The sequence below is a fragment of the Dasypus novemcinctus genome, chromosome 16 (assembly GCF_030445035.2).
Source record: "Dasypus novemcinctus isolate mDasNov1 chromosome 16, mDasNov1.1.hap2, whole genome shotgun sequence".
In the NCBI taxonomy this organism is placed as follows: domain Eukaryota; kingdom Metazoa; phylum Chordata; class Mammalia; order Cingulata; family Dasypodidae; genus Dasypus; species Dasypus novemcinctus.
In genome coordinates, this window is record NC_080688.1 from 57788340 (window position 1) to 58076697 (window position 288358).

General features: G+C 37.0%; 1 protein-coding gene, 1 non-coding gene and 1 pseudogene across 2 annotated transcripts; 1 reads left to right on the forward strand and 2 right to left on the reverse strand.

Moving 5' to 3' along the window:
• The first annotated feature begins 17297 nt into the window (after positions 1–17297).
• On the forward strand, positions 17298–212541 carry PIK3C3 (phosphatidylinositol 3-kinase catalytic subunit type 3). The gene is made up of 25 exons (XM_058277607.2): positions 17298–17587; positions 24621–24809; positions 31065–31208; positions 41846–41975; positions 87252–87338; positions 89258–89353; positions 91890–91961; positions 94220–94324; positions 94960–95052; positions 103633–103818; positions 110192–110346; positions 111649–111739; positions 118369–118436; positions 127616–127721; positions 129155–129271; positions 136955–137086; positions 148836–148964; positions 149591–149660; positions 150456–150520; positions 152712–152796; positions 157769–157843; positions 177299–177467; positions 183885–183975; positions 194915–195040; positions 211691–212541. The coding sequence occupies exons 1-25, from the start codon at positions 17334–17336 to the stop codon at positions 211703–211705; spliced, it is 2850 nt and encodes a 949-aa protein (XP_058133590.1). The 5' UTR covers positions 17298–17333; the 3' UTR covers positions 211706–212541.
• Positions 94941–226786, reverse strand: LOC101412456 (STING ER exit protein pseudogene; annotated as a pseudogene).
• On the reverse strand, positions 196878–196982 carry LOC111759238 (small nucleolar RNA U13). Its single transcript, XR_002793302.1, has one exon. It is a non-coding gene; the product is annotated as a small nucleolar RNA U13 (small nucleolar RNA).
• Positions 226787–288358: the final 61572 nt, after the last annotated feature.

Below are 288358 nucleotides of genomic sequence, written 5' to 3' on the forward strand. Positions count from 1 at the left end.
AGGAAGCCATAAATAAGGGCAGTTACATTATAAGAAACACAAATATATAAAGGACATGCGGCCTGAAAAATAAGAACATTGTCCTAATACATTAAGGAGCCATAAAATAGTATTCAAGTTACACTAAAATTAGAGCTGACATATCAGTTTTCTTTTTTATTGAGAAGCATTATTGGTGGGTGTTCCTAGGCAAGAATCTTCCCTTCTACTTCTCTCTACTCTCCTTTGTAAAGTGGGTGATTGTGATAAAAGTGCTTTGGATATAGTCTATACCCCTTTGTTTCATAAATCAGGACAGCAGGAGGGAACAGTTCCTCTGGGGTTAAATTAGTATTCCAATGAAGTAAATTCCCAGGGTAGAGTTCTTCCTGACTGTCCACCCACTTCTAAACAATTCTCATTTTTTCGATCCAATTGTATCAAACCTATGCTCATGTTTGCCCCTCACCACTGGAAGTCCAGTTCACACCTCAGCACCTGAATTCTCATCCTACTTGGCCATACCATTCATAATCTGAGTCAATTCTCTCCTTTCTCCCCTCACAGTCTTTTCACTAGGCCTTTGGAACTGTCTTCTGACATCAGAAAGGTATCCTCAACCTCTTTTCTGAATATTTCCTTCACTTCTATGCCTCACAGGAAATGTATCTGTCTCTGAGGATACCACTCTCCCTTTCCAATGGAAGCTGTTGTTTCTGTTTTCTTCTCACACACCACCTACTCCAGGGACATGAAGAGGATGACATATACAGCTTGATTCCCACTGTGGCTTCTAACTATTGCTCCTTCACTCCCATCAGAGCAGAGCCAATTTATCTACTGGGTATTCCAGGAACAGTGCCTCGAGCCCACATGACATTTGGTGGACTTGGAAAATGTTTTAACTTCTTTTAAAATAAGAAGGAAAAAATGAATATAATCCCATTATAATGGACTTTAAAACATAATTTTTAGCCTTTTTTTAATGAAGGAAAGGCTCTGCAAAAGCAAATATGCCTTAGGCCCAGGAGAGACATCACAGCCCTGCTTCGTACTCCCAGCTCTTTCCAATCACCTGCCACCAGGATTCACCACCTCTACTCCCTGCTTACCCACCAAAGGACCAGAATTCTGCCCCTTCTCTATTAAGGACCAGAGCTCCTGTCCACCACTTCGCCCTCCTTCCAGACTTCAATACCAGGTGTAGACTCAATGCAACAGGTCATACTCCTAGATCAATTGCCCCAATGGAATGGAAGAAGTGTGTGTTTGGGTGGGTGCAGAAGTGAAGAACAAGGAAAGGGCCAGGGCTAAGGCTGTAACACCCTAGGTGCTTCTGTCTCAGCTCTGATCATCCTGGACATTGGGAAGGGATAGAGGATGCAAGTAGAAGGTCATGGTGGGCCTGGTGAAAAGACCTGGGGGAGACAGGGGATGGCATAACCATTGAGGTCAAGGACAATGCAACCATTTGAGCTTTTCACCACTTATTCTCTCCCTCTCTGTAATGGATTGAATCATGTACACCCAAAATAAATGTTCATATTCTAACCATGGTCCCATGAATGCAAATTTATTTGTAAGTATGATCTTTGAAGGGGTGTTAATAGTAAAGATGAGGCCACAGTGGATAAGGTGAGTCCTAATGCAATATAACTGGTGTCCTCATAAGCAAAGAAAATTTGGATACAGAGAATTAGAGAGACACAGAGAGATGGTCAGGTGATGAGACTGAGTTTACCATGGATGCCAGCAAGCTACTGCCAGAACTCTACAGACTTCAGAAGAAGTATGGGCCACTGGTGCCTTGATTTCTGAATTCTAGCCTCCAGGACTGAGACAATACATTTCTACTGTTTAAGACAACTAATCTATGGTACTTTGTTACAGCAGCCCTGGCAAACTAAGAGTTTCTCTGCACTCTTGGCCACTCTCATTTACTTGGCAGGGTCAGGTGAGCCAGGGAAGGATGCCCAACTGGTGTGCTCACAGCCCAAGGCTGCTAAGGATCTGCCTGGGTTCTGGTCCTGTCTCAGCAGAGACATCAGACCCTCTGCTCCTGAGTGCCCTGCTCCCTGAAAGCTGCATGCGAGTTTCCAAGGTGCTTCAGCACATCCCATCAGGAAAGAAAATACTCATCAAAACAGAGGAAGAAAAATTCCTGAATCTTTATTTCCCCCAAAGCAACCCAGGTTCTTGAAGTGCAAAGTAGAGAGAAGAGCTCAATATGTGTGCATAGCAGCTCTTCACGTTGAAAAAACTCAGAGCAGCGGGGAGCATTCGTTAAATAGGAGAGGGAGAGAGGCTCTGCTTCAAAGGCAGGAAGCGAGTTTGCTGCTGATGGGGCAGACGTGTTTGTTTTAGCCTGCACTAGGCTCCTCGGTGGGGAAGGATGATTGCCTGGAGTCAGAGAATGACCCTGCCCCAGGCATCTTTCTTTCTCTCTCCCTCTGGCTCTTTCACTCTCTTTCTTGTTAAAATACAGATTTACATCAGGAAGCAGCCCAGCTTCATAATGATGGCGACTGCCTCTGTGCAGATATAATCTCTGATTGATGGGATATACAGAGGAAAGGAAACTGACAAAAGAGAGTTTGTGAATTCACTCTAAGATTCTAATCACTGTCAGGCCCTACCAGCCTCCTTAGGCATAACATTGGGCAAGTCAGAGATCAGCATTGTGTGTTGCTGTTTCCCTTGCTTCTCTTTTTCTTTAAATCACTGTTTACTTTCCTAACAACTTACTCAACTTGCAAATTCCAGCCTTCCCCTCCCTTCTTACATAAAGTAAAACAGAAGGGGAAATTCTTGTTTGTTGGTTAAATCACTGCTCTTCCCTGGAGCCAGTAGCAGAACTGAATTTATTGGCCCACTTTGGAACTTTCAGTGTTAAGTTCCTTCCAATGCAATGCTCCAAGGTTATTTGCTTAACAGTTTTGCTCAGATTTTAAAAGAATAGCATATTAATAAATATTGGGATTTGCAAATACACACTGCCACCACTTAGAAGCAATTACTCAAAAAAAAGTCAATTTAACATCAGTATACACATGTATTTTTATATCAGTTAGATACTGTTCTGGGACTGGTAGTAAATATAAGGAAACAAAGGTCACATTCATTGCTGATTACTGTGGGATGACAAAGGGAACACATGTTGAACAAGAGCAAGAAAAACCATGTTAAACAAAAAAGTTCAACAGGAATATACATATGTATCGTATGCATATGAGGTGTTCCACACATGTGTTGAATGAATAAAGCTCATGTTTTATATTTTATTTTGTATATTTTATGTATTCACCTATAAATGCATTATACTATTTCATCTTGTTGGTCACCTCACTCATACAATGCAATTCATCTGGCTCAAATGAAATAAGGGCAAAGACTTTCCTTCTAAACTGAGAAAATTTGTGAGGCTAAGAAAAAAAATCAACAAACTACAGAAAGCTTCTAAGTCATGACAAGACTATTTAAATAGTATAAGAAAAATTAGCATTTTAAAATGGCAGGGAAGTGGATGGGGCTCAAGCAGGTGGGCACCTGCCTATCACATGGGAGGTCCAGGGTTCGATTCCTAGTACCTATTAAAGAAGAGGAGCAAGACAGTGAGCTGACATCTCAAGGTGATGCAACAAGATGATGCAATGAGGAGACACAATGATAAATCACAGTGAGAGATACAAGAAACAGGGAGTGGGGGTGGCCCAAGTGTGCCTCCCTTCCACATGGGAGTCCTGGGTTCAGTTCTCAGTGCTTCCTAAAAAGAAGACAAGCTCACAATGAACAGACAGCGAGCACAAAGAAAGGGGGTGGAGAATAAATAAAGTAAATCTTTTTAAAAAATGGCACTGCTTATTTTAAAAAAAAGGAATCCATCATTTCTGTGCACTGCACTAAAATACCTTCAGTAGTCCTAAAGTTATCTGGGAATGTGAATGCTCAAATGCTTTCAAAGTTTGTTCATATCTTATTAAATAACTTTTTTGCATAAAGTACTGTTAAAGATAAAAATAGCATGTTGTGAACTTTTACTATTAGATTGTTTTCTCTTTTTTCATGTAGTTTTAAATTGTTTTAGTTTAATTATAAATACCTAAACCCATTAAGACATTTGTGATTTTATCGAAGGGTCATTGTGCAGGGAGAAGTCAGCCCAGAGAGTTCCAATAGCAAATGATCTGTCAATAGATTTGATATCAAGTTTGACTCACAACCATTTTGTTTGGACTCTTCAGTGGGAACAAAACAGTTCAGCTAATCAATTATAAGCCAAAAAAATGGGAATTTGGAAGATTTGTGTCAGTCCTTGTCATAGGTAAAAAGGGGGTCATCAGAAAGTATAATCCAATTCATAGGGGAAAGGGAACACTGAAAGGGTGGGGGACTTTCTTAACCTTTGCTGTTTTCCAGGATCACAGGGCTCAGGTAAAGGTCAACATTGTCATTCTCAGTCCATTTGTCACCTAGAACTAAACTGTCTTACATCTTTGAGCACTCACCTACTAGGTGGCTTGACTTAGTTATGCAGCTTTTCATTTATTGGTATATCATCCATTGAGGGGTTCACATTACTGTTATGAGATACCTTGCAGAATAAGGTAAATGATGATTCTCATATAGATATAAAAATGAACACGTTTTAACAATTTACTCTGCTCATTAATCAATGGGCAATGGATAAGTAGTTCGAAAGGGAACCCAAAAGTATAGCTACTTTCAGATTGGGAATATTTAAATGAATATGCAAATTAATGCAAAACAGATTTTCCAAAAGTAGTGGAAGGAAGACAACTGAACTCCTCTACAGGAATTATTTTGCACAGCTATCAATTGCCTACAATCTACAAAGTGGTAAAATAACTCAAAGACAATGGAAGACTACAATCAGGTAACCTGGAACAGTGTTCGTTAGACAATGCATAGTTCTCTATTGAAACACAAACTTTTTTCTACATTGCCTTTAGAAAGAAGCCCAAACCCCTGTCCCCCCATCTCCCCAAGATGGTTGCCTCATCTATCTGCTCATTGTCTGCTCACTGAATCTGTTCATTGTCTGCTTGTCTTCTTTAGGAGGCACCAGGAACCAAACCTGGGACTTCCCATGCAGGTGGCAGGCACCCAACTGCTTGAGCCACATCTGCTCCCCCAGAAGCCCAGACTTTTTAGTGTGCTTTGCCAGCCTCTGGCCCCTCTTACCACTCAGCTGTATTTCCATGCCTTTCCTCACTTTCCACTGTATTCTGTGCTCTCCCAAGCTATACTCTCTTAAGGAAACTAGGGCTATTTCCTCTGCCCCAGGACACTTTTCTTCCTTCCTCACCATCTGGGCTTCTCCCCACTCACCTAACCAAACTCTATTCATCCTTCAGATCTCTGCTTTGTTCTTTCTTCCTCTGCAAAGTCTTCCTTATCTCATTCTTCCCCACAAATGTAAGATGTCACTCTGTTGTACTCCCACGGAATGCTTTATCACTTTCCACACTTACCAAAAATTGCTTGTTTAATTTTCTGCCTTTCATACAAGAGTGTAACTATATTAGTCAGCCAAAGGTGTGCTGATTTAAAATACCAGAAATCTGTTGGCTTTTATAAAGGATATTTATTTGGGGTAGAAGCATACAGTTACCAGGCCATAAAGCATAAGTTACTTCCCTCACCAAAGTCTATTGCCATGTGTTGGGGCAAGATGGCTAATGATGTATGCCAAGGGTTCAGGCTTCCTGGGTTCCTCTCTTCCCAGGGCTTGTTTCTGTCTGGGCTTAGCTGCTCTGCTCTCTCCACAAGGGCAGTTGTAGACTATCAGGCCACCAGCTCTGTCTCTCTCCCTGGGGCTCAATCTCTCCAGGATCAGCTGCTCTGTTTCTCTGTGTGCTTACTTCATAGGCTCCAGCTCAAAACTCAAAACTCCCTTCTCTGTGGTACAGTTTCTCTGTGAGTCCCTACCCACCAAGGGGGCAGGGACTCAACATCCTGCTGACGTGGCTCAATCAAAGTCTCAATCATTATTTAATCAAGGAAAGTGAAACCTCTGAATCCAATATAATTTAATATGCCCATAGGAACAAACCAGTTTACAAACATAATCCAATATCTATTTTTGGAATTCGTAAACACTATCAAACTGTTGCACTCCACCCTCTGAATTCCAAAAAGACACTACAAAATTAAAAAAAAAAAAAAAAAGTAGATCAGTAAAATGCTGAATACAGAATCATATCTCAATTAGTTTAAAGAAATACAGTTTGTCTTGAGGCAAAGTCCCATCAGGCTATAGACCTGTGAAACTTAATGAAACAACTCATCTGCTTCCAATACACAAATGGACAGACAAAGGAAAAACATTTTCATTACAATAACGAGGAATTGGGAGGGAAATATGAGTAACTGGGTTCTCTGCAGTTCAATAAACCTGCAGGGCATACTCCATTCAATTTCAAAGTCTGAAAGTCATTCTTTTATTTTTATTTTTTTACTGTATTTTTTTAAGATACATAGATCACAAAAAATGTTACATTAAAATATTATGAGGTTCCCATATACCGCACACCCCAGACCCCACACTCCTCCCACATCAACAACCTCTTTCATCATTGTGGCAAATTCATTGCATTTGGTGAATACATTTTGGAGCACTGCTGCACTTCAGGTTTACATTGTAGTTTACACTCTCCCCCAGTACATTTGGTGGGTTATGGCAGGATATATAATGTCCAGCATCTGTCCCTGCAATATCATTTAGAACAACTCCAAGTCCCGAAAATGCCCCCACATCACATCTCTTCATCCCTCTCCCTGCCCTGAGCACCATGGCCACTTTCTCCACATCAATGATACAGTTTCTTCCATTACTAGTCATAACAGTTCTACAGTAGAATCCCAGTAAGTTCATGCTAATCCATATTTTATTCCTCATCCTGTGGACCCTGGGATGGTGATATTCACTCTACCTCTATATCGAGAGGCGGCTTAGATCCCACATGGTTGATGGATGTAATTCTCCTGCTTGGAATTGTAGGCAATCCTGGTCCCCCAGTGTGGTGGTCAACCATCTTCACCTTCCTGCCAGTTGACCTGGGTAAGTCCATTCTTAAGATGATGGTTTCTTCTCCCTGGGGCCTCATGAGGCCCCACCCCTTCCTCAGGCTTGCCAAATGGCCATTTTCTTGGTTCCACCATCATCAAGCATCTGGGTAGTGACCAAGCTCCAGACCTCACTGTCAAAGAGCCTTGAAGTGATTGCCATACTTTACCCATTCTTTGGGTTAGAGTAGTAACCCCCCTAGTACAGTGAGGTGAAGGCAACATCCTCCCTAAACGCTGGCATATAGGTTCAACCCTCTCAGAGAAATGAGTTGGTGATCTGGCCTACCCTAATCAATGGCGGACAGGCTCTCAGACCTATGGGACATCGATTGCAGCCTCCCTAATCCTTGGGGAATGTTCTCCACCCTTTCTGAACTTGGGGAGGCAAAACTCTCCCTGAAGATCAGATAGGAACATCTACCCTCTTCAACTGCCAGGGCAAATTCATCCTCTTTGGCTGACTAATACAGAATTTGGTACCGGAGAGTAGAGTCATGCTTCTGTAATTACCAAAATGCTGGAATGGTTTTACAAACAAGTAGGGGTATTTTTTTTGGAGGAATTGTAAGATGCTTGGTAGAAAAGACCTACAGAGCTTTGAAAAGAGTGTTGATAGTAATATGGACTCTAAAGAGACTTTTTATGAGGCCTCAGAAGGAAATGGCAAAACTGAAGCAGGCTAATAAGATAAGGCATTAATAGACAGATCTGGAACCTGGCAGAGAGACCATGTGGACATCAGTAACCCCCAAAATGGCTGCTGGAAGACCCCCATCCCCAAGATTCTGCTATCCAGAACAAAAACTTCTTCTGGGAGCAAGGAAAAGCCCCAATGTTCTCTAGAAACTTTATCATTGGGTCCTCACTAGGAGATTGATGGGTGGGGTAATCAATCAAAACAGCTGGAACCCCTCCCCTGCCATTAGCAAAGGAGTGGAATAATTAATAGTTTATAAAGCAAACCAAGAGGCCTGAGTGCTCTCACCCTGCTCTCTTGCCTCTGGACCCATTCCTGCCTTCTGTTTTCCTCTCTTGCCATTTTTCCTCTGCCATGTGGCCACGCAAGTAAACCTGGGGATTTATAATCTATCACGGGGAAGTGTAGCTTGTAAATCAGCCCTCTTTACCCCTTTTCACCCCCTTCCTCTCTACCTGGGCCCCCTGCTCTGTTATTTTCTTCCATTTCTCTTTGCTCCCTACCTGAATAAATTACTGGCCTAACTCACCTGGCATGCTCTTGAAATTCATTTCTGCAGCACAGCCAAGAAGCTAGATAAAATCTGGTAACAAAACTATTATTGGAAACTGGAGGAAAGGCAATCTGTATTTTAAAGTGGCAGAGAACTTAGCAAGATTGACTCCTGATGTTTTATGGAAGGCAGAATTTGCAAATAGCGAGCCTGGGCATTTAGCTGAAGAACTTTGCAAAGTAAACTCAGAGAATGTGGCTTGGCTTCTCCTTGCAGCTTATAGCAAAATGCTAGATGAGAGAGAAAGCTGAAGACTGAACTCTTGGGCACAAAGAAATCAGAAACTAATTCTGGAAATTCCAAGCCTCTGGAAATTAAGTCCCCTGATGATAGTGCCCCATTTGAGGACTTAACAAAACTTGGAACTTGTAAATCAGGATTGAAAATACAGTTATCTAGGAAGGGCTTGTGGAAAGTCTTACTGCCTGATGGCATGGACCCCCTACTTCCCACATGGTAAACCAACAAACTTTTTGAGATAGTTGTATGAACAAAATCATTGTCAGCTTGGAATTAAAGGGACATGGAAGGGAGAGATTGAAGGGGAAATGACTTCAAGAAAAAAACCATGGAAGCTGAGATCTAGAATTAAGACATCACCTTGGGCCAAGAAAGGATTCCCACTCCTGGTACCAAATTCTGTATTAGTCAGCCAAAGGGGTACTGATGCAAAATACCAGAAATCTACTGGCTTTTATAAAGGATACTTATTTGGGAGTAGAAGCTTACAGTGGCCCAATCAAAGCCTCAGTCATTATTTAATCAAGTAAAAATGAAACCTCTGAATCCAATATAATGTAATATGCCCAGAGGAACAAACTAGTTTAAAAACATAAACCAATATATATTTTTAGAATTCATAAACAATATCAAACTGCTACTGTAACTCAGAGAAAGCAGGAACTGTATCTACCAACATCTATTGTCTCTCTGGCCCTATGCCTGGCCCATGTCAGAAGCTCAATAAATATTTGTCAGAAGAATGAAGGACAGATACAATAATAAATATGCATGCTACTGTGCTGTAGAAAATCCAAAGATAAATTCATTTGTGGCTGAAGATTAAGGAGGGCAATCTGGAAAGAAGTTGGATCTTGAAGTAGGTGGGACCATGAGGAAAGAAAAGACTTTTAGAGAAAAGTTATTGTATAACCAACAGCTATGTGGGGAAACAGATTGTGCAGAAGATTGCAGTTGACTGGAGCATAAGCAAAGAGTCAACCTTGAGAAGTAGTAGAAAATAACACACTAAAAGGAGGCAGAAGTGAGTACCTGGAAGATGAAGTGGTCCCAGTTATAAGGAACGGCATTCATTCCATCAGATATGATGAGCCAATGAAGGGTTTCCAGCTGGGAGCTATCCTAGGCATGACAGGCCTATTAGAAAGCATTGGTTCATTTCGAGAAGTGTTAAGTAGATCCTCATTAGCATAGAGATGGCCCTTCAAGAAATTCAAGGTGATTAAGGAAGGGAATGGAGAAGAGGAGAAGCAGAAAATATGCAGAGCAGGTCAAAGTTTCCTGGAATGCCATAACCATAAACTTAATTCGCTGGCTGTTTATATAGCAGAAGTTCATCTCCTCAATGAAGTCTTCTGAAAAACTGTAGTCAAGTTCCAACTCTTGACTGATAATTATCAGCGTGATCCTAAGCAAGTTATTTTAATCTCTACAGGACTCATTTTCTCTATCTCTAAATGAAAAGGAAGGGATTGTGCAGATTAGTGCCACTCAAGATAGTTTGGGCTTCGCTCATTAGAAATGAAACTCCTACCTATTTAATCAGAATCTGCATTTTTAGCAAGATCCTGATGTGATTCATATGCACACTGATCCAGAGTTGCTCTCAGTTCTCTTCTGAGAATACTACCTTCGAGTGAAGATAAAGGCATGGTCTGAATGTGGAAGAAGAAAAGAATATTATTCAGAACTGACATTCTCAAATAAAGATTGGAAGAGATGGGAAGCGGACTTGGCTCAGTGGTTAGGGCATCTGCCTATCACATGGGAACTCCGCGGTTCAAACCCCGGGTCTCCTTGACCCGTGTGCAGCTGGCCCATGCGCCGTGCTGATGCGCGCAAGTACCACCATGCCAAGCAGGGGTGTGCCCCATGTAGGGAAGCCCCATGCACAAGGAGTGCGCCCTGTAAGGAGAGCCACCCAGTGTGAAAGAAAGTGCAGCCTGCCATGAATGGTGCTGCCCACACGGAGAGCTGACACAACAAGATGATGCAACAAAAAGAAACACAGATTCCGTGCTGCTGAGAACAACAGAAGAGGACAAAGAAGAACACGCAGCAAATAGACACAGAGAACAGACAACTGGGGGGGCGGGGAAGGGGAGAGAAATTTAAAAAAAGAAAAAAGATTGAAAGAGAAATTGAAAGCAATAGCAATTTCACAAAAAACTAAAACTTAGCCCAGTTCTAAATATTTCATGAGGTCCTAGAAATCCTGTTTCCTCATAACTGCTGTGAAAAGATCTGCTATAGAAGAGCTCTTTTTGTTTTGTTTTTAAGACAGAGAGTTTCACCCCTACACCTTGATTTGATTTGGTTTCTGTGAGTAGATGGAAGCCTCAGTGCTTTGGCTACATATTCTTCATTTCAGTCTTTCTCTGCCTGTTCCCTTATCAAATCCCAGTCTCCAGCCGGACAAGCATCTCTCTCCTCCTGGAAGGAGTATTAACTAACAGAACTTATCAGAATCTCAAGTAAACAATTCTCTCTTTTTACTCCTCTCTTTTTCATTCTAGGGCTTATGCTTTTAGGGTTCACATTTTTTTCCTATTTCTTGTTAAAAAGGAAATTTCAACAACACACTGAGGGCCCTTCCTTTTTTTTTTTAAGGTCTCTGTCACAATGTCCTTCTTCATTGACAGGTAACATACAATGCCAGGGATCATGAGGAATTACTTGTGTCACTAATTATTGTCTGTGGACTCGGAGACTCTGATTACTCCTCTTCCTTTGGTCTCAGAGATGAAAGCATAAATGTTGGGTTAACAACCTTTCTGTGATTAAATATCCATGCAAAAGCACAAATGCACACGGGACAAGGTCATAAGAAATGTCAAAAAATAATTAGCAGCATGTTTTTCCTGTGGAGCATGTAGAAGCACAAGTAAAGAATGAATGCAGAGCAGAATTGCAGACCAAACATAATGTGGGCTGAGGATGTGCTCATTGCAGCAGGTTTCCTGACAACAGTGAGTTCTAAAAAATATCTAAAAAAATCATTATCATCCTACAATATTTAAAGAATAAATTAATTAAAGCTCTTTGTGGTCTATGATCTCAGAGAAGCAATTGCATGATGGAATAGATAGCACACACTCTACCACATGTAGAGAGGAAAGACCATTTTCCCCTTGATGAGACTAGAGAGCCTAATATCTAGTACAGTGCTTGGTGGAGTTAACAATGTTGGATTTCACCTGAGCCCTGTGCTTCTGGAAAACAATGAAGAGGCCATATGGAAATGGAGGCAGAGATGATAGTGCTGCATCTGCAAGCCAAGGGATGTTAAGGGTTACCAGCAAATAATAAGAGCTAGAAGAGGCAATGAAGGGTCTCCCCTACAGGTCTGAGGGAGCATGGTCCTGCTAATACCTTGATTTGGACTTCCATCCTTCAGAACTGTGAAAGAATACATTTCTGTTGTTTAAGACCCCTAGTTTGTGATACTTTGTTCCTACAACCTTAGGAAACTTAAGTCTTTTAAAAATACATGGTCTCACTATATATATATATGTGTGTGTGTGTGTGTGTATAACAAAATGTGTGTTAATTAACCTTTGGTTAAGATTCTTTCCTTCCCTAGGTCTCTAAAGTTTAGCCTCAGCTAGGACAGCCTGTCTTGAGAATAGACTGGCCTCAGGGTAAAACTTTCTCTGATTTAATGTCTGATCTTGCTACTCGCATCTATCCTACTTCCTCACATCTAGTTCTTTCAAGCCTTGTTTACTCCTGCATGTAAAAGAAAAACACTTTTGCCTAACTTTTCAGATGCTTGCACATTACCCCTATTAAAATAGTCTTCACCCCACCTCCTCCCCCTTGCAATTATCCTTGCAAATAAAGTCTGTGTTTACCAAGTCCAGATTTGTTTTTTATTTGGCATAGTTTATGGCACATTTTAAGCATTCTGTAATATTTGATAATAAATGGATGGCAGGCAAAGATACTGAATGAGCCAAAAGCTCTCCTCCATGGAGCTAATCTGCAATAAGTAAAGATGTTCAGATGAAAATATATTTGTAGACAGAGTGATGAATGGAAGTGCTAAATAACACTAAAGATACTGGCATTGATGGTTTATTTTCTGTTGTAATAAGTACAGGGATCAGTTTGGAATATTCTCTAATGGTTCTCTAAAAGTAGTATGTCTTTTGAAGTCAAACACACCTGACTGCCATGTTTTAGTAATTAACTATATACAAATCACCTAACCTACTTGAACCTCAGTCTCTCTTCTGTAAAATAGGATAACAGCACCTACTTCATTAATTTTTTGAAATAATGAATTAAAATTATATACATATAATTGCCTAATGCATTATCTGATACATAGCAGTTTTTCAAACTACTTTCTTCTTTCTTTCCTTCCATATTCAACATCTGCTCTGAGATATGAAGTAGACAATGAAATATAGTGGCAAAATAACCATGAACCCTTCCCTCGCAGAGCTTATTGTCTAGTAGAAAACACCGCCATTAATCAAATTAGTATGATAGGAACTTTTGAAAGTGCTGTGAAAGTAAAATGCAAGGATGGATAAATATTCAAGTGAGATGATTTGGCTAGCAGTGGGGAGAAAGATGAAGTCAGAGGAGGCTTCCCTGAGGGAGTGATTTTAGACTTGCAATTTAGAGTTCAAATAGAAGTTCCTTTGCCAGGTGGGGGAAGAGGATGGCAAGCCTTCTGGGGTACAGTACTGTTTTGTAAAAGTCCTGCATTGATAGGGCTTAGAGTTTCTCATTGATCTGAAGGATATCCAGAGTGCTTAGAGAGTGCCATGTGAGCCAGATCATGCAGTTTTAACTCTGTTTTGATTAGCATGCTTTCATCTTTACATAACAAAAAAATTTTTTAATGAAAGTGGCTTAATTTATAAGCATAATTATTGTTTACTTAATAAATTTGGAAACAGGTGGCTCTAGTGTTATTCAGTGGCATCATGATTTGTTATCAAAGATGCAGGTCTGCCAACTTCAGCATTTTGGTTTTCATTATCAAATGCATATCATAGGCTCTGCAGAGGGTTACAGAAGCTCCAGACTCATGCCATCACAGGATAGCTTCCAAAGCAAGAAGGGAGGGTGAGCACAGTGCTTCTCAAACAAAATCGGAGTTCCATTGGCAAAGTAAAAAGAGGGAATGTCTGCTGCGGAGGCAACCAAAACTCTGTGCCAAGCCATTTTGAGGACTTTGCTCTTTATCTTAAAAGCAAAGGAGTGAAATATTCAGATTACAGGAAAGAATGGATGTAAGGAGATTAGTTAGGAGGTGTATTTACCAAGGAAGTTAAATGCCCCAAAAATGTACTCCTAAATCTCACTGGTTTAATAATATAAAGATTTATTTTTTATTCATACCACAGTTCAATCAGGTTTTTTTTAGATGGTTTTCCAAGCAGTGAGTCAGAGATCCAGGATCCTTATAGTGGTTTGTTTTGTTTCATTCCGTTCTGTTTTTTAATCATTTTCTAGGGTCTCAGAAACGTCCATTGAATCTCCTGCACACAGCTAGGATATAAAGGAGGGAAAGACAGAAGGATGGTAAATTGTACTGAGGTTTTATGGTCACATTATTTCTGCCCAAATTCCATTGTCCTGATTCAGTTACATAATCCCAGTCAATCAGGAAAAGAGATTGAAAAATGTAGTTTTCCTGTGTGTCTGAAAGAAAATGAAGCAAATTTGGCAATTGCATAGCCCTGCCTCTGCCACAGAAGAAACGATGGTGCCTGAACCAAGTGATGATATTGATGATGGAAAGAAGTTGAAATATTCAAGAAATATTTATGAAGCAAAATCTACAGGATATATGAGGGATGAAGATTGAGTTCTAGGTTTCTGGTTTGGATAGTGCATGGATGACAGTAGGATGAGAAGACCTTTGTTTATATAAATGGAAAAGGTTTGGGTATGATTAAGTGCTGTTTAAAAGGACCTACCAGAAGGAAATGGGACAAAAGAATGACTAAGCTTCCTAAAAAGATGCAATTTCAGAAGGTATTAGAATCCACAGCACAGACATTGACCTTAAATAGAAAACACAACGCCAATTTTATTGTAATAAAGAGGGGGGAAAGAGAAGATTGGCACAGATGCAGATGGTTATGTAGATTTTGAGGGGATGATGGAAAGCAGGGGGCAAGTTATTCGAATTCTTATTTCATTGTTTTTACTTTCTCTGATAAGTAGGAAGTAAGACCCTGTGCTGAGAATGAGGAAAGAAAGTAGAGATATCTGAGGTTCAAGGAGAAGGGAGGAGAGTTGTTGCACAGTGGTGAAAGAAACTGAAAGGAGAATGTACCAAGACGGTTTGGCAGTGACAAGGTTGGTGATTAGGAATTTATAAGTGTACCAGTCAGTCTTGGTATGGATTTACTCTTTAGCACTCCGCTGCCTGGGAACAAGTATGTATCTCATCATGTTCACGTATCAGAGTTAGGATTTTACCAAACAAGTGTTATTAAAAGAGAGGTAAGAGTTAAAAACTAAAACAATCTTGAGCAGATAATGTAAATGAATGAAGTGGGCCCTCTGCTAGGCAAAAGGGAAGGCTAGGGATTGTAGTAAATGAGAAAGTGCATGCCACACAAGTCAGGAAAGTCAAATTATAAATCAGAAGACAGCTTGTGGAGCTACACATCAGCAAAAAAAGGAATTAGCTGAAGTAGTTTATTTAGGGAATTCTTGGTCAACAATCAGTTGCAATGCTCTTTCACTTACTAGAACCCAAATTAAATAAAGTAGGAGATTTAGAACTCCAAAATACAGAATTGAGAAAAGAGGTTTTCAATAAATATTTTAAAGTCTTGACTCACATAATGTAAATAACAATCAGATATTCCTCACATTGTATTTTTAGCCTTCCTTTCCAAGGTCTGAGGAGAGACCTTTCCTATATTGTAGGGGTACACATGGAATTCTACCCACAGTCATGTTCCTTGGGGCTGATCTGCTTGTGCTTTTTATAGTTAGCATGCTTGACAGTGACATCATTTAACTACAACTTTTCTTTTTCTCACTTGTGACACTAAGGGTCACACTTGATTTTCATGCCTTTATCTTCATTTTGTTTGTGACTGTGTTGGGGCCAACTGGTATTATTTTAACTGTAATGAACTAATAAGAAAAGAACTGAGATAGACTTAAGATAAAAGGATGCTTTGGGGGTCAAGTAAAAGCCAAATCATGGTGGCCATTGTGGGTATGCTAATGAATATTTAACAGTAATTTGAATAGAAAAATGAGACCAACAAATAGAACTGCCACATGATATGTAGCAGTATAGACGTATTGAATTTCAAAGAACCAATTCTATAAGAATAGTCAACGCCACATTAATGTTTTAAGTAACAGAATTCTAGCAAAAAGACATTATTATATTAGGATTATTAATTTGAAGTTTTCTGTTTAATTTGTAAATTTGTTTGGTTTTAGAGTTTGTAAGAACTGTGTGTGTATGGAGTTTTACCTAGGTTTATACATAACAGTGTAATAAAAGTAATTTAAGTCAGTGCTGGGATCAGAGTAATAAAAGTAATTTAAGTCAGCACTGGGACCAGAGAATTTGATTCTTTGCAAATTGTCAATACTTTATTAAAGTTTGAGAAACCTGTTTCTTGCCAAACCTCACACCCATTGCTGGAATTATTCCATAGGTAGGGTGGCAATTTAATGTTGGACAGCTTTGATGATGAGAAAGCTCAATTTTTTATTTGTTGAAATTACATTTCCTGTAAGTTCCAAGCATTGGTGGCAGTTGTACTTAAAACACATTGCCTATTTTCTTTTTGTTTAAACTTTGAATTATAGGAGGATAACTATAATTTTTTTGTTATCTGCTTATGTCCTTTTCTTGTTTCCATAAACATTTTTGAGTTTACTTTGGGCAAATTATTGCACATTGGCTTTTTTCCTTTTTTTTTTCTTTGCCTTTCCAAGTTAAACAGTTCCACTTTTTTCAACATTATTCTAATTTGAACATACTCTAACAATAACCACCTTAAAATGTGGCACCCAAAACAAAATACATAGAAAATGGAGCCTTTCATTCAATATCATCAATAATGATCAATCAAAAGAAATTAATACACTTAGCAATGTGCTAGGCTCTAAGAGGGACAGACACAGGAGTATATGGAACACTATTGTTGCCCACAAACATCTTTGAACTTAAAAACCAAGACTGCAATTTTCGATTCTATGTAACATTACAAAATAAACATTTTAGGGGCTGGAGGGTTCGAGAGATTTGAGTTGTTGAGTCATTCCAGTGTCTAATTTTGTTTGGTTCCCGAAAGCTGTATTGGACTCAAATAGGAAGAATACAAATGCTCAAGCTCTTTGCCCAAAGTTTCACAATTAGTATTGGTGTGCCAAAACCTGAACCCAGGTTCCTTGGCTCTTTGTTGAATCTCTTCCCCACTCTTTAGAATAGAAGGTGTCTTTTTTTTTCTTTTTTCTTTTTTTGCTTGAAATAGCAAATCAGTGAAGACATTTACAATATAAGGACCTCGGGAATTTAAAGTTGACAAGATTCTAATTCTTATGACCATTCGCTGTTTAGCCTGCAGGCAGCGAACGCTATTACAATTTTTATAATCGAATCTCACACCCTAGGTACAACGTAAATCCAAACAACAGCGTCCTTCTTTAAAAAAAAAAAAACAACAAAAACCTATTAATACAGGAAGACCACGTAAAGTCCGGAATGTAACCAGATACGCTGTTTCCGGAATCTTATTTACCCTTAAGCAAAATGGTGGGCGCCCTCTGCACATGCGCAGGAGAGGAGCCTGGGCGGGCAGTTGTCCGCGAACGGGAGCGCTTCGGACGCTGATTTGCAGCGAACCGGCTGAGGGGAGGAACCGGAAGGGCCGATGTCGTGCAGCTCCGCTGCTGTCAGTCCCGGCGTCTTTTCGGCGCCCGGCTTCTCGCAGTGCCTACGGCTTTTGTTGCGGTGCCATGGGGGAAGCGGAGAAGTTTCACTACATCTACAGTTGTGACCTGGACATCAATGTACAGCTCAAGATGTGAGAGAAATCCCGAGGGCTGGGAGTGGGATTGCGGAGGTGCAGGTTCGGCGAGGCAGGTTCTCGGGGTCGGGTGAGAACCGGGAGAGCAAAGGCAGGGAAGGCGGTGAAGAGTGGGAGGACCGAAAGGGGCGGTTTAGGAGAAGGATTGAGGATGTGGTCCCTTACAGAACGGGAATAAACCCTTAAGTCCCACAGTATTTTACAGTCTTTAAAGCATTTTGCTGTTCACAGCAACCTTTTGATGGATTATTACTGTCCCATTTTAGAGAAGAAATCAAGGCTCGGTAAAGACGTGGTCCCGCAGTTAATAAGAGGAGTTCGCTTTAGAACGCGGCTGGTGGCTGGCATGGAGACTGCAGAAGTTATGGAGAGTTAGAGACAGGCAGATCTGTAGTTGAGGATGAGATGAGCACGTTAATGCAGTAGCAGGAGCATGGGAGGTGATAGAGGCTTAGCCTGACTCTGGGCAGTCAGGTATTGTGAAGCCAGGGAAGGTGGGAGTGAGTCGAAGATGAGGGTGCCATTTGCAAAGGGACCAGGGGTCCTAGAGGAAAACCTCGGAGCACTATGATTGAAATCAAATAACCAAGGCATGACAGGTTGAGATGAGAATAATGATCCTGGGGGACAGCTAGGACCAAGTTGGAAATTCTGGGATTTTAAGGCAGTAGTATAGAAGCATTTTCATCTATCAAAGCTATCACAAATTATTAACCACAGTATCACTCGTAATCAGTAAATATTTACTGAATATGTTCAATCAGTATTCAAATATGTGACAAGCAGAGGGCTATGTGATACAAGTTTTCAGTTGGTGATAATTAGATCTTTTTCATTTGTGAGGTGCACCTTTAAATGTTTCTTTTATTTTTACAAGTCTCTTACAAATCCTTTTCACAAATCCCTTACTACCCAGTTTATGGTGGTGATAAAAATAACATATCAACAACCGTACCATGCCTTTGTATAATACTTTACACACCCATTTCACGTATTTTCTATAGCATTCATTCCTAGATGCTTATATAGGACTTGTATTGCCATCACCAGGTAAAGAGCTTTTCTTATGTCTCTCTCCTCTCAGTATTTTTTGGGCATGAGAATGCAGGTAGTGAGACTTTTGATCATTAAAAAGAATGAAAAAAAAAAAAACCTGGTGCATTAACACATGCAGGGACACGTGAAGTCAAAAGTAAAGTTTTAAATCAGAGTTTTGGCAAAATATAGTACTAGCTATGCTTTAGCTTCTGAGTCTATCAGTATTAGGATTTTTTTTTAAGGAGTGGCAGAAAGTATCAGTTTTGAATCATTTAATTAGAAAACAGTAAATTCATTTGTTCTGTTTGTTCTCTCCAGACTTTTCATATATTTCTGTGGTTTTAATAGCAACTTATACTTTGATGCTCGCTTCTTAGCACCATAATTGAATATCAAAATGCCCATCATACATGGTCCCTTTGGATGTCTTAAAGCACTTTAAAAACAAATTGTCTAAAGCTGAGCACATCATTAGCTTACCTTTCTAACTCTGATTTTCCTGAATTCTCTTTACCTGATTTTGGTGATTGTTAGCATTATTCCTCAAGTTGGTTAAGACAGAAAACTGAGCTTTATGCTTTTACCTATCTAGGTTTAATCAGTCACCAAGGTGTCTTGAATCTAGCCACTGAGCTCTCTTTTATCTATGCTCTTTCTTCTACCCCAGTACCCCAGCCTTAGTATACCTTTTCATTTTTCAGTTTGACTGAAAATCTTCTAACTGGTCTCCTTGCTTTCAGTCCCACTTCTCTAGTTCTTATACTACAGCCAAAGTATTATAAATATAAATCTAGGTATTACTTTCACATTTCAGATAATTCACCAAACTTTAAAAATTTGTTAATAACATTGATAATTTGAAAATATTACTTAAATGTCCTCACTATAAAAAGTAATTAATGATATATTAGTACTTTTTTTTTTTTTACATTAAGGCTTTGAAATCTGATGTATATTTTACATTTACATCCAACTTAATTCAGCTTAAGCACATTTCAAGTGGTCAGTAGCCACATGTGGCTGGTGACTACCATGTTGGATAGCACAGATCTAAACCATGTTCTTAGCATAGTTGAGGGGCCATACCTGGATCTTTTGATAACTATTCATCTCATCTAGAACTAGCTTCTTTATCCAAATATGCTAACTGTCCTTGCAGAAATCCAGGGGATCCTAAGATAAGACCATCTCGAAACTTCAGTTCTTACCATCTCTGAACCCTTTTGACAGTTTTTTTGTTAACAGTGATATATGTCAATTAGGTTATTTATCAATTCATATATAATCAGAAGTAATTTTTATAATATTTAATAACTAATAAGACATAGTCACTGACCAATGGGAATGGTTGCCTGAAGAATTGGAACCAATGCTGACATGCATGGCTTCTATGATTACAGCTGTGTGTACCAGCTGAATAATTGCTCAGATTGTCCTGGGTTGTTTATTGTCAGCTTCCCCAGTAAGACTGTGAGTTCTTTGAAGGCAGACCTTTGTCTTAACTCATCTTTGCATGCCTAAGACAGCTGCGGACCTGGCCTGTAGTAGGTGCTTCTGTAATGAACAAATGCTACCTTGTATTTAAAAAAAAAAATTAAACTAGTTAACTTGATTTACAAAAAAATCATGTAAAAAATACAGCATTCCCATTTACTGCCCCCATTGTTAACACTTTGCATTAGTGTGGTACCTTTGTTTCAATTGGTGAAATTACTATTATTAATAGAATTATAGTATTATATCAATATATTACTAATAATAGACTATTGATTAAATTACAATATAGTCCATAGTTTACATTATGGTTTATTTTCCCCCCATATACCTTTTAATATTACTAATTATTATATTTAATTTAAATATATTAATTAATATTAATTAAACCTTGCATTATTAATAAAACCTTGCATTAGTGTGGTACATTTGTTATAATTCATGAAAGAACATTTTTATAATTGTACCATTAACTATAGTCCATTGTTTGCAATAGGTTTCACAGTACATTGTACAGAGCTATGTTTTATCTTTTAGTTTTTATTTTAGTAACATGTATGACTTAAAATTAACCATATGTAATTCAGTAGTGTTAATTCCATTCACAGTGTTGTGCTACATTACCATTATCCATTACCAAAACTTGTCCATTACACCAAACTGAAACTCTGTACCAATTAAGCATTTTTTTTAAGATTTATTTTTTATTTATTTCTCTCCCCACTCCCCAGTTGTCTGCTCTTTGTGTCCATTTGCTGTGTGTTCTTCTGTGATCCTTATCAGTGGCACCAGGAATCTTTGTTTCTTTTTGTTGTGTCATCTTGCTGTGTCAGCTTACCATGTATGTGGCGCCATTCTTGGGCAGGCTGTACTTTCTTTCGTGCTGGGCGGCTCTCCTTAAGGGGCGTGCTCCTTGCGCGTGGGGCTCCCCTATGCAGGGGACACCCCTGTATGGCAGGGCACTCCTTGTGCTCATTAGCACTGTGCGTGGGCCAGTTCCACATGGGTCAAGGAGGCCTGGGGTTTGAACTGCGGACCTCCCATGTGGTAGGCAGATGCCCTATCCATTGGGCCAAGTCCGCTTCCCCCAATTAAGCATTAACTCACATTCTCTACCATTTCCCCAGCCCCTGACAACCTGTGTTCTAATTTGTGACTCCATGAATTTGCTTATTCTAATGATTTCCTATCAGTTAGCTAATACAGGATTTGTCCTTTTGTGTCTGGCTTATTTCACTCAACATGCTCTCTTCAAGGTTCATCCATATTGTTATATGTATCAGACTTAGTTACTTTTCACAGCTGCATAACATTCCATTTTAATAAATAGCACATTTTACTTATCTATTCGTCTGTCGGTGGACATTTAGGTTGCTTCCATCTTTTGGCAATTGTGAATAATTCCACTCTGCACATTGGTGTGCAAATACCTATTTGAGTCCCACTTTCAATTCCTTTGGGTGTATACCTAGAAGTTGGATTTCTGGGTCATATGGTAATTCTCTACTTCACTTTCTGACGCACTGCCAAACTCTTCCACAATGGCTGCACCATTTTACATTCCCACCAACTATGAATGAGTACTCCTACTTCTCACATCCTTTCCAACAGTTGTTAATTTCCGTTTTTAATATTAGCCATATTAGGGGTGTGAAATGGTTTCTCAGGGTTTTAATTTGCATTTCCCTAATGGCTAGTGATGCTGGGCACCTTCTCTTGTGCTTTTGGCCATTTGTATATCTTCTTGGGGGAAATGTCTATTCAACTAATTTTTTATTGAGTTATTTGTCTTTTTGTTAAGTTGTAGAATTTCTTTATAAATTTTGGTAATTTAACCCTTATCAGCTATGTGGCTTTCAAATATTTTCTCCCACTCTGTAGGATGTCACTTTATTTTTATAATGAAGTGCTTTGATACACAAATGTTTTTAATTTGTTGAGGTCCCACTTATCTTTTCTTCTGTTGCCCATGCTTTTGATGTAAAGTGTCAGGAGCCATTTGCCTAACACAGTCTTGAAGATCCTTCTGTGTATTTTCTTCTAGGAGTTTTATAGTCTTGTTGTTTATATTTAGTTCTTGGAGCCATTTTGAGCTAATTTTTTCAATTAACAATTTTCGAATGTTTAGTTTGTGCTTGTACTTTTCTGGATTTGGTGGTTATTTAGTTTGCTTAATTGTTCAGCCCCTACTTTTCAGTCTCATCTCTAGCTGCTTCCCCATATGTGTCTTATATATTAGTTGTCCCAAACAACTTGGAGTTCCTCAGACACATTGTCTTGTCTGTTTGCCTTTGTACATGCTGTTCTTTTCCTTTTGGATGACTCCCTACCAGTTTTACTCCTATCTCCTCTATTTGGGTTATTTGTCTGGGATACTCAACCTTTGTCCTTGTGCTAGAGGTAGGTATGTTCTTTGGTATAATGAAAAGAACATTGGCTTGGCTTCCTCTGCCTTGGTTTTTATTCTCAGCTATGTTACTTGGATGAGCGTGATCTCTTGAGTCGCTGCCTTCCCATTTGTAAAATGAGAATATGGTGAAAATTAAGTAGAAGAGAGTATATAAAATGCCTAGCACAGTGTCTGACAATCTTGCTTGTTTCTGGGCCAAGCAGTCTTGGCCCAGTGGATAAGGCATCCGCCTACCACATGGGAGGTCCACGGTTCAAACCCTGGACCTTCTTGACCCGTGTGTAGCTGGCCCACGTGTAGTGCTGATGCACGCAAGGAGTGCCGTGCCATGCAGAGGTTTCCTCCCGCGAAGGGGAGCCCTACACTCAAGGAGTGCGCCCCGTAAGGAGAGCCGCCCAGCATGAAATAAAGTGCAGCCTGCCCAAGAACGGTAGTGCATACACGGAGAGCTGACACAGCAAGATTACGCAACAAAAAGAAACACAGATTCCTGGTGCTGCTTTTAAGGATAGAAGTGGTCACAGAAGAACACAAAGAGAATGGACACAGAGAGCAGTTGACTGGGGGGGGGGTAAGGGGAGAGAAATAAATAAAAAATAAATCTTAAAAAAAAAATAAAGCATCTTGTGCATATCTTTTATAGCTTATAACTATATATATTTTTTTTATTTAAAAAGTGATCAGATTACAGAGTAAGATGCTAGAAATTATGTATCCTATCATAACCCAGTGAATGGACTGGGGGAGAGTGTAAACTACAATGTAAACTATAATCCATGCAGTGCAGCAATTCTCCAAAACTTATTCACCAAATGCAGTGAATGAGCCACAATGATGAAGGAGGTTGTGAATATGGGAGAAGCAGGGGGTGGGGTGTAGGGTATATGGGAACCTCTTTTATTTCTTAATGTAACGTTTGTTATGATCTATGTATCTTTAAAAAAAAAAAGACAATAAAGGAAGTCATCAGGTAATACATGCACATAATAAAAAAAAAATATTCAGTTAAAAATACGTTGTTTTTTTTCTCCCTTGATGCAACTACTGTACTGTTTATCTTGACTTTCTTTTCTGGGCTTTGTGCCTAGTACAGTAAATGTCTGTTGAGAGGATAAAGGAATAACTGGTCGAATTCAAATAAATAAAATGAAATTAAGTCCTGGAAAGCTGTTGACCTCTAGAACATAGATTAAGAGTTGGTCCCTTGGCCCACTGGGTGGACTGTGGGAGAGTGTGGGCTATAATGTGGACCATTCACCATGAGGCGCAGCGGTGCTCAGAGATGTATTCACCAAACGCAATGAATGTCTCATGATGATTGAGGAGGTTGTTATGGGGGGAGGAATGGGGTGAGGGGGGTGGAGGGTATATGGGGACCTCATTTTTTGAATGTAAAATTAAAAAAATAAAGACAAAAGTTGGTGGCAGATTTTTTTTTTTTTAAAGATTTATTTTATTTATTTCTCTCCCCCCCCCGTTTTCTGCTCTCTGTGTCCATTCGCTGTGTGTTCTTCTGTGTCTGCTTGCATTATCCAGCAGCACTGGGAAACTGTCTCTTTTTTTTGTTGTGTCATCTTGCTGTGTTAGCTCTCCGTGTGTGTGGCGTCTTTCCTTGGCGGGTGGTGTTTTTTTCATGTGGGGCTGCGCCTTGTGGGGTGCACTCATTGCGTGTGGTGCACCCCTATGCAGGGGAACCCCTGTGTGGTACAGCATTCTTTGTGCGGGGCAGCACTGTGCATGGGCCAGCTTACCACATGGGTCAGGAGGCCCTGGGGATTGAATCCTGGACCCTCCATATGGTAGACAGATGCTGTATCAGTAGAGCCACATCCACTTCCCATGGTGGCAGTTTTTAAAATTCAGAAGCCCAAAATAGAAGTATAAGTTCTTGAAGATAAGAATGATCTTAGATTTGTTAAGATTTAAGAGACCTTGATTAAATGTAAGAGTTGCTTTAATTTCACATGCAGAAAATGTTCTTTAAGAAGCAGGTAACCTTGACACAAATATATATTCTACTGAGTATTTGTTGTGCATATGTATATGTTTTTAAAACATGGCCATACATTGTTGTTTTTGTGCTTTCAGAGGAAGTTTGGAAGGGAAGAGAGAACAAAAGAGTTATAAAGCCGTCCTAGAAGACCCAATGTTGAAGTTTTCAGGACTATATCAAGAGACATGTTCCGACCTCTATGTTACTTGTCAAGCTTTTGCAGAAGGGAAGCCCCTGGCATTGCCAGTGAGAACATCCTACAAGGCATTTAGTACAAGATGGAAGTAAGTTGTTTTCTTATATTTGGTGAAGTTCAGGCTGCTCTTTCATTTCTCTATAGATGTTCCAAGTATAATTTAGTAAGGGATACAGAGGAATTTCTTGATTAATACCTGTAAGTATTAATCAGATAGTTTAAATTGAGACAGTAACCTATTCAGATAAAATAAAGTATTAAACATATCATAATTACAACTGAAATGAAAGTACTTTATGTTTGTGTTCAGTATATTTTGATAAGCACTTGAATGATTTACAAAATGTACAAAAACAAACACCTGTATCATCATTTATGTTCTGTTCTTTGCCTTGAACACATAAACACTTTTCAGTAGTTTGAAAGGTTGTCCAACCAGAGATTTGGAGTGCACATCATTAGAGTGAAATCTTTTGTCACCTGTTCAAACAGATTTACTCTTAATATTACTACTTTGTTTTGTTTTATTATTTATTTATTTATTTTTAGGAGGTACTGGGGATTGAACCTGGGACCTCAGGCATGGGAAGCAGGTGCTCAATTACTGAGCTATACCTCCTCCCCTAATACTATTATTTTAAGCATTTAACTAATTTTTAAGAATATTCAGTTAAAAGTAATTTTTCCCCCCTCAGGAGCAACTACTTAACATTTATGTATCCTGATTTATTAAGCATGGGGTGCTAGGAAAACGTCAGAATGCAGGGTAAATAAATGTGAAGTTCAGTTTTCAGAACAGTATTCAGGGTCTTAATTTAACTTCTTGAGACTTCTTATTTGTTAAAGCATATGTTGTAGTTCTAATGTTTGATCCATGTGTATTATTATTTCGCACCCTGATTGACACAGTGCAGAATACATAGGTTGTGTACCCCTTAAAGAAGAAGTTTATGCCCACAGCTTTCATGCAAGACAGAGTGTGGTCACATGGACGGCTGTGCTGTGCCACTGAGGGAACAGCCCTACTTGGACCAGGCATGTTTCATCTGTGCTGGCAAAGGATTTTTCAGAGCAAATAGTTGTCTAAGTTTTAGCAGTCTAGCCACAGTGAAATCAGCTATTTTAATGGTATAATTCAGTGTCTTTGGGTGAACATGGATACACACACACACATATTCATATAAACAAATATATATTTAATGCTTTTTTTAATCCTGGAAAATTTCAAACCTATAAAAGTAGAATAATACAGTAAACTTCATGTTTCCATCAACTCAGTCAATTCCTAACTCATGGCCAAGCTTGTTTTATCTATACCCATTATTATTTTGAAGCAAATTTTAAATGTATTTTAACTGTATACACTTTCACAGATCTCTTTTTTAAACATATCTATGGTCCATCATTAAACCTAAAACAATGAGCAAAAATCGCTTAATTGTATCATAGGTCCTTAAATTGGTATCACAAAATCTACAAAACCCTGAAAATTGTATAGAAAATTTTATGTCTTATATATTTCTCCAGAAACAGAGTCCAAATTAGATATTTTGAGGTTGCCTGTGCTCCCAAAATAGATTTCAACCACATGTTTAGATCTAGAAGGTCAATGTGTGTGGTGAACCCCACTTTTCTTGATAAGGAAAAATGTCTAGTGGTTCTGTTCTTTGTCTTGATAAAAAGGAAATTAGAGCAAAAGCAAATTTCCATTTAGAGGGAGGTTCAAGTTCTGCTCCCATTTGCCAAATCTTATTTGCCTTATAGATATATTATATTTGCCAAGATATAGAATATTCCATGTTTGTTTGAATATATTTAGTTTATTTTTTCTAAATTATAATACCTCTCTATAAATAAGTGCTCTAAAATAATTAGAGGACAATGGCTTATTTTTTATTATTTTTATTTTATTATTTTTTTAAAGTTAAAAGCCCTGAACAGCTGTATAGAAAATTGGTTGAAGAAAATACCTTATGTTAGGCAAAGTTATAGCTTGGTGACATGAATAGGTGTGTTTTTTTGTTGTTGTTGTTGTTGTTTTTTAAATGAAGATATATTCTTTAAGATTAGGAGAATACATCATTTGCAGATTTTATATACCCTGCACATTAGTATTTAAAACATGAATTTATTACCAATTTATCAAAGAAAAATAAAAGCTTCCTAAAATGAATGAGACAGACTTTAAATGTTTGAAGTAAATTCATCATTCTTTACAAACATTTACTTAAAATAAATATTCTATACATTGGAAAAAGAAACTATACTATAAAAGAGTTCTTATTATCCAAATTTTTGTGTTTTCTCTGTTTTTAAGTATTTTTTAAAAGTATTTTTAAGTATGTTCAGATAAGCATTATTGCATAATATGAGATGCCAAGTTGTTAAAATCTTTTTGGTTCCTGAGTTTCTGATAGTGAGTAATGTGAGTACTAATAATGAGTAATTCATCCAAAATTTATCTGTCTATCCTGTCATGCTATGCTAGCCTATCCTATAATAAGAGATTCTTTAATTATACTTAAGGTGAAATTCTCAGTTTTAGGATATGATTACTACAGATTTACAAGTTTCTGTATGAGTATTATTTTGTAGGCAAGTAATTTAACTGTCTTTTAGAAATTTATATTCTACCTTGTCCCATAAAAGATTTGAAGTGGCTTTTGAGAGACACATATAACAGCAATCTAGTATAATTTAAAAATTAGGAAGTCAGGATTTATGAGTACATTAATCAGGCTAAGGGGGTTAGTACAAGAGTATATGGCATAGCAAGGAGTGGAGGTAGTGGTGGGGGACTAGGTAAAGACTGGAATGTCAAGATTCAGGCTTTAAGGTCTTGCAAGGTTTTAAAAGTTACCAGGTAAGTTTAGCTTGTGCAGTGGGGAAGGATGATGCATGGGCCAGGGTGGGTGGGTGAGAGAACAAAATGGTGTTCAGAGTACACAGCTTTATAATGTCCTACTTGATCTTTCAATAAATAACTTGTAATACATAGAGAAGTTTCCAAACTTTTTTTTTAGCTGTAGAATCATTTTCTTCAAAAGAACTTATCTATAGAAGCCCTGAATGGAAAAGAGATGAAAGTAGAATTGCTTTTATTTAAAGAGGGATTGGGATTCTGGGGTTGGAAAGGTTTGAGGCCAGTGATTGGTTGGTCATATGAACTGTCCCCTTGTCATTAAAGGACAGAATATAGAGATGAGAAATTTCACAATTCAGTTGGAATATGGTAACTGATTTCCTTCTAACTTTAGCCTGTGTAATTGATGACAGTTTGTAGTCTTTGCCTTTTAAGCCTGGCCTACCATGTAGGTAGTAAATATATTCATTTAGTTACTCAAGCTTATATGTAGTGGAGAATGACCTCCTTAAGCCATGTATGCTTATTTTTTAAGAACCTCATAGAAGAAAAGTCTTTAATGACTTCTTGAATTATCCTTGAAATTAATAACAAACCCCTCTAATATTCTTGAAGGTCCCTGAATTCATATAGTAGATACATACTAAAATGATTTGTTATATTAAGTATTTGAAAATTCTCTTCAGTTTTTTACTGATGCAGATGTATTTGACCTAGACTGTTTAGGATATGCCCCTTTGAGAATAATTTTGCATAAACAGAAGCTTTTTTCCTAATTACCCAATGTGTTACTGCTGTGTACTATTTTGTGTGTTGCTTGCATAGTATTATTTTGGGATTGTAAAGGCCATCTGCTATTTAAGGGATTTGCAATTATCATGTGAATCCAGTGTGAAGTTTAAATGCAAAAGAAAATTTGCCAAGATGAATAGAGGGTAAAAAAGAGGCTGTCATTGCTGTATTATTAAGAACAAACATTCCTTAGTGAGATAATCTATGCAAGCATGTTTTGAAAGCACTAATAACTAAACATTATTAATATTAATGAATGATTTGAGGAACGTAAAAAACTCACATTAAAAAAAGTTACATGTCTGTCTAATACAATCTGGTAATTTCATGTTATGAAGGTTAAAGGTAATCTACTTCGACCTCTGTAAGGTTATTTTCTTCCTGCTTTTTTGAAGCACTGCTCTATATTATAGGACCTCTGCATTGTTTTAAAGGTAATAAGAATATTTCTGATTTTTCTCTCTTCATAGTGTAAAATTGTGTTTTGGAGAATGTTAAAAAAATTGCATTTGGTTTCAAAAAATTCTAGCAGATTTAAATGTTCTTGCAGATGTTGATTAGGCACTAACATGTTTCCTTGTGTTTTAGTGATATTGTTTGTGGTTCTTAATTAAAGATTTTACTAGGGTTTTTTTTTTTTTTCCCCAGAGTAAAAGTCTTATATTTTTAATACACTAAAATAAAACATTCTTGTATTTAGTTAATGATAAGACATCAAATCAACACATTGAAAAGAGGGAAATAAAGGGAAAAACCACAAGTTTGGTTTGCTTTGTTTTGTGTCTTTTTCTGTCTGAAATCTTCTTCAGTTAAATTTGATCGTTGACCAAGGATATCACTTAATAATGGAAGCTGGAGGACAGGATAATCCTACCCGAGTAACCTATCTGTATCTGATATCCCTACTAAAATAATTACCATTTTGCAGGAAATACTAGGTTTATTGGATAATTAAAAAATATATCTTACGGTTAGGGAGCAGTAGCTGGGGAAGCTTTTGGTGTGGCAGAATCATTTTTGAGAATAGTTTTCTGGTGGCTTCACACATGGCACCGGTGTGCAGATGACTGGCAGTAGCTTCTCTGGTAAAGGGAAAACACATAGGGTTTCTTTGCAGCGTGTACTCTCTCATGGGCCTGTAAGTTGGTTTTGTGGCTGGAGGACTTTTCACATGTGCTGTACATGAAGGGCTTCTCCACAATGTGAATCTTCTGGTGCACATGTAGGTCTGATGTCTGGAAGAAACCTTTGTGATACTCGGCACAAACAAATGGTATTTCATTCCTGTGTTTTCTCTGGTGGGCATGTAGCTGAAAGAGTTACCTAAAGATCCAGGGACAGTCCTCAGATCCCTATGATTTTGGGAAACCATGGACTCTTTCTTGGTTTACCTCATACCTGGAAGTTTCATCGTTGCTTTGCTTGGTCGTTTCAGGCTTAGGGCTGGCTTGCTCTGGCCTGGGGAGAAACTGTGGTCCCACCTCCACAGGGACACTTGATAAGAGGGTCTTCCTAGGGATCCTTCCTTGGATCTGGAGGAGCCAAGCTCTGCTCTTCAGGGGTTATGTAGGTTTTCCCAAGAAACACTCCCTTCATCAGGCTTATGGCCATTATCTTCCTGAACTAGGGAAGGAATTTGACTGCCTCAACTAGTAATATTTTCATTTACTTGATTGGTTTTCACAGAAATGTTGCTGCCATCTTCTTTACATTCCCTCCTTGTCCTGTTTGAAGGCAGACTATCTTGGGGATCCTGGAAGGGTGTCCTCTTCTCTAGGGATTCCTGCTGGTATTTATTCCATGAGTTGAAAAATGACTTCTCTTAAGGGCATACTCTTAGAGAAAAAGGTTTCCTATCTCTGCATGTGGATATGGACAGTCTGGTGACTTCATGCAATCATTGGTCAGATCTTCCATCAATTTCTCCAGGTTTCTTCCCCCACTTGACTTCCATTTCTCTCTCAAAGAGGTCTTGTTTCTGCAGGGTCCATTCATCATAATATATTCTAGGACCAGTTGAGAAATAATTTCTTCCCTACTGTGTTTTTCTGCTGAAGCCACAAGTGAAATACCTTACAGAGTCACTTTAGTTCCTGCCTTGCAAATATGCCATTGTTGGTTTGATATAAGCTGAGCTGAGCACCTGGAACTTGGAGTTCCCCTCATCCTTCTGGGCACTAGGTACTTGGATGAGTTCAGACTCTAGATTGTCTGACCCAGGATCACTCCTGATGGGGCACATCAAAAGGAGGTTCTGAGATCTAAAGCCATGCTTAGCAAGATTTCTTAGAAGGAGTCAACCTCGAGGATTCAGGCCCTGCTGACTTGTATTCCTGGGAAATCTGTTTTAATAACTGGCGGGTGCTTGAAGACTGCAAGCTCTTTCTTGGTTGACCCTCTGAGCTGGGTGATCCTAGGCTGAATGCTGCTCAGTATGTAACTTGTTTTCTGCGCTGGGTTCATCTGATTACTAGTGTTATTTTTCAAATGTTCTATTGGAAAAAATTTTTTTCTCAAATATTCTCTATTTGAATTAAAGTTGACTATATAAAATTCCAGGTGACTGAGATACTGTTTCTTGAAGTATTAACCTAATCTTTTGGGGGCCTTTTTCTCTGACTAAACCTTGTGGTTTGTTAGTTTAAAAGAAAGTTATATGTATCTGATTATGTTGACTTTATTTTCTAGTTGGAATGAATGGCTCAAATTGCCTGTGAAGTACCCTGACCTGCCCAGGAATGCTCAGGTGGCCCTGACTATTTGGGATGTGTATGGACCAGGAAAAGCAGTGCCTGTGGGAGGAACAACGGTGTCGCTTTTTGGAAAATATGGGTGAGCATTTTATTCTGCTAATTTATATGAGTGTTGTAGTTTTCTTGCACTTTTCTTTTGTGGAGGCCTTTCACAATGTATGCCCACTCTTGTTCTCTGTGTGCTAGGAATTGAAACAGGTTTGGTACATATTATTCTGTAATTCCTGGGTCTGAATTTGATGTTACTTCCTAGAGGATGTGCAGATAGAGTGATGAAGAAGCACAGTTTATATTACTGTATTGTTAGTGTTTAATAATGTAATTTTTCTAAAAGAATATCAGTCTTTGGGAACTAAAACCTTGCTTTATAGGAAAAAAAGGCTTTTGGCATAAATTATAACTGTTTTGTTATAGGGTTTTCCCGCTTTGTCATAGTAGTGACAGAAAGTAGTGACAGACAAATAGGATTAAAAAGCATTAATTTGTCAATGATGGTGATGATTATAATGGAAAAGTAGTTCATTTTTTTAAAAAAATTACAAATAAAATAAGTTTATGATTAAGTAAAATTTTTGCAGTTCTGAAAATTACAATCTCTATTCTTCTGGAGCAGAGAGTTCACTCATGATCTTAAGAGAAATGGTGATACTTTATTTTTCTTCTTCCATTTATTAATTGGAATTTTTCTATAAAAATGAAGTATTAATTACCCTGATGTATAGTTCATATAGGAAGGGCAGATAAATGTTTGAATTTTTTTCCCTTTACCGATTTTAAGAGTAATGAGTTGGTGCTGCAGAAATTTAGAGGTGACACTTGATGCTTTTTGTTTTTATCGTGAACTTTTTTTTCATTGAAAAAATATTTTATTAAAGCATATCATTCAAATATGAATAATAAATATAAAGATTCTTAGCTTTTTTTGTTCCACTGACCCCTTTGCCAGTCAGGTGAAAACCACAGACCCCTTACTAAGTCCATACTGTACTATGTGTTATTTAATAAATATATCACACCTGCACAAAACATTCCCACAATAGTAATTTTTTTTTTTTAATTTAAATTCAAGCTCATTGACCCCTTGTTAAGAACCCCTGGTATAAAGAGTTGTGAACTTACAAAACATATATGCCTTACATTATGCAGGTTTCCCATCATCATGAACCTTTAAATTTAAATGTCGTTTGATATATTGTAGTCCATTGCTGCCTTTATTCATTGTAATGCTTATAAAAAGTCCAATTTTTAGTCATTAGGAGCCCTTTCATGTTGGCCTTATGGCTTTTTGATAGTATGTCAATAGTCATTGGTAGCTTCCTTGCTTTCTGGTAGACAAGCTATTCCAGCCTTATAATGTACATTTGCTGCCCAGAGACATCTCTATACTGTCCTCATATATTCTATTCTTGTATTAAGTCTTAAGAGAGGCATTATAGTACAAAGTCTAGTGCAGGGTAGTTTGTGGTACTAGATTGTCTGGGTTTGAATGCTGCCTTCTTTGCTTTATATCTGTGTAATCTTGAGCAAGTTATTTAATCTCCTTATGCCTCAGTTTCCTAATCTGTAAAATGAGGATAAGAATAGTATTTGCCTCTTAGAATAGTTATGATGATTAAGTAACTAAATATACTGAATGAGCTTAATCAGTTTAGCTATCATTATTGCTGGACTATTTTAATTTTTGAATACTATTATAAAATAATATTAAATAGGAATAATCCTCCTCACTAGTATTTTTTCTGGAATTGCTGGAATTTCTCTGGATATTTTTCATGTTTGTTTTGCCTGATGAATTTTAATATTATTTTCTCAAGTTTATAAACAAAACTCATTGTTATTTTGTTGGAAAAGCTTACTGAATTATTTGTTAATTTAGGAGTGAATTGACACTTTTATAATATTGAAACCTTTTACCCAGAAATAGGGTGTATCAGAAAGGCTTCAATTCATGAATAAAAACTATAATCTAATTTAGAATAGCTTGATTCCTTAGTAACATGTAGGAATTTTAGTTTAATCTAGCTATTAAAGAAATGTTTGTTATTGAAATCCATGCAGGAACAATAATTTAGACTAATAATTTAGTCTGGTACATTGTAACCGCCAGTTTTTTCAATATAATTTTTGGTAAGATAGGATGTTTTGGCATAACAACAATATTACTAAATTAGTATTGTTCCTTTCCCAGAACATTTGTTCCTTCTTATTTTTCTCTACTAGGTAGGATTTTGCTTGCCACAGAGAAAAAAAGTATAAGTTTATTTCTCTTAAGAGTCTTTATGGCTAAATGTTCTTAAGAGACAGCCAGGCATCCTGGGCTCTTCTAAGAGGTTTACCTTTTGGAATGGCCCCTGGAAGTTGCCTCATTAAAAAAACACCTTTTAGCACTTGTGCATTTTAGATCCCCTTAGGATCTAGCTTCAGGAGCTTACTGACTAGCTATAGGTGTGGGACAATTGCTTTCTCTCTGAAGTGTAGTGAAGTGACCTGTCCAAAGCCAATAAACTCTTTCTTAGACTATCTTCAGTTGAAATATGTGGCACTGTTTGACTAGGCTTGTGTGGCTTTTGAAAAACATTAAAAAGTACTTTAAATCAGTGGAAATCAAGCTTTGTATATGAATGATCTGGGTAGCTTACTGGAAAAACATATTTCTATGTCCTCCCTTATTAAATTTGGGATTGGGCTGAAGAATCAACATTTTAAATAACCATCCTTAGTGATTCTGTGGAATGTGGCTTATGGACTACATTTTGAGAAACTGCATTAACTTTTTCAAAAAATTTATTTATTGAAGTATATCACTCCTACATACACATACATAAACAATGAGTGTATAATAATAGTTGAGAACTTACAAAACAAACATATATAACGTCATACAGGACTCTCATAACTCACCCTACCACCAATAACATGCATTGTTCTTAAATTTTTTAACTAGTGATTAAAGAGCATTGTCAAAATATTACTACCAAAGTATTTTTCCCCCAACCAACCCTATTATTATCTTTATATCATTTATATATGAACATACATAAACAATAAGTATAGTAAAAGTTGTGAACTTAGAAAGCAAACGGGGACCCATTCATCAACCCCCCACCAACACTTTGCACTATTGTGAGATATTTGTTACAAATTATGAAAGAATATTTCAAAATCTTCCTGCTAATCATAGTCCTTATCTTACATTTGGTGTTTTTTCCCCCCAAAGCACCCTACCATCATTTTTTAGATATATTTTTTTATGACAGAAGTTGTAAACATATAAAACAATCATGCACATGTGCAGAATTCCCAAACAATAATTCTCCATCAACACACCACATTGTGGTGGAACATTTGCTACAGGTAAGATAATATCATCTAATTGTTACCATATCCATAGTGTAAATTTGGCTCACATTTTCCATACTGCCTCATTATCAACACAGTACATTTTTTGCTTAGATGCAAGAATATTATGTTATTACTGCTAACCACAGTCCATTGGTCACTCCAGCTGCACCTTTCCCATGCTTCTCCACATTCCCATCACCCTGTGATAGTGATGTATTTGCTCTAGCTCACAAAGGACACCCCTGCATCTGCACCATCAGTCACAATTCTCATCCACCTCTTGGTGTACTGTGCTATCCAGTTCCTAGATCATTCTCTAGCATTCTGTCAACTGGCATTTACATACCTGGACTACCATTTTCAGCCACATCCCCATTTATAAACTAGTTGTTACTCACTAAATGTTACCATCCACTCTATACATTTCCACACTTTTACAGTAAAGCTAATTAAAACTTCTACATACATTAAATATCAGTAGTCCATCTCATTCCCCCTCCTATCTCCTTTAAGAATCCACCACCTACCACCAGGTCCTGAAGATATCTTCTACAATCTCTTTTAGAAGTTTTATGGTTCTTGCTTTTATTTTTAGGTTTTTGATCTATTTTGAGTTAGTTTTTGGATAAGGTTTGAGATAGGGGTCCTCTTTTCTTGTTTTGGCTATTGATATCCAATTCTCTCAGCACCATTTGTTGAATGGACTGTTCTGTCCAAGCTGTGTGGGTTTGACAGGCTAGTCAAAAATCACTTTACCATAGATGTGATGGTCTGTTTCTGAACCATCAATCCAGTTCCATTGGTCTGTCTGTCTTTATGTAAGTACTATGCTGTTTTTACCACTGTAGCCAGGTAATGTGATTTAAGGTCTGGAGATTAGAGTTTGCTTTTCCTTTTTAAGATGTTTCTGGCTATACAGGACCCCTTAATCTTCCAAATAAATTTGACAATTGTGTTTTCAATTAAAAATAAAAATGCTGATGGAATTTTTATCTGGATTGCTTTGAATCTGTGTATCAATTTGATTAGAATTGACATCTTAATGATATTTAGTCTTCTAATCCATGAGCATGGCATGTTCTTCCAGTTATTTAGGTCTTTTTGATTTCTTTTAACATTGAGTTGCAGTTTCCTGAATACAAGTGCTTTACATCCCTGACTATTTGAGTTTTATCTGTCATTTTATTTTTACCACACTTTTGACAGTTTTAGTTTTATTAATCTTCATTTCTAGACTCTCTTCCAGGCCTCTCTCTCCTGTCTTTTCTTTTTAGGCTCCTTTAGTATTTCCTGAAAATCTGTTCTTTTGCTAAGAAATTCTCCGAGTTTCTGTTTATTTGTGAATTTTCTAATCTCGCCCTCAGTTTTGAAATACGGTCTTGCTGGATATAAGATTCTTGGCTGAAAGTTTTTCTCTTGAAATATCTTAAATATGTCAGACCACTGTCTTCTTGCTTCCATGGTTTCTGGTGAGAAATCAGCACTTACTCTTATTGGGTATCCCTTATATATTATGCATTGCTTTTCTCTTGCTGTTCTCAGAATTCTCTTTGTCTTTGGCATTTGACGTTATGATGAGTTTGTATCTTGGAGTTGGTCTATGTGGGTTTTTTTCGGATGGGAGTACGTTGTGCTTCTTGGACATGGATATCTGTCCTTCAATAGGGTTGGGAAATTTTTTACTATTATTTCTTCAAATATTCCTTTAGCCCCTTTTCCTTTCTCTTCTCCTTTTGGGATACCCGTGACACGTATGTTTACATACCTTTTGCTGTTAAAAGGTTCCCTGAGACCTTGTTCAATTTTTTCCATTCCTTTCTTCATCTGTTCTTTTGTATGTTCACTTTGAAAGGCCATTTCTTCAGGCTCACCAATCCTTTCTTCTGCCTCCCCAAATCTGTTATTATATGATTTCCAGTGTTTTTAAAATTTCATTGATTGCACCTTTCATTCCCATAAGATTTGCTATTTCTCTGTGTGTGCTTTCAAATTCTTCTTTGTGTTCATCCAGTGTCTTCTTAATATCCTTAATCTCTTTAGCCATTTTATTGAATTTATTAAGGAGATTTATTTGAACATCTATGATTAGTTGTCTCAACTTCTTTATGTCATCTGAAGGCTTATCTTGTTCCTTTAATTGGACCATAGCTTCCTATTTCTTGGTGTGAATTGTAATTTTTGGTTGGTGTCTTGGCATCTGGATTACTAGAGTATTTATTCTGGGTGCAGTTTTCTCTTTAGTTTAGGGCTTCCTGCCCTTTCTCCCTTGCTGGTTGTGCAGTTGGAGCCAAGGTTGTAATTGGTGCTATAAACTGTGGAGGCTCAATGTGCCATCATTGTGCCAGGGACCAATGAAGCTTCTTTCAGCTTTCTCCTTTGCCATGGGTAGCAGCAGAGTCATAACTGTGTGGAATAATCCAAGTTGTGCAGGCCTAGACTGTAGTTGCCCATAGAAACTGATGAAGCTTCACACTCCTTTCTCTCTTGCCTGGGGCGAGCCTGGAGCTGCAGGTATGGGCAGCAGTCTATGCAGTCCAGGTCCAAGATGACTGCAGTTGCCCCGAAGACTTACAGTTTTCAGTCTGTGCCAGCCAAAGGTACCTACAGTTACCTGGATATGCTACTGCAGGGCCTGCCAGCTTCCTCCCTGCCAGAGGTGGGGCCGAAGCCTAGTCTAGGGCTGCAGACCGATTTGGGTGAAAGAAAGTGGCTCCTACCGTCACTGATTTTTGGTCAGCCCAGCTTCCCCTCAGACTGGGGCGGAGGTCAAAATGGTGGCCACTGGCCTCTTTCCAACTTGGGCAAATTCACACCCCAGCTGTTCCCAGGGTTGTATCTTAGCCAGCCGAGTCTACCAATCAGTAGCTGAAATTGGCTGCCAGCTGTCTCCTTCTCCCCTGTTTTTGGAATTGGAAATGGAGATTCCAGTTCCAGCCACAGAACAGCTCCTGGGGTGGCTTGAACCTCCAGAGTAGGATAATCACAGTCCTTCGCAGTTGGGTCGCTAATTTCCTGGAGAGGCTGGCGCAGGTCCCCTCAGCTTCCTCCCTGCTAGAGGTGGCCTGTGGCCTAGGCTAGAGCTGAAGTCTGATCTGTATGGAAAGAAGCCAGTCGCCTCCAGCACTGGGATTTTCAGTCTGCAACGTTTCCCCTTGTGCTGGGCGCGGAGTTAAGATGGCAGGTCCCAGCCTCTTTCTGACTTGGACAGCCTCAAACTTTAGTTCTTCTCAGGTTTATATTTTAGCCTGCTGAATTTACTCCTCAGTAGCTGAAGTTGGTGCCCAACTGTCTCTTCCTCCCCCCCGTTTTTGGGAACTGGAGCTTCCAATTCTAGCCGCGGAACAGCTCCCAAGGCGGCTTGTGCCTCCAGTGGAGGATGAGCACCAGCCTCTGTGGCGTGGAGCACTTTACTTATGAGTCTTCTCTGCTGATGGGCAGTCTCCTCCTTCCATTCCTTCACGGATATTGCAGGATGGTCTTCTGGTCTCTTGAAGTCCCAAACAGATGCTTCAGCTAGCTCCAGATAGTTCTGGGTGATTACTAACTGCCCTGTAGCAGGAGCTGACTCTAGGAGCTCCTTAAAATGCCACCATCTTGCTGGTTATCTGCATTAACTTTTTCATAGTAGTTTATTTGTATTACTTAAGTACGCATTTCTTTTCATGCATTCTTCTTTTCTGGTGTTAAGAAAATTAAGACGTTGACACCTGGAAAGTAATCTGCTTTGTCATACCTACAACTCAAAAATAGTTCACGCTGTTCTTCAATGTTCTGAACATATCTAATGTCAAATACAAGTCAAGTATTTCAGTGAATAGCACTGATTTTGTGAAATCAGTATCTCCCAAACTTGAGCTCTTTACTTACCATTTTCAGGATTCCTGCTATGTTTCTGTACTATGAATACTCTATTTACTTGATTTTTTATCTAACCGGTTACCCAGTTCACCCTTTTTTTTTTTTTTTACTTCTATTTACTTTGCAGGAAAAACTTGATATCCTTGCTGTGAATGTATCTTTTAACATTGGTGGGTAACAGTAAAAATAAACACAGTGAACACAACTGTTACTTTAAAAAAATGAAGTTATTTGTTATTAAAATTAAAGCATTAGAACACCTAATAAAATACAAATAATGAATTTATTTGGTTTACAAAATGTGTATACTATACCTGTAAAAAAGCCCTTCTTTAATAAAAATAGTTCTGTTTATGCCTTGACAGAAATAAGGGGATATTCACCTCAGTGTCACTTAATTCAAAGAGAAGATAAGGTTTACTTCAACTTTGTGTGTGTGTGTGTGAACCAGTTGACTCTCCTATGATTGTAGGACAATTAGCCAAATGATAAAGTTTAGATTTTAAATAGTTTTCCCACTTTGAACAGTGGGAAAAAAGTGCAAAAAAGCTGGATCACCAATTCTTGTTCCTTGTAGGCTGGTGCTTGTATTGACCTTCACCTCAGAAGAAGGAATTCTAAGAAACCTTACAACATTAAGAATGCCTTTTTCTCTCTGGTTCTGGTGTCTTACTTTGAGGGCTGAGCCAGAATATAATGGAGAAAAGCCTAGGCATTCCCCATCATGTTACTGCACTTCTTATGCACCTTTGGATTGTGGAAACATATGATACTCAGGATCTTCCAGGTGGTCCTAGCAGAAGGCAGACATGTACTGCAGGGTCACAGCTGTGTCTTTCCATGGTATACTGACACCCAAGGAGAGAAAGCAACGTGTCTTTTGGGTGGCCTCTGCAGGAAGCCTGAGCAAATGTTCTCCTACCTACCATTGAAAATCATGTCATATAATGCCACTGTTCTCTTGACTTAGGGAAACTCTACCTTAGACCATGGTTTCATCAAGTGCTTATTAAACAATGAAATAGGACAAATTGATCCCCTTGTTCCCTAAAGAATGTTGGTATGGATTTAGAAGTTATTAGAAAGTGGTCTTCAAAGCGCCTGAAATTGTAGTATTTTATTCCTAGCTTGGGACTCTTGTGACTACAAACTCGTACTATTTGCTAATATCTGTTTTGTGTACTTGTTATTGTGAAGCAGAACTTCTTGGAGAATAGTGTCATTAATAATTGAAAGTCTGATTTGTTAGGATAAGTCTAGAATAATTTTTTGTCTTTAATTTGAAAACCTAGCATGTGAGGTTTTTAAGTAGCTAAGGAATAGATTGATCATTAGGTGGAATTGGCCAAGAGCCATAGGGAATCTACAAATTTCTCCTACAGATGTTTTTTTCCAAATGTGAATTCTGAAGTCTAGGCAGTTGCTGCTAGAGAGTGACTTGGCACTGGAAGCTGGAGTATCAACAGCAGCTGTTGCTGGTATCTCTGCTGGAGTCTGAAGGAGATCCTGCTGTGCTGTTTCTTCCATCTTCTGTGTTTGGGTTAATTTCCCAAGTGGACATGATGCTCTGAGCATCTTCTGGCTTACCACCTGGAGGCTGTGTAACTTTGCAAAAGTTCTATTAGTGTCAGAAGAAAATAATATATTCAATTGATCATTATAGTCACTTGGCATCACCTCTACCCTTCACATCCTCCATCCTTAAATCTCTTCCAGTTCTTCCCAGGGCATCTGAATCATTTAGTAAACTGACTTGCTGCCAAATGTGCTTATTTTTGATTTAGTTAAGTTCAATGAGTCAAAATTGTCACTTGGAGGGAAGGGGAGTAAGTGGAAGATAGTGCAGTCTTTTGCTGTTTCTGAAGGTACATTTAAGGATATTCATTTAAAGTGTTATTATTACTGCACTGTACTGACTTCCTTAGAGATTGCCCTTGTAGGTCTGTTTGGTGTTGAATCTAACTTTTTTCTTTTTGATGTTTAACATGATAATATCAAGAATTTTTGTCCTTTATAACCAGTGAGTGCATTTTGTTTTCAGTCTGTAAGGTAAATTTTTGTAGATACAGTTGCTGGATATTAGCTATTTTATTGACAATTTATGACAGATTAATAAGGTACTTAATCTAAAAGCACCATCATTACTTTTATACATTTCATATTGTTCAATGAAAGTCTTCTGTGTTACAATAACTCAACAATAAATAAAAAATTTTCAAGAAGAAATTTTCTATTAGAAAATTAGCAATAATGGTTAAAGAAACATTTATATAAACCTTTTAGAATTAAGTAGAGAATTTTTTAGAGATGGGAAGAATGTTCTAATATCCTCTGTGTGCCTTATTTAAAAAATTTAATGTTGAAGTGTGTAAAATGCTTTAGACTTGCCTACTCACCTATATATACGTTCCATGTTTTTTTCCCCCAATTGATAGCTTGCTCTTTTTGTTTTGGGATGCTATTTGAGTAGACCTTGAATGGTTTGAAAGACCCTTGTAAAAACAACCAAAAAAGTGCACACAGAAGAACAACTCTAATACCTTTTAAAAAAGAAAATACAAACTCAAACTTTTGACAGTAGCATAACTAAAAGATATTGTCTAAAGCTCCTTTTTGAGTTTGTGGAAACTTTACTCTAGGTCTTGGTAGTTTTTTGAATGAAATGTGATAATTAAAGGGCATATCATCTTTTACCTTTAAGCGGGATCACCAAACTTAGGCTGAATTTTGATTATTTGTTGAATTTTTGGTTAGTAGACATTGGAACAGATTTTATATCAATCTACTGTCTTACTTCCTTTTAGAACATCCCTCTTATTGAAAAGAGAGTGGTAAAAATCATCCTGCATCCTAGTGAAAAAGATAATAATAGCTAACATTTACTGAATACTTGCTTTACCAGGCACTCTTACAAGCACTTTTTAGTGATTTGTTTAATTCTTCCAACAACCCTGTGTGGTACAGGTACTCTTTATAACCCCATTTTATAGATAAGGAAACAGACATAGAGACGTTAGTAACTTAGTTGTGGTCGCATAGGTAATAGACGACACTGTGGATGTTCAAACCCAGCAGTCTGACTCTAGAGTTTACGATGCTAAATTGTCACTTAAAGGAAGTTGTGAGTGATTATTTAAGTTTTGATTTCAGCTACCGTAATTATGACATTCCTCTATTGGGTAGGAATTTGATCTCTAATATTTCTGAGATCCCCACTGAGGTAATGAAGTATGTCCTGTCCATTACCAATCCTTCTCTCCTTCCACTATGCTTTTAGAATTCTCTGTAATAGTTTTAGCCACTTAGAGGAGAAAAGAATGGCATGTGGAAAATTTACCAATGTTACATCGATTTCAGTTGCTTAGTTAATTGCTTCAAAACCCTCTGGGGGCTTAAAGCATGATAACAGAGACATGCATTCCCTTGTGTAGAATTATGTCTTTATTTTAGAATTTAAATTTGCTATAATGAACTATATTAATTTACTTCTATCCTGAACATTCTTTTTTTGTTTAGCATGTTCCGTCAAGGGATGCATGACTTAAAAGTCTGGCCTAATGTAGAGGCAGATGGATCAGAACCCACAAAAACTCCTGGCAGAACAAGTAGTACTCTCTCAGAAGACCAGATGAGCCGCCTTGCCAAGGTAAAAAAAATTTTTTTTGGAACAGGTGGAAAGCTCTGAATGATATTTGTAGTGTAGAATGTTACTATGAATATACTCAGATTTTTAAAAATTGAAATTAAATTTTTAATGGTTTTATTTGCATACCATAAAATTCAGCCTTTGAAAGCATACAATTCAGTGGTTTTCAGTAAATTCACAGAATTTTGCAATCATTACCGCTGTATAATTTCAGAACATTTTCATCACTCAAAAGAAATCCTTTATTCCCCAGCAGTTATCCACCATTATCTCCTCCCTTCAGCTCCTGGCAACTACCAATCTACTCTTTGTCTCTATGGATTTGTCTATTCTGAACACTTCATATAAATGGTATCTAATATGTCACTTTTTGTGTTTGAAATTCAGTCACATTTTAAAATGTGGAGCTCTTGGTGATATTTTTAGGATGATTCCCTATCTTTCTTTGTGGCACACCCTTAAAAATCTCAAGTGTTAGGTACCAGAGATGCTTATATTGTTCGGAAACATAGTTTATTAGCTGGTCTAAATTGCCCCTCCCTTTTTTTTTTTTGTAAGCAGACTGAGTTCATTAGTTTTTTCTTTCAAGATTGTCTTCTTAAAGAAGTGTTCTCATTTGAAAGTGCAAAAACTAAGCTCAATTCTCCACCTAAAACAATAACTTATTTTGTGTATACCATTCACAAAGCACTGTCCTAGATACTGTTTAAAGACCTTTCTTACAACTATTCTAAGAGACTTTCTTTTAATTCTTACTATCTTATTAGCATATTTGACTGTTTAATGTCTGGAGAAAGTTTATTGTTTAGAGTCTGCTGTTGTGTGCCTCTAATGTATGCTTTTTTTAAGAGGTGCCGGGAATTGAACCTGGGACCTCATTTGTGGAAAGCAGGTGCTCAACCACAGAGCTACATCTGCTTCAGCTCTAATGTATGGTGGTGTTTTTGTTTGTTTGTTTGTTTGTTTTTTTGAGGTACTGGGAATTAAACCCAGGACCTCATATGTGAGGAGCCAGAACTCAACCACTGAGCCACATCAGCTTCCCTGAGTTAGGTTTTTAATTTGTTTTGCTTGTTGTTTTGCTTTTTGTTTTTTCAGGAGGCACCGGGAACTGAACCCGGGACCTCCCGTGTGGAAGGTGGGTACAAACTGCTTGATCCACATCCATTCCCTCTGTGTTTTTGATCTTACCAATTGTGTCTTTCATTCCCATGAGCTCTGTTGTTTTTCTATTCAGATTTTCAAATTCTTTGTGCTCGCTCAATGTCTTCTTGATGTTCTTTACCTCTGTAGTTATTTTGTCTTTTAACTCATTGTTTTCGGCAATTTGTATGAATCTCACCTGGAGGTTTTTTTTTTTTTTTTTTTTTAATTTTTTTATTTTTTATTGACTTTGTAATAATATTACATTAAAAATATATATGTGAGGTCCCATTCAACCCCATCCCCCCACCCCCCCTCTCCCCCCCCCAACAACACTCGTTCCCATCATCATGACACATCCATTGGATTTGGTAAGTACATCTTTGGGCACCTCTGCACCTCATATACATTGGTTCACATCATAGCCCATACTCTCCTCCATTCCATCCAGTGGGCCCTGTGAGGATTTACAATGTCTGGTGATTCCCTCTGAAGTACCATCCAGGGCAGCTCCATGTCCCAAAGACGCCTCCACCTCTCATCTCTTCCTGCCTTTCCCCTTACCCTTCGTCCACTATGTCCACTTTTCCCATTCCAATGCCACTTCTTCTATGTGGACATTGGATTGGTTGTGTCCATTGCACCTCTATGTCAAGAGGAGGGTCAGATTCCACCTGGATGCTGGGTGCAATCCTCCCATTTTCAGTTGTAATCACTCTAGGCTCCATTCACCTGGAGTTTTGATACATTCCTTTGCTTGGACCATTTCTTGTATTTTCTTAGTATGGCTTGTCAGTTTTTGCTGATGACTAGGCATCTGATTATGATGGTGAGCTTACTCTGGTGCTCAATTTCTCCCTCTTTCATAGGGATTTAGTGGTGGGAAGCTGTGTGTTACTGCTATTCTTTGTTTCTTGGTTCAGCCTGTTTTAGGTCTTTAGGATTGTCCCTGTTAATTGCTCAAATCTGGTCCCTGGACCCAGTAATGGGCTGTAGACCTGCTTCCAGAGGCCTTGGGAAGGGAGGCTGGTAAAGGCTAGAAAAAGCTTCTCAATTTAATTTCCTCACAAGCAGTTCCCTGGTCTGCCAGCAGATGGTGATCTCCTGCAGCCCTCTCAGTTCAAAGCTTGGTGGGACGAGAGGAGTGTGACTGAGACTCCTGCCTTGAGGCTAAGAGCCTCACAATTCAAACTTTCTCAGACCTTTGCTGACAGTCCCCTCCCTTTTCCTGGGTAGGAAATAATTTCATTTACCTCTGCATCCTCAAGAGCCAGTCCTGGTCAGTAGGGAGGTGACTGAGTGGGTTGGATCTCTTTAGTCCAGAGCTGGCTCCCTGGGCAAACAATGGCACAGCCCACCTGGCCTGGAACGGCTCATGGGACACAGCAGACCAAATCTGTGGGCCAAAGCTGAGTCAGCCTTAGGCTATGTCCCTTTCTCTTGTTTTTTGGGGAGGTTGATCACTGTAGTCCCCATTGTCTATAGCCACCAGCCAGAGGCTGGAGAATTCAAAATTGTCTGCTCATAGGGTCAGAGAGGAGCACCAGCGGCTGTGGCTTTCACTTATTTTCTTTCCATTAAGATTCTTTTTCTGTGCACCTCTTTCTTTTAGGGGGTGTCCAGTCTGTCCCTGGTGTCCTAAACCTTAGAACATTTTTTTCCAGGCCATTTCTGCCTATCTTCTAGCTATTTTTTCTGGGAGAGGAGAGAGTCTTTATAGTCTGCCATCTTTCTGGAAATCCCCTGGAGATAGTTTAGATGCCAAGTGTTTTCCAGCCTGTTGCTTCAACTACATCTAAAAGAAATCTTAAGTATGTAGAGTAAGGACTTGCATTGGCTAGGCCTTGTGCTTCAACATAAAATTTTCTTGTCAAGTCCCTTTAAAATAATATCCTTTTTGTATTGCTCTTTTATGGAAAAATGATGTCATAGCTACTTAATAATCAACTGTTTGTCAGACCTTCCTCCCCAGTAATTAAATAAATAAAGCGTTGTTTTCAGTTCAGCTACTCATTCTGAGACTTTGTTTACATTCTTTGTTGGAAGTTTCAAAAATAATTTTTATAACAATTGTGACTTTTCAAACAAGGGTATATGCCAATTATTGGAACTAGTTTGAACAGTACTAATAGTTTTTAATGTAGGACATAGTATATATTTGTCATTTTTGTCCTTTTGATTTTGTAGTAGAAAAAAATAAGATACAACTTGAGAATGATCACCTTTTTTGTGGGTTAAAATATTTCTCAAGAGTTGTGTAGATTCATATTTATTCTTTTAAGTTATTCATATTTATTCTTTTAGCAACTCCAGAAATGATGATTAAACACATGCAGTAGAGGTTAGCTGAAGGAGGTGTTGGGAAGAAGTCTTCTTATGTTTTTGTCAACAATCATCATCAGTAGTCTAAATTCTTTATATTGCTAATATATGCTAGATTGGGTCCCACTTTTTCAAGAGATAAAACATTTATGAATGTTTTTACCAATTCTGCACAGATGAAGCCTAAACTTTCCATTCCCTAACCACATTCTATTTTTTGGTGACTTATATTTTAGCTATTAACTCTATGAGTTTGCTCATTCTATTTAATTTGTCATAGTGAAATCATACCATATTTGTCCTTTTGTGTCTGGCTTGCTTCACTTAACATAAGATCCTCCAGATTCATCCATGTTGTCATATGCTTCACTTCTTCATTTCTTCTTATGGATAAATAATATTCCATTGTGTATACCATAGTTTGTTTATCCATTTGTCAGTTGATGGACATCTGGGTTATTTCTGTCTTTTGGCAATTTCGAATAATGTAACTATGAACATCGGTACGCAGAAATCTGTTTGTGCACCTGTTGTCAGTTCTTCTGGGTATGTATCTAGTAGTGGTATTGTTGGGTCACATGGCAGATCTATATCTAACTTAGGAACTGCCAAACGCACTTCCACAGTGGCTGTACCATTCTACATTTCCACCAACAGTGAATAAGCATTCCTATTCCTCCACATCCTCTTCAAAACTTGTAGTTTTCTGTTTTTTTAAAAATAGTTGCCATTCTGGTTGGTGTGAAATGATAATAGCTCATTGTTGCTTTGATTTTCATATCAATAATAGCCAGTGATGCTGAACATTTTTCAAGTGTTTTTTTGCCACCTGCATTTCTTCTGTAGTAAAATATATATTCATGTCTTTTCCTTATTTTTTTTTTCCCTTTTTTTCCCTCATTTTTTAATTGGATCATTTGTCTGTTGTTGAGTTGTAGGATCTCTTTATATATTATGGATATCAGACCCTTGTTGGGTATGTAATTTCCAAATGTTTTCTTCCATTTTGTAGGCTGCCTTTTTATCCTCTTCACAGAGGTGCAAAAGTGTTTAATTTCGAGGAGGTTCCATTTATCTATTTTTTATTTATTGTTCATGTTTTAGGTATAATGTTTAAGATGTCCCACCTACCACAAGATCTTGAAGATGTTTCCCTACATTATTTTATGGTCCTGGTTTTTATGTTTAGATCTTTGATCTGTTTTGAGTTGATTCTTATATAGGGAATGAGATAGGAATCCTCTTTCATTCTTTTGTTAATGGATATCCAATTCTCCTAGTACCATTTGTTGATGAGATTGTTTTTTCCAGAAAAGTGGACTTGGTAGGCTTATCAAAAATCAGTTGACCATAGGATCAGTGGTTGAGTGCCTGCCTCCCATGTATGAGGCTCTGGGTTTAATCTCCCATACATCCTAAAAAAAAAGCAGTTGATCATAGAAATGCAGGTCTATTTCTGAACTTTCTGTTCAATTCCATTGACCAGTTGAGACGGCTTGCTCGGTCAGTAGAGGTGGGGTCTGGCTGCGGACGAGGGGTCGGTCCAGCTCAGGACGAGGGGTCGGTCCCGCTTGGGACGAGGGGTCGGTCCGGCAGCAGACGAGGGGTCGGTCCGGCAGTAGACGAGGGGTCGGTCTCACAGGGGTTGCGCGGTTCGGCTGACGGGGTCGCCCGGAGAAGCAGGCGACGAACTGGGGACAAGGGAGGCCAGGCCCTTGTCGGGGGCTCTCAGGACTGGAGGGCGCACGGCAGAAGAACTACCGCGGAGACAAGGTAAACAGGCAGGTCCCCTTTATTGAGGGAGAGGCAACAGTTTTATAGGGGCTGGGGAAGGCTGATTGGTCGAAGCCACGCCCTGTTCTGATTGGTTGCCGGCGAAAGGTCAGTGGGCGGTACTGGACGGGGGAGGGGTGGTGGTTAGGGATTGGCTGTCGCTGTTGCTGGGGGAAGGGGCAGGGTTTAGGGATTGGTGGCTGCTGTTGCTGGGGTGGAGGGCAGACTTGAGTTTCCCGCCCATGCCTGGCTGATGCTGCTGTCGGGGGAAGGGAAAAGGGCAGACTGGATTTTTCCACCCAGGCCTGGCTGTTGCTGCTGTCGGGGGAGGGGAAAAGGGCAGACTGGAATTTTCCGCCCTGTGCCTGTGCAGGGAGAAAGAAAAAGAAGGGTGCCGCCCCACAAGGCATCGTGTGGCGCCATCCGGGAGGAGGGGCAGCCGCGGAAGCATGGCTGCCGAGAAGGGGAGACCCGAGGGCACTCTGCGCCCATGCCGAGCTTCCTTCAGGGGTGGCGGTGGGCCCGACCAAACACCCTATTATGGGGGCAGCGGAATTAGGCCTACCGTGGCCGCTCCCCTCACCAGGCCAGCAAACCACACTTCAGCCCGAGGGGTGACCGCAACCAGTGTGCCTATCTTTATGCCAATACCATGCTGTTTTGACCACTGTAGCTTTGGGAGATGGTGAAGGAAGAAAAGTAGATAATTACTGAGATTTATATCCAGCCTGCATTACTCAGAATGGTTAATAGTTTTCAAGTAACTCTTTATGCATTGGTTTCTAAATCTTTAAAATGGGAATATATTAATGAGAATGAATATCTACAGCCTCTTTATGATACTAACTGGAGCTGAGCTCTTTTGGGCACTCTTTAACCTTAATAGAATTGTACTTTTTACTTCTCATTGGAGTGAAGACTTGAGAGCTTGTTATGCTGTGACAGTTGGAGTTAGCATTAAATCATGTTCCTGAGAGACTAAACAGAAACCATCAAAATCAGCACTTTTCTTAAGGAGGAAAATGCCTATAATATTATTGAAGGAACTGCTGCCTTTCTGAAGAAAGCTTTTTCTATTTCTTGGCACTTTGGGCCATTATGTTCTACTTGCTTCTATATAGTAGTTGGTCATGTTGGTGGAGGTTTCATAATCTTTTATATATCTGCGCTATTGAAAAAATGTTTCAGCAATGATGTTTTACAATGATTGAAGTGATGATGCACAGCTATGTGATTATACCAAATACCACTGATGGTACACTTTGGATGAATTGCATGCTTTATCTATATGTAGCAATAAAATTGATTTGTTAAAAAAAATGATGTTTTAAATTTGATAAAATTGGAAGCTTGAGTACTTGGAAGTATGTTTCAGTAGGAAGAGCACTGTGGTATGAGTTAGTTTTTGGCTTTTCTGTTGACTTAGGGAAAATAATTTCTGAGCCTGTAACATCAGAAATGTAGAATGGATGATTTCTAAGGTCCTTTGTAGCTCTTTATATTCTGTGCTTCTGAAAGTACTTAAATGGCTCATAATTGGGATTATTTATCAACCTGGATTTTGTAGTTATTACCTTAGTAGAGAATAAAGATGTCATCAGTTTGCAGTTCTGATTGTGTTGTGTTTGTGCCATTTCCTTTTCTTGTGCAGTGTTTGCCTAGAGTAAGGCATTTTTCAGGGACTGCCTAGTGTAGTGATGTGACTGTGCTCTTAGATTATTTTTGTTCTTGTTTGACTAATGCCTGCTCCTTTACTTACATTTTTTTTTAAGATTTATTTATTTATTCCCCTCCTTGCAGCTTGTTCCATTCTTTGCTGTCTCTGTGTCCATTTGTTGTGCTTTTTTTCTGTATCTGCTTGTCTCCCTTTGTTGCGTCATCTTGCTGCACCACCTCTCCACGGCACATGGGCCGTCAGCTCTCTGCTGCGCATGGGCCAGCTTGCCTTCACAAGGAGGCCCTGGGACACGAACCCAGGGTCTCCCATTTGGTAGACGGGAGCCCAACTGATTGAGCCACAGCCGCTTCCCCTTTACTTATATTTTTGAGACTGGCTTCCTAAAAACAACTCTTTCTTTACCTAAACCATGTTCCCTTTGCCTGTTCTTTTTACCAGAAAGAGTGTATTTTGATACTTGTTATGGTCTTAACTTAAAATTGTGTCACTGTAGTGCACTTACTCATTTTTCGGGTTCTACATCTTTAAAAGAAAAATTGAGGTAGGTTGTCATTCTCTTCCTCAAAACATTTTGAAATTGTCTTTTTCTTACATTATTAAAAGTGATTGAAGGAAGCTTTTTCTTCATTTGGGTGTAATAAGCTTAAACTGGGAAAAAGATAAACATAACACTATGCTTATGTTCCTATTTTCATACAAAAGAATACAGACTTTAGATGTAATGCTTATTTCTCATGCTATTAATACCATTTTAAGAAAGAATTGAGTACTTGAATAGATGAAGCTAAAGTGGTCAGAACTGAATGGTTTATTTCTTTCTGCACTTTGATTTTCCAGCCAGTCAATTTAGTATAAATATTTCTAGTTGTTGAGAAGGCAGTTGACTTTAAAGTAAAAAGGTATACATAAATCTTAATAATAGCAAAGTGTGATTACCGTGTATTGTACCCATGAGCCTAAATAAATAGCAAAGTGAGAATATTCAAACGCTATGTAAGAAAGTTTATTCAGTTATAGAATTACTTCAGTCTTGGCTGACTGGGAATAATGGGACAGGAGAACTGTGAAATGAAGATTTAGCTATTTAAATGGTCTGTGAAAAGATGTTATTAGATAATTATTAAGCAAATAACCTCAAATGTGAGGTGGACTTAATACTCTTATTTTGACTTAGGGCTTAGCTATGGAAATTGAATTCTAACTATAATATGAATAACTGAAGTTTAAAAGCCTGCTTTTAAGTTTGACATTTTAAAAAAGTCATATCCTAGAGTGAGTACTGCACAGTGGTTAAGTGCATGCTTCACGTGTATGAGGTCCCAGGTTCAATCCCCGGTATTTCCTAAAATAATAAAAAATAAATAAATGAAGTCATACCTTTCAGAAGGAATTTAGTAGAATTAACATCTAATGGTTTTTACATCTTTCTGTGAGCAAGCCTTGTCTTCTTTTGAGGAAATGAATATGATAAAAGGAAACAAAGTTGAGAGTCTTTAGTTTAGGTCTTATTTTTTTATAACTTGGATTTCTTAGACTTTTAGTGGGGAGCAGGAAGAAATGTATTAAAATATACTGTTTTTCCTCATCTCCTTCATTCTCTTCTCTTTCCCATCTCTTACGTTTCCCTAATTAATTTTAACTAATATCTTTCCGATTGAATTGATTTTGAAAATGAATAAAATGCTAGACTCGTGGGGTGTTTATTAAACTTCTTTTTCTCATGACCCAACCCTTTAATGATTATGGGCCTTACTTGAACAAATTTGCCCACTGTTCATATCTGCACCGTTTTTCAGCGTGTCATATTATATAAATTTTATGACTAGGATGTATACCCACCTGGGGTTTTGGATGTGACCACCAAGCTTTTGTGTTTGATTTATATTTGAATCCATGTCTTCATACATGAAAGGTTAGCACAAAAGTATGCTTTTCTATTCTGTTAATTTTAGCAGCTCTGTTTGATGCCTTTGGAATGTGCTTTTTTTTCTGTCAATTTGATTAAGAGGAGGGAAAGAGTAACAACTAGATGAAAAATGCTTTGTGGTCTGTGTGACAAAGATAGTTTTGGGAATGTTGAGCAGAGTGTATAGGTGAGCATTGTTGCAATGCAGAAGTGGTAAGATGTAATGTGTCAGGCAGAATATCATAGAGTGCTTGAATGGAGCACTATGTTCAGGGTCTGAACTTCAGATTTGTTAGAATAGGAGCTAGATATTTTTAGTTCATTCAGGAATAGTAGTATCTCAAGAATGGGTTCATGCCAGCCAATTCAAGAGGGTTATTTATAATCTAGAGCTGTATTGTCTAATTTAGTTACAAGTCACATGTAACAGTTTGAGTTTAGGGAAATGAAAATTATTTAAAATTTTTAAAAATCAGTTCTCTTCCACTAATCACATTTCAAGTGTGAAGTAGTCATGAGGCTATGTCTACCTATTGGAGAGCACAGATACGGAACATTTCCTTTATTGCTGTAATTTCTGCTGGACAGTGCTGATCAAGAGTGCTGTTCTATTAATTTGTAATGGCTAAGTGCATCTTTCTGACAACCAGATTACTTGTGTCTGTTATCCAGGATACCATTTTTCAAGGTGGGAAATTAAATTAGTCTTGCATGAGATTGTTGATATCTTAGTGAGTTGCAAAGGAGCTAGAAAGTTTTGTCAGATATTTCTTCCAGCTTCGGGAAATTTATAGCATCTTTCTAGTTGCAGGGCTATTTTTGAATAATCTGGCTATACTGCCATTTAAAAAAATTTTTTTAGGAGGTACTGGGGATTGATCCCAGGACCTTGTACATGGGAAGCAGGTCTCAACCACTGAACTACGTCCACTTCCCAATGAGAGCTGGTTTTTTCATTTATTTGTTTCGTTTTTTGGAGGTACTGGGGTGGAACCCAGGACCTTGCATATGGGAAGCAGGTGCTCAACCACTTGAGCTACATCTGCTCCCCATATACTGCATCTTTTGAATGAACAGTAACAAATTATTGATATCTTAAAATAATCTTTTAAAATTGAGATTAACATAATAGGACCTTTTCTAGGCATGTAATTAATATTTCGAAGTGGGAGTGAAGCTGTTTATTTTATAGTTTAAACTGTTATATTTTGATGTTTGAAATATATTTTAAAATGTATTTTAAAATTATTTTATAGTACTAATTATTTGACCTTGGAAATACCCTTGAAAGGAGATACTTGCATCAGCTACATTGCATCAAATGGATACTTATCTTTGGGCATTGATTACAGGTGTTCACTGAGTTTTTTTTTTTTTTTTTAAGGCATACTTATAAATGTTGGTGACACACAAAAAGGTATATTTCAGTTTCCTGCTGTTATAGTTATTGGTATTGTGAGTAATGATGATAACTATAATGATAAATCACCTTGTGTGTATAAAATGCTTTAATATTTATAAAATCCTTTAACATAGAATGAGAGCTAGAAGAGAGAGGTGGGTTAAGGTCATGAGTTTGGAGATAGTTTTTCATTCAAATTCCAGTTGTGTATCGCTGTGACTGTAGACTACTAAACCATGAAATCCTCATCTGTAAAATTGGAATAATAGTTATGTCTACTTCATGGGGTTTTCTGTTGTTATTGTGAAAACTAAATGTAAGTATGATAAAATAAAGATTTAGCATGCTTGTTGACAAATACTAAACAATAATGAGTTTTAGTTGTTCTTGCTTACATTTGATCCTAACAAGAATCAAGATTTGTAACCGTTGTTTTTTGTTTTGTTTTGTTTTAATCTCATGAGAAAGAGAGAAGAAGCTTAGAGAGGGTAAGTGGTTTATTTAAGGTTAAATGTCCAGTAAAAGTTGCAGAACCAGAACTTACAATTAGCTCTTTAAAGTTGCACAACTAGGACCTAAAATCAGCTCTTTAAATTCCTTATGTAGTTCTCTTACCACAGGTAATTATCAGTGACATATGAGATTAATATTTAAGGATTGGAAAGAATGTTAGCATGGAGATACATTGTTTTCATTAAGAAGGTTAAAATTGATGATACGAAAAGGAGGAGCTGGAATGTGAAACAGTGTACACTGCATGTTTTCAGGTACTTAAAGATGATGCCAGGTACATATAAGATGATGCCCAGTAACTCAGTAAACAGTGACTTGCCTTGGTTAGCGAGCACCCATTATATGCTTGTGCTATGAATGAACTGGAGTTGTGAACAGAACTCTTACTTCAGGAGTCATTATCTAAGCAAAAATTGAAAACAGTAAAATATAGTTGACCTTAAGATTTCTTTCACAAGACTATAGTCAGTATGACCTCAATGAACTAAGGCTTAGGAGCAAAGGAAATGTAACTTGAACAGGACAATCGCCTCAGGGCACAACCACATGTGAGAACCCCTTAGTAATGATGAAAAACACAAAGAACAAATGCTAATAAAATTGTGAGAACATTTTAGAGCCAGGGAGAAAAAGTGGCTGATATTTTCTTCATGTGATCACAAAACTATAACAGAAAGTTAGTGTAATGGTAGTGAAGTGTCATTCATTCAGACCTAAATTAAGTCAATTTATTGACTTGATCACAGGTTCATTTTTCAGAAGGTTGGGAGAAAGGGCACTGCTACACTAGGATTAAGTGCAATCATTATGAAGGAACTGATTAGTGAAAGGGGAATAACAGGAACTTTGGAAAAAACTGAAGATGTCACATATTTTGGGATTGCAACTATAATTAAGGAGGGGAATAATGGATCCTGTTGGTACCTCTTAGATTCCAGGAAAATAGTGCTGCAGCAAAGCCAGGAGTTCTGAACTGCAGAAGAAACCCAAGATGGCACTCAGAGAAGAAGAGGAATAGATTTATTACGCGTGGGCCCAGAGGAGAGTAAATCTCCAAATTCTGAGCCCCGTTTTTTCAGTGTTCATAGGTTTTTATAGGATTTTATGTGGGATCAGCCATGACTTTTGCTCATTGGCTAATGTGTTGCTGGGCAAAATTTTGCAAGTGGGGTTACAGAAGCAGAATGCAGGTGCAAGGCTGTGCTTCTGTGGGCTGATTTACAGGAGTGGGGTGCAGGAATGGTTTGTTAGATTACAGAAGTGGGGGGAAGTGGTTGTTTTTTTGGTATTTTCCTGTGAAGGCGATGTTCTCACAGGCTGATTTACACAAGTGGGGACAGGAGGGGCTTGTTAGATATATTTTTTTGCAAGGTCATGCTTTTTATTTCTCAACAATTACCTTAATGCCCTTATTATTTTTATAGGGCGTTACGCAAGCTAAGTGGAAAAACAACGTAAGGTAGTAAAGCATTTTACAAAACACAAGTACATTATTAAGATTAGTATTTTTTAAAACTACATTCCAGTCTCTGGGAGTTGTAGTTTTTAGTTCAGTTCCAAATAGTAAGCTGAGCAGTTTGAAGAGAAGCAGGAATTATAGTGAACAGGAGTTTATCTAGTCAGGTGATGGTGAGTCTAGGTGACGCCGGGTAATTTGGTTTTTCAAGAGATAGTCAGGTATAGGGTGAGTCTAGTTGTCTTGTTTTTCATTGGAGTGTGTCCTTTTAACTTTAGTATGATGAATTCAAGGGGCAGTACCTGAAACTTTGAGAGCAGTGGGGGTTTCAAGGATAACGGTATGTGGGCCCATGCAAGTGGTCTGGATGGGCTCCTTTTTTCAGTCTTTTACCCAGACTAGGTCTCCGGGCAAGTGTGGGTGTACTGGGTGCTTAATGGGATGGGATCTGGAGACAGGACAGTTTCGTCTATTTCGGCTAGGGTTTTTTTTCCCCTTAACTGCTGGAGGGTAGAATCCTGGCCAATTTTTCTTTGGAGCCGGAGATTTTCTTTGAAGGTTTGAATAATTGGGGGTGGTTGTTTAAACAGAATTTCAAAAGGTGAATGGCCTGAGGTTCCAGGGGTGTCTGACTTTAAGGAGGGTTAATGGGGGTAGCTTTACTCATGTTTTTTTGCTTTGTTTTTTTACAGAACTTAACTAGGGTGGTTTTGAGGGTTTATGTGTTTTACTTTCTGTGAGCTCTGGGGCCTATATGCTGTGTGGAGTTTCACTTAATTCCTAACGTTTTTGTTAGCTCTTGGATGATGGCTGCTAGGAAAGCAGGATCATTGTTGCTGTTTATGGATAAAGGTATCACATTGGGTGTGTGTGTGTGTGGATTATATCTTGGAGCAGAGCTTTAGTTGCTTTTCTTGCTTTTTAGTACGGATGGGAAAGGCTTTGACCCAGCCACAGAAGGTGCACATTATTACTACTAAGTACTTACACTCTTGATTTGGTTTTATCTTTGTAAAGTTCGTTGTTAAGCTTTCAAAAGGGGTAGTTTCTGTGTGTTGGACGCTGGCCTGGGCCTGAGAACCTTGGGAGGGGTTGTTTTTACTACATGTCTGGCATTGGCTGCTAACAGTGGTGCAGAGCGAGGCCATCTGGGTAATGTAGTAATATTTCCCAAGCATGGCTTTTAAAGCAGTTTTTCCCAGATGGGTGAGCTGGTGGTATTGTTGAACAAGGGTGTAGGTGACCCCGTTTGGGGTGAAGACTTGGCTATCTGGGACTAGCCAGTTTTCCTTTGGGATTTGGTGCCTTTTCTTTCTTTTGCCTGCTTCTGTTTTTCCCGGGTATAGTTTAGTTTTTATTAATGTGTTGCCCTAAAAGGGACAGGTGAAGCACCAGCAGCAGGGCTTGCAGTTTGAGGGCTTTTTTGGCTGCCTGTCGAGCCACTTCATTGGCTAGTATGTATTTTTTTAGTAACTGCATCCATTCCCTTCTGATGTCCCCGACAGTGTTTGACGGTGACCCTGCTTGGCTTCCAGACTGCCTCCAGTAGTTGAAGGATTTTTCTTTATTTTATTTCTTTTCCCCCTGCAGTTAGGAGTTCCCTCTCCTTATTAATTGTTCCATGGATATGTATAGTAGCGAATGCATATTTAGATTTAGGGTAATGTTTGCTTAGTGGCTAGCTGTAGGGCTCGATTAGTACCCAGAGTTTTGTTCATTGTGCAGACTACCTTTTAGGTAGGGGATTTGCTTTTACTACTTGTTTAGTCATGGTGACTGCGCATTCAGCAAGCCTCTCTCCATTTCTGATAAAACTGCTGCCGTTTGTGAATAGGGTTTGATCTGGGCAAAGAAGTGACCTGTTGGGGAGGTCAAGGCAGCTGGCATATTCTTTTTCTGTTTTTTTTTTTTTTTTGCCGTCAAGAGGTTATCTACGTACTAAAGGAGTATAATTTAAGTTTTTCCATGGGTAGGAAGCCAGATTTACTGCCAGGGCTTCTCCGAAAAGGGTGGGGGAGTTTTTTTGAAGCCCTACAGGAGTCCAGTCCAAGGTAATTGAGTTTTTCCTTGAATCCTGGGATTCTTTCATTCAAAATCAAATAGAGACTGGCTCTGGGGAGCTACCCACAGGCAGAAAAAAAAAGTGTCCTTTAAATCCAGACATGTAAACCAGGCATCCCAGGTGGTTCTGGCTGCTGCCGGGGAGTTTCCGAATGAAGTATTCTCCCCTTTTTCGGGTGGCCTTTCTGATTTGTTGGGTCTGGATTTTTAAGGCTGCTGCTAACAGGGAGACCTGCTGTTTCATTCGCTTTTTTGCTTCCCCCTCAGCAGCTTTGTCCCAATTGACGAATATTTTGTTTGCAACTTTGAAGAGCTGGAAGATGTTTATCTCTGCGAACCCACTGAGGTTTTGAAGTTTTTGTTCAATGTCCGGTGCCACCTTGGTGATGAAAGCTGCGTTGACCATTCTCTGGGTTTCTGGGGCTTCTGGGTTAAAGAGGGTGTAAATCTTGGCAAGGCTTTCAGAGTTGCTTATAAAAACTGCCAGAGGTTTTTCAGGCTTTTGAGTGATGGAGGCTGTTTTGGACATGTTTGTGGGCCACCTTGCTCTTTCCCGTACTCCCCCTGAGGAAGGCTGTTCGATACCACTGAAGGGCAGCCCATCCCTGATCTGTGTTAAAGTCTCAGGCTGGTTGAGCTTCTTTCTGGTGCCGCCTCTCGGGCCCATTCCTTCTGGCTCCAAGACACCTGAGGGGGCCTCTTCTTGCAACCACTTTCTGGCTTCCATGGGGATTGTGCATCTCCTCTCTGTATTGAACAAGGTTGGGAGGAGTGGGTCGCAATCATCCCAAGCGGGGCTGTGGGTTTGGAAAATAGACTCCATGAGGTCGATAATTGCCTGAGGCTTTTCTGAATATGAAGGGGTGTGGTGCTTCCAGTTTAAGAGATCGGTAGTTGTACAATCCAATGTCCACATAGAAGAGGTGGCATTGGATTGGGAAAAGTGGACATGGTGGACGATGGGTATGGGGAAAGGCAGGAAGAGATGAGAGGTGGAGGCGTCTTTGGGACATGGAGCTGCCCTGGATGGTGCTTCAGAGGTAATCACCGGACATTGTAAATCCTCACAGGGCCCACTGGATGGAATGGAGGAGAGTATGGGCCATGATGTGAACCATTGTCTATGAGGTGCAGAGGTGCCCAAAGATGTACTTACCAAATCCAATGGATGTGTCATGATGATGGGAACGAGTGTTGTTGGGGGGGGAGAGGGGGGGCGGGGGGGTGGGGTTGAATGGGACCTCACATATATATTTTTAATGTAATATTATTACAAAGTCAATAAAAAAAAAAAAAAAGAGATCGGTAGTTGTGAAAGGCTGATAAAACAGGATTGGCCTCCCAGGTTGGACCATGCCATCTGCACCGATCTGGGTTGGACTCTGTCTCATGAAGAGCCATCGAAAGCTCAGACTGCACGGACCAAAGTCTTCTGGCCAAAGGGGTCTCAGGATCCCCTTTCGGGGGGTGGGTGGCTGACGGGCCCAGGGAGACTAAAGGTGGAGGAATCTCTGGGATATCTGCTGGTGGAGGCCCTGGGGCAGGGAGATGCTCTGGAATGGCTGGAACATATGGTGGGGGTGAAGTGTTTTCCTCCAGAGGTCCTTGTAGAATAATAGGTTTTCGAGGTCCGGCCATTTGAGCTACTAGGACCCTACTCTGACCCTTCTGACACAGAATTGGACCCAACGGGGCAGGGTTTGGGCGATTTCTAACCAAGAATTGATGTAGGGAAACTGGTCAGGGTGGCCGGGGATCCCAGTGACTTCATGCCAAACTGCACGCACCTTGGTTACATCTAAGGTTCCTTCTGAGGGCCATTCTACACCAAACGTGGGCCACTCCAACTTGCACAAGGTCCAGAGAGTTCCGGGGGACATATAGACACCATAAACCCCAGAAAAGCCTTTCTTGAAGATTTTTAAAATATAATTGAAGACTGTGAGTTTGGATTGTGATGATCCCATCCTTGAACCAGTATGGCAGGACAAACAAAGGAGGGGTGCCTCTCAAGAAGCTACTCAGATGCTCACCTATCTCTTGTGGGAATTTAGGCTCATCTTAGCTAAGGTGTCCATATATAGTCCAGATTAGCCGTTATGCCATATGACGTAGCCACGAAGTGCAGTTAGGGCCTACTTGGACTCTGTAGCACAGGCCGTGGAGCCACAAACTGCATCAGCAGAGGCAACCCTCTGCAGTCCCCATTCACTCAATCACTCAGGTTACACAGTCCCACCCAAGGGACTCCCCTATCCTGGAATCTCGAATCTTGAGATTTGGGGAGGTGATCAGTCTCCCCTTCTGTCAGGAGATAGGCCTGACTGGGACTCAGAACCCTGGGGCCTTACCTTTCCGGTGTCTTCTGATGTTGTTCAATCACCTCTCCACCAAGTCAGGCCGGGGCAGAGGATGAGGCCCACAGGGATCCCTTCCCTGAAGGAGGCCCCATCAAGGAGACAGGGGGTGCCTCATTCCTGTGTGGAGAGCCCTGCTGGCCACGCCCACCAGTCCAAACTGGAGACTCAAAGGGCCTGCTCGGTTGGGTTTCCTGGGCAGGGAAGCAATATTGCAGCAAAGCCAGGAGTTCTGAACTGCAGAAGAAACCCAAGATGGCACTCGCAGACCCAGAGGAGAGTAAATCTCCAAATTCTGAGCCCCGAGGTTTTCAGTTTTCATAGGTTTATATAGAATTTTATGTGGGATCAACTATGACTTTTGCTCATTGGCTAATGCATTGCTAGGTGAAATTTTGCAAGTGTGATTTTGCTCAGCCTTCCCACCTGCATTTACAGGAGTGGGGCACAGAAATGGTTTGTTACATTACAGAAGGCGGGGGCAGGAGTCATTTGTTCGGTAGTTTCCTGTGAAGGCCATGTTCTCACAGGCTGATTTATAGAAGCGTGGACAGAAGTGGCTTGTTAGATGTTTTTTTTTGCAAGGTTATGCTTTTTATTTCTCAATCATTCTTGCAAAGTTTGGAGGAAGGCAAGGCATTCTGTTGATTTTAGAATCTAAAAGGGAAGGTGATCCAAGACAAACAGGTGTTTTCAAGGTGTAATTTGCACTGGAGGTAAGAAAGGCTTATGGCAAAAAACTCCTAAGTAGAATTATCTAAAATTTTGACCTAAAAACCCAAAAGGATAACTGAATATGTATTGTATTATATTTTCCCCTTCTATTTTTAGGGTACCAAAAGCAAGGAAGTAGGTCTATGTTAGATTGCCTAATTAGCTGGCTAAGTTTAATCTTCATTTTCACAGAAATTTTTCTTTAGCCTAGGAGTGATAAAATAACTTGGCTAATTAGTACTTGAACCCCAAGATTGGTGAGAAGAGGTAGTAAGAAAGTACTTACTTGTTAAACATTTATTCAGTTTTCCCCTAATCATGATTTTTCTATTCCTTTTATCTAACCTATTATTTTCAATGTACCTGTTACATATATTTCTCAGAGACTTAAATCTTCAGATAGTTTATACGCTGGTTGAGCTCTGAAACCCAACAGAGTTAAAGCCAACTCCTACTCTCCACTTCTTCTGGCTTGTCCTTACAAATAACAAAACAGTGATGATGGACAAGCCCCATTCCACAAACAAGGAGTATCTTTAACTGAAAGCAAAACAGTTCCTTTCTAGTGACTCATAATATCTAAATACCCTGAAGCAGTCAGAATGGACATCTTCCAACTCTCTCAAGGCAAAAATCTCTGGAATATTTAAGCCTTTTGTCCATTTTTAAAATAGGGTTATTTGTCTTTCTATGGTCAAGTTGTAGGATTTCTTTATATATTCTGGATGTTAAACTCTTACTGGATATATGGCTTAAAATTATTTTCTCCCATTGAGTAGATTTTCTTTTCGCTTTTGTGACAAAGTCTTTTGATGTGCAAGTTTTTAATTTTGAGGAGGTCCCATTTATCTGTTTTTTTTCTTTCCTTGCTTGTGCTCTGGGTATAAATCCAAGAAACCATTGGCCAATGTAAGATCCAGAAGATGCTTTCCTACATTTTCTTCTAAAAGTTTTACAGTTCTGGTTCTTATATTTAGGTCTTAGATCCATTTTGAGGTAATTTTGTATATGCTATGAGATGGGATAGCAGCTCCTTTTTTTTTTTAAAGATAGAGTACATAAATGTTATACAAAAAATATAGTGGATTCCCATATACCCCGCTTACCATATCTCCCACGTTTTCCCACATTAACAACATCCTTCATTAGTGTGGGTCATTCACTACAATTGATGAACACATTTTGGAGCATTGCCACTAAGCATGGATTATAGTTTACATTCTCTTCCACACAGTTCTGTAGTTTATGGCAAAATATATAATGGTCTGTATCTGTTGTTGAAATGTCATTCAGGATGATTCCCAAGTCCTGAAAATGCCCCCATATTACACCTGTTTTTCCCTCTCCCTGCCCTCAGAACCTCCAGTGGCCACAGTCTCCACATCAATGGTATAATTCCTTCCATTGGTGGAATTACAATAAGTCTGTAGTAGAATACCAGCAAGTCTACTTTAGTCCGCCATTCATTCCTCAGTCCTGAGGATTCTGGCATGGTGATGCCCACTCCCATCTCTAATTGAGAAGGGGTTTTGACCCCATACAGCTGATGGATGGGTCTTCTTGCTTGAAGTTGTAGACCCTCTCAGTTCCTTGGTATAGTGGTTGTCCATCATCTCCTCCTTGTTAGTTTTCCTGGGTGAGTCCAATGAACTGGAGAGTAGGTGTTGCAAGTCAATTGAGATTCAGGGTCCAGCTGGCACATGGACTGCCCAAAGATTTAAGTCTCTCAGATGTACACTTACCAACTGTAGTATTAATTTTAGAGTCAAAGAGAAGGGACAGTAGAGCCATGTGTAGGGAAGCCACAACTGAGTACAACTCTTGTCACACTGGGGAGCATAAATTCCAAAGTAGGCCCACTGGCAGGGTGCCAAATTCCTGAGCTATCTGCCCTGACTACAGTGTCTGGATGTCTCTAGAGCCCTCAGGAGCTCCGCTATTTGGGGAGGTATCAACATTGACTATCAGTGTAACCTCTGGAATGACCTCTCAACTCACTTTGAAGTCTCTTAGCCATGTAAACTCATTTGTCTTTACCCTTTCTCATTTTGCAGCTGGGGGAAAAGGTTTTTTAAAAATGTTAAGGAAAAGGTCAAGGTCTTTTTCCAGTTGCATTGCTAGTTGGTGCTTGGTAATAATTCCTCAGTGCCAGGTGGGTTCATCCCTGGGAGTCATGTACCATGCTGGGGGAAAGGTAGTACATTTATATGCTGAGTTTGGCTTGGACAGAGGTCACATTTGAGCAAAAAGGACTCTCTCTGGAGGTAACTCTTAGGCCCCTGTAATACTAGGCTAAGTTTCAGTTTCTAGAGTAAAGGTTCATAATCACAGTCATCAATATCAAAGGCCCATCAATGGACCTTCAGTAGTCATTGCCCCTATATTTGGGGGATTCTTGCTGCTCCATTAGAGAATGTGGCAGAGCTCCCGAGGATGCTAATTTGATATTCTTTCTGTTATTGTGTGAATCTCCACCCACTGTGACAATCCCCGTGAACATTTCAACTCCTTTATATGCCTTAGATATATCCCCAGGTGAACTTCCTCCCATATATCCATTACCAACACTCCCATTAGTGATCCTCCCCTGCACAGTTGTGATCCTTCTGTGATCAAAAACTTCTTAAAAAATGAAGCCAATTAAATAGCCAGATAATTAATAAGAAAATGAAATAATAATTATAGTTTTAAAAATAAGAAATAAAATATTAAAAAATAAAAAATAAAATTTGGGATAATGAAAAAATATTAAAAATTTTTTTTTTACATTTAGGCTTTCATCACTGTAAGATCTGTTGTCTTGTATGTACAGTGACTTTTTCTTCCATTTATTCCCCCAGTGTCTTTTTTCATTTTATCTTCAAAGGAAGTTTTAGGTTACAGAAAAGTCCCATACAGAATAGAGGGGATGCCCATATACCCAACATCTGCCCTCTTTTCCCCTTCCCCTATTAAAAATGTTTCATATGTGGATGGTACATTGTTACAAGTGATGTACTAATATTGAAACATTGCTACTAACCATGGTCAATGGTATTTACATTATGGCTAAAATTTTGGGCCATACACTTTCAAAAATTTTGATGAAATTTAACATGGCCTGTATTGCAAGATCATGTAGAACACTTCCATTGCTCCCAACATGCCCCCTGTTCCATCTATTCTATTACTCCCTTACCCTCCACTTGGGACTCACGGCAACCACCAGGATACGATTCATAATTACTTACAACAATACTGAGGACCTGACAAACTAATCTGTCCTCCCCTATTAGGCACTGCCCATGTTCTCGAGAGACTCCCACCCCTCTATTTGAGAACTTAGCAGGGCTCCCCAGGAAGGGAGTCCAACACCTTCCCACTCATTATGTGGGTTTCAATTCATTGATATAACATACTATAACAAGATAAACACACACACATTCGCTAGCAGCCTGCCCCAGGTTGCCCTGTCCCAAATGGCCCCCACATCCAACACCAAAACCAGTAATCCTCCCTTGTCATATTGCCAAAGGAGCATTCTCAACATTGTAGTATAAACCATGTACCTGCCAGTCCCCAGTGTTCACCTACTACCTCCCCCAACCCTTCCCCCAGTTCCATGGATAGTCCAACCCACCCTCCCCACCCATATCCCTCTGACAAACCTGCACCACCCACCCAGTAGTATCACTGCACTCCTGTTATGCCCTTCCACTGCACAGCTACATACTTCCACCTTATAGATTTTGCCCACATAGGCATTGGCTCACAACCACCTTCTCCCTTTCTATTTTCTGTAAACCTATCTTCAAGACTCTAGCTCTGTGAATCTGCTCAATTTGCTTAATTCGTATCATTGAGGTCATGCAATAATTGTCCTTCATTGCTTGGCTTGCTTTACTCAACATTAGATCCTTGAAATTCATCCATGTTATCCCATGTTTTAATACTGCATTCCTTCTTACAGCTGAATAATATTCCATTGTGTATATATACCATAATTTATCCATTCATATGTTGAAGGGCATTTGGGTTGATTCCAACTTTTGGCAATAGTGAATAATGCCACTCTGAACATTGGTGTGCATATATCTGTTCATGTCCTTGCTTTCTGTTCTTCTGGGTATATACCCAGCTGTGGAATTGCTGGATCATATGGCAGTTGCATAGTTCTATAGTTCTATAGTTAGTTTTCTGAAGAACCACCAAACTGTCATCCACGATGACTGAACCATTCTATGTTCCCAGCAGCTGTGGATGAGGGTTCCCATTCCTCCACATCCTCTCCAACACTTGTAGTCCTCTGTTTTTTAAATAATGCCATTCTAATGGATGTCTCATTGTAGTTTTGATTTGCTTTCCCTAATACCTAGTGATGTTGCACATCTTTTTATGTGTTTTTGCCATTTGTATTTTTTCTTTGGAGAAGTGTCTTTTCAAATCACTTGCCCATTTTTTAAATGGCTTGTTTTGTCTTTTTATTTTCGAGGTGTAGGATTTCTTTATATATGCTAGATAGAAGACTCCTATCAGATATATGGTTACCAAATATTTTTTCCCATTGAATAGGCTGCCTTTTCACTTTCTTGACAAACTCCTTTGAGGTACAAAAGTTTTTAATCAGGAGGTCTCATTTATCTATTTTTTCTTTTGCTTACCATGCTTTGGGTATGAAGTTCATGAAACCATTCCCTAATACGAGAGCCTGTAAATGCTTCCCTACATTATCTTCCAAGGTCTTTTTAGGTCTTTGAACATCTTGAGTTAATTTTTGAATAAGGTGTGAGATGTTGTTCCTTTCTCTTTCTTTTGGATATTGATATCCAGTTCTCTAAGCATCATTTGTTGAAGAGGCCATTCTCTGCAATTGAATAGGCTTGATGGCCTTGTCAAATACCAGATGACTGTATGTGCAGGGATCTATATCAGAGCTCTCAATTTAGTTCCATTGGTTGGTATATCTAGCCTTGTGCCAATACCATACAGTTTTCAGTACTAAGCGTTGTAGTATATTTTAAAGTCAGGTACTGTGATTCCTCCGATTTATTTTTCTTTTTCAATATGTCTTTGGCTATTCAGGGCCTGTTATCCTTCCAAGTAAATTTCATAGTTAATTTATCCAATTCAGTAAAAAATGCTGTGGTGATTTTTATTGGGATTGCATTAAATCTGTAAGTCAGTTTGGGTAGGATAGACATCTTAATGATGTTTAGTCTTCCTGTCCATGAACAGGGAATGTTCTTCCATTTATTTAAGTCTTATTTGATTTCCTTTAACAGTGTTGTGTAGTTTTCTATGTATAAGTCATTTACATTTTTAGTTAAATTTATTTCTAGGTATTTGATTCTTTTATTAGGCTGGTGCAAAAGTTAATTGCAGTTTTGCATTGTTGAAGTTTGTCGTTTGATATTGGAATACATTCTTAAATAAATGTTGTTATGTTATATGTCATTTTTATGTGTATTTCTCGCTTTATGTTTTTTTGCTAGTGACTTATTGTTGCTTATTTTATTTATTTTAGACTATGGAAATGATGTTAGACAAAAAGCAAATTTGAGTGATTTTGTTTGAGTTCATAATGCTTGTAAAGCAGCTGAGACAGCTTGCAACATCAACAGTGCATTTGGCTAGGAACTGATAACGAACGTACAGTGTAATGGTTGTTCAAGAAGTTTTGCAAAGGAGAGGAAGCCTTGAAGATGTGGAGAGTAGTGGCTGGCCATCGGAAGTTGACAACAGGCAAGTGAGAGCAGTCATGGAAGCTGATCCTCTTAAACTACATGAGAAGTTGCCAAAGAACTCAACGTCGATCATTCTACGGTCATTTGGCATTTGAAGCAAATTGAAAAGGTGAAAAATCTTGATACGTGGATGCCTCAGGAACTGACCGAAAATCAAAACACTCCTTGTTTTGAAGTGTCGTCTTCTCTTATTCTACACGACAACAAACTATTGTGGATTGTGACGTGCGGCGAAAAGTGTATTTTGTACAACTGGCAAAAACCAGCTCAGTGGTTGGACTGAGGAGATGCTCCAAAGCCCTTCTCAAAGCCAAACTTGAACCAAAAAAAGTCATGATCACTGTTTGGAGGTTTGCTGCTGGTCTGATCCACTATAGCTTTCTGAATCCCAGCAAAACCATTACATCTGAGAAGTATGCTCAGCAAATCGATGAGATGCACCAAAACCTGCAACACCTGCAGCTGGCATCTGTTAACAGAAAGGGCCCACTTCTCCACAACACCACCTGACTGCACATTGTACAACCAATGCTTCAAAAGTTGAGTGAATCGGGTTACAAAGTTTTGCCTCATCTGCCTTATTCACCTGACCTCTTGCCAACTGACTACACTTCTGTAAGAATCTTGACAACTTTTTGCAGGGAAAATGTTTCCACAGCCAACGGGATGCAGAAAATGTTTTCCAAGAGTTTGTCGAATCCCAAAGCGTTGATTTTTCCGCTACAGGAATAAAACATTTCTCAATGGCAAAAATGAGTTGATTGTAATGGTACCTATTTTGATTTATAAGGATGTGTTTGAACCTAGTTATAATGATTTAAGATTCACAGTCTGAAACCGCAGTTACTTTTGCACTAACCTAATTGTTATTTTAAATGGGATTTTTAAAATTTCCTCCTCAGAATGCTCATTACTGGTTTTCAGAAATGCTACTGATTTTTACACATTGATCTTATAACCTGTGACTTTACTGAGCCCATTTATAAACTCTAGAAGCCTTTTTGTAGATTTCTCAGGGTTTTATATGTACAGGATCATGTTCACAAACAGTGAAATTTTTACTTATTCCTTTCCAATTTGGATACCTTTTATATCTTTTTCTTGCCTAAGTACTCACGCAAGTATATCTAACACATAAATGGGAGTGGTGAAAGTGGGCAACCTTAGCTTGTTGCTGATCTTAGCTATGTATTTGCATCGTCTCTCTTTTTTTCTTTGTTAGTCTAGCTAAGGGTTTTTCAATTTTATTAATCTTTTTGAAAAACCACCTTTTGGTTTTATTTTTTCTGGTGCTTTCTTTTTTAGAATTTCATTTAATTCTGTTCTAATCTTTTTTATTTCTTTCGATTTCTTTTGGGGTTAGTTTGTTGTTCTTTTTCTAATTCCTCCAGGTGTTTAGTTAGGTCTTTGACTTTAGGTCCTTCTTTAATATAGGCATTTATGTCTATGAATTTTCCTTTCAGTACAGCTTTTGCCACAACTCATAGGTTTTGATATGTTGTATTGTCAATTTCAATCATTTCAAGGTAGTTACTGGTTTCTTTTGAGATTTTTCTCTTTGACCCATTGTTTGTCTAAGAGTGTGTGTTTAAATTCCATATCTTTGTGCCTAATCTGGTTCTGTATCCTTTTTTGATTTCCAGTTTCATTCCATTGTGGTCAGAGAAATGACTTTGTATAATTTGTCCTTCTGAATTCATTAAGTGTTGTTCTGTGGCCTAGCATGTGGTCTATCTTGGAGATTGATCCACGTGCACCTGAGAAGAATGTATATCCTGCTGTATTTGGGTATAATATTCTGTATAAGTCTATCAAGTCCAGATCCTCTAATGTATTATTCAAAGTCTTTCTTTATTGATTCTGTGTTGAAATGTTCTGTCTAATGTTGGTAATGATTTATTAAAGTCCCCCACTCTAATTATAGAGGTCCTATTTCTTCATTTAGTTTTTTTTATTGTGTTTGCCTCTCATATTTTGAGGCTCCCTGGTTAGATGTATAAATGTTTATGATTGTTCTTTCTTCTGATTATCCCTTTTATTAATATATAGTGTCCATTTTTGTCTCTTACAATAGTTTTGCACTTTAAGTCTATCTTGTCCAGTATTAGTATAGCTACTCCAGCCCTTTTTTGGTTATTGTTTGCTTGTAAAATTATTTTGCAGCCATTCACTTTCAGCTTCCTTGCATTCGTGTGTCTAAGATGAGTTTCTTCTAGGCAGCATATAGATGGGTCATATTTCCTTATCCATTCTGCCAGTCTGCATCTCTTGTCTGGTGAGTTTGATCCATTAACATTCAGCATTATTACTGTCAAGTAAGTGCTTACATTAGCCATATTTTATTTGAGTTTATGTTTGCCATATATTGTTTTATATCTATTTTTATCATTTTAGTTGTTCTTACACTCTCTTCCAACTCTTGTGTTTTTTCCTTTAGAACTGCAGAACTTGCTTTAGTATTTCTTGAAGTGCAGGTTTCTTATTGACACTCTAAATTTCTGTTTATCTGTGACTAATTTGAACTTTCCCTCATTTTTGAATGCCATCTTTGCTGGGTAGAGAATTCTTGGCTGGAAGTTTTTTCTTTTAGCACCTTAACTATTTGATATCACTGCCTTCTTATCTCCATGGTTTCAGAGGAGAAATCAGCCTTAGTGTTATCAAGCTTCCCTTGTATGTGATGGTTCTCTTTTGTTTTGCTGCTTTCCGTATTCTCTTTGTCTTGAGCATTGGACGATTTGACAAATAGATGTCTTAGAGTAGGCCTGTTAGGATTTATACTGTTGGGGTGTGTTGTGCTTCCGGGACTTGTACATTCATCTCCCTCAGTAGGGTTGGGAAGTTTTCAGCCATTATTTCCTCCAGTGCTCTTTCTGTCCCCTTTCCCTTCTCTTCTTCCTCTGGGATGCCTAGAGTGTGTGTGGTTGTATGTTTTGTGTTTTCATTCCAATCCCTAAGTCCCTGCAGGATTTTTTCCAGCTTTTATCTATCTGTTCTACTATCTGTTTTATTTAAGATGTACTGTCTTCCAAATCACTGATTCCTTCCTCTGCCAGTTCAACTCTGTTGTTACGTGCTTCCCAGTGTATTTTTGATTTCTTGGATTGTGTTGTTCATCACCATCATATCCATTATCTTTTTATGTATGTTTACAATTTCTTCAGTGGTTCTCCCAGTGTCTTCTTAATAGCCTTACTCTCTTCCTTCACTTCATTAAGTTGATTCATAGTATTTGTTTGGACATCTCTGATTAGTTGTTTCATGTTCAGAATCTTCTCCTTGCTTTGGTTTGTTCATTGGACTGGGCCATGTCTTCCTGTTTCTTAGTATGGCTTGTACTTTTTTGCTGGTGTCTAGGCATCTGTTTATCTTGATGGGTTTCTTCAGTTGAGGGCCTGTCTCTACTCTTTGATTTTATTTTGTGGTTTTTAAGTGTAGTAAGGTTTCACATTGACACTGCTTTCCTCTTTTTCTATTTCCTTGCTGTTGTCTCTGTTTCCTTGAATAAAAAAGTTAGGACCAGAGAAAAGAGATGGGAAGAGAAAAAGAATACTAGTACTGATAAGAGTAAAGGTAGGAGAGGAACTGTACAAGACCTAGGAAATTGAGTAATTAGCATGAGCAAGTACAGAGGAATAATATTAGAAAAGTGGAATAGAAACAAAATAACAAGAAGTGGAATAGAGAAAAATATATAGAATGAATTGAAAGCCAGAAGGATGAGTAGAGGGGAAAAGAAAAAGAAAGGAGAGAATGAAAAAAGAAGTAAAAAAGATAGAAAATAGAAAAAAGGAGAGGAAATAAAAACAAGAAAAATTGAAGACCAAACCAAAAGAATTGGAATGAAAGAAAAACAACAGGAAACAAGATATAAAGATGAAGGAGAGAAAAGAAATAGGGTAAGTAGAGAAAATCAGTAAACAAAAGAAAAAAAAGAAAACAAGCAGAAACGAAGGAGACAAGCAAGAAACATGACAGCAGCAACTTGTTTAAAAAAAGGAGAAAGAAAAAAGATAAACAGAAATAAACACAGTAAAACAGGCTCTCTCTTAGAACCCAAAGGATCTTCTCAGGCTGCCTATGTTCACCAATTTACTAAACTGTAAATTTCCTTCTTTGGGTTTTGAACCAGGATTAAGTGAGTAAAATAAGGAAAATTTAAAAAGGAACCTTTTTTAAAAAGATAGATAAATAAATAAGAGACCCAAGAAAAGCTAATACAAAGAGAATGTCTATATGTTCCCTGTTACAAAGTTACAGCTGAATGCCTGGTAATCTGTTTTATCACTTTTCAGAGAAGACCCAGAAATAGACCGGGATTCCTCCACTGAGCTAACGTATCTCCTTTGGTTAGCCTTTCAGAAGGCTATCCATTCCTTTTCCCTTGGGCAGATTAGATTTCCTGCTGTCTGCAGTAGTCCTGCTGATCAGTCATCTGCCTGTCTCTGCCCCTCTCTGATGTCATTCCTCTCTTCACCTAAGCAGCTGGGTGTGACACCCTGCCTGGGGAGATCTTTCCACCCCATCAAGTCGGGTTCCCTTCTGATATTCAGGGATTCAAGGGGGGCTTAACTGGCTAAACTCACTGCAAAGAAACCACTCTCCACCCTCCAAGACCCCTCTTCCTCCCAGGGAATCTGCCATCACACTACCTTAAGAGCAGGGAGCCAGTGGCTCCACCTAGGCTCTTTGTCTTGAGGGCAGGGTGTATGTGCTACAAGCTACAAGGATGAGAAACTCACCATTTTCCTTTGGCTTCTTTATCTTTCCAGTACCCTCCTAGATCACTCAAATCACCTTCCTGTTCTAATATATACAAAGCAGCTGGCAGGGAGGAAGACATCTGCTTTTCTCTCAGTTAGGTTAGATACAATTCGCCAGGAGTTTTACCCTTGCTTAGTATCTTGGGTGTGGGGGAGGTGAGTCCTTACCAGTGGCCAGGAGGTTTAATAAATCATACCTTGTTGTTTCATCTTCTTTGTCTCTTTGATTATCACTCTCCTGGGAGTTGTGAAGCAGTGTCCTGGTCTGCTGTACCCCAAAGCAGGTCACCAAGGCAGCCTTTGGCTCTTTCTCTGTTGTTTTAGTGGGAGCTGAGCCTTATCTGCCTAACGTGTTGGTCATGTTCTCACAATCTGAGTTGGTTTTTTGTTTGTTTTTTTTAGGAGGCACTGAGAACCAAACCCGGGACCTCCCATGTGGGAAGCAGGTGCTCAATCACTTAAGCCATATCCTCTCTCCTCTTTCATTCTTTTGCATGTGGATATCCAGTTCTCCCAGCTTCGTTTGTTCAAGAGACTATTCTTTCCAAAGTGAGTGGTCTTGGCAGCCTTGTCAGAAATCAGTTGCCCGTAGATTGAGGTCTGTTTGTGAACTCTCAGTTCTATTCCATTGTCCTGTAAGTCTGTCCTTATGCCAGTACACTGTGGTGTTTTGACTACTGTAGCTTTGTAATATCCTTAAAGTCAGAAAGTATGAGTCCTTCAACTTTGTTCTTCATTTTCAAGATGTTTTTGACTATTTGAGGCCCCTTACCATTCCAGTTACATATCTTAATTGGCTTTTCCATTTCTGCAAAGTAGGCTATTAAATTTTGATTGGGATCACATTGAATATGTAAATCATTTTGGGTAGAAACGACATTTAGTTTTCTAATCCATGAACATAGACTGTCTTTCCATTTATATAGGCCTTTTTTGATTTTTCAGTACATTTTTATAGTTTTCTGTGTGCAAGTCGTTTACATTCTTGGTTAAATTTATTTGTAGATATTTTAGTTGCTATTGTAACAGGAATTTTTTTCCTGATTTCCTCCTCAGATTGTTTTTACTAGTGTATAGAAACATTGCTTATTTTTGCATATTGATCACATACTCCATCATTTTTGGTGAATTTGTTTATTAGGTCTTGTAGCTTTCTTGTTGATTTTTCAGGACTTTCTTTGTGTAGGATCATGTCGTCTGCAAATATTGAAAATTTTACTTCTTCTGTTCCTATTTGGATGCCTTTCCTTTTCCTTGCCTAACTGCTTTGGGTAGAACTTGGAGTAAAATATTGAATACAGTGATGACAGTGGGCATCCTTGTCTTGTTCCAGATTTTAGAGGAAAAGCTTTTTGTCTTTCACCATTGAGTATGATGTTAGCTGTGGGTTTTTCATATATGCCCTTTATCATGATGAAGAAGTTTCTTTCTATTCCTATTTTTCTATGTCTTTTTATCAAGAAACAATGCTGGATTTTGTCAACTGCCTTTCCTCTGTCAGAGGAGACTATGAAGTAGTTTTGTCTCTTTGTTAATAAAGTACATATATTGATTTTTTCTTATGTTTAACTACCCTTGCATACTTGCTGTAAAACCTACTTGTTGACAGTGTATAACCCTTTTAATGTGCTATTGGGTTCCATTCCCAAGTATTTTGTTGCATATGTTTGCATCTGTATTTATAAGAGAAATAGGTCTGTAAATTTTTTTTTAGTATACTTATCTGGCTATGGTATTAGGATGATGGTCTCATAGAATGAGTTAGATTGTATTCCCTCCTCTTCAGTATTTTGGAAGAGTTTGGGCAGGATTGGTATTAATTGTTCTTGGAATGATTGGTAGAATTCACTGTGAAGACATTTGGTCCTACACTTCTCTTTATTGGGAAGTTTTCAGGAATGATTCAATTTCTTTACATGTAATTGGTCTGTTGAGGTCTTCTATTTCTGGAGTCTTCTGGAGTCAGTGTAGGTCATTCGTGTGTTTTTAGGAATTTGTTCATTTCACTTAGGTTGTCTAATTTGTTGCCATACCTTGTTCATAGTATCCTGTTATGAACCTTTTTATTTCTGTGTGGTCAGTAGTAATGCTTCCCCTCTCATTTCTTATTTTATTTGCATCTTCTTTTTTCCTTTGTTATTCTAGTGACGTATTGAACAATTAAAATTCAAACAACCACCTTTTGATTTTGTTAATTCTGTTTTTTAAAATTCAGTTTCATTTATTTCTGCTCTAATCTGTGTTATTTCTTTCCTTTTGCTTGCTTTGGTGTTAGTTTGCTTTTCTTTTTCTGTTTCCTCCAAGTGTGTAGTTAGGTCTTTGATTTTAGCTCTTCTTTTTTAGTGTGTTCAGAGCTATAAATTACCCTTGGAGCAAAGCCTTCACTTGATCCCATAAGTTTTGATATATTGTGGTCTCATTTTCATTTGTCTCAAGATATTTTCCCTTTTAGGTTCTTTTTTAACCTACTGATTGTTTTATTTAACTTACGTATATTCATGGATTTTCCAGTTCTCTGCCTTTTATTAATTTCCACTTTATTCCATTGTGGTCAGAGAAGATGCTTTGTATAATTTCAGGCTTTTAAAATTTATTGGGACCTCTTTTGTGACCCAACTTGTGGCCTATCCTGGAAAATGATCTATTAGCACTTGAAAAGGATGTACATCCTGCTTTTTTGGATGCAATGCTCTGTATATATCTGTTAGGTCTAGTTAATTTAGCATATTATTCAAGTTTTCTGTTTCCTTATTTGTCTTCTGTCTAGATGTTCTATCTATTGATGAGAGTGGTATTTTGAAGTCTCCAACTATTATTGTAGAAGTGTCTATTTCTCCCTTCAGTTTTGCTCGTGTTTGCCTCATGGGGTACTGTGATTAAGTGTATAAATATTTATGATTTTTATTTCTTCATGGTGGATTGTCCCTTTTATTAATCTATATTGTCCTTCTGTGGTTCTTAGAACATCTTTTGACTTACCGTCTATTTTGTCTGATAGTAGAATAACTACCCCAGCTCTTTTTTGGGTAGTATTTGCATGAAATATCTTTTCCTGACCTTTCATTTTCAACGTATTCGTGTGTTTGGGTCTAAGGCAAGTCTCTTGTAAATAACGTATGGTTGGATCATGTTTTTTTGTTCATTCTGCCACTCTGTATTTTGGTTGGGGAGTTTTATCTACAAATATTTATTGTTATTACTATAATGGCAGTACTTCAGCCAATTTGTCCTTTGGTTTTGATATGTCATATCTTTTTTTTTTGTCTCTCTTTTCCTTTATTGCAACCTCCTTTTCTGTATAGTTGATCATCATGATGTATCTTACTGATTCCTTCCTCATTGGTTTCTGTATACTTTTATTTTTGTTTATTTAAGGAAACTTTAGATTACCTAACTGTTACATAAAAAATATAGGGGATTCCCATATGTCCTACTCTCCCCCTTCCACACTTTCCCACATTAACATCCTCATTGGTGTGGTACATTTGTTTCAATTGATGAACACATATTGGAGCATTGCAATTAAATGTGGATTATAGTTTATATTATAGTTTAAACTTTCTCCTGCACAATTTTGTAAGTTATGACAAGATATATAATGACCTGTATCTGTCATTGTAGTGCCATTCAGGACGATTCCAGTGTCCCGAAAATGCCTCCATGTTACATCTATCCTTCCCTCTCCTGCCCCTCAGAACCTCCAGTGGCCAGTGCTTGCACACTAGAATAGCAATAAGTCTATAGTAGAATAAACAGTAAGCCTACTCTAGTCCATTGTTCATTCTCCAATCTTGAGGATTCAGGGATGATGATGCCTACTCCACCTCTAATTGAGAGGGGGCTTAGATCCCATGGGGCAGATGGATAGGACTATCTGGCAGTTGTAGACTCTCTCTGTTCCTTAGAGTGTCACTGTCCATCATCATCCTGTTAGTCGTTCTGGGTGAGTTGAATCAGCTAGAGAATAGGTTGAGAGTCTCTTGAGAGTCAGGGCCCAACTAGCACATGGAAAGCCCAGTGTTTCTGTATATTTTAAAAATAGTTCATTTGTGGTTACCCTGTGGTTTGTATTACACAGCCTACATCACATTCTCTGTTCCCATATCCTATTTCCCCTTTTTATGTTGTTTTTGTCCCATTTTATACATTTTATTTTACATTTCCAGTATCAGGAAACATGCCTCTTTCTTGTTCAGTTGTATTCTGAGTTTTACAAGAATTAAAGAGTAGCATTGTATATGGAGGATATAGTACTATTGGATTTTGAATGTACCCTTATTGATAATTTGCATTTTTTTCCACACTACTCCAAGCCAATCTCTCCTGTCTTTTCTTTCAACCTGAAGAATTCCCTTTAGTAATTTTTCTTAAAAAAAGATTTATTTATTTATTTATTTCTCTCCCTTTCTCCCCCCACCCCAGTTGTCTGTTCTCTGTGATTTGCTGCGTCTTCTTTGTCCGCTTCTGTTGTTGTGAGTGGCACATGTTTCTTTTTGTTGCATCATCTTGTGTCATTTCTCCATGTAGGCGGCGCCATTCCTGGGCAGGCTGCACTTTCTTTCACGCTGGGCAGCGCTCCTTACGGGGTGCAATCCTTGTGGGTGGGGTTCCCCTATGCGGGGGACACCCCTGCGTGGCACGGCACTCCTTGTGCGCACCAGCACTGCGTATGGGCCAGCTCCACATGGGTCAGGGAGGCCTGGGGTTTGAACCGCGGACCTCCCATGTGGTAGACGGACGCCCTAACCACTGGGCCAAGTCCGCTGCCTAGTAATTCTTGTAGGTCAGTTCTCTTGTTGATGAACTCTCTAGTTTCTATTTATTTGTGAATATATCATAATACTGGCTTCTTGTCTCCATGATTTCTAATGAGAAATCGGCACTTAGTCTCATTGTGGATCCCTTGTATATGATGAATCAACTTTCCTTGCTGTTTTCTGCATTCTCTCTTTATCTTTGTCTTTGGCATTCTGATTAGTATGTGTCTTAGAGTAAGTCTATTAGGATTTATTCTGTTTCTAGTGTTTTGCACTTCTTGGGCATGTATATTTATTTTATGTCTTACATAAGAGTTGGTAAATTTTTAGTCATCATTTTCTCAAATACTTTTTCTGCCCCTTTCCCCTTCTGTTCTCCTTTTGGAACTCCCACGATGCGTATGTTGGTATGCTTCATGCAGTCACTCAGGTACCTTAAATACTGCTTAATTTTTTTCTATTCTTTATCTGTTCTTCTGACAGTGTGATTTTGATTGTCCTGGTCTTCTAGTTCACAGATTCTTTCTTCTTCCTGTTCAGAAATGCCTCTTCTACCTCTTGCCTAGCATTTTGTTGAAGATTGTTTATGTATTAAGGCTCTTCCTTGATGTTTGGTCCAACTTATACTGGACCTTTAGAGTAGCCTGTGTTTGTTCAGATTTTCTCAGACCTTCTGCACCTGAATCTTACCCTGCACATGTGGTACTTTTAAGATTGCCTTTTTAAATGAATAAGAAAACTTCCATTCCTTTGTTCCTTCTCTGGGAATCTTGATCTGTTCTGTTTGTTTTTGTGTGGATTTTCTCCCCAGCTCCTATGATTTGTTTAACTTCTTTCTCTCACTCATTGCTCACTTTTAATCATACTTTTTGGTCGTTGGTCCTGTCCTGTTCACTTTCACTTACTTCCCAGTTAGGGTATCCCCATGTTCAAAATGTTCTGTGTTTTTGTTTAGGTGATCCAGCGATCAGAGACTGAGTGAGTGTGCATCTGTTGCCAACACTGCTGTCCCAGTCTCTTATTTGCCTGAGATACTGTGTCTTCAGCTGCTTTCTTCTACCTTGGGTCTCTGGGGGCTTGGGTACCTGTGCCTGGATGTGTGTGGGATTCTGACTTGCTGCTCTTAGTGACTCTTTGTCTGAATCCATGGCAGGAAGGCCATAGGCTGTGCTGCCTCTCTGTGACCCTTAAGCTATGTGTGACTGAGTGACGGGATGGGGAGTGGGGGTCCAGACTGGCACTTCCAGGATGTAAATCTCTTACTTGACATTGGTGTTTTCGCTCCTTTTTCTTCAGTTTAGCATTTGTTGAGTCCTTTTCCAGTTTCTGTCATTCTCCAGAGTTCCAAGCAAGTGGGATGTGTCCTTTTATTAGTTGTTTCAGCGAGCAGAATTTTCTAGTGGCTGTCTTACGTTTTTGACGACATTAGCAGAGCGCCACATGATGACATTTGGTAATTTGCTTTTAGAGAAATGAGAAGCATAGACATAGCCAGAGAGGTGTTTTGACAAATGAAGGCATTACCTTTCACTTTACGCTTTTAAAATTAGTAAAACTATAACAACCCATGTCAAATTTGAGTAGTAATAAGATACATTATAACTGGGTTGAAAAGACCCCTGAGTTAAAGTTCTTACCTACGTGGCTCATTGAATAACCAGTTATTTCTGTATTTGTGGATTTTTTTCATTAATAAAATGTGGTCATTTGGATTCCATTCTCTCTGCTACTTACAGGAATCACAGTAATGCCATTATTATTATTACCATGTTAGCCATTCTGAAAAGGAAACTTTTAACTTAGAAACTTTTGTTCATAGATTATAGGAAGTTAATTATACTTTTCATTAGTTCTGAATAAATTTCTGTAATGAAGTAAATGTGTGTATGAAATAATTTCTGTAAATAAACTGAATTCTGGATAAAATTAGTTTAATAGAATAAATTATTTGGTATGATTTTTCCCCTTATTATGATTATGTAATTTCATGTTTTCAGGCTATAAGAGTTAAGTTGCTAAAGTTACTTTCAATTCTATATTTCAGGGCTTTTCTTGGGAAGGTGGTATTCTTGGTAAGAAATATCTATACTTGTTTAGGTCTCTTTAATTATGGAAGGTATGCTTTTTCCAGAGTTGAGCTGCTTAATAATTTATGTTATTGCTAGGGTAACTTTATAATCATAGTTTTTTACCCTCCAAGTAGTTCACTAATGAACTGCCATTAGTTGTGGTGGGAATAGTATATAGTATGCACTATTAGAGTAGATGTAGCAATTTAAGTTTGTGAATATGCCATCCATAATCATTTAACTTCTAAGTAAATGCACATACAAAATCCATACAGTGTTTTGTATATTTTTAGGTATATTATGGTTACATTTTATCCGTAGTATAAAAGTAGTTGAACCTTGACTATACATAGTAATGAGTATAGTAAAAAAAATATTATGTTTTCAGAAAACATAGCACCCCATTTGTGTATTTTATCTGTAATAATGTAATTTAAACACAAGAAACAAAACAGACAGCTTTTCTTTTTTTTTTTTAATGACTACATTTAGAGGTAGGAAATGGTGATCGAAAGAGTTTCAGAAATTTGTTTCTTTCACAAAAGAAAAATCAGAATCCTGCTTCTAAATTTGGGTTGGGCAGAGAAGTTTCATTTTATTTCCTTTCTTAGATGTCTTGGAAATGACACTAATAACAGAATTATGATTACAGTTGCTCAAAGTTTTCAAGGCTATGAAACGTGTTTTGTGGTACCAGCAAAATCATAAAGATACCTCTTAGTTATAGGATTTTATACAAATATGTGTAACTTTGTAAAACATAGCTTATTTGATTTGATTCTATGTTGTTTTTATTTTGGGTTATAACAAATATTTAGGAATCTTTTGTAAATTTGTTACTAAAACTACATGGTAGAATCCTTTTTATTAGTCACTTTGGTTTGCTTCCTGTTGTCTAAGACCATCAAAACTTTTAGATTTGTCTTTAAACCAATGGTAGCAAGTTAGACTAAATTAGTTTTTGTCAATGTAAGATAGAACCTGAAAAAGGAGCATTGATTTATACTCTTTCAACTGTTGTCTGTCTTTACATCTATAGTTTCTGCTTAAAAAATATAAAGTAATATGCACCCCCATCCCCAGATGGCTCCCTTGTCTGTCTACTTACTATTTCAGCTCATCATCTTTAGTACACATTGGGAACTGAACCTGGGACCTCCCATGTGGGAGGTGGGTGCCCAGCCACTTGAGCCACATATGCTCCATTATCATGCTTTTAAAACTAGATTAATCTCTGAGATGTGTAACTAAATGAAACTTTTACGAGACACAGTCTCTTACTCTGGAAAAATAACATTTACATATCAAGTTTGAAAGTGAATTGAAGAATTATGGCCAAGATTTTATTATTCAGGAAGATAGAAGAAACTCTTGCCAAGAATTAAATACATGTGCATGTGTGCAAACTCTGTCTTTCACACACATAGACACATAAATACACATAACTTCTTTTGTAATTTCAGTTCAAATGAATTACTATATATAACTACATTTTGTCTTAAGATGTAAATTGTTACATAGCTTATATTTGATTTGATTCAGATAGGGACTCTTACTGTCCTAGGTTTGTGGAAGAATTATACTTTTTAATAATACAAATGCATAAAGGTGTCATGGTGCATTATGCAAATATATTAGCTGATCAGCAGTGTATTCTGGTTAACATGTATTTGTTATATTTAACTCAGTTGTATTCTAGACTCAGGCAAGTGTTAGATTTGAAAGAGTTAAATTATAGCTTTTAACTTCAAGGACTTTAGAGGAAAAATATGTGAAGTTGTTGAATAAATGAAACCTGAATAATCAGGTAGGAAAAAATTGTCTTATATGGAAGTACCAAGTTATTTTATTGACCAATATTTATATAGATGTTTTAAGAGATAAAAACGATAATATTTATGTAGTTCTTTAGTTGGACTAAGTTGAAAAGCCCTTGGAAAAAGTAATTTGAGAGTGTGCAGTCATGTTAATACCTGGGTTTTATTTTAGATGATTAAGTTAAATTAATCAGATGGGTCCTTATTCTTTGAATTTTTATTATGAAGTAAAAGAAATCATAACTTTTTTGTCTGTCCTCAACATGATTTTTTTAAAATAGAGAAGTAAATGTTTACAGAAGGATCATGCACAAAATATAGAGTTCCCAAATATACATTCGCATTTTTAACAATTTGCATTAGTGTGATACTTTTGTTACAATTGATGAGAGAATATTAATTTTACTATTAACTGTAGTCCATAGTTTACATTAGATTTCACTGTTTATGTCGTACTCTCCTATGGTTTTGATTTATTGTTGTTGTTGTTTTTTAAATTTTTGTTCTGGCAGCATAATATGCCACCTAAAATTTCCCCTTTTAACCACAACCAGGAATATAATTCAGAGATGTTAATTACATTCAAATTGTTGTGTTGCTATCACCACTAAATATTACCAAAACATTTCCATTACCCCAAACAGAAACTCTGCATCAATTCAGCATTAAGTCCTCATTCCTTATCCCCATCCTGGCCCCTGGTAACCTGTATTCTAGTTTCTAACTATGAATTTGCTTAGTCTAATTATTTCATTTTTGAGAAATTATGCCGTATTTCTTCTCATCTGTATAAGCACCACTCAGTGGTTTTTTCAACGGAGATTTCCATTTATTTATTTTTTATTTTTAAAATAATAAACTTTAATTTTAAAACAGTTTAGGTTTAGAAATAATGCAGAGAAAAGTACAGAGTATTCCCGTATATCCCCACACACATAATTTCCCCTATTAGTAACATTTTGCATTAGTGTGCTAAATTTATTACAATTAATGAAGCAGTATTGACATATTATTAACTATTAAGCCCATAGTTTACATTAGAGTACTCTTTTTATATTGTACAGTTCTATAGGATTTGGCATAATGACACGTATTCACTGTATTTAAAAAATATTGTTAATTTTTATTTTATTTTTCTAATTACAGAGTTAGTATATATCATCTACTATGGTAAAGATTGTTAAAGCACAAAGAATAATATAAAAGTCACCTCTAAGCCACCACCCAGAAATAATATTCTTTATATTCTTTCAGTAAATTTGTAAATATATGTGTGTTCTGTATGGACATGCTTGTGTGTATTTTTAAATTGGGATTATACTGTGTGTCTGTGCCTGTGCTTGTATTTAATAGAGCACTGCTTTTACTTTTAATAGTGTGTCAAAATTGTTCCAGGTAATTTAAGATACTTCTACAACAGTAAAGTCTGTAGGGTTTTCCATAGTATAGCTTGCGGTCACCCCTCGGGCTGAAGTGTGGTTTGCTGGCCTGGCGGGGGAGCAGCCGCTGCAGGCCAAGCCGCTGCCCCCATAATAGGGTGGCTGGTCGGACTCACCGCCACCCCTGAAGGGAGCTTGGCATGGGTGCAGAGTGCCCTCGGGTCTCCCCTTCTTGGCAGCCATGCTTCTGCAGCCGCCCCTCCTCCCGGATGGCGCCACACAATGCCTGTGGGGCGGCACCCTTCTTCTTCTTTCTCCCTGCGCAGGCGCAGGGCGGAAAATTCCAGTCTGCCCTTTTCCCCTCCCCCGACAGTAGCAACAGCCAGGCGTGGGCGGAAAAATCCAGTCTGCCCTTCTCCCTCCCCCGACAGCAGCAACAGCCAGGCGTGGGCGGGAAACTCAAGTCTGCCCTCCACCCCAGCAACAGCAGCCACCAATCCCTAAACCCTGCCCCTTCCCCCAGCAACAGCGACAGCCAATCCCTAACCACCACCCCTCCCCCGTCCGGTACCGCCCACTGAGCTTTCGCCGGCAACCAATCAGAACAGGGCGTGGCTTCGACCAATCAGCCTTCCCCAGCCCCTATAAAACTGTTGCCTCTCCCTCAGTAAAGTGGACTTGCGTGTTTACCTTGTCTCCATTGTTCTTCTGCCGTGCGCCCTCCAGTCCTGAGAGCCCCCGACAAGGGCCTGGCCTCCCTTGTCCCCAGTTCGTCGCCGGCTTCTCCGGGCGACCCCTTCGTCGCCGGCTTCGCCGGGCGACCCTGTCAGCCGAACCGCGCAACCCCTTGTGAGACCGATCCCTCGTCTGCTGCCGGACCGACCCCTCGTCCCAAGCGGGACCGACCCCTCGTCCGCAGCCAGACCCCACCTCTACCAACCGAGCAAGCCGCAGCAGCATTTAATAGAGCACTGCTTTTACTTTTAATAGTGTGTCAAAATTGTTCCAGGTAATTTAAGATACTTCTACAACAGTAAAGTCTGTAGGGTTTTCCATAGTATAGCTGTAACATAATTCTTCTTAGCTATCTTCTCTAGTTGTTCCTTCAAAATATTTGCAATGCTGTGCTATTATAAAGTCATGAACCAATTTAAATTTTCGTTGGCTTGAAAGAAAAAGGGACAATTATTCTTTTGAGTTGATTTTAAATGGCTTATTTGATTTGCTGATAATGCCTATTTCTAAATTATTAGACTTAGTCATAAGGTACATGTGGATACTTAAAATTAGGATTAAAGTTTGAGGAACATTTTTTTAAATTCTTTTATTTCATCAGATATATTCTGTCATATGTGTTTATCTTGTTTTCACAACTGATGTTAAACCCTTAAGGGATCATACCATCTCTTAATAAACAAAAATACAAACAAAAATGAATCTGCCTTTCATAATATCTTTGCGTTCAGGCCATATATCTGGTACATGATAAATACTTGATTGATTTTTATTTTAGAAAGGAAGTAGGTACATGACTATGAAAGAAACTGGCAGGCAAATTTGTGAAGCATAAATCATTTCTCTCCACCTTCTCTTTGAGTTAGCATCTCTGTGTTTGTCTGTATCTCTCTCCTAGTTTACCACTCCATGATTCTTAGTCATACTTAAAACATAGAAAAATATCATTTTCAGTCCTTCCCACTCCTTTCTCCCTTCCTTTGTTCTTTTTTTAAAAAAATTCTTTCCTTTGTTTAAATATAGTGTCTATTAAGGAAAAATCTAGAACATAAAGTACCTCAAGAAAGCCAGTGCCTAAGGTTAGCATCTAATATATGTATAGATCTTCCTGTCCTCACCCTGAACAGAACTTGATTTATTTAGTAAGTATTTACTGAAGGCTTCCATCATGGTCTCTCTTTAATGCCTGACAAATCAATTAAGCTCACTGAAATGCTGACAAAAAGACTCTTTCCTTTGCCTGGCAGGTTTCATCCTGTATTCTAGGCTTTTTGCCCCAGACTGTCTCATTTCCTTATCATTCTAAACACTGTTAGAAATGTGATATATGTGTCCTTGTAATTTACTGTGCATATGGAAATGTATGTGAAGATCCTCTAAGTAGGAAAGGCTTTCCCCTCCTGATCTCCTGATATTTCCTGTCACAGTTCCCAGTTCATTAATTTCATATCACTGTTTCAAATTGCATTTACACATTTAAGCATTAACAATATTAATGACTTGCCCCTCTGCTGCTTTTAAGTTCTTTGAATACAAGGAACTTGTGGATGGAAAACTGTTACTTAAAACAGCAATCAGGTGACATATATTTACATTAAGAATACATAATACTATAGAAAAGTGGTCAGGGCTGTTGTTGGAATTTTTTTTTCCCAGCTTCCTTTTCAGGGTCACTGCCTTCTCCTCTGTTCCCTCCACCACAAGTTGTTGGGCAGAATTTCAAAGTGTAAACACATTTGTTTTTCTGCTCTCCCCCCTTTGCATATAGAGGGCTTTCAATAAATTCATTGAATGAATTAATTGTAGATTCTATCATTCAAGAAGCTTATAAGAACAAGGAGCAATGAACTATGAGTTGTGGGGATCATGGAAGTCTCTGTTGCCGGGGATCACTGTCTGCTTTTCCAGATGTTCTTTGTCTATATACAATGTAGCAAAATGTCCTACTTTTATCTCTGCCCTTAGTACTTGTATTGAACACATACTAACTGAGATATCTTCCTCAAGCACATATTTATTTCCTTCCATTAAATCTGATAATAGATGATTAGTACTCCAGGTATTTTCCTGAGTATGTTATTATTTGGTTCTTGGAGATCCCTTTATATAAATACCTTTTAAAGCTACTTGCTGTTTAATTCTTAGAGAAGTTTAGGAAAGGGAGGTTCAATAACTCTGCCCTTCTTTTTTGACAGAAGACTTCTATTCCGAGCTCTATATGTATTTGAATTCTGTAGAAACCTGTGCTTTTTTAAAAAGGGAGAATGAAACTTTTAATGATTTCTTGACCCATCTCCTTCCTCAGATGGGTACCCTAGTGAGAATTATTGCTTCAGAAGCTGTTTTAAAGCAGATTATGTGGCTTTTACGCTGCTGTTTAAAATAACACAGATTTTCTCTTTGGAAAGATCTTGGTTAGTGACATTTCAGACCCAAAAAAGAAATACGCATTGTTATGCCAATAATAAAGTAAGTCATGCTCTTAACTATGTTTTAAAGTTCGTCTTTGATGTTTAGTATCTCTAGAAGTTCTGTCTGGGGCTAATTAGAAGCTGTTTTGGACTGGTGAAAACTGCCCAAGTCTGTCTACATACCTTGTTATCAGCACTGTAAGTATTGTAATGACATGGATTGCTTACAACTTGCATAATGCTTTATGATTTTATAAAATTTCAACAAATTTTTAAGAGAAAAAGCATTATGTTTGATGAAATGAAAGTTGAATGGGAGAGTTGTAGGAAATTATCTTGGGGAGGAAGGCTGTGGTTGGTCATGCTCCCTAAAGTACAGCTAAGGACTCTGCCATCTCTAGACTCTCTCCCCTTCTCACTATGCATTTGAACAAATGATTATATTATGTGATAATTAAGTGCTGTGCTAGTTAGTCTCCAAAGATGGCCCACAATGAAACATGCCTCCTGATATTCATATCCTTCCACATTGATCTTGCTGGCTCTGTAAGTCGTTTTCAGTAATACATTACAGCAGAAGTGATGTTGTGCCTGTTTTAGGCCTAAGCCTTAAGATAGTGTGATAGTATTTCTGCACTTTTGGGAGTGCTGAATTACCATGTAAGAAGTCAGGACTGACCATGTTCAAAGACCACTTGGAGAGAGGCACTGAGACTACATGGGGAAAGAGCCCCCACCACCTGACTGAGCTCACCCTTTCCCACTAAGGCATTAGGAATATGAGTGAAGCCACCTTGGACATTTCAGCTCCAGCCACCAAATGACTACAGTCTCTCTTAAGTGAGAAAAATAGAAAAAAAAAATCCAGTTGACCTTCAAGAAGATGGCTTCTCCAAGAATCATGATAAATAATAAAATGTTGTTTTAAGCCACATTTTTGGGCTAGTTTGTTATGTAATAATAGATAAGTGATACATGTGGTATCACTTTAAGTGGAATCAATTTAAGTGGTAGCTTTCCAGTTCTGTCTCGCTTATAAAACTAATTCAAGTAGAAAAATATGTGGAATTTCTACCTTCAGGCTCAAAGCCTTGTGCAGGAAACAAACATGTAAACAAAAAGTCATCACAGTATAAATGGTACCTCTCCTTTTGTAATTGCTTTTGTACCCAACAGTATCTTAAAGTTCTTTCCTTATAAGGGCGTGTCTTAATTTGTCAGGGCAACTCACAATCACAGTGGATTGGCTCAACAACAGGAATTTACTTTCTCATGGTTTTGGAGGCTAGTAGTCCAAAAGCAAGGTCTCAACAGGGCATGCTTTTTCCCAGTCCATAGCTTTCTGATGCTGACTTGCCATAATTTCTTGAGGTGCCTTGCTGGCATCTCTTCCTCTGTCACATGGCTTCTCCTTCCTTCTACTTATCCTGCTCAGTCATCTCTGTAGATTTCCTCCTTATAGAGACTCCAGTCATGGATTAAGGCCCACCTGATTCACTTTGGCCTTATCTAAGTAAGATATTTGAAGATCCTTTTCACAAATGAGTCTACACCTTATTAACATGTTCAAAGGTCTTATTTACAAATGAGTTCATACGGACAGGAATGCAAATTAACTTGAACATGTCTTCTGTGAGGTACATGATTCAGTCCCCAGCAGGGCATATAGATTTTCCACATTCTTTTTGATTGTAGTATTTCATAGTTAAGTGTAGCATAGTTTATATCACTTCTCACTTTTGATGAAATTTACATTCTTTTATATTGACTTTTTGGTATTGCAAATAATTGTGCACAGATCTGAATGTTGCTAGAATAATTTAAACTTGTCCTACAAAGTGGCTTTAATAATTTATGGTACTGCCATTCTGGCCATATATTCATTGTAGTTGTTTACAGATAGGATTGGGAAAGGCCATGTTTAGTATTCAAATAGGAAGACTAAGGCATATGCTATATAGGATGTAATACATAAACACAGCAAAAATAAATTCTGGAGCTAGTGAAAATCGCTTTAACAAAATTACTAATTTGTCCTGATGATTTAGTAGGAGAGCATAAAAAAGCCCAATAACATTCTCCCATAGTTAAGCTTAATCTGCTAGTCCCAGTTTTTTCCTCATAGAAAATTTACAAGGAATCTTCTATTGTATCATAAATATGAAACCACTGTTCCGTAAATTACAGAAATTAGTTGAACCAGAATCTCTTAGTGTATTAAAAGAGAAAGGATAACAAGGATTATGGAAGAAGAAGGGGCTTTAGAACCATACAGACATGAGCTTTAAACCTAGCTCTGCCACTTCATTGTAGTAGTTTAATCATCTACAAACTGAGGTCAAAACTATCTACTTCACAGTGTGGTTATACAGAGTGTGACATGTAAATAATTTTTTTTTTTAATTTTTAATTTCTTTTTCTCCCCTTCCCCCCCAGTTGTCTTCTCTCTGTGTCCATTCGCTGTGTGTTCTTCTGTGACTGCTTCTATCCTTATCAGCAGCGCAGGGAATTTGTGTTTCTTTTTGTTGTGTCATCTTGTTGTGTCAGCTCTCTGTGTGTGGCGCGCCATTCCTGGGCAGGCTGCACTTCCTTTCACGCTGGGCGGCTCTCCTTACGGGGCACACTCCTTGCACATGGGGCTTCCCTACGCGGGGGACACCCCTGCGTGGCAGGGCAGTCCTTGCGTGCATCAGCACTGCGCATAATAGGCCAGCTCCACACGGGTCAAGGAGGCCCCGGGTTTGAACCGCGGATCACCCATGTGGTAGGCAGATGCCCTATCCATTGGGCCAAGTCCGCTTCCCTGTAAACAACTTTTTTCCTCCCTTTTTGCTATATATGGTCTAGGAAATAAATTCATCTTACTGATTTTTACTGTTACTTTGTAAAAGTCATGCACGCAAAGGATGTCATGACTTTATGTATTTCATTCCTTTTAAAAACTAGTTTAGAACATGTTACAAAGCAGATATATGCCTATAAAAACTACATGAAATAATAATACTTGCCATGTTTTGCATCCATTACCTAATCATTGGAATTTGGGGATTAGGAATATAAATTAATACTGGGATTTTTAAGGATGTGGGCTCAAATGATATAGTTGGAAAATGGAGTACTAGAATTGGAACCCAGGGCTTCTGGCTCTTAATCTAATACTCTTTACTTTAATGTCAGCCATGCCTTATCCTCTTTTTGTTCCCCTTTGATTGTTTCTTGATCTGTTTCCATGTTGCTCACATATTTGTTTAATGTTCCACCAATGCCAACCCGTATTTAAAGTAGTCTCTGCTTCATGTGAGGAATTATACTAAGCACTTACTGATGTCTTTTTATCCATTTTTATCTAGAGATTACCCGAAATTAAATGGAATGTATTATTTGGAAGTTGATGTTATTTTTACATTTCAGTGATTCACACCCTTTTAGTTGAGTCAGTATTTTCATTTCTAAAATAGCATGACCATGTAACTGTTAGAAATGTTGCTTAGTTGAGATAGGTAAAAAAATGATGATAAAGATTTTTAGTTCTATGAGAGAGATAGTAACTGGTGGCAGTGTGGGAAAATAGTTGATGCAGCAAGCTACTAATAAATAAGATTTTGTACATTTTTGTTTGATGCCGTGAACTTGTGAAAGAAATGGGGTTTTTATACATGAATAATGCTGATATTTAAAATAATATTTTCTAAGTACGAGAAGCCTTCCAATTTGAGGACAACTTATCTACTGTGTGGATTTGAAGGGTCAATGTATTATTACTTAATTTATGAAACTAAGGGTAGGTTAGTATGTAAGACCTTCAGACAACTACCACCTCCACATCAGAAAGTTTATACCATTGCTTTCTAAAGTTAAAACACATGAATATGTGTGTACTTAAACTTGTAGTGTTAAATTACAGATCCATGAGAAATGCCCTACAGTGTGTAACAGTTTGTTATTTTTCATGTTCGTTAGATTGAAAATTGGAAGAAGGAGTTTATTTCCCATTCAGGGAACTAGGCTTATCATAATTCCCTCCCTTTGTAATAGTCAAAATATAAGAAATATAGAACATGGAGAGACCAATTTTCTTTATTCTTTAGCATGTTGATATACCAGAGTATGGACCTATTTTTAAAATCGTGTTGTATTGTTTTTCCTGTGTCTTTGGCCAAGTTTTTTTATCCTGATAGCGTGTATGGTTTCTGCTGTGTGTAGGAGTGGTGTCATGTATGAAATTGGCATTACCATTCTTCATTCTACTTGCTGTCAGATCTTTGTTAAAATTATCTCCATTATATTTGTTTTGCAGCTCACCAAGGCTCATCGACAAGGACACATGGTGAAAGTAGATTGGCTGGACAGATTGACATTTAGAGAAATAGAAATGATAAATGAGGTAGGTTTTCTCTCTCTTTATTTCAAAATCTTTTCTCAAAATTTCTAACTCAATTCTTTTTTTGAGAAGAATTGTTTATTGCCAGGTATTGCACAAATGTGGGTTATCAGGGTTGATGTGTAGTTTGGAGTTCTAGCCTAATAACTGGAAAACTTGGTATATCTGCATTTCTTATATTTTATTGTAAAGTTAAACAATAAAGCAGGTAGTAGATCTCATAAGTGTATTAAGTACCATATAAGCAGAGCTTGTGTTGGCTTGATTTCTGACTTGTATCTTTCCTTTATCTCTTTGTCTCTGTCTCTTTCTTATGACAGTTCATATTTTAGTTCTAGTCATTGCTAGATAAGTCTTCCATAAGCACAGCGCTACCTCTTCGCTTGTTACCTTAATTCATCTTTAGCATGTCCTCTCCCTATTAAGACACTGTTTGTCTTACGTACGACAGATAGGAATCTATACCCTTAATAAACTTACATGGTTCAGATAATTTGTTTCTTGACCTTGTGTGTTGAGCCAGAATATTAATTACAACATAGCTTCAATGAGATCCTTTCCACAACTTATTTTTAAAATGTGATGTTCTTGTATATTTGCTCTGTGTGTAGAGGGGAGAAATAGCAATTGTAATAATCAGGTTAGGAGAGAGGAATATCAGTTTTCTAATATACCTAGCGTATAAAGACCACCACAGGGTAAAACTGCTTAATGTATATCATCTGAACAGGTGGAAAGAGAGAAATTTTTAATTTTATAATGGACACTTATAAAAGCTAGATTCTAGCATTGTTTTCTTTTTAAATACATGTAGTGCTGTTTAGCAGTATTTTTATTCAATATTAATACTGCACATCTTTTCTAAATTCTTTATACAGTCTCATGTATACTTAAACTAGAAGAAAGTTTCCTTTTTTCAACTTTTATAATAGTCACATTCTAAAGATGTTTAATCAAAATATTTACTTATATTTTTCTGTTCTTCAACTTAGGTGCTCCTGGGTAATAGAAAATATAATGTTGGGGTTTAGTTTGTCCAGCTCCCTTTCCCCCATCCCCTTAACTGCCACTACTACCCCCTCAACTCTTAAAAGTAAGAGACTGTTACCATTACCACAGTAGACTGTAATATGCTTCATAAAGTTGAATATTCTAAGTGATCTCTTCAGAACTGTATGATTTTATGCATATAGATTTAAAGCCATTTATAAAGCTGTTTTTGGGTGAAGATTAATAGCCTTTTAGATTTAATTTCACGTTCACGTCATCATCACTATAGTATTTGCTTTTTAAAGGAAATAAATTTACATGGAGAATCAACATTTTTGATGTTGAGGGAAGAAGTAACTATTCACCACTATTCTATTCCGAAAGTGTGCTGATTAAAATTTACATATGGCCACATGTTACAGTAAAACCATCTGTAAATTGTGAAAAATGTTTTATCTGTTAAATTCCTTCAGTCTTTAGTTACAGACTTTGTTGTACTATTAGGTTTGTTTGGTTGGTTGCTTGGGTTTTTTGTTTTTAATTTTTATTAAATTTTTATAGTTGGATTGGTCATACATTAAGAGTAAATGATATTTGCTTAAAATTGTTAGAAGTACAAAACATCTTTATTTTAGAAATAAAATTGTTCTCATGCATATATATACACAAAATACCTTCAAGATTTCATCTAATAAAATCTGAACTACCAAATAAACAAAAAAGTTATTAAGTGTAAGAAGGGAGTTGTAAGTGAACAGTAAAAACTGCTGGATAAAACAAGTGTTGTATGTATGTAATAATGAAATAAAAATTTTATGTTGTTAGTATTACTTGATATATACAAGCAATACTGCATTGGGGAAAAGATATCTACTGATCCTTTAAGAGAAAGTTGAAGATGACTCTTCATAACAATCTCTCTTTTTTTTCAGAGTGAAAAACGAAGTTCAAATTTTATGTACTTGATGGTTGAGTTTCAGTGTGTCAAGTGTGATGATAAGGAATATGGTATTGTTTATTATGAAAAGGTATTTGCCTTGGAACTGTTTCTGGACTCTAAAGTAGAGGGGAGGGAAAACATTTAAAAAAATTACTGGTGTTCCTGCTGAGATGAATTATTTGGTTGTAGGATAGCAGCAGACAGCTGTCAGCAGCAGCTGTTTATGTATACACAAATCAAATCATATACCTACAACAGGATTACAAAAGCTGATCATTCATGTAATGTATTTCTGGGTTAGAGAATTCAATAAGCATCCAAGTGATTAAAAACTTTTTGATTAATTGCTCCGCATAGGGGCAATCAATGCACTAAAGTAAACTTTATTAATAATTGTTTATTTGAAAAGTAAAAGTAATTGTTTAAGTGATAGGCTATTAAAAGTTAAAGGTATGTTTGTTATTTCAGTGTATATGTGTTAGGTTGAAATTGAATATGTAACCCTAACGTAAGTATGCTTATGAAAGATTTCCTGAGTGTGCATTTATTTTTATAATATATATAAAATTAAGCCATGTTATCATTAGGCTGAATAATATGATGAACACATTCATAGGTTTGCTTTGATCTACTCATTACATCAGAGAAAATAGTTCTGTATTTGGTATGTAACTACTTGAAAAATATCTGTGCCGTAACTACTTACTGAAGGGATTCATTTAAGTACTACAGAAATAATTCTTTATAGTTTGCAGATCACATAAACTGGGTACCTTCTGTTATTTTGGAAATACTAGACAAGTATTTAAATCAGTGCAAATAAGGAAAGATTTTTGATAATATGGCATAACATACATCCTAGAATATAGTTGCTTATATACATTATATTTCTTAATGGGAAGCAGTGCTTTAAAATTATTTTTTCTCTTAAGTGTTATTTGTTAAAGATGTCAAAAGTGAATTTTAAAATACATATTATAAACTTAATAAGACATTTTCATAATGTGGGTTTAGGATTTGCAGTTAATTTATGACCATTTTTATGGTGTTTTTTGAAATAAATATTCATATTTTTTCCTTTAGCTTATGTACCTTTCACTTCAGTGAAAGTTAACTTGTTTCAGTTTTTTATTTTATAAATGATGCTCTCTGGGAAAAAAAAGAAGATAGCTAGTTAACATTGTTCATTAATTTGTTAGAAACTGTGTTAAAAGGAAAGAGAAATGTCCGTCAGTGAAAGTCCTTTGGCACCAGTACGTTTTGATAAAATTACATTTTACATTTTATACTGAAAACAGATTCATTACAAGTTATGTTTCCTACCCATATGGGGTTTATACTACATAAACATTTCTAATAGAGATGTTACTTTCAGACATTGGAAATATGAAGGATCTTTTGAAAAACAGCTTTGATAATAAAGGAAGTAATAACAAATAGAAATTAGAAGAATTTAAAGTATTTTTGAAAAGGTTCTTGACCCCATTCTACAGCTTCCTGAAAATTGTTCCTAAATTAGTGCTTGTCTGCCCACCCTGTCATATTTCTATTTAGTATAAAGATTGTGAGGCCAGTGTATTGAATCTAATGGAAATAGACTTTCTTGTCACCTGTCTTTTGTGACAGATAGCCTTAGTGAAGATTACTTGTCACAGTTGGGCTGATGAATGTGTTTTCTGGTGTTGTGACTGAGAACCAGCCTGTTAAACGACGACTGTGGGAATTTGTGGTTTTCTTTAAGACTCAATTACTGAACTAAAATCACAATACTCCTCCTCTTTCAGTCTTTCCTGAATTTTCTCCAAATACCTAAAATTTAAAATATACTAGGCATTTGAAAAAGCTTGATGCTAAGCATACAGTTGTGAGGAAATGAATCTTGACCTTAGTTACTCTAGCCTTTCCCAGTGTGTTTGGTAGTGATATTTATTATGCTCTATTTATTACCTTTTTTTTTTTTTATCGAATTGGATAAAAACGAAAGCCAACATTCTTCAAAAATGATAATGCCAACAAAATGAGACAGATTTATTTCTTAAGAATTGACTCTTGTAATTCAAGTTTGCATTGTGTTAAATAAGTGTCCCTCTGAAGATCAGTGCTGCTAAGTCTCTAGCTATGTAATTCAAGTAACATTGACCCCACACTTAAAATTCTAGTTCTGTGACTAGGAACTCAATTGTAGTCCCTTTAAAAGTTACCAGCATCTACTTAGTAGTTTTGCAAATGATGCAGCACATCCATTATGCAATATTTTAATTATGCTCTGTGGTTTCTTGTTCTAAAGTTTGATAGGACATTTATTTTTGCCCCACTAGCATCTGAAAAAAGTTTCAAACATAACCTAACCAAAAACAATCTAATTTCCATGGACCTAATGGATCTAAAAACTGTAATACAAATTTTATTTTTACACTTTCTCACAATATTTCATCAGCAATAAAAGGGTAAAAATGGATATGCATTTTCAAATGTAGTTGAATGATGGTAAGAATTTATTAAAGGGTGTGATGATATACATTAAATATAAATATGGTGTATGTTAGTGTATAATATTATGTTTTGTTTCTTTCCGTTTAGTTAAGCTTTCTTTTTTTTTTTTAAATTTATACACTGTAATTCAGGATGGTGATGAGTCATCTCCAATTTTAACAAGCTTTGAGTTAGTGAAAGTTCCTGACCCTCAGATGTCTATGGTGAGTTATTGATTGTGAAAATTTTTTATGAAAGTATTTTTCCTCCCACACTATTTTGGCTTAAATCCCCTTCATAAACTCTGGGGAGTAACACTAAGATCAGTGGCTGAAAATTTGGGGGAGATGAGTTTTGTTGCAAAATAAGGAAGGTCACTATAGCTACTAGAACAATTGGAACATGGTGACTTCAGTGATAGTGAGATATATACCTGTTAATGAATTTTTGAGCCAATAGTTCTCTCTCAGAGATAAGAAAGAGTAAGAATTCCTGTTTTGCAGCAGAGGTTTAATTAGCTGGGTTTAGAATTAGAAGGTTCCATGCTATTCACTTTCACAATTTTTGTATATATCACTCTGATCCTGATATTCTAATTAGATTAGCTACATTTCTAATAAGACCCCAAAGTAGATTAAAAGTAGCACATTAGAAGATGTTAACATGATGTCCGAGGTAAATACAGATCAGTAAATCAGTAGTAATGGCTAATAACCTAACACTAAAGGAAGAGATAGAAAAACAAAAAAAGTAGATTGTAAAAAGTTAAAAAGAAGGTTGTTTGAGGAGCTTTTAATTTAGGAACAAATACCCTAAATACCTTCATAATCCCTATAGATAACATAGTAAGATATATTTAATATATGTAAAATCAGCACTGAATTTTCATTATGAAATCAAATTATATGTTGCATTCTGAATATTCAAATCACACAGTGGATATATTTTATTTTAGTATGGTTACATTCAAAATGGCCAAAAATAAACAAGTTTTGGCATATTGGGCATATTGAGACCATAAGTGTCACTTTTGTGTGACTCCTGCCAAAATGATAGGTAAACTGAATTATCTGTATATTTAATTTTTTTTTTTTTTTGGTATTCTTTTTTGAAGAAAATGGTCATCATTAATTTTAGATTTAGCATTATGGATGCTGTAATTTAAGCAAAAGATAAATAACAAATTCTTTTAAATGAAAACAAGCAGTATAAAACAAAAGATTAAAAAAAGAAAACCACCACCTTGGCCTCAGTGCTAAAAAAAATTCAGTTCAGCCTGTAGCTATAGTTATTTATTGATTATATTATATTTCAAATATAATTATATATATTGATTAGATTATATTTCAACAGGAAACTTTGTGTAGTACGGACTTGATATACCACTGTATAAGAAAACAAAACAAAACTATTAAGCGTCTATGATTACAAAAGTGTGATACTGGTACATGTAAATACAAATAGACCAGTAAAATAGAGAGCCCCAAAATAAACCCAAGGATGTATGCAAGTTTAATATATGATAAAGATGGTATTTCATCACTGGGACATAGTACTGGGGTAAGTGGTTATCCATTTGGAAAAATATAAAATTAGATCCATACTTCCTAAAAGAATAAACTCCAAATGGATTAGGGGTCTTAGTATCAAAAGATGAAACCATTGTAATATTTTACTTTTCATCTTTCTAATTATGACTCAAAATCTAGAGGCAGGAAGAGAAAAGATAGATAAATTTGACTACATGAAAAAGAAAAATTACATGGCAGAAATCATATAAAGAAAGAGTCAAAAGACAATTGACAAACTCATCAAAAATATTTGCCACATATATCGTAGACAAAAGGCCAGAATGTATATACATATATAAAGGATTCTTAGCCAAAAAAAACAAAAACACAATTTGGAGTAAAGGCACAAACAGATAATTCACATATGCACCAACTCCCACTCGTACCTCTACCCAAAAAAAAGGGATTATGATCTTTGTGTCTGTCCTCAGTAACTGGCAGTTTCTATAACTGCTAAGGTGACAATACATTTATGTCATGGGTTCTCTAGCAGCTCAGAAAAGGAGGGAATGCTCTAATCTGGATTATTAGGGAAGACTTTAGAGTGAAGGAGATACTTGAATTAGAAAAGTGTATTGAATAGATGGGAAGTGAGAGATAGATGTTTTAAGAAGCTGGAATCCAGACCTGAGCATAGTAATGGCAGTAGTGAAGCATAGGGCATGCTTAAATGCTGAATGAGCTAGTTGACTGAGTTGAGGATTCTATAGAGGAGTACTAGAGACAGCCATTTTTGTATCAAAATGGAGATATATATATTTAAAAGATATATAGGGGAGTAAAGTAATAATAAAATGTTGTTTTATTAAATGGTTTTAAGTTTAACTTACTTTTTCTATTTCTAACTGGCAACTGAAATTTCTTTTTAGTGAAGTTTGCATTGTCAGTTAATATTTTAAAATAATTTATAGGAGAATTTAGTTGAGAGTAAACACCACAAGCTCGCCCGAAGTTTAAGAAGTGGACCTTCTGACCACGATCTCAAACCCAATGCTGCCACGAGAGATCAGCTAAATGTAAGAGAAATTAGAAAATATTAATATTTAAAATAATGGATACTTTGGTTGCAACAGATGTGATGCTATTCCATATAAAAGTGATTCAGGTGCAGTTTTTCCAGGTTAATGAATCCTAAGTAATTTCAACACTTACATTTCTGCAGTTTCATTATCATTTTGGGAACTTTTAGTAAATATTTTAGCACAGGAAATAGCTCCAGATACTTTCTTGATAAAGACTTAGAAACCAGCTATGTTACCTGGTGTGTACTCAAGCATTGTCATGTGCCTTGATTTGACAGGCCAGGAGTTCATCTATTTGTTTTTTCCCTCTGTGTGTGTGTGTGTGCGCACGCGTGTATGTGTAGGGGGGTAGCTTTTGTTTTTTCTGGTTTGTTTTGCTCTTGCTAGTCTTAAGTGAGTTCTGTAGTTATAAATTTTTATATCGATTGTGCCTTTTTCATTTTTTTCTTACCCCTTCTGCTTAATAGTATTTTTGGACTGATAAGGACAAGAAATTTAAGTCTTATTATCTTGCTTATGTAATAGTTCTATTATATAAATATTTAAATAAATAAAAAGTATTAATTGAAATGGAAATGTATAGGAAGTACATATTTGACAAATGTAGTTCTTTTTCTTCTTTGTTGTAGATTATTGTAAGTTATCCACCAACCAAGCAACTTACATATGAAGAACAAGATCTTGTTTGGAAGTTTAGATATTATCTTACAAATCAAGAGAAAGTGAGTTCCTAGAATATTTTTGTCAATCAATTTTATCTACAGACTTTTGCTTATGATCAAGACTGAGGTAAAAGTGACATGGAAATATAGTTAGTTACTGTAAAGGTAATAAAAGATACAGAGCAATATGTATGCTACTCTGTTCAAAAAAATTATGGAAGTATTCTCATAATAGTTTAACCACATCTCTACTGCCTTAAAAAAAAACTTGCTTTTTAGCATTAAAGATATATACTGTGAAAACAATTTATTATATTTTGCCATGAAAATTGAATTCTCTGAGCGTTTGTGTGTATATGTTTATTCTTAAAATAAGTAAGAAAAAGACCAACAATCCAGTAGAAAATGGGCAAGGATTATGAACAGAGAGTTCACTGAAAAGTAAACACACATTACTCAAAGATATGCTAAGATGTTAAACCTCAGTTATTAAGAAGTACTCACTAAAACTTTACTGTTCTTTTTCATTTATCAAATTGGCAAAAGTTCTACAGTTTGATAACATGCTTTGTGGTTAGGGTGTGTGGAAATAGCTACTCATTCATGATTGGGGGTTTGTAAATTTATGAGCACAAAGTGATTGAATATACTTTTGAAAATTTAGTTTGATACTTTGTAATATAGTTATTATTTCAACATGAAATTTAGTTTACTTTGATGCTTGATTTTTATAGTGTTTACAGCTGAAATCAGTACCTTCCAAAGCTATGTAGGTACGCATGAATGAAATGTACCCATGACTGTTCTTAAGTCAGCACAATCATTTATTGAGTCATCGGAGCTATGCACTGATGGCTGTTGAAAATTTTTAGGAAATTTCCATATTTCCTAATGTGAATTAGTGTTTTTCAAATTAATTGGAAGAGGATACATTTATATATTTTAACCAATAAATTTAAAATCCATTGAAACACTTCAATTGGAAGATTTTTAAACAATTCTTTGCAGGTTTCTTTTGTCCCAAGTGTATAGGTTTGCAATTTATGATTGATACACTTAGATCATTTTTAGCAAACACTTTCAAGCTTGAAATGCTTGAAAATGCTCTCATTTATTGTTAAATGTTCTCTTTACTTCAAAAGGACCAGTTAAATATTGTCTTATGTAGTATAAGATAAATTCACATTAGTAATAGAAATGTCAGGTCTTTCATTGTCTTATTTGCTTGCACTTACATTATTAGCAGTAGCTTCCTTCTGATTTCTTTCCAAGAATCTTTTTAGCCCTCTGTCCATTTGGTGGGACTTATTTAAATAAAAGCAGTTAATATCCTTAAACGTAATTGGACACTTGTTACCAGTGTATTGTAGTACGTGAAAAACAAACACATTGTCAGCCTCTGTTTTGTGAAACTCCCTAGTAAGATACTCTTGCAAATGATTAATGGCCTGCTGAAACACAGTTCAAGGGAGGGTTATGAATGTATATATAAAGATAATTAATAATCAAATTAGTCATTTGCTTTCCATAATGAAATTATGGAAAAGAGAGTTTCTGGAGAGAGAATTGTGTAAAGTAGTCAACACTACACTTGAGTTGAAGACTGGTCAGTCTTTCTCTTGCTACTAATTAGGTTTTTGACTCCAGGCAAATGACTTTAATATTAAACTTCCATTTCCTCATATTGAATATAAGTTGATTCAATGATGGTGGTCTTTAAGTCTCTTATATCTAAAAATAGTCTGTAAATTCTTAGATCATAGGGCCAAGGACTAATTCTTAAAGTAGAATAAAAATAACAAGCATTTATTGAACAACTACTATGTGCCAGTGGTCTTTTAAATCCCACAAGGTGGGTATTATTGACTCTTTTACAAATGATGAAATTTGAGCCTTAAAGAGGCTAAGGGACCTGTACAGAATCACAAAGCACAAATGCTGCCTTTTGATAGGCTCACATATACGACTTAGAAGAACAGGGTCGATGGGTCAGGGAAGGCATAGTAAAAAAGATTGTAGAGAAAATATTTGCAGAATCATGCCCCTGCCTCAGCAGAAATTCTGAAGAACACTGCGGGCAGAATAGGGGCATCAGGAAAAAGAATCTTACTGTCAGGAAGCTCTTAAAATTATATGACACGGAATGAATGAATGAGTGAAAAATAATGCTTTAAAATCTCATAATGAGATTTTTCTTTCACTGAACCAGTAATATTTCTTTTAGTTTCTAAATTCAAGTTAAAAAGCCAGTTCCATCTCATCTTAAGTCTAAAGCTTTCCTTTTTTTCTTCAAAAATCTTTAGATATTTTATTAACTTAAAAAATGGAAGAAAAAGAGCCACTTTGGAAACTGGTAACACTCAAACAGTGATGGATTCATAGTTTCTACACAGCTGAATAAGTTCAAATCAAATGCCTCGTAGACAAAAAAAATTGTATAGAAAACCTGTATACAGAAAGATTTAAAGAAATCCATCTGGAATATTACTTTTGCCTACCCTTTTGAGCTCTAAACAGGGCATGTGGACTCAAAGACATCACTGAAATACAGGAGAGTCAGCAGGAAACAAAATGAAGCCCTCTGCTAGGGCACAAAATGTAGTCAAGAAAGTTTCTTCCTGCTCTACTGGGCATAGAGAAATGGCCTGGTTATTTGAACTGATTGTCAATCAAGGTCCCCTTCATTTTAGCTTTCTTGGCTTCCAGTTCAACCAGCTCTTGCAGCCCCCTCTTGCTCATGCCTTTGCGTTCCAACTGTTTTTCAATCACTTTGGCATTCTGCGCATATGAGTCAGCAACTTCTTTAGCCTCAATCTCTTCCTCCTCTTCATCAATAGTAGACACAGTAACAGAGCTGAACTTGCCCGTGTCTTTAGTCCGTTTGGTCATCATCACCTTCTTAGGAGGCTCTTGTTTTTGAGTATATATATTTGTTTTCAGAAAACCCTGACCAAACTTGACAATTGCTCCATCCATGATAAAGGTCACAGGAGCATTCTTTGGCTGGGACTGGTAGAAGAGTGGCAGTCCACACTTCGCACATTTTTTCCTGTACTGTCGTTCAATGCCTTCAGGCCTCCGGAGATACACAGTCTCCTCGTCTTCTGTATTAGAAAACTTGTGGACGTGTTTGGCAGCATCAATCACACGGGCCTGATCCCGGGGCCTCATGGGCAATTTCTCTAACTGACAGTCAAGCACCAGGACTGTCTGGCCACACAAACAGTAGTAGACGTGGAGCGGCTTTTCACCATCATCATATTCCTCTTGGTCCCGGGTATCGGAGCAGACTACTGACTGCGACACTACTCTAGGCATAGTTCAGAAGAGCTCTTAAGCTGTTCTTCTTTATCTTTTATTGATGCCTTGGCAAATTCATTGTAGATAAGTCACATTTATTCACCTTTATATCCAAAATAAGAATGAGAAAGGAATTTTAACTTCACTATAACTGAACAAAGGAAATATTCAACAGAAACATAGATTTGAGATTTTGTGTTTTATAAAAAGATTGAGTTAGTATCATGATACAGTATTAAATGAAGAATAACTTTGGTCACAGAAACTGCATCTTGAATGTAGCATAATGTCTAAAACACATAGTAAGATATTAAACCTGTTAGAATACACAGGTTCAAGTAGCAAAGAACAGATTTACAGAGCCAAACTCCCTTAGATTGAAAGGCTTGCAAAAAAATTGTTTGTTTAAACAAGTATCACTTCCCACTGAAAGACAATTACTTCTGATATGTGCAAAAGAAATAAAATGCTCAAGTGATATAAAATGTGTGACAAGTTTCGTTTAACTGGTTGCTTTTACGTTTTAGAAATGTGGGTGATGAAACTTCAGTTCTCAGAACATATTATAGAATTTGTACAATCACTGGAGGAGAAAGAAAGATATTTTTAATGTTCGGGAAGCATGCTCGAATAAGCCAAATATATATTGGCCTTGAAGTGCCCAGAGGTGTTATTCACACAGCCACATTTGTACCCTTGTAATAATTTGAGTTTTATGGTAAACAAATACTCCTGTATCCCCACTCCCAAACTGGTTTATACAAAGAAACTCTTTCAGTGGCAGGTTCTTAGAAACTGATTTAGACATAAAACAACTTGGTTCTTATAAAATAAAACTTTTTTATTTTTTAATTAAATTTGTTTTTTCCACCTACTTTTTTCTAAATGACCTATCTTAAGTATTTTGGATGAAAACCCCCTAGTCTGGGATTGATGTCACACCTAAAAAATTCACAATAATCACTGTATTCACCCAAAGCAGTTACATTTATGCAGTATTTTTCAATTTGTGGACCCAGCAGATAGGTAGTGACTCATTTTTGTGGAACCCAAAATACTCATATTGTAGTTTTTCAAAACTAGCTTTTAACATGATAAGTAGCCTAAGAATATTAATTACAAATAACCATTATCCACATCAATGCGAAGAGTTAACAGTAGGGAAAACTGTGTGAAAGGGATGTGGGGAACTGTATTTTTGGCATGATTTTTATGTAAACCTGTAACTTTTCTAATAAGTTACTGAAAAATAATAACCACTATATTAATTCCCTGCCTTCCAGTTACACCTGGGGGGAAGTTAAAAGTAATAATGTCACGTATGGTGAAGGTTAATAGTGTTTCACTGAATGTTCTATTATGCTGCTTCTGAAGTGGATACTGTGACAGAGACATCAGGACAAGAATCATATTTGTGTTACCTGAAAAGAAGTTGGTGCGAACCATTGCAGAAATAAATTTAAAGCATTTGTTGTCAACTCATGGCCTTTGCACATACAAAGCTTTGGGACTTTGAGGTATGAGATATCTGTCATATAAATTAAAATCATTTTAGGGAAAGGATATTTACATGAAATGAAAATGGGGGAATGTAGACTAGTGACTGATTAAGGGTCACTATCTTGCTAAACATATAGGTAAAGAATATATTAGAAATGTGGATGAAGACTATATCAACATGCTATGAGAGAGGTTTCACAGAGGGAAAAATGGCCTTAAAGTTTGAGCAGTCTGATTTTTTTTTCATGAGGAAGAAAAGAATGACTAAAGGCAGACTATTAGATTCAGGGGACAGACAGGTTTGTATGAATATTATAAATAGAAAAAATGGGATCAGATTGTACTGAATTTTGAATTCTATGCTTGGAAGTTAGATTTCACTGGTAACAGGCAACCCCTAAAGAATCTGTCTCTGAAAGTAATGTTTTAAGGATGATGAAGCAGGATAAATTGTGGCAGAGCTGAGAATCAATAAAGAGACGTAATTAGGAGGCTCATGCACACATCTAGGGATCAAGTAAAGTCTGAACTGGAGAAGTGTTGCCAGGCAAGAGAAGGAAAGGAAAATGTACAAGTGGGCTGGCTTAAGACATCTCCCAAGAGTTACATCTGAGTGCCTGAAAAAGCAAATATGGCATTTGGGAGGAACAGGGTGGGAAGATAATCTCATTTTTTAGTGTTTTGAATTGAAAGTATTGGAAAAGGCATTCCAATAATGGAGTTGGGTAGGAGATAAAACTAAAAATATAGAAATGTATGTGATAAATACAGTATTTTAGCTCTGAAGTAATGGCAAGTTCCTAGGAATAGTAGATAGCAGTGGGGTTAAAATTAGAAGGGAGGTTAGCATCATATTTATTGTTTTTAATATAAAACATGGTAATGAGCATAGTAAGCCTCAACATCAGAAACAATAACAGCATCAGAGAAGACAATAAAAATAAACAGTTTCATGTGCTGATTATATACAAGGTGCTATATACTAGAGTTACCTTAAATTCACCACAACTTTATGAGATAGGCCCCTTAAAAGATAAACAATATGCTCACAGTAACTCAGCTAATAATTGATGGAGCTAGGAATTAGGATTTGAACCCAAACACCCTGGCTCTAAAGCCTGTATTCTCTCTTTCCTGCAAGATAAAATTGCATTTATTTCCTTTACCTTTACTTTACATGGATCATTAAAGCGTCTATAAAGGACCTATGGTTAATTACTGTAATTATTCTGTTTTAAAATTCATATACTTTCTTTCTCAGTTCTGCCTTGTTTCCTTTCTTCTTCCTCCTTGTTTACATTTGTAAATCTAGCATTAAAAACTTGTGAAAATCTTTGTACAGTGCCTTAAATTCCTTGGCAGCAGTGCACTTTATAAATCTTACTAATCTATAAATCTGAGAATCTGGGAGTTAGATTGTTTCTGTTACTGTATTGAGTACTTTGGCATGCTGTAAGATTTGCTTATAATAAGTTCATACAGCACATTTCTATTCGCACTACTGATGTGCTGTGAAATAGAAAGATTTCATTGTCTAAGAAGTATTGCTTTGTTTCCAAATTCAACCTAGAAATACATCTTAGAAGTGAAAAAAAAGGCCTGGAATGAGTTAATAGGACAATCTGTATTCTTACATGCACTGTATTAAATGGTTTGGAGGAGGTGCAGAGGAAATGGGTAGCTGTCTTTGGAAAGAGAGAAGAATACCCACAAAGGCATTTGACAAAAAAGCATCATTTAATTGATGGTGGTACAAGTTGAGCCCACAGCTTAAAACTGTTTGCCAAAAACTTTCTAGAAACGTTGCGTTTTTGACAATCTGGCTTAGAGAAGAAAGATGACACCAAGTTTTGGGTGAAGAGCACAGGAAAGCTTGTTGACAGGAAATAAAAAATCATGTTATAAAATAGATTAATTTGGCTGAGGGGTATAGAAGACATTGAGAGTTAGCTAATGAAATAGAGGTTTGGATTGTAGTGAGAAGTGCCAATGAACTGTCTTGAAGAACAAGCCAGGTTTTGTTAAATTTGTATTTTTTTATTTTTAAAAAACTAGATTGACCCTATCTTCTAATTGGAAACCATACTGTAAGGTATGACAGTCATTTTCAAATTTTGGAAGGTCTTTCCATGTGGTGGGAGGTTAAATGTACTCTCTCCAGAGAGTAAAACTGACCAGTGGAAAGAAGTGGCATGAAAATGTTTTTGTCTTTTGGTTCATTATAGTTAACAAAACAAAAATGATTTAACTGTCTATAAATATAATAGCTCCTTTGCAAATTAGTCACTGGACTTACATACGTAAATATTGGATTTTTAGGGGCAGGGATATGGTAGGGTAAATTTCTGCCCAAAGTGGGTATTAAATGTGCTAATATCACTTCTAATTTGAAGTTTTAAGAGCTTAGTGAAATGTTTAGAAGAGAAACTGGTTTTGAAGCACTTAGCTAAAAGGCTGTGCCAACCTCCAGATGTGTGTGATATGAGAATCAGGCTGAGTGTAAATATAATGCTAGGAAATAATTGGCAGGACTTGGGATGGACATATGAGATCAGTGTTGGGGGAATAATTGCTCCAGGGGACATAGATTTAGCTAATTAGGGGATGATGGTGCCTTAGTGAGGAGGAGGCAACATCGGTGAAAGAAGCCTGGGGTTGAAAGTCAACTGACCTTGATTCTAGGTCTAGCACATCTAATGAAATAGTAATATTTCATCATAATGAAATAGTAAGTCATTTAACTTCTCCTAGTTATATGCAATTTGAGCATTGGACTAGATAATCTCCATAATGCCTCTTTTCATAAACTAGTGAAATCAAGAATAAGCTAGGGGGAGGGCATGAAGGTGTAGTTCATATTATTAGTTTACTAATGAAAGGATATTGGTCGGCAGAACAGGAATTAAAATTTTTAAGTTATTTTTGTTCAAGAGGTAATGCACAGGTGATTTCATTGAAAAAACCAAAGGGAAAAGAGTTCTGGGTTTCATCAGTAATGGTTGCCAGTAAGGAAATCTGGCAGTGGGGGTTGCTGTTTCTGGATAAGAGGTGTGTGCTTTTCTTATAAGAGTATTTGTTACATATGTAACTGCGAGTGATATGCCCCAAGGCAGTTACTTAACTGCCATTCTTGTGAAAACGTCAGTATGCTGCCTATGTAAGGAAGCGAGGTTTCAGAAAGATGTTACAGACGGACAGCCAACTGAACTGTAGGCTATTTGCTGTTCTGTTTGTTCATTTTTTTTTTGTTTCTGTGGGTTTTTGTGTGATTGCCTATCTTTTTAAGCAGAACTTCTCTGTGTATTCAAATTTTAGTTTAAGCCCTCATTTGTGGGTATCTAGGAAAGCCAGTGATCACATGCTGGGGAGGTGATGGTGAGTGGCTTAGTAATGGTGATTTCTACCCTTGCTTGGCTTTTGATTCTTTCACTCATTGGTTGTAGTGTTGTGTGTCTTACTGTTGATGATTAGGTTTATCTTCAAGGCATCTCAGAGTTTAAGAGACATGCCTCAACTATATTTCCATGTCTTGAGTCCTGCAGGAGTTTTTGTTTTTGTGTTTTTTTTAAAGCAACAATGAAAAAAATCGAACATAGTATAAAAATTAATAGTGCTCTATACATGGTATGGTCTAGAAAATGTAAAGTTATAGAAACATCCTTGTTTTTTTCTGTCCTGCAGTGTTTCTCTGTTGTATGTATAACTTTGTTTAGAGTTTACACACAGAGTCTGTCTTTGAGGTAACTTTTTTCATTCAGGTCCAAGTGGAACTCTGCCATTGACTTCCTATACCCCAGTAAATAGGCTGTTTCTAATTTTAAAAATCTTTTCTAATTTCAGGCTTTGACAAAATTCTTGAAATGTGTTAATTGGGATTTACCTCAGGAGGCCAAACAAGCATTGGAGCTTCTGGGAAAATGGAAGCCAATGGATGTAGAAGATTCCTTGGAGTTGTTATCTTCCCATTACACCAATCAGACAGTGAGGAGTTATGCTGTTGCCCGGTTGCGACAGGCAGATGATGAGGTATATTATTATTTATTACTCTTCTGGTACATTTTATTTATTTATTTATTTATTTATTTATTTATTTATTTATTTATTTAAGATTTATTTTATTTGTTTCTCTCCCCTTCCCTCCCCCCAGTTGCGACAGGCAGATGATGAGGTATATTATTATTTATTACTCTTCTGGTACATTTTATTTATTTATTTATTTATTTATTTATTTATTTAAGATTTATTTTATTTGTTTCTCTCCCCTTCCCTCTCCCCAGTTGTCTTCTGGTACATTTTAAACTAGAGCCCAAGCATCAGGCTTTGTGTGTGTTTATGTGTGTGAGTAAGTAGAAGAGAGAGAGAGCTTTTTAGAAGTAATGAAGATATAGTAGCTATGTTTTTAGAAGTAAAATTAAAATATTCCTCCAAGGATTCCTCTGTGAAATGAAAATTTACTCCCTGATCTGTTACGTGATAGGACAGTCTCTCCCAGGACATTTACCTGTCAACTGAGCTTGTATTACTCTGTCTGGAAAAAAGGAATCCTAATGAAAAATGGTTTAATGCAGCACTAGCTAGGGAATAATTCACATTTTCTCTATCAGTCTGTATACAGCAAGCCACATTTAATTGTAGCTTTGAAAAACCCTTGGGACCTTTAAAGCATGGAGATGCATAGTCATTCTACTGTCCTTAAAACTTCTCCTTTAAACTTTTAGCTGCTGACAGTTATGTGTATACGTGGATTATCTGAACGTGGCTTGGAATCCTCTGAAAAGCAAAGACTGCTCACTTCATGCTGGCTTTTTGTTTACCTGTAAAGCCCGCAGGGAATGAAGAACACTTCTGTACTGACACCAAGCATTGCTAGATTTTTTATTTTGGTAATTCCTAATGAGGTAGACTTAATCCAGTGATTTTTACAATTCTTATTTCTGTAGGGTGAGTGTGTTCTCAAAAATAACCTAATATACTATGCTATCCAGTAGGGCATATGGGATATAAATTATTTGACTACTTTATTCTTCTCAAGCCTGGGATGGATATTTGTATGTATGTGAATGCTGATTCTATAGTGCAACTATTATCAAAGACCTTTTTTTGAAAATAGTGAGATCATTTTTGAATTAGTAGTGGTATGTGAGTTTTCAGTAGCAAAATTTTATATTTATGTGTATATGTTTAATTATGGTAAAATTTAAATGCTAAAGTTAATTAAAATTTTCACTTATGTACTAGTCATCCTTGGATATGAGTCCAGAATTTAACAAAGAAAAATGGGAAATCATCATTTTTGGTTATTTGACCTCAGTTACCTTATAAGCTAGGGTCTAAGTATTTGATTCTCCCTGGATTTATCAATGTTCATGCAGGTACTACTCCTAGACTATTTCAAAATTTTTTTATGAGGTAGAGGATACTGAGAAAAATATTATTTGCATTCAGAACTTAATATATGGTCCAACTATGGATTGGTAGTGTTTATTGAGGTTTTGTAATGAGTACAGTGAACGTAATTCAGTAATGAATTATATATACTGAGCTAAAGAAAAAGTCTTTTAATTTTGTTACTATTGTTACTGTTGATTCTTCACTTGTATTTTCTAATTATAGATGTGTTAATAAAACAAAATCTGATTTTTGTCTCTTCTCTGCCTCTATGTATCTATATGTTTTAGGGAGTACTATTATTCTGGCCTCAGCTTCTATCCAAAAAATGGTGATAATAATAACTGCTACATCACTTAATAAGTATGAAAAAAAATTATGTAGGTAAAGTTTTGGAAATAAACTATACACATATAAGGAGACTATTGATTTCTATTCTGTAAAATTGCATACTTTCATGTTGTGTTTTCATTCCTGCTTGGTTTAAGATTTCTCCTTACTCTTTATCTGCAAATTATACTATTTGTGGTTTTATAAACTTCAAAAATTTTTTTTGTTTCACCATGGATAACAGAGTCATATAATTATAGTATTGAAAGTTACATCAAAGGTCACTTTGTTTAAATACCCACATCTTGGAAAACTTGAATGAAAGATACCCTGTTTGTGTTTGGATAGTTAGTCCAGTCTCCTGAATGTGTCATACTCTCCAGCAGCTATGTCTGCATGTGTTCCTCCAGGGGCCTGGAGGAGTGGTCCTCTTCATCCTTCAAGCTGTAGTTCAGATGTCACCATATCTGGGAAAAGTCTCTTAGCCAACCCAGGAAATAATAGGCAATTTTGTCTGTTTCTTTTTGCTTTCACTGCATTTGATATATTCCTTTGCTGTAATACTCATCTTTTTTTCTGATTTGCTTTCCTTTTTAATTGTGAAAGAAATAATAAAATGTAGAAAGTAATCCCTTGACAACTGTACTCCTCCTGCCATTTCTTCACAGAAGGGTAGCAATTGTTAATATTTTCTTAAATATCTCTGTGTTTTGTGCAAATTACAAGCATATATGTGCATATAAATACATATAACTCACTTAAAAATTTAATGTAAATGGGAATATCCTGTATTATACACTTATGAAAAAGGATATTTCCCATTTTGAACACATAAATGTGGTGTCCATAAACTTTGGAAATATAGGCAAATGAATATCCATAATGATGTATAAAGAGAATATTATCAATATTTCTAGACCTGTAGATCTGCCTTATTTTGAAAAACAGCAACATAATATTTTACTGCAAGGTTAGTTCTTATTATTTATTTAACCAGTCTTTCCCCTTTTGATAGGTAATTAAGTTCTTTTCAGTATTTTGCTGAAACTGTATTTTAGTAAACAGACTTATGTTTGTATGTATGCAGGTGTTTTTTTATATATATATATTCATAATCTTGAATAAATAACTTGCATTGGAATTGTTGGGCCAAAAGGAATATGCTCCCCCCTTCTTTTTTAAGGAGGTACCAGAGATTGAATCCAGAACTTTGTACATGGGAAGCACGTGCTTAACCATTTGATCTACATCCACTCCCCAAGGAATATGCCTTTTACATTTTGCTGATAATTCCCTAAAAGTCCTTTATTTTCATGGTTTTGTCTTACAATAGCTTTGTAATAAGTTTAAGTATATGATTGGACAAATTCCTTCCTCTCTTTTTTTATACAGTTTTCTTTGTAATTTGTATACATTTATTCTGTCCATGATATTTAGAATAATTTTGTCATTTTCTTGACTCCCACCAGATTTCTAAGTGAAATTACAGTAAATTTACATATTAGGGAAAAACTGACACCTTTTTGATATTAAACCCTCTCTTTCATATTAAATCTTCTCTCCTAGGGACATAAATTTTTTATTAATTCAAATCTCAATTTTATAAAAATCTTGTACATTTTAAAAATTAATTTATTCCTTGACCTGACATTTTATATTGTTGTTACTATTATGAACTACCCTGCACCATTCATTCTCTTATTTCCATTTGTTAGTTGAATATTTGTTTTAATATTTGTTTTATTCTAATCACGTCAGTAATTTTTTTAAAAAAATTCATTCTAATAGATGGTAGGCGAGTTTTTGTATTTTTTGGGGTACAGCATCATGCCACCTGGAAAACATTATTATTATATCTTTTTCAGTATTTATATTACTTATATTTTCTTTCAATGCATTAGCCTAGCACCTGTAGAATAGTGTATAGTGGCAATGATAGTGGCCATTTTTGCCTCGATGCTCATTATAATGGGAATGCTTTAGTATTCCACTATTTAATGTGTGTTTCCTACTAGTTTCGGTCAAATACTCTTACTTATGTTTAGGAAGTGCCCTTCAATGTATGTGTGTGTGTTATGGTTCCTTTGTAGTATCAAACAATTGTTTGGCACCTATTCTTATCAGATGGTCTCCTACCTTTAGTTTACCTACTGAAGTATGCTGATAGATATCCTAATGCTATACCACCTATATTTTATAACATTTTTACTCAATCTTTTAACACTTTCCTGGATTCAGTTTCCTTATCTTCTTTTCAGAAATTCTTTAAAGCCATATTTATTACTTCTGTGTGGTTCAAAGGGAGGAAGAGATTCCCATCTTATTAGAACTCAGTAAGGAGGTGGCATATCAGATGGACTTGAAGTAAGAGTAGATTTTTCACAGGTGGACATGAGTTTGGAAAGGGCAATATGAACTAAGGTAAGGAGAGTGAAATCATAGGGAGAATAAGAAGCATTTGTGTTTGACAGGAATGTGGGGTATATGTAGCTACTCAGGAGATAAGAGAACCCATGCCTCTCTATATGCCTACATGGAGAGTTGCTTATAATAAGAAATGAAAAGTCAGTGGGTGATTTTTGACATCGGGACTTTATATTTATACTCAGAAGCATTAGAATTAACTTTTTCATTGCAAAAATTATAATCACTATCTAGATAAGATTTCATAGCTCTTGGGAAATTTTTACTGAATTGCCTGAGATGGAAACTTCATAGTTTTTCCTTCATTTTACTCTTATGCTTATGTCCTTCATGCCTGGAGGAATTTCATATTTTTCTAGATGTGACTATAAAATGAGAAAACATAAACTTTGTTCTACTACTGAAGTTCATTTTCATATAAATGAAAGGAAGTGCAGTTTGAATATAGAATACTAAATGACCAATAAATCAAATGATGATAAGTGACTTAAAAAGAGGAAAGTTAGTTGTCTTCTGAATTTCCCCTTCCTGGGGAATTTAATAACAGTGTAGCCTTTTTGATTTCATGTTGATTGTCTCTCTGTAGTTGGGAAAACACAACAGGTGATACAATCAGCAGCATTTCTAAAGCATACCCGGGTAAGGAAGCTAGCAGTGAGTCAGTAGTGGTACTTTATTTCTTAGAAAAAAGCAAGGAATCATGTCTATAGTAATTGGATGCTACAAATCTCAAAAATGGTAATAGAAAATCATGTTTTGGAAAGCTGTTTCTTTTTTTGCTCTAATTTAAACAATGATTTTTAGAAATGGAATACTATAGAGGTGTTTTGATATGGAGTCAATTGATTTCCCTGGCCACATTGACATGTTTTTTATAAGAACTAATAAGCTAGTGTATAAGTTAATGTTTTTACTTACATTTTTAAATGAAAAATTACATTTAATGGTAAAATTATGGGTATTACTCTCTGTCATTCTCCAAATGATAAAAAATTTGAATGTGTCAGTGTAAGGACTAAATTATGAAAAAAATCATATTGAATAAAGAAAAATAGGTTATTGAGCAGCAGTCTTCATGGTGTTTATGATATAGTAGAAAAAGTAAATAAGAATTACAAGTGATGTATTTGTTAGAAACAGAAAAGGATAGGATGGGTCATAAAATTTTTAAAGGGAATTTAACCTGTTCTTTGGGCTTAAAAAGGAAACTAAAGTCAAGTTGGTAGTTTCATATTTATCTCAGTATGAATTATTAAGGACTAAGTGAATGGCAGTTGGAATTAGAAGATGATGAGTGCATTTTTTAAAACTTGAATTTTGCACATTTCTTCAGTCTGTAATTATTTTTAAACGCAATATTGTTAGAATTTTCTTAATAGAACTTGGGAGGAACTAATAACTGCATTCATCGAGTAATACAGGACACATTTCCATCCTAAACATTAAAACTCAAGAGTCTTTTTATATTAAGGGAAAACTCAGAAAAGCAAAACTACTTTGTTGAAATATTTTTAGTTGTAATTTTCCCATGAATGTCAATAGTAATAGGGGGGATTTAGGCTGAGGAATTTTTCTTCAAACCTTCCTTGGTAGCTGACAGGAGAAATAAGCATTTCCCTTATTCAAGTGTGTGAAAATGAAAATATCTATTTTATAGGATCTTCCATTTGAGAAGTTACTTGAATTCTCTAAAGCCTGAGATTTCAGGGCAAAAACAGAAAGCAGAATTTTAAAAAACCCTAACCAAAAAAGATTATGAGACAAATTCTTTGAAAATTTAGAGTTTCTTATATAATCTTGAATATAAAACAAATTTATCTGATTTATTGCTGTAAAATGAGCTTTAATTTCTTAGTTTTACATGAACCATCGGGATACTTTTTTATCTTTTTTTGGCTTTGCTTTTGACTATTACTACTATAAGCAAGTCCACTTACTGATCACTGAACTCAGTAGCAGATACTATCTGTGGCTTTCTATAATATTAATATTAATTTAATTGTAATGACTCCTCTCTTAGTGCTTTTATACCCATTATTATTATTACTATTTTTTGCACCCATTATTTTTATTTACAGATGAAGATTCTGTGAAGCACTAAGAGTTTTAAGTAACCTAGTAACCTGCCAAAGAGAACATAGCTGATAAGTGGTAGATAAAAGTAAATTGCTAGTTTGATATTTAGGAATAAATTATGTCTATAATCACATTACATTTATTTTTAAAAATATTTGCTTATTTTTTGTTTGTTTTCCAGGATTTGTTGATGTACCTGTTACAGCTGGTCCAGGCTCTCAAATATGAAAATTTTGATGACATAAAGAATGGATTAGAACCCACCAAGAAGGATGGTCAGGGTTCGGTATCAGAGTGTGTGTCAAATTCTGGAATAAATTCTGCAGAAATTGATAGGTATGGATTTCTACCATATTTGAAATCTATTAGTTTTCTCCCTTTCCAAATTATCTTCTCTCCATCTTCCCCAAATGTATCAAACCCTAGTACTACTTATTAAGTATTACCATTAAATATGGCATGTGTACTCAGCATAAATATATTACAGAGTAGATCCTGACTCTGCCAATTACTAGCTGTGTAAACTTGTGTAAGTTATACATTGTCTTTGTGGCCCCAGTTTCTCATCTTAAAATGGGAATAGCAGTAGTTACTGACATTTAAGAATTATTTGAAGAAATTATGAGTGAATATGCATAAAGTATTTAGAGAAGTATTTGACACATAACTGCTCAGTAAGTGTTAGCTACTACTTTTATTACATGTTAAAATGAAAGAAAGGATATGTTAATGGAGTGGAATATTTAATGAAAAGTTGTATTTTATTTTTTGGCTAGGTTGTATCTCTTTCATAGCTATACTAAAAAAATAGCATATTACTTGAATTAAGTCTGCTACTACTAATAATAACAATTAGGAAGTCCCAGATCTATATCATGCATTGTGTCAGGTGTCCACATTTTATAACACCTTAAAACAGGGGTTCTTAACCTTTTTTGTTCCATGGACCCCTTTGCCAGTCAGGTGAACACCATGGACCCTTTAGTAAGTCCACAATATACTGTGTATTATTTAATAAGTACATCATACCTGTACCAACATGTCTCCACAAGAATAATGTTTTTTTGAATTTTAATTCAAGCTCATAGACCCCTGGTTAAAAATCCTTGCCTTAAAACATTCTACTTTAGGGGGGAGGGACTTAAAAAATTTACCTAAATTACCCAAAGTCTTAAGTCTTGCAAATGGTAGAGTTGACTCGAAAGCCTTTGCTGTTTCTACTTTGTCATTTTCATTTTCATAAATCTTAAAATTTGAGATGAAGAGCAATGGTTCGGTGAGCAGTCTGAGACTCAGCAATGCACAATGGTTTTGTGATGGTTGTAAGATCTGTTACTGACAAAAGCAATTCTAGAATTCAGAGTTTCTGATCAGTGCAGTCATTTTAATTATTACTTGAACTCAAGATTATTATTCTGAATTTTTCTTTATGATCATGTTCATGCTGTTTTTCTTTGACCATGGAGCTCTCTTTCCAGAGTACAGAGTAAAGTGTTCTACAGAGCACACTTTAGGAAGTAATGCTTTCAACAGACACAATTTGGGTGAATTGTGCTTAAAAAAAAAAAAAAAAAAGAGTACGATATACATAATCTTTTTACATATCCGTGTGATTGATATATCCTATTACTTTTTCAGCTCCCAAATTATAACCAGTCCTCTTCCTCCAGTGTCTTCCCCACCTCCTGTATCTAAAACAAAAGAAATTTTAGAGGGTGAAAATCTGGAGGTAAGTACAAAGATTTTCTAGCTTCCTATAGGAAAAATCTGGCCAGATAAACATTTCATGGTTTTCATCAAAACATAGATTTTGATTAATATACTAAATATTACAACTTTATTACATAACTTTTAAAATGAAGCATATTTATATCTTTCCCCTCAGCATAAAATGCCAGACAATCCTCAATTCAAGGCATTTACTAGTGCTGTGGGCATATAAATGGATTAATATGAAATGTGAAAATAAAATGGTCTTAAATATTTTATTAAGGCAACTCAGAATATTTATTGTTAATGTTTATGAACATTACTGTGATTGTCAGTGTTTGTGATTACATTTAGAAATGTATAACTTTGATACTGTAGTGGTAATACACTAAGCAGCTGTTTTTAACTAATGCAAAAAATGAAATTGGGTCTTTTCAGGTAATGTAGATCCATTCTTGAGGAAAAGCAGGCCTATAAGGCTAGTGTTACTCTGAAAAACATTAAGGTACATTTGGAAGTGCATTGCTAAATTTAGTCTTCTGAGTATTGTTAAGCTTGTCCTTGAAACTCCTAATCTGAGAGGAATCTTTCATACTCCTGATGTTGAAAACAAATAATGCATGCTTTTATGTTAGAAAGTTCTGTTAATTTCTAATGTGTCTGTATTGCTTTTAGTCAAATTATAAGAGGTAATCCTAAAGATGGAGTCTATTGTTTCAGCTGCTGTTTATCAGCTAAAGCATGGATACCTACTTCTTAATAGAATAGAAAATATTTCATTGAAAATTTGTTTTTTAAATCACCATATGATAGAATCCTTAGGTAAACTAAGTAATCACTCAGCTCTATTTTAATTATTTTATCCTTTCAAAGCTAAGACATTGATCCAGTGATTTAAGCAATCATTCATTCTTATATATTTTTTAGCTTTTATTATGTACCATGAACTGTTCTAGTTGCTGGGTATGATAAGCAGTAAACAAAACATTCAAAATCACATTTTAGTGTTGGGGTAAGTGAGAGTCAATAATATTTGTATATAGTAGAAGAAATAGTGACATGTACTTTCCATGGAGAAAAATAAATCAGAGAAGGATGACAGAGAGTGTTTGGGTGGAGTTTAATGAATTGCAATTTTGAAAAGATTGGTCAGGGAAAGTTTTCCTGTGTGTCTGTGGAACATTAAAGGCCAGTGTGCCTGCCTGAGGAATGAGCAAGAACAAGTTTGGAAGAAGAGTGGGTAAGAGAGGATGGGAGATCAGTCTTGTAGGGCCTAGTAGGCCATTAAATTAATGACTTGACTTGGTGTCCATTGAAATAATCCAGGTGAGACTTGGTGGCTTGAACCAGGATTATTATATTTGAGATGGTGCGAGTAATTAGATTTGGATATAATTGGACATACTACCTATCACTCAGAAAACTTTTAAGCTAAAAGTGAAAGTAGTTTTTTCTATTTCTCATATTTCTTTTGTGATTGATGACCCTGTCTGTTGTTATTCAATTAAGCCGTTTTACCTTTGCCCAGTTGAATTAGAGCTAGAGCTGAGTAGCAAGTTCCTTAAAGGTTTCAGATAAACGAAGTTATAACAGGAAACAATGCGAATCATTTTGAATGCTGTCTCCTTCCCACTCTTCCTGTCCCCAGTAGAGTAATAATTGTACAGACAGTCTTCACCTTTAAACTATCCCTAAATAATTAAATTTCTGGCCAACCAAGTGAATTTCCCCTTTCTTATCACTACTTGAGATATCAATATTCTTGCCTCTTCCTTGATCTCCAGCAGTATCTTTGTTTCCTTTCCAGTTTCTCTTGGAGTCTTAGGAGTCCTCTGTGCAGGTTTGGCCAAATATTAGACAAGAACTTAGAAACTCATTCCTGAATATGTTTTTTTAAAAAGTGTGTGTGTATTTTTATTGAATTTACATGGGCTCTTGAAAAGAAGGTATATTCTCCAATTATTGGGTTTACCATTGTACATGTCATTATAATAAGCTTTTTAATTGTATTGCTGAAATCTTCTGTATTCTCTATTTTTTTTTTCTGCTTGATCTTAAAGAAGTAGGCTAAAATTGTCAGTAGGCTAATATTGTCCCATATCACTGTGGAATTTCAGTTTCTCCTTTTATTTATGTTGGTGCTTGCTATAAATATTCCAAAGCTGCTTTTTAATTAGGAACATAAAAGTAAACTGAACCTTTTATCACTATTTAGTAATACATTCTATATCAAATAAAAAAAATTTTTTTGCCTTAATGTCTGTTTTGCTTCACCATAATAGAGCTTAGTTTTGTTCATTATTCACTGGTATGCTTTTTCAAACTTTTCCTTTCAATATTTCTGTGACCTTATATTTTAGACTTATCTCTTGAAGATATCATATAGCTATATTCTGTTTTTTCCTCTACTCTGCCTTTTAACTGGAATTTTTACCCCATTTATCTTTATTGTGATTATAACTATACTTGACTTTATTTCATGATCTTATGTGATGCTTTCTGTTCTTTCTTATATGTTTTTCTTTTCTCATTTTTTCTCCTTTTTGCCTGTCTTTGGCTGGATGACCCCTCCCTCCATTACTGTTTGGAGGTTATATGGGTTATATTGATTATTTTACTTAATATGCTAGATATTTTAACATGTGTCCTTAACTTCAAGTCTAGCATAATTAGTATTATTCTCCTCCAGAACATTACATACCACTTGCATGTAATTTTTATCTATTGATTTAGTTCTGTCTTGTTTTTTAATCCCCGAGATTAAGTATATTATTTTATGCAGTTAATAAATGTTTAGAGATATCTCCTGTGTCAGTATTCACCATTTCTTGTTATCTCTTACCTACATTAAGAGATTACTTTGTTTTTACCTAAAGCACATTCTATTCTTCTGATTGTTTTAAAATTTTAAAATATTCCTCATCTAAATTAAGTTTAAAATTTTGCAGTTCCTGTACTCTCTTTCACAAATCTTCTAAAAATTTGATTCTTCCCTTTTATGCCCTGTATTTTTTTTAAATTAAAAGGGGATAATGCCAAATGAAATACATATGTTTTCTATTTAGACATATAATTACTATATAAAAACAAGATTGTCCCCCTTAAAATGTATTGTCCTTGTTATATAGTCAAAACATTAATATTAGGTCTAGATTCTGCCTGTCAAACTCAGATCCATCTTTACATTATGGCTTTCTGATTGAGGAGTTTTCTTATTGGGTTTTTGTTGAACACTTAAAATAGTGACATAAGATTTTAGATGTAAAGTTGGAGATAAGATTTTTAGCACCTCTGAAATCACTGAGACGTCCACTTTGTGACAAAAAACTTTTAGTATTATTCTTGTTTGCTTTCTTGACTGCAGCCTTCATGTTTCATTGAAAATTCTAGTCTGTAGATCCTACCCTTTTCTCTGTTCTTTAATGCCATCTGATATTTGCTTTCTTTTGAATATACCTTTTATCCCATGGCTCATCGCTTCAGGTATTCTCTTTTTAGTACCTTCAGCTTTCTGGAAGATCTCAATCCTTGACAAACCTAATGAATTACCTAATATCCTCATTCAAGAAACTTAATATTGCTGAAGAAAAACACATAACCTCTCATGTTCATATCACTGTAAATTCATGATCATGAACCTGCGCTCAACACTGTCTTCCATCTTATAATTTTCTAGGTACGTTAATCTCCATGCTCTGCAGTGACTCTTTCATACCTATACATCTCTGGTCATATGACAATTCTCTCTCATAGGTAATGGAAATGTTCAAAGCCACTAAGTAAGAATGGTCTTTGTTTTTCAACACCAGAGTTATAGACATAAATCCCTCCCCATTCTTTCCTTTTGCTTTTTGTTTTTGTTTTTAACACAGAAGAAATATAACTCCTTTCAAAGATAGGTTCTTTTCCTTTATTGACAGAAATATGTTAGTATTAGGTTGGTGCAAAAGTAATTGCGGTTTTGCATTATTTAAGTTTCCTGTTGATTCTGCCATACATTCTTAAATAAATGGGGTTGTTATACATCATTTTAAAGTGCATTTCTCACTTTGTTTTTTTGCTAATGACTTATTACTTGCTGTTTATTTTAGACTATGGAAGTGATGTTAGACAAAAAGCAAATTTGAGGGATTTTCTTATTTGAGTTCAAAATGGGTCATAAAGCAGCAGAGACAACTTGCAACATCAACAGCGCATTTAGCCAGGACCTGCTAATGAACATACAGTGCAGTGGTGGTTCAAGAAGTTTTGCAAAGGAGACAAGAGCCTTGAAGATGAGGAGCGTAGTGGCCGGCCATCAGAAGTTGACAGCGACCTATTGAGAGCAATCATGGAAGTTGGTCCTCTTAAACTACGTGAGAAGTTGCCAAAGAACTCAACGTTGGCCATTCTACGGTCATTCGGCATTTGAAGCAAATTGGAAAGGTGAATGAGATCGATAAGTGGGTGCCTCCTGAGCTGACCGAAAATCAAAAAAAATCATCGTTTGAAGTGTCATCTTCTCTTATTCTACGCAAAAATAATGAACCACTTCTTGCTTGGATAGTGATGTGCGATGAAAAGTGAATTTTATACGACAGCCAGTGATGACCAGTGGTTGGACTGAGGAGAATCTCCAAAGTACTTCCCAAAGCCAGACTTGCACCAGAAAAATGTCATGATCACTGTTTGGTGGTCTGCTGCTGGTCTGATCCACTGCAGCTTTCAGAATCCCGGCAAAACCATTACATCTGAGAAGTATGCTTAGCAAGTTGATGAGATGCACTGAAAACTGCAGTGCCTGCAACTGGCATTGGTCAACAGAAAGGGTCCACTTCTCCACAACAACGCCCAACTGTACATCTCACAACCAACGCTTCAAAAGTTGAACAAATTTGGCTATGAAGTTTTGCCTCATCTGCCATATTTACCTGACCTCTCGCCAACCAACTACCACTTCTTCAAACATCTCACAACTTATTGCAGGGTGCAGACAATGCTTTCCAAGAGTTTGTCGAATCCTGAATGAAGCACAGATTTTTATGCTTCAGGAATAAACAAATTTATTTCTCATTGGCAAAAATGTATTGATGTAATTCTTCCTATTTTGATGAATAAAGGTGTGTTTGAGCCTTGTTATAATGATTTAAAATCCATAGTCCAAAACTGCAATTCCTTTTGCATCAACCTAAATATTTCTTATTTTAAAATTTCAAAACAAAAAAAAAACTCTCATGATTCCTCATCGCTCTCAAAACAGCACCGTATTAGTTTGTATGCGCACACATGGACACACACATACGATCAAGCTTTTCAAGAAGTTTGTGCACTATGACTCTCCTCCATTCCTTTCTATTCTCTAACTGACATCATTCTGGCTTTTGCTTCCCATCACTGTATTAAAACATATTGCTAAGGTAATAAATGACTTAATGTTTGTTGTTGCATGTAATTGTCAGTTCCTTTCAGTAAAATTCAATGGAGTAAATTAGTCCCTTCTTGAAAAACTAACTTTTCTCATGGTTTAGGTGAGCCACACATCCCTTATTTACCTCTTAACCTCTCTAGTTGTTCTTTTTCAGTTTCTTTGTCATAACTTTCTCCTCTACTTGACATCTTAATGTTCCACAGGGCCCACTTCTATTCTCAATTTATGTTCTTGCCCAAATTTATATTTCTAACTCAAGTCTCTCATCTGAGTTTTAGATTCATACATCCAAATACTTATTTCATTTCCCTTATATATCTGAAAAGCATTTCAACCTTAATATTTCAAAGTACATCTCTATTCACTGCATACCAGCCTGGTTCTTGTCTGGAATTTCCATCTGTTACATAATATTCAACCCATATGCTAAATCTAGAAGTTATTGTTGATTCTTTTCATTCCTTTACTTCCTATTTCCTCTTCATCAGCAAGACCATTAATTATATTTCCCAAATATTATTTTTAAAATCTGTCTTCTTTCCATTGATACTCTCACCATATATTCTTCTGGACTACTATAAAAGCATTCTTAGTGATCTCAGTTCTATACTTCTCACAGCAACTGGAGTCACTTTTATAATATATAAATCAGATCATCTCATTCTCCATTTTGATATTTTTGTGGGTATCTGTTGCTTTTAAGGTAAAATCCATACTCAATAGTGGGACCATAAAAGTCCTGCAGTTTGGCCTTTGCCTGCCAGTCAGCCTCCTTTACTTCAATATTCACAATATTGTAGTTTCAGTCACAGTCACCTTTCTGAAATTCCTCGAACAAGCAATGCTCGGGACCTTTGTACCTAATGTCATTTTGGTCTGCCTAAATGTCAGATCCTCACTGATGCCTTTTTTGATGTCCTCTTTATGTTTCTTTAAGCCTCTTTATGTTTCTTTGTTTTATGTTTCCTTATATTTTATGTTTAATGCCTCTTTGTTTCTTTAATGCCCCTCTACTAAATATTAAGATCCAAGAGGAAAAGGAATAGAATCATCGCTCTTCAATCTCTCACATATTGCCTGGTTTAGAATTAGTATTGGATGAATGAATGGATGGACTGATGAAAATCTGATTTGCAACATAAGATGGCGATGAAAACTGATAAGACAAATGTAGACCATATTATTTCCCCCCCGTAGTAGATAATGACAACAGAATGTATTATTTCTTTTAACTCTTTCAGCAAGACCTCTGTACCTTCTTGATATCAAGAGCCTGCAAGAACTCAACACTGGCTAATTATTTATACTGGTAAGTGAAAATAAATGTCTCTTTATTTTCGTATTGTCTCTTTAGGGCTCTTTTCCCCCATGCTGTAAACTTAAAGACAGTTTGAAATAAGATATGAACAGTCATCAAAAGCCTGGAAATACTGCTTATATCTAGCTGTATTCCTTCTACAACTGTGTTCATGGAAATGCTTGTTAGCACCACTGCTTTTCTTCTTTTCATTAATACAGGAGCTAACTGAATAATACAATGTTCTTGGGTTTTTTTTTTGCTTTCAATTTGATGAATGTTTGCCTTTTACATTACTGAATTAGTCAGCCAAAGGGGTGCTAATGCAAAGTACCAGAAATCTGTTGGCTTTTATAAAGGGTGTTTATTTGGGGTAGAAGCTTACGGTCACAAGGCCCTAAAGAGTTAACTCAAGGTACCATAAGGGGTACTTTTTCACCCAAAGTCTCTTGCCCTGTGTTGATGCAAGATGATTGCAGATATCGGCAGGATTCAGCCTTCCTGTTTCCTCTTAAGGCTCTGTGGGCCCAGCTTCTCCTCTTCTCACCTGTAGGCTGTCATAAGGCTGTCTCTCCCCCAAGGCTTATTTCTTTCTGGGCTCAGCTGCTCTGCTCGCTTCAGAAGGTCAGCTGTAGACTCTCAGGCTCATCACTCTTCCTGGGGCTGGAGCTGTCTCTCTTCCTCCGTGTTCCTCTCTGTGTCTGCTTTTCTGTGTCTACTTCCATATGAGAGTCTGCTTTATCCCCATCGAGGGGTGGGGACTTAACCCTGCACACCGTAATGAAGTGGTCAAATCAAGCCCTGATCATAACATAATTTAATCAAAGACATCTCAGCTGAATCTAACACAGTCCAAAGGTATCCTTCCCAGAGGAACAGACCAGTTTACATATATAATCAAGTATCTTTTTTTGGAAATCATAAATAATAAACTGCCAATAATTACTTAAGTAGTCAAGTATGATACTTCACAGTTCTTCAGGAAGTGTATATTTTCATGTTATTTACCAAAGCATTGTAGTCAAGCAAAAATAGAAAGTAGGAATTTGAAATTACCATATGTTATTTTATAGATAAGGAAAACAGAGTCAGAGACACTATGTAACTGAACTTTATGCAACTTGAATTAGGATTAGGTCATTTATCTAGCACTTTGTCATTTACAGAGTACTTGCACTGTGACTTCTGTTTGTCCCTGTGAAGTTATAAAGGGCAAGTATAATTATCTCTATTTATACATGAAACAGGTTTTCTGAGTGAGTTGAAGGAAAAAAGGAGAGAAACTAAGGCATAGAGAGGCTGACTTCCTGAAACACAGTTAATATGATGCATGACTCCCAATTTTTTTTCCCACAGTATTCTGAAGTAAAGGTCAAGTAACTTAAGCCACAATGAGAAATATTTTGGTTAAATAAAAGAAAGCACTAGGTTAAACACTAGATAAGAAAGCCTTATCCAATTTTACAGGGCAGACAAAGGGCCAGCTTAGTAAACCCTACCTGAAGCCTTCTTTTCCTTGTAGAGAATACTTAAAACTAAATGTCACTTTTTAAACTTCTTTACATACTTTTTTTCTTTTAAATGTGGAAAAGATCTATGATCTCATTTTACTGATCAATTTACTGCCTTAACTTAAATGGTACAAATGAATAGATGTCTATTCTGAAAGCTCCTTACTTTGAAAAATAATGAGGCATTTTGACTTTTCACAAAGAATTTATACAAAATTTTAAACTGGTTTGGAGAACCTGTCCACAGATACTATTACTGTCAAGGATACTATTATTTTGGATATTGGCTCTGTAGCCTAAGAAGTAGGTAACAAAATTTTGAGCACTCTTTTAACAAACACTGGTGTCCATTATGTACATAAATATCTGTTTAGCTTAAGCCTTTATGGCTGCTGTTTAACAATAAGAAAACACTATCAACAATCTTAACTAAATTAGTCATTCCCGTGTCCTCCCCTGCCTGTCCCCTTTGGAACCTGTGGTTCTTCTTTTCCCTGTTGGCCTCATTAGTGGGAAGAAATAATTCCCTGCTTTTACTTTAGCAGTTTAATATAATATTCATAAAACTACAGTTCCCTTGCATTAAATTTTAGTATATCATTGAAAATATACCCACAGAATATTTTGGCTAATTGTTAAATCACCATTTTGCCTTTGGAAAGTTTATTTAGAAATTTAGAAAGGAAATAGCTACTATTTCCTTTTAATATCACCCATTACATCTTACTCTTCTCCATTATTCTAATCTGAATTCTTAAATGTATGTCTCTCTTCATTGGTGTTATGGAAAAATATTTCCTCGTGAAAATTTTAGGTAAATATTTAAAAAGAAATAAAGAAAAAAAATGCATGGAGTATGTTGCCAATTTTTTTAGCAAGTACTTAAAATAGATACTTTAAAAGTAAGATTTTTGTATTCTTTATTATCATTTACTAAGTATTTGTTCTTGACTCTTTTTGTCTTCATGCAATATTAATGGATATTTCCTTCTGGCTCAGAGTTTAAAGTCTATAGCAATCACTTTATAAGAAAAGAACTATATGTCTATATACTGATTACATGGTGTTTTGAAATTATGTGTTCTTTAAATTTGACTACAGACCAGATTTCATTATAAAAACTGAAATTAGTTTTGATAGAATCTTTCACCTCTTATTTTAAATAGGAAGAACTTTCAGATCATTCTGAAAGGACTAAATAGTAGAAAACCTATTGAGCACTTTCCAACAAGGCAACAGTTTCTCTCCAGTAGTACTTTATTTTCTCTAGATAATGAACCAAATGCAACCCCAGCTCTCAGCTTATTAACATTCACCAAATGTAAATTTGATTTATGTTTTCCTACTATATCACTGATTCATGGAAGCTATAGCATGTGTTAAGTCTGTTTGGTCTCTAAGGAGTAATCATTTTTCCTATGATAACAGTCTGTATATTGCATATTCAGAAATAAACATGGGGGAATAAAACTGTGCGGACTCTTGACTTTGGTAGACACTACTCGTGGGATTTCAGTATGGGATATAATTTCAAATAATTGGTTTAAAATGATGATTTTCTTTTGAACATGAACAGAATAGTATAAAAATATTAATCAAATGTAAGAATTATTTTAGCCTCAAAGTTTAATTCTATTGCAACAAATGTATTAAAATTTTAATATATTGTCCTATTTCTTTTTGAACATTATAAATCTCCTTTTTAATTTCTGGTTCCATTTCCAGTGATTTAAGCAGGATTCCTACTGTAGCTAAACCCCTAGGGCCATAGTAGTGCAGACAATCTTTTAAAAATGAATAGTGTCAACCTTTTAAGTCACAGAAGGGAGTTATAGTCTCCAGTCTGTGGAGCATACTCTATAAATAATGCCAGTTTTTAAAATTTTTGTAGCCATTCCAGTGTGAAATTTAAAGTAAACTTTGGAGACTTTGACTTTTTTTTTTTAATAACTTTTAAGACCTTTGAAGATAACAAAGATTATTTACCCTGCAAAACAAAATTGCCAGGAATCATATTAGCCCATTGATGTCATCTTGCAGTGAGTGGGTATCCTGGACAATTTTGCCTTCATTTCTACTTTGAGATGACAGACTTTAAGGAAATACTTTAAAGTGCATTATAGAGTCTAGCTTATGGTTATGAACAAAGAACTTAGAAATGATTCAAATTTAGGTCTTCTAGACTTGAATAACTTTGTCCTTCATATATGGAGATGACATATTGTTTTTAGATGGACTTTGTTTTTGAAGCAAAACTTTGACTTGAATGATTTTGATTTATCATTAACATCAACATCAATGTATACCCTTAATCACAGGAAATAGCCATGGCCATAGTGTTTTCTTGGTGGTCAGGAAGACCTTAACAAAGCAATGGGGCTTGTGAATTGTGGGCATCTGTATTATTCATTTGGAAATGAGTTCGTTGTCTTCATGTTTTCTAAAACAAAAAGGAAAAGATAATAAATATGCTAAGGTGCTGGAAACAGTCAAGGACTTTAAAGGGCAGAAGGGTATGGATTGAGTTTGGATAAGACTGTATTGACAATTTTGCAGTTTAGAACCATTCTCTGAGATTTGTAAGGTAGAGCCCTAAACTGACCAGACATCCTGGAATCTTGTGAATAGGAAGTATGAGGTAATTTCCTAACCACTCTTAACTCATTCTCTAGAACAGAACTGCCCAGTAGAACTTTCTGAGATGATAAAAATGGTGTTCTATGCTGCACATGTGCTTCTTAGAACTTGAAATGTGGCTAATGTGATGAACCAAATTTTAAATAATTAAAATTTGAATTTAAATAACCATATATATCTAGGGTCAACTGTATTGGCCAGTGTAGCTCTAGAAAACATTCATTCTTGATTCCCTGATTCAACCCCCGATTTCATCTTATAATGGATATCCTGGACAATTCTGTGTACATTTCTGGTTGATAACATGATATGTTGGCTATGATGTCAGGGTTCAAAGCCTACTATCAACTTTACAGAAAATTCTGAGATACTTGGCTTTGGGGACCCGTAAATCATAAATATTGCACTGAGAAGTAAGGTGGGAAGGTTCAACCTTATTACATTTTTCTCTTAATGGTTTTGCCAGGGGCTACTACAAGTTTTTAAAATGTGGCTTTTAGCAGTTCTTTTTTAAAAATTTTTATTTTTAAAGAAGTTTTAGATTACATAAATGTTCCATAGAAAATATAGGGGCTTCCCATATGTGCCGCCCTCTCCCCCTTCCACACTTTCCCACATTAACAACAACCTTCAGTAATGTGGTATATTTGTTACTATTGATGAACACATATTGAAGCATCGCTACTAAGTGTGGATTATAGTTTACATTATAAGTAATACTCTGTCCCACATAATTTTGTAGATTATGACAAAATATATAATGCCTTGTATCTGTCATTGCATTGTCATGCAGGACAATTCCAGTGTCCCCCAAATGCCCCTATGTTACATCTATTCTTCCCTCTCCCCTGAGAACCTCAACTACATTTATATCATTGATACAAGTTCTTCTATTGCGAGAATATTAATAAGTCTATAATAGAATAATAATGTCAACTTTAGTCCATTGTTCGTTTCTCCAATTTTGAAGCTTTTGGGATGGTGATACCTACTTTGTTCTAATTAAGAGGGGGCTGAGATCCCATGAGGCAGATGGATGGAACTGTCTTGGTTGCAATTGCAGACTGTTCCTTGGGATGGTCATTGTCCATCATTGTCTCCTTGTTAGTTTTCCTGAGTGAGTCCAGTGAATTGGAGAGTAGTTGGATTGGAGAGTAATTGGAGAGTAGTAGAGTTAATTGGTGAATCTCAACTCTACTGAGATTCAGGGCTCAACTGGCACATGGACAGACCAAAGATTTAAGTCTCTGGGACATATATTTAACAAATATAGTGCTAATTATAGGTTCAAATAAAAGAGGCAGAAGAGGCATGTGTAGGGAATCTATAAATGAGTCTAACTTTGTTACACTAGGGAGCATAAATTCCAAAGTAAGGCCCACTGACAGGGTGCCAAATTCCTGAGCTTGTTTGCCCTGCTTATAGTGACTGGATATCTCTAGAGAAGGGATTCTTAGCAAGGGGTCTTTGAGCTTGAACCGAAATTTTAAAAAAACAACATTATTCTTATGGAGATATGTTGTGCAGGTATAATAATATATTTATTAAATGATACATAGTATAGTGTGAGCTTAGTAAGAAGCCCATAGTTTTCACTTGACTGGCAAAGGGTTAAAAAAAAAGGTTCAGAACCCCTGCTTTAGAGCTCTCAGGAACCGTGCTGTTTGATGGAGTCAATGAGAACCTGCTGAGACTTGCCTAAGCATAACCTCTGGAATGACCACCCGACTCACTTTGAAATCTCTTAGCCATAAAAACTATTGTATTTACCATTTCCCACTTTTGGTCTAGGTCTTTTACCATATGCCCTGCTAGTTGGTGCTTGGTAGGTAATAATCCCTTGGGGCCAGGAAGGCTTATCCCCAGGAGTCATGCTCCACACTCAGGGGAAAGGTAGGGCATTTAAATACTGAGTTTGGCTTAGAGAGAGGCCACATTTGAGCAACCATGAGGCTTTCAGGAGCTAACTCTTAGGCAATATATAATACAAGGCTAAGTTTCAATTTCACAAAAGGTTCATAAGTATAATCATCAATCATGGGCAGGACATAATAGTTTGTCTTCCTTCACTAGGCACTGCCCTTGTACTTGGGGGATTTTTGCTTTCCTATTAGAGAATATAGCAGAACTCCCCAGGATGGGAATTCAGTATTCTTCTAGTTATTGTGTGGGTCTCCACCCAATGAGACAATACCCCATGAACACTTGAATATATTCATATGCCTTAGAGGCATGCCCCAGGTGCACCCTTCCCCACACATCCCCCATCACTGACCTATGCCACAATTGTGACCCTTCTGTGATCCAAACCTCTCCAAGAACTAAACCAGCAAAATAACCAAATGAAATTAATAAAGTGAATTAATAGTTTTAAAAATAACAAATAAAATTAAAAAAAAAAATTGGAATTATAAAAATATTTTTAGGCATTGTGTCTTTCATCACTGTAAGATTTGTTGTCTTATATGTACAGTCACATTTTCTTCCATATATTCCCCCAGTGTCTTATTGTTTTCATTTTATCTTCAAAGATGCTTTAGGTTACAGAAAAGTCACATGCAAAATATAGGAGATTCCCATATACCCCACACCTTCCCCTTTCTCCATTCTCCCCAATTAATAACATTTTATATGCGGATGGTACATTTGTTACAGTTGATGTACAAATTTTGAAGCATTGCTACTGTAGCAGTTTGATAATGGTTTATGAATTCCAAAAATAGATAACTGGATTATATTTGTAAACTGGTCTGTTTGAGGTTTTGCTTTAACTTGATTAAATTATGATTAGGGCTTTGATTGGGCCATGTCAGTAGGGTGTTGTGTCCCTGCCCCTTGGTGGTTGGGGACTCACAGATTAAAGACATGGCAAAGGACAGAGTTGGGAGTTTTGAGCTGGAGCCCAGGAAGTAGACACACAGGAGAAAAACACAGAGGAATAGAGATGGCTCCTTAGGTCAGAAGCCCTGGGGAGAGAGACAAAGCCGGTCTTCTGATAGTCTACAGCTGGCCTTGTGGAAAGAACACAGCAGTTGAACCCAGAGAGAAACAGAGTCCCAGGAAGAGAGGAACCAAGAAGCTTGATCTCTTAGCACATGTTGACGCCATCTTGCTCCAACATTTGGCAATAGACTTTGGTGAGGGAAATAGCTCAAGCTTTATGGCCTGGTAACTGTAAGCTTCTACCCCAAATAAATACCGTTGTTAAAAACCAACTGATTTCTGGTATTTTGCATCAGCATCCCTTTGGCTGACTAATGCAGCTACTAACCATGGTCAAAGCTGTACATTATGGTTTACATTTTGGATCATACACTTTTATAGGTTTTGACAATTTAAAATGGTGTGAATCTGTTATTGCAAGATCATGCAGAACAATTCTAATGCCCTAAAAATGCCCTTTGTTCCATCTATTCTATTCTTCCCTACCCATCCTCTTGGGACCTATGGTAACCACTAAGTTTCAATTTTTGAAAAATAAGATTCATAGTTACTTACAATAATATTGAGGGCTTGACATATTGGTCTGTTTCTTTTATTAGGTACTGCCTATGATCTCGAGGGATTCTGGTTCCTCTGATTGAGAACATAGTAGGACTACCCAGGACGGGAGTTTAATATTTTCTTGTTTATTGTGTGAGCGTCCACCCACTGAGATAACATACTATGACAAGACGAACACTTAAATATTCCATAGAAGCATGCCTCAGGTTTCCCCTATCCCACATATCCCCCCCACACCTGATGCCCAGCATCAGTAACCCTCCTCTGCCATATTTGCCAAAAGATCATTCCCAACATTGTAGTTTTGACCACTGACCTGCAAATCCCCAGAGTTCACCTGCTCCTTCCCCCAATCCTCCTCCCAGTTACATGGATAGTCCAACCCAACCCACCCAACCTACCCAACCTATTCCCCCTCACAGACCAGCACTGCTGAATGCATCACTTCCCTGCAACACTCTCATGCCCATCCACCATCCAATCACACCTTCTACCTTATTCCTCATTCAGTTCTTTTTTATAACCCATGAAAGGACCTAAGGCTTACTAATGTGCTACAGTGACAAGCAAGTTAACATCAGAACTAATTTGTGTGAGAGGCTATGCCTGTTATAGAAAGTCAGAAAAGGAAGTTGTTAGGGTCTAAGAAAGTTTCCTAGAAAAAATCGTGTCACCTGTATTTTGAAGGATGAGTAGAATATGGTGAGATAAAGAGCATCTGTTATTTAAAGAAAAATGAAATAGAATAGCAAATACTATCATAGTAAGGGTACTGCATTGTGAAATTTTTATCAGTTTTATGAATTTACATATACACATATGCCTATGTTTACTGACTTATGATATAAAATGTATTTGTTAATATGATTCATTCCCAACATAACATTTAGAAATAGCTCTATGATCTAATACAGATCAATGTTTATTTGCTTTTGTAATTCTTCAAGCAGTTAGGTTTAGGCAAATGTTTAAAATTTCTTTACTTCTCTAAAGTCAGTTTTATGAGAGAAAGGTTGAGGATTTTAAATGGATTTTTGAGAGAAATGGGGAAATTGGGTTTAAAAGGAAATAGTCAATTTTAAATAGTATTCATTTTGCAGAACTATATTTATTGAGAAATAGCTTCAGAGCAGTTTTCAGAATGAGTCTTACTTAATATCAAAATATTACAAAGAATATGGAAACATTAGTCTTGTTCTTGAGTAACTTGGTAGATATGTGGTTTTAGATGACTCTGAGGATGTTAATGCTCTTTCTACCTTTAAAAGTATTAGGAGAAAATACTTGTTTTGATAGCACAAATTTTAGGATATTTTGAGTATTGTACAAGCTTAAGGCATTACTATTATTTTCCTTTACTGATGACTGTATATGTCACTTTCTAATTTTTGACTTTTAAAAAAGTGATAATCAAATGTATTTTGATTCCAATTATTTTTGCAAATGTAAATTGTGTTTTAATGGAAAGGTATAAATATTTGCAAAATGAATCTTGAGTTTCATTTTATGTCATATGAACAACATAAATGTATTTCTAAGGTATGTGATAGTAGAATGTGAAGATCAAGATACTCAACAGAGAGATCCAAAGACCCATGAGATGTACTTGAATGTAATGAGAAGATTCAGCCAAGCATTGTTAAAGGTAACCATTTACCAGAATTGCAAACTGGTGCATGCATGTGCCAAATTCGGCCTGTAGCCTGATTTTTGACATCCCACTAAGAATGTTTTTTTCTTTGCATTTTAAAATGTTGGAAAAATTTTTAAAAAGATGACTTTGTAAATTGTGAAAATTATGTAAAATTCAAATTTCAGTGTTCATAAATAAAATGTAATTAGAACATAGTCATGCTTATTCATATTTGTTTTGTCTGTGTCTGCTTTTGTACTACAAGAGCAGTTGAATAGTTGGAATGGAGACTGTATGACCAACAAAGCCTAAAAAGTTTGCTGACCCCTGATTTAATGAAATAAGCCTATACATGGAACAAAAAACAAAACAAAATAGACTTTCCTTTTTTTATTTCCCTTTCTCTGTTTTCTATTTTTCTTACCAAGACTAAGCACATTCCCAAAATCTGGCAATGGTTATAGTACAGATACTTACATATCCCTGATATTTTTGCTTTTTAAACAGATTTTAGAGATGTATAAGGCCATTTTTTCCCTGGTGTTCTTGTGATTCTTAAAGCAGTTTCACAGCTCAGCCAGTAAAGGGTGCAGAGGCAGTGAAAAAAAAGTCACAATATTAATCTGTGACTTGGTACAGAAATATTTTACTGTATAGCATTTTTCCGCGTTCTCAAAAATTTTAATCACATCTTATTGAACACTTTGAAATTAAAACCATATAGTTTTCAGAATTTCTCTGCATCAGATGGATTGGCAAATAATTGCTCCTCTCAGTTCTGCCATTTATAGCCTTTGACACCCTGTGAAGACATGTTTTCTCTGAGCTTAAAGTTCCTCATCTTTGAAATGGAGATACTAATAAAATTTTCCCAGCCACTCTTTACAGGGCAGCTAGGAAGATTAAATCAGAAAATGTATTTTACAGTAACTTAATGAATTAGGAATCACTACATAAGACTTCAGAGCATTTAGTTTTCATGACTGACATTTTACTAATCAAGCTTATATTATGTTACCTATTGTGTACTTTGCTTTTTTTTTTTTTTTTGGTAGAATTTGAAGTTCTTTGAGGATAGTAGCTGTTTCTGCTATATGCACAGCACATTTCTGAAGCCACTATAGGTTTTCAGATATTTATTGAATCAGTGAGTGAATGAATGATGACTGAATGTATTCTGTCTTGTCATATTTGTATGTGGAAAAAACAATTTTGGGTAGACCAAAATAATTGAAGACTCAGTAATTTTTAGCTTTGTAAGGGTTGCTGGTGTTTAGCTAAGATAGCAAAGTTTCTCATTATTTTTGAATTAAGATAATTAATCTTTTTCAGTTTCACTTTATATTGAAGTTTCCAGCTATTAGAAGAATAAATAAAGATATATGTAAAAACCCTGATCATTATATTACTGAGAACTAAATTTCCTGTCCTTTGATTCCCTTCAGGGTGATAAGTCTGTCAGAGTTATGCGTTCTTTGCTGGCTGCACAGCAGACATTTGTAGATAGGTTGGTGCATCTAATGAAGGCAGTGCAGCGTGAAAGTGGGAATCGTAAGAAAAAGGTAAACCTATTGGCTTTTCTTTCTCTGTATGACTAACGATGTCCTGGCATAAAGTACTGAGATTCAGCTTCTCTTTCTTTGGGTAATATTTATTATGAAATTCTGATCTTGTAATAAGCACTAATTATATATGGAACCCTTATTTATGAGCTTACACATATTGATCCATTTAATCCTCACAATAACCCTATAAGCTAGGTACTATTATCTCGATTGTAAGGACAAGAGGGCATCAAGAGATAAAGTAACTTACCCAAGGTAACACAGTTTTTAAGTGTTGGAGCTGAATTTTGTATCCAGATATTTTGGCTCTAGAGCTCATATTCTTATCTGCAATGCTTACTGGCTCACATTTTAGAATCTTAGTATTTTAGAATATAATCTATTTGATATGGAAAAGCTCTCTAGAATTCTTCTAAGGAAGCAAAGGTCCAAAGTGACTTGCTCAAGGTTGCAGAAGTGGTTGTTAATAACAGCGCTGGCTGTGTGTCTGTTCTGGCTAGTACAATGATCTTTCTCCCAACTGTGAGGCTTCTTCTAGATGAGTAGAAGAGTCAAGTGTCCATTCCTCTTTTTTTTTGTTACTAGCTTAAATGGATTCACTTGTCATCTTTTCTCTACCTAATCCCATTAGATACTAAGCAGAGCTTTCTGTAAAACAACATATTTTCTCCATGCTTGTCAGAGAAAGGTAGAGACAGGAAAGATGAAGAATTGAGTCAGGAGTTCAAAGGCAGGAGATCAGGTCTTAGAGATGTCAGCAGAGATATGTACAAAGTTTAATGTCCATAAGACTTGGGAGAAACATGATCTTGAACTGGAATTTTCTTTGTCGAGAAGAATCACACACCATGATTAAATAAATAAATCCCTACAGCTAGTCCCCTGGAGTACCTTTCCCCAGAGAGGAGTGCCTGTGTGAAAAGTAATGTGATCCCAAATCCCCACCAGCATGGGGAGTGTATGTGTGTGTTCTGCACACACATACACGCATATATATTTTTAACTTTTTTTTTTTAGAGAAGTTTTAGATTTTCAGAAAGATCATATACAAAATAGAGTTCCCATATACCTGCCCCCATTTTCAACATTTTGCATTTGTGTGGTACCTTTGTTACAATTGATGAGAGAATATTATTATAATATACTATTAGCTATAGTGCATAGTTTTCATTAGGGTTCACAGTTTGTGTTATACAATCCTATGTACCACCTAACACATACATACCAGCTAACATTTCCCTGTTAGGCCGCCTTCAGACATAATTCAGTGGTGTTAATTATATGCACGTTGTTGTGTTACCATTACCAAATCTTTTCCATCATCCTAAACAGAAACTCTACCAATTAAGAATTATCTCCCCATTACCAACCTCCATCCTGGCCTCTGGGAACCTGTATTCTGGTTTCTGATTCTATACATTTGCTTATTCTAATTATTTCATACCAGTGAGATCATAAGAGTATCTGTCCTTTTGTGTCTGGCTTATTTCATTCCACATATTGCCTTCAGGGTTCATCCATGTTGTTGCATGTATCAGAACTTTCTTCCTTTTCATGGCTGAATAATACTCCATTATATGTATGTACTAACTTTTATTCATCCATTCATCTGTTGAACATTTGGGTTACTTCTATTTTTTGGCAGCTGTCAGTAGTGCCGCTGTGAACATTGGTATGCAAATATCTGTTCAGGTTCCTGCTTTCAATTTTTTGGCATCTGTGTCTAAAAGGGATATTGCTGGTTTATATGGTAATTCTATATTTAAATCATTGTGAGCAACCACCAAACAGTTTTCCACAGCAGCTCCACCATTTTACATTTCTCTCAACAATGAATGAGTGTTCCTATTTCTTCATACTCTCACAACATTTGTTATTTTCTGTTTTTTTAAATAGTAGACATTAGAGTGGATGTGAAATGATATCTCATCATGGTTTTGATTAGCATTTCCCTAATGGTTAATATGTTCAACATCTTTTCATGTGCTTATTGGTCATTTGTATATCTTCTTTGGAGAAATGACTTTTCAAGTCTTGCCCATTTGACATTTAGGTTGTTGGTCTTTTTGTTGTTGAGTTGAAGGATTTCTTTATATATTCTGGATATTACACCCTTATCAGATATGTGGTTTCCAAATATTTTCTCCCATTCTGTGGATTGTCTTTTCACTTTCGTGAAGTCCTTTGATACAAAATGTTCTGTTTTGTTTTAATTTTGATGAAGTCCCATTTATCTGTTTTTTCTTTTGTTGCTTGGGCTTTAGTGTAAAGTGTAGAAACCATTGCCTAATACAAGTTCCTCAAGATGCTTCCCTTTGTTTTCTTCTAGGACTTTCATAGTGTTTATGAAAACTATTTTATATTTAGGTCTTTGATTAATTTTGAGTTGATTTTTGTATATGTTGTAGGAGTCCACTTTCATACTGTTGCATATGGATATCCAGTTTTTCTAGAATTATTTGTTGAAGAGGCCATTCTTTTCCAATTGAGTGGACCTGGTGCCCTTGTCAGAAATCAGTTGGCAGTAGATATGAGAGTCTGCTTGTAAACCCTCAGTTTGATTCCATTGTTCTATAAGTCTGTCATAGTGTCAGTACCTTGCTGTTTTGATCGCTGTAGCTTTGTAATAAGTTAAAATCAGAAGGGTAGTCCTCCAACTTCATTATTTTTTAAAAATGTTTTTAGCTATTCGAGCCCCTTACTCTTCCGTATAAATTTGGTGATTGGCTTTTCCATTTCTGCAAAGAAAGCTATTCAGTTTTAATTGGAATTGTACTGACTCTGTAAATCACTTTGGGTAAAATTGACATCTTGACTGTGTTTAGTCTTCCAATCCATGAATATGGAGTGTCCTTTCATTTTTAGATTTTCTTTGATTTCTTTTTTTTCCTCTCCCCTCTATCCACCCCCCTCCCCGATGTTTTTGCTGTCATTGTCCATTTGCTGTGTGATCTTCTTTATCTGTTTCTCTTCTAGTCTTCTATTCTCATTTTCTCCTCTAGGATTTACCAGAATTTGATCCTGATGATCCCTGATGTGGAGAAAGGTTCCCTGTCACTTGTGTTCCTGGTTTCTGTTGCATCTCTCCTTGACTCTCCCTTTGTCTCTCTTTTTGTTGTGTCGTCATCTTTCTGTGTGGCTTGCCATGTGGGGCACTGGCTCGCTGCACAGGCACGTCTTTTACCAGGAGGCCCAGGGATTGAACCAGGGTTCCCCCATATGGTAGACAGAAGCCCAATTACTTGAGCCACATTGACTTCCCTCTTTGATTTTTTTTAAAGGTGTTTCAGTTTTCCATGTACAATCCTTTACATCCTTAAATTTATTCTTAGATATTTGTTTCTTTTAGTAGCTGTTGTAAATGGATTTTATTTCCTCTTCAGATTGTTCATTACTAGTGTATAGAAACATTACTGATTTTTCCTGTTAATATGGTTTATGGCTTATACTTAAAAACACATTTTCTATGTGGCATGCTTTGCTAGTTAGTAGGCAAATATGCCTTTGGCTACACCTCATTTTAAGCTATTCTGGAGAAAGACTACCTATTTGAGACTTGCTCAGAGCCCCCCAGAATGGATTTTACATGTGCTACATAGTCTATATTTTAAGTCAGACTTGGCTCATTCAGAATTTTGCCATGATGTGGTAAAAGATAAACCTAATTTTATTTGCATTAACAAGCCTGGGTACCATGCAGGATGGATCTCTACTACAATTATTTATGCTATTAGTAATAATAATAAAATAATTGCTACTAATTTAAATTGTGTATAATATTTTCCCATCCCTCGTAATTAAGATAGTGCATATATAGTGGGTGCAGCTGTGTTTGATATGTGGCAAGGTAATCTTTGAGTTAAGTATCAAGTGGGTAAAAGAAATGATACTGTTGTTACTATTTCCTTTTCTTTGTTGACCTCTAGTTTAAGGAAAATTCTGTTAGAAGAGGTCTCTGGGTCTAGATATGTTCTAATAAAAATACGCATTTTTTTAAATTAAAATTTTCATTTTGTGATTTTTTAGTGGATTTTAATTTAAAGCCTTCAAATATGCATTCCATGTCTACTGCATGCCAAGCACTTTTCTAGGTTCTGGGAATAAAGCAATGAATATAAAATTCCCAAATTTTACTGAGTTTACATTCTGTTTAGAAAGGGAAAAATAAATAAGTAGTTAGCATTACATATTATGGAGGAAAATAAACAGGAAAAGAAAACAGGAAGTGCTGGGTTCAGGTAGCAAGGCAGAGTTTCATTTTACAATGTAATCGTCAGTTTGCATCTGGACAAAGACTTAAAGCAGGTAAAGGAGCAAGCCATCTTCTTCTGGAGACCATGCCAGCCATAGGGAACAGTAAGTGCAAAGGCCCTGAGGTGGGAGCATAAGCATAAGTGTGAGTAGTAGGAAAAAGCCCAGTATGTTTGGAGCTAAGTAAGTGAGGGAGAGTAGTAGAACATGAAGACAGATAATGGGGGACCAAATAGAGTAAATCCTTGTAAAACATTATAAGGATTTGACTTCAACAATAAGAGAGGAAGTTATTGGAGCTTTTGAAGAAAAAAGTACCATAATCTGAAATTTAGCAGCAATATGGTTGCTTTTTCTTTTTTTCCTTCAACTTTTTATTTTGAATTACTTTCAAACTTACAGGACAGTTACAAAAGTTTCAATAATGTCCCTTTGAGCCTTTTTTTAAAAATTGTGTGGAAGCAGACTTGGCCCAATGGATAGGATGCCTGCCTACCACATGGAAGGTCTGCGGTTCAAACCCCGGGCCTCCTTGACCCATGTGGAGCTGGCGCATGCTCAGTGCTGATGCGCGCAAGGAGTGCTGATGCACACAGGAGTGCTAATGCACGCAAGGAGTGCTGTGTCACACAGGGGTATTCCCCGTGTAGGGAGCCCCACGCGCAAGGAGCGCGCCTCGTAAGGAGAGCCGCCCAGTGCGAAAGAAAGTGCAGCCTGCCCAAGAATGGCGTCGCACACACACAGAGCTGACACAGCAAGATGACGCAACAAAAAGAAACACAGGTTCCCAGTGCCGCTGATAAGGATATAAGTGGTCACAGAAGAACAGACAGTGAATAGACACAGAGAGCAGACAACTGTGGGGCGGGGGGGGGGTAATTAATCACAATCACAATATTATGGTACTTTCACCACCTTCCATTACTAAAACTTTCCCATCTTCCCAAACAGAAACCCTATACTCATTAAGCATTAACTCTCACTGCCCCTGCTGCTGCCCTACTGTGGTTGATTTTTTTTTTTTAAGATTTTTTATTTATTTCTCTCCTCTTCCCCCCCCCCAAGTTGTCTGCTTTATGTGTCCACTTGCTGCATGTTCTTCTCTGACCACTTCTATCTTTATCAGTGGCACTGGGAATCTGCGTTTCTTTTTGTTGCGTCATCTTGTGTCAGCTCTCTGTGTGTGTGGCGCCATTCTTGGGCAGGCTGCACTTTCTTTCGCTCTGGATGGCTCTCCTTAAGGGGCGCACACCTTGCGCATGGGGCTCCCCTACGCGGGGGACACACCTGCGTGGCAGGACACTCCTTGTGTGCATCAGCAGTGCACATGGGCCAGCTCCACACGGGTCAGGGAGGCCCAGCGTTTGAACCGCGGACCTTCTATGTGGTAGGTGGATGCCCTATCCATTGGGCCAAGTCTGCTTCCCGACTGTGGTTGATTTTGATTAGAGACTTGAAGGAAGGCATCAGGGAGGCTATTGCAGTAATTAAGATGAGAGTCAGTGGTAGCTTGGAATCCAGAGGTCAATGATGAAGTGGTAAAAAGTGATTGTATTCTTCACCCTTCTCTTATGGTCATTTTCTGGTTATTTTATTTGTTAGTGCCTCAACTAGAAATGGGTTAAGATAAGACAAAATCAGGGAAGCGGATGTGACTCAAGTAATAAGGCCTCCGTCTACCATATGGGAGGACCCAGGTTTGATCTCTGGGGCCTCCTGGTGAAAAAGGAGAAAGTGTGCTTGCACAGTAAGCCAGTGCCTGTGTGGTGAGCTGAGTGCCCACACAGTGAGCTGAGTGCCCGCACAATGAGCCAAGTGCTTATGCAGTGAGCTGAGTGCCTGCACGATAAGCCAGTACCTACATAGGTACCCACGCAGTGAGCTGAGTGCCCATGCAAGTGCCTGTGTGGTGAGCTGAGTGCCCATATGAGTGCCTGCATGGTGAGCTGAGTGCCCATGTGAGTGCCCATGTGGTGAGCCAGAGCCTGCGTGGTGAGCTGAGTGCCTGTGCAGTGAGCTGAATGCCCTTGTGGCAAGCCAGTGCCCATGGTGCAAGCCAAGTGCCCATGCAGCAAGATGAGCACCTGTGGGGTGAACCAGTGCCCGCACAAGTGAGTCACACAGCAAGATGATGACACAACAAAAGAGAGATGACGGGGAAGAGACAAGGTGAAGCGCAGCGGAGACCAGGAACTGAGGTGGCGCAATTGACAGGAAACCTCTCTCCACATCAGAAGTCCCCAGGATTGAATCCCAGTGAATCTTAGAGGAGAAAGATGAGAAGACAAAAAGAGAAATAGATACAGAAGATCACACAGTGAATGGACACAGCAAAAACAGCAGGGTAGGGGAGGGAGAGGGGAAGAAAAAATGAATTAGTGTAATAAACCACACACAGAAAAAGATAAGACAAAATCAGATTGGCCTTCATGTTTAATATCTAATAATACATCTGGTTGGCAAGTAGATTCTTGATTTTTATAAGGGATATGTAGAAGTTAATTTTTCATCATTCAGATTTGGAGTATTACTGAAGTAAAAGAATTTAATTTTACATCTTAGTAAATTAGTTTTCTGAACTTCCATACTGTCATTAATTCTAAGTTCTCTCCTTTAATGCATAAGTCTTTTCAGTAGCATTACACTTAGTGTGCTTTATCCTGCTGTGAATGGAAGGTCAAGTTTTCTTCCTTAAAAAATAAGTTTACCTATTTAGACAATGTAAGATTCCTATGGCTTTCAAAGAAATAGGTGGTTCTATTGAAACCAAATAGAAGGACTTGGTCTGAACTACAGATGTTGCTAAATGACGAAACTGTTTCACTATGACTTGGATTTCCCAGTTCTGAAATCATGTTTCACTGCATTATGTATATGAGCTGAAGAAAATGAGTGATGATAGTCTCTTAGGAAAAGTTAGCTAGCCTCAGTAGTAGGTAAAATGTAGGTCTAAGTATGTCCAAATGAATTAAGTTTCCTTCTTATATCCAAATCATGCACTACAGCAGCCTAGTGAAATTCTCACTTAGTATTTGGTCTTGCAAAGTAAAGCTTCAAATGAAATTAGTTTCTCTCTGTGGTTTCATAAGTCCTTTGAAAACAGAAACTGAATCTTTTAAGTCCAACTTGAGTATATTCCTGATTGTTTTCAGCTGTAGCAAGAACTCTGTATTCCCTATCCTTCCTGTGATGGTCTGGTTTTTCACTGTCAAGGAACTTCCCCTTTGAAAGCATGCTGCTGCTGCTGTTAGGTGGATTGTTTATACATGATTATCTCAGAAATATGCTATCCTCCTTTATGTTACTTAGCATACTTTTATCGTGCTTTGCAAATATTTTAAAGTCAAGAGTCAGTTTTTATGTTTTCACTATATGTTTTATAAACTACTTTTCCATTTTAGCCTAATCCTTTCTGATTTATTCTTGTAGAATGAGAGACTACAGGCCTTGCTGGGAGACAATGAAAAGATGAATTTGTCAGATGTTGAACTTATCCCACTACCTTTAGAACCCCAGGTGAAAATCAGAGGAATTATCCCAGAAACAGCGACACTATTTAAGGTAAGGGTGATGGCTCTTTATTGTATATTATTGAAACCTAATTCTTTAATGCTAGAATAGAGACGCTGTGTTGGGAAATTAAAACATTTCAAGAAATATCTATAATTTTATTTGATTTAATAAATGCTAAATAAAAACTGCCTTTAAATTATCAGTATGTTTACATCTTAAGAACTACTTCTTTTACCAGTACATGAGAATGGAAATATATAAATTATTTTTCTATCTGGGCTGGTTTTTAATCTTTCATTATTTGAAATTACCAATCAAAGCCACACTTGCCTCTCCCCATGCAAGGTATTTTAGAAGTTAAATTGCAGAATTTATCCGTTCAGTTCTTAAGTTCAGATATTTGGATATAATTCCAGTTAGCCTTTTTAACATTTCTCAATCTGGTATCTGTTCCTTTGAATCTTACACTTTTTTCTTATATTTTCAAGTAGCAATTCTCTTTAGTCCTTAGTAACACACCAGACTTTCTTGGCTGGCAACTTACTGGACAGGTACAAACAGCTTGTGGCAGCTCCCTTCTCTAATCACACCAAAAGGCCAAAGGACTGAGCATGATTACCAGCATGACATCATCCAGAAAGATCTATTTTAGAGATTCTAGACTTGGAAGAGCATAAATTGCATGTGAATATTAGTTTGTATCAAATAAGAAAGGGCTCATAGAACAGTAAACTAAAGCATATGAAAAGACGTTTAGTTTCAGTAAGAAATAGTTCTGATTTTTAAGAGGTTTTTTTTTAAAAAGCAAACTACTATAACCCAGCACACATAACTGAAAAGGTTTCATAAAGTAGTATTTTATATTGCTGCATGTGAAAGACTCTGATATTTTCTGTTTTTAAAAATTCTATTGTATTAATTTTGAAATGTTGCTTGCAAGCAGTTTAATAGGTTTCAAAATTGATTAATGTATTACAGCCTGCAGTTAGAAAAATATTGCTATAGAAGTTACAATGCAAATATTTCTTAGTTCATGCTTAAAATCCAGTGGGAGCTGGAATGTAAACACACATCTTTTGACTATTTTGTGAATAATGCTGCTATGAATATTGATGTACAAGTATCTGTTCACATGCTTGCTTTCCATTCTTTTGGGTTACATACTTAGAAGTGAAATTGCCAGGTCATATGGTAATTCTATACCTAACTTTGTGTGCAACTGCTAGTTTTCTACAGGCTCCACCATTTGACACTGCCAGCAACAGTAAATGAGTGTTCCTATTTTTCTGCCTCCTCACCAATGCATGGTATATTTTGTTTTTTTAATAGCAGACATTCTAGCAGGTGTGAAATGGTACCTCATTTGGTTTTGATTTGCATTTCCCAGTAGAAAGATGTTGAGCATTTTTTCATGTGCCCATTGGTCCTTTGTATATATTCTTTGGAGGAATATCTCTTCAAGTCCTTTACTCATTTTTCAAATGCTATTTTGTCCTTTTGCTGTTGGGTTGTAGGAGTTCTTTATATATTCTGGATATTAAAACATATATGCTTTCCAAATATATCTTGCACTCTGTAGGTTGTCTTTTCACTTTCTCGATAACATCCTTTGCACAAAAGTTTTTAATTTATCTGTTGCTTATCATTTTGCTGTCATATTTAAGTTTTGAAACACAAGGTTCTTAAGGTTTTCCCCTATGTTTTCTTCTAAGAGTTTTATGGTTTTAATTCTTATGATTAGGTCATTGATCTATTTTTAGTTCATCTTTGTACATAGTATAAGGTGTAGTAGTCTACCTTCATTCTTTTGCATGTGGATACCCAATTTTATCAGCAACACTTTTTGAAGAGACTTCCCCCCCATTGAATAAACTTGGTATCCATGTCAAAAATCAACTGTTCGTATATGTGTGGGGTCGTTTCTGAACTCTGAATTCTATTCCATTGATGCATATGTATGTCCTTAAACACGAATATCACACTGTTATGAATTCTGTAGCTTTGTAGTTAAGTTTTGAAGTTGGAAACTGTGAGTCCACTGAGGAGAGGAAGCAGGCCGAGGTATGGTTAACCTCTGTGGCCAGCCCGGGGCAGCTGTAAGGTGCCACAGCTGCCCGGGAGGGGTGGCAGGAATGGGTGACTACGCCCTCCGCCTGGTACGGGTGACTCCGCCCTCACATTGCCCCCGGCTACGCCCCCTCGCCGGCTCACCTCTGCCCCGTCTCCACCCACTAGTCCGCAGCGCTGCATCTCCTGGCCATATAAGGGTATTCTGCCCGTGCTCACCAATCCGCTCTCACCCCATGCTAGCCCCACCCCCGTTCCCTCGGGCTTATATTGTCAAGCACTTCCTCATTAAATCAGACCTGCGCCATCAGCCTCGTCTCCGTGTGGGTTCTTCCCCTCGTCGTTACTTGCCTGCGGCCCCTCTGCGGACTCCTCATCCAGCGAGCCGCAACCTCAGTCCACCAACTTTGTTCTTCTCTCTCAAAGGAGTTGTACCTATTTGGGGCCCTTTCCCCTTCCATATGAATTAATTAATTGCTTTTCCATTTCTGCAAAGAAGACTGCTGGAATTTTGATTAGGATTGTGTTGATCTCTACATCACTTTGGATAGAACTGACATCTGAACAATATTTAGTCTTCCAATCCATGAATACAGAATGTCCTTCTATTTATTTAGGTCTTTGATTTCTTTCAGCTATGTTTTATAGTTTTCAAGTGCTTTATAGTATATACATGCTTTACATCCTTGGTTAAATTTATTCCTGTATATGGATTCTTTTAGTTGTTACTGCAAATGGAATTTTTCCTTTGATTTCCTCTTCACGTTGTTCATTACTAGCATATAGTAACACTTCTGATTTTTGCCTGTTTATTTTGTGCCCAACCACTTTGCTCTAGTAGCTTTTTTGTGGATCTTACAGGATTTTCTATACATAGGATCATGTCATCTGCTAATAGGTTAAGTTTTACTTCTTTTCTAATTTGGATGCCTTTTATTTCTTTTTCTTGCCTAATTACTCTGACTAGAACCTTCAGTACAATATTGAATAACAATCCTGACAGTCAGCATCCTTGTCTTAGTGGGAATGCTGTTTCAGTCTTTCACCATTGAGTATGATGTTAGCTGTGGATTTTCCATAGACGCCCTTTATCATAATGAAGAAGTTTGTTTCTATTCCTATTTTTGAGTGTTGGGGTTTTTTTTTTAATCGAGATAGTATTCCTGGATTTTGTGAAATGCCCTTTCTGCATCAATTGAGATAATCTTGGTGTTTTCCCCTTGCTCTGTTAATGTGGTATAGTACATAATAGATTTTCTTATGAACTACCCTTATATACTGGACTATTTTTTTTTTTAACTAACTTCTGCTTGATCATGTTGCATACATTTTTTAATGTGCTGTTGGATTCAGTTTGCTAGTATTTTGTTGAGGGTTTCTACATCTATATTTATAAGGGATATTTTTCTGTAGTTTTCTTTTCTTGTGGTATCTTTTTCTGGCTTTGTATGAGGATGATATTGGCTTCATAGAATAAGTAGGATGTGTTTCCACCTCTTCAGTTTTTTGAAACAGTTTGTGCAGGATTTGTTTTAATTGTTCTTGGAATGTTTGGTAAGATTCACTAGTAAAGCCATCTCTGGTTCTCATATTTGTTGGAGTCTTTTTGGTGACTGATTCAATCTCTTCCCTTATTATTAGTCTGTAGGGATCTTTTTATTCTTGTCAGTGTAGGCAGTTTGTGCGTTTCTAGAAATTTGTCTATTTCATCTAGGTTATCTAATTCGTTGGTGTACAATTAGTTGTGCAAGTATCCTTTTTATTTCTGTGGAGTCAGTGTAATGTCCCCCATTTCATTTCATATTTTAGTGACTTGTGTTCTCTCATTTTTTAAATCAGTCTGTTTGTTGATTTTATTGATCGTTTCAAAGAAGCAAATTTTGGATTTGATTCCAGTTTTTATTCTCCATTTATCTCTGCTCTAATCTTTATTTCCTTTTTTTGCTCACTTTGGGTTTAATTTGCTCTTCTTTTTCTAGATCTTCCAGTTTTGAAGGTAGATCTCTTATTTGAGATCTTTCTTCTTTTTAAATGTAAGCATTTAGGGCTATACATGTCTCTCTAGAATCATCTTTGGTGCATCCCATAAGTTTTAGTATGTGTATTTATGTTTTCATCTGCCTTGAGATATTTCCTAATTTCCTTGTGGTTTGTTCTTCAACCCATTGGTTATTTAAACAGTGTGTTTAATGCCCACATGCTTTTAAATTTTGATTTTTCCCTCTGTTATTGATTTTTAGCTTCTTTCCATTGTGGTCAGAGAAAATGTATGACTTAAATATTTTTTAATTTATTGAGGCTTGTTTTGTGAACTGACATGACTTATCCTGGGGTATGATCCATGTGTACTGGAGAAGAATGTGTATTCTGCTTTTCTTGGGTGAAGTTCTCTCTCTCTCTCTATTATATATATATATATATATACATACACACTTTTTTTTTTTTTTAGGTCTAGTTGACTTATAATATCATTCAGGTCTTCTATTTCCTTTGTAATCATCTATCTAAATAATCTATCCATTATTGAAAATGATATATTGAAGTGTTCTGCTAGTGAGGTGAAACTGTTATTTCTCCCTTCAAAGTGCCAACATTTGCTTCATATATATTTTGGAACTCTTCCATTCAGTATATTTATATTTATATTCATATTCATATTTATGTCTTGTCAGATTGACCCCTTTATCCATGTATGGCAACCTTCTTTGTCCCTTGTAACAGTTTTTGTCTTATAGTCTTTTTCATCTGATATTAGTATAGGTACCCTAGCTCTCTTTTTGTTACTATTTGCTTGTTATATTCTTTTCAGTCTTTTCACTTTCACCCTACTTGTATCTTTGAATTTTAAGGCGAGTCTTTTGTAAATAGCATATGCTTTTTTAAAATCTATTTTCCTAATTTGACTGGACAGTTTAATTCCTTTACATTGAAAGTAGCTAATGATAATGCAGGACTTTCTTCTGCCATTTTGCTATTTTCTCTTTATAATACTTATAACTTTATTGCCACTCAATTCTTTGGTTAATGCCTACTTTCATATTTATTTATTAGTAGTGTACAATTTTGAGTCCCTTCTTATTTCCTACTGTATATGTTTTTCAGATATTTTATTTGTAGTTACCGGGCACTTAAATTCAACATCCTAAATCTATAACAATCATGTTTGGTTTGATACAAAATTAAATTCAATAACTGAAAAATATACTGTTCCTTTAGCTCTCTAGCCTCCTACCTTTTTGTTGTACTTTTTATATATTATATCTTTGTACAATATATGTCCAAAAACCATCGATTTCTTGTTACTTTTATACATTTGCATTTTAGAACCTGCATAAGAAGTAAAAAGTGGAATTATATACCAAAAAATGCAGTGCAATTGTACTACCATTTTAAATTATTAATATAGTTTCTTTACTGGAGATCTTTATTTCTTTATACCACTTTTGTCTATTGCCCTTTCCTTTCTTTCTAAAGAACCCCTTTAACATCTCTTGTAGAGCAGGTCTACTGGCAACAAACTCCCTCAGCTTTTGTTTATCTGGGAATATCTTTTTTTTTTTTAATCTGGGAATATCTTAATCACACTCTTATTTTTGAAAGACAGTTTCACTGGATATAAAATTTTTAGTTGCAGTTGTTTTCTTTCAACCTTTTATATATTTCATTCCACTGCTTTCTTGCCCCCATGGTTTGTGATAACCTTTTTGGGACTCCATTTTACATAAAACATTGCTTTTAGAATTGACCATTTGAGTACTAGATTTCTGGGTGTGATTTATTTTGTTTGGGGTTCATTTGGCTTCTTGAATTTGTGTACTCATATCTTTTGTTAAATTTGGGAAATTTTCTGTCATTCTTTCTTTGAATATTTCTTCTGCCCTCCTCTTTCTCTTTCTTCTCCTTCTGAGACTCCCATTATATATATATGTTTGTATATTATGGGTGTGTGTGTGTGTGTATATATATGTACAGTGGATGGTGCCCCACAGGTCTCTTAGCCTGTATTCTTATTTTTTTTTATTCTTTTCTCTTTTTTCCCTTCAGCCTGAATCATTTCAATTATATTGTCTTCAAGTTCAATGATTCTTTTTTCTGCCAACTTTAATCTACTGTTGAAAACCTGATAGGGGATTTTTTTATCTTAGTAATTATGGTTCTAGCTCCAATATTCTGTTCATTTACTTTTTAAAACATTTCTGTGTTTATATTGAGATTCTCATATTTTTCGTTCATAAGTTTTCTCCATGTTGTCCTTCATCATTTTTAAGCATACTGAAGATTATTTTCATCTGTGTCTGATAAGTCCAAAAGTGTTCTTGCTCATTCATGTTTTCTGGATTTTTATATTTTTCCTTTGGCTATACCATCATTTCCTGTTTCTTTCTTTGTCTTGTAATACTTCCTTGTACACTGTACATTTTAGAATTTTCAAGTGTTTACTCTGCCATTTAATGCCACTGTACGTACAGGATGAGTTATTACACTTATGAAAGTCAAAAAGTAAAAAAAATTTTTTTTAATATTTTTCATTTTTTTAATAATCCAATTTTTTTACTTTATTTTTGTTTTCATTTTTCTAAATTATTATGTTTATTACTTATATTGAAACCTATCATTACTATCTCATTTTCCTATTAATTGAATTTGGCAATACTCTTGGCTTCATTTTTGAAGAAGTTTTGGATCACAGAAGGGTTACAACTATGGCAAGGGATGATCATTGTTGTGGGGTGTCAGTGATGGGGGATATATGGGAGGAAGTTCACCTGGGCGTACATATAAGGTATATAAATCTGTTCAAATGTTCACGGGGCATTGCCACAGTGGGTAGAGATTCACATAACACCCAAAAGAATATTGAATTCTCATCCTGGGGAGGTCTGCCACCTTTTCTTATGGAACAGCAACAATCCCCCAAGAATGGGCATGGCTAGTGAAGAAGGATGGTCCATTGATGGGGCCTTGATATTGATAACTATGCTTATGAGACTTTTGCTCTAGAAATTGCAACTTAGCCTTGTGTTGTAGGGTGCCTAAGAGTTACCTCCTGAGAGCCTCCATGTTGCTCAGATGTGGCCACTTTCTAAGCCAAACTCAGCTATAAATGCATCACCTTCCCCCCAGTGTGGGACAAGACTCCCAGGGATGAGCTTCCCTGGTACCAAGGGATTACTACCAGGCACCAGCTAGTGATAAAACTGGAAAAAGACCTTGAATAAAAGGGGAAATGATAAAGAGTTTATATGGCTGAGAGACTTCAAAGTGAGTTAGGAAGTCATCAGAGAGGTAATGCTTTGCACATCTCAGTAGGATCTCATAGACAGCCAGAGTAGATGCTGTCCCAAATAGTGGCGCTCCTGAGGCCTCTGGAGACACCCAGGAACTATGGTCATGGCAGATAGCTCCGGAGTTTGGTGCTTTGCCAGTGGGCCCTACTTTGGAGTTTGTGCTCTTCAGTGTGACAGAGCTGGACTCAGAGGAGACTTCTCTACACATGCCTCTTCTGTCCATTTTATTGAACCTATAGTTGGCACTGGAGTTGTAGGTGTATGTCCAAGATACTTGAAACTCTGGACTGTCCATGTGCCACCTGGACCCTGAACCTCAGCAGAGTTGCAATACCTACTCTCCAGTTGATTGGACTCACCCAGGAAAACTAACAAGGAGGTGAGGATGGACAACCACCACACCAAGGAACCAAGAGAGTCTACAACTTCAAAAAAGAAAGTCCCATCTATCAGCCATAAGGAATAGAAGCCCCCTCTCCATTAGAGGTTGAGTGGGAATCACCATCCTAGAATCCTCAGGATTGGGGAATAAAATATGGACTAGAGTAGACTTACTGGTATTCTACTATAGACTTGTTGTGATTCTAGCAATGGAAAAAATTATATCATTGATGTGGAGACAATGCTGCTGGAGGTGCTGAAGTCAGAGAGAGGGAAAAGGAGTATAATATGAGGGCATTTTCAGGACTTGGAATTGTCCTGAATGACATTGCAAAGACAGGTACAGGCCGTTATATATCCTGCCATAACCTACAGAATGGAATGGGAGAAAGTATAAAGTACAATGTAAACTATAATCCATGCTGTATGTCAGTGTTCCAGAATGTGCTCATCAATTGCAATGAATGTACCACACTAATGAAAAAAGTTGTTAATGTGGGGAAAAGTGGGAAGTGTAGGGAGTGGGGCATATGGGAATCCCTTTTATTTTTTTTCTGTAACATTTTATGTAATCTAAGTATCTATTTAAAACAAATAAAAAATACATTTTAAAAAAAATGTTTACTCTGACATTTAGTCCCTGAAGTGTGTGTTCCTTAAAGTTTGATACCACAGAAATTTCCTTGAGTTCCAGAAAATGACAAAATTAAACCACTGGGGAAAAAAAACACTGTGTAAAGTCTTTCCAAATTGACTCTGTGTTGGCTGGTACCCTATTTCAGATGTAAACCGTCTTAATAAGAAGGTCAGACTGAAGTGAAAGTGAAGAGTGGGATCCTCTCTGTCTTTTCTGGGCATGAGTCTTGTCTTGGGCTTGAATTATTGGCTTGTGCCCTTAAGGATTCCTTTGTTTATAGGAATCTTAATGTCTCCTCTACTCCCTATGAAATAGATTTCCCCTACTTCAAGGTGCTGTATTGTATATCTTAAAACTGATATTCCTTAGGTAGCGGGTATAGCTCAGTGGTTGAGTGCCTGCTTCGCATGTACAAGGTCCTGGGTTCAATCTCTGATACCTCCTAAGAAACAGCAGCAACAAAATAACTAATCTTCCTTTGTTTGAGGCCATTTTTTCTTAATTCTTATACTACTTTAACTGTCTGCAAGCTACTCTGTCTGCAGGGTACGTTCTGGGACAGCAGACCAGAGATGAGTGTCTTGGTTCAGTTTTTCAGGCTGCCATCCATTAGATTGACTCTGACCTACAGTCACCTCAGTGTTCATATAGGGCTTACTCTGTTCCCTCTGGAACAGGGCTGGGGACCCACAGTGGGAGTGTAGGCAGGCTCCATTTCACACCTGGGAGGGGGTGAGGTAGGGCCCAGCAAGGGCACCATGAGCTTCTCCTACTGTCTTCAAAGCTGTGTTTTCTTGATTCAGCACTTGCCCAGTTACTGCATCATCACTGTAACTTTTTTTTTTTGTTTGTTTTGAGGAAGATAGCTCTGCCAGTTTTTGCTAGGGGGAACAGAATCCTGGTTCATCTTAAACCACCATCTTGACCAACTGAACATCTTTATCCCTTCTCTATGAATTTCATGATTGACTTTTCCATTTCTGAAAAAAAAAGGTTGCTGGAATTATGATAGTGACTATGCTGAATCTGTAAATAGCTTTGGGTAGTCCTGACATCTTAACAATAATTACCTCTTCTAAGCCATGAACATGGGATGTCTTTCCATTTACTAAGTTCTCCTTTAATTTCTTTGAGTAACGTTTTGTAGTTGTCAATGTACAGGTCTTTTACATCCTTGATAAATTTCTTCCTAGATATTTTATCTTTTAGATGCTAATTATAAAAAGAATTGTCTTGATTTCCTTTTCATGATAGTTTATTGTTGGTGTTATGGGATATCATTTTGATCCTAAAATCCATTGCTGATTTTTTTTCTCACAGTCTTTAAGTATGTGAGCATCCTTAAAAATTCTGAGTTGTCTAGGAGTAATGACTCTGGGATAGCTACTGTGTAACTCCAGCATAGTAGTTCTTAATCATTTTTGGGTCATGAATGCCTTTGAAAATTTGGTAAAAGTGATAGGATTGTACACTTTAGAAAACAGCACATATGACTGCATACACAATTGCAGGTCAATCTCTGTTGTCCTTTAATTAACCTTTTAGAGCTAACAAGGTTAAAAACCCCATTTTTAGTAGTATTTTTAAAGAGTATTTGGTAGACCTTTTCTTAAGACCCAAAGTTAGATTCATGGGAAGTGGGCCCCTTAAGGTACTGTGGTTAGTGCTAGTTCCATTAACGTTGTCATCTGTTTGCAGTTTAAAGTTCAGAGTTTTCATTCCACTAGCACTTGTAAATATTCTTTAAAGCATTTGTGATACCTTTCCCCCCAACATTTTAAAGGAAAGTTTTTCAGACATACAGCAGATTTGAAAGAATTTGACAGTAAGCAACAGTGTACCTACCACTTCAACTTCATGAAGTTTGTTTTACTTTTTAACGAGCCTGTTCATCCCTTTATATGATGCTTTTTGTGCTATTTCACCTTAGTTAAGTCAGTGTTGTTGCCATTTGTTTTATTTTTCTAAGTCATTTCTTTTCTTTGGATTATTATAAATTTCTTCAAACTCCCATAATTTCCTCCCAGTGATCAAAACCGGTAGGGAACAATTTTCTGACCTTTCATCTCCAAAGACTATCTCCAAAGTAGTAGTCTTGGGGTACTACTTTTATAAGATTCTCTCTTTCCAAAGAGTATTTAATTTCTTTATTTTTAGTTGACTTAAATTATATTTAAACTAAATCAGAAATTTCATCTAAATAAGGGGAAAATTCTTTGGAGCACATGATATATTACTGAAGAAAAGGTACTGATATTTGATATCACCCCTTATTTTATAATTGAGGAATTTGAGTCTCCAGGTTATATAGGTAGTTCCACACCTCTCATTGGAAAGTAGGTCTCCTAACTTCTTATTTGGTGCATTTTTAAATTTTTTATTTATTTTTTATTGTCTTTTTTTTGAAAAGATAAATAGATAATAAAAAATGTTACATTAAAAAAAATGAGGTTCCCATATACCCCCCCACACTTCTCCCACATCAACAACCTCTTTCATCATTATGGCACATTCATTGCATTTGGTAAATACATTTTGGAGCACTGCTGCACTGCATGGATTATAGTTTATATTGTAGTTCATACTTTCCCTCAGTACATTCAGTGGGCTATGGCAGGATATGTAATGTCCAGCATCTGTCCCTGCAGTATCATTTAGGACAACTCCACGTCCCGAAAATGCCTCCACATCACATCTCTTCTTCCCTCTCCCTGCCCTTAGCAACTACCGTGGCCACTGTCTCCACATCAGTGATACAATTTCTTCCATTGCTAGAGTCACAATAGTTCTATAGTAGAATACCAGTAAGTCCACTCTAATCCATATTTTTTTACTCCATCCTGTGGACCCTGGGATGGTGATGTCCACTCTACCTCTAAATCGAGAGGGGGCTTAGATACCACATGATTGATGGATGCAATTCTCCTGCTTGCAGTTGTAGGCACTCTCAGTTTCCTGGTGTGGTACTGTAGTATATCTTTAATAATAAAATTAGTGATGGTGCACATATATAGAATACCTGCTGTGTATCAGGCATGATGCCAAACTTGACTTGTAGATTCTGGTCTGTTCCCAGCAACTCTGCAAAAGAGGTGTGTTATCTTTATCTTACAGGTAAGAAAAGAGGCTACATGATATGGACAACATCACCCAGCTAGTTTCGGGCAAAGCCTGGAATCATATCCATGATTGTTTTACTTAAAAGCTTGTGTTCTTTAATCCATATTGTCTTTTAACATAGCTCCTCTATTAACTAGCTCATCTTTCTCTCCAGTGTACCTTTAGGCATCTTCTTACTAACTTACCTAGTTTCTTTCTGTTTGTTTTCCTTGTACATCTTCATTTCCTTGTAGGTATTGTAAATCTCTGTTCATTAGTTAATATCAGAATTTTTAAAATATCTCCACCTCCCCCCCCCCCCCAGAGTGCCCTTATGCCTGCACAGTTGTTCTTTAAGACAGAAGATGGAGGCAAATACCCAGTTATCTTTAAACATGGAGATGATTTACGCCAGGATCAACTTATTCTTCAAATCATTTCACTCATGGACAAGGTGAATATAATCTTATAATGTTGGGAATATTTTTTCATTTTAAAAAACTGTGGTTTTGTGCACATGCTATGTATGGAGGCAGACATATTTGAAATGTTGAGGTACAGTCCTATAAAGGTCTGTTCTAGGTCTGAAAAAATTCAATTTTTTATGCTTGTATGATAAGTATAAAATGAAACTGCCTGTGTTCTATTAAAACTTTTTTTCCTAATTAAGTTTTCTTTATGTCGGATTTAGTAATTTCCTCCCATTAATCAATTAGGTCTTCCTTAAAAAAACAAAATTCCATTCCTATCCCTGGATTTTAAAGGAATGTGTTTTCCCTCTTTTCCTTTTTTCTAATTTCTGAAATACTTTGTTTCTGTAAAGGACTACATATTTGTGGAGTAACTCTGGTCTAAAATCTTCTGACAGTGACTTAGAGTAAGATAAAAAATTTGACATACCATCATGTAAATGCTTAATAAATTTATTTTGATGTTTGTGATGATCAAAATTAACATTAACTTTTTAATTTTAACTAGCTTTAATTTAGGCTTATCTTCTAAATCTCTAGTATATTAAATTGCTATAATACTTGTCTACAAAACTGTTTCTTAATGTTGAATATTTTGTTTTTTTGGAAGCTGTTACGGAAAGAAAATCTGGATTTAAAGTTGACACCCTATAAGGTACTAGCTACTAGTACAAAACATGGTAAGTTTATTTGACATCATGATTGTTTATTTAAATACCCGATAAGTATACTGTTAGTTATTAATTGAAAATTAAGCACTAAGAATGTTAGAGACTGAACTTCATTTGTAGCAGTGAAGATCAATTGAGCATTTCTGTTTTTCATGTTTGTACATCTTGAAATCATTAAACAGAATATTTGGAAGAAAACTTACATTTTTATCATGTATTTATTTGTATTCACACTGGTTGCATCTCACAGTAGTTTCTTATGTAGTCATCTAGGTCCTGAATCATCATTTGAGAGTTAATATGACTCAGAGAGGATCTGGAATATGGTATTCTTATACCTCATTCAGCGAAGATGTTTCCTTATCTCTTTATAGCATTTTGACACTGAATGACCTCTGGAAATTGGGCCAGAAATTTCCTGGGATTCCTTGCCTAATGCTTATTGTAAATTCCATACCCTGCTTGCTCTTAGAGCTTCTTACCCTTAGGGCTTCCTATCCTTAGACACCTTGAAAAAGCGTTAGTATCTGTTTTAGGTTTTAGGCCTATTACTTTGTGTTCCTCATGAACAGTTAAAAAAAACTGACTTAGAGAAACATACAAATTGGCTTCATTAAAAAAAAAAGTTTTCTTGTAGTAACTATGGCATAAATGCCAGTATAAACTTAGGTTTATAGACCGTTTAGATTGTTCAGGTTTATATCTTATATACATTTATAGATTAAGGTTAATCTTAGCAGAATCTTTATTTTTTATTGGTTAACCAACAGCTTTGCTTAATGTAATGAATATCCTTATGTGTAGGTTTCATGCAATTCATTCAGTCAGTTCCTGTTGCTGAAGTTCTAGATACGGAAGGAAGCATTCAGGTACAGTATCTGTTTCAAAGATTTATATAATTCATGACTATATTCATGTTGAAATTATGTTAAAAATGAAAATCTTCTTTTAATATGCCATCTCCCCTCTAACCTTGTTTTTCCTTTTTAATATAAGAAAAGAAAAGGCGAGTATTTTCTGGGACTAAGCAATGCATAGCTTTTGAATTTTTTATACTGTAAATACATGGATTAGTTTTTGTCACATCTTTTAAAGTTTATTTTTGTTATTTTTAAAATATAATTTTTCTTTTTCCATATATAAGAAATATATATGTAATTCACACAGGAAAACTGATATGCCTGAGATAAAAGATAATGCACAGACACACTTGATAGAGAAGGTGTTTGTTGCTGTGTTCCTACCTAGCTAGTGTCCCAGATATTCAAGAAAGTGTTACTCTGATTCCTGGGGAGAGTAGATGGTTATTCTCTTATTTAGTGTGGGGTGCAGTCATGTGTAATGGTTAAAGGTTAAGGCTCAGAGCATTAGACTCCCTGGGGGTTGTATTTTAGCTATGAAATTTTCCACCTATGTAACCCTGAGTTAACGACTTAACCCTTTTTTCAGAGAATAGTCAACAAAGCAGGCCTGAAGCTGGTATCTTAAGAAAGGCCTACTAGCGAGATGGCCTTTGGCTGATATCTGTGAATGTGGCTTTTAGAGTATGCCTTCCGTGCCCTAACTGCTAAGCGTGGTTCACTGTGCCTAAAGTATTTGCACAAACAATGTGATTTATAGCAGACCCTGTTTTCCTTCTAGGTTTTGGAATTTTGTTAATTTCTAGGCAGAGGGTGCCTATGCAACCAGCCCCTAATAAAAACTTTGGGTGTTGAGTCTCTTTTGGCTTCCTAGACAGAAGCATATACCCATATCACTGCATTTTTTGATACTGGAGAAAGTAATCTGCTCATTGAGTTCCCTAAAGGGAGGGAGTGAACAAGAAGACCTGTGCATAGATTTTCCTAGACTTAAATGTGAATTTTTCCATCGTTGATCCTATTGTGTATCCTTTTGTTGTAATAAACCTTAGTTATGAGTACAGCTATATGTTCAGTCCCATGAATCCTTTAGCAATTCACTGAGCCTTTGGGTGATCTTGAGGCCTTCCCCAGCATACTCTTCAAATCTCGGTTTTTCCTGAAGATGACATGAAATGTATGTTGAGCTCTTACTGAAGGTTTTAATTGAAGTAATTGTTTAATAGAGTAATTATGTTGCTTTGTATAATTATGATTTTATGAAATGAAGACAGTGATAGTTTGTATCCTGATGCTTGGCTTCATGTCCAATCTGTGTAAATAGTTCATCTGGGTTGTAGGTTATTCTTATCTTCAGCTTTATTTGATAACTATAAGTTGTTTTCCAGGATAGTTGTACCTCTAGTGTTTCACCTTGCTACATATGTTTGCCATTTTCTTGATGTTGTCAAACATCTAATATTTGATATGTCATTGTGGTTTTATTTTGCATTTCCCCGCAAGGGTTGAGCATTAAAAAATATATTTATAGGTAAGTTATTTCTTCTGTGGTCACATCTTTGGCTCATTTTTCTGTTAGGTTATCTTTTTATACTCATTTATAGGAGTTCCTTGTGTATTATAGATACATATCCTTTGCCAGATACACTGTCGAAAAAAGATGAAAATATAGGATAAACTTATTTTTAAACAGTATGTGAGTTGCATTTTCAAAGTATATGCTCAGTGAATTTTTCTTTAACATCTAAATGTAAAAGAATGGATCCAGATGGTAATCAGAGGGGTGAGGGATGGGAATACATTAAACCCCCAGTGTTTCCAGATTTTTCGAACACTTTTGTAGTGCATTTATTGCACCCCTATAATTCTTATTTATTCATAATTTCCTCTGAATTCTTAAAATTTACATTAAAATTATTTTAAATATTTGGACTTAATTTACTGAACTTGTTAATGGAAACTATTTCAATTGCTATGTTTAAAAACCCATGTTCATTAGGGAAATATATGATGTGAATTAAATAAAAAAGCTTTTACCAAAAAGACTGATTGCTGAAAAATATCCTTCTTAAGGTCCAAATTTTATAATTTATGGACTAAGGGTTGAACAAGACATTTGGTCATTATTTACCATTTTAAAATGTCTAATTTGTTTAAGGATTGTATTGAATTAGTAAACATATAAATCATGTCCTTTCAGAACTTTTTTAGAAAATATGCACCGAGTGAGAATGGACCTAATGGAATAAGTGCTGAGGTTATGGACACTTATGTTAAAAGCTGTGGTAAGCTCTTCAAGCTATTATTTTCCATTGCTTTGTTTGAATTAAGGAAAGCAAGGCTGACCTGGTGTTGTCTCTTCATACACATTGAGAACATTTTAATATTTAGATGCTTTATAAGAAGAGTAAAATAGATATTGATTATAAAGTCATTTTAATATTTTTATTATTCCAGTGTACCTCTTTGTGAAAGCTGTTAATTTTAACATCACTGTAATATTTTGTTATTCAGAGTACCTATTCCTGAAAGTGTTCATTTTTTACTATATTTTCCCTGTTTTTGAGTAACTGCAATTAAGTAGATTGTAGGAGAATTCTCAGCAAGAATTGTACATTAGATAAATCTCAAAAACTGAGATAATAGTGTGATGTTAAGAGGGTATCTCTCACAGTATTTTAGATTCAGAATTATAATCCGTTTCTAGAAACAAATAAGTAGCATTGTACCTCAGATAATTTTATATTCTTCAGTGATTTATGTGTGCCCTTGTGGAGCTTCTGTTCTATGGAGGATTTTTTTTCTTAAAAGATTTTTTTTTATAACTGGAAAACTCAGTGGCGGATTCATGAGTGGATCCCTGAATAATATATAAAATATTTTATACCTTTTAAATACTTTGTATTTGTCCATATATATACCTATATATATATATATATACACCTATATATACCTATACTTAAGCAATCAAAGCTGGAAGGAACAGGAAGATATCTTGCTAAATATATAACAACTATATTTTAAACTTGCATTTTATGGTTGAGAAATTGCTTTCATATATATATATATATATATATATAAATTTTTTTTTCTACAACACTCATGGGAGCTAGTGTTTGAGGTTATGTTGGATCCTCTAACTCATTCCCATAATTATTCTAGATGATTCATTTAGGACTGAGAAATAAAAGAAAATATATATTCCTAGGCATATTTAAAACTTCAAAATAAGTTGTATTTATATATATATTTTAGAGTCCTTTACAAGGTTTAATTCTTATTTTTTTACTATAGGAATATAAACATATATTACATGTAACCGGGTTTTCTCATAAAAATGATCACATATATGTATTTAAATATAAAGACTAAAAAACACTGAAACATTCAAGAGAAAATGTTTTCCTTACTCCCTTTTGCTTTTACACTCTATTTCTCTTTCTTCTTTCCCTTAGTTCTCTCTTCTTTTCCTATTATTCTTAGGCCTTTAAGTCTCTGCTTTCCATGATCTGAAAAATTACTTGTCACCAAAAGGCTTAGCAAGACTGGACATTTAGGATGGCTTATTCACATGTTTGGTAGTTTATACTGTCCCCACTGGACTTGCCAAATGAATCACCTACACTTGGCTTCTCTGTGGCTTGAGTTTCTTAGCATATGGTGGCTGGGTTCTAAGAGCAAGTATTTTTCATTTAGAGGTGGGATCTATGTCCTTACTCCTCAAATCTGTGTGGGCTCTATAACTGTTTTGACCAACAGAAGATGACAGAAGTGACATGGCACCTCCTTTCAGCATCTTATTTCGGTTGCTTACTGTTTTCTATGTGTCTTTTTGTTGTGTTTCAGTGAGTTTGGTAGCATTCCAGGTAATACTAGAGGATGAAAGCCATTATTTAAATTTTTTTTTAGTAGAGGATTATTCAGTGCTTAATAAGTTGCTACTTTGCATTAGAGTCTGGTTGTTGGGCATCATATAGAGCTATGCATAGCATTCATTTTAGAAGGTAATGTTTTGGTTTGGCAGGGGTGGGTAAGTAAAAACAAAAGCAGTAAAACTTTTGATGACATTTATTCCATATTATTCAAGGTATCAGTTCTATACCACTCAAGTAAATATGGGAATACAGATTCTTTTCACACATACATATCTTTGCTAAGTAAAAGGAAATTTTATTTAGCCATCTATAGTTTTCTATATTTTACTTTAAGTAAAAGTTGTTTTATAAAGCCAGTTTTAAGATGTTCTGTATCTACTATGGGGTCAAAAAGTGAACAGCATCCTTTTGACAAGATTATCTTGGATGGAGAGTAAATTATAAAAACAATTTCCTTTATTCATAGGGACAAGCATAATTCATGCAAGTCAAAAATACTGTTACACATGTGAATCACTATTCTATAGGGATAGCTATACAAGTAGAAACAATGTAAATAGTTATAAAACTAAATTACTTATAATTTATAATTAAAAAACAAGAAAAGTAGAACAATTCAACTGCACTAATGATACAATGACCATAAAATGTTCTTTTTGAAAATTCCAGGTGTTTCAACTATCTTCACATGCATATTATCAGTGGGAGTTTTGTACCCTTGGCAAATATTGAGTGATATCTAAGTGAATCACATATTTGAATACTCAGTGTATTGAGTTCTAATGTGTTTTTCAGAGTACTGGATGTACTCTGTGAATATCAAATTTAATATCCCTTAATAAGTTACTTTGTAATTTTTCAATGGGGAGCCTGTAGTTATCTATGGAATTGGATATTTCTCAGTAGTTCCAGGACAGTACTACTCAAAGTGTGATCACTGGACCACAAGCATTGGCATCACCTGTGAGCTTGTTAGTATTGCAGAATCTCAGCCCCCACCTTAGTCAGCACCTGCAGTTTAACAGAGGATTTACCAGGTGGTTCTGATTATATTAAAATACTAGATCAGGGCTTCTCAAACTCTGGTGTGCATAGCCATCACTTTGAGAGCTTGTTGAAATGGATTTCTGGCCACTGCCCCTATAGAGATTCTGATTCAGTAGGATTGAGGTAGGGTGTAAGAGTTTGCATTTTATCCAGCTTCCAGGTGATGGTCATACCGCCAATCCATGGATCACATTTTGTGTAGCACTGCTATAGCTCTGAGGTCAGCAAACTTTTTCCCTGAAATCTGCCAGATGGTAAATGTTTTAAGCTTTTTTGACCAGAGGGTCTCTGTTACAATTAATTCAATTCTGTCATTATAGTGCTTTAAGTGAATGGGTATGGCAGTGTTATAATAAAGCTTTATTTACAGAGAGAGAGTTAGACCAGATTTGGCCCTCAGGTTGTAGTTTGCTCTCTCTCTCCATCTAGATGACTTTCATGTCCCTCTCAGTGGACCACTGAATATGTTAAGAATTACATTCAGCTGCAAAAGTCTTACTATAGTAGCTTAGACACACATAAGAATCTTTTTTCTTTTTTTTTTTTTTTTTTGATAAAAACACCAGAAGTAAAGGATTGCTATCGTTGTTTCTGTTGCTTAAGGATGTTAGGGCCAGCAGGGTCTCTATTCTCTTGACCTTTTAAGACTTATGGTCCCAAATACCTGGTACCACTGTGGTCATCTGGCATTCTGGCCAGGAAGAGAAAAGATCTCACCCCCTGGCTTGGTCAGTACTCTGAAAATGATTAGACACCCCTACCTACAAATGAGGCAGTTAAATGTCTTTTAGCTATGCACAGTCTTGCTCCACTTTTTTTTTTAAATAAGAAGCATAAATTGGCTATTGCTTAGGCAACTTGCAGTCTCTGTCTCACCACAGATCATATATTGAATCACTGACTTGTTGATAACCAGTTTTGAACAAGATACTATACTGGGTATTATCTATAAGAGGATGCCCACAGATTACTTCACAGTTAAGTAAAAATTTCAAATGGGCTAGTAATATTATTAAGTGTTCTTTGGAATATTAGTGTGCAGTCTTTCATTCACTGTCTAAATATGAATATATTTTGAAGTGTGTGTGTATATATATATAAAATATAATTTTGACCATAATAAAAGAATACGATTAAGTAGTCTAAACAAATATACTTAAGCTAAAATACTGCGTTGATTGTTGCCCCTCTCAAAATGGCTGCTTTGGAAAGAAGAGTTATGTGGTGCAAAAATGGCATGAGCAAGGACTTTGGAGTCAGACAAATCTAAGTTTAAATCCCAGACTTAGACAGTCTGGTTAACTGCTGGAACCTAAGGTTTTTCATTTTAAGCTTGGTTTATAATACTTTACTGGCATAATTAAAAGGATTAGAGATAATAAATGTTCTATGCTTATCTAAAATCCTAGCCTTCAAAAATTTTAACACTGATTATTTTAATTCATAATTAACCCAATGTTGATGTCATTTCATAAGTCCTTTTTGAAATTCTGGATTGGCTTTCAGAACCTCTGTTAAATGAGCTTTCTGTTTACTGAATTTGGACAGGGTCAATTTGGTCACTAACAACTGGTCCAATCTTTTTCCTTATATATGGGCTGAAATAAAACCGTTTCTATAAATACTGACAGAGTCACCTGTATGTTTGCAAGTTGTATTTGTTGGTGTTGCCAGCTGATTAATGGGAGAAACACATTGTGGGATAAAGAAAAATGCTACAAAATGATGTTATTTGCTTAATTCTGTACTAGGGTTTTCAACAAATGCCAGGTTTCCAGATTCTTATTATAGAAGACAAGACAAAAAGAGAGGGAGAAAGAGAATAAAGCTGGAGCAAATGACTCTGCCCCCAGTGCTGATCATATAATTTATTAATACTTTAGATCATAATATGAAATGCATAAAATGCCTTTACCACTCAAGTAAATGCAGTTGTTTTACTATCTGCTATCACTTTAAAATTGTTTCTTTAAAGAAAATTTTTTAAAAATTAAAACCTTGCACTTACCTATACAATATGGTTCTCTTTGATCTGTGGGATGATAGGCTTTATTATGTGTCCTTCTGTAGATACCTCCTTCTCAACGTGATCTTTAGTATCTGTCCAATTTGAGATGGTAAGCACATGTTATTATATGATTAAGGTTCTTGAAACATAATTTAACTTTCGATTCATGTGACTTTTATAATTTGACAGAATTCTAGATATTTTTTCTGTTACAAATATTTCTTTTTCAGTTTCTTTCAGTCAGGTAAGACATAAACTGCTCTTAAATTCAGTGGAATGTATAGACTTCATGTGTTTTTCATATTTTTTCCTATATTGTTACTGCAGCTGGCTATTGCGTGATTACATATATTCTTGGAGTTGGAGACAGGCACCTGGATAACCTTTTGCTGACAAAAACAGGTAATAAATCATGATTATTAGCAAAAGAACATTTTATAAGCCAATGATTTCTACCTTGAAATCTTCTTATTAACAAAAAAGTTGTATAAGTGAAGGTAAATCATAGAGTTCTAAAGATCCCTTAAAATGGTAACTAACTTCAAAGGTCATCTATGGTGAACTCCCATCCTTTGTAAGAATCATTTTAGTAGTAAACCTACAGATGGTTATCTTGTCTTTGCTTCTGTACTTGAAATGCCTCTTCTGATATGCCTGCAGGCCAGCCTCTTACTATACAGCTCTAGTTAGAATATTCTTTCTCAGTACTGAACCACACTTAACTCATTTTAACTTCTATCTTTTATTCTTTGCCTTACCCTTTATAGTTACAAAGAATAATCATTCTCATACCCCTTCTGTTGGATAACTTTTTTGCCACATGGCTTTAAAACACAATCTTTATGCAAACAATTTCCAAATTTATAATTCTTTACCTCAATGCTCAAATATTCAACTGCTTACTTGAAATCCTAATCATATGACCAATTATACAGATTGTGTCCTTCACCTGTTCCTCACCTGGATTTCCCATGTCTATTAATAGCAATATCATCCACCGAGTTGTTCAGATGCCAAACCTGAGGCATTCTTGATATCTCTCTTGCCCTAACTCACACATCAAATCTGTTATTAGTTGACATGTCCTATATAATCCTCAACTCCAAAATAGATCATGATGTCACCCTCTGCCTTCACTGCCACTGCTGTCATTCCGGTTGAAGCCACTGACATCTCTTGCCTAAACCACTTGAATACAATCTGAACTCTTTACTATGGCTGTTGCAGCTGCCCACTTTGGTCTTCTGTTGTTCTCAGGAAAAAAAAACAAACAAAAAACCATTCCTGCTTCAGGCAAGTGCCCTTGTTGTTTCCTCTTCCTGGAAACCTCTTTCCTAAGAATTTTCCAAGGCTGTTTATTAAGTCTAAGTGCTAATGTCATCTTCTTATAGAAGTCTGAAATAACACTACCCTCTCCAGTACTCATTATTTTTCATTGTAGCACTTATCTCTAGTTGAAGTTACCTCCTTTATTTAATTCAACAGTTATTTACTGCAACTATGTGCCATGTATTGTTTTAGATACTGGGGATTCCAAACTGACTAGAACAGACAGAAATCTTTGCCTTTATGAGGCTTGTTGATTTCCACTGATAATGCGATTTCCGTGAGAGCAGGAATCTCGCCCATGCAGTTTACCACTGTGCCTTCAGAGCCTTGAACAGTGCCTAAAGGGTTCATTAAATCAGTGTTGAAGTAATGAATTAGTGAATAAATATTTCTGCTCTTCCATGTAGCCTCTTCTTCTCTGGGCTAAATCCAACTTTCTTCAAGCCTTCCACAGAAAATATTAAATAGATTTTTTAAATTACTCTTTAAACTGGTTTCTCAAGTAAGAACTGTTTTTGCTTTGTTAGTTTTCTTCCAAATTGTGATACCCAGAATTTAACATAATATATCTATATTAAGTGTAGCCTAATTGTTAATATATCCCTATTAGTTCACTAACCTGCAATTTCATATCTTTGAATTTAAATTATACAAGTGAAAAATAATATGGTAGAATTTGCTTATGGCAGCTGCTTCTCTGTCAGAGCAGGCAATCCCTTTAATATCCAGGACCCAAGGAATGTAACCAGATTGTCATGGAGGTTCTTGACTAATTTGCTGGTGTAACAAAGGATATTTATAAAATAGTAAGTGTATGTTTGGAGAGAACTGTAATTTGGAAGAAAGTTTTCCTGTGTTGTTTTATTCACATTAGCTTCCTTTTTGGTTGAATCTTCCAACCACAATAATCAAGTTGCCAAAGTGATTCCATTTGTTCCATATTGTAATCATTTTATATCCACTAAAATGCTCTGATGCATTTATTGACCAGTGTCATATCTGTAATATACTCACAGATCTTATTTGTCTCATCTTTTAGAAATTGATAAATAATAGTCCTTTTTCTTTTGGACTTTGAGAATAACTTTCTCCTCTGTCTTGATGGGAGTATTTTAAGAGTATGACCTTTTTTGGTCCATGTCTAAATTACTTGTTTTATGAAAAGTTCAATCAAAATTTCAGAAACAAGGGAAACGGACATGGCCCAGTGGTTAGGGCGTCCGTCTACCACATGGGGGGTCCGCGGTTCAAACCCTGGGCCTCCTTGATCCGTGTGGAGCTGGCCCATGCTCAGTGCTGATGCTCGCAAGGAGTGCCGCCCCATGCAGGGGTGTCCCCCACGTAGGGGAGCCCCTCGCGCAAGGAGTGCGCCCCATAAGGAGAGCCACCCAGCGGGAAAGAAAGTGCAGCCTGCCCAGGAATGGCGCTGCCCACACTTTCCATGCCGCTGACGACAGCAGAAGCGGACAAAGAAACAAGACGCAGCAAATAGACACAGAGAACAGACAACCGGGGGAGGGGGGGAATTAAATAAAAATAAAATAAATCTTTAAAAAAAATTTTTTTTTCAGAAACAAGCTTTAAGATTCTTATTACCACTTTCCACTAGAGGGTGCTCCAGATTTCCCTTTAAAAACCAACCTTAAAATGTGTTGCCTGTTAGGTTTCTTTTAAAATAGCATTTCTTTGAGTCATTTTTTCTTAACTGCTCCATAATTATTTATTTATTATACTGTTTATAATTATTTCATCCTGTTAGCATTTTAAGTCTTCCTCACAAGGATAGATTTTTTCAGGTTTAGTTTGAATGAAATTAGATTTATATAATCTAATCATGTGTTGCCTTTTAGGTAAGAGGCACATAATTTTTCTTTTAAAATAGTGTTTCTTTGAGTTATTTTTTCTAAACTCCATATTTTTTCTAAACTGCTCCGTAATCATTTATTTATTATATTATTTATAATTATTTCATCCTGTTAGCATTTTAAGTCTTCCTCACAAGGATAAATCTTTTCAGGTTTAGTTTGAATGAAATTAGATTTATATAAAGAAAGACTGGTTATATGAAGATGTTATAATGTATTCCTCAACTTCTAAAAATTATAATTAATTTTAAAACGTGTCATCTTTCACTGGCAATCCATATTTCAAACCAGTTTCAAATTTTATTACTTATATGTTGTAAATATACTTTGCATAGTTTAGACTATTATATATTTAAACTGAATTTCAAATGTAGTTCATAGTAGGAAATAAATTTCAGTACTTGTGAGTAAAAACGCCTCAGATATCACAAAGCATCTTCCGTTCAATATTTTGTGGTCATTCTACCTTCAGCACAGATGGTACAATATTGAAAATTCAGAACTTTGGATTCTCTTACATAGTTGTCCAAGCTCACAGAGATTGATAGAACATTTTCTGCATGTTAAGTCACATGTCTCCTGTTCTACAAAATAAAGCACCTTTTGTTTTCTCATTTGCCAATTTGGGTGGGTTTAGAATCAATAACTGATTTGGATGAAAGTGGTTTTGAATTAGAGTCCCCCGGTGTCCTTTTTGTCCAGTTTCATTGTGTCATTGATGGGGGAAGAGAGGAAGGAGACATTCAGATTTCATTTCACTTTGTCCCTGAGAAATTGTTGTAAATTTAGATGAGCAGAAAAGGATCAGACTAAGTACTCTAGGGGTATGTGAAGGAAAATGCATAGCTGCATGTAGAGAATTTTATAGTCTATACAAGAGTGATGTGTAAAAATACAAATATGAATCTCAGTGACTGATTTTTTTGCACATGCTTTATTTGGTTTTCGATAGTTAGCTTTTGCTGAAGTTTCTTCAGCTCTGCAGCAGAGGGCACTGTGTATCCACCACAAATGTAAAAGTCTGGAAGTTCCTTTGTGAGCATATTATCATGTAGCTAATTTTAGCGTTTTTTGAAGCAACTTGGGGAAAATGATGTTTCCTTTGTTAATTGAGCAGGAAGTTACAAAATTTAAGCTGTGACCTGGATTGGGGAAAATATGGATTTTTTTCCTGAGAGTGCCCTTAGAGAAACTTTTCAGAGGTTATTTAGGATTATCAATTGTGGTAGGTCTCATAACAAACATGGTAAATTTATCCTACTCTTTGGAAGAAGGTTTAATTTTCATTTTTATTCTTGCAGACTTGAAAGTGTAACTGAAAAGCATGTTCTTTACACATGGTATACAAACTTTATAACAATATATAAATCACTGATAAACTTAAATTAAGCTTGTTACCTGTACTAAGTGGAAAGTTATGACCCTATTAATCTTGAGTTATCCATTTGTATAGTGAGATGAAATCTCTTCTGATTTTCTGAGCATGTTAGTAAAGTAAATACCCTTTGAGTTTTTTGTCAGAAAGCTCATAGTAAAGAAAAATAATCATTCTTCAGTTTCTATGTGTTTATTCACATCCTTGTATTAATTCTGTGGAAATGTCTCACATAGCAGTCTATATGTCACGTTCTAAGGTTAAACTATTTAGGTTTAAAATTGCCCCCTCCACCATTGGGTAACCTTGAGCAAATTACCTGGTATCTGTGACTCTGTCTCTAATTCTGAGTGTGTAAATAAAAATAGAACCTCTTTCTTGGTGGTGTTGTGAGGGTTGCCCAGCACATAAACATTCCTTAAGGGTCAACTATTACGTTTTTGTTTGTTTACCACCATTATGTGAGACTGCCTTATGTAGCTGTTATTTGGAACCATAATTTTCAAGATAAGAACATTTCAATAATTTCTTTATCCCAGTCTCAAATCCATACTCCTTTAATTTACCACCTTTGCTAAGTTCTCCTTTGAGTGACTTTTCATTTTAATAGTACACAAAGATTTATAGAAGAGAAATTGTCAATTTGATCATTGACTTACCTAGAGGACTTGATAAAACACTTTGCTGAGCCTCAGCTTTTGAGTTTGATTCATTAGATATGGTAGGGGGCTGAGAGTTTGCTTTTATATCAAAGAAGACTATCCATAATACTTATTATTTATTACCCATAATTATTTTTAAAGATTTTTAAAAATTCTTCTCTGTATTAGTCTCTAAGGGAACAGAACCAAAAGGTGATAACTATAAATATGAGATTTATAAATGTGACTGTGGGGATGCACAAGTTCAAATTCTGTAAGGCAAGCTGCAAGCCAGGAACTCTGAGGAAGGTTTCAGTGAGTTCCCAGGAGAAGCTGTCTGTCTGAAGTAGAGATAGAAACTCACTCTCCTGACTGCTGATATCACCACTTCTTTTAAGATCTTCAACTGACTGGATGAGATGTCTCTCATTGCAGGCTCCTCAGTTAATTGTAAATGTGATCAGCCATCGATTCAATCAAATTACTGAGGCTTTAAGTCCACAAAATGTTCTCACAGTAACAACTAGGTCAATGCCCACTTGATAAAACAGCTGGGCACTGCCACCTGGCCAAGTTGACACATGAACCTAACCAACACATCCTCCTTTTAAAAACTGTTTTGAGGCTGGATTCTCTTCTTATACAAATATCATAATAGATTGAAAGAAGAAATTGAGCAGGGTCTTCAAAAAAGTAGATTGTGGATTGTAGGAAACAGCAGAAGAAAGATAGAAGTGGAGAATGCAGAAGTGTGAAAAAGGGAATGAGTACAATTTTGAGATTGGTCACCATTTATCAGTAAACAAAATGAAAATTTAAGACCTCTACTGTTAAATATTAATTTTAGTAATCTCTGTTTTCTTTAATCCAAGAACTACAATTATCTTGAGCTTACAACTTTAAAAATAACTTCATACCATTTACACAAATAATAGGAACATTTTATTAGCACTTCTTATTCCCTGTGTATTGCAACTCTGGGACAAGAGGAGGTAATTAGAGTCAAAAGAGCCAGTTTGTTTTATGTACATTAGCTCTTGAATGTTGAAGGTGATAGATTTGAATAGGACCAAACTCCCTAAACTTAATTAAACTTCTCTTTTAAATTTCATGAGCTGTATATTTTAAACCCTTATTAGTTTCATTTATAGAAGTTAACTTTTAAAAAGCTATTTCCTTTGGTACGTATGAGGATAAATTTCTTAAAGCCTTAATATCCTCTTTTCAAAATACATAACTTTTGAACTTGCAAAGCATAATATTGATTTCATTGTTAGATACTGAATTTTTTTATGCCTTATAATTAAGCAATAACGCTAGGCTTTGAAAGTCTTAATAATGTTGCATGGCTGACATTTGGATCCCAGTAATACGTGTAATGAAATGAAGGAACCTAGGGCTGGGTTTCCTATTAAAAACATGGAGCCCATTAAATAAACCAGGTATGATAGCTGATTCCATTTAATACTAGGATAGCATGCTTTATTAATGTTGTCAGTTTTGTCAAAGATTCAGATTGGTTATCTCTTCAAGAGCTGAATATCATTAGGAACTATTCTGATAGCAAAACAATGCATTTAAATAATTAAAACCATGGAAGGTATATCTGTAACTTTGATATTGTGAACCTCTCATATCTAAACCACTTGAAGGTGTAATGGTGTGTATCTAATAAGGTAGAAAATAAATGGAAACTCCACCATAGGAATAAATTGCAAAGACAAGTGCATACCCACTTGAACCGTAGGAGAGTAGAAGATATTGCTTTCCCAATGAATACTGGAGTTATCAAATTCCTTACTATAAAAATGGCGTCTGGCTTATTTTGAATCACAGATTTCCCTTGAGAATCTAGTGAAGTCTGCAGTCTCCCCCAAAATCAATTTTATGTTTAGAGACCACTGAAGCCCATTTTGTGGATTCTTTTCATGATTTCTAGATTAAGAACTATTAATCTGAAAAGTAGTTTTTCAGTTATGAGTGATCCATGAGCCTCTTTTAATTAGGGGGAAAATGTCTGTTGACGTAGTAAATGTTGCAGTCTTGTTTATGTACAAAATAAAACCTTTTTGTGCCTTTCTACACTTACATCACTGTAACATGAAAACATTTATAAATTAAATCAGTGTTACAAACTAGTAGAATTTAACATCATTAACATGACAGATGATGTAATATTGAAATTAAATTGCCACTTGCAGCATGAATATGGAACAGATTATAGTGTGACTGCTTTTACTCATGACGTGAAGATTTTTATACTACTTATTGAACTGCTTCAAAACCTCCATTTACTTGTTCAGGAGTCTATCATATAATTACAACATATACCTATGTCTGCTTCCATTCTGTTCTTATCAGCCTGCAACAATTAAATAGTATTGCTCTTTGATAACAAGCCATTCAAAAACCCTGGAATAACAGTACTTGTTGATATGGTGGCACCCAGATGATTCAGAATCTACTGACTGTATTATAGATCATGATGGAAAATAAGGCAAGATTAAAAACAAAATAGATTCTCATAAGAACTACTGGACTTCTAGAAGAAAAAATATCGACATTGCTAATAAAGGTTGTGTAGACTGTAAATGCAGAATTGAGCTACCATTGATAAAATAAGTGCGGAATAGACACACTAAGTAATTCTATAATGCTAGATATTTTCCTAGGTTTCAAAGCTATAGCAGAGATAAAAAGCAATAATGATTCTTTAAAAGTTTGTGTGCAGATGGACAAATTCTCAAAAACACACCAACTGTCCACATTGACATAAGAATAGAAGATCTCTACAGATCAATAACAAGTAAAGAGATTGAATCAGTCATCAAAAACTTCTGAAGAAAGAAAAGATGAAGACCAGAGGACTTCCCTGGTGAATTTTGAGTCCTTTATTATGTTCTTAAACTGGTCCACCCCTGTGGGTGTGAATCCTTTGCAAGTAGGATCTTAAGATGTGATCTACCTTGTATGGGTTGGGTCTTAATCCTCTTACTGGAGTCCTTTATAAACAGAGAACTAAAAAGCCACACACAGGAAAAAGGCCACAGAGAGGCCAGGAGAGACCAGCAGAGCTGCTAATTTATCCTGCCATATGAGAGAAGACTCCAGAAATGCCTGTAGCCACAGAAAGAAAAATCGGAGAGGCTTAGAGGTAGGCTGAAGGCTGGAATTAGTGGAGCTGCTTGAAGCTGAAGCAACAAATCCCAAATGAGAGGGGAGGGGTGAGCCATATGCCTGATCGCCCACAGCTGAGCTCGGGTAGAAAGTAAGCCTGGAAGAGAAGGCAGAAACCTGCCATTTTGCCTTGCCATATGGTAGGAGTCCAGGGTCACCAGCAGCCAACTTTTGGTGAGACAGCATCTCTAGTGATGCCTTGATTTGGACATTTTCACAGCCTCAGAACTGTTAAGCTTTTCATGTAATAAATTCCCAACCTATTACTGATATTTTGCATTGGCAGCCTTTAGCAAACCAAAATATTTACCAAACAGTCCAAGAATAATTAACACTAATCCTACTCAAACTCTTCGAAAACACTGAAGAGGAGGGAACATTGCCTAATTCATTCCCCTCATGCCAAAGCCAGATAAAGATACTACAAGGGAAAAAAAAAAGACAAATATCCCTTATGCAAATAGACATAAAAATCTTAAGCATAGTACTAGCAATATGAATCCAGCAGTACATTAAAAGAATTGTACATCATGATCAAGTGGTATTTATCCTAGATAAGCAAGAGTAGTTCAACATAAAATCAAATAATATACTACACCACATTAATAGAAGGGAAAATACCACGTGATCATCATAATTGATCAGAAGGCATTTGACAAAATCCAGTACCCCATCTTCATAAAAACACTCAGAAAACTAGAAACAGAAGGAAACTTCCTCAACACAATAAAGGGCATCCTTGAAAAATCCACAACTAACAACATAATGATGAAAGACTGACAGCATTCCCTCTAAGACAAGAATGCCTGCTGTCAGGATTGTTATTCAACAGCAAAATTGGAAAGGAAGAAGTAGAACTTCTCCTATTGTAGATGACAGGAATGATCCTATGTATAGAAAATACTGAAAATGCCACAACAAAACTACTAGAGCCAATAAATACAGCAAGTGGTGGAGTCCAAGATCAACATGAAAAAAATCAGTGTTTCTACATGCTAGCAATGAAAATCAAGGAATAAATTTAACCAGGATTTAAAGTACTTACACAGCAAAAACTTTAAAACATTACTGAAAGAAACCAAAGAAGGCCTAAATCAATAGAAGGACATTCCATGTATATTGATTGGAAGACTTGTTATAAGATACCAGTTGTACTTAAAGCAAATTACTAATTCAATGCAATCCCAGTCAAAATTTCAATAACCTTCTTTGCAGAAGCTTATCGTCAAATTTATATGGAAGAGTAAGGGGCCTCAAAAAGCCAAAGCCATCTTGAAAAAGAACAAAGCTTCCAAATTTTAAAATTTATTATAAAACAACAGTAATCAAAACAGCATGGTCCAGGCCCAAAAACAGATGACTAATGGAATTGAATTGAGAATTCAGAGATAAGCCCTCACATCTATGGCCAATTTGTGAATAGGGTGCCAAATCCAATTCAATGGAGAAAGAATAGTCTCCTCAATAAGTGGTGCTGGGAAAACTGAAGAGTCATGTGCAAAAGAATGAAGGTAGATTTCTATCTTATACCACATACTAAAGTCTACATAAAGAAGATAGATCAAAGACCTAAATATAAGAACCAAAACTAGATAGAACAGCTGAAGTTGAAAAGACAGAAGAAGAGATAGAGAAAAGATTGGGAAAATTTGAGCATGGGCTCAGGGAAATAAATGATAGAATGAAGCACACCAACATATATGTCATGGGAATACCAGAAGGAGAAGAGAAGGGAAAAGGGCAGAAAGCACATTTAATGAAATAATAAAAAAATTTCCCAACTCTTACGAAAGTCATGCATATACATATCAAAGAAATGCAACATACTGCAAACATCATAAATCCAAATAGACCTACTCCAGGACACATACTGTTTGGAATGTTAAATGCCAAAGATAAATAGAATTCTGAAAGCAGCAAGAGAAAAGCAATCCTACACTGTCTTAGTTTGCCAAAGTGCTGGCATTGCAAAGTACCAGAAATGGGTTGGCTTTTATAAAGGGGATTTATTTGGGGTAAAAGATGACAGTTCTGAGGCCATGAAATGCCCAAATCAAGGTACCATCAGAGATGCTTTCTCACCAGAGTGCCTCTGTGCTCTGTTGGTTCCAGACTCTGGGACCAGTGTCTTGGGGCTTCTCTGTTTTCCTCAGTCCTCTCTCTCACATGGCAGGATCAATATGGTGGTTTCATTTCTCTCTGTGTCTCTATTTATATCAAGCTCCAGTAAGACAGTGGAGACTCAATCTGAGTCATGCCTCATGTCTAATCAAGTGATCTAAAGTGAATCTAATATAATCAAAAGTTTCCACATCCATAGGACTAGATTAGTTTAAGTTACTGAAATAAAAACTGCCAACCAAGAATCCATTATCAATAAAACTGTCCAAAAATGAGTGAACTTATAATATCCACAGATAAACAGAAACTAAAAATTCCATAAACGAGGCCAACTCTACAAGAAATTCTAAAGGAAGTTTTGAAGCCTGAAGGGAAAAGACAGAGAAGCTTGGAGAGTGTAGAAATGAAGATTATCAGAAAGGTTAAGCAAAAGGGTAAAAAAGATAGACAAAAATAAGATACAACATGTGAAAGCCAAAGGATAAAATGAGAGAAAATGCTTTTAGAGTAATAACATTGAATGTTAATGGATTAAACTCCCCAATCAAAAGATATAGCCTAACAGAATCATTAAAAAATTATGAGCTATTTATATGCTGTCTATGAAAGACTCATCTTAGACCCAAGGAAACAAATAGACTGAAAGTGAATTGTTGGGAAAAGATATTTTGTGCAAACCATTACTGAAAAAGAGCAGGGGTAGCTATACTGATATTGGACAAAACAGACTTTAAATGCAAAAAATCTTGTAAGAGACAGAGAAGGCCACTATATATTAATAAAAGGGGCAATCCACCAGGAAGAAATAATCATAAATATCTATGCACCTAACCAGGTACCCCAAAATACATAAAGCAAACTCTGGAAAAACTGAAGGGAGAAATAGACTCCTCTACAATAATAATTGGAGACTTTAATATGCTATTCATATCAATAGAAGAACTAGATGGAATCTACAAGGAGTTGGAGAACCTGAACAATATGATAAATAAACTTGACCTAACAGACATTAACAGAACACTGTACCCCAAAACAATAGGGCATACATTATTCTCAAGTGCTCATGGATCTTTCTCCAAGGTAGAACACATGGTGGATGGCAAAACAGGTCTCAATAAATTTAAAAAGATTGAAATTACAGTGTACCTTCTCTGAACATAGTGGAATGAAGCTGGAAGTCAATAATAGGCAGGAAATTGGAAACTTTGCAAATATATGAAGACTAAACACAATCAGTGGGTCAAAGAAGAAACTGCAAAAGAAATTAATATCTTGAGACACATGAAAATGAGCACACAACTTATCAATACTTATGACAAAGGCAAGAGAGGGAAATTTATGGCCCTAAATGCCTATATTAAAGAAGAAGAAAGAGCTAGAATCAAAGACCTAACTGAACACCTGGAGAAAGTAGAAAAAGTAGAGCAAACTAATCCCAAAGCAAGCAGAAGGAAAGAAATAACTAAAAGTAGAAATAAGTGAAATTGAGAACAACAAAACAGTAGAGAAAATCAACAAAACCAAAAGCTGGTTCTTGGAGGAGATCAATAAAATCAGCAAACCCTTATCTAGATTAACAAAGGGAGAAAAAAGAGACTGCAAATTATGTGACTCAATAAAATCAGGAATGAAGGGGGGATATTACTATTAACCCTACAGAAATAAAAGAGGTCATAAAAGGATATTATGAAAAACTGTATACCAACAAATTAGACAACTCAGATGAAATGGACAAATTCTTAGAATTGCACAACCAACCTACACTGACTCTAGAAAAAATACAAGACCTCAACAGACCAATCACAGGAGACTGAATCAGTCATCAAAAATCTCCCAACAAAGATGGGAAGTGGCTGTGGCTAAATCATTTGAAAGGCCCTGGGTTCACATCCCTGTGTGTCCTTGTGAAGGCAGGCTTGCCCGCATGCCACGGAATGCCACCCAGCCTGCAAGCGCCACAGAGAGCCGACTCAGCAAGGTGACACAACAACAACAACAACAACAACAACAACAAAAAGACAAGTAAAAACACAAAAGAGCACACAGCAAATGGACACAGAGAGCAGACAAGCAAAGCTGCAAGGTGGGGGGGGGGGGGGTGAAAAAAAAAATCTCCCAACAAAGAAAAGCCCAGGATCATATGGCCCCATAGGTGAATTCTACCTGTCATTTAGAGGAGAAGCCTGCTCAAATTCTTCCAAGAAAATTGAAGAGGAGGGTGGAACTACCTCATTTTATGAAGCCAACCTAATACCAAAGCCAGGTAAAGACACAAGAATAGAAAATTACATACCAATCTCTCTAATGAATATAGATGAAAAAATTCTCAGCAAAATGTTCGCAAACAAATCCAACAGCATATTAAAAGAATTAAATACCACGATCAAGTGGGTTATATTCCTGGTATGCAAGGGGAGGGGAGTCAGCACTAGAAAATCGATGTACACCAGATTAACAAATCAAAGAAGAAACCACATATCTCAATTTAAACAGAAAAGACATTTGACAAAATACAGTACCCTTTATTGATTCAGATACTTAGATACGAACAGAAGGAAAATTCCTCAACATAACACAGAACATATATGAAAAACTCACGGCCAACATCATACTCAATCGTCAAAGGTTGAAAGCTTTCCCTCTAAGATTAGAAACTAGACAAGGATGCTCACTGTCACTACTGTTATTCAACATTGTCCCAAGTAATCAGGCAAGAAAAAGAAATAAAAGGCATTGAAATTGGAAAAGAAGAAATAAAACTCTCACAGATGACATGATCCTATATTTAGCAAATTATGAAATATCTAGGGAAAAGCTACTAGAGCTATTAAGTTCAGCAAAGTGGTGGGATACAATATCAATATGCAAAAATCAGCAATGTTTTCATACATAGTAATGAATAATCTGAGGATGAAATCAAGAAAAATATATTTACAGTAGCAACTAAAAGTATCAAATATCTAAGAATTAATATTAAGTTAACAAGGTGAGACACAATTTCATTCCTATTAGAATGGCCACTTAAAAAGGAAAACTACAAACAGTGGAGAGGATGTGGGGAATAAGGACGCTTATTCACTTTTCATGGGAATATAGACTGGAACAACTGCTGTGGAAAACTGTTTGCCAATTCCTAGGGAAGTTAAATATAGATTTACTATATGATCCAGCAGTAACACTACTAGTTTTATACCCAGAAGATCTGAGAGCAAAGACATGACAGAATGTCTATTAGACAGACATCAACAGACACGTGAATAGGCAATGTCCATAGTGACATTATTCATAGTCGCCAATAGATGGAAGCAACCCAGGAGTACATAAACCGAAAATGGATAAACAAAATTTGGTACACACATATAATGGAATATTATTCAGCTCTAAGAAGAAACTACATTATGAGGCATGTGACAAAATGGATGAACATGCAGAACATTATGTTGAGTGAAAGAAGACAGACACAAAAGAACAAATATTGTATGATTTCACTAATATGATCTAACTACAATGAGCAAACTCATGGAGTCAATAGCTAGAATAAAAGTTACCAGAAGATAGAATGAGGGAAGTGGATTTGGCTCAACAATAGAGTATCCGCCTACCATATGGGGGCCCAGGGTTCAAACCCAGGGCCTCCTGACCCATGTGGTAAACTGGCCCACGCACAATGCTGATGTGCGCAAGAAGTGCCCTGCCACGCAGAGGTGTCCTCCACGTAGGGGAGCCCCACGCGCAAGGAGTGCGCCCTGTGAAGAGAGCTGCCCTGTGCAAAAAAAGGCACAGCCTGCCCAGGAGTGGCGCCGCACACATGAAGAGCTGACGCAGGAAGATGATGCAACAACAACAAAAGACACGGATTCCTAGTGCCTCTGACAAGAATGCAAGCGGACACAGAAGAACACACAGTGAATGGACACAGAGAGCAGACAGGATGGGGGTGGGGAGGAAGGAGGCGAGAAATAAATTAAAAATACTTCTTTAAAAAAAAAAGCTAGAGAATGTACACTGAGGCTTAACTTGTACAGAATTCATAATAAAGATTATTTGTAAATGTTCGGAAATGGATAAAGATGACAGCACATATAGGGTTTGTAATTAGCAGCCCTAATATATGGGTATGATAGTGGTTGAAAGGGACAGTTTAAGGTCATACCACTAGAAGGTAGAAGGAAAGCTAAAAGATGAAACATGGGACTGTATAGTACAGTGGACCCTCTTGTGGACAATGACTATGGTTGATAGTACATATATAAGAATGTTTCTCTGTGAAACAGAACAAATGTATGTTAATGTTACAAGAAGTTGATAATAGGGTGGTTGGGCAAAAGTACAACTAAAAACCTAGGACTATAGGAAATAGTGATATATTAATATTCTTCCATCAATGGTGGGAAAAAAGGAAGTAGACTAAATGAAAGAAATCAGACACAAAGTGCTATACATTGTTTTACTCCACCTATACAAAAGGTAAATACCAATTAATTTATAGAGATGGAAATAGACCATCACTTATGTATGGGAGGAAAGGATAGAGGGATTGAGAGGTGACTATTAAGATGTAGGAATTTTTCTTTTTGAAGAAATGAAAATGCTCTAATATTTATTTCAGTGATGAATGCATGATTCTGTGGTTATACCAAAAGGCAATGATTATACTCTTTAGATAGATTGTATGGTTTATGAATATGTTTCAATAAGACTGATTTTTTTTTTTTCTAAGAACCAAAACTCAGACTCCTAGAAGAAAACTTAGGGATCTTGTGTTAGGCAGTGGTGTCATAGACTGTATACCATAAGCATGAGTAGTAAAGAAATAGATAAATGAGACTTCATCAAAATTAAAAACTTTCTTGAATAGGACTTTATCATGAAAGTAAAAAGACAACCTACAGAAATTACAGAACATATTTGGAACCTACAGAAAATACAGAAACTATCTGGAAACCACTTAGCTGATAAGGTTTTAATATCCAGAGAATATAAAGAAATCCTTCAATTCAACAAAAAGAGAAACATCCCAATTAAAAATTGGGCAGAAGACTCAAATAGACATTTCTCCAGAGCAGATGTACAGATGTACAAAAAGCACATGAGAAGATGCTCAACCTCATTAGCCATCAGGGAAATGCAAATAAAAACCACAATTTCAAAACCACTAGACTACCCACTATTGAAAACAGAAAAATATATGGAGAAACAGGAATGCTCTTTCACTGTTGACAGGAATATAAAGTGGTGCAGCCATGGTGGAAGACAATTTGGTGGTTTCTTGAAAAGTTAAGTATACAATTATCTATGACCTGACAATCTCAATTCTAGGTATACATACAAAAGAATGGAAGGCAGGGATTCAAACACATTTTTGTACAACAGTGTTCATAGAAGCAATGTGCACAATTGTCCAAAGATGGAAGCAACCCAAGTGTCTTTCAATGGATGAATGGATAAGCAAAATATGGTATATACCTAATGATGTGATATTTTTCAGCTGTAAAAGGAATGAAGTCCTGATAACATGCTACAACGTGGATTAACCTCTAATATGTTGAGTGAAATAAGCCTGCCATAAAAAGGACAAATAGTGTATGATCTCACTTACATGAAATAATTAGAATTAGCAAATTCACAGAGTCAGAAGCTGGTAATGGGAGTATTCGAAGAATACTTAATGCTTAAATTGGTACAGAGTTTCTCTTTGGGGTGATGGAAGAGTTTTGGTAATGGATGTTGATGACAGTAGCAACACATTTTGTATTTGAAAGGTTAAAGGGGAAATTTTAGGTTGTAAATATGTTGAGTAGAATAAAATTTAAAGAATAGTACTGTACAACACAGGGACCCTTCATATGAATTACCTTCAGTAGTAGTACAATTATAATAATATTCTTTCATCAGTTGTAACAAAGCTACCATATTAAATTGTACAGTATTAATAACAGAGAAAACTGTGAGAGTGGATAGTATATGGGGACTCTATTTTCTGCATGACTTCCTGTATACATAAAACTTCTCTTTTAAAAAATGTAAATATCATTCACCCACCCCCCAAAAAAAAGTTTGGATGGGGGAGAACGATAAGTAAATAGATTGATTATATGATTTGCTAAAGAGTTTGGTTGGTTTAGGTGAGATAGGAACCTCATAAATTCTTACTGATTTAAGTAGCCCAAGTATGAATTAGAAGAGCGATTTAGCTAAGCTTTTATTAATTTTGCTATATTTTTTGGATTAAAGACCATGTAGCAATTTGGTATTATTTATGAATTCCAAAAACAGATACTGGATTGTGTTTGTAAAATGGTCTGTTTCTCTGAACATATGAGATTGTATTAGATTCAGAGGTTTCACTTTTACTTGATTAAATTATGATTAAGGCTTCGATTGGGCCACGTCAGTAGAACGTTGAGTCCCTGCCCCCTTGGTGGGTGGGGACTGACAGAGAAAATGACACAGCAGAGGAGAAAGTTTGAATTTTGATGCTGGAGCCCCAGAAGGAAATACACAGGAGAAGAACACAGAGAAATAGAGACAGCTCCATAGACAAGGCAGAGACCCCAGGAAGAGAATGAGCCTGATAGTCTACAGCTGACTTTCTAAAAAGAGCAGCTGAGCCTGGAAAGAAATGAGTTCCGGGGAGAGAGACAAGCTTTATGCTAACCTACAGCTGAGAACCGAAGGAGCTGAGACCACGGAGCCTTAGGAGGAAGAGGAAGGCTGAACCTTTGCAAAGACTGGTAGCCATCTTGCTCCAAGACATGGCAACAGACTTTGGTGAGGGAAGTAACTTAAGCTTTATGGCCTTGTGACTGTAAATTTCTACCCCAAATAAATACACCTTATAAATGCCAACAGATTTCTGGTACTTTGCAACATACCCCTTTTTGCTGACTAATACAGACCATTTTTTTCACTTCTCTGTAGGTTCTTATCTATATTTAATTGTAATTCTCATCTCAGCTCCCCCCATTTGTCATTTACTATATTAGATACATCTAATTTTTTTTTTAAAATCAGTTCTTATGAGACATTGACCAGTTCTTGAATTTGAACAGGAGCATTTTTAATCTGGTATGAGTTAAAAAGAAAGAAAGAAATAGACAAGGAAATGATTTAGAATAATGGAGAACTTGTTTTCTGTAGAATAGTTACTTATTCTATAGCTAAATGATAATTTTAAACCTTTGGGTTGTCATTATAATGAATATTCATACATAAACTGTTATTTCTATTTACATATGAAGTCCATTTTCCAAATTTGGTACAAATTCTGTCAATTCCAGATAATTTGTAGTGTAGTTTTTCTTTACAGTTGTGTGAAAATTCTCAATATCATTATTTCCTAAAATTCAGACTTTTTTTTTTAACTGCTTGGCCTTTGCACATTTGAAGCTTCTCCTTATTTTCATAGTTAGTGTACTTTCCAACTTAATGTGTTGTTCAGTTTTTCCTTGAGAGAAGGATGCCAGATAGTTGTAAAAAGTGAGGTTGCTTATCCTTATTTATTTTACTAATTTCTGACACTTGTCCTCTTGGGTAAAATGTTCATGTAAATATCAATTTATTAAAAATATCCTTAAAATGATAGTTATTTATTTTGGAACAAAGCTCAGAATTAATGTTTTTTTAAGCAGGTATTTGAGGTATTTAAGATAAATATTTGTAAACAGCTCTAAACAACCTGGTTGCTAGATAAGTAGTATAAGCCCTGTCCAACACAATGATTTTTCTCCTATGACTTAGTGACATACTTCTAGAATCATGCACAGCTATAGGTGTAATCACTTGACTTAAGCTGTTTTAGTAAACGTGCTTAACATACCCATCTATATCTTAGTTGGAAATACTACTACTGTTACTAGAATTTTATCAGATACTATTTTAAATATTAAATATATTATCCCTTTTAATTCCATCTTACAAGTTTAGTTATCAGTTTTAAACTTTTTAGTTTAGGAAGTAAAATGTAGAGAGGCTGAGCAACTTTGTCACAGCAAATACCTGATGAAATGAGACATGAAGGTGTCCATTATACTCTAAGGCATGCCTGTACTTCATAGTGCTTGGTAGTGCATCACTGTTAATCTGGAACCTTGATGCCTTACAACCATAGTCAGTTATGTGCCACCATTGTTTTATATTTCCATTAGTGGCCTAATGATGGAGTATAAAGTTCACAGATAATAATCATAATGCTCAGGGAAAGAGGTAGACAGAAGGTATGAGCAACATCTTAATGGATAGAGTCAATGCATAATAATAACAGTATTTTTTAAGACTGTAGAAGTGTCCAAAAACTCAAAGCACTTCTCACAAAGGAAAGGTTTTGGTTGTTGGCCTTGGAGAAAGAATATAGGCTTCCCATATACACAGTGTAGAATAGGTTTCCACATAAAACGAACCATAATGTATTACAAGACAAACAAGTAGGCATATTACCTAGGGAGATTTTTGGTTGCCTTTTTAAGTAAATCCGTTCCTTCACTCAACAGTGAATGCCCAATTTATACCAGTAACTTTTCTGGAGCTGGGGATAAAGCAGTACACAAAACTGACAGATTCCTTTCTTGGTGAAGCTTAGATTGTAGGATCCTTGAGGTGACTTTCTGTGTTAAGACATGTCCTTACTTCATAACCTGCTTGTAAATCATAAGATGGTTTATGATTTCTGTGGCTAATCCTTCTATAAAATGATATATCCCATTTTTACACATTTATGAATTTAGATGATTGTGCTATGGTTTCTTTTAATGGGTATTGTGCGCAGCTGCATTCAGCTCTTGGCAGACATGAGTGTTGTGCTTGGTTCTTGGTTTCCTAGTCTGCCACTAGTGAGTAGCACAGATAAGTTGATAAATGGTTCAGTTGATGCTAATAACAATGTAATTAGAATTTTAAAATTTGGGAGGTTTTTTTTTTTTTAATAAGTTAAAGGAAAGATTAGTGTGTGGGATTTTAAATTAATGGTCTACTACATGAAGGTTAGTTTACATTTAACATGAGAAATTTGCTACAAGATACTGATTTCTGCTAATACCTTAAAAAGTAGTCTAGGCTTTGGCTGTCTTTGATTCTGCAGCTCTAGAATGAGGATTTAAATTTTAAAATTAATATTACAATGGGATACTTTTATGGATAGCTTTGTCTGAATGGAAGTAAGTTAAAGGGAACTAAAATACCCTCTGAAGACCACTCCAAGTCTGAAGTTAGAGAATCAAGCATTTTAATAGGCTTCATCATGAACTAATATTCTTTATGAAGAGTTACTGCTTATAAACCTATTTTATGGCATATACCCCTCCTAGTGAGAAATGATAATTTGGAAACAAATGAGTTTCTTGTCAACCTATAGGCAAACTCTTCCACATAGACTTTGGATATATTTTGGGTCGTGATCCGAAGCCTCTTCCTCCTCCAATGAAGCTGAATAAAGAAATGGTAGAAGGCATGGGAGGCACACAGAGTGAGCAGTACCAAGAATTCCGTAAACAGTGTTACACGGCTTTTCTCCACCTTCGAAGGTAAGTCGATTTGTTTGCTATAGAGATGTTTGGTAAATTCACTTCATAGAGAAGAGGAGTTTTCAGAGGTATGCATTCCTTAGCATTACTCTTTTTCAATGACATAGGCAACAATATTTCTTAAATATATTTGCTGTCTATTTTGATAAAGAGTGATATCAAAGGATAGTGACAAAACTTTGCTTTTCTACTAATTATCTGATTGCTCAATACCACCAAATGGGAAGCTGGCATTGCACAACATTGGATAAAGATAGGTTTCAAAATCAGTGGGTTGACATCATTTTAGTAAAGTGGGCTCAATGTACTTCTGAAAGTCCTGGGATAGAGTAAAGATAGAAGCTTTATACTATCCCAGTCCCCCTGAAACCAGTTTTGGAGGATTATACTCTGTGACATTATGTTCTTTTCCTTCTCCCTGGCTGACTTCCCACTTCTTCAAAGAATGAACACTTTAACTTAAAGTGAAATTAACTCATTTGTTTTTATTTTTCAGCACTTTATCAGCCTCAGTCTTGGTTGCACTTCAGGAGGGAGGAGGAAACATTCAGTAAGACTGAATAGCAATATAGCCTCAAGAAAAAAAACACATTAAAATATTTATCAAATTCAGGACACAGCTCTGATCCTAAATGTCTGATCATTTGACCTACGACTATTTGCAACATGAATATCGTTAGACCAGTAGGAAATTCCAGTGTAGGTTACTTACATGCCTGTTGAAGGTAAAACACATAGCCAGTAGGCAGTGAGTTGCCTGTGCACATGGGCTTTGTCTCATTTGTCTTTGTAACCTCAGGACCACATGTAGCATTTGAATATTTGGAATTCAGACTTTCCATGTATGTTTTATTGAATGAGAACTATCAGTATTTATATGAGAACTCCCAGAGTTTCTGATTTATATATTAATCAGTTTCATCTTTTTTTTCAGTTTGTTTTGTTTTGTTGTGGTTTTTTTTTGTTTTATTTATAGTTTCATCTTTGTAATGACTAAATAGGCCTTCATTGTTAACTCAGTTTCTACCATGTGTCACAAACCCTTAAATATGCATTTTACAGAGGATTTTATTACTTATTCTGCTACCCATTATTCTTTGGGTAGCAGAATGGCTCGGTTTTACTTTCCAGAAATGCTTAAAGTATAATGAGATGAACCCTATGCTCTTTCAATTTGTCTGGTGATGAGAGATGAGAGTTCTACTTTAATATCTTAGGATTTTATTTTAAAATATTCAAAGCCTATAGAAAACTGGATGGGGCTGTAGAGATTTCAGTGAGGATGCAGACAAGATGATATGAAAAGATAGCTTAGAGAAATATCAAAAATGCTCTGTCTTGATGAAAGCAGAAGGAAGACAATATGCTTTATAAACTGTCTTTGATAATGGATTAGTTGCAATTCAGTAGACTGAGAAAACAGTTTATTAAGGGAGAGCCTAAGTTAACATTCTTTACTATAGAGAAACACACACACAAAGGAATTGAAATAATTTTATGCAGAGTTTTTATAGAAACTTTTTTAATGTTAAAAATTTCACTGTACTTCATTTAAGATGAGCTGGACCTTCATATTTTAATCAACGTTTATTTTTTAATGTTGTATATTAAAATATGGTTCGGTTAGTAAAAATTACCTGTAAGAATCTGATACTCAAAAACTTGTTTGAAACAAAGGTTTTTTTTCCCACATTTTATTGAGTTTTGACCAAATATTTTCTTTCCATGTTTTTTTGTTGTTGTTGATTGCTAATCATTTCTCCAACAAGACATCTTTGAATAACACCCTCATTGATAACTTCAAGTCCTGTCATCCTGTCACCATATATAATCTACCTCACTTTTATCTTTTCCCAGCAGATTTTATGGTCCAAAACTATAATTGCCCTTTTTGACCCCTCCCATGAAACTTTCTCCTTAAGCATTTTCTTCCAGTCTTATAATTTCATTTGTCTAAGCTTGGTCAGAACTCTGTCATGCCTACAGTGCAACAGCTTTATGTTAGTTGAAGACAATCCGTACAAATGTGGTGGTGTCTCCTTCTAAATCAGTGGTTCTTAACCAGAGGCCATTTAACACTCTTACCCTCCCCCACACACCCCGACACCCCAGGGCACATCAGCCAATGTTGGAAACCTCTTTGGGTTCTCCTAAACATTGTATCATTGTCCTGTTTCTCCATTCTCCTTCACAGCTAAACCACTTTAAAAATTTCTCTTCTTATTGATCCATTTACTTGCTATATTAGTCACCCAAAGGGGTGCTGATGCAAAGTACCAGAAGTCTTTGGCTTTTATAAAGAATATTTTTGAGGGTAAAAGCTTACAGTTACAAGGCCCTAAAGAGTCCAACTGAAGTATACTTCCTCACCCAAAGTCTATTGCCAAATGTTGAAGCAAGATGACTGGTGACCTCTGAGAGGGTTCTTTTCTCTTCCCTTTAAGGTTTTGTGATCCCAGCTCCTTCTGATCTCAGCTATAGGCTGGTATTGGGCCCATCTTTCTTCCTCGGACTTTTGCTGTGTCTATAGAGCTATCTCTCTTCCTCTATGTATCATCTCTGTGTAAGAGTGTTTTATATCCCCACCAAGGGAGCAGGGACCCTACCCTGCACACCCTAATGACATGGTTTAATCAAAGCCCTAATCTTGATTTAATCAAGTAAATTAAAACCTTTGAATTTAAATCAAAGGGTATCTTGTCCAGAGAACAGACCAGTTTATAAACATAATATCTTTTTGGAATTCATAAATAATATCAAACTGCTACACTTACCTCTTTCTCTCTTTGGTTTTTTCAAATAATGCTTCCTTTCCTACTCTGCTATTGAAACTAATTTTATCAAGAACAGTTACCTATATACCAAATCCAGGGGTCTCTTTTGCTTCAAAGCAGCATGTGACACATTTAATTACCCCCCTTGCTCCTGAAAATCTTTCTTAGATCTGGTGTAACTCACCTCATGTTTTCCTTTTGCCTCACTGATTTGCTCCTGTCATTTTTAATGATTACTCCTTTCTTCCAACCTCTAAGTATTGACTTATCTAGAGGCTCCATGATCATTACACAGACTTTAAGTTCTAGATCTTTTTTTTCCTCTAAGCTCTCTCCTTAAGCATTTTCACCCAGTCTTATTACTTATTAATAGGATCCACATACACTGGTGGCTTTCAACCTAATAACACCAGCCCTGATCTCTCCTCTGAAATATATCTAACTGCCTACTTGACATCTGCACTAGGAGTCTAATAGGAATCTCAAACTCAGTGTGTCCAAAACAGAATTACTGATTCCCTGCCATATATTCTGTTCTTCCTTTGTTTATTCTTTCCTGTTTTGGTGAATAACAGTAGTATCTTATTACTTAGGCTAAATCCTTGCTGACACTCAATTCCTCTACCCTCCCTCCCCACCCCCCAATGAAAACATCAGTCCATTCCACCTCCTAAATATATCTTGTTAGATAATTTCCGTGGTGTTTCTTCTCTACCTGGACAACTGTGAAGTGGTTTCCCTACCTCCATTCTTATTCTACCACAGAATGACTTTGAAAATATATTATTAGAGTGTCACTTCTTTCTTTGAATTCCGTTGCTTCCCAGTGCATTTAAATAAAATCCTACCTCCTTAAAATGGCTCTCTTTCATCCCACCCCATCAATCTCTAGTCCATTTCCCTGTTCATTTGTTTTTTCCTTTTTAGTCTTTATCACTTAACCAGGCACGAAATTACCTTGTTTATCAGTTTATTGCCTGAGTCCACACTTTCTAAGAAGATAGGCTTCATGAATGTAAGGGCCTTATTTGTATAATTCACCAGTGTATCTCTAGTATCTATAACAGTATATATATAGTGAATATTCAATAAGTATTTGTTGACTGGCTAGATAAAATTTTTATATGAGTAAGGAAATGAGTAAGTTATTTAAAGCTAGGTTAAAGCTTTTTAGCTATTATCATACTTCTTTATTTAAGAGTATAAATGGCTTAGCGCTTCATGTGATTACATGGATAGCAAGGTGGAAGTTATAGTTTCTCCTGATTTTCATGGACAATATAAAACTTGAAAATGATGATAAAATGGATAATTTGAAGCTCTTATGGATAGTCATTTTTGGCTGCAAGGCCCATTATTATTACAGTTCAAACATTATTATGATTTCACTTAGCAGTTTTCATCCAAAGGATTAATTTGTGATACATGAGTTTGCCTCTTAGTGCCTTGACTGTGTAAATCGTTTCTTAAAAGTCATTACTAATTCACTGTTGAGAATTTCCTGAGTGCAGGCATTATTATATATGATGTAGTTTCTCTCTTTCCCCAAGAAATAAAGTTTAAATCAAATCTATGTCTAACATTCAAATTGTACTGTCTTCTCCAACAACTCTTTTTTCCAGGTGTAGATTTAATCTCTGCATATATGAGATTATACCATGTTTGCAAAAAGTAAAGTATAGTTGAGAGAGATATGTAGTGTCAGAATAGGTGCTATTAAAATGGTAGAGGGTCCTACCTTTGACAACTATCATCCATCCCTAAAGAAAACTATGCCCAGAATAGAGACCCAACAGATAATCTATTATTCTGAGGATTTGCATTGTTTAATACCACTAAAACTCCACTGAGGGAAGCGGATTTGGCCCAATGGATGGGGCGTCCATCTACCATATGGGAGGTCCAAGGTTCAAACCCAGGGCCTCCTGACCCATGTGATAAGCTGGCCCATGCACAGTGCTGATGCGCGCAAAGAGTGCCCCACGCAGGGGTGTGCCGTAAGGAGAGCTGCCCAATGCAAAAAAAAGTGCAGCCTGCCCAGGAATGCCGCCGCACACATGGAGAGCTGACCCAGCAAGATGATGCAACAAAAAGAGACACAAATTCCTACAGAAGAACACACAGCGAATGGACATAGAAAGCAGATAGCTGGGGGTGGGGGTTGGGAGGGAGAGAAATGAATAAAAAATCTTAAAAAAAAAAAACTCCATTGAGCTAGAAAAACTAGAGACCCCTTTATTTGTAAGCTAAAGGGAAGAGGAAAACCTAGGTAGAAAAGTGTTTCTCCCTAAGATAGAACACAGCTGCTTACACTATCCACTCCATACAGCCCTTTAGAGCAGAAGCAGCCTTCTTCATATGTTTAGGATAAAGAGAAGCCTAAGAGAAAGACCTTACTTTCTCCTGATAGGAAACAGCATTATCCCTTATAATACAGCTGTAGGTAAAGAAAAGTACACCAGTCACATGAACTCTGTTTAAACTTTGCCCCCCAAAATATGGACCAAATATAGTGTCCTGGAATTTGGCCGTATCATACTAGCCCTTCCTTTTAAGAGAAGTTGGATTCAGGCAAAAACAGGAAAAGGGACCTTTTTCCTATGCTTTTAAAGTAAGAGTTTTAAAGTTTTTAAATAGTTTTAAGTAATAGTTTAAGTAGTTTGCTTTTTTTATGTTATAGATATTTAGATAGATGGCTGGGATAAAGATTCTTCATCACCTAAATCCTGATCTTCATCCCCTGGAGAAGACATTGTAAGGCACTTAGGTTGACCCTTTTACAAAGGCCAACTAAAAACCACCTTCATTGCCAAAGGAACCAAGGCTTCCTTTATTCACATCTAACCCCAAAAGTCAAACCTGAATCTCCTCCTTCCACTTCAAGAGCCATCCATAACATAACTGCCCAAGACCAGAGTATTCTGGAACAGGAGGTGGAGTATGCCCAGTGTCAACTTCCTTATACCTTTCCCCACAGGGCGTACTGTGGAAACAAACATCTGGAACAGTAACACTGTTTTTCCTTTTGGGGGAAAGTAGGAGAGTTTAGGGGTTGATGAGAATAAAATTTTAGTTACTGTTAAGAAGCCACTATGGCCCCTCCCCAAAGATACTTTTAATGTAGAATGTAGGTATTTTTTCCTCCATCTAGGACTGCTTATATCCAGTCACTGTAGTTCCCAAAGTTGTGAATAGTATCACCAGAGGATACTCAGAATGATTAGAAGGATTACATTATTTCCCTTTTATCTAGTTATCCATATCTCACTGAGGTCCTTTTAAGATAGAAGATTCTTGTCATTTTCTGGCAAAGACAGTTCTTCATTGATTAGATATAAAGTGGATTCTCCTCAGACCCTTCTAAAAGAAATACATTTACTAAAGAATGGAAAGAATGTCATTATTAGATAGTTGCTCTAAAAGTTTGTTCCATAGTATGGGACCTGGAAATGGTATTAAATTATATTAAGATAAAGAATACGATTTTTTTCAAGGCTTGCTTTTTATTCAGATAGTGGATTAAGAGTGTCACATTCTATTTTCCACTGGAGTAATAATCATAAAGACCCAAGGAGTGTTCTTGATATGAAAAAGAAATGGTGAATTCTAACTGAGTATTTTTTTCTTTTCTGCTTTTCTGTAGGTATTCTAATCTGATTTTGAACTTGTTTTCCTTGATGGTAGATGCAAACATTCCAGATATTGCTCTTGAACCAGATAAAACTGTGAAAAAGGTAATTTTTATGCATTCATATTTAAAAGAGACTAAGGTTTCAGTAACTCATTTCTCCTTGTAGTCAGAGCTGCTAGAGTCTTAAGTAATGTAAATTTAATTTGGCAAAATCTTAGGTGTTCTTGGCATATGGCATTGGTCACATCATAGAACTCAGACTATTCATAACCATACTTGACTGAGAGAAACTTTCATACTTTTTTTTTCCACTTGCCAAAATACAACTACCTTCCAAGTCATTTGCTGCTAGTTCTCCTTCCCCATTGATATCCACAAGCATATGATAGGTCATTATATCTGAAAAGACAGCTTGTAACCCTTGACTTTTTTCTTGAAAAGTTTATCTCATCCTTTAATATTCCAGGTGGGATACCTCACTGCTGGCATATCAAGTCTAAGTATGCTAAGGCTCAAAAACAAACACTGTACGTTTTATACATAAGATAAAACAGCCATTCTTTGGCCTTCACATCCATACCCTCAGTTACAGACATTTTTTAAATATGTCATAAGAAAAGAACAAAGGGGAAGGGATGTGGCTCAAGCAGTTGAGCACTTGCTTCCCACATGGGAGGTCCTAGGTTCGGTTCTCAGTGCCTCCTTAAAACAAAAGCAAACAAAAAAATCAACTCAGGGGAACCAGTGTGGCCCAGTGGTTGAGCGCTAGCTACCCACTTATGAGGTCCCAGGTTCAACCTCTGGCCCCAGAACCTCAAAAGAAAAAAAAAAATAGAACAAAGGAAAGCCATGTAGATGAACTGTTATTCAGAGCTATTTTACCTTGATTTCTTGTAGATACGTAGGGAAGGGGAGTTTTAAGGTTTTTGTCTGATTTAGTATCTATTTGTCTTATTTGGTGGAGATTGTATGTAGAGCATTTTATTCACCCAATGTTAACATAATTTGATCTTTTTTTTTAAGATTTACTTTTTTAAAAATTTCTCTCCCTTTCCCCCTCCCACCCCCAGTTGTCTGCTCTCTGTGTCCATTCGCTGTGTGTTCTTCTGTGACCGTTTCTATCCTTATCAGCGGCACTGGGAATCTGTGTCTCTTTTTGTTGCTTCATCTTGTTGTGTCAGCTCTCCATGAGTGCAGCAGCATTCTTGGGCAGGCTGCACTTTGTTTAGCGCTGGGCGGCTCTCCTTACGGAGCGCACTCCTTGCATGTGGGGCTCCCCTGCACATGGACACCCCTGCATGGCATGGCACTCCTTGCGCATATCAGCACTGTGCATGGGCCAGCTCCAGACGGGTCAAGAAGGCCCGGTTTGAACCGCGGACATCCCATGTGGTAGGCGGACGCCCTATCCATTGGGCCAAGTCTGCTTCTGATAGTTTGATCTTAAATATCAATGTGATTATCAGTATTGTAGTTCAGTAAAAGATAGTGCAGACTATTAACTTCATATAATGATAAAATTAATTGAAGGACAGTAGCAGTCTCAGAGGTGGAGTTCTCTGGTGCTTGAAAATAATAACCAGTTCCAAAAAGTCCTAAGTTATGACTAAACATTATTAGATATCTCGTGCATTTAACAGTTACATGACTAATTAATTTCTTTTTCCTGTTCTATAAATTTTTTAAAAACAATAACAGAGACTTTAAATTCTTTAACCATTTAAGAAAAGTATCTTCCTTTTGCATTCCATTGTTTTACCCAGCCAGCACTGTTTCAATAAATTCCTTTTCCTCCCCCAAAGAAAGTATAGTTATCCTTCTGGTATATCATATTTTCTGTCATTTTATTATTTTTTTCATTCACTAAAGCTTATCCATTAAGAAATATAACTGATAAAAATTTCCTTAGTGTATTAGTCAGCCAAAGGGGTGCTGATGGAAAATATCAGAAATTGGTTGGTTTTTATAAAGGGTAGGAGCTTACAGATACCAGGCCATAAAGCAAAAGTTACTTCCCTCACCAAAATCTATTTGGAGCAAGATGGCTGCCAATGTCTGTGAGGGTTCAGGCTTCCTGGGTTCCTATGTTCCTGGGGCTTGCTTTTCTCTGGGTTCAAGGTTCCTTTCTTCCTGGGGCTTGCTTCTCTTTCCTTTACATGCTGACTTCCCAGAGCTCCAGCTTAAGTCTCCAGCATCAAACTCCAACATCAAAACTCCAACATCAGAAAACCTGCAATTCTGTCCTCTGCCATGCCTTTTATCTGTGAATCCCCACCCACCAAGGGGCGGGGACTTAATGCCCTAATGACGTGGCCCGATTAAAGCCCTAATCATAACTCAATCAGGCCCAGCTACAGATCACATTACAAACATAATCCAATATCTATTTTTGGAATTCATAACCATATCAAATTGTTATACTTAGCTATAATCAGTTGTGCCAGATTTCAAAATTTGTCTTTTTAAAATTTATCTGTCATAAGTTCATTCTTCCTTGTTTTCACTTGTATTCCAGAGTCATTTGTGAAAATTCTAATAGCATTTTTCAGTTTTCAATTTCTTCTGGCAGTTAAGCTATGTTGTTCTTGTTAATTCATTCCATCTGTTTCTATTTTAGAAAATCATGATTTTGTTGTTGAAGGATAATGCTCTTTTATTACCACTTCTTATAGCACTATCTTTTCAAAACATGAAATAATTCATTTCATGAAAAAGAGAAACATAAGCCTGTACATTAGTCATGTTCCCTTTGAGGGTAATACTCACCTTGCTATTATTTGACTTTCAATTAAATGAACCTTGAAAACTGGCATTTCTCCATCATTTTCTCCACAAGAGTATTTCATAAAAGATTTCTTTGCTTTCTTTCTTCTTTCGATCAAAAATGTGAAGTAGCCAAATACAACATAAACTTGACATTAAAGTCATAATATTGAAATGTTATTCTGAAATAGGCTAAAATTTGTGTTTTATATTGGTTGACTTTTTCAAGGAGACTTTTATATTTGATTAAATATTATTGATATTAACTTCGAAGTCTTGCTACTTCGAAAATGTTTGCTTTTGCCTTATAAATGGTTGCCAGCTAGAGAAACAGCAATGCACTTGAGGCTGAAGTCTTCAAAAAAGTACAAGTTACTCTGATTATTTGGTGGACCTAATACAACAATATTTCCTTGTTTCTGTATATTTTATATATCAATTTTGTTTTATTTTTTGGGAAACTGGTTACTTATGTATGTAAAACCCTGACCCTGACATTTTTGTTAACCTAGTTTATTTCTTCAAAAACACCATTGTGTACAATTTGAGATGGGGTCAAAATTTTAGCATATAATCATCAGTAACAAATGTTAATTGATAGCCTGGTAGGTCAGTGTGCCCCTGTCTGCTTGGTGCTAAAATAAGCTTGTTCAAAATTAGTTTTAATCCTTTAAAGCTAATCAATTAAAGCAAGGTTATTCACATAGTCTAATCAAAAGAATACATGGGAAGCAGATATGACTCAAGCAATTGAGCTCCCACCTACCACATGGGAGGTCCTGGGTTCGGTTCCCACTACCTCCTGGAGAAGACAAGCAAGACAACAAACTGGTAGCATAGGGTCGCACAGCGAGCTGATGCAACAAGATGACACAACAAGGAGGCATAGAGGAAAACAAAGCAGGGAGCAGAGGGGGCTCAAGCGATTGAGTGCCTCTCTCCCACATGGGAGGTCCCAGGTTCAGTTCTTGGTGTTTTCCTAAAGAGAAGATGAGCAGACACAGAGCACATAGCAAATGGATGCAGAGAGCAGACTGCAAGTGCAAACAGTGGGGGAGGATAAATAAATCTTAAAATACATAATGACAAAAAGCAAAGTATTATGGTACCAGTATCATAACTAAAGCATAGTAGATAGACTAAATTTACAATAAGAAAATAGCATTTTTTCTTAATTTTTATATGAAATACTTAAAAATACAGAGGCTTATATAACAAACACTATATGACCATCACCCATATTTAACAAATGTTAACATTTAGCCCTATTTGCTTTTGGTCCTCTTTACTAATGAATTGAAATGCTAAGGTTAGGTTTGGATTATTCTCAGGCACATTCCTCTTTCCTAATGATAATCATTCCCCTGAAGTTTGAGTATATCCTTCTCATGCATATTTTTTATACTTCATTCACTTTACTCTACAATATTTATTGAACTGTGAATTGTGTGTCAAGCACTGTCCCAAGTTTTGGCTTATAATTATAAAACAAAATCCCCTGCCTTCATGAAGCTTACCTTCTAGTAAGCGCAACAAACAATAAAGTAAGATACATAGTATATCAGATAGTGATCAGTGTTACAGAAAAAAAAAATTAAAGAGAGGGAGAAAAATGAAATGTTGAGTTACAGTGGTATTGGAAATTTTCAATTTGTTGGCCAGGAAATGCCTCACTGAAGAGGTAAAAGTCAGCTCTTACCTGAATAAACCTGTGGTAGGGAATAAGAATTCTTAGTTTCTATAAAATGCACTCAGGAATGAAAGAGTTTTAAAATTTTTGAGATAAAAAAATCATATATACTCTATAGCAAATCATTAAATTTTCTACTAGATAAGGTGGGTTGAAAGAACACAATTGCCTCTTTTTAAGGAATTTTAAATCTTGGCTTTTTTTACACCTATGAATATTTATTCAGAAAAACTATTAAAATGGAAGATAGACTAGTTTAAGGAATAAACATGACCACTTGACAGCCATTGCTTTCTCATTCATGTTTCCTTTAATTGAGTAATAAAATAGAAGCCTTGCATAAGTGTAGTAACAAGTTTGTTCAAAGTAATTTAAGAAGATAAACTACTTGGTTGAAGAATTAACTGGATATGTTCCACCTCTAAATTTTCAAGCAAAAAGTTCTAATATATTACAAACAGCTAAACATTAGCTGAATCTATTTCAAAATACCTGTAAAATGTAATTAGGTTTAGTGTCTATAAAATCAATAAACATTCAGTCCATATTATCACTTTCATGGAATTTTGGCAATGTAGATTTTTCTTAAACAGTAACCATGTATCTTACTAAGAAAAGATTATTTAAAGCCTTGATTCTCTTTTAGCAATAGCTGAATGGGGGTTCAGTTTCCATCATGTTTCTTTTTAATTACTCTTTATTTTAAATTCTGCCTTTTTATTCAAGTAAAGGAGTTTTAATTCTAATGCTAGCTCAAGCAATCAGATGAGCTAAGCAAGAAAATGTTTTGATTGAAACTCTCCTTTTACCCTGATAAACACTCTTTTCTTGTAATTACTTTTATGATTAAATAATTAGGAAAAAAGTACAAAGTAGAACAGTTTTTTGAGTGAGAAGAATTTAGTGGGAGTGTTTTGCTTTTATTAAAATGAAAGTCATTATATCTGAAATGCTAAACATTACATTATTTTTAGCAAAAGCTTCTATGTTAATTAATGTTAAGTTAGTCATTTGAATGGTGTATTTTGAAATTCCAAAGACAAAAAGTAAAAATTTGGTATAGGTATTTCAAATGACAGTGCTTCTTATTAAAGACAATACAGTTTAGTCTAGAAATGTGTTCCAGGGTTTGGTTTAGGGCGTAACTGTACACATTTGAAAAGGTTGGTACATGAAGAATCTATGAAAGGCAAAAATTTAATAGGCCATACTACTTGGAATGGTTGTGTACAGAATTTAGCAATTTAGAAATTGTATAATTTGGTCTGGCTCAGGAACATTAGGCTAATTTTCATTTTCCTTAACTTCAAATTTAACAGATTACTCCTTAGAAACAAAAGAATTCCTTATTTGCTATATCTCAGCCCTCTTGGTTTGTAGTTAGGATGAAGGCAAGCAAAGATACTTGTTTCTGATCACTTTCCTAACCTTTCCCAGAGTTTGGTCTGACAGTGGGAGTAAAGTAACATCACATCTGGAATGAAGTTTCTTACCCTTCCAAATATTTGGATAATTCCTAATACAGCTTACAATAGAGCTACCTGGCACGTGGAATTATCTTGTATTGCCAGAAGTGTGAAGTCATCCAAGAGTTGTCAGAAGAGCAGATTTAATATCTAGGGCTCTTATTTATTGAAAATGGTTGTTTTCAGATGACCATGTTAAATCCACAGGGACACATTAGAAGAATGCAGGTTTAAACTGGTCTTCAAATAAAGGAAGATCTATTGCTTACTTAACTATATCTGTTTGATAACCATTAAATGTGTATGTGAAATTTGTGAGAAGTGTGCTAAAATTTTAAAAGAAAATTTACAGTGTGTTTCCATTTTTTAAAATGTATCCAGATTGAGGTTTAGAGATTAATTTAGAAGGAAAAAATTGATATTGAGATAACAGAGCCCCATTTTGTAAGCAGAGATGTCAGATGATTTGATTTTGTCCTTTGTAGCAAATACCGCCTTTAAATCTGACAACCTCGGCAAATAGAAATTCACTGGACATAAAAATAACTTGGTAAATTTTAGGAACACTCTGTTTTTAGTGCCCATGGTGTAGGCATCACAATTGTCCACTGATTACCATGGATGCCTCTAGAGTGAAATGCCCATGGTTTCCTTTAAAGGCTGTGCTGTCAAGACAAGGTTTTAGTAAATCTTTTCAGATGTAAAGTATAAGGCTACAATGAAAACATCTCTCTAGTTAAAAAAATAGCGTAAAACTAGTATCTGAGTGGGTTTGAATGAGACTTGATTTGCTAATAAGGTCTAATTTAGTAGCAATTGTGTTTTATCATTGCTGATAACCTCTTTAGAATCATTTCACTTAAGTGACAAATAGAACCTATTCTTAGAGCATACAGGTTATGCCTTTGTATCTTCTTATAGGAAGTATTTATCTACTATAAGCTGTTCTAATGTATCTCAATTATTATATCTTTTTATTATGGATGGAGAATTGGAATGAGAGCCAGTAGATAATTTACTCAGTGGACATTGAGCCTGATAATCCAAGGAAATAATTACCTTCCCAGAACAATTTGAGAGGTTACACCATTAGGCCCTTTAGTGTTGGCCTAAGAAAGTCAAGCTACCTCTTTTTAAGTAACTTGAAAAATATCAGTTTTTTTATAGCTTAGGTAGGTACAATACAAAATTCACCAGATTAAATCTTTTCAATAATCCAATACCAAAATAATGCAACATGTAATAATTCATTTATGATTAGTGGCAAAGAGGAGGCTAATTGAGACTGTCTTTAAAAGACACTAACTCTGAAATATAATAGTCTTAAAATAATCCTCCATATAATTGTTTTTCAGCATAAAATATATTTTTTCATATTATCAGTGTTTTATGTTTTTAAGAATAAGACATCCAAACATCAAGTGATTATGTTAAACTTGAAATTCTTGCAACAGATTGTGTTCTCTGTAGTTAGGGCTGGCAACAAGGAAGAGTTTTAAAAATAAAAGAGCAAATAGTAGTTTCTGGAAGCTTTAAAAAGATATGTCATTAGAAGGACTCATTTTTTTCATTCTTAGTCAGATTTCCATATGTATGAAATGGATTTTACTTCTCATTGTTAAAGGAGGTTTTTGAAAGGATAGAGTGATTAATTTTTACAATTGATGTGTTTAGGAATTAGAAAGTAAAAAGGATGATGGTTAATCTCCAAGAGATTACTCCATGTTTAAAAATTAAACATTTAAATACCTTCCAAGGATTTTGAAACATGCTATAACTTGGATGAGTGTTGGAGACATCATGTTGAATGAGGTAATCCAGACACAAAAAGACAAATATTATATGTTCTCTCTTATATGAAATACCTAGAATGAGCAAATTTCATAAGACACAAATAGTAGATTAAAGGTTACCAGTGGTGGGGAATGAGTGAAAGGGAAGGAGGAATTATTTAATGGTTTCAGAGTTTATTTGAGGAACTAATTGGAATGGAATATCTGTGATTGTAACACAATATTGTGAATATAATTAATACCACTGAATTGTACACTTGAAAGAGGTTAGAATGGAAAATTCTGAATTTTACATATATTACTGCAATAAAAAATTTAACAAAAAGTAACCAAAAAACAAAATACCTTTCAAGGTTTTTGCCAGTTTTACAAATCTTTCATCATAGATACATGCAGTAAGTGATGGTTTGGTTTATTGCTGTCCTACTTCCAGTTGATTTCAAGCTTAATGTGAACTAACTGGCATGTAGCTAATATAAAAGTCTATAAAATTATAATCTACTACTTGAATTACAGTGTTCAAATGAAGAGCAGTAGCAAAACTAAAATGAAGGAATAAATGTTTTAGTTCACTTGAACTTTTACTAATTTGAGAGCTACGCAGTAGTAAAATAGGCTTTTCAAATTGTAGTTAATTTGTCCACTGGGACATTTTATTAGTGGCGGAATAACTCTCTTTCAGAGATGCTTTTCTGTGTCCTGTGATAGGTTGGTAGTTGGAATGGTTCCAGTATGGTGTAGAATTACAAAAGGATCAGTAAGATTGAAGCTGGTGATTGCATTCACAAGATAAAGGAATAAACACTAAATACTTGTTTCCCTCAGTCTTCTGGTTTGTCCAATGTATTTAGCATTAGAGGACTCTATTTTAAAGTTGGTAAAAGTTAAAAACACTGTTATAAAAATACCATTTGAAGGAACTGGGGAGTGACCAAAATTGAGCATATATACAAAGGGTATAAGGGGAACTGCAGATGAAATATGCAAATGTGAAGCCTTTTGCTTGAAGGCTGTCCTAAGGTTGGCTTGGAGGCTTGTCTGCAGACTTACTGATGAGGTGTAAGGGGACAGAGTTTGGGGTGCTGGGATAGCTAGGTAGACAGGGAAAATTTTTTTGAAAGCTCCCCTTTATTAGCATATAAAATTTTTTCAAATCCTGGCTGAATGTGAAACTATACAGACTAGGGTCCCAGCAAAAAAATAAAACAATACAAAATACCAAAAATGCAATAGGTGGAAGCTTAAAGAAATTAGCATAAGTTTCAGTTACTGTCCATTACAATGAGGACAGAGTTTGGAATTGGATTTCAACCAACTGAACTGCCTACTAGAATGACCAAGGAAAACAACAGAATTTGGATTCTCTACAATATATCATTCAAAATGCCCTGTATATGTGAAGAAACAGAAGAACATGACCTTATAGTAAGGGGTGAACAATCAGTAGAAACACCTGCAGTGACCCAGATGTCTCAACTATCAGAAAAGGACTTCAGTGCAGCTATTATAAATATCTTCATTGGCATAAGGGAAAATAAAAGCTTACTGATTTAATAGGTAGGGATTGCAACAGAAATAAAATCTAGGAAGAAAAAGACAAAATGAAGATTCCAGAGCTGAAAGTACAGTAGCTAAAATGAAACATTAATTGAAGAGGCTGTTAATAGATTGAAAAGGCATTGGGAAGAGTCAGTGAATTTAAAGATAAATCAATAGAAAGTATAAATCTGAAGAACAGAATGTAGGTTGAAAAAAATGAAAAGAACTTGTAAGAAGCAGCCTAACGTAAGTATATGTGCTATCAAATCAACTTTTTCTATGCAATTAAATTGCCTTTATTATAAAAAAGAATATTTATATTGGTAAATAACATTTTTATATGCCAATACCTTCTGTTTGTAATTCAGGCACTTCTATAAGGAAGTAGGTTTTGATAAACTGGGCTAATGTATTATTTTGATTCTTCTGCCTTGTAGATTTATGATGTGCCTAAAAATAGTTCCAAAATTGCCACATATGATCTTTCTAAGTAGAAGTCTAGGAAAACAAAAGTTTAAACTCAAAGAACTTATATGTCAGTATTTGTGGTCCAGAAATGGTAGAACTAATTCACTGAATAGCTGTCAGGTCATCTGTATACCTTCAGTCCAGCCAGAAATACCATTGATGGCCTATGGGCTACCATGACTATCTTTGCTTTCTTCTTCCTAGGTTTTTAACAGTTAAACCCTACACTTAAAATGAAATACTAAATGTGACTATTTTTCATCCACTTGGAAATCCCATTTTCTTCTAGCCTGCCTTTCAGAAGTTATATGGTCATTTATAAAAGAAGAAAGTAGTAGAGTACAATGGTTTAATGTAGTGACATGAGACTATCTGGAAGCATGTGCCACACTAATCAACAGTTGAGGGTCTCTGGGTTGGCTTCATGACTTCTCTGCCTAACATTCTGGATTCTGCATCTTACAGATTAAGATAATGTCTGCCTTAAAGGGCCATGTCAGAATCAAGTGAAATATTCCATGTACAGTGCTTTGCACAGTGTTTTGTACCAAGTACTCATTCAGTAAATACTCGCCTTTTTTTTTTTTAACATTCTCATATATATTATACACATACACACTAATTTTTCTAGGAGTTAATGCTATCAGAAATCAACTAACTTTAAATACGAGTGAAAAGAAAAGTGCCTTTAGAATGTCTTTAGAAATTACAGACCTGGTAAAGTAGTCCTTTTTCAGGGATACAGAGATCGCCTATAGAAAAGGTGACATTTTAGAAGATTTAGTTTACAGTTAGTCAGTGGTTGATTTAGTTACTATTCTCACATAGGCAGTGAAAGTGGTGGAGAATATTAATATAATCTCACCTTGCTACACCCACTTCACAATTTTATAACAGATAAGGTGAAGAGATTAAGAAATGTCACAATTTAAGTCTTACATAGTAATTCTAGTTTTGGAACTGCAAAAAAGCAAAATATACTTTTGAGATAAAAGACCAGTTTTAGTTTACTTTTCAATTTGAAAGGCCTAACTATCAAATTTCCTAGTTACCTTTGTTTAGTTTTTTTTCCCCTAAAAAAAAATGTTTACAACCAGCAAGCATGGAGTGATATTAAGAGCATATAACAAAAACAGTAAACATCCCACTAAAAAAAATAAAAGCATTCAGAACTCCTTATAGGATATGAATCATTTCTTTGACATAGAAATAACTGATACATTGTAGTAATATCTAGATCAGTTTGATTTTGTTTCCTTGAAATATGTCCCTGTTTTTTTGGTTTTTTTTTTTTCGTTAAATTAACAGACTGTTATGTTGCAGGTTCAAGATAAATTCCGCCTAGACCTGTCGGATGAAGAGGCGGTGCATTACATGCAGAGCCTGATTGATGAAAGTGTCCATGCTCTGTTTGCGGCAGTGGTAGAACAGATTCACAAGTTTGCCCAGGTAAGTAAGTTCTCTGAAGGCAATGTGTTTATCTGAGCTTCTCCATGTACTATCCCAGAATTCTCATAAAGCCACAAACTTTCTCCAGCCAACTCATACCTTTTCTGTTTTTTTTGTTAAGCCTTTTTGACATCTCACCAGCCACCTGAAGTGAACATGTTCCATGCATTAACTCTAAAATATTCCACTTACATTTTCTTAGTAATGACTAAATTATAGAACATCAGCATAGCTGTATTTATCCTTTTAGTCAGCGATGATTATAAATCCATTTTTAGAGTGATCTTGGGTTTAGTAGAAGCCTTGGTGAATGGAACCTGGACATTTGCTGGGGTTTGGTAAATAGTGAAGAGTGCTAAGGAAGAAATTTAGAAGGTAGGAGGTATAATCCGTACCATGCACTAAAAGATCTATTAGTAGACTCACTGTTATCAGTGTCTTTTTTAAAAATATAAATGTTTGAGGGAATACAAACCTCAGATTTAAGATTTGGTTTAATTATGAATTTTATAATCAGATTGACTGAAAATGGTAAGGAAACAGAAATATCAGGTCATTTTCCTTACCCACACCACCACACTCATTTCCTAATAACTCCTTCAGACTTCACACAATTCAGTTAATAATGATAACTTTCCTCATCACACAAGCTCAAAACCTATCTGCTTTGAGTTCTCCCTTACCCACTATCTTGTGAGTTACCAAGCCTTTTCTGTTTCTCTGTTTCGTTAATTATCTCTTTCTATCATTTTCTGGCTACTAATATTTTAATCCATTTGTTCTTTTCTTTATGATAACTTAGATAACTAAACCCCCTCATAGTTGTTCTCTGTCCCTGGGCTTTTTTTTCTCTGAGCATTTTTAACGTTTTTCTTCTAAATATTCTTATCAGATACATTTTCTGATGTTTTACTTTGCCTTTTTTTTTTTTTTTTTTTAACTGTGACTTCCCCATCATATAGCAGATGAAGCCCAATCTCTCAATTCAGGACCTTCCAGAATGTCATATTTTAAACTGCTTTCCAATATGTTTCCCTGATACTCTCTTTCCTCTGGATATTTTATTCTCCTATGACTTTGACTTTGCTGCTGCCATATTTCAGCCCAGAATCTTATTATTAGTGCATTTTCTGTGAACTTCTGTTTGCCAAAATCCAACCTGTCCTCCAAAATCTGTTCATAATGCCGCCCTGATTCATCTTCCTCTTCATTTCCGTAGTATTTTTCACTCATAATTATGAGTTGTTTATATTATCTTTCTATTTTAGCTTATTGGATACTTGCCTTATAACTCCTAAAATTCAGATTTCTTGAAAACAGAGCTTATGTCTACTCCTTACCTAGTGCACACTTAAAACATTATGAATATAAAAGAAAGTAATTCCTTCCTGTAAGTTTTAGCTTGTAATCTTCCTGGCTTAAAAGAAGTTTCTTTCTGCACACCAATCAGGGTCATATTTTATTATACCCCTAATGTCTACTTCATGGATCATTAATCCTAACCACTGATTGTCAAGAATGTAAACTGGCACAGATGGTGAGTGACTTGTCAAAGTCACCCAGCAGGCTAATGGTAGATTTAGGCCTAGGTATAGCAAAACAAAGTAATTTACAACTATAGGGCATACAATCCTAGAAAGGTGTAATGACTTAACCAATATCTTGTGACTAACAAGGAGCAGAACCAAGGCTTGAAACCAGATCTTAATTCTTGGTATCTTGCCTACCATTTTACCATGCTGTTGGGTGTCAGTGAAACCTTCCCTGGCCACAACTCACATAGTCCTCTGTTACTTTCTGTCTTTGTTTCTATATATATACCCTTTTTTGTTTCCCATGTCAGATGTGTAAATGTGCCAGCACCTTAACAAGGTTTGAGAGAGGCACATTTCACACAAACATGTGAATACCCATTCTTTAAACTCATGAATCACAAAGGGATCTTTATACCCTTTTTGTTTAAATAACAAACAAAACAAAAAAACTCAACCAGTTATAATATGCTTGAGGGCAGAAACTTAACTTCTGTGTCTCTGTATTTCCATAGCAAGGGATTTGATTTACCCTTCAAGTTGGTCATTTATTTTTCATCCTGTTCCATCCGTATCTATAACTGTACAAGTACCTCTTTGCAGTCTCCCTCCTTAATTTTCCTAGGCAATGACAATATATAATGGAGCTAAAACTCCACACTTGGAATTAGTGCTGCTTCCTAACCCCTCATTTCATTTAGCTTGTAGCTACCTAGCAAAGCCCAAACTTATGAGCTTAAAAATCCATGATTTATTATTTCTTATAATCCACTGGTCAGGAATTTAGCCAGAATCCAGCCATGTGATTCCATTGTTTTCTGTAATAGCAGCTGGGATCACCCATTCAGCTGGAAGTTGGGCTTAACTGGAAGGTCCAGAAAGGCTTTACTCACCTGCCTGGCACTTTGGTGCTTGTCCATATGACCTCTCTCTCTGTCCACTCCTTATCTCATCATTCAGTATCTAGTCTGAAGTGCTGTTTTACATCATGGCTACTGGCTTTTCCAAGAGAATTTAGAAGCAAAAACAGCCCCATAACTGGCACATTGTCACTTCCACCTCATTAAAACAAGTCACAAGGCCAGCCCAGATTTCCAGGGAAAAGAAATAGATTTTTACCACATGATGGTAGGAGAAGGAAGCATATGCAGAGAAGAGAGGATTTAAGTAAGGCCATCTTTGAAAACTAGCTGCCAGTGACCTAAAATACTCCAGCTTAAAGTTTGAACTTCCAAGTTCTATAAAATGAACTCCTGGCATACTGTATTTTTGTGTCTAATTTTGAAAGGCTGTTACAAATTTGTATAAGATGCCTATTTTACATTGCTAACTATCTAAAACTAGACCTTTTTTTCTAAATTTTATGTATTAAAGATGAAGTAGAAAAAGAGCCTGATTAAAAGAACCATACCCTTGTTTGGGGGAGGTAATAACAATGGGTCCTTGGTTTATCAAAGACTCTGGGCCTCAGTTTGCACATCTGTAAAGTGATCGATATTGCTTTAAGAACAAGAACAAATATTCATCCATTTTTTTGACAAATTTATTTAATGTAATATCAGAGAGATGCAATAGTTAATTGTTTTCCACATATCAAGCTGATACTGACTACCACCAAGGCTAAGTAAATCAAATCACTCCCCTCGGGATGGTTAAATTGAGTTATTGAGAACCATTGAGTATTTGGCATCTACCTTTTTCATGGAGAAAAATAGGAATATGAATGATGAAAGAAATTGGTAATAGGGATATACATATTCTATAGACACTATGGCAGATCATTTTATAAAAAATATTAAAAATATTAACTAAAATACACAATTGTGTTTTTTAAAAAGAAACATTAAGTATTTCTTAGGTGTCTATTTTTCAGTTCTTCAGTAAATTGGTAGATAAAGTATAGAACTCCTAATCTCGTTAAATAGCTGTTTAAAGTAATTTTGAACTTGGATGTTACAAAGTCTTTGGGGTTGAGATAAATTCTTAATAACAAAATAATATGGAAAACCAAGGCAGTAGCAACATGAATTTAAGAATTAAGAACAAAGATATCTGGATGAAGCCAACATCTTAAGAATCCTTCTCCTCATCCTTCTAGACTGGTAAAAGTGAAGATTTAAAATGGAGCATGACTATCTATGTAGATAAACTTTTTTAGATATCTCAGCTCTTGATTTTATAATGATAAAGTCTCTGGGGACAACAAGAGCTTAACTTTATATTTATCCAAACTTTGTACTTCATATAATGCTTTCCATTTCTTACTATTCTGTAATTATTATGAGTTTTAGCATTATCCCCAATTTGTAGATAAGAGAGTTGGAGCAACTTAAAAAGTTAAGTATTTCCTACCTTTTCACACCTAAGTATTCTTCACCAGAATCCCATATTCTTTATCTGAAGAGATGAAATTGAAAATGCTTGTACCATTTTTTTAAAGTTCCCTGTGTTCATACCAATGTGTACCTGAAACAATATCAAAATAAGAGTAACCTGAGTAACCAAATTTCATTGGAACTTGCTTAGGCATGGAAGGGCACAGGGATACTAAAGAAGTTCTTCATATAAGTCTTTTCAAATCTGTTTCTTTTTGGTTTTTTTTTTTTTAATATACTCAAAAAAAAAAAAACATTACATAAATGTTACATAAAAAATATAGGGCATTCCCATATACCCCACTCCCTAGCCCTCCCACATTTTCCCACATTAACAACATCCTTCATCAGTGTGGTACATTTGTTACAATTGATGAATACATTTTGGAGCATTGCCACCAAGCGTGGATTATAGTTTACACTGTAGTTTATACATTCTCCTACACAGTTTTGTAAGTTATTACAAGATATATAATGGTCTGTATCTGTCATTGCAGTGAATTCAGAACAATTTCCAAGTCTTGAAAATGCCTCAAAATTACCCCTATTTTTCCTTTTCCCTCTCTTCAGAACCTTCAGTGGCCACTGCCTCCACATCAATGATAAAAGTGCTTCCATTGCTAGAATTACAATGAATTTATAGTAGAATAATATTAAGTCTACTCTAGTCCATCGTTCATTCCTCAGTCCTAAGGATTCTGGGGTGGTGATGCCCACTCTGCCTCTAATTAAGAGGAGGCTTTAGATCGCGTGGAGTAGATGAATGGGACTATCTTGCTGGCAGTTAGAGACTCTCTCTGTTCCTTGAGATGGTTGGTGTCCATCATTATTTTCTTGATTTGCATTTACCTAATTGCTAATGATGTTGAGTGTGTTTCCATGAGCTTTTTAGCCATTTGTATTTATTCTTTGGTGAAGTGTCTATTCAAATCATTTGCCCATCTCTTAAATGGGTTGTCTTTTTTATTTTCAAGGTATAGGATTTCTTTCTTTATGCTGTATATTAGGCCTCTCAGATATATGGTTACTAAATGTTTTCTCCCATTGAATAGGCTGCCTTTTCACTTTCTTGACAAACTCCTTTGAGGTGCAAAAGTTTTTAATTTTGAATAGGTCACACGTATCTATTTTTTCTTTCATTACTCATGCTTTGAGTGTAAAATTCATGAACTATTTCCTAATACAAGATCCTGTAGATGCTTCCCTACATTATCGTCCAAGATTTTTATGTTCTTGGCTCTTATATTTAGATCTTTGGTCCATCTTGAGTTAATTTTTCTATAAGTTGTGAGATGGTGTTCCTCTGTCATTCTTTGGATACTGATATCCACTTCTCGAAGCTCCATTTGTTAAAGAGGCCATTCACTCTCAGTTAAATGGACTTGGTGGCCTTGTTGAATATGCCAGCATCTATATCAGAACTCTCAATTTGGTACTCTTGTTCAGTATGTCTATCCTTGTGCCAATACCATGCAGTTTTGACTATGTAGCTTTGTGGTATGTTTTAAAGTCAGGTACTGTGATTCCTTCGATATTGTTTTTCTTTTTCAATATATCTTTGGCTCTTTGGTGCCCCATGTCATTTCAAATAAATTTCATAATTAACTTTTCCAATTCATTAAAAAATGCTGTGGTAATTTTTATTGGGGTTGCATTAAACCTATAAATCAGTTTGGGTGGGATAGACATATTAATGATGTTTAGTCTTCCTACCCATGTACAGGGAATATTCTTCCATTTATTTAGGTCTTCTTTGAATTCCTTTAACAGTGTTGTGTATTTTTCTGTGTACAAGTTGTTTACATCTTTAGTTAAATGTATTCCTAGGTATTTGATTCTTTTAGTTGCTATTGTAAATGGGATTTTTTCTTGATTTCCTCCTCAATTTCCTCATTATCAGTGTACAGAAATGCTACTGACTTTTGCACATTGATCTTACAACCTGCCACTTTACTGAACTCATTAATAAGCTCTAGAAGCTTTGTTGTAGATTTCTCAGGGCCTTCTATATATTGGATCATGCAGTCTGCAAACAGTGAAATTTTTACTTCTTCCTTTCCAATTTTGATGCCTTTTATATCTTTTTCTTGCCTTAGTGCTCAAGCAGGTACTTCTAACAGAATGTTAAATGAGTGGTGAAAGTGGGCATCCTTGTTCTATTCCAGATCTTAGAGAGAAAGCTTTTAGGATTTCACCACTGAATATGATGTTAGGTGTGGGTTTTTCATATATACTCTTCATCATGTTGAAGAAGTTTCCTTCTATTCTTATTTTTTGAAGTGTTTTTATCAGAAATTGGTGCTGTATTTTGTTCAGTATTTTTCTGCATCTATAGAGATGATCATGTGATTTTTTTTCTTTCAGTCTGATTATGTGGTGCATTACATTGATTTTCTTATGTTGAACCATCCTGTGCACATCAGGGATGAAACCCACTTGGTCATGGTATATAATTTGTTTGATGTGTTGTTGAATACTATTAGCAAGTATTTTGTTAAGGATTTTAGGATCTAGGTTCATTAGAGAGATTGGTTTATATTTTTCCTTTCCTGTGGTGTCTTTGTTTAGCTTTGGTATTAAGGTGATTTGGCATCATAGAAAGAGTTAGGCAAAGTTCCCATTCCCTCCACTTCTATTTTTTGGAAGAGTTTAATAAAGTAGGATTGGTGTTAATTCTTTCCAGAATGTTTGGTGTTCACTTGTGAAGCCATCTGGTCCTGGGTTCTTCTTAGTTGGGAGGTTTTTGATTACTAATTATAATTACTTGTAATTGGTCTGTTGAGTTCATCAATTTCTTTTTTTTTCAATGTGGGCTGCTTTTTTTATGTGTTTCTAGGAATTTGTCCATTTCATCTAAATTATCCATCTTGTTTGCATATAATTTTTCAAAGTATCCTCTTATGATACTCTTTATTTCTGTGGGGTCAGTGATGATATCCCCTTCCTCATTTCTTATTTTATGTATTTGCATCTTCTCTCTTTTTTTCTTTATTAATAGTTAAGGGCTTGTCAATTTTAATACTTATCTCAAAGAACCAGCTTTTTATTTTTTCTAGTGCTTTCTTATTTTCATTTTCATTTAGCTCTGCTCTAATCTTTGTTATTTCCCTCTTCTTGCTTTGGAGTTAGGTTTTTGTTCTTTTTCTAATTCCTACAGATGTGCAGTTAGGTCTTTGATTTTAGCTCTTCTTTTTTAATATAGTCATTTATAGCTATGGATTTCCCTCTTATTACAGCTTTTCTTGCATCACATAGGTTTTGTGTTGTCATTTTATTCATTTCAAGGTAGTTACTTCTTTTGTGATTTCCTCCTTGACCCAATGTTTCTCTAAGAATGTGTTGTTTAACTTCCATATGTTTGTGCCTGATAAGACTCTCTGCACCTTACTGATTTCCAGTTTCATTCCATTGTGGTCAAAGGAATTACTTTGTATAATTTCAGTTTTTCTCAATTCAATGAGGGTTTTTCTGTGGCCTAGCATGTGGTCTAAGCTAGAGAATGATCCACATGCACTAAAGAAGAATGTATATACTGCTGTTTTGGGATGTAATGTTCTTTATATGTTTATTAGGTCCAGATCCTCTAATGTATTATTCAGTGTCTTCATTTCTTTATTGATTCTCTGTCAAGATGTTCTGTCTAATGCTGATAATGGTCTATTAAAGTCCTCCACTATAATTGTAGAGGCATCTATTTCTCCACTTAGTTTTTCCAGTATCTACCTCATGTATTTTGAGGCACTCTTTTAGGTACATAAACGTTCACTTATTCTTTTCTTCTTAGATTATCCCTTTTATTAATATATAGTGGCCTCCTTCAGTAGTTTTGCATTTAAAGTCGATTTTGTTCGATATTAGTGTAGTTATTCCCACCCTTTCTTGGTTATTGTTTGCATGTAAAATTATTTTCCAGCCATTCACTTTCAGCTTCCTTGCATCCCTGGGTCTCAGATGAGTTTGAGTTTCTTGTAGACAGCATATAGATGGGTCATATTTCCTTATCCATTCTGCCAATCTTTGTCTCTTGACAGGAGAGTTTAATCCATTAACATTCAGTGTTATTACTCTCAAGGAATTACTTACATTAGCCATATTTTTTAGGCTTATATATTCCATATGCTGTTTTTATTTCTCTTTTTATCTTTTACCTGTTCTTATAATTTCCTTCAACACTCTCTCCTGTTTTTTCCTTTCAACCTTCATACTGAAGAAATACTGAAGAAATTCCCTTCAGTATTTCTTGAAGGGCAGGTTTCTTATTGATAAACTCTAAATTTCTGTTTATCTGTGAATATTTTGAACTCTTCCTCATTTTTGAATGCCAGGTTTGTTTGGCTGGAAGTTTTTTCTTCTAGCAATTAACTATGTCATACCACTGCCTTCTTGCCTCCATGGTTTCATATGTGAAATTAGCACTTAATCTTATCAAACTTCCTGGTATATGATGGATCTCTTTTCTCTTGCTAGTTCCTTTGACAAGTACCTGTCTCGGAGTAGGCCTGTTAGGATTTATACCGTTTGGGGTGCAGTGTGCTTCCTGGACATACACATCCATCTCCCTTAGTAGGATTGGGAAGTTTTTAGCCATTATTTCTTTCAACACTCCTTCTGTCCCCTTTCCCTTCTCTTCTTCCCCTGGGATGCCTATAATACATATTGTTTGTGCGTTTCATACTGTCATTCAGATTCCTAAGTCCCTGCTGGATTTTTTCTGTCTTTTTATCTATCTATTCTACTATCTGACTTAATTGTCAGATAGTGCCTTCCACGTCACTCTTTCTTTCCTCTGCTTGTTCAGATCTGCTGTATGTGCTGCCAGTGTATTTTTTATTTCTTGCATTGTGCCATTACCATCATATCTGTTATCTTTTTACATGTTTATAATTTCTTTAGTATGTTCTCTCAGTATCTTCTTAATATCCTAATCTCTTCCTTCACTTCATTAAGTTGATTCATGATATTTGTTTGGACATCTCTGTTTAGTTGTTCCATGTTCTGTATTCCCTCCTGTTTTTTAGTTTGTTCATTGGACTGGGCCATGTCTTCCTTTTTCTTAGTATGGCTTGTAATTTTTTATTGGTGTTTAGGCATCTGTTTATCTTGATGGGTTTATTCCATTGATTGGTTTCTTTTCCACTCCAGGGTTTTGTTTTGTTGTTTTTGTGAGTGTGGTAAAGTTTCACTTTGACACTTCTTTCCTCTTATTCTATTTCCTTGCTGTTTTCTGTGTTTCCTGGAGGAAAAAAAAATTAGCACCAGAGGAAAGGAAAGAAATAAGAAGAAAATAATAATAATAATAGTAAAAGGTAGAAGAGGAGCCATACAAGACCTTGGAAAATGAATAATTAACATGAGTAGGAAATACAGAGGAATAAGAATAAAAACGTGAAATAGAAACAATGAAATGAGAAACAAAAATAGAGAAAAATATATAGAATAAACTAAATGGGCAGAATAATGAGAAGAGGAGGAAAAAAAGTAAAAATAGAAAAGACAGAAAAATAAAAACAGGAAAAATTGAAGACCAAACAAAAGGTGGAATGAAAGAACAACAGAAAACAGAAGATAGAAAAATGAAGGAAATAAAAGAAATAGTGTAGGTAGAAAAAATCAGTAAAAGAAAAAAGGAAAACAAAGGGGAAATACAACAAGCAAGAAATAAGACAGCAGCAACTAATAGAAAAAAGGAAAAAAAAAAAGAAAAACGGAAAGACAGCCTTTCCCCTTAGGCCCCTAAGGAGCTTCTCAGGCTGTCAAGTGTTCATCAGTCAATCACCCTGCAGCCTGCCCTCTGCAAGTTTTGAACCAAGTTTTAGCAAGTAAAATAAGGTAGGAAAAAAAGGAACTTTTTAAAAATAAATAAATAATAGATCCAAAAAAAAACTAATACAAAAAAATGCCTATTTGTTCCCTGTCAAAAAGTTTCAGCTGGAAGCCTCATAACCTGGTGGATCACTTCTCTAAGAAAAGCCAGGAATCGACCAGGGACCTAGTATATGCAAGGCAGGAATGCCTCCACTAAGCTAAACGGTCTCCTTAGTGTAGTGAGCCTTTCAGAAAGCTATTTGCCCCCTTTTCCTTAGGCAGGTTAGATTCCTAGCAGTTTGCCAGAGTCCGGCTGATTATGCAGCTATCTGTCCCAGCCCCCTCTCTAATCTAATTCCTCTCTTTACCTGGGTGGCAGGTGTGACAGCCTTCCTGCGGAGACACCCCCACCCCCTCTCCCAGTCAGGTCAGGGTCCCTTCTGAGATTCAAAGGGGTCTCAGCTAGCCAAATTCACTGCAAAGAAATCACTCTCCACTCTCCCAGACCCCTCTTCCTCCCAGGGAATGCCCCCTCCCAGTCTGTTAGGAGCAAGCTCTACCTAGGTTATTTACCCTGAGGGCAGGGTATATGTGCCATTCCAGCCACAGGGGTGAGCAACTCATGGTTTTCCCTTGGCTGCTTTATTTTCCCAGGACTCTCCTAGATGAGTCAGAGCACCTTCCCTTTCTAGATATATCCTAGGCCGCTCCTTCAGATAGGTCTCTGCCCCCTCTCTGCTGCTGCTTTGTTGTGAGAAGGTCAAACTCTGCCTACCCACTTCCACCCCATTTTCCCAGAACCTCAAATCTGTTTCTTAACTAATCTCTACAGTGGTTTATTTTTTTATATAACTGTCAGATTTCTACATATATATAGGCTAAATATTGATACTAATAAATCATGTGTACACTCAAATTCCAATGACCAGCACCTAGTTTTTTAATCACTTGTTGCATTATAAGAATGCCAGTATTGCCAGTTGATTTATGCTAATATTATACTCCTGTTAATCACTATGAATTATAGAACCTTTTTTTTTAATTAAAAAAAAGGAGTTAGACTGGTATGTGTTAACAAAAGTTTAGTTGTTTCAGCATAAAAGAAATTACATTCTGAAAGTCTGAAAATTGCCAGATACAACTATTGGGTTGAAATGCTGAAAAGGTTTGTTTTCTTACATAATACAATTCAATTCCTTAGAAGGGTAGAGATTAAACACTGCAATATTTGTTACCTAGCAACATGCACCTATTAGTGGTACAAATTTTACACTGCAAAATAATTTTATTTGGGTCATCGTCTTTGAATTTGCATCATCAGAACTCTTTTCCTATTGGAATGATCATTAAAGTGCTTTCTAGTCTTGCCTGCATGAGAAATGTAGAGATTACATTTTGGGTCAGTTTCAGCTCCAAAACTAGGCCTTTCAGTAGTATTCTCTCTCAGTAAAGTCCATTTCCTCCTGTTTCTGCTTTTGTTTTCTACCTTTCTAGTTACTGAGTGATGTTGGGAATCCGGACAATTGGGTGTGGTTTTTCTTAATCTCAATAAATATTAAGTGTAGCTAACCAAATCTTGGTAATTATCTAGGGTCATAGAGGTATTTTTTTTCCAGATTGAATAGAAAAGTAGTAAGAACAGATTGGGTTAAAAAAATCCCAGCTCAAGAACCAAAGAACACATCACCCACATCTATTTAACAAGAATGCTTACTTAGCCCATGTTGCGTTCAAGGAGGAAAAACCCAGATCCAGGCAGAAAAGTTAGTAACTGTCAGCACATTAATGTGTAAGTCACATCTTACATGCCTTTAACTTAAGGGAATTCAATTAAATATACTTGGGTGGATTAAAAAACAAATAACAAAAAATCAAAACCACTAAAAGGGGGAAAAATACTGCTCTTATACCTGATATTTCTCCCAAAGGGTACGTCTCTAATAAATGTGAGAGAAACTCCCTCAAAAGTCTTTCATTTTCCAAGTGCCTCTCATACTATGGCATCTTACCATGTTGAATGTGATTCCAGTAGTGAAGATTCTTGGTTTTTGTACAACATGACCTCTAAATTCAAGCCATCTGCTGTTTAAAGTTTTTGTTTTTTTTCATCTGTGTTGAAGGGAAGCTTCCTGTTTTAGACTTTTTGAGAGGTGCTTGCCTCTAATGTGTTATCACCTGAAGGACTTTACATGAATAATTGTGTTTGTTTATATTCCCGCCTTGCCTTTAACACCTAACCCCTTCATAGGATATGTTTCCACTGTAATTGCTGTACTCTGATATACTTTCTAGAAAGCTACTTTCTAGGTCAGCGAGTCTCTCCAGAATTGGACAACTAACCATTCAAGCCCATTTCTCTATAGTTTTACTCTACTGTAAACATAATCTATGTCCAGTATTGTATAAACACATTGGTAGTATTCCTATGTACATACTTAAATTGCCTTGGACAGTCTGGTGTTGCACTGGTGTTAACTCTCCCATTATTTGAAAGTCACTATTTCAGAGGGTCAGAGTAATTTCGTTTTTGATTTGGTTTGTAACCCTTTGTAATAGTAAATATTTAGATATACTTTTAAACCCTACTGTATCTTTCTTAAATATAGTGCAATAGAATTTTATTTGTGAACTTTGACGTTTGATCTTATTTAATACGTTAAGGAAGCCAGCTGTATTTAAGGGCCATTCATCAGCTAATACCCATTGTGGAAAAGGAAAATTATCGTGCACAAAATTTTTATTTACTTTTTCCTTCAATTATTTTGTGTAAAGTCTTTATGCCTAGATATTTAGTATTATTTTGGGTCCTGATGGAAAGTGAACAGGTGATAAAGTACACCTTAATTTTTAAATCAACACAGACTCTTTTCTAGTAAACATATAATTGGCCTTTATTTGGAAATGTCCATATTTTAAACCCCAGTTCATGAATTTATCATTATTAATATTCTCTGCTCTACAGTTAAGTGGTGTTTGGTCTTTAGAAACATGAGCATGTAGGTACAAAATAAAACTAACAAAATTTTGCAGGTTGAAAACATTAATAGTACTCAAGATATGTAAGTGTAATTACAGATCCTACTGTGCATGTGTTTAACATTATTATATCAATGTTAGAGTTTTTTTTCCTTTTGGTGACACACTCTTGCCTTTTATTCTGTTCGTGCTTTTTAACTTTCCTGTTTATATAAATTGACCATGAAAACTGATTTCTCTTTGCAAATTGAACTCTTTTCCCTTCTCATATTCCCTCTTGTAAGTCAAACTAGAGTAACATGGAATCCTCATTGCTCACTAGGTTTAGTCTTGATTTACTTAAGTACTTTACTCATACTTCTCATAAGGTTGAAAACAGTACTCTGAAATATTCTAATAGCCATGTAGAAAGCCCCCCCAAAAAAAAAAAAGAATTATCTCTCAGTGTGGCAAATATATAATCTACATTTATATTTATATACCCTTTCCTTCCCAATTTAAACACATGATACTCTGTATAATAACTAAAAACTGCACTGGGACATCAGGTTGCATCCTCCTGCATACACACAATATCATGCCCTTAAAAGAAGAGAAAAGAGCCTCCTTTCTGAATTTACATTATATGGGCCTTAGTTTGATCCCATTTTACAAATAAAGAATAGCAGGTGCAAAATATTTCAATAAACAAAACCAAAAGTAGTGCATTCTATGGACAAATAGGAATTCTTCTGCTCTAAAAGTGTTGTAATTTTCTAAAGCGCTAGATGATTCTCTCACCAGAAGCTTAAATAAACAACATGACTCTACTCATACAAAACAGGTTTGTATCATTTTGTGTCCCAGATTGAATTACCCTGAGAGGAATAATATTGGTAACAGAAATAATAATAGCAATAACTTAAATGTGCCAGGAATTATTTAAAGTGGTTTCTTTGCATTACCTCCTTTAATCCTCATACCTATGAAGAAAGTATATAACCAGACCTGTTTTATAGGTGAAGACTGATTTACCTTTTCTCTCCCTAATCTTTCATCTGACCATGGTGGGGAAGGGGGTAAGGAATAAGTTTTAAAAACAGCCAAGAGACTATGATGTAAAAAGGAGTCACTGGGAATAGTTAATCCCTGATAAATATGGTAAATATGAGATAACAGTCCCTTTGCACAGTGGCCAAAGCCAATCTTGAATTGCATTTGAATAGCATGTACACTCTCAGCACACTGCTATCAGCACTGCCGCAAACTGCCCATTAAAATCCATGATGTTTAAAAAATAAATAATACAGGCAGTGGTTTCATGATAAATGTTTTGAGGCTTTATGATCAGTTAATTATTGTAATAGCAGTTAGCAAAATGCCCCATAAGTTTCAAGTAAAATGTTCTGCAGTTTAGCTTTAATCCATACGATTTTAATATCCTAATCTTCTCTAAGGAAGGTTTGCAAACAGTTGCATATAATCCTTGATAAGGTTTGCCATGCTTGTTTCCTTAATTGCTTTTAATAATACAAATAAAATAGAAAGTGTTTTCCTGCCATTCCATTTTTATTTATTTTTCATTGTATGCTTTTATGGGTAGAGGATCGAGGACTGGGGCAGACAACGCAGTGTCTAACCCTTCAGCTTCTCTTGGCTGCTACCCTCCTATTGAGAAGGACCATCATATGGCTCATGTGCAAGTCCTCCAGTCTGTGCCAGTGTTGCTGGAGAGATGAGAGAGCTTTTGAGCCCATTTCCAGTTGAGAAACCAAGGGTCTGAGAGCAAAGGGACTTGACCAGCATCACAAATTCTTCAAAGACAAGAGCTGGGATTGGAACCTGAGGGCCTTAGCTTAATAGCAATGTCCAGCAGTGATGTCAAGTGGGAAATGAAGACCAGAGGGCTGGGAGCAGAAAGGACAATAAAAAGGTTTGCAGGCAGGATTCAGGCAGAGGAGCTCTAAGGGATGGGTACTTGCCACCTGGCTTGCATAACTCTTGGAAAGGAATGGGAAGGAAGGAGGAGCTTTCCCTTTTGGAAGTGCCTAGAGGCCTGAGAGAAGATGGACACCTTGGGGAGTTGATCTATTCCTCAGGAACCTGCCATTCTATTTTATAGCAAATTCTTATTATAATTCTTCAGATGTACAGGAAGTTGAGTATTTTGGGACTGGCTCTGCTATACAGTATTACTGTTTTTCTCCCACTTTGAAGTATTCAGGAAATATATTAGAGATCATCAATTTAGTAGCTTTTCTCTCACACATCAAAAATAAATATTCACACGTTCATTTTTTGCATGTTCATTTTTTAAATTGCTTCGAGGATAATATAGATTTCCTAATATGTCAGTAAGAACCCTTAGCAATTTGACTTTAGCTTGTATTTCCAATCATCCTGCTCTTCCACTAGCCCTCAAAAGGAGCTTTCTTTGTAGCTCTGATGCCTACCCACAGGTGACAATTCCTCACACCCAAAACCCTCCCGACCATGTGCTATGCCCCTTTGCTCTTTGCTTGGGAAATGAGTTCCCCACCCATTTGCCCAACTTTTGAAGGAGTGTGCTATTATGGCTTCTCTATATAAGCATTTTTATCTGAAGCATCTTTGCGATCTCCCATATTAACTGAAGCAGTTCCTGAAACATAGTAGACGGCAAATAAATGCATGTGCTTATACAAGTACCGAGAATTTCTTTAAGCTGATTATTTTAATTCTCTTATTCTGCCTTTAAGGAAAATATTTATACAACTTCTTAAATTATATAGTTTATTCCTTTTATTAGCATCAAAAGTAAATCTTACACTCTTTCTAGAATTGCTGACTTAACAGATTAAAATCAGTCAGCTTCTTGGCCTTCATTTTTACACATACACACATGTGCATATGCATACACACTTGTAGCTCAGTTTTTTTTCTCTTCACTTTTTCTTTGCATAGTACCAAAGTGAAGTTTGTAGAAACTTTATATTACAGATAAACAGCAAAGTGAAGTTTGTAGAAACTTTATATTACAGATAAACAGCATCCTTAATTCCCCCAAGATATCACCATCTTATAATTAAACAGGCACATGAGGTATGTAGGCCTCATTGTATACACCCAAACAAAAGTATCAGCGTCCTTACTGACAACATCTGACATATTAAAAATAACCATTAACTGTTGCAGATTCTTTTTGCATTAAATACCCTTAAAATTAAATATGTGAAATTCTCTCCATTTCACCAAAAGCAAAATGTGAGGGATAGTGATAAAGAAGAGGCTACTGTAACATATCATTATAAACATTATATATGAGGTAACTGTGAGGATGCCTAGCACAAAATAGGTGCTAAAACTGTTTTTTTTACTCCTTTGTGATATACCATTAATATTGAAGACTGTTACTGTGTTGGTCTCAAAACTTCTTTCTGTTGGGCTGACTGCCATACTTGTTCTTTCAGGATTAAGTCTTTTGATTTCCAGATTCTCTCTGGAATGGACAGGTTTCATTCTATGGAAAAAACTATAGGTTTTCAGTCTCTTCAAAAATGTGGTACACCAAGAACTAAGCATACCGCCCAAAATATTAATCATCTCATCACTGCAGAATTTAGTGGGGTTTTTTGCTTTCCTGGTGCTAGATGAGATGTTCTTGCTTGTCATATTATATTTATATAATATATAATAATTGGGTTATATTGAGCTTAGGTGATCAAGCACCCTCCTTCCCAAATATTTTCTTATATAAACTGATTAAGTCAAACCTCAGGAATCTTTTACACTGTGGTTAACTGCAGTCATCTTGATGACAATTATTAGCAAAGTGATTCCTTTTTAAAAGTAGTCTTTTTGAAAAAGTTCTCAAATTAGATGAGTTTACTTTTAAAGAATCATGTTCATTTCTTTCAAAGCATTTTTTTAAAAACCTTATAGACTCTTGTTTATCTTCATTTGTGAACAGTAAATTATTTTCCATTTGTATTCTGCATTTGTAGTACTGGAGAAAATGAAACTGTGTTTGACCCATCAAGATGCTTGACTTGGTAGGAAAACTACTTTCAAAGCAACCTGTGTATAATGAAGACTTCAGAGTAACAAGCATGGAAGAGAAAACAACCTTCAAGATACTGTTTTTCCTAAATACTATATAGTGCCTGAATCCAGATTCCTTGGATGTCATTTCTTAAATATGGTCTTGAGGAATTTGTTTTGAAATATTGTATATATTTATTTTCAGATGTACACATTGTTAATAAGCTAAGAAATAAGAAGCTTGTTCCAGGATCATGTACATATTGTGAGAATATATGGAGGAACATTATGTTTAAATAGTAAAATATTTTAATTTTTTGGTTTAAAATGTCATATTTTTCCCCCTCATCTCTTCAAATCAGGACAGCATTCATACGATTTTGAATTATTGTCTCAGTTTAAAAGGTTTTTTTTGTTGTTGTTCTTTACTTCATTTTTGTCTTTGCCTAGTTTATCTTACTTTAAAATTAAAGTTTTACATGTTATGCCTCATTCTTTTACAGTTTAAGAATGGCTTTTATGTATAAAAAAACCAAAAAACAAAAAACCAGTCATTTCCTCTTGCAAATCTAGTTTTAAACTACAGTTCTCAAGTTTTAAGTATATGTAACATAGAATACAAAAATGTCTTGAAAACTAGTTTTCATTTCCCTATGGTTCTAAGTATGTAAAGTAGTATATAAAAATATAGTTATTTGAACTGTCCCCCCAAAAAACAACACAACAGCAAATTTTAAGTATTGAGCCTAAGATATTTTTATGTATTCATGTAGGCATAAATTGTTTTCTGCAATAAATTATTTTTTGATGCAGACTTAGTTTTCAGCAGCTTAAGTGTTTTTCCCCCTTTTAGGTCTGTAAGTCCTACTACTACAATCTAGCTTTTCTGCCTCTTGGAACTTTGAAAAAAGGAGCATCCATAAATGAGTTGAGCAACACAAGAATGATATTAACAAATTAAGTTTCACAGTCGTTTGACTTTGTTTTAGAAGAAAAATCTCATTCTTTTGGTGCTGAATCAATATTAAATACCAAACGCCAGAAAAGAAGGAAGATAAAGAAGGTTAAACTATGCTTCACAGGAAAGCAGACTTGGCCCAATGGATAGGGCGTCCGCCTACCACATGGGAGGTCCACGGTTCAAACCCCGGGCCTCCTTGACCCGTGTGGAGCTGGCCCATGCGCAGTAGCCTTGCCACGCAGGGGTGTCCCCCATGTAGGGGAGCCCCACGTGCAAGGAGTGCACCCCGTAAGGAGAGCCGCCCAGCATGAAAGAAAGTGCAGCCTGCCCAAGAATGGCACTGCACACATGGAGAGCTGACACAACAAGATGACACAACAAAAAGAAACACAGAGATTCCCAGTGCTGCTGATAAGGATAGAAGCACTCACAGAAGAATACACAGCGAATGGACACAGAGAGCAGACAACTGGGACGGGGGAATAAATCTTAAAAAAAAAAAATAACTATGCTTCACAGAATGCCATGGTAATAAACATTTGTCATCAAAGTCTTATCTCTGAGCTTGCCTCTTTAGAGTGGGGTTACCATCTAGAAAGCAAACATGTAATCGAAAGAAGTCCTAGAGGCATATGGAATGTAGTTTATATAAAACATACATGCTGATTAGAAAAAAGTAAAGATAAAAAGACATTTGCAAATCGTCTTGAAAGAATTTGTCTAAATTTATTGATAACCTCCATCTTTCATCTTTTTCTTTCCTTTGTCGTTTTTTTGCCCAGACATTTTTAATCCACACACATGCTCATTCTTCTATTGTTTCTATTAGCATCTCCTCCAAAAGTCTTCTGAATGTCCTGTTCAAAGTGTCCTCTCTGTCCACCTTCTGAACACCCATAATTTTTTTTTAACTTAAATTTTTTAATTGATCCCCCTCTCCCCCAGATGGTTCTCTCATCTGTCTGCTCATTGTTTGCTCACCTTCTCCAGGAGATATCGGGAACTGAACCCAGGAACTCTCACATGGGAGGCAAGTACCCAGTGGCCTGAGCCATATCCACTCCCTGTGGGCTGCAGCACCTGCATATTTAGGCATCTGATCATTGTTGCAGTGTGGAATCTAGCTCGTTGCAGCAGGTGCAGTGTCTGCTTATCTCATTTACAAGGCACTGGGACCCAAACCTGGTACCTCCCGTGTGGTAGGCAGGTACCCAACTGGTTGAGGTTCATCTGCTTCCCCATAATTCTTTATTTATACTTCTTACATAGGCAAGTAGTACACTTTGATATTTTTATACTTGTATGTCCTATTTCTAGGGTTGGCAAATTTCTCCTATGAAGGACCAGATAGTAAATATCTGTGGCTTTGAAAGACATTTGCTGTTAAAATGCAAAGGCATCAATAGACAATACATAAATGAATACGTGTGGTCAGAGTAGTTTCCTGACTTCTGTTTTAACTGATGGTAAGACAAAAACTGTCTTACTCATCTTTATAAACTACACAACACTGTGCAGAGCTCTACCATTACAATGTAGTCTGCATTTTTCTTTATCATTACTATGTGAATTATTTGCAAATTCTCTATTGTTTCAAGCACTCTTTGCACCATTGTCAAGTACATGGTTTTAATTAGTGTGATGCACTGTAAGTATTCAGAGTGAGATTTCTGAGTTGGGGACAAAATGTGGATGATAGCAGTTGAGAGTTAGGCTATGGGAAAGAAAAAGGTCTGGTAAACATTCCTAAATAAAGGGATGATACAATCTGATTTTTGCTATCCGCCATATACTAGTGTTCAATGTTCTCTAGCTCATTTCATTATGGAGTTTTCAGTTGGATATATATTGTAATAGTAGCAGTCAACATTATTTAAAGACTTAGTATTACATATTAGGGCTATGCTTATTGCTTCGTATGCCCTTATTTCAAATCATTATTCTTTATAACAGTCCTATGAAGTAGAATTGTGTCTTACCATTTTCCTGTTTAGGTTACTGAAGTTTAGGGCAGTTCAATTATTTGCCCCCCATCACCATCCCAAAATCCTCAAGATTGAGGAATGCACAAACATAAAGGGAGAATACAACCATGGACTTACGATTATAACAGAAGAACTGGTAACACTGATATAAAAATAGTGGTTACCAGAGGTTTTGAGGGGAGGGTAAGAGAAGAATAAGTGGAACATTGAGCATTTTTAGGAAATTGGAATTGTTCTGCATGATATTACCATGTCATACAGGCCATTACACATTCAGTGAAAAGTAAACTGTAAACTATAGACTTTGGTTAGTGCTTCAATATTTGTTCATCAAGTGTAAAAAATACACCACAATAATATAAGATGTTATGAATAGGGGAAAATAGAGGGGGGGGGAGTGGGGTATATGGGAATCCCCCATACTTTTGATGTAACCTTTATGCAATCAAAAACTTACCTATAAATAATGTTGCTCATCTGGGAAGAAATTATTTGCCTCAGATTAGGCTGCCAATGAGAGCAAAGTTGGAATCTGAAGTTGGATTAGTCACACTCCAGTGATGACAGTTTTGACTATTAAACTCTCTTAGCCTTCCTTTCTCACTGAGACAGTGGTGATAGTACTGACCTCCAATGTATGCACTTAGGAAGCTGTGTGGTCCATTAGCCTTTAATACCAAAGAGACAAGGCTTATCCCTTTTATTTAGTTATTTTTGCATGTTTTATTTTTCCATTTCCTTTATCAGGGTTACCAAAGATATAGGCAGTAGTAAATAAAGTAAATTTCTAGATCTACTTGTTATGCCACATACTAGCCTTGGGATGGGGAAACATCATCAGTAGAAACATACAGATAAAATAAGCCTTAACCTAAATAATTATGTAGCTTACTTATATACTTGCACATATATCTAATGTTAACATTTTTGAAAAAATAACCAGATTAAGGGTCTCAGGAGCATTTTATAAGTAATTTCTAATGTTTTCAGTAATGTTTTTAGGTGGATCACAGAACTCCAAATAAAATCCAAAGAGTGAATGCCTTGAGAATAAACCTTTTTTTAAAGATTTATCCCCTCCCCCACCCCACCTTGTCTCTGTGTCCATTTGCTATGTGTTCTTCTGTGTCTGCTTGTCTTCTCATTAGGCAGCACTGGATACTGATCCTGGGATCTTCCAGAATGACAGAGAAGTGCTCAATCTCTTGTGCCACCTCAGCTCCCTAGTCTGCTGCATCTCTTATTGTCTCTCTTTTGTGTCTTTTTTGTTGCATCATCTTGCTGTGCCAACTCTCCACATGGGCCAGCTTGCCGCACAGGCCAGCACTCCTGCGTGGGTCAGCTTGCCTTCACCATGAGGCCCTGGGGATTGAACCCTGGACCTCCCATATGGTAGACATAAGCCCGAATGCCTGAGCCACATCTGCTTCCCAGGAATAAACTTAGTGCCAAATGGAAAGACAGTTGTTTTCTGAGATAAATTTAAAAAACAGTGAATTTTCTATAGTCAAATACAGAAAATATACTGATTTGCCAAAGGAATGATTTGATAAATACTTCACTATAAAAAATGCATAGCACTTGTGAGGGATCCTGGAACAGAAAAGGGACATTAAGTAAAAACTAAGGAAATCTGAATAAAGAATGGACTAGTTTAAAAAAAAAATGGAATCAGTAACCACAGGAGACAGCATCCTACCCATGTGACCATTTGGAGAAGGCAGAACTGAGGCTCCTGCATCTGGTAAGAGAAGGCTGAGCTAGACCACATTGACCAGACTGTACTCCCAAGGACCAGGGGACCAAGGAGGGGCTAGATGTATCAAAACCACCTAGGGTGCTTTTTAAATGTAAATATATCCAGTCTACCAACAACCAATTAAATCAGACTGTGCAACTGGGGGTCTTTCCAGGGGATTCCAATGCACAACTAGGCATTGTGCACAGCTAAGGAACCAGTAGATGAGACATCCTTTAAAATTTTCTTTTAGTCTTAACATTCCATGGACCAATGGTAGGGAACAGAGCAGGGGAAGAAATGTATCAGGACAGAGGACATTCTTAAGGCTTAGTTACTCTGATAACACAAATATTTCTTGCTGCAGCCTTACTCCATTTTTTCTATATTTGCATTTTGAAGGAAAAAATTATATCCTCAAGAAAAAAGCATACCAAAACTTTTTTACTTTTATCTACCTTGAGGGTGTATAACACATATACCAAAATCCAATATTCAATTTCCATGGCTGCTGGTAATACTTTTAAAAATATGTATGGTATTAAAAACTTCATATACCTTATATGTAATATGATAAACTTTAAGACAAATAAATATTTTAGGAACAATTGATACATTTATATACAGTCTCACTATATGAATTTCCAAACAAGGTTATTTTGGATGTTTTTACTTTGCTGGGTGCATTTCTTTCATTTTTTTGTGGCTTTTTGGGGTGCATTTCTTTTGCCCCTCTTGTATTCCATTTTTCTACTCTATTCTTATTGTGAAAATGTGATAAGGTCTTATTGTTGTATCCTTGATTATTAGTTCAGTGTCTGGCCCAGCACAGGCCTTCAGTAAATGTTTTTGAATGGGTGGGTCAATAAATAGACGAGACTTTTCCCTGGATTCTAATATTTTTTTGTCTGTAATGGTCCTATTAAATAGTGCTCAAGGAACACAAAATCCAGCACAAAATTACTCAGAAGATGAGTTTGATTCTACTAGAGAAATGAGCATGGGCCTTGAAATGGAGAAACAGACATGAAATTGCAGAACTACAGAGAAGCTGAGTGACTATCATTTGTTAATTGAACATATATATTATCAACTCTACCAGGCACTAATTATTATAGATGCTGGGGATCCATCTGTGAACAAAAGCCTACATTCTAGATTTGTGCTTTAGGTTGGAAATACAAAGAAAAATATGCCAGGGGTCTTAAGGACTGAAGGCAAATCAGGCAGAGTTCAAGGACAGGGAGTGATGGGCAGAGCTGCCATTTTAGTCAGAATCTGTGAGTACCTCTGATTAGGTAGCTTCTGATCAGAGGCCTCAAGGAAAGAACAGGGTGAGCCCTGGGGCTATCTGAGAGAAAAGGTTAACCAGGCCTGACATATTTCTTTGCAATTACATTTTTAAAGATCCCAAAATGCAACAAAGCAAAGCAGGAATAGATTTTATGTCCTTTTTAATGTTCAGACCTAATCTAGGAATTGTGGAAGATATTATTCAGGGTATATTAAACAATTTGCTAGTTAACCATGGTTCAAATAAGAAAAGGCCCGCTGCTCACCTTAACTGGGCCATCGTGATGTCTTCTGCATCCCTTCAGGGGAGGGAAATTTGTCTCTTACTACCTAGCCAGCCAAGATGAGTTCATCCCAAGTCCCTTCACTGCCACCTGGAAGAGACTTTCCTGACATATAGATTAGTATGTTCAGGGACCTTGAGGAAGGAAACAGTATTTAATACCAAACTGTGGCTAGTATGGTCAGAAGGCAGAGAACAAGCAGGAGAGTAAAGAAAACGCAATATGACTTGAGCAAAGAAACAAGCTGCCTAAAAGGTTCACAGCTAAGGGTGGTACCATCCCCTTAAAGGCATTGGAAGATGGGGGTTATTGATTATCCCAATGACTGGGGGAGAGGCAAGGAAGTTTAATGTTCTGCAGTATTCAAGACAGCTTCACACAAGAATAAACGTCCCACTGAAAATGCATATAATGACACAGTTGTGAAACTACAAACTGCTTGGCACCCTATCCAAGACAGTGGGCTAGAGAGAATGGGAGTTTCTCCTCTCTTCAAACCATATGAAAGAGTTTGCTCTCCCAAAAGAGAAGGGGGCTCAAAGGGGAGGATTTCATGTCTGCCTTCTCAAGTGTACCATTCAAATCCATATCTTCTATAGAAATTATTTCTTGATCTGTAACTGTGGCAAACACGGTTGGATGCTACCTGCCAGTCATTCTGTCCCCTTCTTTCTTACTGACAAAGCCCTGGTTTTGAACAGTTATTTACTCTCCTATGTTCAGAGAAGGTCACTAACCTACTGGTCCTCACCCCCAGACCAAGTAGAGAAGCCTGACAAGAAAATAATGGCAGATGTTGCTTAAAAATGTTCTCTAAGTTACATGTATGTGTTTATATGTGTAATTTTGTCTTAAGCCATTCAAAAATAAATTGCACAAATGAGACCCATTACCCTTAATACTGCAGTGTATTTCCAGAAAATAAGGATGTTTTTCTACATACAATCATTAAAATCAGAAATACTGATCTGATATTACCATTTAATCCACAGTGTGGTAGGTTCAATTATGTACCCCAAAAAACAGTCTTCATCAGCACCCCTGTGTGTGAATCCATTGTAAATAGGACCTTTTGAAGGTGTCTTTCTGAGTTAAGGTGTGGCTGACTGAATCAGGGTGGGTCTAAATTCATAAGACCTTTTAAAGAGAACCCAGAAGTCAAACCAGAACAGAACATTGCCCTGTGGCAGGGGGCAGAGACACAAACCAAGGAACCTTAAGGATGAATGGCTGACAGCAAGCACCAGAACACTACAGACCCTGTGAGAAAGCAACCTTTGCCAATATCTTGATTTTGGACTTATTCTAAGCCTCAGAACCATGAGCTAATAAATTTCTTTTTAAGCCAACCCACTATGAGGTGTGTGTCAGCTTGGCAAACTCAGACACAGACTGCATTAAAATTTCACCAGTTGTCTCAACAATGGCCTTTTTAAGTCCAAGAACCAATTTAGGATCATGCTTTTTCTTTAGGTATCATATTTTTAGTCTTGTTCAATCTGAAATGACTGCTCAGTCTTAGCTTTTTTTTTTTAAATATGTATTTTTTTTAAAGATTTATTTTTATTTATTTCTCTCCCCTTTCCCACCCCCGCCCCAGTTGTCTGTTCTCTATGTCCATTCGCTGTGTGTTCTTCTGTGTCCACTTGCATTCTTTTCGTGTGGCACGGGAATCTGTGTCACTTTGTTGCATCATCTTGCTGCATCAGCTCTCCATGTGTGCGGTGCCATTCCTGGACAGGCTGCACTTTATTCACACTCGGCAGCTCTCCTTATGGGGCACACTCCTTGCATGTGGGGCTCCCTACGCAGAGGACACCCCTGCGTGGCATGGCAGTCCTTGTGCACATCAGCACTGTGCATGGGCCAGCTCCACACGGGTCAAGGAGGCCCTGGGTTTGAACCATAGACCTTCCATGTGGTAGGCAGACACTCTAACCATTGAGCCAAGTCCGCTTCCCAGTCTTATCTTTCATGGCCGTTTTTTTTTAAGGAGGTACCAGAGATTGAACCCAGAACCTTGTATTAATACATGGGAAGCAGGCACTCAACCATGAGCTACATCCACTCCCTAATGAGAGTTGGGTTTTTTGTTTGTTTGTTTGCTTGTTTTTAGAAAGTACTAGCGATCAAACTCAGGATCTCCTACACAGGAAGCAGGCATTCAACCACTTGAGCTACATCTGCTCCCCTGACTTTACCTTTTTAAGAAGCACAGGCCAATTACTTTGAAGAAATCTCCATTGTTTGGGTTTGTCCCCCACAACTTACGTTTTTGGTAGGAATACTGTAGAAGTAATGCTGTGTTCTCAAGGCATCTATCAGGAGGCATGTGATGTCCAACTGTAGTCTCCCTGGTGGACATAACTTCATTACTTGGTTAAGAAAGTGTCTCCCAGCTTTCTCCATTGTAAAGTAACGTAAATTAACAAGTAGAGTTTTATGAGGAGATATTTTGAGAATATGTAAATATCCTGTCTTTTAACACACTTTTACCCACCAGTTTTAACACAGATTGATGAGTCTTGCCCGAATTAATTATTACTACGGTAGAAGCCAAATGGTGACATTCTAATTCCATTCCTTCTGCACCTGTTAATTGGCCTTATACTACAAGGTAGAACTTTTCCATTAATAATTTATTCATTAATTTACATTAATTTATTTAAATCAACATGGACTCTAATGGATTCCTACTATATTTTATTATTGAATCCATTCTGATACAACTTATTTTGATGGTTTAATTGCCTCCACACTGGCCTACCTTCAAACTGGCACCATGTCCCCTTGCCATGGTCCCAACATTCCTTGAGTCCTTTGTTTCTTCTGGCTTCTCTTATACTTGCTCTGTTCCAGCCCTGGAATTAACCATTTCTCCAAGAAGTCCTAGTTCCTTTCAGTTGAGAAGGTATTTACAGATGAAGATCTGTGAGCCAGATGTTCTCATTGTCACCAGACTTCTCTCAGAGCTAGGAAGTATATATCTACACTCACAATATATACAAACACCCTGAAAATTCTATATATGGACATGTATGTGTCTGTATGTATATCGTGTATACAAATTCGCACCAACCTCCAGTTATAATCCTACTCTTCCTCATCATAATTGCAATCTCCTTCTCCTACAATAAGAACCCTAGCTCCCACTTCTCTCATTGCAACTATTTATTTGTTCCATCTACCCTCTCTATAACTAACCTGAACGCTCATTTCCAGACCCTACCCCCACAAAGATCAGGTCAGCCAAAGCCTAGCCCCAAATAATTGGAAGGGAAGGGAAGAAGAAATAAAACCTGAAAAAATTTTAATAGACTTGTATTGATGAAAACATGGCCAGTCTGAACTGAAAAGGACTGAGATTGCTCAAAATGAAGAGGTTCCTGGGCTCCCAAGTTTATATGGTCAGGAAGCCGTCCAAAGTGGCAATTTACCTACCAATACAGGCTCTTTCTTTTGGAAAAAGGATATCTCAGAAGGCAAAGCCATGAGCCCAGTCCATGGAGACTATGACTGGGGAGACACTCCCAGAGAGCATAACCAAGCTCTAAGCAAGAAACATTCACTGAGGGGAACCTGGCAACATTTGCCTAGTGATATTTTAGAATTGTTACGGAACAGTGACTTCTAGATTGCACCAATTCTTCATCTTTTGAATAAGAGGTTATGTTGAAGTTATCCAGTCCCTGTTTCACCACTGTATGATAGGTGTGTAGGAGGGTCAGATAGCTTGGTTTTTCATTCTTAAATCTAAATCAATAGGAGCAATGTCAGTATTGCTTTACATCATGAAATCCTGGACTATGGCCTGATGACATAGTTGGATGAGATTTTTAATGATCCTGGGAAGAATGAGAATAATTGTTGCTAGGTAATACAGATATTATGCATTGATTGTGTACCAGACTCAATGTAAAGCACTATGAATTTCAAGATTTTTTTAAAAAGTGTAAACTTGGGGTAAATTTAAAAGAATTCTTAAACCACAATAATTTTCCATTGGAACAATCTGACCAGATAACCCTCTACACCATGTCTTTGATTCTTTCCAAAACAAAAGTTAATGTAGCCATTGCCAGTATTGCAATTTTAAAACTGAAGTCTCAACAGAGGGTAATGGATAAAAATAAATAAGCTCAAATAAGCAGAATAACCTATTTCTGAATGAAATAGCATCTACCTTCAGTTTTTTTACATTATTTCATAACCACCACTATCTGCCTTGAGACTAATGGCATTTGACCTTTAGCTGAGTTTAGGTCAGTCACCACGGGAAAGCCAGGCCTCCCTAACTATTCCCTCATGCCTTTGTCTCTCATTTCCATATAGCTTTGTACACTCACCATCTCCCCAAACCTCTGGCTACTTGGGCCATCAACAGAATCTGTAATTGCCAAAGTTTACATTTTGTGCTGTAAAATTAGATACTATTAGAAGAAAAAACTAATATAATCAAACAAGTTAGTTTTCAGGAATTCAGTAAAAAGTGAATAAAAACAAAAACAACTTCTCAATATGTTCTATCTATATACCATTAACCCTTTTTTACACAGGACTAAATGATTGTTATGTTGATAATCATTATCCTTTGAAAGGATGACAATTATGACAAATCAGTGATGTTTAGTTAACTATGCATAGCACTGAATAGTTAGTACAATGTCCAGCTTAATAAGTGTCCCATAAATAAATAAATGGATACATAATTATCAATGAGACTATTAGAATTTTCTTCAGCAACCTGAATTTTAATTTCAATAAGCTGGCTTTTTTATGAAACTTTTCCATGTAAATCTGATTTAAAAAGACCTGCGTTTGAAATTAAACATACAACACAATTTGAAATTTATCATACAACATAATTCTGCTATTAAATAACTATCCAAGGGAAATGAAAACAGGTCCTCATAAAGACTTTTACACAAATGTTCACTGCATGATTCATAATAGCCAAAAGCGGAACAACTCAAATGTTCATTAACTGATGAATGTCTTTCAAATGGAAATTTTCTGGTACAACATCTCAGCTGTCGTTGCTAAGCAGTGCTCTCTAGTTCTTACCCAAAACCCCAGTATATAATCTACAAATTGCTATTTACGGGTAATTTGCCCATACCAGCGCCTGAGCTCCTATTCTATACTGTTTGGGATAATGACCTGTGTGGGCCTGTGTAATCTTATTGATTCCTATTTAACATTTCAAATTAATATTAGCTGAATGGCACATTTATGTGTCTTCTGTTTTGCAATACTAGGTAGAGGAAACATCCTCCAGTCAGACACAATATCTATTCCCATACCACTTTCAAGTAAAGGAGACATTATCACTTCCCATAAAGTACAAATGATCCAATTTTCACCATAAACCTAGTACTCACTGCATTCCTGTACTTTCCCAATCTAACTGTAGCCCTTGTTAGGATTTCACCAACAGATTTTAGTTTTATAATATTATATAGGAGAAGTATCTCACAGGCAGATATAATATCCAATCCCACAGAACATTCAGATAAAGGAGATAAAACCACTTAACATAAAACCTGCTCAGACATACCAATTTTCTCTTAATCCCATTATCCATTGCATCCCCATATCCTTCCAATGTAACCATAGCTTCCATCAGGACTTCATCAGCAAGTTTTAGAAACACAGTGTGTGAGTCTCCATTATAAAGAAGTCCAAGAAACTTCTCTCCTCAACCCTCTGTCCATTTTACCCTCTCAAGTGCATGTGGCAGTGGGATTCAAGCTGGGATTTGGCTCCTCCAACCATTTCTATCTTGAATAACATGTCTACCACTGTCGCAGGTTATTCCAGATCAGGGTTTCTCAGTTATCTTTGCCTTCTGGATTTTGTAATTCCTCCAAGCCAGGATAAATAAAGCAAACTTGTTTAGGGTCCTTTAATCTTGGGTCCCATCCCCCTAACTTACGATAATGCTACTTTAGGACCTTTGTTTCAACCTCATCAAAATCTGCTTTACATATCCCTTCGCTTAATAATCATCTAAATATTTCTACCCATTTGGGATGGGTCCTTTGAACTTCCCCTATGTCTGTATCCATTTTCTTATGACTTATACTACTATTCTTAGCATCTGTAACATCCAAGAGGAAGATGAGACAGCAAATCTGATAAGGCTTCTCAGACATGGAGTACAAGTGGAACCCCTTTATCACAGGATTTACCATGACCTGAGTAAGGGGCATATTCAAAGGATGACTATCATGATCATCATAAAGCAAATCCAGCATAGCTTGCACAGGAAGCATATCAGCTGCTTCATCTGGGGTGTTCCACTTCGCATTTGTAAGAGGAAAAGGATTAAAAAACAAAACAAACAAAACTTTACAGGGGCTTTCATCTAGGCCCAAGGCTAGCTGTCCCATTGGGAATAACCTACCTTCTGTGTGGATCATGTATAGCTATCTGTGGTTGTTCAATAGCAGTAAGCTGTGGATCCTGCATCAACCCAAACATGCTCTTCCACGCTGCAGTATTCAAAACCAAAGATATTTCCCCTAAATTAGTAACTTTCACAATCCATTTTAATAAAGGTAAACTGAGGATTCTGATCCACAAAATTAGACAACTCCTTCATACTAACCCCTCTAGTTTTAGTAGTTTCTTAGTTTTGACCTTCTCTCACCAGACTCTTTTCTTAGTAAGAAAAAGTTCTATGGGAAGCAGACTTGGCCCAATGGATAGGTCGTCCGTCTACCACATGGGAGGTCCGTGGTTCAAAATCCAGGCCTCCTTGACCCATGTGGAGCTGGCCCATGCACAGTGCTGACTTGCGCAAGGAATGCCATGCCACGCAAGGGTGTGCCCCACATAGGGGAACCCCATGCACAAGAGCTGCCCAGTGCGAGAGAAAGTGCAGCCTGCCCAAGAATGGCACCACACATATGGAGAGCTGACACAACAAGATAATGCAACAAAAAGAAACACAGATTCCCGGTGCTGCTGCTAAGGATAGACGCAGTCACAGAAAAACACACAGCGAATGGACACAGCAGACAACGGAGGGGGGTGGGGGGTGGGGAATAAATAAATAAATCTTAAAAAAAAAGTTCTAGAGATGCTATTGTTGTCCTGCATAATTTTTCCCTTTGGGATTAGCCCTGAGGCTAGTCATCCTAGCTCAGACCACTGAAATCTGGGATTGGCCTCACCCCAGCACACTCTTACTTTCATTTTTGCTATTATAGATACCAATACGTAAGGAATTGCATAATTAGCATGCTTATTATTTTGCACTTCATTATGTATTCAGTGAGCCAACTCTTCAGGACTTGGGTCTACCGCCATTGCTAAATTCCGCTGGTAACTTATCTTTAGTAACTGATTCCAGCACAGTTGCCATTCCATACCATGGGTGACCCATGGCCACCCAGAAATAAAGTTCCTCCCCTCCCATGCCCTCCCCACCTCCCAAGCTCTTTCTTTCTTTCTCTTCCCAAAGCACAAGTTTCAAGGAGTCAGGGTCATTCTACCAAATCCCACTTTTTTGACACCACCAACCATGTAAGTCCAAAAATTTCTAACACCAAGTACAAAAGACTGCAGTAACTTGGAACACTTTTCAACAGCAAGTCAATTAAATTCTTACTGAAACTACCAGGAGTTAGTCCAAACTCCACAGTTTAAGAGCAATCCTGTATAAGATCGTCCTTCAGGCACCAATGGCAAGTGCAGGGGCCCCCAGGCTACCTGCACTTCTGACCAGTTGGCTACAAATGTTGGGGTTTCCACTGCCCCCTCAGGTTTGATAATCTGCTATAATGACTCCCAGAATTTACTGAAAGTGCTATACTTATTATTATAGTTTTATTATAATGAAAAGGCCACAAACAAGAAAATACATAGGGCAAGGTCTGGAAGGGTCTCAAATTCAAGCTTCTGTGTCCTCTCAAAAAAGAGTCAAAAACATCACCCTTCTTGCATAGCAATCATGGAAGAAACTCACCCAAGCTTCCAGTATCCAGAGTTTATATGGAGTTTTATTACATAGTTCTGATTCATGGGATTGGGGTTGGATTCAATCTCCAGCCTGCCTTCCCTCACACAGGTCCTGGAGGTCTGGTTGATATGACATGGCTCAAACCCCAATTCAAGTGGTTGGTCTTTCTGGTGTTGGCCAGGCTCCCACCCCCTCAAAGACTATTGGTGAGGCTGGCCCCACCTTTAGTCATCTAGTTAACATAGGATGTCAGGTGTGGTCCTGATATAACAAAAGACACTCCCATCGGGGGAAATTTTAAAGATGTAAAGCTTTACTCCAAGGAACCAATGACAAAAACCAGACAAGTTTTGCAATATATGACAAACTTATAAAAAAAAATGTTCCAAGTCCAAGAAGCCAGATACAAATACTATATATTGTATGGTTTCATTTCCAGTAAAGGCCAAATCTTTAGAGGCAGAAAGTAAATCAGTGATTGCCACAGGTGGGAGCTGGAACTGACTAAAAAGGGCACTGAGGCAACTTGTTGCGATGATGGAAATAATCCAAATGGTTGGACAACACTACATTTACGAAAATCCACGATACTGTACATTACAATGGATGTGTTTTATTACATGTAAATTATATCTCAGAAAAACCGGCTTTTAATAAAAGAGAACTCAAGAGGCTCACCGACAAAGGCAATGAAAACGCTGGCTTTCCAATGTGAAGCAGGCAGAACGTAGACAAGGCAGGAGGGTTGGGCAGGTATCCCTCTCCTCCTGTGGTGGCAGCAGCAGCCGGGGGACTCAGTTCCTTAATGGCTTCCGCTCCAGCCGGAAGTCCCGCCTATGCTTTGACTGACCTGCCACCTTTGCCCCTACTGCGATAATTCACTATGTTGCAGTCTCAGAACCCTGGGTCCTATCAACCCTACTCCCTACTCCCCGCGGGCGGGCACGACCTCTTCAAATGCCACATAACTGGTCATCTCCACACATCTCTGCACTTTACACCGTGTTTGCCGGCTTTACGATATGGCTGACGGGAAGGGTAAGGAGCGATGGCGGTCCGACCTATCCTCGGCTGTTGCAGAGGGAAGAAAGGATCCCCTTGAGGGACCTTAGAGCAAAGCCAAAGTGCTGGAGGAATCTGAGGCTCCGGGTGCAGGGTTGTAGACCCCTATAGATACCGAGATTCTGAAGAGTCTGTTCTACTCAGTGCTTAACTATTTCCTTGACCTCAGGGACATCCTCACCCAGGGTACAGAGGTAAATTTCAGTTTGCTAAGGAGATTCATGATCTTGAAAGAAAGTATGCTGCCTTATTTTAGCCTATACATAATTTGAGACTTGAAATCATAAATTCGGAAAACGTTCGTGATTGGAAAATGGAGCTGGAGGAGCCTGAAATCAGAGAAGATGTAACACTTTAACAAGAAAAGGCTGGATAAAAGGAAGGTCCCACCGAAATAACTGAGATAAATGTTGAAAAAAGGATTGTAAGGGACTTTCTGATGAGGGGGGCAAAGAAAATGCTGATACTAAAGGAATTCCTGGGTTTAGGTTGAGAGTTTTTAAAAATGTTCAAGTGCTTGGTTCTATGATTAAGGAACCGGATGAACTCGTTTTAAAATATTTGAAAGATGTTGAACTAAAGTTCTAAGATCCTGGGGAGCATCTGAGTTTCATATTTGAATTTCACTAGGAACTTGATGACTATATTAAAAATGAAGTGCTGATGAAGACATATATGCTAAAATCTTGACCAAAATTTAAATCAAATCCTTCTTTTCTCAGGGATTTGAAATTCATAGCTGCATAGGACGTCAAGTAGATTGGAAGAAAGGAAATAATATCACTGTGAAAACCATTCAGGAGAAATGCAGTGTAAATGGAAAAATTCAAATAGTGACTGAAATAGTTTCCAGTGATTCATTCTTTATCATTCTTTAACTTTTTCATTCCCCCTGTAGTTCCTGAGCAAGGATGCCTTAATGAAAAAGAAAAAGCTACCCTTGCTGAGGACTTTAAAATAGGTCAGATTTTACATAATCATATAATCATGAAATCAATATTTTATTTCATGGGAAAAGTTTCTCACATTTCTGAAGAGGAATCTGATAATGAATCTGACATGTTTGAGGAGGATAGGGAGCAGGAATTTGCAAAAATTCTTAATATAAAGAGTATCTGGCTAAATGTGCTTAAACTGCCAACTATAATACAACCTTTTTTAATAATGATTTAAAACCAACAAATACTTCAGAGTCTTATGTGTATTTTTTTGGAGTATGCCAAGAAAGTTTTAAAGTACTAATTCTACTTAGCTTTTAACAGTATTATTTTCTGTGAGAAAAGAAAAATGAGTAAATTCCAAAAAGCAGATTGTTTCCTACATATTTGGTTTGCATGAAGTCCTTTTGACAAGTAGCTTGTGGACCCCAGTGTGAAAATTTTGTGACCTATTGTTAGCTAAGATAAATAAATATTTACATAAGTATTTTAGTCAGTGGTTGAAGGACATTGTCTGCTAGCCCTAGAGGTATGTTGATTATTCTGCTAAAGCAATTCAGTGGTTATTAAACTAGAAAGTGCTTTGCTTTTTTAATCTGCTAAATCAATGACTAGTCTGTTTTCAAATGTCCAAAGTGGCAGTTCATGTTAATAGCTCTATTATGACTGTTAATGTGACAGTAATCTATAAGATTCATTTTAAGTGTATTTAGCACCATAGTATTAATAGAAAGCTTTTAAAAGTTTGCATAATTTTATTATATATAAGGTGAGCAAACAGCTTTCTGTAGAGTGTGGTCCATGTTGTATTTCACTGATAATCTTTTTAAAACTTTAAAAAATATTCAGGAGGCTTTGTTCATGTTTGTGTTCACTTGGAGCTATAGGGTCCCTGAAAAACCCATTGCATGATATGTTTTAGCAGCTTGGAAACTAAAATAGTTTTTGGTACCAGAAAGTGGGGTGCTGCTATTACTAATACCTAAAATGTAGAAATGACTTTGGAAGTGGATAAATGGTAGAGACTAGAATTGTGAGGTACATGATAAAAAAAAAAGCATGGATTGTTTTGAAGAGACTGTTGTAGAAATATAGATATTTCTGATGAGGTCTTAGAAGGACATGATGAATATGTTATTGAAAACTAAAGAAAGGTGATCCTTTTTTTAATGTTGCAGAGAACTTGGTGAAATTGAGTTCTGATGTTGGATGGAAAGGAGAACTTGAAACTGAGAATTTAGATATTTAACTGCAGATGTTTCTAAGCTAAATTTAGAAGGTGCAGACTTAAATCTCCTTGAAGCTTGTGGTAAAATGCAAGAGGAAAGAGAGAAGCTGAGAACTGAACTCTGAAGTACAAAGAAACCAGAAATTGATGGTTTGGGAAATTCTGACCCTATACAGATAGTGTGCTCTGAGATGAGGACCAGAAACAACTCTATCAGGGACCTTCCTGGGCTTCCAGAATGTGAGTCCCCAGTTAACAGAAATTTATTCAAGGGTTAAACTGAATGTTGATCCAGTAAGGTATTTTGGTAGAAGTCAGGATTGGAAATGTATTTATACAGGAAGGATCTTTGAAAAGTTCTGTTGTCTGATGGTTTGGACCCCTGTGAACGATATGCACAAGCTGATAAGGTTATTACAAAATTTGAGCAGAATTACTGCTATCCTCTACTGAAAGGGACAGAGAAGAACCAAAGGAAGAGTGACTTCAAGGGCAGAACCATGGAAGCCAAGGGCTGGACCAAAGAGATATCCCTAGGCAAAGAAAGCAGTCCTACCTAAGTTTGTAGAAAGGGCAGGTTCACCCCTGCATTTGGAGGATGACTGCTTTGTTCCCCATTTTCAGGGAGAGTGCTACAGCCCCAGTGCTTAGAAAGGGTAGGACCTGTATCCTGACATTTGGGAAGAGACTGGTGGCTACCCTAATGGTTGCAGAGGGTAGGACCTTTACCCCAGTGTTCAGGGAGAGCATGGAAGCCCTTGGAAGGGGTGGGGCTGCGACTCCATCAGACCTGGAGGACAAAACGTAGATGATCTCAGACTATGAAATTTAATGGAGTTATCCCGCTAGGTTTCAAAATTGTTTGGGATTTGCAGCCCCTGTTTTCCTTCTAATTTCTCACTTCTGGAATGGAAATGTTTATCCTGTGCTTGCCCCTCCATTGTATATTAGAAGCAGATAACTTGTATTCTAGATTTCACATATGCCATGGTAGAGGGGGATCATGCCCCAGGATAGACCACATCCACAACCAGTTTTGGTAAGTCTTTGTACATAGCATTGTTACTGAAATGACTTTGGATTTTGGGGATGTTTTGATGGAATGAATGCATATTCCTTGTGGAAAGAATGTGTCATTTGGGGTCTGTCATGGGTTAGAGCTACGTACCCCAGAAAAACATGTTCTTAATCTCAGTCTATTCCTTTGGGTATGAACCCATTGTATATGACATTTTGACGAGGTTATTTCAGCAATAAAACTTCTGTGTAAGAAGATACTTTATAGAGGTTAAATCAAATAGACAACTTATAGTTTATCAAACTAGGAACAAAAATAGCATGTCCAATACCTGAGAAATTCCACACCATTGTCCCACAAACATTTTGTTTAAATTGATATAACATTTGCTTCATTTAATGGTCATTTCTCTAGTAGAAGCCCAAATAATAGTGAAATGGACAAAATATGAGGAAGTGACAACAATACACAATCTGAATAAACAACTGAATAGTTTAATAAGGGAGAATGTTTTTGTTGGTTCCAGAAAGGGTTTCACATGAAGGGAAATTAACATGGTCTGTGCTTTTAGCAGTGTTTAGAAATTGTATTTTCTGATTGGAAGTTGCTACCAGGACAATTCTAGAAATTACATTGTTTTCATAAAGATAATTAGAAAATAAGTTATAATAAACACGTTATTAGTAACAAGCAGTTTATTGGTAATAAATTATACTAGGAATGGGGGTGGGGAGCAGTACTAGATTATAACCACACTATATGAATGGATTAAGAATGGGTAGAGTTTTGCATAATGGCCTGAGAATACTTTTAAGTTAATTACAGCATACTCCTAAATAATCAGGGGTCAAAGAAAAAATTGCAAGTGAAATTAGTAAGTATAAGAAACGAATGAAAATGAAAACATAACATCAAAATGTGTGGGATACAACAAAGGCAGTCTTGAGGGGGAAATTTATAGCCCTAAATGCCTTTATTAAAAAAGAAGAGAGAGCTAAAATCAAAGATCTAACTGAACTGGAGAAAGTAGAAAAAGAACAGCAAACCATTTGCAAAGCAAGCGGAAGGAAAGAAATAATAAAAGATTTGAGCAGAAATAAATGAAATTGAAAACAAAAAAAAAATAGAAAAAATTAACAAAACCAAAAGCTTACTCTTTGAGAAGGTCGATAAAATTGACAAACCCCTAGCTTGACTAACAAAGAAAAAAAGAGAGAAGATACCAATAAAATCAGAAATGAAAGGGGCAAAGTTATGACTGACCCCACAGAAATAAAAGGGATCATAAGAGGATATTATGAGAAACTGTATGCCAACAAACTAGACAAACTAGACACATTGGACAAATTCCTAGAAATATCCAAACTATACTGACACTACAGGAAATTCAAGAACTTACAAACCAATCACATTTAAAGAGATTAAATCTATCATCAAAAATCTCCCAACAGAAAAATATAATTGGTGTGACCTATGGACTGTGCTTAACAGCAATACTGTAATATTCTTGCATCAATGCCAAAGATGTACCATGTTGATAATGGGAGTATATGGAAAAAGTGTGCCAAATATACACTATCATATTATATCATATTATCTCATAATCTGTAACAAATGGTCTGCCACTGTGGTGTGTTGGTGAAGCAGTGTTGTATCAGAATTCTACAAATGTGTGATTATTTTGTAAAATCACAACTTCTGTAATAAAACATATATTTTTAAAAATAATACTGTGGGTTGGGGGAAAATACACCAAATGTAAGATGTGGACTGCAGTTAGTAATGTTTTGAAAATATTTTTTCATAATTTGTAACAAGTGTTTCACAATGCAATGTGTTGGTGGTGGGGTGATGTATGGGACACCTGTATAATGTTATGCATGTTTGTTTTGTAAGTTCACAACTTTTACTATACACGTATTGTTTATGTATGTTCATGCATGAATGATATACTTCAATAAAGTAAAAATCTCCCAACAAAGAAAAGTCCAGAACCAGATGGCTTCACAGGCAAATTCTACCAAGCAAAGTCCAGAACCAGATGGCTTCACAGGCAAATCCTACCAAGCATTTTGAGAAAAATTAACACCAATCTTGTTTAAACACTTCCAAAAAATTGAAAAGGAGAGAAAATTGCCCAACATATTTTATTAAGCCAACATCCTAATACCAAATCCAGATAGACACTACAAGAAAAAGTTACAGACCGATCTCTGTAATGAACATAGATGCAAAAATTCTCAACAAAATACTTGCAAAAAGATCTAACAGCATATCAAAAGACTTACACATCACGACCAAGTGGGGTTTATTCCTGGTAGGTAAGGGTTGTTCAATATAAAAAAATTAACATATGACACCACATTAACATAATGAAGGGAAAATCCACATGAACATCTCAATCAAGGCAGAAAAGACGTTTGACAAAATCCAGCATCATTTCTTGGTAAAAACATTTCTAACGATAGGAGTAGAAGGAAAATTTCTTAAAATAATAAAAGGCATATATGAAAAACTCACAGTCAACATTGTACTAAATGGGGAAAGGTTGAAAAATTTCCCTCTAAGATTGAGAAGAAGACAAGAATGCCCACTATTACTGTTATTCAATTTTGTGCTAGAAGTTCTAGCTAGAATAATTAGACAAGAAAATAAAAGTCATCCAATAGGAAAAGAGGAAGTAAAACTTTATTTGTAGATGACATCCTATATTTAGAAAATTCTGAAATGTCTATGACAAAGCTATTTGAGTTAATAAATGAGTTCAGCAAGTGGCAGGATATAAGGTCAACATACAAAGATCAGTAATGTTTCTGTACATTAGAACAATTTATAATACCAAAAAAAAAGACTCAAATACCTATGAATAAATTTAACCAAAGAAGCACAGGACCTATATGTGAAAAACTACAAAACAATGTTAAAAGAAATCAAAGAACATGTTGCTCAAATGTGGCCGCTCTCTAAGCCAAATTTAGCATGCAAATACTTTATCTTCCCCCCAGCATGGGACATGACTCCCGGGGACTGAGCCTCCCTGGTGCCAAGGGATTACTACCAAGCACCACCTGGTAATGCAACTAGAAAAAGACCTTGAACAAAAGGGGGAAATGGTAAAGACAAATGAGTTTAAATGGCTAAGAGAATTCAAAATGCGTTGGTGTGGGAAGCTGCCTCTGGCACAGGTGTTGTATTGGCCATCTTGTTGCTAAGCGCTATTTTTAGATACTAACCCGGTTAAGTTTCCGTTTCCCCACCCTCGCTGAAGCAATTAAGTTTCTATTCTTACTCCACTCCCCCAGGCTCCAATTAGGCACTCCCTAAAGAGCACGACAGTCTTTCCACGGACATTGCCAAATAACCATCTGCACGTGCGTGTGGCACGAGAATCAAAATCTAGTTAACCAATCCTTTACTGACACGTGTTGTCGTCAGTATGTACCACCTCATTCATCCCTGGCTGTAAATACCCCTGATTGACCCTCAATAAACGAGACTTGATCAGAATCCTGTCTTGTCTCCATTCTTTGTGTCTCTTGTCCCTTTTTATTCCCACTCCCTCCCTCAGGTCTTGGTTTGACTGATCCGCAGGTCGGGTTAAGTTGGGAGGTCATCAGAGGGGTCACTCTTACACACATCTCAGCAGGATCCCAGAGATAGCCAAAGTAGATACAACCCCAAGTAGTGATGCTCCTGAGGGCTATGGTGACACACAGGTCCTATGGTCATGGCAGATGGCTCTGGGGCTCAGTGCCTTGCCAGTGGGCCCTACTTTGGAATTTGTGCTCCTGAATGTGTTGGAGTTGGATTCAGGTGTGACCCCTCTACATTTTCCTTTTCTGTCACTTTTACGGAGCCTGTGGTTGGCACTGAGGTTTGTGTATGCTCAGGAGACTTGAATCTCTAGACTGTACATGTGCCAGCTGGGCCCTGAGCCTCAGCAGAGTTGCAACATATACTCTGATTCATTGGACTTACCCAGGTCAGCCAACAGGGAGGTGAGGATGGTCAACCACCATGCCAGGGAACGAAGAGAGTCTACAACTGCAAGCAGCAGAATCCCATCCATCAGCCATGTGGGATCTAAGCCTGCTCTCAATTTACAGGTGGAATGGACAGAGCTATCCCAGGGCCCTCAGGATGGAGGAATAAAGTATAGATTAGAGTGGACTTACATTCTACTATAGAAATATTGTGACTCTAGCAATGGAAGAAATTGTATCACTAGTATGGAGACAGTAGCCATGGAGGTTGCTGAGGACAGGAAGAGGGAAGAAGAGGTGTAATATGGGAGCATTTTTGGGACTTGGAGTTGTCCTGAATGATATTGCAAGGACAGATGCAGGACAATTATAATTCCATAACCCACTGAATGGACTGGTGGAGAGTGTAAACTACAATGTAAACTATAATCCATATGGTGTAGCAGTGCTCCAAAATACATTCATCAAATGCAATGAATATGCCACACTGATGAAAGGTTTTTGATGTGAGAGGAGTGGGGGAGCTGGGGAGTGGGATATATGGGAACCTCTTATGTTTTTTAATATAACATTTTGTGTGATTTATGTATCTTTAAAAAAAGATTTAAAAATGTGTAAAAAAAAAATCAATGAAGACCTAAACAAATGAATAGATAGTCTTTGTTCATGGATTGGAAGATAAATATGATGATTTCAATCCTACCCAAACTGATTTATATATTCAAGGCAATACCAATCAAAATCCCAACAGCCCACTTTACAGAAATAGAAAAGGCAATGACCAAACTCATTTGGAAGGAAAGGTATACCTGAATAGTCCAAGGCATTCTATAAAAGACAAGTGATGTGGGAGGAAATTCACTGCCTGACCTTGAAACATTACAAAGCTACAGTGGTCAAAGCAGCATGATATTGGCATAAAAGACAGACACATCAATCAGTGAAACAGAATTGAGAGTGCAGAAATAAACCCTCACCTTTATGGCCAACTGTTTTTTGAAAAACCTACCAAGTCCATGTTAACAGGACAAAACACTCCTTTCAACAAACAGTGTGGGGAAAACTGGATATCCATAACCAAAAGAAAGAAAGAAGACCCCAATCTCACTCCCCATACAAGAATCAATTAAAACTGGATCAAAGACCTAAATATAAAAGCCAGGACCATAAAAGCTCTAGAAGTAAATGTAGAGAAACATCTTTAAGATCTTTAAGACCTGTGGTAGGTGGTAGTTTCTTGGACCTTATACCCAAAACACATGCAACAAAAGAAAAAACAGATAAATGGAAGCCCCCCAAAATTAAACACTTTTGCACCTCACAGGACTTTGTCAAGAGTGAAAAGGCAGCTGACTCAATGGGAGAAAATACTTGGCAATCACATGTTCAGTAAAGGTTTAATATCCATGATATATAAAGAGATTCTATGAATTAGCAGTAAAAAGACAATCCAATTAAAAAATGGGCAAAAAGGGGAACTAGCAAGATGGTGGTGGAGTAAGGAGCTCCTAGAGTCAGCTCCTGCTATAGGGCAGTTAGCAAACACCCACAGCTCTCAGGAGCAAGCTGAAGTACCTGTTTGGGGGCTCCAGGAGACCAGAAGAGCATCCTGCAACATCCTTGAAGGAGTGGAAGGAGGAGACTGCCCATCTGCTGAGAAGACTCTTAAGTAGAGCGTTCCTCGCCATGGAAGCTGGTGCCCATCCTCCACTAGAGGGACAAGCCACCTCAGGAGTTGTTCCATGGCTGAAATTGAAAGCTCCACTTCCCCAAAATGGGGGAGGAAGAGACGGTTGGGCACCAATTTCAGCTACTGATGAGTAAATTCAGTGGGCTACAGTATAATCCTGAGAACAGCTAAAGTTTGAGGCTGTCCAAGTCAGAAAGAGGCTGGGAACTGCCATCTTAACTCTGTGCCTGGCACAAGGGGAAGCAGGGCAGACTAAAAATCCCAGTGCTGGTGGAGACTGGCTTCTTTCCATCCAGATCATATTGCAGTTCTAGCCTAGGCCCCAGTGCCACCTCCAGCAGGGAGGAAGCTGCAAGGACCTGTGCCACCCTCTCCAGGAAATTACCAGCCAAGTCATGGAGGCTGGTGACTATCCTACTCTGGTGGCATGACCTACCCCCGGAGCTATTCTGTGGCTGGAACTGGAAGCTTCATTTCCCAGAAACGGGGGAAGGAGATGGTTGGCTGCTCATTTTGGCTACTGATTGGTAGACTTGGTTGGCTAAGAGATAACCTGGAAACAGCTGGGGTGTGAACCAGCCCAAGTCAGAAAGAGGCCAGTTGCTACCATTCTGACTCCGCCCCCAGCCTGAGAGGAAGCGGGATTGCTGCCCACACCACAGCTCCCCCCGCCCCCCCCCCCCCCCCCCCGGCAGGAGAGAAATGCATGTGAAGCTTCATCAGTCTCTCTGGGCAACCACAGTCTAGGCCTGCACTTGAATTATTCCACATAACTGTGGCTCTATCCCTCTATCCCTACCCCTGGCAAAGGAAAAAGTTGGTAGAAGCTTCATTGGTCCCTGGTGCAATGAGGGCAGCTTGAGCCTCCATAGCTTACAGCACCAACTACCTTCTTGGCTCCTACTTCACAACCAGCAAGGGAGATAGGATAAGAAGCCATAAACTAAAGAGAAAAACTGTACCCAGAATAAATACTCTAGTAAGCCAGATGTGAAGACACCGAGAAAAAATTACAATCCACACCAAGAAACAGGAAGCTATGGCCCAATTAAAGGAACAAGATAAGCCTCCAGATGATGTAAAGGAGTTGAGACAGCTAATTATAGATGTTCAAACAAATCTTAATAAATTCAATGAGATTGCTAAAGAGATTAAGGATAATAAGAAGACATTGGATGAGCACAAAGAAGAATTTGAAAGCATACATAGAAAAATATCAGATCTTATGGGAATGAAAGGTGCGATAAATGAAATTAAGAAAGCATTGGAATCATATAACAGCAAATTTGAGGAGGCAAAAGAAAGGATAGGTGAGCTTAAAGAAATGGCCTCTGAAAGTGAACATACAGAAGAACAGATAAAGAAAAGAATGAAAAAAATTGAACGAAGTCTCAGGAAACTAAATGACAGCAAAAAATGTGCAAACACACATGTCATGGGTGTCCCAGAAGGAGAAAAGCAGGGAAAAGGGGAAGAAAGAATATTTGAAGAAATAGTGGTAGAAAATTTCCCAACCCTATTGAAGGACATAGATATTCCTGTCCAAGAAGCACAATGTACTCCCATCCAAAAAAATCCAAATAGACCAAATCCAAGACACATACTCATCAGAATGTCAAAGGCCAAAGACAAAGAGAATTCTGAGAGCAGCAAGAGAAAAGCAATGCATAACATATAAGGGATATCCAATAAGATTAAGTACTGATTTCTCACCAGAAACCATGGAGGCAAGAAGACAGTGGTCTGATATATTTAAGATACTAGAAGAGAAAAACTTCCAGCCAAGAATCTTATATCCACAAAGACTGTCTTTCAAAAATGAGGGTGAGATTAGAATATTCACAGATAGACAGAAACAGAGAATTTCTAAGCAAGAGACCAGATTTTCAGGAAATACTAAAGGGTGTGCTAGAGCCTAAAAAGAAAAGACAGGAGAGAGGGGCCTTGAAGACAGTCTAGAAATGAAGATTATATCAATAAAAGTAACTAAAATTGTCAAAAGAGTGGTGAAAATAAAATATGACAGATAAAACTCCAATAGGAATAAACTTAAACAATGATATAAAGCACTTGTATTCAGAAAACTGCAATTCAATGTTAAAACAAATCAAAAAAGGCCTAAATACGTGGAAGAACATTCCAAGCTCATGGATTGGAAGACAAAATATCAAGATGTCAATTCTACTCAAATTGATATACAGATTTAATGCAATCCCAATAAAAATTCCACCAGCATTAAAGAAAAAATTGAAACACGATCATTAAATTTATTTGGAAGGGTAAGGAGTCCTGAATAGCCAGAAACATCATAAAAAGCAAAACTAAACCCTCATCTCCAGACTTTAAATCATAATACCTGCCTATAGTGGTAAAAACAGCATGGTACTGGCCTAAAGACAGACACAATAGATCAGTGGAACCAAGTTTATGGTTCAGAAACAGATCCTTGGAGGTATGGTCAAGTGATTTTTGACTGTCTTGTCAAACTCACACAGCTCAGGCAGAATAATCCATTCAACAATAGGTGCTGAAAGAATTGGACATCCATAGATGAAAGAAGGAATGGGGACCCCTATCTCACACCTTATCCAAAAATTAACTCAAAAATGGATCAAAAAAATAAAAATAAAAGAACCATAAAACTTCTAGAAGAAATTGTAGGAAAATATCTTCAAAATCTGGTGGTAGGAGGTGGGTTCTTAAAGGAGATAAGAGAATGGCTGAGTGGACTACTGATTTGTAATGTCTGTAGAAGTTTTAATTAGCTTTACTGTAAAAATGTGGAAAGATATAGAGTGGATTGTAACATACAGTGAGTAACAGCTAGTTTGTAAATGGGGATGTGATTGAAAATGGTAGTCTAGTTATATAAATGCCAATATACAGAATGCTAGAGAATAATCTAGGAACTGGATAGGACACTAAACAAGAGGTAGATGGGAATTGTGGTTGATGATACAGATGCAACAGTGTCCTTTGTTAGCTAGAACAAATGTATATCACTACTGCAGGGTGTTGGGAATTTGGAGAAGCATGGGAAAAATACAGCTGGAGTGACCTATGGACTGTGGTTAGTAGTAATAATATAATGTTCTTACATCTATGTGAAAGATGTACTGTGTTGATACTGAGGCAGTATGGAAAGTGTGAGCCAAATGGACATGGTAACAATGGACATGGTAGCAATCAGATGATATTATTTGATCTGTAGCAAATGACACACCACATTGTGGTATGTTGATGGAGGGGTGTTGTTTGGGAATTCTGCACATGTGCATGGTTGTTTTATAAGTTTACAACTTCTGTCATAAAAAAAAATATATTTAAAAAATAATAATAGGGTGGGTTGGGGGGAAAACACACCAAATGTAAGAAAAGAACTATGATTACTAGTAAGATTTTTACAATATTCGTTCATAATTTATAACAAACATCTCATGACTATACAAGGTTTTGGTGGAGGGTTGATGTATGGGATCCCTGCATGATGTTATGCATGTTTGCTTTGTAAATTCACAACTTTTACTATACACTTAATTGTTTATGTATGTTCATATATAAATGATATAATAATAGGATTGTTTAGAGGAAAAATACTTTGTTTAGTAGTATTTTGACAATGTTCTTTAATTATTAGTTAAAAAGGTTTAAAAACGATGCAAGTTATTGGTGGTAGGGTGAGATGTTATATATGTTTGATGTTATATGTGTTGGTTTTGTAAGTTCACAACTATTATACACTTACTATTTATGTATGTTTATGTATGAGTGATATATTTCAATAAATTTTTAAAAAATGGAGGAAAGACTTGAACAGACATTTATCCAAAGAAGAAATAAAAGAAGAAATACAAATGGGGAAAAAAAACACATGTAAAACTGCTCAACATCACTAGCAATTAGGGAAATGCAAATCAAAACTATAAGGAAATGTCATTTCACACCTATTAGAATGGCTGCTTTTAAAAAGAAAGAGAGCTACAAGTGTTGGAGAGGATGTGGAGGATAGGAACACTTATTCACTGTTGGTGCAAATGTAGAATGGTACAGCCATTGCGGAATACTATTTGGCAGTTCCTAAAGAAGTTTAATATAGATTTGCCATGTCACCCATCAATTCTATTCCTGGATATGTACCCAGGAGAACTGAGAACAGTGACGTGAACCGACATCTGCACCGATGGTCATAGCGGCATTATTCACATTTGCCAAAGGTTGGAAACAACCCAGGTGTTCATCAATCAATGAATGGATAAACAAACTGTGGTATATTCACATAATGGGATATTATATAGCTGTAAGAAGAAATGAAGTCATGAAGCATATGATAACATAGATAAACCTGGAGGACATTATGTTGAGTGAAGCAAACCAGACACAAAAGGATAAATACTGTCTGATTGTGTACCTTTGAATTAAATATTGTGTTATCTCATGGAGTTAATAACTTGAAGGAAAGCTAAAATATGTAACATGGAACTGGATAGTATAGTAAAACCCATGTGAAATATGAATATGGGTAAAATTGCATATATGTTTTTCCTTGAAGCTGAACAAATATATGTTAATGTGATAACATAGTAATATCAGACCAAAAAAAACCCCATTATGCTAAGTGAAAGAAACCAGACATAAAGTACTAGATATCGTGTGATTCCATTTACATAAAATATAAATATAAATCAATTTATAAAAAGAATTAGACTAGTGGTTATGTAGGGTTAGGAAAGGACTGCTAAGGGGTGTGGAGTTTTTCTTTTTTCAGGACTGAAATTGTCCTAAAAATTTTTGTCGTGATGAAAGCACAACATTGTGATTACACTAAAAGCCATTGATTATATACACTTTGGATTGATCGTTTGGTATATGAATACATCTCAATGAAACTGCTTAATAAATGAATTTCCTATGAATCCAAAATTTGCTTAGAACTCGTTGACAAATATTGGCTTACTTCTCTGTGAAGTCATTAATATCCCAATACACTACAACTAAATAACAACCTCTTCCAAAGCATTAGTAGTTAACCAGCATCTCAGTAATGAGCTCCTCAGACATCAACACCATCTTATTTAGTCAGTTACAGAATAAGAGTCCCAGAAAATGCACTTAACAATATCATGGCCAGGTATTTCTTCATATCATATTCAATACTCTCAATTGATTTTCCTCTACCTCCACAGCTGCTCCTTCTCAGTCTCCTTTCTCTGACACCCTTTAATTGTTGAACCAGGACAGGGTTTGTAACTGGAATCCCTTTTTCCCTATCTATGCTCTCTTAAGTGATTTCATCAGTTCCTGTAGCTTTATTTATTTTTTCTTCTTTGTTTTCTTTTAAATGTTACATTCAAAAACTATGAGGTCCCCATATACCCCACCACCCCACCTACACCACCCCTCCCACATCAACAAATTCTTCCATCATTGCATGCTGATAAGCAGGACCAACTTCATGGGTGTGTGCCTTGTACAGTTACACATGTTAAGAAAGGCCCTTTGCTTGGTTAAATATTCTCCTGTTGCTGTCTTAAAAGTCTTAGTAATTCTGCCTTTGATTTTGTGTTTTGTAAGTGAAGTTCAATGACACAAAAGAGTAGAGGAGATGCAGCAATATGTGTCTACTTCTGTTCCTTGCCACCACATTAGCATTTGCAATTTTCCATTAGCATGAACTTCTGGTGGGCCCACAAAGTATGGGGTTCAGTGAGACTCAAAGCAAGTACAAGGTAATAGTCTTAAATCTATGACTGGATAAGCAAGGACATTGGCATCTTAAGAGGTCACACTTTCTGTTTCAATGGAACTTGCTTTAATATTAGACAATATTCTAAGAAACATGAACCACCAAGAATCTTTCTTTCTTATCAAGTTACTTTCCTGTAGTGATAACCACTTACACTGAAAACAGTGACACAGAAGGAAAAGAAAAGATGGGTTAACCTATAATTCCTTTTCTGGCCAGGCTTCCTTACTCATCAGTAAGCCAAAAGTAGGGAGTGTTATGTGTGCACAACAGAAAGTGAAATAAAAATAGTTGAGTTAGTTTTTTGTGGTGATTTCATTGTTCTGGTAAAAATGAAATATATATTCATGTAGAGTTATGAATTATGAATTGTGTAACTTTTTAATGATTCTGTCCACAAGTTAAAAGATTTTATATTTGTATTTAAAACTGGCATTGCACAATATAAAGGTGAATGCTAAAATGTATGCTATAACTTAAAATTTTAATTTTTCTTTCTTAGAATGATATTAAAGAGCAAACAACACACAAGTTTAAAGAGAGACCATAGAAAAAAGGAAAAACTTTATATTTGAGTACCTTTAATGTTAACTTTAACCTTTTTTAACATGGGGTCCTGTATTTTCATTTTACACTGGATTCCACAAATTATGTAGCCTACTCTGCTCTTGACTCAGATTGGCATAACCAGCCCTGAATTCTTAAGTCCAACAGCTACTGGAAATCTCTTTTTAAATGCCTTTTGGGGATTGAACTGTGTACCCAATTTGTACATATTCTTGGTTTTGGTTTGCAATCTGATGTGTGTGGACTCACTGTAAATAAAATCTCCAAGATGTTACGTCAGTTAAGGTGTGGCCCAACTGAATCAGGTTGGGCTTTAATCAGTATTACTAGAGTCCTTTATAAACAGTGAAAAGTCAGAGTGGGAAGCCCCAGGGAGTAGACAGAAGGTGGTAGTCAGTGGAGCCCAGAGGATAAAGAAGATATCACCATGTTCTTTTTTTAAAAATTTATTTTTTGTCTTTATTTTTTTAATGTTACAGTCAAAAAATATGAGGTCCCCATATACTCCCACCCCCCTCACCTCACTCCTCCGCCCATAACGACAACCTCCTCCATCATCATGAGACATTCCTTCCATTTGGTGAATACATCTCTGACAACCGCTGCACCTCATGGTCAATGGTCTACATCATAGCCCACACTCTCCCACAGTCCACCCATGGGAGGACATACAATGTCCGATAACTGCCCCTGCAACACCACCCAGGACAACTCCAATCCCCGAAAATGCCCCACATCACATCTCTTCCTCCCACTCCCTACCCCCAGCAGCCACCATGGCCACTTTCTCCACACCAATGCCATATTTTCACAATAGTTCATGAATAGAATATCAGTAAGTCCACTCTAATCCATACTCTATTCCTCCATCCTGTGGACTTTAGAATGGTTGTGTCCACTCCACATCTATATCAAGAACGGAAAAACCAAGAAACCCCAAAGATTGCTGGCTAACCAGAAGATACTGACCTGAACCATAAAATCTAGTAGGCCCAACTGGAGGTGCCCCATGCTAAGCCCTATGTGAACAAAAATCTAAAAACCAAAATCTAAGTAAGTTTCTATTCCCAGGGACTCTGCCCCCATAAATCTTCTGGGGGGGGGGGGGGCAGGGAGACTTGCCATCAAAAATGAGAAACATAATTTGCTTTTCCCCAGAGGAAGAACTCTCTTTAGAGTTTCCAGAAGATACTGTGACAGACCTTATGTGCTCTTTGCAAATGTTGAGGATGAGGAAATTACTCATGATACTCTTAACCTATTTGCTATCTTGGAATCTCTGTGGGCCCTATCCAGTACTGATGTAGGGAGAATCCAAGTGCCCAACCTATAAAAATACAGATAGACACATCCACACCCTTACCAAAATTTCAACACCCATTTAAAACTGGAGGGTCTGGACTAGTCCTCATAACATTTCTATTTTACTTGTAAAGAAACCTAATGGTTATGCATGGTGGTTTGCTCAAGATTTAAGAGCCATTAACAGATTAGTCATCCCTCCCTTTCTTGTAGTTCTCTATCTGATTACTCTGTTATCCTGGGTTCCGCCTTATTCTGGTTCACAGTTATATATCTATGTTTTGCTTTCTTCAGTATTCTGGAAGATCCAGATATTATCTATTTGCTTTCATGTGGAATAATCAGCAATAAACTTGGACAGTTATGACTCAAGGCTTTACAGAGGCACCTTTTTATTTCTCTCAAGTGTTAAATCAGGACGTGAGCACCCTACAATTCCCTAATGGCTCCACTCTATTACAATGGGTGAACGATTTATTGCTCTGCTTCTTTGCTAAAGAGGCCTCCTTAAGTACTCCAACAGCTTGCTCAAAAGGGACAGAAAGTCTCTAAGGAAAAACTACAACTTACTCCAGAGGTAGTCCAATATGTGAGTCATGAGCTAAATGCTGAAGGAATTCACCTATCACCCAAAAGAATAAAAGTGACACAGAAATTTCCTAAGCCCATGGGAAAAAGACAATGAAGGGATTTCTTGGCCTGGTAGGTAATTGCTGACTCTGGGTTCCAAATTTTTCTTTATTGACATCACCCCTTTATGAATTAACTAGAGCCAATACACCTGAAACTTTACCTTGGGATGCCTCTTCAGAATTGGCATTTAAACAACTTCAGATACTATATTAGCCCTTCCAGCCTTGGAACTATCATATTATTCTAATCCATTTACTCTATTTGTTCATGAAAGAAATGTACTGACACAAGAATATGGGGGAAATCTAAGACCTGTTATTTATTATAACTTACAATTATATGTTGTGGCTTGAGCATAGCCTGCTTGTTTAAAAGCAGTAGCTGCAGCTGCAAAAAAAGTTGAAGCATCTGCAGAAAAAACTCTGGGCAAAAATGTATATTTACAAACCCTTCATGCTGTCAAAGGCCTCTGAACTCTGAATTTACTCCGTATCTACCCTCCAGGCGATTGATCCTATGAAATCCTTTTACTCTCACCTTCTAATTTAATTCTAAAAAGATGCAATACCTTTAACTCTGCCAGCCTATCACCATTGCCAGACAAGGGAGATCCTCATAACAGAGTTGATTTCCTCTCAGTTAGTGACTCCCTATCCTGACTTAGAAGAAATACCACTGCATAATCCTGACCTTATTCTCTTAATTGATGGATCCTAAATTCAAGGAGTTTATGGAAAATATCAAGCTAGATACGCAGTCACAACCCAATTTTAACCAATTGAAGGAGGTAACTTACCTTAGTTTACCTTGGCCCAAGAAGCAGAACTATATGCTCTTACTAGAGCTTGTTTACTATCATCTGAAACCAACAGTTCACATTTAGGGTGACAACTGATACGCTTTCAGAGCTGTGCATGATTTTGGCATGCTGTGGAAACAGAGTAGTTTCCTTATCTCAACTGGATCCCCTTTAAAGAATGGACAACTAGCAGTGATACACTAATGCCATATTAATTCTTCAATCTATCGCTATTATTAAAATCAAGGTCTGTACCAAAAACAAAAACAAAACAGAACTAGAATACCAAGGAAATTCTCTAGCAGATTTCCATGCAAAGACAGCAGCAACTGAACCACCTGCAGGTGTACTCAATTTTCTCTCTTAGATACATTAATATCTAATTTTGGTCAAATATTCTCAAAAAACAAGACAAGGCTCCTGTGGCCAAAAAACAGTCTTGGCTAGATGAAGGATGCATTTTTAATTCCAGCAGACATTTTTGGGAACTTAAGGACAATCAGTTAGTAATTCCTGAAACTTTACAGGAACTAGTCCTTAGAATTGTGCACTCCTCCCACCATAGTGCCAACAAAAAGGCTGAAATACTAAATAAATGTTGGTTGGGAAACTTTCATACAGCTGCCACCCACTCTTACAATAAATGCATGATTTGTCAACAGAACAACCCAGGAAAAATCATCCCAGTTGTTAGAGGATGTACACAATGACCCATTGACCCCTGTGAGCATTTAAAACTAGATTTCATTCAACTGCCTCTTAGCATGAACTGTAAAAATGTCCTAGCCAGAGTTAATTCTCAGGATAGACAGAGGCTTTTCCTTATTGTAAAGCAGATGCTAGTATGGTTATTAAAAAAAAAAAAAAAAAAAATTAGAAAATGTATTTCCAGCCTGGGGAGTGCCTTCAATTATTTCTAGTGACTAAGGCACACATTTTACTGGGCAGATCATTACAGTTCTAACTAGAATCTTATAAACAAGTTGGAATTATCATTGTCACTACCATTCTCAATCCTCTAGAAAGTTGGCAAAAAAAATGGCATATTGAAACCTAAACTATATAAATTAACCAGGAAAACCAGGTTACCTTGGCCTAAAGTTCTTTCACTGGCCCTTATGGCCATTTGCAGCACAACTTTTGGGAAAGAAACTTTCTACCTATGAAATTATCCCTGGACAGACCTATGGCAATTGGCCTCCATCTTAACTTTGATCCTTGCTTCCCAAGCAAGAGGTAACTCAGTATTGTAAATCTCTAATTCCTTATGCCAAAGGTTATCTTCAATAGTTGAGGGGTGCATTTCCAGATATGAATCTTCCACTAACTCCTCACACCCTAACTTCGGGCAATTGAGTATACTGGAAGCAACATCAATGAGAAACAGCCCTTAAGCCACACTTGAAGGGACCATACTAGGTACTCTTACCTTCTGGCACTGCAGTCAAACTAGAAGAGATTGAACCTTGGGTTCACATCTCACAATTTGAAAGGGCTCCACCTTCCAACATTTGGAGCTGTAACCAAACCAGAAACTTACAACTAAAATTTACTAAGATGAGAAGTAGATGACTTCACAAGGTGGACAGCTTTCACCCAAAATCTAGAAAAAGACCTCCTGAGCCTCTATGTTCCTGTCACATTCTTTATCATAATACTTTTTACAATTATTGTTGCATTTTAATGTGTCCATACCCCTTTTGCTACCTCTTCCATCTTACTTAGAAAATTCTACCACCAAAAAGATTTTCTGCTGGTGTCTTTTTCCCTTCTTGTCATGGCCTGGAAAGACAATGCTGTCAGTCATTTTCCCAGGTATTACCAATGGGGAATGATTGAATGTTGGATCTGTCATAGCAAACCATAACCCCTACATGATGCCAGAGACCCATTTGTTTTACCTATGACTAATTACTCTGAGGTCCCAAATGCCACCTTTAAAAATATCGATCATGCTTGATCTTTCTATCCTCTCTATCCAGTCAGGATCACTAATTTCTCTGCCTCCTGTTAGTGCAAACATCAGGAAGGCCTTCATTTATACCCTGTAGCAAAGATAATGGCATAGCCATTAGCTGTGTACCCTTCTTGCCCACATACCTGGACAACTTGGCAAGATGCAACTTTCAGTATAATAAAAATGGCAAATAGCTCACTCATATATTTAGAAGCATCACTGAAGTGATCCCAATATCTCTAGAGGTGGACTGTACCCCTCCAGGTTTTATTTTTTGTGGTAAAAATGAAACCTCTACCAGTTGGACCTGTATAGGTCATTTGATGGGCTATATCACTTCAGTGACATTCCAGAGTCAAATGCAAATTGCCTAGGGATGTCGCTGATGCTGAAGCGGCCACTTGTTAGACACTTATTTCCTTGTTTAGGAGGTAGTAGCAACAAAAATATGGATAGAAACTTACCTATAACAGTAGGAGAAATTGCTGATTCCACTGCAAAGGCTATTGCTACTCAACAAAAATCTTTAAATTCTTTAGCTGGCATTGTTTTAGATAATAGAATTGTACTTTACTTGCTGGCTGAGCAAGGATGAGTTCATGCTATCATCAATACCACCTGCTGTACTTAGATAAACACTTTTTTAGGGAAGTGGAAATGAAGTTAAGTGAAATTGTCAAACAAGCCACATGACTCAAACAAGAACTTCTTGGGATAATTTTTAAATCTTTTTTAATTTCAGTTGGTTTGGGTTCTGGATCCTTGGCTCAAAAGCATACTCCAAAATTGTCATTTTACTACTCATAGTAATCATAATAGTCTCCCTATTGTGCTGTATCCTCCCAAAAGTTTTAAATGGTTATACCCAGCCTTCTCCCCAAGTGATGTCCATCTGCCTAGAATGGCAGAAATGCAAAGTGAACAAAAATGACCATCTCCTTGATATTTGTAACCTAGAGATACAGAGCCATCTTGTGCCAGCAAACATTAACTGAGAGTGATGCTAATACCTTAAATTTTGACTATAGCTCTCAGCTTGAATCAAAGGAAGAACTGACAAAATCTAGTAGGCCAAATAGGAGTCACCCTGTATTAAGCCCCATGTCAGCAAAACCAAAGTCTAAGTAAGTTTCTATTGCCTGTAAATGTCCTGCCAACCCAGAAAACAATTTAAACCATCCAATCAACTATCTCCAACTCCCAATTATGAGTAACTTTCTCATAGTTAAGCAACTGCCTGTCATTAATTATATTAGGTAATGTAATCTGCATTAACCCATGAAATTATTCCCAATGTACTCTCTTGTTCTGTCTATAAAAGCATGCTGCTCTCATTGTTCAGTGGAATTCCTCTCTACCTCCTGGTGATTGGAATCTTCCCAAGGCATGAATTGATTCAACAAGACTCTGAGATCAAATTTTGCTCAAGGTTGTTTAACAGACCTCTGGAGGAAGCAAGCCTTCTAGCCTCTGAAACCATGAGCCAATAAATTCCTCAAGTCAAACCCTGCTTGTTTTAGCTGCCAGGAAATTAAAACAATGCCTAACATGCACCTTAAACTTATCATTTCTAAAACTGAACTGATTTTCTTCTCTCCGGCCAGCCTCTTCCCTAGTTGTTTCCATTTCAGCGGAAGATACCACCATTTGCCAGGGGCCTAACCCCAAAAAACAGGAGTCATCCTTGATTTCTCTTTTCCTACTGATATCTAACCTTGCATCTCCAAAATGTATACTCTTGAATCTCTCCAGTTTTCTCCTCTGCTACCACCACCCTAATCCAAGCCACATAAATTGTCTAGAATACTAAAAAATCCACTTATTGGTCTCCCTACTTCCGTTGCTGCCCCAATATCTGAAACAGTGCTGACACATCATTCATGCTCAAAAATATTTTGCTGAATGAATATGTTAATTATCTTAAACAACTTATAGGGGTAGAAAGGAACAGAGATGAGAAAGGATTGAATGTATAGAGGGAGAGAATTGAGAAAGAGAAAGAGATAATTCTCTCTCTAGATATAATTTAAACTTTCCTTCAGGTAAGTTGCCTGGGTTACCTGGCCTGTTGTTTCTGGAAAGACCTCATAGGCTTTTTAAACATTCCTTGAGATATCAGACCCTGGCCCAGTGAGATTACTTTTGTAGCTTGGAATAACATACTCAGTGAATTGTATAAAGTAGACTTATGGTCTAAGCTTTATCTGTAAGCACATTTTACATAGCCATTTAATGAATAACTGTAAAGCCCAGGGCCCAGACTCTCCATTGAGATGTAGATCTTGCAAAGTGGCTTTTCAGAAACAGGTAGCATCCTTGGAATTTGCATCATGGCTTTTTATCCTAAGAGAAAGTATTTTGGGTGTCTTTTCAAGCCATTCTTTATTCGTGCCTGTGTTACCTAAAGCTCATAGTTGCAAACAACATTCTATTATACTTGAGAAATTATGTCATCCATTTTTAATACCCTTTTTCAGAGAGACTTTTTAGGAGCAAAGAGGTGAGTTGGCATGTCTAAATAGGCTGCCCAATGAAGGCCTTCTAAGGGGCATATTGTATTTGCTTGGGTGCATCAGTCCTAATTCAAATGAAGATTGAAAGTTGATCCTTCCAGGTCTTACCCCTTTTATCACAAGCTTTTATAGCTTTGTCCCAATTGTAAAACTTATTCTTTCCACATTTCTACCTACTGTGTAACTATATCAAGAACTGAGAGATACTTATCAATTCATACAAATTTCTTAATGTCCACCTATTTTTAAAAAATATTTTGGGCATTAACTGGTCATCAACACACTCTATCACCCCAGCTCTTGGTGTATCTCTGAAAGTTTTATTCATATAACCATGAATAATGGTGAGTCTCTGAAATGTTGAGGTCCTCTGCCTAGCTTTCCACGGCAATATAAATCTTTATCAACATATCTCCATCACCAAAGTTACCAGAATCCTTTAGCTGCCTCTAAATCTCTAATGACCTGTATCTTAACCCTTACCCTTCTTACATTTTGGATTTCACAATCCTCTTAACTGCTACTTATGATAACTTCATGTGTTCCCTTTGTAGTTGTAAGTAGCTCTGCCTGAGGGTGCAGAGACCAGATTTATCAATCCTTTCTTTATAAGACTCCAGCAGTCTTGCCACATTTCCTGTTGGTTACGTAGGTAGGATATATTCCTAATAATTTGAAGGATCCCTTGTCTCCAACAGAAGAGGTGCTACCTTGTTGTAGCTGATACCTAAGGTATTCTTGGCTCCAGATCCTCATCCCTATTTTTGTATGAGTCCCCTAAGTTTCTCTTATAAAAATGGTCCTCAAACTTTAATGTGCATCAGAATTACCTGAGGGCTTATTAAAATGCAATTGCTGGACCCATCCCCGGAGTTTCTGATTCAACAGGTATGGAACGGGGTCCAAGCACTCGCATTTCCAAAAAGTTCCCAGGTTATGCTAATATTGCTGATCCAGGATCCATTCTCCAGAATCACTGTTTTATAGTCGTGTCCACACAGGCCAAATATATTTGATTAGTTCACCTATTATGTTGAATGGTCCACCCAAATTCAATAAATTCAAAAACTGCTTCTCCTACCTCATGTTAAAAGGATCTCTACATACTTGATGCTCTTCTGTGATACTGTTGGATTCTTAAACTCTCTTCTTCCCAAAGCTCTCCTTCCCCAGATGTGCTTAATAATGCTTACTAGAGCATCAGGACACTAACAAAGTTCCACAAATTCGTATGATTAACCAACCATTTGAGTACTAGTTAGGGAGAGACAATTCTGTTCCTATAAATCCTGGGTGTGCTCATTTTAAAAAAATCAAATTGTGTCTTTCTTAAACTAGTTTTTCCCCAACTTTGCTTCACATTGGAATCACCTGGGGATCTTTAAAATATACTGCTGCATGACTCCCAGGCCCTGTGATTTAATGCGCATGAGGTGGGATTTTAAAAAACGACACAAAAACTTCCCAAGGTAATTCTAATGTGTAGTATAATTTAAAAGCACTTCCTTAAAATGTTTTGATTGTACAAACTTCAGGTTCTCCTGATAATGGCTCCTTTCACACCAACAGCAAGAAGGCTGCATTTTTTAAAAATGTAGGCTAACTTTTACTGCAGTAACTAATAACTCCCAAAGTCTTGGTGAAGTACAAAAAAACAAAGCAACATACCCCTTTTGGGCTGGTGAGGGATTAGGTCCATCTTGTCTTCCCTCAGTGTCCCAGACAAACAGAAGTTCCATTGCCAGTTGTGGCGGCCCAGAGAAAGGCAGCTGGTAGGAGGGAAACTGGTAAGCACGTCTCTGTGCTTAAGGGCTTCCACCTGGCAATGAATGGCACAATCCCTTCTGCTCCTATTTCTAGTCCCAAAGCAAATCACACAGTCACTCCTAACTTTACAGAGCTTGGTGTGATACTCTCCTATTCCCAGAAGTAGAGGGGAATTATTATTGGTGAACAGCAGAAAAGAAAAATTGGACGTGTTTTATTAACTATTTTTAGGCACAGAGTAAGCATTTTAAAAGTAATTCATTTACTTTGTAGGGGTAAAATACATGCAAGGGGAGCTTAGATTTGAGAAGTTAGTTTGGGGTGATGTGGGTGGCCTTCAACAGTCTGAGAAATACTGTAATTTTACAAATGGAAAAAACTTTTGAGAGTAGGCATTTAAAATATTATGGGACAGAGAGAAATTGTAAGTTTTCACCATAAAAGCAGATATAAAGATTATCTTCTTTAATGTTATTCAAATGCTCTGAAGTTTTCATGGAAGCACTTTATGGATATAGCCTAGAAAGATTTGGTTCTTAAAGTTTCTCAGAATTTAACAATAACCTCATAAGAATATTTTTGATAACTCATTCTTCCAGGTACTACTTGCCACAGCTCCCAGACCACAGACCAAATTCCTCAATGAGATTCTACCTGATATGACCACTGCTCACCTCATGGATCATATACTACTCCTGGGCACAGGGAGCCTCTGTTTCTACTATTGTGTTGTTGTGTTGTCTCTCTCAGGTGTGTTGGGGCAGAAAATATTAACCTCTGCATTAATGGCTCAAATGACAGTAAGTGGGAAATGAGGGACAGCCTGCTGAATTGTCTTTGTGTGCAATCTGCCAAAATTTAATGATGAGATATGGACAGAATGATCCAGCATTCTCTACATTTGGAACTAATTGAGGCTGGAGCACATTGAAAACCATTGTGAAAAACAGAAAAAATGTATAACACTTGACTTATTGATTCATTCTTTCAGCAAATACTTACTGCCCTTGCTAAGTTTCTAAGAGTTAGCAAAGATTGGGTGGAGACCCATACAATGAGAGTGATGGTATTCCCACATCCTGGGGAAGACTGATATTCTCAAACAGAGGGAATTGTATCTCTTGAGAGAATCAGTGGCTCCCAATGGGCTAGGGCAGTCAAGTATGTCAAACCCTCAACATTTTTGCAAGTATCTCTGAATATGGTCCCTCACGTAATGAAGATTGATTGTCATGGTGGGCCCTGATGGGAGAGGGAAAGAGGTGTTGAATACATGGAATCATGGTAACTGTGGGGCAATGGAAGTGTTCCACAAGATCATGCCATGATGGATATAGGTCATGTTAAATTACACCAAAAATGTATAAAAGTCTATAGGCTAAAATGTAAACCATAATGTAAAACATAAGATAACTAAAAATTTAGAAAATTGTATAGTCTAAAATATAAACCATAATGTAAACCCAAATGGAACCATGTTTGAAAGCTATCGTTTCAATATCTGTACATTAGCTGCAGCAAATATAATATGAACAGGTAAAAAGATCTCTGTTGGGGAAGGGACAAAGGGTTTGATGTTGGATATGTGGGAGTACCATATATTGTATATGTGAATTACTGTGACCTAAAACTTATGTCAAGAGAAACTAAATAATCAGGAAAAAAAAAAAGAAAGAAAGGAGGTAGACATTGAGGAAGAAATGGAAGAAATTGCCTTGCCACTGTACATACAGGGCAACACTTTTAGCAGTGATGAAAGGCAAAATGTCAAAAACAAAGCTTTTTCATTTTTTCATTTCTTTGATACCCCAATATATTTTTCCTTTATTTAATTTTTCTAAATTTCTATGTATTCTATATCTAACCTTTAAACCCATCACTATATTCCATTTTTCTATTAATGGAACCTGGCAATATATCAGGCTTCCTTTTTGAAGAAGTTTTGGACTACAGAGAGGTTCATCTATGGTGGGGGAGGAGAACTTGTGTGGGGTGTCATTGGTGGGGGGCACATGGTTGGGAGGGAGTTCTCCAGGGCATGTATACAGGGTACACAGAAAGGTTTGGATATTTTCATAGTGGTTTCAGTTGGAACGACAGATGAGAGAGTGCTGAATTCCTGACCAGGGGAGCTCTATCCACATTCCCCAATGGAACAACAATCCCCCAAGTGCAATGGCAAAGACCAATAAAGATGGATGGTTCAACATGAGCCCTTGATACTGATGGCTCTGATTATGAGCCTGTGTGCCTGAAATATGAACTAGGCCTATAACTGTGGGGTGCCTAAGAGTTACCTCCTGAGAGCCTCCATGTTGCTCACATGTGGCAACTCTCTAAGCCAAACTCAGCATGTAGATGCATTGCCTTCCCCCCAGCATGGGACATCACTCCCGGGGATGAGCCTCCCTGGCACCAAGGGATTACTACCAAGCACCAGCTGATGATGTAACTACAAAAAGACCATGAACAAAGAGGTCAACTCAGACTGGCAGAATATCTCAGCCTACATGTAATATCAGGTGTTAAAAACTGCTTTTTGACTTTGGAATAAAAAGGGGGAAATGGAAAGGACAAGTGAGGTTATATGGCTAAGAGTCTCCAAAAAAGAGTCAGGAGATCATCAGGGGTTGATGCTTATGCATGCCTCAGCAGGGTACCAGATACAGCCAAGGTAGATGGAAACCCAGGTGCTGGATCTCCTGAGGGCTGCAGCGACCCACAGGTTCTATGGTCAAGGCAGATGGTTCTGGAGTTCAGGGCCATGTGAGTTGGCCCTACTTTGGACTTTGTGTTCCTGAGTGTGATGGAGTTGGACTCAGATATAACCTTTCTACACATGCGTCTTCTGTTACTTTTACTGTGGTTGGTGTTTGGGTTGGTGTACACTCAGGACATCTGAATCTCTGAACTGTCCATGTGATGGCCAGGCCCTGGCCCTCAGCAGACTTGCAGCTCCTACCCTCTGGTTTCTTGGACTTACCCTGGCCAGCTGACAGGGAGGTGAAGAGGGTCAGCCACCACACCAGTGACCCAAGAGTGCCTACAGCTGCAAGCAGGAGAATTGTATCCATCATCCATGTGGACTCTAAATCCCTTCTTGATGTAGAGGGGGACTGGACATAGCCATCCCAGTCCACAAGATGGAGGAATAGAGTATGGATTAGAGTGGACTTACTGGTGTTCTGCTATTGTGATTAGTAAGGGAAGAAATTGTAGCAGTGCTGTGGAGAGGGTGGCCATGGTGGCTGCTGATGGTCGGGAAAGGGAAGAAGAGATATGGTGGGGGGGCATTTTCAGGATTTGGAGTTGTACTAGGTGGTGCTGCAGGGATGGATGCTGGACGTTGTGTGTCCTATCATGGCCCACTGGGTAGACTGGGGGAGAGTGTGGACTACAATGTGGTCCACTGTCCATGTGGTGCAGTGGTGCTCCAGAGTGTATTCAGCAGGTGCAGTGAATGTGCCACAATGATGGAGGAGTTTGTTGATGTGGGAGGGGTGGCGTGGGTGGGGTGGGGCGTATACGGGGACCTCATATTTTTTTAATGTAACATTTAAAAGAAAATAAAGAAGAAAAAAAAAGTCAAAAAAAAAAAAAAAAAGAGTTAGCAAAGATTACAACCTGTAGGCTAAGGAGAGAATTGAGCTTGTGAAGCTCCTTCTGAAATGGAAAGTTAATTTCCTTGAGCACACATTCTCTCCTGGGGTGCATCAGAAGGCAAAGAGTGCTGGGAATGCAAAAATAATATTGTCAAATAGCAGTGATAGTAAGCAGCATTTGAGAAGTGAAAAGTGAAAAATGAAAAGTGAAAAGAGGGAAGCAAGGAATTTTCAGGGAACCTTTGAAAATTGGGGGCAAGTGGACTAGAGAAAAAGCAGTTAATTTGGAATGAGTCACCGCACAAATAGTTGAGCTAATTTTATTTGAAAGGATATTTAAAGAAGAAAGGTGAACAGCTGTAGTACAAAGACAAGCTTTACCACTTATTTCACCGTACTGTGCCTGTTTACTCTTCTGTAAGATGGAAATAAAAATATGACTCTTTTCCCTAAATGTAATAGGAAAATTATTGAGATCTAGTCATTGAGTCTGGACACTCTCTTTAGCTTGATGGTCTTCAGTTTTTCCATCTGCAAAATGAGAGGTTGAACCAAATGCTATGAACTATTCTTATGCTTTGTCAACTGAAGCCAGTGACAATGAGACAAAAGAATGGGTTTTAACAGTAACGATAGGAATTTTGCTAAATTTCCATAACTTGCATGACCTTTCCATAAACTCAGACTATAAGTCATGTTCCCCTCTCTCTTTTTAATTAATTATCCGTCATTCATATATTCTATTTGTAGGAACTCACTGTCACTCTCAAGTATGTTCTGTTGTCCCTGAAATGGGGTGATAGTATGAAGGTTGAATCCCCATTCAGGCCATAGCAATTCCCATTTTGAGGGATTCTGTAGCAGTTTGACATAGTTATGATTTCCAAAAATAGATATTGGATTATGTTTGTAAACTGGTCTGAACCTGGGTGTGATTAAGTTATGATTAAGGCTTTGACTGGGCCATGTAATTAGGGTGTTGAATCTCTACCCCTTGGTGAGTGGGGACTCACAGATAAAAGACATGGCAAAGGACAAGAGTTGAGGGCTTTTAATGTTGGAGTTTTGATGTTGGAGTTTGATGCTGAAGTCTTAAGCTGGAGCCCTGGGGAAAGAAACAGAGCTGATCACCTGATAGTCTACAGAGGGCCTTGTGGAGAGAGGCAAAGCCTAGAGAGCCTCATAGTCTACAGCTGACCTTGTGGAGAAAATAGAGGAGCTGAGCCCAGAGGAACCCAGGAAGCCTGAACCCTCACAGATGTTAGCAGCCTTCTTGTTCCAACATGTGAAAATAGACTTTGGTGTGGGAAGTAACTTATGCTTTATGGCCTGGTATCTATAAGCTCCTACCCCAAATAAATACCCTTTATAAAAACCAACCAATTTCTGATATTTTGCATAGCACCCCTTTGGCTGACTAATGCAGCTTCCATTAGGCAAACCTTTTAATTTCACATGCTTAGTTATTTCTTTTCCAAGACCAATGGCTGCGCCAGAAGAGCTCACAGCGTCAACCAGCCACTTTATATTAAGCCCAGGTCTCAAGCCCAGACTTCTTATTTGAATCCTCAAAGACTTCTTGTGTAATCTTTGCTGTGCTCTCTGTCACTGGGCTTTTGGGGAATATTAATTCTCCTCCCATAAAATTCCATTTCCTCTGAATCACAGAGAAGAGGAGCTGCAACAAGTTAACATTTTTCTAGCCCTAAGTCCTTTGGGACCCTCACGCAATTTGCCCTATCCTGTCTCCTAAAATCTGCATGTGGAATGGGATGAGAGAGAGGATGGGGTTAGTCAGCTTCCCAAAGTCAAACCCAATGTTGCCTCTCTCCTTTTCCAAAGGCCTTAGGCCTGGAAAAGAGAACTAGGAAATTTTGCTCTGGGATTAACAGATGGGATGATGTGACCCTAGAACTACCTGTAGCTGTGGTCTTATCCCTGTACCCCCATAATATGAATGAAATATGGTAGCAGTAGGGGCGAATAGGGGCAAATGAGAAAGGGAGATGAAAGAGAAAGAAAGACAGAAAGAGATAGGCAAAGTATTATTTGAATCCTTGGACTTACCTATGTCTGAAGTATTTCCTTTCTTCCCAATTACCTGAGACAATAAATCACTCCTTTTTTCTTTAGCTAATTTCAATTTGTTTTCTATTACCTTTATCTAAAAGAATCCTAACTAATGCAATTACCTATAGCCAATAGGGGAATAGAGACCAGGAAAAGGAAAAAGCTCCAAAATAAATCCCAAGGATAGTAGTTGATACTGGACACTGATTACTAGACATGTTTTTGGTTATTTTAATTTACTCATTCATTTACTAAGCACTTCCCAGGTGCTTTTTAGCACCCAGACTGAGGGGAGTTAAAAAATGAATGTGGAAAAATAAAGCAGCAAGGCAAGTCTGAACATCATGAAGCCAATACACAAACCCCAAAGGTCATGGTGCATGAAAGGAGTACATCAGTATGAGCTGGAAGATCTGGGGAATGCCTCCCAGAGAAGGGGAATTCACAGAGGGACATTGGGGCTCCAAGGGACTTGGGCTGAAAGCAGTTTGACTGAAATGAAGATTTGATAGAGAAAAAAATAGCAATTTGGTCAAGGACTTTTTTAGTATTAATAACAGTTCTGCATGACGGGATAGTTGGATAACTTTTAAAATGGCTTATTAAATAGCTTTAAATATTTAATTTCTGTTCAAAATTTGTGTGGTTTTCCTCTTCTTTTTTGTTTCTAAATAATTTTTTCTACTTGATGCTATTTGTAATGGTAAAGAGTTGATATACTCTTTTTGTCAAAATAACTGATGGATTTATTAAGCCAATTCAAATAGATTATAAAACATAATGGATGGCATGATCTCATTATCTTGGAAATAATAATACATGTGTATAATGAAACATCTGAAAGGAAATAGATACACCAGTGTGTTATCAGCTGGTGATGCTGGTAGATTTTCATTTATTATTTTGTCTGTTTGCATTTTCTGATATTTTTGTAATAAGCATGCATAATTCTTATAATAAGAATATAATTACAAAAAAAAAATAACTAAAAACACCAATATCAGAAAACAACGCAAACAACAGAGCAAGCAGGAAGGGCTGGATTGCTGAAGAGTAAAGAAAGATCTTGCCAGGAAGTAGAAATAGCATGAGTAATGGGATTGGGAAAGGCAAATTGTGTTGGGGGTTAGGAGGAAGAGGAGGCAGTTGAGTAGGGTGTTTCTGTTTGTACCTCCAGCTTAGGATCATCAGTATTTTAAAGAGCAAGGTGAATTTTATTTTGAAAGGAAATTTTAAATAAGGAGATACCCGTAAAAACATACTGCCTTTGACTAAGAAAGTAAAATTATTGAAAAGTCACATTAAAAGAATATAGCTTATTGTTAAAGTCTATTTCAACACATAGAGTGGAATTAGACCTCAAATATGTTGACGAGGGGTTAACACAGGGGTTCTTAACCAGGGGTCCATGGACCCCAAAGTGGTGCATGGAAAGATTTCAAGGGATCTGTGAGCTGGGATTGAGAAAAAAATCAACATATTATCTTTATTTTCTCTGACCTCTAACTGAAAGCTAACCTTTCCTTCACTTATGAATGTATGCAATAAATTACAGTAGTATTCATTTCATATCACCTTACAGTTAACGCTCATCCATACTTTGAAATTTCGGTAATTGTTAGACCCGACACTAGTTGAGTGTCATAAAACTATCTGCTGCTACGTTCTGAGAAGGGGTCTGTGGCTTTCACCTGACTGGCAAAGGGGTCTGTGGAACAAAAAAGGTTAAGAACCCCTGGATTAACATGTATGTGTGTGGGGGGGGGGGCAGGGATTCCCTCAAGTCTACACAGGAAGATCATAAGCTGAGGTGGACATTGTCCCTTGGATAGGAGCTCCTGCCTTCGTCACCTTGTTTTCGACTTTGAGACAAATACGAAACACAGAGACAATTTGAAACAAATCATCTGGAATAAGAGAAGTGTGGAAAGCAGAAGCAGCAATGGGAGGGGAGGAGGAACTGCCAAGGATTCATTAGGACAACAGATAGCAATTGCCACATCTCCAGGAACTTGAAAAATTAGTTGGGCAATGGGAGAAGATGCATTTCTTTTTTAATATACCTGATGGAAGGGATCAAAAAGCAAGAGTTAGCAGAGGTTTTGTGACTCTAAATAAGCTGCTCAACGTTGCTGGAAAAAAAAAAAAAACTAGATAGGCATATTGAGCTTGCATCTTAGAAAGGTCAAACAGAAAAAAGACAAATCAGCAGTGTTAACTTTCTGTGGACTGAATCTGAACAAGGTAGCTGTGATATGAAGAACTGAAATTGTGCAAGAAAGTTATCTATGGAAGATTAACCCCCCCACACACACACAGACACCAAAGAAAAACAAAATCTTCAAACACTGTAAAAACCTTTGAATTAATATCCCTTGAAATTAGTGATTACATAAACCTTGTTCTAAAAGAGCTACAGATTATCAATCAATGGCAAAGGCTCATAAAGGGTTTACTTCAGGATTAATTTTCTAATCCTGGGTTAGGAAAAACGTAGGAGATTTTAGCTATAGAGAGAAACAGAATTTGAGATTCAAAAATTTTAAGTAAAGGATCTAAGATAACATCATACTCATGTTTCTAAGCAGTACACAAAATAGTCAGGATGTATCCTTGTTGAATTGTTGTGTTAACTGGACTGGAATGTACTCTCTGGTGGGACCTCAGATCTCTCCTTCCTCCATCTGCTGCCCCATCTCCAGTTTCCATGACTCAGACTTATGTCTTGTGGCCCTTGTACTCATAGCCACTGCTTGAGAATGTATGTGCCATTCAAGTGCCCTCTTCAGCCATTGTTTGCTGAAGCATTTTAATCAGAGCACAACTGTGTTCAATGGCCACTTGGTACGATTGGCAGATGAGGCTAATGGCTGGCTGCCTAGAGAATTTAAAAATCCGTGCCAACATGCCTGCACACTGTTGACAAGAATGCTCTTAATAGAACGTACTCTGTCGTGCTCTGAATACTCATCCAGTTCCAACTGCTGTTGTTTTCTGGCTATAAGATTTTAAAAGCCCTAGTAGGAGTGTTCTGTGGCTCTCCCTTTGCTGGAGTAAACCAGGAGCTTCCTCTCTGGTATTTCGGGCCATGGTACCATGTCCTTACTAGGAGACAAGGAGAGCCCTTGTTCTTTTCTCAGGCCTTCCTCTGCTCATCATATCTCAAACTTCCAGAGTCATGATCTTTCACTCCTTTCTCTACCTGGTGCATGAGTCACATCTTCTGCCTGGTTCTTTGTAATTGTAACCTGTTGGTTTGTAGCATGTCAGGTAGCCAAGCCCCATCATGATACTTTCTAAAAGAATTTTGCCCATTCTTGCCCACCATAGCCTTAAATCCGGTGGTTAGGTATGGAGCACCCATCTGACATACCTGTATATCAATACCTAGATAGACTCTCTAATTCAGCCAAAAGATTTGTTGGAAATGACTGCGTCTATACTCTGTAATGTGAATTACCTCCACCCACCTTGCCAGGTTGATATATAACAAATGATAAAGGGTGCATAGTTGAAGAGTGAAAATCGTTAACAAATATGGCTATGGAACAGACTTTGATGTTTAGATTATTTTTCTTTGTATGCCATGGTGCTCTTTCCCATGATTTATTGCTTCAGGAACTTGTACCCTTGCTAAAAAACATAGTCCCTAAGCACTGATTCTCTCAACTCATTTCTGGAAAGGTTTTGCTCCTTTTGCTGTGATTTGAAGCATGCTGGCTGTGGTAATGTGGTGTATCCTTCCTCTCTTTTTGTCTCCCTCCCTCTTCCCATAACCCAAATATTCTGAAGCTGCTTTTTCTTTGCTATGATGGGTTCCCTCTTCCTGCATAAGTGCTCCAGGAGCACTGTGTCAAAGGGAGAGGCATTTTAAGTGCTCCTTGATGGGAAAAGATATGTCTTGCTTGCATTGGGATGTGATGATAGGCCTAGGATTGTGCAGAAGGATGGAAACCATTTTGCTCCCTGTACAGAACCATAACTGTCCCCTCAAAGTCTCATAGTTTAAACACTTCACACTCATAGTGACCTACTGGCTTGTGGTTATACACAGAGGTGTATTATCACCACAGTTCAAGAGCTCAGTGGCCTGTCTCTTTGGCAGGGGGGTTATGTGTTCTTCAAAACACTTACTCTCCAGGTATTAAGAGTGTAGTTAATCTAAAGCCTCCTCACCAAGCCTCCTTTGTTGTACCTATGCTTCAGTAGCATGTGACACCTGGACTTCATGTCAAAAACGTCCTCATACATTTGCTTTCATAAACAGACATGTTCAGACATCCTGTGGAGACCTCTAGATAATGGACAATGTATATATGTCTTCTGGTTATTGACATCCAGAGAAGAAGGCTAATTCTGGGAGGTATTATATCTAGCAGGGTGCTATCTAAATAGTGCCTTCTGTCCAACATATCCCACTGATTATACAATCTCTGAGATGATAGGAGGTGAGACCTGGAATGTTTCTCAGAGAAGCTCCAAGTCCAGCCATGTACTCCCCTCCCACATGGATTCTTAAACATGTGTAGGTCACCTTAAGTAAATGAGGAGTGTAATTAAGCATTTTCTTCTTTAAAAGCTGCTCCTGGATTGGAGGCTGCATTCAAGAATAAAAGTGGGCACCATGTGGGCACCAAGTTTTTCTTGAACACCTGCTAACTTGCTCAGCTCCCTGAAATATTATTCAGGATCTCTACCCTCAAAGATCCAACCATCTGGTATTAGAGATAAGACCTATCATTATGATGTACTAGCAAATAGTACACTGAATAATGAATAGCTAAATTCTGGACTCGAATACATAGGGATTAGGAGCAGGGGAAACCAAACAAAAGTCTGGAGAAGTCAGGGATGCCACTAGAGGGGAGGTAAAACTTGACCAAGTCTTAAAGGATTTTAATATGATCTTTGTTTTGTTACATTATTAAGAATTGAAAGGAAAAGTAACCATCCTTCTGACAGTCTGATTTACAACGGCTGCCACACTATATATCCTCCATCTGTTCTGAAGCTCAATATCATTCTTGTATTGCCCTTGCTTTGCCAGCTTCCCAGAGACCAACTGTCTGTTCTCCCCAAGCTTTATATTTCTTTATGAATCATTGAAAAAATAAAGCAGCCCATTGACAACTCACATCAAGTCACACTAACAAACTATCCAATTTTATTTTATTTAAAAAAAGAATGCGAGGTCACTTTAACTATACAAACAGTGCAAAAAAAGTGAAGAATTCAGGGTGAGCAGAATATAATGCTAGGTCAGAGAAGGAGAGATGGAGAAAGAAGACAAAAAATTACAAGAGTCTCCTATAGAGAGCGTAGAAATTCTTCAGTCCCCAAAGGACTGGCTATTGATGTAAGAAGAGCCAAATTAGAAGGTAAAGAAAATTCTCCTATTTCTTCAAGCCTAGATCTTGGAGGACTAACTGTGGCACTTTGAGAGGTAAGACTACCATTGGTGTAGGAAATTACTTAGAGGTGGATGGCATTTATGTCACATGCAGTAAATAGGTCTAGCGAGAGCTCTCTGAACATCTTGGGCTTAGCAAGGTTCTCCTAGGTTCCCATACACGTCCATGCTACCCTGATGGGGCTAGTGGAAGGAGGGTGACTCTTCCCCAGTCTTTTAAGAGTGACCCCAGGTGTGACCCTGCCTCTCATTGCGTGTAATAAGGGCTTTCCCTTCTCTGGGTTTCAGTTTCTTCATCTTTGAAATGAGGAGGGTAGGTGAATGACCTCTAAGTTTCCTTATTTAGATCAATGAATGAACGAGGTCTCTCAGTTTTTCCTTTTCTTTATTTCATATAGGCTCAGCACTTGTTTTAATACCAGAAAACAAAAGAAATTGTACTCATCAGAGGAGCATGCCTTGTTTGATTTCTATTTCTAAAGGCGGAATTTCCCTGGTATAGAGCAGCTACTTTCCATCCTCGTCTTAATTAACTTAGTGACATTCAAGAGGGTTGACCAATCTCTTTTTCCCTACCCATTCTCCTGTCTTGGTTTCCTTAACATTGCACTCTCTTGGTTTCCCTCCTACCACTCCCACAGCTTGGTCAGTCTCCTTCTCTTGCTCCTTCTACCTCATCCTTTCTTCTCCTATTAAATACCATCCATATTCCAAATTATAACTCTAGTCCAAACCTCCCCTTTGAATTCCAGACTCATAATCAACTACTTGTGTACCTCTTTACCACTCCCAAGAATCTCAAGGTTAACATCTTCTAAATGGAACTCATTGCTTACTACCCCAAACCTGTGTCTCTCCCTTCCTTCTTATCTTTGTAAATGGCACTAGCATTCACTATTTTCACATGCCAGAAGGCATCACCCTTGATTTGATTCCTCCTTCTCCTTCACTCATTATATCCAAACTAACCCACGTTCCTGTCCATTCTTCCGCCAAAGTACACCTCAAATCCCTCTGCTTATCTCCACAGTGTCTTTGGTGCCATCCTAGCAAAACTACCTCACTTCTTGCCAGAACTATAGCAACTGCTTTCTAACTAGTCTTCCTTATTTTCTTGTCTTACTCCAACCCATTCTACAGTGGGCATTTTTAGTGTGTTTACAAATATGTAAATAAGGTCACATCACTGTGTTCAAAATTATTCCCTGCTTACCCATACACAGAGCAAAATGCTTCTTGGCATTCCCCTTCAGCCTCTCCGTGTCCTGCCCCTACCAACCTCCCCAAGCTCATTGGTGCCTCTCCCCACTTAGCCCCCTAGCATGCTGGTAACATTTCCACCAATATGCCAAGCTTGTTCCCACCTCAGAACCTTTCTATGCACTGTTCCCGCTGTCTGGGATGTCCTTCCCTGGCTCTTTGCCTAACTGTCTTCTCTTCCTTCAAGGCTCAAGTTCAATGTCACCTCCTCCTGGACAAATTTTCTGATAATTCTATAATAATAGGTCTCCGTTATCATTATCTTAGCACTCCATTGTCTCTCATTTCATTGCATGTGTCAAATTATGACTTACATATTTATCTGTTAGTTTTACTTTATTTTCTATGTTGCTGTGCCCTCCTTCAACCTCTACGAATTGCCATACAGTAGGTGCTCAGTAAACATTCAAAGTATCCTGCATTGCTACTATGGAGTATTAAAAACTCACCTCTGAGAATAGAGGGTTAACATATAATTAAGAAATACACATGGAATGGTATTAGCATAAATTCTAAGAATTATAACTTTTACCCCATACTGAGATGATTTAATCCCTTCTTAAAACAATGATTTAACTCTATAGGCTTCTGTTCATCTAGTGTTTTTGCAGAAAGAGGGACTCCATCTTCTCCTTAGCTCTAAAAATGAGGTTGGTTGGAACATTTCACAGGTGCCTCTAGGTGTTTAGATGTCTGACCCCCTGATTTATTTTCTCTGTAGACCTGTGAAATACAGTGGGAAAAGCAAGGAACTAGAAAAGAGTTTTAGTCCTGGCTCAGCTGCTTATTTGCTGTGTGATTTGGGACCTGTCAACTCATTTTCTAAGTAACGGGTATTGAATGAGCAGGGCTCACGGGATGTAATCATAAAAGCAACTTCATTGGCCTCCCTCAATCCTTGTTTACTTGCTCTGTGGGGGCATACCTCTACTGTACTTGGATAAAAATTTGACAGGTCTCATGGGTTTTCATGTTTAGGTAATAAAATTTCCTGCAATCCCTTTAAGTTACAGAACACAGTTTCCGTTTAACACCTAGTCTCAGGTAACAGCCAAAGATTCCAATTTCATTAAGAATTATAGCTACTCCCCTTCTCCCAACGGGGCCTGATGCAGGCACGCACCCTATAGCTGGTGAAAGGGATGGTGAGAGAGGTCATTATCTGTTTTCTCTATACCTCTCTTCTCCCATGTAACTAATGTAGATTTCTGGCTCTTCAAAGCTATGGGGTTGCAAATGGAGGAGAAGTAAAGGGATGGCAAAAGTCACTACTTGACTGGTACTGCACTGATACGGCTTTGTGCTCTTGGCTTCCTGTAGCTGTTTAAGTCCTGCTCTTTCTTTTGTGGGTGCTTCTGTGGGCTTTTCAGGGGCCCCCATTAAGGAAAACACTGTCAATGGCTTCCTCTAGATGACTGTGTTGCCTTTGGTCCTTATTTTTAGCACTTTGCATCACAGAGATTCTGTCTGCTAGACTACTCTTCCCAGGAGTTGGCTTGAGTGAGATTTAACATGGCTCCAGTTTGGCTCTCTCTCCTGCATGGCCCTCATCTGGTCCAAGAGAAACTTGCGTGCATTCTTTGTCCCAAAGAAATGGTGACTGTCTTTCACGCTCCAACTAAAGCAGTGCACTGGCCTTCTCTGGTCTTCTGGGTTTCCATTGAGCTCTCCCTACTACAAGGGATTCACAGTGATTGGACTTGTGGCCTCTTCCGCTTATTAATTACAGGGCTGGACCACAGGATAACCCCAATGAGAAACAATCTGGGCTCAGAATCCTTTGTCCCTTTTAATCCTTGAATGAGCATTTCTTTCCTCCCTGTTTCTTACCTGAGCAGGCCACGCCAGAGACATCTAGACTTGTAAAATGAGGATAATAGTTCTTACCTCATAAGGTAGTGTGAAGTCTAAATGAGTTAATGGGTATAAAGCACTTAGAAAAGATCCTGGCATGTAGTAATTGCCATGTAAGTATCAGCTATTATCACAATTACAATGCCATGTGGATGAACTCTAGTTCTACAGGCTTTAGACAGAGGAGTGGTGGTGGAGGCAGGAGAAACAAAGAGAAATATTCTTGATCAGGAGAGCTGGGACTAGGAGTGTGGTCCTAAGTATTTTAGGTTTATTATCTTGATGAGAAGTAGCTAATTAAAAGCAGTTTATTGAAATTTCTTTCAGTTAGGCTTTGTGAAAAGGAAATGTTAAATAGCCAGACAGTAGAATACTTAAGTTATGTATTCAGCCATATTAGATGAAACAGTTGATGGGATATATTGTCCTCTTAAAAATATGTCGTAGTTCATCTTTACTCAGTGAAATAGGTAAACTTTAAAAATTCCTGATTATGCTCCAAACACTCATTAGAAGTAAATGTTTTTGGGAAGCGGACATGGCTCAACTGATAAAGTGTCCACCTACCATATGGGAGATCCAGGGTTCAAACCCAGGGCCTCCTGGCCCATGTGGTGAGCTGGCCCAAGCGCAGTGCTGCCATGCGCAAGGAGTGCCCTGCCATGCAGGGGTGTCCCCCACATAGGGGAGTCCCACGCACAAGGAGTGTACCCCGCATTGAGCTGCCCTGCACAAAAAAAGTGCAGCCCGCCTAGGAGTGGCGCCACATACACAGAGAGCTGACTCAGCAAGATGACGCAATAAAAAGAGACAGATTCCTGGTGCTGCTGAGAATGCAAGAGGGCACAGAAGAACACACAATGAATGGACACAGAGAGCAGACAATTGGAGGGGGGAGGGGAGAGAAATAAATAAAATAAATCTTTAAAAAAAAGAAAAAGAAGTAAACGTTTTATTCTTCCAACTGAATTCCAGTACTATAAGGACAGCAAAACAATGATATGCTGGAAGAAAATGCAGTCTTCTTTGTTAAAAAGACTGATAGGAGGAGTGGAAGTAGCTCAAGTGGTTGAGCACCTGCTTCCCATGTACAAGGTCATGGATTTGGTCTCCAGTACCTCCTAAAAAAAAAGTGATGATAGAATAAATAAAAACTAGCAAAAGAATCATATAAACCCATTCTGAAATCCTAATAAATCTTGGAATACTAAAATGACCTCCTATTTCACAGGAAACACTGGAGGCTATTTGCTTAATATTGTCCTGGGATTACATTTGGCTGTTATTTCAAAGGAACTCTGAAGATCATAGGAATTAAGACACCAAATCATTAGCCCACAATTAGTTGTGATTTTTTAGTCTTTAACATAGGTAAGAGCCTGCAAAGCCCAGGACTCATAGTGCACACATATGTCAGTTTAGACATAGCTAGTTATAACCATAATTGTATATTCATTGATTGCCAAACCCCAACAATGCCCTGGGGGTATGAGGATTTCCAGTATGCAATTGATGCTGCCAGTGTAGTACTAGAGAAACCCAGTATAGCTTAAATATTAAAGCATTGTATTGTACCTTATAATGTTAGAAAAATTCAGTGTAACTCTTGCTCACCTGTCAGGAGACACACAGAGCTACATTAATAGGGTGTAGCCCCACCAAAAATGTTTGAATATGTTCTTCCTCATCTTTACTCACTTCCATCATTATCTGTGTCTTGAAAACCTTCATTAGCTGTATCAACCCCCATCCTTATCGCCCCAAGATAATGACCCCAGGTACTACACGTATTTTAAGTTTAAAGCAAAAACTGACATGGCACTGAACTCCATCTGCCATGACCATAGAACCTGTGGGTCTCTGTAGCCCTCAGAAGAATCAATACCTGGGGTTGTATCTACTTTATCTGTCTCTGGGACTCTGCTCAGGTGTGCATCAGTTGGCCCTACTTTGGAGTTTGTGTTTCTGTGTGATGGAGCTGGACTCAGAGGTGATCTTTGTCCACAAGTTTCTCCTATTACTTTTACCGGAACTGTAGTTGGTGCTGGGGTTTAATGTATACCCAGGGGACCTGAATCTCTGGACTGACCATGTGATAGCCAGGCCCTGAGCCTCAAGAGTCTTGCAACTCCTACACTCTGGTTTATTGGACTTACCCCACTCAGATAACATGGAGGTGAAGAAGGTTGACCACCATACCAGGGAGCCAAGAAAGCCTACAACTGAAAGCAGGAGGATTGCATCCAGCATCCATGTGGAATCTAAGCCCCCTCTTGATATAGATGTGGAGTGGACACAACCATTCCAAGGTCCACAGGATGGAGGAATAGAGTATGGATTAGAGTGGACTTACTGATATTCTATTCATGAACTATTGTGATTAGTAATCGAAGAAAATGTGGCATTGGTGTGGAGAAAGTGGCCATGGTGGTTGCTGGGGGTAGGGAGTGGGAGGAAGAGATGAGATGTGGATGTGTTTCCGGGACTGAGAGTTGTCCTGGTGGTGCTGCAGGGACAGTTACCAGACATTGTATGTCCTCCCATGGCCCACTGGGTGGAATGTGGGAGAGTGTGGGCTATGATGTGGACCATTGACCATGGAGTGCAACAGTGCTCAAAGATGTATTCACCAAGTGCAATGAATGTCTCATGATGATGGAGGAGGTTGTTGTTATGGGGGGAGGAGTGGAGTGAGGGGGTTGGGGGTTATATGGGGACCTCATATTTTTTTTAATGTAACATTAAAAAAATAAAAAAATAAAAAGAATAGTAAAAATAAATAAATAAATAAAGCAAAAACTAATTTTTCCGGACCCTCCTTAGGAATGTTACCATGATAATTAACTTTCTTTGTTTCAAGTGTTATAAAATCTGTGTTAAAAAATCTCTTAATGGGGAGGCTGATTTGAGATTTTATATCTCCAGTCTCCCACAGGCCAATAAACCCTCTTTTCCTTCCTAGCCCAGTTCGAAGTGTCTCTCTATTCTGCAGTGCCAAGCAACTGAACCCCGTCGAGGACCACCCCAGCCCCTCTTTACCAGCCTGGATGTGGACACAAGACTCACACAGAGACTGGTAGACTAAGTCTCAAGTGAGGGGTTCTGGTGAACTGGGTATATTGCCCTGTAAATGATTCACAGGTGATTTACTTCACATGTTGTGAATGAAGAGCTGAAGAGAGATGACTTGCCCAAGGTGCAGAGAAGATCTTTGGCAAAGTCCAGTCTAGGAGTGGGGAGTGGGGGAGACTTCAATGGGAACAAGGACTCTGTCTTGTAGAATTAATCTCTTAGTTAAGTTCAGGTGGGAGGAAGCAAAGTAGAGGCTCAGTTCTCAGCGCTCCAGACTGCATCTTAGTCCTGATTCCAAATCCATATTTCTCATCCAGATTGGTTATCTACTGTGACATAACATCCCACCCCAAAACTTGGTAACATAATATAACCACTGTTTGGTTATTTTGGTGCATCAGGAATTCAAACAGAGCACAGCAGGAATGGCTGTTCTCTGTTCCACAGCTGGCATGTCCAAGATAGCATCTTCTTTCACTGGCACCTTAGCTAGGATGACTCCAGGTGCTGGGGACTGGCTGCACCAGCACAAGAACCCACTCTTCCTCCACACAATCTCAGGCTCTTACTCTTCTCTTTGTGGACTCATGTAGTCTCTTGTCAGCAGAATAGCCAGACTTCTTATAAGGCAGCTCAGTGTTCAAGCACAAAAGCAGTAGTCACAAGACCTTACATCTTAGACCTGGAATTGGCATAAGAGCACTTTTTCACTTTCTTTCAGTTCAAGTACATCACAGGCCCAGCCTAGATCCATAGGGGTAGGGCAGGGTACTACACTTGGCCATGAAGACCAGGGAATGTAGTTTATTGAGGTCCACTGATATAACAGACTACCCCAGGTCACCTCAATTTTCTGTACTTGTTATTAGGATGTTCTGTCAATTTTATCTGGAAAGGCATTCTGTAGGATTTTAGCCAAATGATACAGGGGTAGGGCAGGGTACTACACTTGGCCATGAAGACCAGGGAATGTAGTTTATTGAGGTCCACTGATATAACAGACTACCCCAGGTCACCTCAATTTTCTGTACTTGTTACTAGGATGTTCTGTCAATTTTATCTGGAAAGGCATTCTATAGGATTTTAGCCAAATGATACAGGTCAGCTGTCTTTATTCATGCCTTTTATCTCTGAGCCAAATAACAGCTTGAGCCCATCATTAGAACTTGCTGTTAAAAAGTGCTGCAGAGTGTCTTCGTGGTGCATTGTCAACTTGGCTCCAAATGCAGGAAATCAAATGCAGATGCCATGGCAGTCAACATCTACCTGTCATCGTTTGGGATACTGAACATTTTAGTACACTGAGTTGCTTTTCGTGTTCTGGAGCTATGGAAAGGTACAAAATATGCACACCCAACACAGGTAATGCTCAATAAATGTGAGTTGAATATTGAAACTTCACTGGCCTATAATGCAGCCTACCTGGTACATTCACCATTCAACAAAAGTTCTAACATATTTTGCAGTACCTATGTCTTCCAAATTTTATGATATTAGCACATACTTTGTAATTAGAAAAAGGGGGAAGCACAGTTGGCCCAGTGGTTAGGGCATCCATCTACCACATGGGAGGTCCGCGGTTCAAACTCTGGGCATCCTTGACCCATGTGGAGCTGGCCCATGTGCAGTGCTGATGTGTGTAAGGAGTGCCCTGCCACGCAGGGGTGTCCCCGCGTAGGGGAGCCCCATGCGCAAGGAGTGCACCCTGTAAGGAGAGCTGCCCAGTGCGAAAGAAATTACAGCCTGCCCAGGAGTGGCGCCACACATACAGAGAGCTGACACAACAAGATAATGCAACAAAAAGAAACACAGATTCCAGTGCTGCTGACACCAACAGAAGCTGACAAAGAAAGAATATGCAGCTAATAGACACAGAGAATAGATAACTATTCTCTATTGAGAATAGTTGGGGGGAAGGGGAGAGAATAGTTGGGGGGAAGGGGAGAGAAATAAAATAAATAAATAAATTTAAAAAAAATAGAGGACCCCTCCGACCTGAACTGATAAATGCTGTGAACAATGTTTACCTACTCTGACTATTCTTTCTACTTATTGGTGCGTGTGCCTAGGTTTATATCAGCCATGTTGGTCTCCCTCTCTACCAATTTCAGGGGCCTTGAAGTCCAGCTCAGCTTTTACACGGTCTTTCAAATCCTGCTGGCTGTCTCTTCTCCCAGTAGCTGTGTATAAAACACAGTCTATTCTGCACATTCTAATTCAGTCATATTGATTCCATTGACGTCTTGTCAGATACTCTGGAGCAGAGGACTCATCAGTGGCACAGGGGCAGATCAGAGATTGGCCCTCTGGTCGTCTGACCCTTATTATTCTTTCTTTTTATTCTGATTTTCTCTTGGCATTGCAGAATTATATGGAGAAGGAATGCCTTGAGGGAGGGAGGTGAAGGGAACAAGGAGCGGAGTGTAGGAGGTCAGCTCATAAAAGCACAAGAACAAAAGAATTGTAAATTGGGAGCTCCCTCCACAGACACCTTCCCTTTGGAAAGTCAATGCTGAACCATCCATCATCTCCTGGGGACTCCCAGCTTGGGACTGGCTGAGCCAGTCATTTGTCCCAACCTTTCTGCGGTTACCTCTGTGCAGTCCTCCAGTCTTCCCAGGTGGGACCTCCCATGGCTTCAGGGTTTCATAGCCCCAATTATTTATCAGGAGGAAAAAAGGAATAGTTGATGAAGCTCATGGTTAGAGAGCAGGAGGTAGCAGCCTCGGACTGTCGCTGCAGTAGGTGGCTCTATTGTGATCAATGTTAGAACTGGTTTATTTAGTTTGTTGTTGCTGTTTTTGGGTGTTTGGATGTTAATGCTGTTTAACATATCCAGACATGACATATCCCTTAATTGCTTTTTCAGAGCACTTTTGACAATTCTAATAATCTGTTGGATTTCACGATTCAAATCCTGGTGTTGAGGGTTTCCACAATATTTTAGTCTGTTTTGTACTGTGAAGGTGGGCTTCTGGTGGTGGTAGACGTCTATAAATAATATATGCAATTTATAACCATCTGTGAAGGTGAAAATGAGATAGAGGGAGAGGGGAGATAATCTCTGTGTTTGCATCCCATATTTGGAATTTAGAATTTTAAGCGAAAGTTGGTCCTTTTATCTAACCTGTCAGTGTTATAGATGACACTGTATATTTATAAAGATATTTGCATAACTTTTATCAGATTGGTGCTCTTAGTTGATTTAGTGTTCCAGTTTCTATTTGGAAAATACATTAATATTTGAAATGGAGATGAAAAGCTCTAGGGATCTGATTCACTGGCAGTCCTAGGGGTTTCTTTCGCACTGGGTAATGTGTGTCCTTCTTAGATTACCGCTGGATGTAGACAAATTTTGTGAAATAGTAGCCCTCCCACCTCTGTCTTTTGTTATTCCCTATCTATAGGATTTTCTCTCTGTTCTTGGCTAAGCTATGAGAAATGAATTTTAAGAGCAAGCCCTTAGTTAGGCCAGGAATTTATTAAGGAAGAGGGGGAAGAGCAATTGCAGAAAATAACAGTCATGGGTCCCAGGTAGAGAGGAAGGGGCTGAAGAGTGATAAAGAGTGCCAATTCACAGACTACAATTCCCCATAATAGATTATGAATGTCCAGATCTACCTGAATGTTCATCATGGCATGGGGGGGGGGGGGGGAGGTAGAGGGGGGGGAGAGGCAAGAGCAGGAGAAAAGGTGAGAGAAGGAGAAAAGGCGAGAGCAGGGCTGATTTGGTTTCCTGCTTGTTTTTTAAACCACTGATCATTCTGCCCCTTTGCAGTTTACTGTTTTGATTGATTACCCCACCCATAAATCCCTTGGGAGAGACCAATGATAAGGCCCCTGGAGAATGGGGGAATCTCCCAGCAGCCATCTTGGGGGCACCAATATCCATGTGGACTTCTTGCCAGGTTCCAGATCTGTCTGTTGATGCTCTAACAAGCCTGCTTCAGATGTACAGTGGATCCTGATCCCAAAGGATTTATTCTGGGCTCTATTATTGCTGGTTACCATTTAAAATAAAACCTTCCTTCTTTTGAATTTTAAGTTAACATTGTGGACCACCTAAAGTATCCATGATCACGAGTAGTATTCCTTTTGGTAATGGATGGTGGTGATGGTTGTACAACATTGCAAATATAATTAGGGACCTTGAATTGTATATATGTTACCACAATAAAATTTTAAAAGAGTAGAGTTCTAAAAGAAATTCTACAAGGACAAAATATAAACCTTTTGCATATATTATCTCATTCTGATTTCCCCCTAAACCATAAAAACCCTATTCCATAGGATGGACAGATTTTGGAATGTATATTTCACAGAGTTGATGTACAGAGAGGTAAGGGATTTAAAGCCACAGTAAGCTCCAGCCCCAAAATGAGTGTTCATTTAATCTCACTTAAAGCACTCACCCTCTCCTGCCCTCCGTCATGATATTGTACTGTCTCTCTTCTTTCACAATGGGTAATAGGATAGGAGAAGGAGAGAGATTTTTGGTTAGAGGGGCTATGGCAGTTTGAGGCTTTAATGAACCCCGGAATAGATCATGTCCTTTGAGTAAATCCACACCTGTGGGTTGAACCTACTATAGGTAGGACCTTTTTATTAGATCACTTCAGTTAAGGGTCTTTGATTCAATTATTCCAGTAAGGTAAAGCATGATTCAGGTCCTAATTCTCTACTGAAGTCCTTTATAAACAGGATGAATACAGAGAAAAGACACAGGAGCTCAGAGAAGAACCTACAGGAACTGAAAGAGAAAGCCACAGGCAGAGCAGCCAGAAGCTGAAAGCATTGGAGCCCAGAGAAGGCAAAGACTGGCAGACACCACCATATGCCTTCCCATGTGAAGAGGAATGCAGGATCATCAGCAGCTGGTCTTTGGGGAGAGAGTGTCACTTGATGATGCATTGACTTAGACACTTTTCTCAGCCTTGGAACTGTAAGCTTGCAATCCAGTAAACACCCACTGTAAAAACCAACCCATTTCTGATATGTTGCTTTCAGCAGCATTTAGCAAACTAAAGCAGGGGTTTACCCATACTTTTATGGCTAGCCCTTTTCTCTACCTCATTTTGAGGAGTAACGTGTTAGTGTAGAACCCACTTAGGTCAGACAGAATTCAATTCTTAAACTAGCTCTTCAGTTTGCTACCGGCCTGATCTTTGTAAGGTATTTAACATCTCTGAGCCCTGATTTCACCTTCTGTAAAATGGGGAATTTTGAAGGATTCTCTTGGGAATATGAAAGTTTCGCATAAAGTGGATAACCAAGATTTGGTAGTTCTGCCTTGGTAGTTACAGATTATGAGATAATATCATCAGGCTATTACCACTAACTATGGCCCATAGCATACATTTGGCATATTTTTTCCATACCTCCGTATTATTAACACAGTACATCTTCAGCATCGATGCAAGGATATTACAGTATTTCTATTAACTATAGTCCATAGGATACATTAATTGCATTTTTCCAATACTTCTCCAGATTCCCATCACCCTGCAATAGTCACATACATCTGTTCTAGTTCACAGAAGGACATTCTTGCATTTGTACTGTTAACCGCATTTCTTATCCACCTCTGGGTTCACTGTGTTATTCAGTCCCTAGAATATTCTCTAGCTTTCTTTCAATTGACATTTATATTCCCTAGACTACCCTTTTCAGTCACAATCCCATTTATAAACCAGCTGTTACTCACCATAATGTGTTACTATCAACTCTATCCATTTCTAAACTTTTATAGTCAAGTTAATTACAACTTCTATGTACATTAAGCAACAGAACTTCTTCAGAGCCTGGAGGGCTCATTTTTGGTGCTAGAAAATAAGCTCAGAGCAGTAATGTTAGGAACTGTGAAAAGCCTGAGATTTTACTCTTCTTACAAGCTAACAGGTTAGTTAGCCACAGTTTTATGGTCACCGGCAGAAGACAGGGGTATCCTGAACGAGTGACTAAGGATTCTATTGCTCATTGCATAGCAAGCAGCATAAACTTCATGTTCATGTTAATTATCCCTCAAATTCTGAGGCTACATAGAGCAGTCAAGCAGGTTTGAGTCTCAGCTGAGAACCCCCAAACTTAGGAAACTCCAGTATTTTATAACGGGCCACAACAAACCTGCCCAAATCTGCTCCAGAGGGAGGACTTGCCTTTATTACGCTGACAGCAACAAACCTGTCCTTGGCTATGGAGAGAGAAATAGTCAAGGCTGTTGGCTACACAAATATCCTGGAAAAGATAGTTCCGAACACAGTCCGTGCCTCTGCTCACAAGATATGCAGAAAGAAGAAAAACCTATAGAGAATTGTCTCTTTGCAAATGACATGTAATTGTTGCTGTAATAATATCCACTAAGACCCTGTTATATGTAGGCACTGTTTTATTTGCAATGGTTTCATGACAAAAATCAGTAAATTGCCTAGAATCAAGGGTTCAACCTTAACATCCTCCAGAGTTTCTTTCCTTTGAGACTTTTTGGATTGAGCACATTCTCCCTTACCAGTAAAACTGGTGTCTTTATTTTTAAAGATTCCTCCCACCAAGTATTTGCAATTTTTGTTACTGAGCACTTTACTATATGCTAGGCATTGCTGATGAAAAGTTCCATCAGTTAGGTACTAACTCCATTCTACAGTTGAAGAAATAGACTCCACTGGTAAGGCAACTGACCAGTGTCACAGTAGTGATTAGTAGCAGGTCTTGGACTTGAAGATCTTCTGACTCTTTACAATGTCAATAAGAAAAGAAAGAAAAGTATGCCTCGGTGGAGTCTTTTCTTCCTGAAATACAATGTTTGAAGAGGGAAGGAATGGAAGTAGATGGGAACTGAGAAGCAGAGACAGAAAAACAAGGAAAAAATTCTCTTCATATTTTATCGTAACCATTTAAGTCACTATATATACAAAGGGTACTTGGGGAAAGCTGTAAAATAATTACTAGCACATGGGAGGAACATTTGTATTTCAATTGTCAAAAGATATGCTTTTCTGCATATCTGTTCAAGGCTTCCAAACATGGTCTTGAATATAAATGAGAGGGAGGAAACAAAGGAGGCCCAGAGGCAAGAGAAAGGCAATTAGGGGGTCTCAGACAGGACACATCAATCCCTGTAGAAACCAAGGCATGACCTTGTTGCTGTGCAAGGTAGAAGGTCAAGTCTGATTTTGTCAGGACTCCTCTCTGAATATGGGGTCCCCTTCATGGCCTTCTCTGAGATTAACTGGCGATTGAATCAGAACTGGACCCTCATAATTTTCCCTCATAATTGGCTTGTGTGGGCCATATGCAATAAAGGTTATTGGGCTTTAACCAGTCCCTTCATAAATTTTCAGATGCACTAATTAGGTTTATATTGCTGCAGTCCTATAAAGGAGAGAAAACCAATAGCTTGGGGCCAAACTTATCTAAATTCACAGGGCTTTGAGGATTTTGCTTTCTGTTAGAATTAGAAAAAAAAAAGTAACTTTCATCCTTTAAATGCAACTATGAACTAATAAGGATCCTGAGGCTTTGCATTACTTCAAAAAATTCCCCCCAGCAGCTGTCAGACACTGTTATCCCCATTTTATTGCTTGAGGCAGCTGATGCGTAGAATTAAATGACTTTCCTGAAGCATCCAAGCTAATTGGTGGTAAAGCTGAAAGTAGAAGTTAAATCTTGTCACTAGATGGTGGTGTTCACTAAGCTAGAGGATTTAGGGCAGCCTGGAACCAGTCAAGGAACTTGATTCTCATTATAGAAGCCTCAAACATTTTTCTGTGAATAACTAAGAGATGAAAGTTACATTGTCTTTTCTAAGATCTTCCTTAACTCCGCTATGGTCAACCATAATCTAGTGTGGTTAGTAACCTAATGCAGATCTCAGTGCTTTTGCACATGATATCACTGTCATAACTTTGTAGAGGACTGGTGTTCTGGAGGCAGGATTTAGAAAGTGACTTTCGGGAGATTGAATCAATTTTAACATTTTGATTTACATGATTAAAATGAAGAGGTGTATCAAGAAAAGAAATCTGATATCCAAGACAGAATATGGACTCTGTAGAAATAAGTTTAGGCACTTAATACTATTGAAAGAAAATCATACTATCTGGATAAGATTTGAATACTAATGATAACTTAGAATAAGTCTAAAATAGAAATATTTTCTTGAAACATTATTCTTTCTGATTTACAGATACACAAGGAAAGAAGTTATATTGTGTACATTCCCAACTTCTCATTTTCAGTTAATACTCTCTAGTCCAAATATCCTTTAAAATAACTATTAAGTCTATTAATTTTAAACAAATATTGGCCACCTGCTTCGGTTTAGTCTTTGTTACACCATTGCTACTTCTTTGTTGATAGTTTGCTTAACAGGTATTTCTGTTCTGGTTATTATTAAGACTCATTTTTAAGCTATTTTTTTGCTAGCAAAAATACTTCGTTTCTGAAAATGTTTTTATTTTGCTCTTGCTCTAGAATGATCTTCTAGTTGCCTGTAGAAAGTGAGGCCAGTAGTAATTTTCCCAGACTACTTTGAAGATATTAATCTTCTATCTTCTGCCATCCCTTTCCCTGCCCTCAGCAACTACCGTGGCCACTTTCTCCAAATCAATGCTACAATTTCTTCCATTACTAGTCACAATAGTTCTATAGTAGAATATCAGTAAATCCACTCTAACCCATATTTTATTCCTCCATCCTGTGGACCTTGGCATGGTGATGTCCACTATATTAAGTGTTTTTAAATATATCTTTGTAACTTTTTTAGTGGTTGCTCCAAGTATTAAAGTATACATACGTAACATATCACAGTCTACCACTTTGAGCGAAGTGTACGAATGTTAATTTCATTTAGGTATCTTTTCTCTTCCCGCTTTTTTCATATATATTGTTTTAATATCTCCTCTACAAACAGTGAGCACCATATCAGACGTTGTTATAATTTTGTTTTAAACAGTGAGTACTGTATCAGACGTTATAATTTTGTTTTATCCATCGCCTATAATCTAAAAGCATTCATGAAGAAAAGAAAGCTTCTTTATTCCTATTTTCACCCATTCCATTGTTTATTCTCCCAACCTTAAGTTCAAGTCTCCTTCTGTTATCGTTTCCTTTTTGCCTTATGGTACTTCTGTAGCTCTTATTTAAGGTTGGGTCTGTTAGCAACAAATTCTTTTAGTTTTTTCTGAGAATGCTTTAATTTCCTACTTCATTGATGAAGGATATTTTCACTAGATAGAGAATTCTGGGTTGACAATTCTTTTCACTCAGTCCTTGAAAAACATGCCACTCTTATGCCACATCCTTATGGCTCCTGTGGTTTCAAATGAAAAATCTCCTGTCTTTTGGATAGTGCTCCCTGCCCCCATGTAGGTACAAGTAACTTTTCTCTAACACTTATCCTTGTCTTTAGTTTTTTACAAAGCTTGACAATAAGACTTGGTGGGGATTTCTTTGGCTCTAGTTATTTTAGGGCTTACTTAATGTCTTAAATTAGTAGGTTTATGTCTCCCACCAAATGTGGGAAACTTTCAACCCATGTTTCTTTGAACAATTTTCTCTCCTACTAGAACTCTGGTTATACAAATATTAACTCTTTTGCTATTGTCCAACAGGTCTCTGAGGTTCCTTTCATGTTTTTCAGTCTCTGTTTCTCATATTGGGTAGTTTCTATTGAACTGTCTTCAAGTTTTCTGATTCTTTCCTCTCCTCTACTTTTGAGCCATCTAATGAGATCTTATCTTGATTATTGTATTTTTTCATTTCTGTAATTTCCTTTCAGTCCTTTACATATCTTTTATTTCTTTGCTGAACTTTTCAGTTTTCCATTTGTTTCACATGTGTTCATAATTACTCATTGAAGAGTTTTTATGATGGCTGTTTTAAAATCCTTGTCAGAAAATTCCTTCATCTGAGCTATGCCAGTGTTGGCATCAGTTGATCATTTCTTTCTCATTTAAGTTGCGATTGTTCTAGTTCTTGGTCTGATGAAGATTTTCAGTTGTACCCTGGATATTTTTGAAATTATGTTGTAAGGCTCTGAAACCTTTTGAATTTTTTTTTTTTTTTTTTTTTTTAGCAGGCAGTCACCCTGTTTAAGTAAAGTGCATAGGCCAGGTGGGCTTTTTTTGTTTTTTGATTTTAAATTTTTATGAAATGTTTGAAAAGACACTTTAGATTACATAAAAACTATAAGGGTTTCCTATATGCCCCATGCCCTTACCCTCCATTTTCCCACATCAACAACATCCTTCATTAGTGTGGTACTTTTGTTACAATTGACGAACACATACTGATGCATTTGCTACTAACCATGGATTACATTTTACATTATAGTTTATACTCTGTCCCACACAAAGTTTGTAGGTTATGACAAAATATACAATGACCTGTATCCATAACTGCAATGTCATGCAGGGCAAATCCAATGTCCCCCAAATCCCCCCGTATTACACCTATTTTTCCCTCTCCCATCCCTCAGAACCTCTGGTGGCCACTTCCTTTACATCAACGATAAAAGTTCTTCCACTGCAAGAATAATGATAAGTCTTTAGTAGAATAATAATAAGTCTACTTTAGTCCATTGTTCATTCCCCAATCTTGAGGCTTTGGGAATGGTGTGAAGCCCTGTCTGCTTCTAATTAAGAGGGAGCTTAGATCTCATGGGGCAGATGGATGAAACTATCTTGCTTGCAGTTGCAGACACTTTCTATTCCTTGGGATGGGTGCTGTCCATCATCATCTCCTTGTTAGTTTTTCTGGGTGAGTCCAATGTACTTGAGCATAGGTGTTGTGACTGCTGAAATTCAGGGCTCACCAGGCACATGGACGAATCAAAGATTTAAGTCTCTGGGATATATATTTAATGTACAGCATGAATTATAGGTTCAAATAAAAAGGCCAGAAGAACCATGTGTAGAGAACCTATAAAGGAGTCTAACTGTTACACTGGGGAGCATAAATTCCAAAGTAAGGCCCCCTGACAATGTGCTGAATTCCTGAGCTGTCTGCACTGCTTATGGTTTCTGGATATCTCTAGAGCCCTCAGGAGCCCTGCTATTTGAGACACTATTTACTGTGGCAGTTTATGAGATTCTGCTGAGACGTACATAAGCATAACCTCTGGAATGATCTCTTGACTCACTTTGAAATCTCTTAGCCATAAAAACTCATTTGTCTTTACCATTTCCCCATTTTGGCCAAGGTCTTTTCCTAGATGCATTGCTAGTTGGCACTTGGTAATAATCCCTTGGTGCCAAGAAGGCTCATCCCTGGGAGTTGTGCCCCATGCCTGGGGTGGGGGTGGGGAGGTAGTGAGTTTATCTGCTGAGTTTGACTTAGAGAGAGGCCACATTTGAGCAACAAGGCAGCTTTCTGGAGGTAACTCTTAGGCAGTATAATACTAGGCTAAGTTTCAATTTCACAAAACAGGTTCATAAGCACAATCATCAATATCAAGGGCCTGGCATAATGGTCTGTCTTCCTTCACTAGGCACTACCCTTGCACTTGGGGGACTCTTGCTGTCCTATTAAAGAATGTAACAGAACTCCCCAGGATGGGAATTCAATATTCTTTTGGTTACTGTGTAGACCTCCACCCACCGAGACAATGCCCCATAAACATTTGAACATATTCATATGCTTTAGAGGCATGCCCCAGGTGAACCACTTCCCATGCATACACCCATCACTGACACCCTGCACCAGTGATCCTCCTCTGCCACTGTTGTGACCCTTCTGTGATCCAAAACCTCTCCAAAAATTAAGCCTTCAAAATAATCAAACAAAATTAATAAGAGAATGAAATATGTTCAGTTCCCTGCTGGGCTCTGCTGATGCCTCTCTGGCAAAAGTGGAGTACATTCACATTGCCTCATTGCAAATGAGTGGAATGGGAGTTAAGCTCATGGTACCTGCTGACACTTTCCCAGCTGCTGTTTGGGTATAAGCTTGATTTCCTATTCAGTTCTGCCAACATCATCCCACTGGGGGCATCAAATTGCCAAAACCTCCTTCAAGTGCGTGTGGTTTGAACGGTCAAATCTTTGTGTGGCCCCATTGAAACTGCCTGTGAGAGTGATGTGAGTAGTTTTATCATTGTTCTTTGGTTGGGGTACAGCGGTTATTGTGAATAAGATTTTCTGTTTTTTAGGATGCTCTTTTCCTAGTCCACTGGCTAGTGAGAGTAGGTTTTTCTTGAAGCTTTATTTGTTTGCATCTGTTGGTAGTTCTGATTTACAGGCTTCTCTACCACCTTGCCTAGGCTATATTGGAGGCAAAAAGAAAACTCAGGGTGCTCATGACAACGTAGTTCCTCAAGTACGTGCCATGGGCTCCACCTGTACCTCCTCTCCTTGTGCTGTGACTGGGACACTTTCTTGAAGAAAACCGAGACAAACATAAGGCCTGCCTAGTTTGTTTCTTGCCTCTCAGGCATCACTGTCCTTCATTGCTTGATGTCCAATGTCTTATAAAATATGTACATTTACATATTAAAATGTTATTTCAGGGGAAAAGTACATATGATCCCTGCTACTCAAAAGCAGAAGTTCCATGGGAATTCATAAAAGCAAAAAAAAGTCCACCAAAATAAGAAAAAGAAGCTTTGGATGGGGATGTGAGAAAACCTTTATTCAGATGAAGTTATAGGTATTCATGATAAAGTTCTGGTGCCATTTGTGTATGTTGTGTGTGTATGTGTGTGTATACTTTTGGTCCTTTCTTGAAAATGGAGCTTCAATTTTTTTCAGTAGCCCTGGAGTGACTTATATGAAGTAAAAAACTATTGGAATCAAAGGATTTGAGAAATGTTGATGTTATGATATTATATTATGATTTAGAAGCCTCGGTATGAACATCTCCATCTAAGCTCTGATATTGAAATTATGAACAAGATTTGTGTAAGAAAGGAAAACTACTTTTCCCATTGTAGCATTTCACAATTCACTCCCAATTTCAAATCCCTACCCCCAGAAGTTGCTTATCTTCTGTACTGCATGACCTTCACTCAGATATAGCTGCACTATGAGGTTCCCCATAAACACAGTAGGAATGGGACTTTTCTAGACATTTTGGTACAATTATACACACTTGGGGCCTTCCCCTCATGTCAAGTATCTATAGACTTGGCAGGTATTCGTGATTTATGATATTTTTTGGGGGGGTGAGTGGGAAGGGGATGAAAGTAAATATTCCAGGAGAAAAGTATTTTAAGATATAATTAGGTATCTCTTTAATAGATTAAAAAATTTGGCAGAACATGAGAAAAAATGCTAATTAAAATGACAATGATTTCAGATTCCTGATGTTTTGAACAGGGACTCCGAACTCTTACAATTCCCACTGCATCTACTGCACTCAGTATTTTACCCATTTTGTTCAGATGTAATGCCATTAGAGTAAATGGTATGAAAAAAAGAAAATGGCAAAGACATTTTTGAACAATAAAATGATCTCTGAGTATCAATTTATTGTTCCTTTAGTTCAAGGAATATTCCAAAGAACAAAATTCTTTAGATAACATCTTAAAGTTCTTGTAACTAGATTCTTATTGGCTGTGGATTTAATCTTTGGTTTCCTATATACCTGCTTCAGTATTATTTACGTACATGGCTCAGGTTGTATTTGTGGTTGATATAAATGTCACTGGATGGAGGGTTCTTACTGTCAAATATGAAGGGTTCAAACTGTTTTGAACAATTGACATTGGTTGGCTCTTTCAGTCTGGGCCGTTTGAGCTGTGATGTCTATTACGAGTGTTCAATGAGGTACAGAGCTCTGATGGATCCAACATCAAACAACTGTATGTCTCTGAGGTGCCTGGAGCTTTAGGTAATCATTTAGAGAGGGATACCAGCTTCTTTTTTAAAATTTTATAGGAAATTTTTTGCTTCATCAAAGTAATGCAACTATTTTCAAAAGTCAAGTATGGAGTGGATGTAGCTCAGTGGTTGAGCAACTGTTTTTCATATACAAGGTCCTAGGTTCAATCCTTGGTACTTCTTAAAAAAAAAAAGTCAAAAATCTCCCCTCCAGTTTCCCTTCCCAGAAGTAACCACTTAAGAACTGTAGCTTTTCCTTCTGGCACTAACATTTTATCTATAAATAATATTTGTGGCAAATTATATTTTTCAATATGGCAGCATCAAGATCTCTATCTCATGTGCTCTTCTTGCATGGTATCATTGACATGCCTGCCTTTGAGAGGCAGAGTTTATGTTTCCTGTCCTTGAATCAGGGTGGGCCTATGACTCTTGTGGAAGTCACACTGTATGACATCTGTGTTAGGTCATAAAAAGTGATTCAGCTTCCACATGAGCCTCACATGAGCCTCTTGTGCTACTTGCCTTTGGAGCCCTGTGAGAAATATGAGGCCTGTGAGAAATATGTAAAGAAGTTCATGGCACATAGAGAGGCAATATCAAACTGTTTGATATTGGCAGGGACTCACAGATAAAAGACATGGCAAAGGACAGAGTTGAAGTTTTGCTATTAGAGCCCCAGGAAGTAAGCACACAGAGAAGCAGATACCTGAGGAAAGAGAGAAGGCTCCATTAGACATGACAGAGGCCCTGGAAGAGAGACAAGCCGTTAGCCTGATAGTCTAGAGCTGGCTGTGTGGAGAGAGCAGAGCAGTTGAGCCTGGAGAGAAATGAACCTGGGGAGGAGAGGAACCCAAGAAGCCCAAACCCTTGCAGACATCACCCACCATCTTGCTCCAACACATGGCAACAGACTTTGGTGAGGAAAGTAACTTATGCTTTGTAGCCTGGTAACTATAAGCTCCTACACCAAATAAATACCATTTATAAAAACCAATTGATTTTTGGTATTTTGCATTAGCACCCCTTTGACTGATTAATATATGTAGGTAACCCAGCTAAGAGCCGCAACTGAGGTTCCAATCAACAGCCAAAATCAACTCCGTACATGTGAGTAAGGAAGGCATTGAGATTGTTTTATCCTGTTACCCTCTGACTGCAAAGCATGAGAGACCCTGGGTGATTCCAGGCAGCCTCTACAGCTAAGAGAGATAATCATAAAATGATGGTTGTTGTTTTAAGCTGCTAAATTTTGGGGTGGTTCATTATACATCAAAAAATAACTGAAACATACATATATGTTGCTATCTTGTGACTCATCTATTTTCTCCATTCTATGGTACTTGACGATTGATTTAGCTCTCTTATACCACCAACTCCTTTGTTTCCCCTCCTCTACCCTTCTGATACAATTTTCTATGATGAATTTCAGTTAATTTAATAACTGTGTTTGCACTATCATGTTTAATATAGTCTTTCTGCTTTCACTTTTTGTTTAGCCTGTGGTTGGTATTACCTCAATTTTTAATGTGTTTAGTTGTCTTTGTGCTTAATTGTTTCCTTCTTATTCCATTTACTTCCAGTACAATATTCCATAGGGTCTATCATAGAAAGTAATATACCAGCTCCAAGTTTCTTGTTGGTATTGTCCCTCTTAGAGACCTGCATTTTCCTTCTATGTGGGCTTGCTGCACTCTAGGCCTGATGTCCAGCTTGTCATCTTGGGACTTTCTTTTGCTGTCATTCTTGAAATTTTCTTTGCCCTTGTCCTTAGTTGTGGTCCCTATTTCCTAGGTTTCATGTTTTCTTCCTTGCTTTCATCCCCATTGTGGTGGAACACATCTTCCAGGGTAAAAAGTTGGAACAACTGGAGTGTAATTTGGAGTAGGTCCATGAAAAATTTCGAGATCTTGCATAAATGAATATATCTTTTTTTGAAACTTGACACTTAAAGAACCAAAATTTTTTTCACAGTGACTTTGTCTAATTTTTGAGTGGATAATTTCAGCATCTGTGCAAAGCTGTCAAACTTAGTGAATAGGCACATAGATACCAGTTGCCTTTCTGCAACAAGCTTAACTTGGATAAGGAAAGTGGAAAGAGGAGTGACTCATCTCTGACAATGGGCCTGCAGGATGGATTGCTACTTTCTCGGCTGAAGGCTGGGAAAGTAGTTAAACACACTTATGAAAGCCATGCATAAAATAAAGATGGGCAGCACTCATATGTGGATAAATATGATACCAGTTTTAACTTTCTAGATGGTCACTTTGCTTACTTAATGCTTTTTTACAATATAATGTTTTGGATACAAAAGCATTCTAGAAAGATGAGTTCTGGGCAGCTATGTTGTTAATGAGTCATGCAAATGTCTTTTGTGATAATCATTTAAAAACTCATATGATCAAATGAGATAAAACACTTGGAGGAAAAAAGATGACAAAAAAATACTAAGTGTCAGGTAATATTCAGGAATTTCTACATCCAAAATAATGTTTGCCAAATACTTTTTAAAAAACCTTATAATTAAAAAGAAAATAAAAGGAGCTGGAACAAACGACGAGGTGAATGAGACTGCATCTGAGAGGGCCTCCCTTTGACCAGCTCAAAGGTTGTTGGCTTGACTGAGTACATTTATGTGCACAGGAGAGAGTGCTCTTCTAGAAAAGGAATAAGTGAGCATTTGCCAAGAAACCCTACCTAGCCAGCAGCAGAGCCTTTATTAAACTGTAGCCCTAGAGCCTCCCAGTTTTATTTTATTGTTTCTGGGATGCGGGTGATATGCAGTTCTTAGGCAACTTTCTTTCCAAGCAATTAAATCTCGATATCCCCATCTTAGAAGCCACACAAAGGAAGTAAATAAGAAGGGGAGGCAATGGCTTGGTGGGGGGCCTCCCCGGTTATTTATTACTTTAATAAATCTGGGCTCTCCACCCCCATCAGATTCCTGTTCCTGTCAAGCTCCTGAGGACAAACGATCACTTAATTGTCGGGTTTGTGGGCCGAGGTGGGCGCCAAGCACTAGTTTATTGTCCAGAAAAGGCTGTTAACTAAGATGATGGGCTAGTGCCCTGGCCAATAAGTCATTAAACAGAAATTAAAAGCAGAAAACTTCCAAGTACCTTCTCTCTAACTTGTATTAACCTCTTAAATGTGGAGTCAGTTGCGGCTGGACCTGAGGGTAAACGGGAGGCCTCTGGAGAAGATTTAGTTAGAGAAGCAGGGGAGTGAAAGGGGCTTTGGAATCATCGCCCCCCCACGAGGCCATGGCCCCTAACCTGCGCAGTTCCAGCAGCAGCAGGCGTTTCTGGGGATGGGACATTGCCACACCCCTCACAACATCTCATCTGTCATCTTTCTCAAACTTTATCACAACCTTGCAATGTACAAGGCACATTGCGATTGCCACATAAGAAGATGACCAGAGGTCCAGGGCCTGGAACCCACATGGTTCCACTGCTGTGTTTCCTTGGGAGCAGAAACCCTTGATGTCAGGCAACCAGTCTCAGACTCCGGCTTGAGTTTCATTCTGGCTGAGCGATAATCTCTTCTTGACCAGTGTACAATTTCTCCCCTCTGGGTTTAAGTAATAGAGTAACTGAAGAACTTTGAATGATAATTAATCAACTGATGGCTGCTTCCATCAGCAAGACATAAGAACACCACAGAGCAAGTGACTAATAAGGGAATGGAAATTTGAACTTACCTGGATTTACGGTTCTACTGAACTGCTCTCACTTTGCCTGTACCTTCCCATTCTTCCTTTCTGACATCAACTCTTTTTAAGACTCTTCTATGTAGCTCCTCCTTGTCTCTCTTTCTTGACAGTTTGTGACACTTTGTGATTAGCCCTGCCTTGACTATATCCTTCCTCCATTCCTTCTACTCTTTTTTTTTAAATCTGAAAACATTTATTTTTCAATAAGAGCAATATTACAGACTATGTAGAGTCAAAGCATTGATTTAAAGTATCATATATCTCCTGAAAAAAAACACAAGAAATTCTTCACCTTTCAGTTCTGTGACTATTTGCTTTGATATTAGATTACACCTTGCTCTTTCTGAACATATTTTTATTAGTTCTGGTAAGGGAAGAAAACTATAAGAGAGGGTACAAAACAGCAAAAGAAAAGTAAAAAACTAGCATACTGTGGCTTTTGGTTAAATTTACTTAAACAGTGAGAAATACTGTTTCCAATTTAAACCATTTACACTAATAATAAATAGTAAGTATCATGTGACCTTCAAAAAAAACCCCAACTCGTTCTTAAAGAAAAGATTAATATAAATCAGATGCATCCTCATACGCAAGTACAATCTTCAGGTTTAAAAATTGTTTCAATTTGAGCTCTCTATTCCTTATATTAGACATCTTCAAAAGAAACAAAAGGCAGTCCATTCTCATTTTGTATAAACAGGTTTACATATCACGTAATAAATGTAAGGCAGATAAGGCTTATATTAATATAGGTTATGTCAATCATTTATAAATTTGAACTATTGTTATTGCTCTTTTATCTGAGGCACAGAATTTTGGCGATGTATTAATAATTTCAAGAAAATCCCAGCTTCCTATGCAAAAAAATGAAAACGACTATAGTAAAATGATGCCATCTTTTAATTCCAAGTGCCCCTATTGACTTTCCACAACGAAAAGTTTTGTTCCAGTTTTCATAAAGGTCTAAATCTTTTGGAGACACACTAGGTCACACAGTCCTAAAAAGCGTTTTCAAAATCAACATTAAGTCTTCAATTCCTTTCTGATCATCTTACATTTCTCTGTTCCACTCTCTTTCAGTGCTGACTCCCTGCCCCGCCTTCTTGCATTCCAACTTGCACAAACATCAAATAGAAAAGTAATATATGTTTTCAGTTTATATTGTCTGTATTTACCTAATAGTTAGGTCTCTATTAAAAGTAACAGTGTTAAGCATTTTATATTTAAGGGAGATAGCTCCGAATACATCAATTTCTTTTTGTATGGTACTTTTTTTTTTCTTTAAAAGGTCAGTAATACTCAAAAAAGTAATGATTTCCTGCCCCATTATTGGTCTGTTTGTAAACTACTCACAAGGATTTGGGGAAAAAAAAAATCTATTCTCAAAATATTTCTAATCCTATAAAGATTATCTGCTCAATCCTATATGTCTTAGATTGAAATTGAATCCTATTTTCTCTTATTCAGACCACAGCTGAGAGTATTGTTTTTCTCCTAATAATGCACTTGAGTGAAGCGTTGAATAATACCTTGTCATCTGGACTCTTCCTTCAGTTTTAATAACATTTGTTTCCATTGTTGTGGCCTACTTATACCCTGATTTTTTAAAGAAAAATTATCCAACTATTGGAAATAGCAAAGAAATATTACTGCATGCCCTTTCAAAGTCCTTCTAGAGCATTTTCTAACAAATCCACCCAAAGGTCATCTCACACTCTGGTGGACAGTGATTTTGTTTGCCTTCTAATTTATTATTTGATTAGGGTCCAGACTCTGTAAAGTTGGGTGCCAAATTGTGGAAGACTGATATGTTGCAAATGATTTTTGTTGGGTGTAAAAGATGACTCCTAAGGTTGTGGTTTTATTGCCCTGTAGGACATTAACCAGTTTTCTATCTCACTTTGCAATCTGATTCCAGCATTCTTTTTACCCACTGACATGTATCAGCTTCTCAAATCCTCTTTCAAATCTGCTTTGCCATCCTGCTGATTTCTTCGTTAATGAGTTAAATAAATCTTTGACCCATCTCTCTATTTGGATGAGCATTAACTTTTTGAAAAATGTTCTCTGGTACCTTCAAGATTAGCTCAAGGACACCTCCTGAGGGGCCTTCCCTTATTCTGCCACATTCATTTTGCCTTTCTCAGAGTTTTTGTAATTGATTTGAGAGTTAATCTCTCTTTGTTTACAAAAAAGTGTGCTATTTTAGAGACAGAACCTGTGGTGTATACTTCTTCTGTGCCCAATTCTTATCTATTTATGAAAAAATAGAGGGCCTCCCTAAATGGTTATTGGATTGAATAGAATTGGACTGAATCTGTCTCAATTGTCTGCAGCCTTAGGCTGCTAACAATAGCTGCATGGAAAGAAGGCTTTAGCTTTCACAAAATATTAGTTATTAGAG

Excerpts from the sequence above, each read along its gene's own strand:
- PIK3C3 (XM_058277607.2), top strand. The coding sequence starts at position 17,334 with ATGCGCAGGAGAGGAGCCTGGGCGGGCAGTTGTCCGCGAACGGGAGCG. Across the intron at positions 137,087-148,835 it reads AAACAGCGACACTATTTAAG|AGTGCCCTTATGCCTGCACA; the intron begins GTAAGGGTGATG and ends CCCCCCCCCCAG. Across the intron at positions 152,797-157,768 it reads CACTTATGTTAAAAGCTGTG|CTGGCTATTGCGTGATTACA; the intron begins GTAAGCTCTTCA and ends TTGTTACTGCAG.